The 250,176-nt window shown below is 38.2% G+C and overlaps 3 protein-coding genes across 19 annotated transcripts; 2 read left to right on the top strand and 1 right to left on the bottom strand.

The window, feature by feature from the left end:
- The first annotated feature begins 18,061 nt into the window (after window positions 1-18,061).
- Window positions 18,062-33,130, top strand: RFESD (Rieske Fe-S domain containing). Of its 9 annotated transcripts, none has more exons than XM_072606087.1 (4): window positions 18,062-18,384; window positions 27,099-27,208; window positions 27,297-27,331; window positions 30,358-33,130. In XM_072606087.1, exons 1-4 carry the CDS (start codon window positions 18,365-18,367, stop codon window positions 30,655-30,657), a joined length of 465 nt encoding a protein of 154 aa, XP_072462188.1. In that variant the 5' UTR covers window positions 18,062-18,364; the 3' UTR covers window positions 30,658-33,130. The 9 variants fall into 9 exon arrangements, with proteins under 9 accessions (XP_072462188.1, XP_072462183.1, XP_072462184.1 ...); XM_072606082.1 differs by having other exon boundaries at window positions 27,029-27,208; XM_072606083.1 differs by having other exon boundaries at window positions 27,026-27,208.
- A 555-nt stretch (window positions 33,131-33,685) lies between these two features.
- Window positions 33,686-102,089, bottom strand: SPATA9 (spermatogenesis associated 9). 4 transcript variants are annotated; one of them, XM_072606075.1, is made up of 8 exons: window positions 101,677-101,804; window positions 100,945-101,025; window positions 99,187-99,293; window positions 91,239-92,540; window positions 48,634-48,722; window positions 46,608-46,835; window positions 36,261-36,356; window positions 33,686-33,993 (listed from the first exon to the last, which is right to left on the bottom strand). In XM_072606075.1, the coding sequence occupies exons 2-8, from the start codon at window positions 100,983-100,985 to the stop codon at window positions 33,718-33,720; spliced, it is 2,139 nt and encodes a 712-aa protein (XP_072462176.1). In that variant the 5' UTR covers window positions 100,986-101,025; window positions 101,677-101,804; the 3' UTR covers window positions 33,686-33,717. The 4 variants fall into 4 exon arrangements, with proteins under 4 accessions (XP_072462176.1, XP_072462177.1, XP_072462178.1 ...); XM_072606076.1 differs by lacking the exons at window positions 99,187-99,293; window positions 100,945-101,025; window positions 101,677-101,804 and adding an exon at window positions 102,007-102,089; XM_072606077.1 differs by lacking the exons at window positions 91,239-92,540; window positions 99,187-99,293; window positions 100,945-101,025; window positions 101,677-101,804 and adding an exon at window positions 48,907-49,098.
- Window positions 101,835-245,497, top strand: RHOBTB3 (Rho related BTB domain containing 3). Of its 6 annotated transcripts, none has more exons than XM_072606070.1 (13): window positions 101,835-102,364; window positions 156,828-157,056; window positions 164,254-164,446; window positions 169,374-169,528; window positions 183,003-183,114; window positions 184,084-184,449; window positions 196,492-196,604; window positions 206,217-206,337; window positions 212,639-212,812; window positions 215,054-215,220; window positions 217,585-217,681; window positions 220,432-220,553; window positions 228,970-229,061. In XM_072606070.1, exons 1-12 carry the CDS (start codon window positions 101,835-101,837, stop codon window positions 220,533-220,535), a joined length of 2,361 nt encoding a protein of 786 aa, XP_072462171.1. In that variant the 3' UTR covers window positions 220,536-220,553; window positions 228,970-229,061. The 6 variants fall into 6 exon arrangements, with proteins under 6 accessions (XP_072462171.1, XP_072462172.1, XP_072462170.1 ...); XM_072606072.1 differs by lacking the exon at window positions 220,432-220,553 and adding an exon at window positions 145,097-145,275 and having other exon boundaries at window positions 102,239-102,364; window positions 228,970-231,802; XM_072606071.1 differs by lacking the exons at window positions 220,432-220,553; window positions 228,970-229,061 and adding an exon at window positions 241,988-245,497.
- Window positions 245,498-250,176: the final 4,679 nt, after the last annotated feature.

Raw genomic sequence — 250,176 nt, 5'->3', positions numbered from 1 at the left:
ATCATATTAGAAATTAAAGCTAATAAGTTTTAAAATATGTATTTTTTTCATTTCAAAATGATAAATCCATTACAGGTTAACATAAATAATATTTTTATTAAAAAGAACTATATTTTCAAAAGCAAAAAAAAAATAAGAGTAATATTGCTTCATATGTTTTTGTAAATGATTTTAATGCCTAGCTTTATGGATTATAGCTAGATTCTCATATCTACTTTTGCATTCATTGTATACGAAGAAAATCCAGCCTCACATAGATATGTAGTTGAAAAAGGGAGGAGTATTTTAATAAGCAAATAACATCTTAGTATTATTATAAAGAAGTTTTTTCCAGCCCCCTCCACTCCTTGAAAAAGTCTTAAGGTCTCCCAAGGGTCCTTGGGCCACACTTTGAGAACCACTATTATAGCCAAATAAAGAGGTTATTTATGTTCTAGGGCAGTCTGAAAGGATACTCCTGTCCCATTGTAGAATACAATTTAACTATCAATTGACCTTGAAACTACCTAATCTACAAATAATTAAGGAATGGGTCAAATTTGCATTCCTGCAACTAGTTTGCAACCTAATTGGGTTCCATGGGAAAAGGATGGGAAGGAAATAGCAACCACATCTCAATGCTGATCTAATAAAAATGAATAGAAAATATTGTCTACTTCCAGAAAAGAGGCAAACTCACTTTTGGTTTGGATTATGCTACTGAAACAGATTGTGGCTAAAACAGGCAAACATAAATGAAATTTCATGCCTTGAATAAGGAGTGTATGGAAGATAGTACTACAGCTAAAACATCGGTCAGGGTCATAATAAATTAAGCTACCAAAAATTAATAGAAGAAATGCAGCCTGGTAAATAAGAAGTCAAGAAAAGCAAGAATTCAATCCTTCCCTCTGAACATATTTAATGTAGTATGACTTTATACAGATCATAACCTCCTAGTGCCCCCAGGCAACTTTCTAAAATTGTAAATTACGATAAATATTGGTTAAGTACCTGTCCTGTGCCAGGGACTATGCACTGCGGATACAAAAAGGGCAAAAGACTGTTCTTGCCCTCTAGAAGCTTACGATGTAAGGGGGGAAAACGAGCAAACAAATGTAAACAAAGCAAGCTACATACAGGATAAATAGCAAAAAACAGAAAGAAGCCACTAGAATAAAGAGGAGTTGGGAAAAGCTTCCTACAGAAAATAGGATTCTAGCTGGTACTTAAAGGAAGCCGCTAGGCAGAGATAAAGAAAATGGCTAGAGCTAAGAAAAGGTGTGTCTTATTTCTGGAACAGCAGAGACCAGGGTGACTGAATTGAAGAGTATATGGTGGGGAATAAAGTATAAGAAGATTGGAAAAGTAGGAAGGGGCTGAGCTGTGAAGACTTCCAATGCCAAATGGAGCAGTTTGTAGTTGACCCTTGAGGCAATAGGGAGCCACTGAAATTTATTGGGTAGAGGGATGACATGGGTGAACCTGCGCTTCAGAAAAAGCACTCCAGCAGGTGAATGGAAGGTGGCTTCGAATGGGGAGAGACTTGAGCCAGGCAGACCCACTGATGGGATATAGGCTCTGGGACCCCCCTTGAACTCTCCTTCCCATTTGATCTGATCTGAGGCCATAAGCCTTTCATTATCCTTAACCAAGCCTAGCCCTTCATTCTGTCACCTCCCCACTGCCGCCTGCTACTTCCCACCCTTTATCCCATCAAAATCCCACTCTCTTAGTTCTGACCTCTAGTCACCCCAGTCCCATCAAGATCCTCCTTAGACTCTTCCTCAAGACCCTCCCTAAAGCCTTCCTCCCATCATCCCAGACTACTTGGCCACCTCTAGATCCATCCCACAGTCTTTCTGTATATAAATTCCATCTTGCCTCCATGAAGGTGCTCAGATTCAATCTTGCCCAGATTCAACCTAGTTCAGATTCTGTCTGGCCCATTTGTTAATACAAGCATCACAAATGATGAGTCTTCTTAAGCATCAATCCAATGTGATAAGTCTTAAATAAACTTTGTTTTTCTTTGGCTAAAAGAAGGCTTAAGTCGAATTCATTCCGGCAGGACCCTGGGCATCAATATTTTGGGGTCCCAAGAACCCCAAACCTCAACACCACCACTAGGCTATTGCAATGGTCCTGTGGTGATAGAGGTGGCAGTGTCAGAAGCGAGAAGGGGACATTTACAAGTGATGTTACAAAGGGAAAATCAATAGACCTTGGCATTGGATTGGCTATGAGGGGAGGGGAGATAGTGAAGATTCCAGAGTGATTGTGAACCTGAGGTACTGGGAGGAAAGTATGGTCCTCTACAATAGGGAAAGTGGAGGTAGGGAGAGTGTAGAGGGAAAGATATTAAGTTCAGTTTTTGAATGTTAAGTTTTTGATGTCTACTGGATATCCAGTTGGAGATGTCTGAAAGTTGGAGATGTGAGACTGGAGATCAACAGAGAGTTCAGGGCAAGAGAGGTAGATTTGACAATCATCAGCATGGAGATGGTACAAAGCAGGTGCTGATTATATAAGCAGAATGAGTTGCTCATCAGAAGCTCCCATTATGGCTAAGAACAGAATTCCAGTTTGCTTTTTCAAGTGTGTTCCTCCTTCCTTGCCAAAGAAGATCATGCCATCAGAGAAAAAATGACATGACTTGCACTTGACTTTGTTTTGGGTGAGGGAGGGCTGTGCAGGTCATCAGACTCACTTCTCCAGAGCCATCTGAATCCAGTGACCAGATATTCATCAGGATGACTGGAGATGACCCAGGATGAGGCAATTGGGGTTAAGTGACTTGCCCAAGGTCACACAGCTAGTGAGTGTCCAGTGTCTGAGGTTAGATTTGAACTCGGGTCCTCCTGACTCCTATACTGGTGCTCTATCCACTGCACTACCTAGCTGCCCCTGCTTTTTAAAATAAATATTAACAAACCTTGTATCATTCAAATAACATGATTTTTAGTATACTTAACAAGGGAAGATTTATCAAACTTAAATTCTTGGTTTTTTAGGTGAGTGAAATCAGGTTAAGTGAAGACCCCTCAGGTATGAATTCCCCAAAAAACCCACCCATCGGTCCAAAGATAAAATAACTAAGTATCCCCTTTAGGCAAATAAAGTGCTGCAGGATAGAGGAGAATAACCAAAGTTCCGGTCACCCAACCTGGTGTACCTCCTCTTCACTTCCCCATCACCACCCCCTTATGCCACATCAGCATATTTGGTAACAAAAACCCTCATTGGTGAGCAACGATCCTTTCTGTGTTCTTCGTCTCTGGGATAGATTCCCACACTTAGACTATACGCTTGGATTCCCAGTCAATGGGAAGAGAGGCTAGTGGAGTTCCGCGTTAGGGACTATAGAATGTTGTACGATCTGCTCAGGTGCACTCCCATGCTGATACTGCCCATGATCTGGGAGGAAGTGCCCCTTCTCAAGAGACTGTAATAAATTCCTTTTTGCCTTCTACCTTGAGAAGCCTCTGAGTTTAATTTGAGTAAGGGTTGCTGTATCCTACATAGAAGTATATGGAAAAACAGGATATATAGATAACCTGTGAAATTTGTATTTATAATTTTACGACTGAAATGTAAATGAAACAACTGTTTTATATATCTGGTTCACACTTTCTAAGCATTAACCTTTGATAATTTAATTAATATTCAGGCTAACTTTTAAATGAATTTCAATAAGCATTTGAATCACAGAACTTTAGAACCTAGTCAACTAGCATTCATTAAACACCCACTATATGCAAGACAGTGTGCTAAGCACTAGGGGTACAAAGAAAGACAAAAGATAGTCCCTGTTCTAAAGGAACTAACTCAACATTTCTAAAGAGAGACACATCAAGTCCCACTTTCTCCTTTTGCTACCGTAAGATAAAGTGTATAAATTTTCCCAACCTTAAAGTGCTATATAAAATTTAGTTATTATTATGCAATTGACCTGTTACCTCTTCCATGTGGGTACTCTGCTTCCACAACTGAAATGAAACCCATACATCCTCTTGACTATATCCTCCAGATACCAGTGCTGCAGGCTGTCTGTTATCTTTTTACAGAAAAGGAAAATGAGAAATGTTGGAAGGAATGTAGGCAAATTGGGACATTAATATACTCTTGGGGGAGATGTGAACCCATCCAAACCATTCTGGAAAGCAATTTGGAACTACATCCAAAGGGCAATCACACTGTGTACATACACTTTGACCCAACAGTACCACTACTAGGTGCCCCATCCCCTTTTCTGATCATGCATTTCCTGGATGACAACTTCTGTGGCTGTTTTGTGCAAGGCAGCAATGCTGCAGCTCTTTAGGAAGCTGAACTATACCTATCTTGCATCCCTGTTTCCCTTGGGGAAACCAGTAGTTTTGATACTTAGGAATTTATAATGTTCCCAAATTTGTAGCCATATATACCATTGTGTTGATTTTTAAATGGTAGCTCATGCCCTTTGTTTCCAAGACTTTTCTTTTTTGTAGGCTACATTAAATTAAAAAGTTAGCAATATAATCAGTTTAATTTGTCTGATTAGAGCATAATACCTCAATTAACTCACATTTTTGGTTTTAAACACCATCTATACAGTCTAGTTAATTTTCCTTTTACCTAGCCACAGTGTTTGTAAAAGTGTGTATTGATTTCCTTTTACATGGAGTTTATTTCCAAGTGTATGCTTCCACTTTCTTCTAACCCCAGAGTCTTAACCATTTTTGTGTCATGGACTCCTTTGGCAGTCTGATGAAACCTTTTGACATACCTCAGAAGGTCTTTAAATGTATAAAATATGGTGAGAGGGAAGATCAAGACACAAACTCAGAAGACAATGAAGTCAGAATAGTTATAAGCAAAGCTTCCAGGAAAAAAAATGTGAATTGAATACAAGACCAATAAAAATTCTTAGAAAAGCTAAAAAAAAATTTTCAAAATCAAATAAGAATGGTGGAGGAAAAATATGTAAAGAAATGAAAGCAAAGGAAGAAAATTATGAAAACACAATTAATAGTTTGGTAAAAGAGGTACAAAAAAATACTGAAGAAAATAACCTCAAAAATAGAATTGGCCTAATAGAAAAGAGATACAAAAGCTCATTGAAGAAAATGACTCCTTAAAAGGCAGAATTGGCCAAATGGTAAAAGAGGTACAAAAATTCAAAGATGAAAATAACACCTTAAAAATCAGAATTGGGAAAGTAGAAGCTAATGATTCCAAGAGACTTCAAGAAACAATAAAACAAAGTCAGAAGGATGCAAACAATTAGAAGAAAATATGAAAAACCTCATTAGAAAAACAAGTGACCTGAAAAATAGGTTGAGGAGAGATAATTTAAGAATTATTGGACTACCTTAAAGTCATGATCAAAGAAAGCACCTAGACATCATATTTCAAGAAATTATAAAGGAGAACTGCCTCAATATTCTTGACCCAGAGGGTAAAAAGGAAACTGAAAGAATCCATTGATAGTCACCTGAAAGAGATCTCAAAATGAAAACTCCTGAGAATATTATAGCCACATTCCAGAGTTCCCATATCAAAGAAAAAATACTTCAAATATCCAGAAAGAAACCACTCAAATACCATGGAGCCATAGTCAGGATCACAGAAGATTTGGCAGCTACCATATTAAAGAAGTAGAAGTCTTGGAATATGATGTTCTAAAAGACAAAAGAGTTGGCATTACAACCAAGAATAACCTACCCAGCAAAACAGTAAAAATCATTCAAAGGTAAAAATGGATATTTAATGAAATATAGGACTTTCAAGCATTCCTGATGAAAAGAACAAAGCTGGATAGAAAATTTGACTTTCAAATCTAAGATTCAAGAGAAGGATAAAAAGGTAAATATGAAAGAGACATCATAAGAGATTCAATAAGGTTAAACTGTTTACCTTTCTATATGGGAAAATAATACATACATCTTAAAAACTTTATCATTATTGGGGCAGTTAGAAGGAATCTACATAGGAAGAGGATATGGGAATGAATCAATTATGCTGGAATGATGTAAAAAAATGGTTAGGAGATGAAGAAGGATACCCTGGGAGAAAGAGTAAGAGAGAGAAAGAATGGAGAAAATTGCCTCACATAAAAGAGATATAAAAGGAAGAGCTTCTACAATGGAGGGGGAAATGGTGAAGGAGGGTGAGCAGGCAACGTTTGAACCACCCTCACATCTAAATTAGTCCAAAGAGGGAAATATATATGTATATGTGTATGTGTATGTGTATGTATATGTATATGTATATACATACATACTCACTTAGTAATAGAACACTATCTTTCCCAATGGGAAAGTAGGAGTGAAAAGGGATAAGAAAAGGGGGAGGTGGATAAAAAGAAAGGAAGGCAGATAAAAGAAAGCAGTGGTAAGAAGCAAAATAAGACTTTAGAGGAGGGACAGGATAAAAAGGAGAGAAGCACAAATAGAGGAAAGCAGGTTGGAGGGAAATGCATAGTTACTAATTATAACTATAAATATGAATGGGATAAACTCACCCATAAAACAGAAGTGGATAGCAGAGTAGATTAGAAACTAGAATCCAACAATATGTTGTTTATATGGAAACAGAGAGACACATTCAGAGTTAAAATAAAGTGCTAGAGCAGAATCTGTTATGCATAACTGAAGTAAAAAAAGGGAGGGACAGCAATCACGATCTCAGACAAAGCAAAAGCAAAAATAGACCTAACTAAAGGAGTAAAATAAGCAAGAAAATGACCTCTTGCTAAATGAAACCATAGATAATGAAATAATATCTGTATTAAACATATATGCATTCAATGACATAGCATCCAAATTCTTAAAGGAAAAGTTCAATGAATTACAGGAAGAAATAGTAAAACCATTCTAGTTGGGGGACTCAAATTTCCCTTATCAGAGTTAGATAAATATGATCATGAAAAAATAAGAAAGAAGTCAAGGAGATGATTAGAACCTCTGGAGAAAACTGAATGGGAATAGGAAAGATATCTTTTTCTCAGCTGTACATGGCACCTTCACAAAAATTGAACATGTATTAGGGCATAAAAACCTCACAACCAAATGGGAAAAAGCAGAAATATTAAATGTACCCTTTCCAAACCATAATGCAATAAAAATTACATTTAATAAAGGGCTGTGGAAACATAGATTAAAATTAAGTGGAAACTAAATACTCTAATTCTAAAGAATAAATTGGAGAAAGAATGAGTCATTGAAACAATCAGTTAATTTAATTAATTTTCAATTTTCATTCATTGCTATCATTATAGCAATGAGACAACATTCCAAAACTTTTGGAATGTAGCCAGTGATATTTAGAGGAAAATGTATATCTCTAAACATATATCAATAAGATAAAGAAAGAGCCGATCAATAAACTAGACATGCAACTAAAAAAATAGAACAAATTAAAAACCCCTAATTAAATCTTAAAATGGAAATCTTCAAAATTAAAGGAAAGATTAATAAAACTGAAAGTTTAAAATATTGACCTAATAAATAAAACTAGGAGCTAGTTTATGAAAAGATAAAGTAGATAAACCATTAGTTAATTTGATTTTTTGGAAAAAAAATTGCCAGTACCCAAAATGAAAAAGTTGAATGCAATATCAATGAAGATGAAATTAAAGCAACTATTAGCACTGGCAGTTTAAGTGAAATAGATGAATATTTACAATAATATAAGCTGCCTACATTAACAAAAGAGGAAATAAAATACTTAAATAACCCTATTTCAGAAAAAAAAAATTGAACAAGACATCAACAAGCTGCCTAAAGGAGAAAAAAACAGAGCCAGATGGTTTCACAAGTGAATTCTACCAAACATGTAAGGAACAATTAATCTCAATCCTATACAACTGTCTGAAAAAATAGAGAAAGAAATAGTCCTACCAAATTCCTTTCATAACACAAATATGGGTTTGATTCTTAAACCAGGGAGAGTAAAAACAGAAAGAAAGCTATAGACCAATTTCCTTAATATTGATGCAAAAACTTTAAATAAAATACTAGCAAGGAGATCACAGCAATATATCACAAAGATCCTACGCTATGACTAGGTAGAACTTACACCAGAAATGTAGGGCTAATTCAATAATAGGAAAATTATCAGCATAATGGAGCGTATTAATAACAAAAACAAAAAAAAATCATTTGATTATATCAATAGATGCAGAAAGAGCCTGATACAAAATTCAATATTCATTCCTATTAAAAAACACTAGAAAACATATGAATCAATACAGCTTTTCTTAAAATGATAAGTAGTATCTATCTAAAACTAAGAGTAAACATGATCCATAATGGGGATAAATATGAGACCTTCCTAATAAGCAAGAATGTCCATTATCACCCTTATTACTCAATATTGTAGTAGAAATGCTAGTTATATCAATAAGAAAAAGAAATTGAAGTGATACAAATTGGCAATGAAAAACACAACTATAGCTCTTTGCAAATGATATGATGATGTACTTAAAAAACCCTAGAGAATCAGCTAAAAAACTCGTTGAAACAGCTGTTGAAACCTCAGGGTTATTTTGATTTGTATTTTTATCATTAGTGATGTGGAGCATTCTTTCATATAGTTGTTAATATTCTTTCAATTCTTCTTTTGAGAGCTATTTATTCATTTCTCTTGATTACTTACCCATGGGGAAATGGTTTTTATTTCCATTAGTTGTCTCTATATTTAGATAATAAACTCTTCTCAGAAGTTTTTGAAAGAAGGATTTCTGTATCTTAGATATCAAACTCTAATCATAAGTATTTTTCCCTTTGGACTACTTTCCTTTTTATCCTAGAGACATTCATTTTTTTTGCATGTGTAAAAGCTTTAAATTTCATGTAATCAGAATTATCTATTTCATTTTTATTTAGTCCTTTTTTTGTAAAGGATATATTTCCTTCCCATAGCTATGAAAAATGGCTAGCAATTACATAGCATTTTAAAGTTTGCAAAGCACATTACAAATATGATCTCATTTGAAAAAATCAATGATCTCACTTGATCCTCAAAACAACCCTCAGAGGTACCCCATTTTGCAGATGAGGAAACTAAGGCAGGCAGAGATTAAATGACTGGCTCAGGGATGTACAGCTAGTAAGTATCAGAGTCCAGATTGGAACTCAGGTCTTGCTTGTTCCAGCCCTGGCACTCTATCCATTGCTCTTTCTCTTACATATCTTGTATGTAGCTAATTATTTATATACTCAATCTCCCCATTAGATTGTGAGCCTCTTGAGAGCAGGAACATTTTTATTTTCGTTTTTTGCCTTTCTTTGTATCCCTAGTGCTTAGCAAAGTGACTGGAATATTGTGCTTAATAAATGGTTTTCAAGTGGCTGACTGACAAACAGATTAGTTTCTTTTCCTCTTCCTCCTCATTCTGTTTTTCTCAGTCTCCTCCTCCTCCTCCTAGCTCTACTTTTATGTGAGCCTTCTCTTTAACTATTAACCTATAAGAGAAAGGAGACAGACAATTATATAATAGAAACAAATATACACATGTAATTCAGCTGCCATGTACAGGGGACCCTCTCACTGAAGGGTGCCTTGGTTGAAAAGACAAGCTTGATTGAAATGGGGATGAAAATAATTAGAGCAGAAAAATGAAAACAGAAAGGTAGAGCTATTCAAATGAAATCAGAGACATCAGCAGTAACAAAATTAAAATACAATGACTTCTCAAAATATTCTTTCCTCCTGCGATGGTTTTATTCACTGAACCACTCAAGGATCATAAGTAGTAAGGTAGAGTAATTAACCTAATGTTTATCTATGAACAGGTTGGAAACTAAAATGAAAGGGAAATATAAGCAAAATAAATTTTTAACTTCCAAAGATGGATTGTAAAGAAGGGATTAAAAGGAGAGAAAGAAAATTTAAAAAACAACCAACAAGGCCAGGGCTAGGCAAAGAGAAGCAGTGCAGAAGATTATGGATAAATTTCAATGATACATTATCAGTGTTCCTCTTATTCCTTCTCTTTGTCTTAAGTTCTGTGTTGGAATTCCAAAGTTTCTATTGTAGCCCTAGTCTTTTCAACAGGAATGCTTGGAAATCTTGTTTCACTAAAGGTCCATTTCCCTCACCCGCATTCCTCTATATGATTATATTGCATCTTGCTTGGTAAATGATTCTTGGCTGAAAGCCCATATCCTTTCCCTTTTACAATATCATATTAAATCTCTCTGTTGCTTTACTAGTGGCCGCTAAATTGTGTGTGATCCTGACTAAGGCTCCTGGGTATTTTAATTCTTTCCTTGTAGCTGCTCATTGTAGTTTTTCTTTGACCTCAACTTTCTGGATTTTGGTTACAGTCCTGAAAGGCATTTCTTTCTGGAAATGAGAGGCAGACTATTTCCACTTTGCCCTCTGGTTCTGAGATCTGAGCAGTTTTCTTTTAAAATTTCTTGAAGTATGATGTCTCGATTGATTTTTTTCTTTTGGTCATAGTGTTTAGGTACTCCAAAGATTCTTAACTTTTTCTCTTCTATCCATTTTCTAGGTCAGTTGTATCTGCTATAAGCTATCGTACATTTTATTCTACTTTTTTCAGTCTTTTGACTTTGTTTTTAATATTTCTTGTTGTCTCATGGAATTATTGACATCCATGTAGTCCATTCAAATTTTCATAGCTCTCGTTTCTTATCCAATTTTTTCCTCAAGTACTCTCATTTCATTGATATGACCATTTTTAACCCTTGCTTCATATCTTCCAGGAAGTCCAGCTAAGTTTGTGCCTCAGCTGTGTTTTTCTTTGAGGCTTTGCTTTTGGATGTGTTGGAGTAATTCTCTTCTGGGTTTGTGTCTTGCATTTTTCCTTCGTTTTTGAAGAGGACTGTGACATCAGGAAAATGATGATGACATGACTTGCAGTTGACCTTGATTTAAGTGCGGGAGGGCTGTGCAAGGTTACCAGCCTCATTTTCTCCTCCAGAGCCATCTGGGTCCAGTGACCTGATATTCATCAGGATGACTGGAGATGGCCCAGGATACAATGGGAGACCCTGGCCCTTTTAGGCTAAGCATCTTTTGAGGTTCTGACTTTGAGTGAGGTAACACCCATTCAGTGAATAGGCCTCTTTAAGAAGTCAGTCAAAGATGGTCCCTTTAATTAGAAAAAAGAAGAAAATATCAAAGTGGGAGAGGCAGAAGGACTGCTAGTCAAAAAAGAAACAGTTGCCATTGACATTCAATCTGAGGCAGGAGGGCCTAAAATATAGCATTAAGAGGAGGTTGAGCCTGGACCTATTGTGGTCCAATCTATGAGCTTGACAGTGAAATAGAAAAGGAAGAAAGAAAGGAAAGAAAGAAAGAGAGAGAGAGAGAGAGAGAGAGAGAGAGAGAGAGAAGGAAGGAAGGAAGGAAGGAAGGAAGGAAGGAAGGAAGGAAGGAAGGAAGGAAGAAAGAAAGAAAGAAAGAAAGAGAGAGAGAGAGAGAGAGAAAGAAAGAAAGAAAGAAAGAAAGAAAGAAAGAAAGAAAGAAAGAAAGAAAGAAAGAAAGAAAGAAAGAAAGAAAGAAAGAAAGAAAGGAAGGAAGGAAGGAAGGAAAGAAAGGAAGGGAGGGAGGAAAGAAAGAAAGAAGGGAGGGAGGGAAGGAGGGAGGATCTTGTACCCCTACTTGTCCTGGTGCACAACCTGTCCCTATACTGGAGTGCTTTACTTGGCATGTTCCTGGCCAGATCCCATCCATAATGTCCATAGAACTCTCTGTCTCCATATGTCAACTTGGGCTGCAAAAATAACTCATTGCAATTTTTTCTTGGATTTTCCCATCTGGATTTGATCAATGGAACAGATTATAAACATGAGACCCAGAAGAAACTGAACATAATAGTACGGCATTCAATAAACCCAAGTACTACAGCTACTGGAGGAAAAATTACTAGTTTAGAGACAAGTGTCAGAGGGGCTGTGGAAGGACAAGCACACTAAGTGCATTGTCAGTAAATGCACTGTGGAGTCCTCTAAACATTCTGAAAAGCAATTTGGAACTGTACTCAAAAAGGTACTAAAATGTGCTTATCCTATGATCCGGCAAGTGACATCACTATTTGGAATATATCCCTAGGAGGACAAAGAGAGAAATGATCCATATGTATAAAAAGATTTGCACCATATAAAATAATAAAAGGACAGATCCAGAGAAGACTGGGAAAACTTGTATAAACTGACAAAGCGAGGGGAAGCAAGAGAACAATTTAAATAATGACATGAAAAGAAAACCAACTTTGAAAGACTTAAGAACGCTGATCAATGCAGTGTCCAGTCACGACTGCTGGTTTTGGAGGAGATTTAAAGAGACTATAAAGGAAGGATAGTGACACAAAAAAAGGAAGAAAAGTAAGATAAGAACAGCAATGGATCATTTTTAAAATATGTAAAAGACATTAGAAGAAAGTTCAGAATGGGGTTGAAATGATCACAGTTAATTTGAAATATGAAAACAAAACCACTAAACCTGGTAGATATTCATGGCCTAATATGCAGTCCTCTTTTTCTGCTCTTTTATTGGGGGAAAAAGACTCTCTTTGTTTATATGGTTAAATTTATAATTTAAAAAAGTTTTTCTTTAAATTGGTTTCTTTACTTCCTCTCCTTTCACTCTTTTCCAAATTCTCTGAAACCTGGTTTATGATGTCACCGCTCAACAGACGCTGCTCTCTCCTAAATTTCTTAATCTCCAAGCTATATGGTTTATTCTTAATTCTCATTCTTTTTAACCTTTCTGCTGTATTTGACACTGTTGATCACCTTATCCCAGCTACGTCTCCTCTCTGGATTTTTGTGACATCACTCCCCTGGCCCTCCATTTACCTAACTGATTATTCCTTCTCAGCCTGCTTTGCTGGAGCTTCATTTATGTCATGCCCGCTAATCATGGGCATACCTTAAGATTCTGTCCTTGGCCTTCTTCTCTTTTCCCTCTATATTCTCACTTCATGACTTCACCAAGTCCCATGAGCTCATTTGCCATCTATAGTTGAAGACTCTCAGATCTATATATCTAGCCCCAGTCTCTTTCCTGAACTCCAGTCCTGAATCTCTAATCAACTACTGGACATTTAAAACCGAATGTCTCCTAAGCAGCTCAAACTCAACATATACAAAGCAGACCTCATTATCATTCCTCCCAAATCTACCCCTCTTCCAAACTTTCCTTTTATTGCTAAGGGTACCCGTACCCGTATCTTTCCAGTTGTCCTGGTTCTTAGCCTCTCACTGTCTTCCTCAACTCCTCACTCTCACTAATCCCACATATCCAGACAGTTGCCAATCATGTTGTACCTGTCTTCACAACATTTATCACATGTGTCTCTTTCCACTCACAGAGTTGCCACCCTTGTTCAGGCCCTTATCGTCTCTCATCTTGACAACTGGAATAGGTTCCTATTGGATCCCCTTACCTTTAAGCCTGTCGCCATTCCAAAACAAATACCAAAGTGATTTTCACAAAATGAAGATCTGAATACATCATACTTCTACTTCATAAACTCTAGAGATTCACAATTAACTCTAGGATCAACTATACACTCTTTGTTTGTTAGGAGAGTGTTGATCTTTGACCAATCTCCCAAATCAGAAGGCCCAGAATCTAATCATAATGTATCAATGAAGGGTTTAACTGTAAAAATGTAGGAACATCTTTTTCTTACAGAATTAAAAAGAGCTACTACACTGACTGAGCAAAAATTAGACGTGTTCACAGGACTTTAAACAGCCAAGACCCAGAGATGGCAGTTCAGTTCAAGAGCATAAGAACTTGGAAATACATCATGAAGGAGACCCCTTCAAGGAGGAAAAAGGTGATTTCTTTTTTCACCACCATCCTCATCAGTCATGGTATCTAACAGTGATTTGCCCAGGAAATATTCCATACAGTATTTTGCGAGTCCATTGGTTTGAGAGAGTTTGAAGAATAATTGAGAGAGCAGAGACACACTTTCCAGACAGATATAGATAACCCTGGGCAAGTCACTTTACCTGGATTGCTTCCAAAAAGACAAGCAAAAAACCAGATAAATATGGATATATATATATATATATAAAATCATTCAAGGGAGGAATCAATTTTGAGGGATGGGGCCTCTAACAGTAAAGAGAACTGCCTATGGAGGAGTGACTGGGGCATAATATAAATGATTCAACATGAAGCTGGGTTGGAAAGTGATAATCATTTACAGTCATTTGAACCTTAATAAGGACCAGAGCCTGAATTAATCAACCAAAAGCAGCCCCTAGGCCTCTGAGTAAACTCAGAGAATGCTGCTTCCTGTGTCAACAAGGTCAGAGAGAGCTGACTAAGAGCACTTTCCTCTGTTTATGGCCACTAAGGATGAAGACATTAACCTGAGATCCTCCCTGGAATAATGGGACTTTTCTTATCTTAATATTTTATGGACATATACTATTTTATGTCATGTTAATGGTAAAGAAAACACAGATATCCTGTATCATAATTTCTATTGACACTGTCAACTCTCTTATCTTATTGTATTTACCACCTATTCAGTTGAGAAAATTCCTTTCTCATAATATGGTTAAACATATATGGAGATCATAAATTTTAGTGACATAGACATCCTGAGTTGGGATTGTTCTAGAATGTATTTGTCTTCTCATTCTTTTTATCAGACAGTTAGATTTTATCTGGCTCTGTGCATGCATGTATTCTGCTAGCTTTATGGGAATAAAACAATATGAATTTATATATCACCTAGCCTGTTTTCCTCTTTTAACCAAACTTTCTGGTCAAGAAAAGTCAGGTGGGGTGGTGCCTCAAAGATACCTTCTAGAGAAGGCTTTGGCCCAGTGAGGGGGGAAGAGAACTGGGTTTAGAGTGTAGAAAAGATTTCTCCTCACTGTTTCTCTAATATTAACATCCCTGTGTTCCTAGTCCTCCCCTCCACCACTGGCTATACCTTCTTTACCTCCCAGACACACTGATTCTGATGAAACAGTTGGGACACTCCTCTCTCTGCTCTCCACTGCCATTTCTAGGCTCTTCCTTCTCCATTTATATTTTTTTCTATCTCCTTCTATAATGCCATGAGTTTCTCAAATCCCTTGGCTAGAAATCTCTAAGTCATTTGTCAACCTTCTCTTTTCCTTCCCTGTCCCCACAGTTCTTGCAAAGGAATCCTCCTGTGGTGTACATGGACAAATAAAGTCCAAGCTCTTTATTCTGACTTTCTGTCACCATTCAACAAATATTTAGTTCCTATGATGTGCAGAGCCCTGTGGAGAGGGGATATGTATCCTTAGGCCAAGCTCAGAATGGTCCCCTGAAAACTATATGAAGGCTCAAGCTGCTCTTTGAGAAACAAAGACAATTTCCCAGAAACACATAATAGCACAAAGTCCCAAAGATTCCCATAGTTCATGGATAAGTGGGAAAAGAAATGTGTAGCCAACTCAGTTTCATTTCCCACCTGGACTTCATGATTTCCAGAAACTCATCATCATGAAAGATGAAATCTACTCACACCTCCTCAAATCACTTCCCATTCCAGCTGCAGGACTTTATCTTTCCCCTTCATGGAGTACCCTTCCTCCTACCAGTCAGATTCTTTCTATGTGTCATCTCCATAATAACAATAATAATAATATAAATGTATATAGCACTTATTATTGCCAGGTATTCACAACTATCTCATTTAATCCTCACAACAACCCTGGGAGGCAGATGCTATTATTATCCACATTTTACAGATGAGTAAAGTTCGGCAAATGGAGGGGGTTAGGTGACTTGCCCAGGATCACACAGCTAATAAATATCTGAATGTCTTCCTGACTCCCAGTCTAGCTTTCTGTCTGTGGCACCCATTCAAGAAGCCTGCATCATTGTAAGATCCTTGAAGGCAGAGGCTCTTTCTTTGTATCCCCAGGGCTTAGCACCATGCTTAGTCCATAAGAGGTTCTTAATAAATGCTTATTGACTGAAACTGAATTCATGCTCCCACGGAGATGTTCCAGCTTGCAATGCTGCTGCTCACAGCTTCTCCCCTCCCTCCATCTCCAAGAGATAAGAATTTGTTTATGTGCCTTCGCTGAGCTGCTACCTGTTTCTGCACTGTGACTGCCATCTGCTGTGTACCAGAGAGCTGCCAATAGCCACTGGCTGTTTCTCCACTCTACCATTACTGCAACATACTGTTTCTACCCTGAGTTTCCATTGCCATAAATGCTGCTTCTTCACTGAATTACATCTAGTGGGCATCCTTAATCAATCTATCACCAAGTATTTTGGGTAGTTGTTTATTAGGAAGTCCTCCTTATACTGAACTAAAATCTCGCTCTCTGTAATTTCTACCAGGGAGCTAAGTAGAATAAACCTAATCTTTCTTCCCATATGACTTCACTTCAAATATCTGAAGACAGTGATGTGTATGTAAGGAGGATTTTGTTATCCTTCTTAGAGATAGTTTCTCAGGATCCATGGCCATGGGTATGTCTAGGTTCCAGGTGTTTGATAATAACTCCCAGAATAGTTCCAAGGAATTCTAGATAGTAGTTCTTAGAATCATAGTAACAGACAGCCCTAGTGAGGCTGCGCTGTGAGATATGGGATTGACATAATTGATATTTACTATGCTGGCACAAAATGACAATATTGCCAAAGTTAACCTGTGAGCTTAATGTTGGCCTTCTTTGTCTGATTGCCCTATAAAAGCAGAAGGGCACTGGTCAGTGAGAAAAAGGACCAATGTGTGAAACCATGGGGAACCTATAGGCGAATTTGTGTGTGCCTCAGCTGGCCCCCATTGAGGCTTGAGGACACTTAGTGAAGTGCAGAAATGTGCCCGTCTCGATTGACCCCATTGAGACATAGGGGTAGTTGCCCTTCCTCTTCTTGCTGGCCCCTGTGAGAAGAGTGATTAGGGAATGCTGTAGGAGATGGTTCTCCCAGCAACCATTTGAGAAGACTAGACTAGAATAAAACTGATTGATTATTAAGGTTTCTGAAGCTATCTGCTTGTCTGACCAGATCAAGAGTGAACCTGTTAGGGGCTGGAGTCCAAAACCTCCAGTGCCTCCTGTGTATTATCTATGAAACATGATCTTATGTTCTCCCACCTCTGTCCCCACCCCTGAGTCCTTATCTATTCTTCCTCTGAAGATGCCTTGCCTTATCAATGCCCCTGGCTGGATGTGACACTAGACAAGACCCAGTAAAGCAGGACTATAATCTTCCTATTTTTGGACATTTTATTTAAATTAATGCAACCTAAGATGGCCTGGGGTAGGGGGGGAGGGGCTGCTCCACAACATTGATGACTCATATTATGTTTGCAACAAGACCATCAAGTCCTTTTCACGTGAAAAGCTGCCTAGCCAGGTCTTAATCCTGTCTTGACTTTCTCCATGAAGCCTTCAAAATGGCTAATTTCATTTGTCATGCATTATTTTTATTTATTAAAAATATAATTTTCTTACTAGGATTACAGCAATGTGATAACGATTGAGTATATGCTTTTAAAAATATTAAATGAATTTAAATTATCTTTATAGTTCTGTTCCTTCAACTCGATTATAAACATCCTGAAGACAGGGTGCTATACTTCCTGAATTCCTATACTTCCCTGAATCTCCTGGCACCTGGCTCAACCCTCAGCACAAGGCCCTAGGCATTTTTTGTTTTCATCCAATAACAGCTTGATAATAATGAATAGTCTTGATTTGAAAATCCAATTAACTTTCCACATTAAAACTGTTCCAGTGAAAACGGGTTTCATTGCCAGTCAGGGAAAAACACAGGGAACCCAGGAACAAATTTGGCTTTTCTTGGATTGACATGAAAAGTGAATAAAATGTAATCATACAGTGAATAAAATGTAATAAAATGTAAAGTTTAATCAGTAACTTTTCTTGGATTGATGTGAAAAGTAGGTAGAAGACACCAGTAGTATCTAATCCCCAGGAGGCATTTTAGGAATTGGGCAGAGTCCCGCAGTCAGCCGGGGTCCTACAAGTAATAAACAAAAGGGCTGGACTTTTGAGTCCCAATCTGGTTGGCCTATCAGCCACAAGCATGTATCAAACTCTTTCCTGAGCCACCAATAGGAGGAGACACGCAGGAGCAATATACAAGGGGCGGGGCTGGGCAGTCAGGAAAGGCTTCCTGAAGGAGGCGCTGGAGCTGAGCCGGGCAGGGCTTGGTAGGAGGGGGATGTGAGGACACACCAAGCCGGTTCAGCGCAGGGTCAGTGCTGACCCAGAGCGAGGAGCCGGAATAACAATAACAATAATGATTTAAAAATAATCATAGCACTTGAAAGGCTTTCAGAGCGGTTCAGAAGTGTCATCTCATTTGGTCCTCCCGACACCGGCAGGAAGGCAGGGGCTATTATCGTCTCATTTTACAGATCAGGAAACTGAGGCTGAGCGACATGCAAGTTAAGTGTCTGAGGTAGGATTCGACCTGGTGGCCCCAAACTGGGCACACCACGTGACCTAGAGCAGGGCAAAAGGCAGAGGGAGGGGGCGACGTCGGAAAGAGGGAGGGGGGAAGAAAGAGAAGTTCACAAATTAATAGCCCGCCACCCGGCGGCACTACCCAGCCTCCGGACGCTCCGATTTGAGTCACGTGCATGATGTCGCTCCGCCCCCGCGGAGAAGGGGAAGGCCCCAAGGCCTCATTCTACGTGGATCCCCGGACTTTCGGGCCCGCCGCACCGCGGGGAGCGGCTTTCCTTTCCCGGAGGTTCGGGGGCGGGGAAGGGGGGGAGGAGCTAAGAGTCCCCGCGAGCAGGCGGGCGGGCGTGGGGGTGGGGGGGTGGGGCAGGGCTCCGGGAGGCGGGGCAGGGCTCCGGGAGGCGGGGCAGGGCTCCGGGAGGCGGGGCAGGGCTCCGGGAGGCGGGGCCGCCTCCTGCTTCCGGCGGGCGCGCGGTGTGGCGCGGGGAGGGCCTGCGAGTAGGGCCGCGGCGGCCTTTAGAGGTCGGAGCGAGGCGGAAGCCGCGCCTCCGTGGTGGGGGCGGGGCCCAGGAGGTGCCGCGGGCCCGGGATCCCACATGGGACGCGAGCCCGCGGGCTGGTTCTGACCCTGTTCGAGTCTGGAGTCTAGTTTGGGGGCCGGGAAAGCTCGACTCCTCGTTTTCCCGAGGAGGAAACTCAGGCTTCTTATTGCAGTGAGACCTCGGCAGAGCTGGGCTCTGAGCCCGGGCACCGCCCCGGAGAGCGGCGGGCACCGCCCCGGAGAGCGGCGGGCTCCGCCCCGGAGAGCGGCGGGCACTGCCAGCCCCGGCCCTTGGAGGGCACGGACCGGGCTCCGTGGACGTTCAGTGTGTGTTATGTATGTGGGTGTGAGTGTGCACAGAGCCGGTCCCCTAAAGAAGCGCGCGCGTGCGTGTGTGCATGTGTATGTGTATGGAATATGGAATATGTTATATGACGTAGTACATCTACTATGTATTACGTAATCTCTAGCGTCTATCATATAATACATAGTATCGCATATAGTATATATAGTATAGCATATATTATAGAATATATTGCATAGTATATCATATATATGTATGCAACGTGACCAATAGAAAACAGCGTTTTACGTGACTTCCTTTATATAATCGATATCGTTTGCCCTCTCTACAAGCGGGATAGGGTGGAGCTCAAAAATTTCTTAATGACATAAAAATTTTGCATGTAAATCATTCTATGTATATATACACTGATTTAGGGGATTGGCTATCGCTTATTTACCAAAAAAAGCACAGTTTTAAACAAAAGAAAATCTTGCGCCAATGTCCGTCAGCTAGTGTGCGGTTTCCTACAGCCAGGCCAGGTCCTCAGATTCGCCGGGAAGGATGGCCAACGCATGGATGAGGCGGGATCCTCCAAGATGAAGTTCAGGAGGGGTGAATGTGAAGTCTTTAAATCCACTTCCCAGGTACAGGATGGAGGGAGCGTGGTTAGTTGGACAGCAGTTGTTCTGAAGAAGTTCTAGGGACTGAAAGCTCTACAGGAATCATCCGTGTGATGTGGCCCCCAAGAAAGCTAGTGAGATCTTGGGCATCCCTGGGAGCTTAGATTCCAGAAACAAAGGGAATGAGGGTGATGTTCCGCTTTGTCTTTGTCCAAGGGCCATCTGAAGTAGAGTGTTCATTTGGAGGGAAGAAGGCATAGTTTAGGACTTAGCTGAAGAATGTTCAGAGTAGGGTCACTGTGGTCATGGTTGATGGTCCAAGAGAACCATGACATCAGGGAGGTAATGCCATGACATGCGGGTGAATTGGATTTAAGTGAGGAGGTCTGTGCAAAGTCACCAGCTTCTTCTTTGGAGCCCTCCTCATTTGCATTCAGTGACCACTGGAGATGGCCCAGGTACAGTGCAGGCAACCAGGATGATGAAGGGGCTTTAGGTCTATGTCATGTGGAGATCCAGTGAAGGAATTAGGGATAGAAGAGAGAAGACTCAGGAGACACATGAGAGTGCTTTTCAGGTATTTGAAAGGTTGTAATGTGACTTGGATTTAACCTTGGGAGTCGGAACCAAGAATAATAGATGATGAAAGTGGCAGAGTCAAATTTAGACTGAATGTAAAAAAAAAAGTCATAGCAATTAGGGGAGTCCAAAAAAATGGAATGAACTGCTTGGAGAGGTCAGTTTTCCATCTGTAAGATGTCTTGGAGCAGAAGCTAGATTGCCATGTTCTAGCTCGTTAGAGTATCCCTCTACTTCTGGGTAAAGGTTAGATCTGATGGTCACTGAAGTCCTTTCCAACTCTTAAATTCTGTGTTTCTGTAATTCTTATCATAGATTTAAGGGCCTAAAGAATTCGTTATAGTCCAGCCTCATTGTTTTACAAATGAACTGAACACCAGAGAGGTTAAGTAATTTGAATTAAGGTCCAGACAAGTTGAAGTCAGAAGACAGCTTATTGTTAGCGTTGAATTTTAGACTGAAAGATAACATTTAGTATAGAGATGTAGTGTATGATTCTGTCATGGATGCTGCTAAACCATGTGGCACAAGATTTTCTTTAATCGGCTTATTTTATGCTCAATTTGTTTTTATATAAATATAGCCTAGATATTGATTACATACATAAACTTCAGTGTTTTGTGTATACTGTATCACAGAGTTATTGGGGGATATGACGTTATGGAAGGAACAGTAGGTTGGGAATCAGGAGACCCAAGTTATAGTCCAGGCTCTGTCACTGACTGCCTACGATTCTACCCATTCTGTTTCCCTAAAGCAGAAGGGGGAAACGGAAAGCCCTGACCTACTGACTTCTAAAGAACTTTCCAACTCAAAATCATTTGATTCCATGATCTTTCATGTGCAGAAGAACCACCTTTTCCCTTTTAAATAACTTCCACGCTGCTTGTGTTGGATTAGATGACCTCTCATATTCCTTCCCATTCTTTCAATGTGAATGTGGAGCTTCCTTTTGTCTGAACAATTCCTCTTGTGGACAAGTCAGAACGTGAGTGAGGACCATCTCCCTGTCATATTTGCAGAATTAGCTCTGTAGAATTACACATGGTGCTTATATACACATACCGTGTTTTTTACATGTCTGATGACCATGAATTCATCTTCAGTCAGAGAATCTAGATTGACAGGAAGTGAGATTGTGCTCTGATGAATACATGCTGATTGCTTTAAATAAAAGAATAGTGAGAAGAAAGTCATACTAGGGGCCAAGAGACTTGGATTCTTATTATACCGCTACTACTATCTAGCTGTGTGAGCAGGAGTGGGGAACCTGCAGCCTCAAGGCCACATGTTGACCTCTAGGTCCTCAAGTGCAGTCCTTTGAGCCCAAACTTCACAGAACAAATCCCCTTAATAAAAGGATTTGTTCTATAAATCTTGGACTCAGTCAAAAGGCTGCTCCAAAGGACCTAGAAGACCACATTGTCTCAAGGCTGCAGGTTTCTCACCCCTGCTTTATAACCCCTAAATTCTTTGACCTTCAGATTTTTCATTTGTAAAATGAAAGGTTCACTGGATGTTTGAAGGTATCTTTCAATGTGGCCCTTTTATTATATTTGCTAAGGTAGCCCATGCATATTGGAAATAACTACTATGATGACTCGTGTGTGTGTGTGTGTGTGTGTGTGAACATATATAAATAGAAGATACTAACTATTAAAGGAATTTAGTGTCTAGTTTGGAAAACACAGATTTGAGGAAAATATGCTTACATATCAATATAGATACTACATATACTTATGTGTATATATGTATATATATATACAGGTACTCTATACTCATGTAGCTACTGTATATATACACATGTGTATATATGTATACACATGTGTATATATGTATACACACATATATTAAAAAGTCATATATAAATATATCCACATGCTTAACACTAGTGCCTTCTTTTGGTGATTATGTTCAGTTTATCCTGTGTATAGCTTGTTTGCACATAATTGTTTATATGTTGTCTCCCCCACTAGATTTTGAGCTTTTGGAGGGTATGGATGCTTTTTCCTTTCCTTATACTCACAATGCTTAGCATAGTACCTGGCACACAGTATGCTCTTTGTAGGTGCTTGTTTATTTGTCACACTGTCTTTTTCAAGATGAAGAATAATACAACTTTTTGCCTCCTACCTTTTTGTGTTGTATAAAATTTTTATATTTAGGGTATTTTCAGTAGCACGTTACACATTTTTACAATTTGCAAGCCTTAGCAGATTTTCAGCTATCTTGTTACTTTGCAAGTAAGCAAGCATATCCTTGATGAACTTTAATCTGCAGAAATTTTAAACCTTAACACTCTTCTGTTCACCTTTGAAATTTCAGGAACTATTTTTCCACATTCTGTTGCTTAACGGATTTATAATGTCTTCTTTCACCCTAGTTAATCCAATAATATACTGAACCCTACGCAGCAACTGTCACTGGGGATAGAAAGAAATAGAAGATACTACAGTACCTGCAGCAAAGGAATTTAGAGTGTAGTTTAGACAACAGAACACAGGAAAGAACTGAAGACATTATATATATATCATGATATACATATTATAGAGTAACATGTTAGTAAGTGTAAGTTAAGATAGTATTTACATTGTGTAACTATTGAGTCGTCGTGGGATTTAATCATGGAAGGTTTCTGAGAGGAAATGACTTTTAAGGCAGGTTCCAGAGGTGAAAGACCTGACTTGGTGGGGGAGAGGCAGTGATATGTGCGAAGATACAGAAATGAGAACTAGAAAATTGCTGTGAACTGAACGTGGCTTCAGCTTCTGTTCTCCTGAGCTCTGAGTGATCTTAGTAGTCATGTAATCCAACGTCTTTGCTCTGTAGATGAGATCAAATAGGTAGTAAGCGTATCTGACACCAAAGCACTAGAGAGTGGGGCTTAGTGAGGTACTGGTTGGTCTTGAGTGTGATGGAGTCCACATTTGATCAAATACATCACTGAACGGGCATTGCCTCAGACAAACTGAGATCTGGGAAAGACCTTAGCTTAAAAAGGCCGAGATCTTCCACTACATCCTGGGCCATCTCCAGTCCTCTTCATCTATATCTTGCCTCTGGACCAAGATGGTTCCTGGGCTGGTGACTTTGCATAGCTCTGCCTCACTTAAATCTAATTCACTTACAAGTCATGATGTCTCCTTTTCTAAGTCATGATCCTCTTTGAGAATGAAGGACAGGTAGACAAACAGTAACGGTAGGAGTCTCTGGTAAAGAAGAAGTCAGATAAATAGGATGGCCTTTAAAGTGACATTGAATTTATTATATACTTGAAAAGCTCTACACAATAAAGATTTGCAGCTTTGTATGCAATTCCCTTTTACAGTGTAGACAGAAATGCTCATTTTATTTGGTGTTAAGAATTTGTTTTAAAAGGTGTATGGGAAATGTGTGCACTTTTTTTTTTATCATAAATTGTGAGATATCACTAACAAATAACTGAGCTACCATGGAGAGAAAAAACATTTCTAAAATTTCTTGACTCTGAAGCTGAAGACAAGGGTGTGGTCATCTTAGAAGTTCTGATAACTTTGTGTTGTCAGAGTCCCTACAGTTTGAACCTGTTAGTCCTGTGTACTGTGGAGTCACCGTAAGTAATTTTAGTTTTCTGCTTTCATTGTGTTGTCTCTGTCTCTTCTGTAGGAAATATTCACTTACAGATGCTTAGGAAGTCCAGTAGAGTTTAACAGACTTAATTGAGTTTAATGTGTTGTAATTATATTCATCCTAAGTGTATTCCCTGGAATTATCTAATTTATTGTGCATAGCATTGTCGCTCAAAGTTAAAGAAAGGAGAAAAACATTTTTAAGGAAGCTAATGTCTACTGTTGTGAAGTATTTTCCTTCTCAATACTAGCAATTGGGTGAATTAATTTGTCACTTTTTTCTGTTGATTGTGTTGTTTTAATGTGGGATTAAGATAGATTAAAAATGTGTAGGGAAATATAAATAATACATTTAAAATGACAGTAATTGGGTTGACCTTGTTTACAGCAGTCTGAATGAGCAAGGGTAGTCACAACTTTTAATTAAGAAATGGAGTTAATTATGAAGTCACTAAATATAATAAGTAATGGCATTTATGTTGTACACAAAAAACCCAGTTATAATGAAATGGCAAGATAAGTATTTCATAGTGTGAAAAGAAGTAAATAAAGTTCCTTAAACCTTTATCACTCTACCGACAGCTTTTTTGTTCGGGTCTTATCATCTCTTGCCAAAAAAAGGTCCACGTTAGCCTTTTCTCACAACCTTGAAAGAAGAGGAAACTGTTGTAGATTCCTGTGAATTTGTTATTTCCCATGACTAAGAAAATATTCTGTTTTGTTTTTACTTTCTTTTGGATTTAATTGCTCTAATTTTGATGTTATTACGCATTTTATGCATTTCATTGTTTTTGTGGCACTGGTGGGTTTTCTACTTTTTTAAAATCTGGAAAATGAATTATATGTGAGTTTTAGGTGAACTCTAAAGTTTTCTTTCATATCAGTGCTGTAGACAAAATATTCTTTGAAGATGAAGTATTTTATCACCTTCCCCACTTTTCTCTTGAGACAGGGTCACTGTCTACACATAAATTAATACACAGCCTAAATCTCCAGAAAAGGTATTCCAAATTTAGGAACTAGATTTGACTTCTACCTACCCCTCTTCTCTCCCTCCTCTCCCTGCCAATTCAATTCAAGACAGCATGGTATAGTGGAATGATGAGATCTGAATATGTGGAAAGGAGCTGAGTTCAAATTTTGGCTTTGCTGTTTTCTGCCTGTGTAATCTTAACCTCTTTAAATCTGTAAATTTAAATTTGTAAAATGAGGAGGATTAGACTAAATGCTTTCTAAAGACTTGAGCTGAGGATCAAGATACTGTGAACACTTATTAAGCACCTAGACATTTGCTCATAAAACAATTCTGTACGGCTTTTCACAGTGAAGAAGTGAGACACTCCACTATGTCAACTTTTATTGACTTTTGCCTTAGATTTCCTTGACCCTCTAGAGCAGGAGCCCAGTCTGACAGTGGAAGGTCCTTGATCCTCTAGCATTTCACTGCCGAAGTCCAAAAGAAAGCAGCTGGGACTTTCCCAGCTAATCTAAGAGGCCCTGAGATTAATTTGCCCAAGATCACACAGCTAGTCAGTAAAAGACTTTCTTCTTATAAGTAACTTATTGTTCTAATAAAAATATTGGTTAAAAAAACTACAAATAAATGCAAACTAAGTAATTTTTATAATTACTTTTAAAACTCCACAGTTTACTTTTATATCTTGAATTCAAGGCTTCTGTTTTCTTCCTTTTCCTCCTTCTCTTCTAGCTCATTCTTAATTTAAAGGAAAACATGCTAATTGCTTCTATAACACTTGTGAGCACTAACTGCCCTGAAGTCCTCCCTGCCAAAGACTATGGTCTGGAGTAGTGGTTCTCAAACCTTTTGGTCTGAGCAGCCTTTTCCCCTTAAAAGTTATCAAGAATCCCAGAGAGCTTTTGTTAATATGGTTATAATATTTACTGTATTTAAAATTAAAATTGATAACATTTTTAAATGTTAATTTATTCATCTTAAATAACGATAATAAAGCTATTACATGTTAATGTTAATAACATATTTTCTATGAATAACTATTTTCCAAAACAGAGATAGTGAGGAGAGTAGATTATTTTACATATTTTTACAAATCTCTTTACTGTCTGACTTAATAGAAGATAGATTTTCATATCTGCTTCTGCATTCAATCTGTTGCAATATATTGTTTTGGTTGACGTATATGAAGAAAATCCAGCCTCAGATATGAGGTTGGAAAAGGGAAGAGTATTTTAATAGGCAGGTAACATCTCAATATTATTATAAAATCACACACTTCCTTTAAGGACCTTGAAGACCCTCAAGGGTCATCATATTTTGAGAACCGGTGGTCTAATGTGCTAAAGCTCGGAGTACCTGTATGCTTTCTGCCTTCTATATAATTCTGAACTGCCTTTCATATAATAATGGCATGTAACAGTTGTATATACAATTCAGCCCTAATTCACTCAGAGTCTCTCTATTCTGGAAATTATTTCTCCATTGAAGAACCTTACTTATTCTTTTTAGGTACCCCTCCTTCAAAAACCTTGCTTCTTAGAGGAGTAGACCCTTTTCCCCTAACATTTTAAAGTTACGAAAGAAAACACAACAGGCTTTTAAAAGGTTATGGACATTTCTTTGCACCTTCTGAAAGTTCCATTTGCCACCACCACAGTAGAAAAGAAAACCAGGAATACCTCCAGATGTGGCTCCTGCCACATACTAGTATTCCTCTCTGTGAATAGTGGCTTTGCTAGAGATGTTACACCAATGGAGGAGGAAGAATGTGGAAACTCTTGGTAAGACAGCATACCTAATGTTGTTAGTCATTGATTATCCTAGAAAAAAATATCTACTTTGTAAAAGCCAATGAGGATTCTGTATCTATAAGAATTTTATATTGATCAAGGGAAGCCTCTTATACATCTAGAAGAAATCTTTGTTTTTTATACAGTATAATTAACTCTGTATTGGTTAAGGTCCTGAACTAAGAAAGACTATACTTATTACTTATTTAGTATTATTTTTTCATTATTTTATTTAGCAGACATGGATCCTCAAAGCTCTACACAAGATCCTGAGACAATAAAAGATAATTCTCCTGTCTATGTTGGCAGAGAAGAAGACATTAAGAAAACTCAGAGAATGACAGCTGTGGTCCATGACAGAGAAGTTGTCATTTTCTATCACAAAGGAGAATATCATGCTATGGACATTCGCTGTTACCGTAAGATTTTTACATACATTCTCTTTTTGGTTATATAGTTAACTATGAAACTTTTATGGACCAGATGTTGTATTCACTTATATTTCAGATTCAGGAGGACCTTTACATTTAGGAGAAATAGAGGTATGTACAAACCCATTTTCAACTGATTGCTTTTTTCTGTTTCATTTCTTAATATTTTCATTGTTTAGTATTTTATTAATCTTTTGGCTTTCAAAACTAGTAGGGAACGTAAAAGTTATATTTTACTTTGGAATGTAACATTCCAAACTCATGTTACAAAATAAATAAGCCGTACTATAAATATTCAGCTTCAGAAGAGTTTGAAAACTTCAGCTTTCTTCTTCTGCCCCTCCTGTTCTCAGCTCTTGCTTGTTCCACTCTACTGCATACTAAAAATGGGCATCACTACCTTCCTTCCTCATGCAAGGTTTAAGCCTCAGCTTAGATGTCCTTTATCTCCCTGAACTTTGTACCTATATATGTTTTACACATAACCTAGATGTGAACTTAGTAATTGAGAATTATTAAGAGATTGCTAGATATTAGGGCATTGTGGAGGATGGTAAATTCAAAAGTTTCATTCAGAATTTAATCCATAGCTTATGATGGCTATTAGGCCAGGTGGATAAAATTTGGAAGGCAAACTAATTAATGTTCATGTTAAGAATGTTGTCCATGTTCACATTCAAACATAGAACTGTGCTCAAATTATAGTTTTCTCCCACTCTTCCAGTTGTTAACGTTCCTCCTCTAAGTGTTGCCCTATAGGGGCCCTAAAAGTTACAGGTTCCTTTTATTACTTGGTCCTTCCATTTTCTGTTTCTTACTTCAGCTCACAATGGAACTAGAAAATTGAGTCATAATTCAAGTAGCAAGTGGAGGTTGTTTTCATTCTTGTAACCTCTTAAAGCTGAAAAGGAATGGCGCATTTTATATTATCTGAGGACTTTATTCTTTTGCTTTATAAATACTTAACGCTTTATAATGCTTTACAAGTACATTTAAAGTATCTCGAACAGATAGATTTCAAGCTCCTGGGATAAAAACAGGTTAAATTACTTTCTCAGTATTACACATTGGTTTTGTAATGTAAGTGGGAATAAAAATCTATGAATTTCACTTTGAATTTTGTAGTATCAGGAGGAAAAAGAAAAGGAGTAAGCCTTTAGTAAGCACTTACTCTGTGTAAAGCATTGTGCTAAGAGCTTTTCAAATGTTATCTCATTTGGTCCTCAACAATCCTGTGAGGTATTATTATTCCCATTTTGCTGTTGAGGAAACTGAAGCAGGCAGAGGTTAAATGACTTGTTACCCAGCTTAAGCTATCTGACATCTGAGGCTGGATTTGAACTCAGGTCTTCCTGACTTTAGGACTAACATTCTATCCATTGTACTACCCGGCTGAATCACTTCAGTTCATTCAGTAAATATGTATTGAACACCTGTTAAACACCCTAGATCCCAGGTACTTGGTTAGTACTTATGCCCTAAAATCAAGATTTACTAACTAAATGTAAAAACACTTTGCAAAATCTCTTATTTCAAGGAGAAAATTGATCAGGCACTTCTAGCCCGTATTTGATGGTGGCATGTAATAAGAAAGAAAATCTTTGTTTCATTCATTTTGGCATTCATGTTTTGGATGGGTGATCAACTAGCAAGAGCTTTTTTAAAAATAATTTGAATATAGTAATTCTTTTTTGTGTGGTTTTATTATTAATAATAACCAACTTTTATACAGTAGTTTAAACTTATATACATTCTGTCATTCGGTCCTAGCAAAGATCCGGTGAGGTATGTGGTACTATTATCCTCATTTTACAGATAAGGAAATCAAGATTCAGAGAGGATAAGTGACTTGCCCTTGGAAACAAAGCTAGTAAAGTGTTAGAGGTAGGATTCAAACCTAGATTTCCCATGACTTCAGGACCGACACAGCTACACTAATAAGTTGTCTCTATTAGAATATAAGCTGGTCCCCAACTGATAGTCAGAGGATATGAATAGACTATCAATAGCTATATTAAAAAATGCTCTAAATCACTAATAGAGAATTACAAATTAAAACAACTCTGAGATACCCCCTCATCCCGCCTCCCTCAGATTGGCTAAGATGACAAAAAAGGGAAATAACAAATGTGGGAAAATAGATACACTAATGCTGTGTTGGTAGAGCTGGTCTAACTACTCTGGAAAGCAATTTGAAACTGTGCCCAAAAGGTTATTCAGTTATATGTACCATTTGATGCAGCAGTACTGCTTTTAGGGCTATACCCCAAAGAAATCAAAGAAAGAGGGAAAGGACCCATATTTACAAAAATATTTATAGCTATATATATACACAGCATATATATAACTTTATATATATATACACACACAGCATATATATAACTTTCATGGCCAGGGATCTGAAACTGGGGGTGCTTATTAATTGGAGAATGACTGAACAAATTATGATATTTGAATGTCATAGGATACCATTATAAGAAATGAACTAGATGGTTTCAGAAAACCCTAGGAAGAACTGTAGGAACTGGTGTAAAATGGAGTGAGCAGAACTGGGAGAACAATATTATAAATATAATCACCTTTGAAAGACTTAGTAACTCTAATCAACACGACGATGTACCACAATTCTAACGTACTCATGAGGAAGCGTACTGTCCACCTCCAGATAGAGAACTGATGGACTCAACACAGATTAAAGCAAATAAAGTCTCTCCAAAAAACCCAGACAATTCCAGCTGCTTGGAGGCTTGTGTTGTGGTTGTACCTTCAACATCTACTACAGTGCCTGGCAGGTGGGAGGCATTTAGTAAATCCAAGTTAAAATAGCTTTTATTTTAAAAGTCTTGTTGCCTTGCTCCCCATCTTCTGGCAGAGAGGTGATAAGACTCATGACACAGATTGAAATACACATTTGTGGATATGACTGATGTGAGATTTTGTTTTACTTGCCTATTACAATTTGATGAAAGTTTTGTTTTTCCTTTTTTTTTCAGTTAGGGGTTGAGGGAGAGAAAACAGATGCCTGCTAAATGAAAAAAAGTAAAATAAAATAAAAATTACATTAAAAAATATTTATGTTTAATGTGAGAATTTGAGATTCCAAAATGTTAAATCTGTTTAATCATTTTCTTCCCTAGGATTTTGATGGACGGGCATGCATTGTTTGCCCCTGGCATAAATACAAAATTACTTTATCAACAGGAGAAGGACTGTATCAATCTATAGACCCTAAAGATCCATCAGCTGTTCCCAAATGGTGTTCCAAAGGAGTAAAGCAAAGGATCCATACTGTGACTGTGAAAAATGGGCATATTTACGTGACTCTTTCTCAGGCTTCAGATTTTAAGTGTGATTCTGATTTCTATGCCACTGGACAGTTTAAAGTAATTCAGAGACCTTCTACTCTCAGGAGAGTTCCTGATTTTAAAAATATATGACAATAATGAAAAAATATTTTCATATATGTGGAAAGTATTTTTAGAAAATTCTATATAAAAGGCAATAAATAGAATTAACCTGGTATAAATATATCATTAAAAAACAACAAAATGATAACTCAGAGAAGCATAAACAGGAATGTAATATGAAACCAAATCTATATCCATATCAGATCTATTTCCATATCAGAATACTCATTGACATAATCTTGCCAAAAAACAAAACCAAGACATACCTCAGAAAACTGGAAATAAAGTAGATGCCTTTTAACTAAAACTGATTGAAATGGAAATTAATGTAATGGAATTTTATTGCACTGTAAGAAATTATGAATATTACTATAGAGAAGCTTACAAAGACATTTGAACAGATTTAAGCAGAACCAGGAAAACAATATACACAATTATCACAGCAATGGAAATAGAACTTCAGCCACAGCATCTAAAAATCTGAACCAAATGCTGAGCAATTATAATGATCAAATTTCAACCCAAACGAGAGATATGAGGACGCTCCTTTCTTTCTTTACAGAGGCAGGAGACTGTAGGTGCAAAATCTGAATAATGTCACGTTTGATTCATATGTTGATTGATTTTGCTAAACCTTTTTCTTTTTTTCCCATTTTTTCTTTTTTAATATGATATGATTCTTTGGGTAAAGGAGAGGAAAAGATATATTGAGAAAAAAGGTCTTGTAAGAACAAAATATATCTGTTATTAAAAGTAAAATAAAAGATGTACAGAAAATGGAAGCAAGGGCAGTTATCAGAGCTTCAATACAAAAGTATATCATGGTTCTTTAAATTTGGAAAACTGAAGCTCAGAAAGATCTGAGGCTGAAAAGGAATGCTAGAAATAACAAAAAATGGGGCTAGTATATTTTGTTTAATCTACATTGAGAAGTGGAAGCTCAAAGATAGCAGTGTTCTAGTGAGTTGGGGCCATGATGACAGATGGCAGAAGGAAGACAGAATTGTTCCGTTCTTGTGTCTGTTTTCTCTACCAAGGACAGTGATCTTTGGACTGGAGAAAAGATAGAACAGAAGTATGATAGGGAGTTGAAACCCAAGATAGGTAAGAAGATAATAAGAGAGAACAACTGATGAGTTAAGTCACTTGGCCCAGATACATCTGGGATGTATCCCAGATTCTTGTGATGTTACTGTTGAACCATTGTTAGTGCTCTTTGAAAGAGTACAGGGAATGTGAGACTTGCAGCAGGACAAGGGAAGAACAAATGTCCTGGTTGGTTTTTTGTTTTGTTTTTAAGAAAAAAAAAGGAAGAGATGCTAGCTCTAAACCATAGAGTGATGAACTTGGCTCAAATTCCTGGCAGATTTCCAGAATTTATTACTAAAAGAATGGGTATGGAACTTCAAGAAGGGTAAGGAACTTATAGGCCAGTTAGATGGCACATTGGATATGCCTCCAACCTGGAGTCAGGAAGACCTGAGTTCTAATCTGACCTCAAACACTCACCAGCTGTATTACCCTGGGCAAATCACTTAATTCTGTTTGCCTCAGTTTCTTCATCTGTAAAATGAGATAAAGAAGGAAATGGCAAACTATACTAGGATCTTTGTCAAGAAAACCCCCCATGGAGTCACAAAGAATTGGACACGACTGAAACAACTGAACAACAAGGACCTTCTAGAAAAGGAATTAGTAATCGCACTCATATATTTATGTTGATCCCAAAGTTGAAGATATAACCTAAAAGCAAGAGTAGCTCATTGGCAGGATAGTGACTGTGGAGTCTAGGGACTAGCTGTAAATCAACTCTACTCAATTCAATTCAATAGTATTTATTAAGCACTAACAGTGCCAGGCATCGTGCTAGATGCTGGAGATACAAAAACAAAAAATGAAGCAGTCCCTCTCCCCAAAGAGCTCAAATGTTCCTATCATAAGCAGCATGAGTCTGATTTGTGACCGTAAGTTTGAACTATTTCTCTGTAACCTCTAAATAATACATTTTAAGTCTTGAAAATACACTTTAAGAATATGAGACAGAAGTCACCTTTAAGTGTTAGCATTAATCTATTTCATTTTTTCTTTCAAAGTTGTAAAGTTAATCAGCTTTACATATTTTGTTACATGTAAGATTTGAACTTCATAATTATAATAGCTAACATTTATATAGCACCTACTGCGGGCCAGGTACTATGCTAAGTGCTTCACAAGTATGATATAATTTTTTTGATCTTCACAACAACTCTAGGAGGTAGGTGCCAATATTCCAATTTTACACATGAAGAAACTGAGACAGACTCACAAGTTAAGTGACTCGCCCAAGGTCATATAGGTAGTATGTGTATAAGACTGGATTTAAACTCAGGTTTTCCTGGCTATAGGTCCAGCTCTCTATCCACTATATCATCTAGTTACCATAAAGTGTATAAAATACATTTATCCATACAAATCTGTCTTGAATTGTAAATGTAATGTTTTATAATTAAACAGTATGACCACACAAGAATCTCAAGTGTTTATTTCTACATTTTTCAGATAAAGTGAAGCAGAAAGTAAATTATTCATGGCAAAATAGTCTTGAGCTATGAAGCTGGTGAATACTTACTGTTTTTATAAAAAGGATTGTGGAATATTTTGTTAGTTTTTAAAACATTAAAAATTTTAAATAATTTCAGTTATTAGAAAGATACTCAAAAGAGATTTCAAAAATATAAATTTATTGTAAAAGAACCCACACTCTAGGCTGTGCCAAAACACATGATCTACCAAAGTAATACTGATCTGTTAAAGTGAGGATTTACACTGATTTATATATCTATAGCTGAAAACCACATGTATATATGTGTGTGTACACATATATATGTGTGTGTGTATATATATATACATATGTGTGTGTGTGTGTATATATGTAAAACAGTTGATTTTATTTTTCTTCTAGAGAAGAATGACAGAGAATGACATTTTGTAGCAATTGCTTTGTCTAGAAGTAGGATATTCAATATATCTACATTTTCCCCATTTTCAGATTAAATGTACCTTCAGATAGCATTTAAGCTCCATTTTTAAAAAGTGATTTTTATATTGATATTATTCATTCATTTCAGTTGATTGGTCAAATACAGAATGTAATACTTGAATCTTGTTACTCAACTTAATATCCGGAAGCTTAATATCAGAAAGGAGAACAGCATCTGTGTTCTCTGGCAGAGATCGATAAGGCTTAGCTACGATTTCAAATTCAGAAAACACAGGCTCAGAAAAGGCTTTTCTAACTTCAAAATTATCCTTTTTGTTTCGCCTTATGGACTCTTCTTCTTGAAAAATATTCTTCGCCTTCTCCAGCAATGCATTAATACAGACTGTCTATATAATAAAAAAAAAAAAAATCTATTTTATTTTTAAACAACATTTTCTTTAAAAGTTAAGCAATCTATGTATCCCAATAACAACTTCAGAATTTGTTTTCATGATTCGTTAAAGAAAATATTTTCTAAGTTGATTGAATTAGCTTCTCAGCTAATATTATAAAGTAGAATTCTTTATAACACCTTTTGAATTTTCTCCTCATAGGTAATAACTGTTTAGTTTAAAGTACCATAATTTGAAGAGAATATAGATCATTTGGAGAATTCAATAAGACAACAGACCAGTGATTTCTAGCCCCTACTTTTGTGGTACCCCAGACTCATTATTTCAAAGAATATCACTAAAATTCTTTTAAAATTATTTTAATCTGTTCATCTCCTCCAACCCCAGAAGTCTCACTCACATATACATTTATTCTATGTGGCACTTTTATCAGGAAATATGTATTAGATAAATAAAAAATTTTTAGAGTTTTAACAATTTCAAAAATGTTGCAAAACATAGGTATGTTATACTTATCCTGAAGAGTGCAATGTACAAATGAAATCTAAATACTTGTGGAGGACAGCAAATATTCAAGGAAATAAACAATTCAACAAGTATTTCTTAAGCATCTTAAACTTTGAAGGGACTAATCTATCACATGGGGCTATAAAGGTATAAAGAATGGTCCCTGCCCTCAAGGGGCTTAAATTCTTCCTGGGAAGCAGCATGAAACAGATAAATAAATGGCAAATAGCAAGATCTAATCCATGAGAATCTGGAAGACCCAAACTAATACAAGCAGGAAAATGCTATGAACATATTAAAGTTTTTGTAAGGCAGCTAATGAACAATTAGTCATAGGTCATTAGAAGGAAAATGAGATATAAAGATTTAATTGTTTGTTTTTTAACCTGGGTAATCCTTTGACAACTTGATTAAAAATTGTGGCATTTTACCTCAGAATGTTTATGGGTTAAAGGCAAACATTTTTAAGTAAACCTTAGGTCCATTCAACATATTTACTATGGGTTAGGTGAGAGGCCTACTTGTAGCCATTTGCAGAGGCATATGGTCTCATTCCATTGATTGATAATATTGGGACTTAGATGGAAATGGGGAATTTAGGTAATGCCACAGGTTAAGTAAAGGATGCGTTTATTTTCGTTTGTTCATAGACCATAGAAACCATTGATTTCAAGAGCAAGAAAGGCTTTAGGGATCATTTAGTACATCTCCTCCCAATTTTGTATTTGAAGAAACTGAGGCCTAATGATGTAAAATGGTTTGCCCAAAGTTACACTAATTGATGGCAAAACCAGTATTAGAGCCAAAGTCTCCTGACCTCTAATTCCCATCTGAATGTCATCCTTTGCCACTTGGGGTTGGAACGGATAGCCCAGTATATCTTTTCCAGATTTGTTTTCCACAATTCTTGGATTTTTAGGTTGGATGCAGAGAAGGAACACCATTCCTCAACCTATAAAACAAATGGCATAACGGATAGCCTGGCAGTTGTGCCAATTGATGAATTGTGTGACCTTGGGCAAGTAATTTCATCTCTCTGGGCCTCAGTTCCTAATCTTACACCAGATTATATCTAAAGCCACTTCTAGCTCTGTCATGCAATGTTTCTATTGATTCACAAGTCAAGGTTAATGAGGCTATAAATTAGAGGGGTAGATAGCTTACTCTCCTAAGGGTTGTATCTTACATGCAAAAACTTTTAATAAAATATTGAATTCCACTTTCTATCCCTTAAATAAAAGAACTTTTAGAGTTATCTTCATTATCCAAAGTATTGAAGGAACTCTGACTAATTAAACAGTGACAGCTTCTTTTATGAATTTTTATTGGGGATACTACTATAGTACAATTTCAACATTAGAGGAAACAAATAATATTAGATCTGTCTCTAAAAATAACTTTTGATAAGATTACTTCAACATTCTTATTTTCTTTCAGTATACTTTAGATACTATAGATGTTTGGTTAATTAAATTTGACTAACAGAAGCTCTACTGTATTATAATTAGGTTGGTATGAAAATAGGGCCATTCTTTCTTACAGTGTGACAACTGGATGAATGCCTGGGTATGTAATCCTTATTCTCAAAAAGGCATTTATTAGGCTAATCAAGGTTGAAATTTCACCCAAATGCTATGCATATTCTAATTTACCATAGCATTTGATCCTTATGAAAAAATAAGACGGGTATTCACCTTATCACTTCACCATCACATGAAAGAACTGTTGCACTTAGAAATATTTTATTAGCCTACCAAGTAAATTAGTGCTGCGTAGGATGCATACATCATGCTTGCAAAGGCAGTTTTTGCTGGAAAGGAGATTACATCTAACAAAGAGCCCTTTCTGACCTGCAGGAGAAAGGGGAAAAAATTTAAGTTTTTTTCTTTTAAAAAAGTTAACACTGAAAAAACTTGAGCCTATGTGAAGTGTAAAATGAGGCTTTTATCAAAGAATTCTACCACAAAAGAAGACATTCAGCTGGGAACAAATATGTCTATATATATCTCTGTGTGTGTATGTATATGTATATCTACAGAGAGAGAACTTTACAAGTCTTAAGCACTCTATGTACTTTATGTGTCAATTACTATTATTACTTTAAGTTGATTGTTTGAAACTCAGAAGGCACTTTCCTCTGGAAACATTATAAATAATGGTTAGGTCTTAGGCTAGCCCACAAAAGGTCTTTTAACCTATAATGCAGCTATGTTAATATTACTGGGCTGAGCTCTGGATCCTGGAAGTGTGGGAAGGATAGCATGCAGTATAGGAGATGAAGAGAAAGAATTGTCTTCTTTACTAGGGTCATGTCTAGGCAAAATTTTGAAATAGAAAAAGGTTGCCTTTGGAATCTTCATGCCTTTTTTTTATGACCGTATCTAATGCCCTTCTAGTGTCTTTTCCAGGTCCTTAGATAACTCAGACCTATCATATGCAACAAATAGTAAATTTCTGCCCCTCCCTCAAAACAAAGGGGTTAGGATGCTTCTGTGTTAGTGGTCGCTGGGATTAATCTACATGTCCAGAAAAAGCCATAGATTGAATGAAATTCCACTAATGGGACAATGACAAATCTCCAAAATCTTCCAAAAGATATTTGCATTTTAAAAAGGTTTCTTGTTAATTCAAATGGTTTTTCATTGATGAACTTTCCAGTAGTCCCACAAAATTATGTAGACACAGTATGCCTGATTTTTTAACAAGGTACTTACAAAGTTTTCTATAATATGCTTACAGAAAAGAGAAAAAAGCATGGCCTCAATGTTACATAGGTACAGTGAGAATCCAGAGATGAATGAATGCCTTCAGTCAATAAGTGATGATTAACAGATTGATGTCCACCTGAAGAAAAGTGTCCAAAAGAGTGCTTTCCCTAGTACTGTCCCTGATCTACCTAGTCAGACCAAGTTAACATTTTTGTCAGTCTTAGATGGCAATTACACCCTCCTTGAACTTCTTGAATTCAGTCTCTTCCTTTCCTTTTATTCATCCTCCATAAGATTGCCAAAAATTATATTCCTAAATGCCTAAATTCCTAGATAGGCCATTACTACCTTGCTCAAGATAATTCAATGGTTCCCTTTGTCTCTAAGGTTTAAAATTTCTTCTTCTTGGCATTTCTTCCCTTTCATAATCTAGATCCAGCCTGCTTTGGGGGACTGATTACTCATTACCCTTCCTCAGGCACTTTATACAGCCAGACTGACCTACTTGGTCTCCAAACTCTGTGCCAGGGTCGCAAAGCAATACCCTGATGTCTAGAATGCTCTCCCTCCTCACTTTTCCCCAGATCTTCTTTTAAGACTCCAGTTGAATGACACCTTCTTTGAGGGTTTGATCACATGACCTCTGAAATCCCTTTTAGTCCTAATTATTTAGTCCATGCTTCTATGAACTCACAGATTCTCTAAAACTTGGTGATTTTTCACAACGGGCTGCTGTGGCAACAGCACTGGAGACAGTGGTCATGGATGGAGGACCATGCTCGCTGATATATTGGTTATTTGTAAGCTAAGGAGTTTAAGTGTTCTTTTTCAGGGGAGGGAAGAGGAATGAGTAGGAGAGGAATAGATAAAATATTACGATAGGAGACTATCTATTGATTGATTGGTTTTGATACATTTTTCAAATAGACCTATTATTTGACAAACGGAAGTGAGATAGGATTTCACTGTATTTTAAATTTAATAAATTCTAATTGAGAAATTATTTGCACACTAGGCATTATAGTAACACATTATTCTTTCTTATGGGGAGGTATTCTACACCAGTGAATTTTCTAGAAAAATAAAGCTTACTTCTCTCAATGACAAAACTTTGTATATTCTAACAATTTTTCATGGAAATCTTTTGAAAACAGATTATGTAATCTGGCTTTCTTAAGCATAAGATACTATTACTCTTTTCTTGATGACAGTATCATCTTTATGAATAGTAAGTGTGTAATACCCTCAGGTATTGTTGGGCTGCACAGGACTCTTAGCATGTATACTAAATGGCCCCAGACATCTTAGCTTTTATAATTCTATCTGCTTCCTCCTCTTAACCTTTTGTCTCATTTTGCACACTATTATGTAACTGAAAGCCCTGAAAATAGTTTTGTCCATATTAGGAGCTCCTAAGCTTTGGGACAGCTATATTCTGTGAAAATTCCTTTTTCAATTAAAATATATGATAATTTTTCAGATGAAATGATCTAAGCTATCTATAGTCATATGAAAAAACAACTCACTAATGATTGGAGAAATGCAAATTAAGACAATTCTGAGGTAAGACCTCATACCTATTAGATTGGCTAATGGGACAGAAAAGGAAAATGACAAATGGTGAAGGGGATGTGGGAAAAATGAGACATTAATGCATTATTGGTGGAGTTGTGAACTGATTCAAACATTCTGTAGAGCAATTTGGTACCATGCGCAAAGGGCTATAAAACCATGCATATGATTTAACCTAGCAATACCACTACTAGGTCTGTATCCAAAAGAGATGAAAAACAAAAGGGAAAATTATATATATGTGCAAAAATATTTATAGCAGCTTTTTTTTCTAGGGGCAAAGAACTAGAAATTGAGGGGATGCCCATCAATTGGGAAATGGCTGAAGAAGTTGTAGTATGTGATTATGAAGCAATAGAATTGTACTATAAGAAACAATGAATAGCATGCTCTCAGAAAAACCTGAAAAGACTTCTACGGGCTGATGCAAAATGAAATGTACTGTGTACAAAGTAATAGTATTGTAAGATGATCAACTGTGAATGACTCAGTTACTCTCAGCACTTCAATGATCTAAGACAACTCAGAAGGAACTTATGATGAAAAATACTCTCCATCCCCAGAGAAAAGAAAGAACTGATGGTGTCTGAATACAGATTGAAGCATACTTTTTACTTTATTTTTCTTGAGGGTTTTTTTTGTCTGTTTTCTTTTACAACATGACTCTTATGGATATGTTTTGTATGACTGTACTCTTATAACCTATATCAAATTGTTTACCTTTTCAGTGTGTGTGTGTGTGTGTGTGTGTGTGTGTGTGTGTATGTGTATGTGTGTGTGCAGGTTGGGGAGGAGGGAAGGGAGAGAATTTGGAATTCAAACTTTAAAAATGAACCTGAAAATTGTTTTTAAATGTAACTAAGGGAAAAGAAAATACTAAATTAAAAATATTATGCTAAAAAAAGAAAATATCTTCAGATATTTCTAGGTGATGACTTTTTCTAGACTGCCGAGGTGGACAAAAGTCTGACTTTTAGAAAAGTAAGGTCATTTAAGTTGTCTAGAAACTCCAAGTATTGTTTTCCATTAAAAATTTTTTTTAATCAAGCCCTGTTGGTGGTACTACTCTGCATCTTGGAAAAAACTTTTCGTTCTTCAAATTAATATTATCATCCTTACCTGAATTATGTACATTTCAATTGAACAACTAATAATCATAGCATTTCTAGTATATTAGGGATTTGAGAATGACAAGAGCATTAAGTGTAGATGGCATCAAGTTATGTGGAACCTACAAAAGGTGCAAAGAGCAACAGTGAGAAGGCCACCAGAATAAAGGCCTACAAGTTGTCTCTAGTTTCCAGGAACAGTCTCTATTTTGACATCATATTTCTGGTTCAGACTAACTATTGGAATGTCTTCTGTTTTGTTGGCTACTATTATAGCTATGAGATTAAACACTGACATCTTGGAGGTCAATGAACTTAAATGGAAAGGAATGCTTGAATTTAATTCAGGTGACCACTACATATACTACTGTGGGTAAGGATCCTGTAGAAGAAATGGAGTAGCTCTCATAATTAATGACAGGGTGAAAAAACAGGACTGGGGTAGAATCTCAAAAATGACAAAATGTTATCTGCTGAAATCCAAGACAAATGATTCCACTGATGTTGAAGAGGCCAAAGCTGATCAGTTCTATGAAGACTTACAACATCTAGAAACAAAGATGTCACATTTATTACAGGGGACTGGAATGGTAAAGTAGGAAATCAAAAGATAATTGGAATAATAGGCAAAGTTTTCCTTGGAGTACAATATGAAGCGTAGCAGAGAATAATAGAGTTTTGTAAAGATAACTCTCTGGTCATGCAAACACTCTTTTTTGACAGCCCAAAAAGCAACTTTATACATGGACACCACTAGATGATCAATATTGAAATCTGATTGATTATATACTTTGCAGCAAAGGTGAAGGAGCTCTATATAGTCAGTTAAAACATGACCTGGAGCTGACTATGGCCCAGATCATTAGCTTCTTATTGCAAAGGTCAGACTCAAATTGAATAAAATAGGAAAACCATCAGTAAGTATAGGTATGACCCAATTAAATCCCTTATAAATATGAAGTGAGAGTGATGAAAATAAATTTAAGGGATTAGATCTGGTAGATAGAATGCCTGAAGAACTGAACAGAGGTTCACAGGAGGCAGCAACAAAAAACATCCCAAAGAGAAAGAAGAACAAGAAAGCAAAATGACTATTTGATGAGGGTTTACAAATAGCTGGGAAAGGAGAGTGAAAGGTAAAGGAGAAAGAGAAAGATATACTTATCTGCATGCAGAATTCCAGAGAATAGCAAGGAGAAATAAGGTTTTCTGGAATGAACAGTGCAAAGAAATAGAAGAAAACAATAGGATGGGAAAGGCAAGAGATCTTTTCAAGAAACTTAGAGATGCATCTTCTACACAAATGGGCATGATAAAGACAAAAATGATAGGGACTTAGCAAAAGTAGAAGAGATTAAGAAGACGTAGCAAGAATACACAGAACCACAGAAGAAAGATTTGAACATCACTTGTAACAGTGATGGTGTGGTTACTGATCTAGAGCCAGACCTCCTGGAGAATGAAGTGAAGTGAGCCTTAGGAAGAGCCATTGCTAACTATAAGGCTAGTGGAGGTGAGGGAATTCCAGCTGAGCTGTTTAAAATCCTAAAAGATGATGCTGTTAAAGTGCTGCAGTCAATACATTAGCAAATTTGGAAAATTCAACAGCGGTCACTGGATTGGAAAAGATCAGCTTAAGTCCTCATCCTAATGAAGGACAATGCTTCATGAACAATTGTGTTCATTTCATATGCCAGCAAAGTTTTGTTTAAGATTCTGCAACCTAGGCTTCAGCAATTTGTGAACCAAGAATTAGCAGAAGAGAGACTGTTTTTTGAAGAAGCAGAGGAACAAGAAACTCAGTTGCCAACATTTGCTGGATTATAGGGAAAGCAAGGGAGTTCCAGCAAAACATTTACTTCTGCATTGACTACAGTAAAACCTTTGACTGTATGGATCATTACAAAATGTAGCAAGTCCTCAAAGAGATGAGAGTGCCAGATCAACTTACTTGTCTCTTGAGGAACCTGTATGGGGGTCAAGAAGTAACAGTTAGAACCAAATAGGGAACAACTGATTGGTTGAAGACTGGAAAAGGAGTATGACAAGATTTTATATTGTTACCTTATTTAACTTATATGCAGAGTACATCATGCAAAATGCCAGGCTGGATGAATCAAAACCCAGAAGTCAGGTCTCCAGGAGAAAAAACAATCTCAGCTAGGCAGATGATACCACTCAGATGGCAGAAAATGAAAAAGAAATAAGAATCCTCTTGATGATGGTGAAAGAGGAGAGAATAAAAGGTGGCTTGAAGTTTTAACATAAAAAAACTAAGATCTTGGTAACTGTTCCCATCACTTCCTGGCAAGCAGAGGGAGAAAAAACGGAAGCAGTGTAAGATTTTATATTCTTGAGTTCAAAGATCACTGCACATGGTGACTGCAGCCATGGCATTAAAAGACACCTGCTCCCTGGAAGGAAAGCTATAGCAAATCTGAACAGCATACTAAAAACCAGACATATCACCTTGTCAACAAAGGTGTATATATAGTCAAAACTATGTTTTTTCCAGTAGCAATGTGTGAGAGTTGGACTATTAGGAAAGCTGAGCACCACAGAATCAATGCTTTTGATTTGTGGTGCTGGAAATGACTTTTGAGAGTCCCTTTGTCAGCAAAGAGATCAAATCAGTCAGCACGTTGAAGAAATAAATTCAGACTCTTCACTGGAAGGTCGAATACTGAAACTGAAGCTTAAATACTTTGCCCAAATAATGAGAAGACAGGGCTCATTGAAAAAGACTCTGATGTTGGGAAGGATTGAAGGCAGATGGCAAAGGATGAGATGGATAAATAGTCTTATGGAAACAGTGAACATGAGTGTGGACAAACTTCAGGAGACCATTGAGGATGGAAGGCCTGGTGTTCATGGAGTCATGAAGAGTCAGACACAACTGAATGACTTAACAACAACTACCTATGAGCAGGACAGGGAAGAAGAAAACTAGACAAAACTTTTTTTTCTTTTTCTTTCTTTTGTACTAAGCAAATCACAGTCTAAGGGGGAAAAATTATTTGAGAGATGGAAAAGAATGAGATTCTGAGAAGGTGCCTATCCTTTGGGGAATGGCTGAGCAAGCTATGGTATATGAATGTGATAGAATACTATGGTGTGGTAAGAAATGATGGAAAGGATGGTTTCAGAGAGTTATGAAATCTGGTATAAACTGAGTCAAAGCGAAACAAACCAGGAGAACAATATGAAAAAGAAATACAACTTTGAAAGTACTGGGAATCTGATTATTGTGTCATCACTCACCATTCTACAAGAAAAATGATGAAACATGCTACCCCCTTCCTCCTAGAGAGGCGAAGGACTCCAAGTGCATAATAGACATCTTTTATTTTTGACATGGCCAAAGGGAAATTTGGTTTGCCTGACTGTACACATTTGCAACAAAGGTTTTCTTTTTCTTTCCTTCTTGCTGGAGGGAAGGTGGAAGGAAGAGAAGGTGGATTTTCATTGTTCAAAAAAAAATACAATTTTTAAAAATACCAAAAAAAGTTTCTCTCCCAGAACATGCTACGCCAAAGAATGAAGTAAATAAAAACTAGAAGTACTCCTTTGAAGTTCCCTTGAATACTCCAGCCTACCAGTTGTTGTGAGTTCAATAGCTCAAGCACTGTGTCTTACATAAGCTACATAAAAGCATGTAAAACTCAAATAAGAGTGCGTTTTATGTTCAGAGTTTCTTCTGCTTTCACTGAATAAAGCATGGAACCATCTTTACTGCTTCAACTTAATATGCAATAAATACAAAAAGCCAGAGATATTTAAAATAAATTACTTATGCAAATGTTTTTGTTTAATCTCATTGAAACAGTTTGGCATCAGTTTTTTAAGAAATGCCAAAGGTCATTCAGTGGGACAGACTTGAGCAAAATAAATATTATAGCATAGTGTCTGATTAACCCAAAGACTCCATCTACTGAGGGATGAACAATTTGACAAAAACAATTAGGAACACTGAACAGAGTTTGGCAGAAATGAGATTTAGATCAACACCTCACACAATTTATCAACATACTCTCCAAATGGATCTATGATTTAGATATGAGTTACATTTATAAGTGAATCAGAGGAGCAAGGAAGAAATTATCTTTTGGATCTAAAGATTGAAGAGGAGTTCATTGCTAAAAATAATAGTGATACAGAGTATAAGACAAGATAAACCAGGAAATTTTGATTATATAAAGTTTAAAAGATTTTGCACGAAGAAAGCTAATATTGTGAAAATTAGAAGATAATTGGGGGAAAAAAATCTTTGCAACAAGGGCTCTGATAAAGGTCTCATTTCCAAGATAGATGAGGAAGTGATTCAAATTTATAAGACTAACATCCTTTCCCTAATTGATAAATGATAAAAAGATATGAACAGCAGTTTTCAAAAGACAAAAACACCCAAGTTATCAACAATCATGTGGTCTAATAGTGGTCTAAATCACTAATAACTAGAGAAATGAACATTAAAACAACTCTGAGGTTCCACTTCTTAGCTATCAAGGTGGCAAGGATACCAAAAGAGAAAAATGACAACTGTTGGAGGGGCTTTGGGAAAACAGGTATATGTATGCATTGTTAGTGGAGCTGTATTGATCCAGCCATGTTAGAAAACAATTCGGAACTATGCTCAGAAAGTGATCAAACTATACAAACACTTTGAACCTACTACTAAACCCATAAGCATAAAGAAATAAAAGAGAAAAAGGATATATATGTACAAAACTATTCATACTAGCTCTTTTCTTGGTAGTACAAAATTGGAAACCACGCTATCCTATTAGGGGACAGCTAAACAAGTTGTGAAATATGAATGTAATGAAATATTAGTGTGTCATAAGAAATAACAAAATTAATAATTTCCCACGAAACTGGGAAGAGCTTTTGAAGTGATGCAGAGTGAAGTAAGCTGAACTAGGAAAACAACTGATACAGTAATAGCAGCATTACTGAGAAAGCAACTTTGAAAGCTGTGTTTAGAACTTCAGAATATTATAAATCATTAGTTCAAAAGAATAAAAATGAAACATGTCACTTACCTCCTGACAGAGAAGTGGTAACCTTAAGTTGCAGAAAATGATACATGTTTTGACATAACTAACATGGAAATTTATTTTACTGCTCTATGTAAAAATACATTGAGAGATTTAGTTTTTTTTTTAACTTTTGTGGTTTTTTGTTGGTGTTCGATGGGTGGTGGGAGGATCTTTTAGTAAAAATGTTTAAAATTTAAAAAAATTTTAAAGGGGAAACATATGACTTATTATCAAAGCTAGACTTAGAAAAAAGTACCATTCATCAAAGATATACTTAATGTCCAATGTGATAAAATTGTGATTTCATGATGCAGAATAAAGAACATATGTCCAAAAGAAGGAAGTGTTAAAGGGAAATTAAGTAAGATTTGAAAGAAACCAGAAAGACAAAGAAGAGATACTGTATATTACTTGATTTTCAATAAATCTACATGGCTATAGTCTAGAAAAAATGTACTGGACTTTTTAAAAAGATCTATCTCTCCAAATATCATTATCTAGTCGTATTCACCAGTGTTCATGCCTGAATCATACAGCTAAGGAATAGATGTACTTGTGTTCCCAAGAGCTCTGTTGACCCTAAAATTGGTCAGTATAGGAGACATATTACAAAGCAGCCACTTTTAAGCTGTGGATACACTATGGCTTACCATATAACTCTTACGTAGTTTGAAGGTTTACTAGATATTCTTTAGTTTTCCCTTGGAGCTAAGGCAGATTTTTTAAATCCTTAGGGAGGAATGAGTTGGTTGTGGTACTCTGATCAACATTTGAAATCCTGGGATTCACATGGTAAGAAGGGGTCTTGGGTTGTCTAAATTAAATTGAACCTTTTAGAAGTCAATATATACTGGGTCCCAGCAAACCAGCACTTCTAGGTGTCTTATGACATACCATGTATTCCCAAAACAAAAAAATGAATGAGATGGGGGGAAAACCTTACCTTGCATATTGACATGACCTCTTTTGTAAGTTCTTTGGTACTTTCAAAAAAAAAAAAGAGTATGATAACAGTGTCCCCAGTTCACAGCTTACAGTTTACAGACACCTCATCATCTACATTCCTAGGACACTAAAGCCAATTGCAGAAGGGATTTTTGGCTAGACTAATTTCGGAGGCATGAGAAATTAAATTTAACTCCACAGAGGGCTAGTTTAATACTGAGCCATTTGGCACATCTTACTGATGTATGCTAGCTTTGGACAGTGTCTAGCTGACAGCCTTTTTTACATTTCCCCAAATGTGACACTCCACTCTCTTTAAACAGCTAGGATGAAAGACCCTAAGCATATCCTCACAGCAAAATATGGTCAGCATTTTCTTACATTCTTCCCTTACTCCCTCCACAGATACTGTGTATAATTTAAAAACAAATAAGAGAAAAGAGAGAAAAACTTTTTTTTGAAAGCCTTCCTGCTTACTGGTTTTAGGTTTTAGGTTTGTGCTTCTCTATATGATTGTTTCAAGGAGGCATCCAAGATCTGTTTCTCTTATATTCATTACTCTCCCTTCACAATACTTGAGAACAAATTGCATGGGATGAAAGGTCCTTACCAAAGAATATCAGTTTTGTACCTAAGAATGTAAATGAAATGCATACTCATTTTTTCAAATATTTTAGAGAATCAATTAAAAAAAAGGTTGTTGCTATTTAAATGTTCATTTCTCTTACCTTAACTTTATACAGAGGTTGCTTTGGGGTGTTAACATCCCTCAGCAGACGATGTGATATGTTCTTTAGTTCTAAAAGCCTATGGGCAAGTTGAGGCTGCAAAAGTTTGGCAACTGATTTTGATGATCTGGATATCTTATGTAACCCTTGGAGGACTGATCCTGCATGTATCTTAGCTAGATTGATAGCCATTCTTGTTTTGGATGCTTTCGGGACCACATCTGTTTTCTGAAAAACAAACCTTTGAAAAGTAACTGGTACATGATCAGAAAGCTCCTTGAGGGCCGACACAAAATCTCATACAACTTTGTATCCCCATTATTTCCTGTATATGATAACATCTGTGGGATAAATGACAAATCCCACAAGATTCAAGGATTTGCAATGGAATTTCATGGAATCTTCCAGTGTAGATTGGGAACATCCTCTACCAACAAGAAACCCTTTATGACTTAGCAAATGAGTCTTAATCTGGGACATGAAGAGGTTAAGTGGTTTGCCCAGTGTCATGGGGTTGGTGGGGTTGGAATTTAAACCCAGGTCTTTGTAACTTCAAACCCAGACTCTATCTACTACTCCAAACTAAATTATAAAACAAGAATATCCTGAATCAGAAACATTTTGGCAACACCAGAACATGTTATATCATGATATAAGTTATAATGGTACCTCATCAGCCCTAGTGAATAATAGTTCACTGGATTTGGAGTGAGGATGACTTGACTTCAAATCCTGCCTCCTACAATTATTGACTGTATGACCCTGAACAGGTCATGATTACTTTTCCTCATCTGTAAAATGAGGGGCTCAGGCTCCATAGCTTCTAAATGCTTCACCAACTCTAAAGATATGATTCTTTAATTTCTAATAGAAAATTAAACCTGAGAAATCACTTAGTATTGCTATACTTTATTCTAACCAGTGAAACAAAATGAGCCATTCCTCAATTAATTTTTGCTGTTATCCCTACACTTTAAGTATTTGAGTTTTTAAAAATTCAGTGCAAATAAACACCTCTGCATCACATAGATATTTTTATGTAAGTTTATTTAGTAGCCTAATATGCTGAAATGTTTATTTTAAATGTCTCAACATGAATTTTGGCATTATTTCAGCTAGTTAAGGTTGCTAATGGGATATTATCAAGTAAATGGATACTTTTTGAAGAATATTTTCTCCCAAACTATGGTAAAGCCTTCTCCACTCTAAAGTATGAACATTTCTGGCAAACCAGATTATTCACCTTTCATAAATAAGCTATCTTTCTTCCTGGCCAGTGTAAAACAATCATTGGCCCACATTTCTCTTCCAAATCCCTTCATTTACTCAGAGGGTTCCATACTAATGTCTCTTGAGCATAAGTCTTTTAACACCTTTTATCCACATTTTTTTGCCTTTTTTCTTTTCTTTTCTTTTCCTTTTTGGTATTCCCAGTGCTTAGCACATAGTGGTACCTAATAAACATTTATTGACTGAAGGGGTAATGTATGCCCACCACATTTTATCTTTTCCCATTATTATTTTTCCTATCACATTTACTTTAATTCAATTAAGCTTTACTTGGAGTATGTATAGATGCATTTTTATTTTACATTAATTAAATCTTAAGTGAACTGTATCTTGTTTGTCTTGAGGATAGTGAAATTTCCTATCTTGTTTTACATTGTCACCTATATCATGTTGATTTCTGTTAACCATAATAAACAGAATCATAGGAGTCGTTTTTTTCTTGACCTTTGGTTGATTTTTCTTGGATCAAATTCCTAACATTTGTAAGTTATTTTTTCTGGGTCCATGACCTTCTCTTCTTTCCTTAGGTTGGAACCCTTATAGTGGTTTAAAATTTAGGGAGTCTTTATGAGCTGAAATTTGCAACATTTTTGCCTTATATTTGAGCTATCAATCTTTCTTGTGTCTTTCTGCATTTAGCCTCACAATCAAGTATCCAACAAGTGGTAAGAAAAATACAATATTCATTTGTCTTTTGAAAAGAAGATCCCCTTTCAAAGTTAGAAAGTCACCTTACCTGGTTTGATTGTGATAATCTTAACACGGTGGGAAATTCATCCTTATACTCGTCTAGAAGGTCCATGACTGCTTTCTGTAATCCCTCAACTGAGAGATGAAAAGAAGCCAGAGAAATATCTTAACTAAAAATATACTCCCCAACACATTCCCAAAGAATGCAGCATATGTAGGTGGCCATTCCTTGGAGACTGAGAAAATAAGAAAGTCTTGAGGAATTTCTATCCATTTCCCACATCCCCACTCCCTCCCATCTGAACAAGATTGTGTATACTTCTTCCAGAAAAGTTCTTCACTACTTGGCCACATATCCAGCCAACGGGTTTGATTGGCATGATGAATCAATCCCTGCTTGCACTACTAATTCTCAGTTCTCTTACAGCCCTAGGTGATGCTTGTCCAACTCGGCCTATAGGCAGAGATGAAGGTAGCCTTCCTATTTAAGAAAGCAGGGAAGGCCTAGAACCTGCGGGTGACCACCAGAACCATTTTTTATGGAACAATGGGCCTCTTGTGAACTTGTTACAGAATCTTCTGAAATCACAATAGTAAGGATAGGGATTGTAGAGGTGCTGGTAAAGAGAGCACAAAGCATCAAGCACTGATGAGCCCTATAGACAACTGTCCTGTGCTCTATAGGGGTGCCTGAATTAGTGAAGCCTTGGGTAACAAAGTTTCTTTATAAGGAAATTTGCCAGTACTCTTTTAAAAAAATACCTTTCTTTATAAACCAAGGGAAATAGAAGTATCTATTGATCTTAGTGGTGTGTGTTGGTGTTCTTTCTGTCATTATCAATTGGATTCTTTCCACACCTTATCAATCATGTCCCATGTTTATCCGTATCTTTCTGTGTAGCCTCCATAAAGTAACCACCCAACTCAATGGAGGTCTTGTTCTGATTCTTTTCATATATAAGAATACAAGCACAGGTTGTCTAACTTGTTATTTGCTACATAACTGGCTTACCTCCATTTTTAGTGTGTCGTTGACTGCAGTCTAATTAAAGTCGTAATTCATTTTTCCATTTCCTAGATGAGATAGCATGACCAAAAAAGATATCTCTAAACATGATTCCTGTTTGTTTATACCCAGATCAAGGTAAAGATGGCTTTTCTTGGGCAAGATTGTGAAGCCTGAAGTTTATTTTCTTTGCTTTGAGAGTTCCCACTTCAGAATTAGAAGAGGCAAAGAAGAAACTGGGCTATCACTCTTTGCAGATGATATAATGGTATACTTAGAGAATCCTAGAATATCAAGTAAAAAACTACTTGAAATACTAAACAACTTTATCAAATAATAATTATTCTTTTTGATAGGCCTTTGTAACTAAATGTAGGAATTCACACAAAGTCCTCAGCTGCAGTAAGTGGCTTTAACATAAAATATCTCAGCAGTTCTTATGAAAAAGGGAGCCCTTAATGGGTAACTATTAACTTTCCATTACATTATTTTTATTCCTTTAAGTAAGGTGAGTATGATCCAATGTTAAAAAATCTTTTTGAGTCTTACTTAAGATGCATTAATAGTTACATCAGTCCACTGATAGCTTCAGAAGCAAAACATATCCAAAACATAACTGAAGATAGTTATGGTACTCTATGAAGGATCATCATCTTTTTATCTCTTCCTGAATTTCCCCAATGAGTCTGTCAAACCCTGATTTTCTTTTATGGTATAATTCAAGGCAGTTGTGGTTTTTTCCCTCAATATAGGGATTTTTGACTGATTTTTGTTAACGTTCAGTTAGAAATTAGAATGTATTTAATATCTCATTGTGTTAAAATATGACGATGAAGTTAAGGGTAAAAGGAAATAAGCCCTGCCCCCACCTGAGCAGCTGAACTTAATCTCACACTTAATAGCAGCCCCACCCCCAATGAAAGCCCCTGAGGCTTGGGAGCAACTCATTTGAATCTCAGCCCCCAAGCACTGTCTGGGCAGAACTGGAGGCAGGTGGTTGTGGAGAGGAAACTCAGAAGTCAGGTAAATGGTTGGGAAAATGCCCCAAAAAGGGAAAAAAATAAGACCATAGAAGGTTACTTTCTTGGGGAACAGGTGTCTCCCCCAATCCTTTCGGGTGAGGAAGAACAAGGTATACTGTCAGAGGAAGTCAAGGCCTCTGCCCAGAGGGAACTTAAACTGGGCTCAGGCAATAGAAGACCTTAAAAAAACAAGTTAGCAGCTAACTAAAGGAGAACCAAAAAAATGCTGAGGAAAATAACAGCTTTTAAAAGAGGCTAACTCAATTGGAAAAAGAGGTCCAAAAAGCCAACGAGGAGAAGGAGGTTTTAAAAAGCAGAATTACCCAAATGGAGGAGAAGGTTCAAAATCTCACTGAACAAAATAATTCATTGAAAGAGAGAATTGAGTTCAGGGAAATGAATGACTATGAGTTAAACCAAGAAGTTAGTAAACAAAACCAAAAATTTAAAAAAATAGAAGATAATGTGAAACAACTCATTGGAAAAACAACTGACCTGGAAAATAGATCCAGGAGAAATAATTTAAAAATTATTGGACTACCTGAAAGCCATGATCAAAAAAAGAGCCTAGACATTATCTTCCATGAAATTATCAAGGAAAACTGCCCTGATGTTATAGAATCAGAGGGCAAAATGGATATTGAAAGAATTCACTGATCACCTCCTGAAAGAAACCCCAAACAGAGAAACTCCTAGGAATATTGTGGCCAAAATTTCAGAGTTCCCAGATCAAGGAGAAAATACTGCAAGCAGCTAGAAAGAAACAATTTGAGTACTGCGGAAATACAATCAGGGTAACACAGGATCCGGCAGCTTTAACATTAAGGGATTGAAGGGCTTGGAATGGGATATTTCAGAAGTCAAAGGAACTAGGATTGAAACCAAGAATCACCTACCCAGCAAATCTGAATATAATACTTCAAGGGAAAAATTGGTCATTCAGTGATATAGATGACTTTCATGAATTCATGTTGAGGAAAAGACCAGATCTGTATTTAAAAATCTGACATCCCAAGGCAAAAATCAAGAGAAGCATGAAAAGGTAAAAAGAAAAGAAAAATCATAAAAGACTCTCTAAAGCTGAACTGTTTACATTACTACATGGAAAGAAAATATTTTTAACTCTTGAATCTTTTCTCAGTATTTGGTTAATTGGAGAGATTGTACATACACACACACACACACACACATACACATAGATAGATAGAGAGTACAGGGTGTGTTATAACAGAAGAGATGATATCCACACACACACAAAAATAAAATAAAATAAAATAAAAATTAAGGGGTGAAGAAGGAAAATTCCGGGAAGAGAAAGGGAGTAATGGAATGGGGCAGGCTGTAACTCATAAAAGAGATAAGAAAAATCTTATTCCATGGAGGAGATAAGGGAGAAGGGAAGAGGGGGGAAAAATAAAGCTACTCCCCCCATATGTGGCTGAAAGAGGGAATAACATGCTCACTAAATTTGATATGAAAATTTATATCATACCACAGGAAAGTAGGAGAGGAGGTGACAAGTGGAGTGAGGGGAATGTTAGAAGGGAGAGCAAATGGGAGAAGGGAGTCACTAGAAATAAACACTTTCAAGAAGGGACAAGGTCAATTGTAGGGGGGAAAAACAAGGGGGGATAGGGTAGGACAGAGGGCAATATAATTAGTATTACACAACATAATTATTATGGAAGTCTTTTGCAAAAGAACACATATTTAATCTGTATTGAGTTGCTTCCTTTCTCAGTGGGGCTGGAGAGGAAAGGGGGGAGGGAGAGAAGTTGGAATTCAAAGTATTAGAAACGAACGTTGAGAATTTTTATTGCATATAATCGGGAAATAAGAACTACAGGGATAGGGGTATGGAAATTTATTTTGCCCTGCAAGAAAAGAGAGAAGATGGGGATAGGAGAGGGGTGGGGTGTGATGGAGGGGAGGGTACATTGATGGAAGGAGTAATCAGAATGCAAGGTATTAGGAAGCAGGGGGAGGGGAGTGATGGGGAGAAAAATTGGACATGTTACAAAGTGAGGTAAAAGCAATTAGTATCAAAACAATAGACTGAATTAATTACTGAGAATAAATCAATGACATCTTTAGTTTGGAGAAAAGAATTTCAGTCTAAATTTCCTAGAGGAAGGTAACCTCAGGTAAAATTTGGCATTGATGGAAAAGTCAAGGTTTTAATGGTAAATTTGATTTTATGATTGCCATTTAATCAGAAACTAGAACAGGTATAGAAAGGCATGTAAGCCAATTAAGACTTGCCTCAAAAGATATTCCTTAGCCAAAGTGAAACTATAATCATATTTGAAACCTGGTTATTGGAACTTGCCATTTTTAGATGCTATGGAACTATTAAGTGAACGTTCTTCTGAGTCTAAGTCCAGGTATGGGTAGCAAGAAAGGCGATCTGAGCCTCCAATCCATGATGCCAGTAAGCTGATGAGATGCTGGTATGAACTGCTTAAGGTGATCTCAAAGGAAGGGTGGGAAAGTGGCTGTTCAGCATGGGCTGAGGTGGGATTCTCCTGACTCAATTTCCCCACTGACACCTGGCAGACTTTAAGCTTGACTGAAGGCAAGTGGATAATCTAATCCTGCCTGGAATTGACATGAAATTGGGGAGATATTGTATCTCTGCAGTGTCCCTACTCTTGGTGGCAATTTCCTATAGTCAAAAGGTTTGTAAGCTTAATACCAGATCTATTCAATTATAGATTATGGGTAGGGGAACATCCAAGGTTGTCTAAAATTAAGCTATTAGGCATAGGACTTTAGACCAACAACAATAAATTAGGGTCCTTTAATTTTTAGTAATACTGTGGAGACAATTAGGTCAAGAGCTTGTGAAGTTAGCAACATAAATATTCTTTGTGTCTCAGTTGGTTAATGTTTAAAAAAAAAAATTCTTTTGTGGTCCATATTGTAAATGCTTTAAAAAGAAGTATCACCTGACCAAAAGTTGGAATTGCTTTTTCTGTTATAAACTGTGTTAAAAATAAATAATTAAAAAAAAAAAAAAGAAAATTTGCTTAGCTATAGCAGGAGAAAGATATTAGCACTGACTCAGCTGGGCCTCAGAAGCATGAGGGAATACTGCTGGCCTTTTTGTGTTTAGGCCACCAGGAGGCTATAACTATGGATAAGTCTTAGTCCCCTGAGCCAGTTAAGTCTAAAGAATAGTTTCAATTTATTTTAAGAAATTATTCAAATTATTTTAAGAAAAAAACCCAGCAGTTTGTGTGGGGTAGGACTAAACTTTCCAGCAGACTTGGTTTGAATCCAATTTGGTCATAGTGAATAATTTTCCGAATATTTATTAATATATTTCTTTAGATTACTTGCAAAGGTTTTATTAAAAGACTTTTGCCCTGAGAGGAAGAATCATATTGAGAGAGTAAGAAGCATTTTTGCCAACCTCACCTAGCACATTATCTCTCCTTAATCTGTTTTCCAGGCTATTCATTTTTCCTATAAGATATTTCACATCTTCTTCTATATTTTCAGTCTTTTGAATTTGTTTCTTGATGTTTTGTGGACTTATTAGCTTCCATTTGGCCATTTTTAACTTTCAAGGAGTTACTTTCTTCAGGAAGGTTTTGGCAAAAATGCTTTTTACTCCATCAATTTGATTCTATCTCTCAGGGGAAAAGTATTTAATAAAACCTTTGCAAGTGGTCTAAAGAAATATGTTAATAAATATTCAGAAAATTATTCACTGTGACCAATTTGTATTCAAATCAAATTTACTAGAAAGGTCAGTCATATCCCACACAAACTGCTGGTTTAGTTGGTTTAGCACATTTCAATCTAGAAAAGTCTCCAGTCCAAAGTCAGAATGAGTCATTTCTCCAGGCCAGGGAACTAGGGAGACAGACAGAGAGGTCTGTAGATGCTGAAGAATGGAGGATTGGCTAGGAGCATGTCAGTGATGGAGAGCATTCCAGCTCCAAAGGAAAGAAAGAGGATCAAGATACAACACTAAGGTAAGAATCACTGATGGAAGAGGAGATCCCAGGAAATCCTTGAATGCTGGGTATAGAAATCCATGCCATCTGGGCACCCACTACCCAGCTCTAGGTCATGGGTCCAAGAGTTAGAGGAACAGGGCCACTGTGTACTAAGCAAGAAACAAGTTCTAGAAATATAGCTGTGTGACTGAGCCCAGGAGAAGACCAGAAGGGACTCAGTTTTAGTATTTAGTCCAGCTTTTAAGGCTTCAGTGGAATAACCAGGAAAAGAGTCCTAGATCAAAGATGGGCCAGTAGTTTAGCTGCTACAAATCTGCAGTCTCCTGTGCCTTAGGCCCACCATCAGTCTACTGACTACACACAAGCCAAAAGACCCAAACCTCAGTCAGGAACTTGCAAAGGTCGGACCAGGAGGGCAATGAACAGACCTTTCTCTTCAGATCATACTCATTTTGGAGCACTAAAAACTTGAAGCCTCCAGAATGAGTTATGAAAGCAGAAGAAGAACATGAAAGGACAGACATTTAAATGAGGCATCCCTCTCAGAAGCATGCAGAACCTAGAAACTACATGAAGTCCAAAGTTAAGAAGTAGTCTGGAAGAATGAGCAAACAAAAAAATAAGCTGACCATAAAGAACTACTACAGCGACAGGGAAGCTCAAGATACAAACACAGAAGAAGACAATGACTTAAAAATTTCTATAAGCAAACCCTCAAAGAAAAATTGAAGAATGGGCACAAGCCCAACAAGAATGGGAGAGTTAAACAACAAAAGGTGCTAGAAATGATGTTTAAAAACCAAATGAGAGTTATAGAAGAAAGACATGAAAAAGGAATTTGCAGCTTGATAAAGCTGTCAAAACCTTCCTGAAGAAAGTAACTTCTTGAAAATTAGAAGTGGCCAAATGGAAGCTACTAAGTCCATAAGACATCAAGAAACAAAGTCAAAAGACTGAAAAGATAGAAGAAGATGTGAAATATCTTATAGGAAAAATGAATAGCCTGGAAAACAGATCAAGGAGAGATAATATAAGATAAAGTGGACTACCTGAGAATGTGAATGATGTCTCAGCTCTCCCATTACCCTGCCCAAGCTCTTGAACTACTTATTTTACTTTTATTATTTTCTCTTCTGCTTAACTCTTCCATTTCCCAGCTTAGATAAATGTGCTACCTAACTAATTTCCCCACACCTTGTCTATTCTCTCTTGATTCTAATTTGCAGTGTCCATTCTTTCCAGAAAGTGTTATTTTCTTTCTAACTCTTTTTCCCTTCTAAGATTTTCAAGAATATATTTTCATTTTTGATGAAGCAGCAGGGCAAATTAATGTTTCTTAATCCCAATTTAGGGGATGAACTGTTAACTCCTGTTGTCTTTACCCTCATTGCTTAGTCCTTATGATATCATGCTGTCCTTCTTGTGAATCTGTGAATTCCTGTTCTGTTCACTGAATCATTACTTCCCACATACTTGACCACTTTCTCCTTCCTAATGGGAGTTAGTATCAAGACACATGACCCACTCTTGTAGAATGTGATCCCCTGAAGTATGCAAACCTCCCCCACACAGCATTACTGTTTTTGTGGAGTCACGTTATGCTGTTTTCAAATCTTTCCCTTTCTTTTGGCTATAAACAGTCACTCTGTTCTTTTATGTGCCCCACAATGTGCTTACTTTCTCATCACTCTGAAGGCAGAAGAAAAAACTGAAAGCTTTTCATCTACCTTAATTCCTGATCAGTCATTATCTGAGCTCCTGTCTCATTCTTTGTTTCTTTCTAACTGAGCTGCATTCTTCTATGTAATCCTACCGTATATATATTTTAAAATTAATTTTTATTGACAGACTTTGATTTTCATTTACACTTCCCAATGTAAATTTCTCCCCACTTTGTTTTCTTATAATATTAGGAACTATTCTTTATAATGAGAAACAATAAAGGAAGGGTGGAGAATTAAGCAAAACTGACCAAAATATCAAAAAATTCTGATGTTATGTGCATGCAGTATTCCACACTCAAAGTTCCCCACCTATGCAAAGAATCAGGGGGAGATGCCACCTAAAATATTGATAAGAAATTAGTGGTAAATTAGGAGACCAGTAGAATTGGAAGACAGATTGCAAAAGGATAAGAAGTGAATTGAAGGTGAAGGTATGGAAGAAGAAAATGTTTGTGACCCCAGGAATTTATCGAGAAAAGAAAAAAATTTAGTAAGGAAAAATTTCTTCAATAGAGATAGAACTTAACCTCACAAATAAAAGATAGAGGAGGCATAACTACACAACAGTTCATCTGATAAGATCTGAGAGGATTTAGTGAGTTTCAAGGTCAATGAGAATCAACATTGTGTAATTATGAACTAAACTGAGAGGTATAATGTTTGGGACTAGAGAGATAGTTCATATATGGAATATTGTGTTCCTTTCTGGGTAGCACAATTCAGGAAGCTAGAAAACAGTGAGAAGGAGTCAAAGATTTTGATACAATACAAAGATTAGTTGAAATATCTTGGGATGTATACCCTTGAGAGGAACTGGAGGGGACTATAATAGCTATCTTAAAATATTTGAAATGTTTTAGTAGAATTAAAAATTAGATTTGTTATGCTTGGCTCTAGAGGACAGAATTGACAACCAAGGGAAGTAGTTGCAGGAGGCAAATATTAGACATAAGGAAAAATTTCTGAGTGCCCCTGCCCCACCCCACCGTGCCTACCTTCACCATCTTCCCAGGCAAAGGAACAGACTCAGCCCTGGCACAACCACGTGCAGTATTCCTTGGAAACTGTTTCCTTTCCCATCTGCCACCTACTATTACCCCTTCCTATTGCTTCTTGTATTTCTTTCCCTATCCTTGTAATAATTCATCAATGTCTGTTTAATCCTTGTAATAATTCATCAATGTCTACTTAGAATAGAACTGTCCTCTGTTTCCTTCTATTATTTTCTCATCACCATCATCCCCAACCCAATCTTATCCATATTCTAATCCCAGTCTGTCCATCCCTTCCATTGTGCCCTGTGGAATTCATGCTCCATGGCTAATAACCTCCTCTTCATGCTTGACTTCTCTCACAATCTTTCCATCTATTAGCCGTCACCCAGTTTTCGTTTCCCATTGACAACACTGCATCCCCAGCTGCTCTTTCCAGCACTGGCTGTACCTTCTCTCATTTCCCCTCCTCCCTCACATTGGTCCTTTATGGTGACTTGGAATACTCCTTGACTCCTGTTAACACTTCTAGATTCTTTCTTTGTTTCCTTCACTCAGTAACCTTTTTCCTTTTGAAGTCCACCTAATAACAATGATGGTATCTGTATTACATTAACTCCAAGGTCATTCTCCTTCCTTTCTCAGGGAGTCAAGTATCTGACTCACCATCTTACTCTCCTTATCAACTTCTGCCCTCACAGTAGGATACTTTAATACCTACATATATATTCCCTCAGACTCTCTAACCTCCCATTTCCTTAACCCCTTCCTATGACCTACTTCTCCACTCCATCTCAACCACAATTAGGGATGGTTGCAGACTAGATTTTGCCATTACTTGTGTTCCACATCCCTAATTAGAAATTCTGACATTCTCCTATCCAACCATAACCTCCTCTCATTCTACCTCTCCTTCTATACCTATTCTTCCTCCTCAATGGGACCACCATTTCCTCTATCCCTCAGTATTGTTTCAGGTGCTTAATAAATAAATAATTGTTGACCAACAATGGAAGTTTTTTTTTTTTTTTATTAAATTTATTTATTTAACTTTTAACATTCATTTTCACAAAATTTTGGGTTACAAATTTTCTCCCCTTTTATCCCCTCCCCCCCCCAAACACCAAGCATTCTAATTGCCCCTATGACCAATCTGCTCTCTCTTCTATCATCCCTCTCTGCCCTTGTCTCCATCTTCTCCCCTGTCCTGTAGGGGCAGATAGCCTTCTATACCCCTTTACCTGTCTTTCCCATTTCCTAGTGGCAAGAACATTACTCGACAGTTGATCCTAACACTTTGAGTTCCAACTTCTCTTCCTCCCTCCCTCCCCACCCCCTCCCCTTGGAAGGCAAGCAATTCAATATAGGCCATATCCGTGTAGTTTTGCAAATGACCTCCATAATAGTTGTGTTGTATAGGACTAACTATATTTCCCTCCATCCTATCCTGTCCCCCATTACTTCTATTCTCCTTTGATCCTATCCCTCCCCATGAGTGTCGACCTCGAATTGCACTCTCCTCCTCATGCCCTCCCTTCTATCATCCCCCCCACCCTGCTTGTCCCCTTATCCCCCACTTTCCTGTATTGTGAGATAGGTTTTCCTACCAAAATGAGTGTGCACTTTATTCTTTTCTTTAGTGGAATGTGATGAGAGTAGACTTCATGTTTTTCTCTCACCTCCCCTCTTTATCCCTCCACCAATGAGTCTTTTGATTGCCTCTTTTATGAGAGATAATTTGCCCCATTCAATTTCTCCCTTTCTCTTCCCAATATATTTCTCTCTCACTGCTTGATTTCATTTTGTTTTAAAGATATGATCCCATCCTATTCAATTCACTCTGTGCACTCTGTCTCTATGTATGTGAGCGTGTGTGCATGTGTAATCCCACCCAGTACCCAGATACTGAAATGTTTCAAGAGTTACAAATATTGTCTTTCCATGTAGGAATGTAAATAGTTCAGCTTTAGTAAGTCCCTTATGACTTCACTTTACTGTTCACCTTTTCATGGTTCTCTTCATTCTTGTGTTTGAAAGTCAAATTTTCTTTTCAGCTCTGGTCTTTTCATCAAGAATACTTGAAAATCTTCTATTTCATTGAAAGACCATTTTTTCCCCTGAAGTATTATTGTCAGTTTTGCTGGGTAGGTGATTCTTGGTCTTAGTCCTAGTTCCTTTGACTTCTGGAATATACTGTTCCATGCCCTTCGATCCCTTAAAGTAGAGGCTGCTAGATCTTGTGTTATCCTGATTGTATTTCCACAATACTTGAATTGTTTCTTTCTAGCTGCCTGCAGTATTTTCTCCTTGACCTGGGAACTCTGGAATTTGGCCACAATGTTCCTAGGAGTTTCTCTTTTTGGATCTCTTTCAGGCGGTGTTCTGCGGATTCCTTGAATATTTATTTTGCCCTCTGGTTCTAGAATCTCAGGGCAGTTTTCCTTGATAATTTCATGAAAGATGATGTCTAGGCTCTTCTTTTGATCATGGCTTTCAGGTAGTCCCATAATTTTTAAATTGTCTCTCCTGGATCTATTTTCCAGGTCTGTTGTTTTTCCAATGAGATATTTCACATTATCTTCCATTTTTCCATTCTTCTCTCTTTGTTCTGTGATTTCTTGGTTTTGCATAAAGTCATTAGCCTCCATCTGTGCCATTCTAATTTTGAAAGAACTATTTTCTTCAGTGAGCTTTTGAATCTCCTTTTCCATTTGGCTAATTCTGCTTTTGAAAGCATTCTTCTCCTCATTGGCTTTTTGAACCTCTTTTGCCAATTGAGTTAGGCTAGTTTTCAAGGTGTTAATTTCTTCAACATTTTTTTGGGTCTCCCTTAGCAGGGAGCTGATCTGCTGTTCATGCTTTGACTTCATGTCTCTCATTTCTCTTCCCAGCTTTTCCTCCACCTCTCTAACTTGATTTTCAAAATTCTTTTTGAGCTCTTCCATGGCCTGAGCCCATTGGGTGGGCTGGGACACAGAAGCCTTGATTTCTGTGTCTTTGCCTGATGGTAAGCATTGTTCTTCCTCATCAGAAAGGAAGGGAGGAAATGCCTGTTCGCCAAGAAAGTAACCTTCTATAGTCTTATTTCTTTTCCCTTTTCTGGGCATTTTCCCAGCCAGTGACTTGACCTCTGAATATTTTCCTCACACCCACCTCACCTCCTGATCCTCCCAGCCCGTGTTTGTGGTCTGAGATTCAAATGCTGCTTCCAGCCTCAGGGCTTTTGGCGGGGGCAGGGCTGCTATTCAGTATGAGATTATGTTCTGGTGCTGAGGTTGGGGCAGGGCCACCTCTCAGGCTCAGTTCCCTCAGGGGGTTTATGCACAGACCTTCCGCAATGGATTCAGGCTCCCGCCCGCTTGGGGAGCCCCTGTCTGCAGCCACCTCTCAGCTTCTACCTCCCGGGGGGGGGCCTGAATTATGGGGGCACCCCACTCCCCTCTCGACCCGCCAAAGAGACTCTCTCACCCACCCCTGTCACCTGTGGGTGGAGGGACTTGTGCGGCCGCTGGAGATCCCGTCCCTGAAGCCTGCTCGGATCTGTTTCTCTCGGTGCCGCAGCAGTGGCCGCAGCAGTGGCCGCAGCAGGTCTGGGCTGGGCTTTGTGTCTGCAGCGCGATGGACCTTTTGCGAGAGGTTTGCAGATCCCTCTGTGGGTGGAGGGACCCGCGTGGCCGCTGGAGATCCCGTCCGTGAAGCCCGCTCGGATCCTTTCCTCTCGGTGCCGCGGCCGCGGCAGGGCTGCACTCAGCTCCCAGTCCCGGCGCCCAGTCCGCAGCGCGAAGGAACCCCCCGCGAGAGGTTTGCAGGTCTCTCTGGAACAGAAATCTCCCTCGCTCCAATGTTCCGTGGCCTCTGGGTGTGGAATTCGCCGTGAGTTACTTCCCTGTAGCCATTCTATGGGTTGTGGGTTCAGAGCTATGTGTATGTGCGTCTTTCTACTCCGCCATCTTGGCTCCGCCCCCCAACAATGGAAGTTTTTTGGAAGAGAAATGCACTCTCTCAGGAGATATGTGTTTTCTCTCTTGGAGATCTTTAAGCAAAGGTTGGATGACACTTTGAGTATGAGGAAGAGGGGATTCTTATTCAGGGAAAGGTTGGATTACATGGCCTCCACAGGTACTGCCAATTCTGAAATTCTGTGAATTCTATAATTGATTAAGGTGACAGGAAGGTGACAGTTTTTCCTCCACAAAGTCTCCTCTAAGTTTTTTAGTTGTTATTATTGTTTTGTACCCATTTTTCTCTTGGGTTCTTTAATCAACTGTAACTGTTTTCTCATTGTCACTCAATATTGGAGTTTTTTTAAAAAGAAAAAAGAAACGACAAGCAGAAATATTTTCTTACTCCACATTCATGTCCATGTCTAGCTCTGGACACATGAAAAGAAAAGTTTCATCTTTTTAGCCTTTCATTATTAAAGTATTTAGCTTTCTACTATTTGGTTAGTTTACATGTGCTTCATAAAGAAATAACTTAAGCCCTTCCCTTTTACTGAAATCCAGTTGTTTCATTTTCTGTTTACATTCAGTTTTGGAGGATATATTAGTTTTGGGTGTGAACCAATCTCATTTGCTCTTTCTAATATCATATTACAATTTTTCCTAATTTTTTTGTAACTATGGACTAATCTTATACTGTTCTGAATATTCCCTCTTTGGGCTCTGAAGAGGCTTTTCCCTTTGCTGCTGCAAATATGTTCTTTGATGTAAGGATGGCATCTGGCTATAATACAACAATTCCCCAATTTTCTAATGGTAAACTCTGACATCTTCCTGTCTGACCACCTCTCTCTGTGCCTCTTCTCTCCTAAACATATTCTTCCATCCCTCTCCTCCTTGGTACTTTCTTGGGCCATTTACCCCTGCTCTGACAGTACTTGCCTCTCTCTTACTCTCAACCCTTTAGTTAGACACTTCAGCTCTACATTGTTCTTTGCCACTCTTCTCTTGGCATAAACTTCAGCTCTGGATTACTCCCACTATCTAGCTTCTCTGCTCCTACTCACCAGCTGCTTAATGTAGCTGGAAAAACTCTGACTGAGCACATTACAAATTCATGTTATCCAACCTCAAGTGGGCCCTCTGTGTAACTAGACAGCCCTTTTATTCTAATTGATTCCCTATCTCACTCTCCACTGAAATTATTCCAAATCTCCTCACTCCTCAAGCCTCACTCTCTCCTTTCCTTTCCCCCTTCCCCCGCCTCACTTCAGCTGAAGATCCTGTCTCTTATTTTACTGAGAAAACTGAGGCCATCTGATGTGTTTCCTCTTCTTCCATTCTCATCATCTCAAAACCTTTTGATATCATCTCTCACTCTCTTCTTTTTTCCTTCAAGTCTCTGAAGAGTCTGAAGCCTCTGAATGGACCCTCCTCCTTGCCAAGGCCAATTCCTGTTGTGCATGTATACAACATGTGCACTTATCCCTTCTCTCATTTCTCCAGTAGATTTCATCTTCAATCATGTCCCCTTTCTCTTGAATCCTTGACGTTTCCATATTAGTTTATTTCTTTTCTATAGCCTTCAAACATCCTTGTCTTCCCATTCTTAAAAAAACAAACTTCCCTAAACTCTATCATCCTTTCAAGCTATTGTTCCATATCTCTCCTCCCTTCTCATCCAAACACCTTGTAAAAGCTGTCTATTATAACTGCCCCCAGTTCCTTTCACTCACCAATCCTTTGAAATTGGGACTCTGACCTCTGATGTCTGAAACTGTTCTCACCATAGTTAGCAATGATCTCTTAATTTTTAAATCTGATGATCTTTTCTTAGTTCTCATCCTTTTCAACCTATTTGAAGAATTTAATATTGTTGACCATCCTAATCTCCTGGATACTTTCTCTTCTCTGGGTTTTGGTGACAGTCTTCTTTCTCTTGATTCTCCTCCTACTTGTGTCACTTCTCAGTTTCCATTTCACAGACTTTAACTGTAAGTGTTCCTCAAGGTTCTGTCCCATGTCCTCTTCTCTCTCCACACTATTTTGCTTTAGCAACTTATCAGCTCTCATGGATTTAAATATCATCTTTATGAAGATGGTTGACAGATATGTTTAGTTACATCTATCAGTGTACCTAATCTCACAACTTAAAGTCAACATGTCCAAAACTTAATTTATTATCTTTCTCTCCAAACGTTCCCCTCTTTCAAACTTTCCCATTTTTGTAGAAGGCACTATTGTCCTTCTAGTCCCCAAGGTTTCAAACCTGGGGTCCTCATTTTCCCTCCTCCCATGTCTAGTCAGTTGCTAATTCTTGCTTTTCTTACCTCCATAGCAAATATCATTTCTGACTCCTGTCTATTCACACAGTTATCATCTTACTTCAGGACCTCACCATCTTTTGTCTAGATTATCCCAACAGTCTCCTAATTCACGTCTCTGCCTCAAGTCTTTCCCTACTTCAGTCAATTCCATTCATGACTGCCAAAGAAATTTTTCTTAAGTATATATCTGATCATATAACTCCTCTATTCAGTCAGCCCCGGTGGTTTCTCATTTTCTCTCAGAGAAAATATAAACTCCTCTTGTTGGTTTTCAAAGCCCTTCACAACCTGGCCCCAAACTATCTTTTCAGCCTCATTGGGCATTTCTACCCATCCCATCCTCTGTGATCTAGCCAGATTGGCCTTCCCACATGCCTGGAATGTACTCTCTCCTCACCTCTGTCCTCATGTCTTTTTTTAGGGCTCAGCTGAGGCACGATCTGTATGAGGTCTTCCCTGATTCCTTCTACTTGCTAGTGTCCTCGTTCCCAAGCTACCTTGTAACTTCTTGGTATATATTTGTATTTATTACACTTATGTTTTCACATGTACTTTTCTTTACTATTGAAATACAAGCTCCTTGTCAGTAGGGATTGTTTCATTCTCTGTGCTTCTGTTCCCAGAACCCAGCAACTTCTGTCGGAGTAGACACTTAATAGATACAAGTTGATCATTTTGCTTCTTCCCCGAGGGCTATATCTAATTAATGTTTTTGTTCCCTTTATGTTTTCAATTAATTTTTTGATGGGTCTTCTGAATTATTATGGTGATTATTGGAATCGCTCCATTGTCTTTTCAGGAAACCCTGAATAGTATATTGTCCTATCTTTCCCCTCCTCAGGAGATTTTAGATTCAAGTTCCTTCATCAGGCAGGAATTGTGCTATGACAGAGTTTGCTTAGAATGTTTTTCTCAAGTTAGTTTTTGTCTATTTTCATCACTCTGCTAATTTATCTATCATGCCACTGACGCAAGTTTAATTATTGGAAATCCTTTCCTGTCAGAAGGTCCAGTGGTCCTGATGGGGTTCAGAATCTGGGAGCCCCTTTTGAGCTCCCCTTGAATCTCCCCACATAACCTGGCTTTTCATACTCAAATCTGTGGCCATTGTCTGTTACCTCTTTTTTACCCCACCTGCTTCCCATCAAGGTGCTCCATTGTCTCATGTCTCCTGATAGTCTCTAGCTGTTTCCAGCCTTTGACCCTCTTTGGATTCCCTCCTTGGACTTCTCCTCTGCACCCTTCCTAGACCCCTCCTCCTGACACCCTGGACTACCAGAACCCTGCCAGAACCCTGCCACGCCCCCGCCCTCCCTTCCCCACCTTCTATAGTCTTTACTGTATTTAGTTCCATAGTTCCATCTCGCCTCCATGAAGGTGCTCAGATGCAATCCAGCTCAGACTCTGTCTAGCTGAGATTCTACCTGGCCCGCTTGTGAATACAAGTGTTACAAATACTTAGGTTCCTTAAAAGGCATCCCAATTAGGCGAATCTTTAATAAACTTTGTTTTCTTTGGCTTTAAGAAGGCTTGAGTCGAATTCATTCCAGCATGACCCGGACTGTTGGTATTTTGGGGTCCCCAGCACCCCTAAAGCTCATCAGTCCTAACCCAGCCCCTGGGCTTCTGGTCTCTGTTCTATTAGACATCAAGACTTAGATAAATAAAGGGGTGTTTGGTAAGTAGAGATACTGTAGCAGTCTGTGCTCACTGTAGTACAATTTGTTTTCTTTTACCAGTTCTACTCTTCTCGCCACTACTGTTTCCAAAATGATTTTCATCAGTCACTAGACTTGCGGGGGTGGGGGGATGGGGGAGAGACAGGGGTGGGACAAAAGAGGTGGAGGTGGAGGGAAGTCCCAAAGGAGTCAGGAGAGGGGCCATCTTGGACCCTGCTGACAATGCTCTAAGAAATCTTGGCAGCTGAGTTTCCTATATACCATAACTCATTCCCACTACTTGGTTATTTCCTCTGAGGTTGCATTAATTTTTGTCAGCAACATATTTTTGTTTGTTTCCTAGGCTCCAAACTCCTCCATAGCTACCCACTTTCCTTTTTTAAGATTGAGGGATAATCTGATTCACAGGTTTCAACTCCCCCCCATGATGGGATTGTGTCCCTCATCCTAACCCTGCACTCCCCACACCACCCCCATTCCCAGAACATTGCAATAGGCTTAGATGCCAAAACTTAAAATCCTAAAATTGTAGCATACACACTTGATCTGGAGGCCATCTAGTGCTGAATCACATATAGTGAGAGCAGGAACGGCCCTGAAGGGCAGATTTCTACCTGCCCTGAGAGTGTGGAATGAATGCCCCTATGAAATTGTCAACAAGTTAACTCCAAAATCCAGATCCTAAAAGTACAGCAACCAAAAGGGATGCACAATTCCCTTGGTCCCATTAAAGGACTGTGGAATCAGGAAGAGGCAGAATCAATGGAGAAAGCATCCAAAACTAGTCCGATCAGCCCTCTGGCATTTTTGCTTGTTTGTAAGAAATACCTTAGGCAAAGTTCTTTCATTTCTTGTCACTGATTTTTCTGAATTTTGTAGTTTTTACTTGTATTATTTACTTATAATATTTGGTATCATCAGGGAGAACTAATCCAGAAAAGCTGTCTGACATCTTCTGATGGTTTCCAACAGACCAGTGTTTTGAGGTGCTTGGGTTAAGCAAAAATAAGAAAATGTCTGAATCTCTGTTCTTCAGCATATATATTTTTTTCACAGTGCAGAATGCATACATAGTCAGGCTTTGTGTATGCTCATATCACCTAGTTTGAAGGCACCTACATGGGAGATACCAGAAACCAGCTTCTAGGAGAAGATATTCTGTGTAGCTTATACATGACTAGACCTGGGATATTTTCTTTCCTTTTCTGGCAGTTCCAGAGAAGTAAAGGTTCAAGGTCATCCAGAGCAAGGGCACCAGAAACTGAACTGGTGGTGGTAGGAAGGGGGCAGAAGAAATACCTTTTCCTCCTCCCCTGCTTTTAGGCCCTGTGGCCTAGAGAATAAAGCTTAGGGGTTTTTTTGTTCATTCTTTTACCTTTCTTTTCGGTCTGCCTTGCTTATCATTTTCAGGTCTAGATATAGATAGTGGAATCCCTGGACTAGACCATGGTCACCTCAAAGACAGGATTGTAAGCCAGATGTTGCTAATGGTCTAGTGAAAGAACCCTGAGAAGTCAGCACAATGGGGGCTTTGGACTTGGAGCATACCAGGACTGTGCTATATAAGAACTGAGCTAAACTATGAACCTAATCCCATACCACTCCCCAGAAACTGAGTGATATAGTGGTGGGATTATGCCTCCAGGTATTAGAGGGATGTTTCTGTGTTTATTCTTGCTGTGTATTTGAAGTAAATCTATTCCCTAGTAAAAGCTAATCTGTTAATTTGTTAAACAGATTTAGGGTTGGGGACCTCTAAAACTGGGAGAACTCTATTGGTAAGGAGCACAAAGGCAGAGAATAGACACCCCAAACCTCCTTAGCAGCAGCCTCAGAGGAGAGGCTGTGGGAAGTATTGGAGGGCTGTGTTGTCCCCAGTCCCAATTCCTTCCTCCCAGGGCAGAAGGAGGGTCTCTGCCCCACAGTGTATATGAAAACAATGATAACTTCTATTTCCTTGATGCTTTAATGTTGATAAGGCTCCTTCTAGCCCCCAGTGTGCCATGAGGCAGGTGGCATCATCACTATTCTTTTCTCACCCTATCTATTCCAACCATTCCAACCTATCTTTTTGCTCAACTGCCAAAGTGGTTTTCCTAGTGTAAGTCTGACCATGGCACCTTCCTACTCAATAAACATCAGTGATTCCCTATTACCTGCAGGACTAAATATACAATACTTTATTTGGCATTTAAAGTCTTCTCTGGTTCCTGTTTTCCCTGGCTTCCTTCAAGTCTCAACCAAAACTTCACCTCGTGCAAGAAGTTTTTCCTCACCTCTCTTAATTTTAGTGCCTTTCCTCTATTATTAAGTCCAATTTATCTTTTCTCTAGCTCATTTGTCCATAGTGGTTTTTGTGTTGTCTTTCCTATTGCATCGTGGGATCCCAGAAGGCAAAGGCAAGTGTTTTTCTTTGTTTTGTTTGAGACCTTTCTTTACATACTTTCTGCTTGGCACCATGCCTGACATGCAACTGGCACTTAATAATAAATGCTGGTTATGGAATAAAAAAGTGTTTCTCCTAGAGAACCTCAAGGGAAGGATGAAAGGTAGCCCACAGCCTCCAGGCAGTGCAGCCCAGGGGTCATCACCGTTACACAGACAGAAGAACTCTCCACTTCCATTGAGTAATGGTACATAGAAGTGTTCTTTGTTCTATCATTTAAATGTGCCTTTTATTCGTATACAATCTGGGGAGGTGCACAAAAGATTTCAATTAGATATCTTAAAGGATCATCTGTGGAAGCAAGGGAGAGGAAAATCTTCTGAGTAATTATTATAGATTTTGTCCTGCCAAGTTTTGGTCTGGAAGTTTAAAATTGACCTTGCAGGCTCTGGGGGGTGGAACCAAGATGGTGGAGTACAAAGATGTATATACTCTAGCGCTTCCCCCACAGCCCACAAAATACCTATGAAAAGGACTCTCAAAGTCTAGAGCAGCAGAAGCCACAGAACAACAGAGCGAGAGAGGTTTCCAGCCAAAGATAACCCAGAAGGCCAACAGGAAAGGTCTATCTCACAGGATGCTGAGGGGAGTGGAGCACAGCCCTGGCCATGTGGCACTAGGAGGAACAGGACCTGAATAGACCTCCAGGCAGAGTTCCTAGCAGGGAAGGTCCCAGATACCTCAACCCACAAGTGACAAATAAACCTCCAAAGGTCAGTGGGGGAAGGCTTTCCCAGCTGGGCAAGAGAGAATGGGATTTCTCCAGCAATAGCCCCAGAAGACAGTAGAGGCCATGCCAGTAGACTGTAGGCAGCTACAGAGGGCAGGAAACAACCTGGATCCATTGTTCAGGCAGCTCAGCTTAAAGCCTCTTGCAGCAGGGAGGAGCTGATCTAAATCCCAGCCCTGAGTGACAGCCCTGCCCCCACCCAAAGCCCAGGGGAACCAAGCAGCTGAGTCTAATCTCTTGACAAAGGATTCAGAAGTCAAGGAACTGGCTGGTAAAATGCCCAAAAAAGGGAAAAAAAATAAGACCATAGAAGGTTACTTTCTTGGTGAACAGGTATCTCTTCCCATCCTTTCAGAACAAGGCTTACTGTCATAGGAAGTTAAGACCCCTGCCTCCTAGGCCTCCAAAGTGAACTTAAACTAGGCCCAGGCAATAGAAGAGCTTGAAAAGTGAATTAGCAGCTTGCTAAAGGAGAACCAAAAAGATGCTTAGGAAAATAACACCTTTAAAAAGAGGCTAACTCAATTGGAAAGAGAGGTCCAAAAAGCCAATGAGGAGAAGGAGGCATTAAAAAGCAGAATTAGCCAAATGGAGGAGAAGGTTCAAAAGTTCACTGAACAAAACAGTTCTCTGAAAGAGAGAATTGAGTTCAGGGAAATGAATGACTATGAGATAAACCAAGCAGTTAGAAAACAAAACCAAAAGTTTGAAAAAATAGAAGATAATGTGAAACATCACGTTGGAAAAACAACTGACCTGGAAAATAGATCCAGAAGACACAATTTAAAAATTCTGGGACTACCTGAAAGCCATGATCAAAAAAGAGCCTAGACATTATCTTCCATGAAATTATCAAGGAAAACTGTCCTGATATTTTAGAACCAGAGGGCAAAATAAATATTGAAAGAATCCATTGATCACCTCCTGAAAGAGATCTGAAAAGAGAAACACCTAGGAATATTGTGGTCAAATTTCAGAGTTCCCAGGTCAAGGAGAAAATACTACAAGCAGCTAGAAAGAAACAATTCTAGTATTGTGGAAATACAATCAGGATAACACAGAATCTAGCAGCTGCAACATGAAGGGATCAAAGGAAGTCAAAGGAACTGGGATTAAGACCAAGAATCACCTACCCAGCAAAACTGAGTATAATACTTCAGGGGAATAAATGGTCATTCAATGATACAAAGGACTTTCAAGCATTCATGTTGAAAAGACCAGAACTGTATAGAAAATTTGACTTTCAAACACAAGAATCAAGAGAAGCTTGAAAAGGTAAACAGGAAAGTGAAATCATAAAAGACTTTCTAAAGCTGAACTGTTTACATTCCTACATGGAAGGAAAATATTTATAATTCTTGAGAATTTTCTCAGTATTTGAGTAGGTGGAGGGATTGTACATATACACACACACACACACACACACACAGACAGAGAGTACAGGCTGTGTTGAATCAGAAGAGATGATATCCACAAAAAAAAGATATAAAATAAAAATTAAGGGGTGAGGGAGGAAACTACTGGGAGGAAAAAGAGAGAAATGGAATGGGGCAGGTTATAACTCATAAAAGAGATAAAGAAAAATCTTGTTCAATGAAGGAGAAAAGGGAGAAAGGGAGAGGGGGAAAGTGAAGCTACTCTCTCCTCATATGGCTTAAGGAGGGAATAACATGCTCACAAAATTTGGTATGAAAATCTATCTTATACTACAGGAAAGTAGAGGAGGAGGTGACAAGTGGGGTGAGGGGAATGATAAAAGGGAGGGCAAATGGGAGAAGGGAGTAACTAAAAATAAACACTTTTGGGAAGGGACAAGGTCAAATGAGGGAATAAAAAAATAAGGGGGGATAGAGTAGGATAGAGGGCCATATAGTTAGTATTACACAACATGATTATTATGGAAGTCTTTTGCAAAATGACACATATATAGCCTGTATTGAACTGCTTGCCTTCTCAGTGTGGATGGGTAAAGGAGGGAGGGAAAGAAGGTGGAATTCAAAGTATTAGAAACGAATGCTGAGAATTATTACTGCACATAACTGGGAAATAAGAAACACAGGTAATGGGGTATAGAATTTTATCTTACCCTACAAGAAAAGAGAGAAGATGGGGATAAGGGAAGGTTGGGGTGTGATAGAAGGGAGGGCTCATTGAGGGAAGGGTTAATTAGAATGCAAGGTATTAGGGGGTGAGGGGAGGGGAGAGATGGGAAGAAAAATTGGACATGTTACAAAGTGATGTAAAAGCATTTAGTATTAAAACAACTGACTGAATTAATTACTGAGACTAAATCAGAGACATCTTTAGTTTGGGGAAATGAATTTTAGTCTAAATCTCCTAGAGGCAGGTAACTTTGGGTAAAATTTGGCATTGATGGAAAAGTTAAGGTTTTAATGGTAAATTTGATTTTATGGTTGTTATTTAAGCAGGAACTAGAACAGGTATGAAAAGGCATGTAAGTCACTTAACACTTGCCCCAAAAGATGTTCCTTAGCCAATGTGAAATTATAGTCATATCTGAAACCTGGTTATTGGAACTTGCTATTTTAAGATGCTATGGGACTATTAACTGACTGTTCTTCTGAGTCTAGCTCCAGGTATGGATAGCAAGAAATTGGTCTGAGCCTCCAATTCATGATGCCAGTAAGCCTGTGAGAGCTGCTATTCAGCCTGGGCTGAGGTAGGATTCTCCTGACTCATTTCTCCACTGACACCTGGAAGACTCTAAGCCTCACTGAATGCAAGTTAATAATCTACTCCTGCCTGGAACTGATATGAATTTGGGGAGATATTGTTTCCCTGCAATGTCCCTACTCTTAGTGGCAATTTCCTATAGTCAAAAGATTTGTGAGCTTAATACCAGATCTATTAAATTATAGATTGCTGGTAGGGGAATATCTGAGGTCGTCTGAAATTAAGCTATTAGGCTTAGGACTTTAAACCAACAACAATAACTTAGGGTCCTTTAATTCTTAGTAATGGTGTGGAAACAATTTGGACAAGGGCTTATGAAGTTAGCATACGTAGTTATCATTTGTGTCTCAGTTGGTTAATGTTAAAAAAAAAAATCTGTTTTGTGGTCTATATTGTAAATGATTTAAAAGGAATATCACCTAATCAAAAGTTGGAATTGTGTTATGTGATATGAACTGTGTTAAAAATGAAAAATTAAAAAAAAATAAATAAAAGAAAATTGACCTTGCAGTGTTTTTCTGGACCTAGTTTTTCATTCTAGAAGAAAAGATTTGCCATTTCATTCAATGTTTTCATTCTATCTGAGCTGCATGATGAGCCTGATTAACCTGGTGGGTGGCTATCCTTTTTAAAGGAGGAAAACAGTCTTCACTTTTGTAAAGCTGCCTTTCCAATCATCATCAATGATCATACATACAACTGGGACAGACTCGGGGATTTTACCTTTCCAGGAACCAGGATTGTTTGCCTTTGTCTGGCATTTAAACTTCTCTGACATATGGCCCTCTCTCTAGTTGAGAGGTCAAGTCTAGCTACAATATCTCCAGTCTCACAATGTAAATTACATTGAAAACATGTAAACAGCAGAAGGAGCTGCAAGTATCCAATAGGAGAACTTGCCCAGGACCCTTGGGCCATCCTCGGCATTGTGCCGTCTTTGTTCTATAATACCTGGCCTGACCTGGTGCAGGTAACCATTGTACTTTGTCCTATTGCCTCTCAGGACTGGCCTCTTTTGTTACTAAGTCATTGTTCAGTCACGTCCAACTCTCTGTGACCCTATTTGGGATTTTCTTGGCAAAGATACTGGAGAGGCTTGCCAATTCCCTCTCTAGCTCATTTGATAGATGAGGAACTAAAGCAAACAGGATTAAGTGACTTAGGGTCATATAGCTAGTAACTGTCTGAGACTGAATTTGAACTCAGGTCCTCCTGATTCCAGGCCCAGCAGCTCTATCCACTGTGCCACCTAGGTGCCTTGTAAGCTCCACCAATTAACCCTAATAAAACCTATTAATAATCAAGTTGGCATGGGCCTCTCTTTCTTCCCTATCTCATTCTTTCAGAGGGTCTGCCACCCTATAATTGGCATAATCAGGTGTGAGAAATGAATATTTTTCTCTTATATTTAATAATTAATTTTGTATCAGGACTAGGTTTTCCCCCTTTTTCTACCTCCTCATCCAGAAACCAACCAGTGTGGGAAACCTCTCTGGATAAATCTCAGAGATTTAACCAGGCCTAGATCTAATCAGACCGTAAAAGAAATTCTAAATTTATGCTAATGGGTATATTCCTGCTCATTGTGTTTATTCAGCCGGGGGAGTGGGTGGGGAGAGTGGAGGTGGGGGGTGGTGAGGAGAAATGTTGATTCTCCTTATTATCAAGACAGATGATAGAGAAACTGATGTCTCTTTGACCAATATTTGAGTGACCTAAGCACTATACCCCAAAATAGCCCACTTCTCATTAAATTAACCAATCAGAGCTGATTAGACATCTCTCAAGAACACTTCTCTTCAAAGGGTATATAAACTATGACTCCACCACCATTAGGGGTCTTTGATATAAGAGAGATGACCAATGACCATCTGTTTATTAATAACCTGCTAGCCTAATTGATCATCCTGGGCTTTTGAAGGTTTATGATGAGTACAAACTGGAAACACTTAGAGTGCAGCGACAGACAGTCCACTTGTTGAGACATATGTAATTAACTTTAAGAGGTCCAACACCAGATTGACCAAAGGGAAATTAATTTTTCAGGCACAGTAACTTTTGAAGTCTGTCTACTAAGATATTAGAAATGTTGAAATCTGTAACAATGGAAGAAATACTTACACTGATGAAATAACACCCTTGATTCATCAGAATATAGTTATATAGACAGAGCTAGACAGATAGTAAATACAATCTTGCTCATTAATGATACACACAAACTGTGGAGAGTTATTTTGCTCCTTCCCAACCTTGCTGTAATTTTTGATCTTGCTACTGATTAGCAAGAACAATTAGGAGGTGAGAAACAGAGCTGGGCATGTTTAAGAGGTAAGGAATTAGAGTAAGAATTGCAGAACAAGAAGCAGAGAGAAGTACAGTATTGGTGAAAAGAGGGAAGAGAAGGCAAGGCATGGGAGAAGGGAAGGGGGGTGGAAATTGGAGGCAGAGGGGAATGAATCAAAGGGCTAAAGCAGAGAGAGGAGAGAAAGGGAGTGGAGAAGTGATGGAAGGATGGGGAAGAAAAGAAGAGGGAAGGGTTTGAAGACAGTAATGTAACTGGTGAAGTAGAAAAAGCTGGAAAAGCAAATTAATAATTGAGGCAAAAACACACACACACACACATACACATAAACAAACAACTTAAACCCAGACGTACTAACATGCCATGGTTACTGTGCAGAAACAAGTCTGTGGTGGATATTTCATTTCAATGTGGGTGAAATATAATTCTGTCATGTAGCAACAAGCTAGTTCTCACTTGTAATGCACTAAATGTGACTATTCGAGAACAAACATTGACGTGTATGACTTGAATTTTGAAAAACTTATGAGATTGATGAGAATCAAGTAGGCAGCTAAATAAAATTATATTCTGTCTTTCCTTCTTCATTTCTTTCAATTGTTATACTCCTAATGATACAGGAAATAATAGATGAAGGTATAGATAATTGAGAGGTGATAAAAGTAAATGTGGATACCATCAAATCCATACTGAGCATGCTAAACCAAACTGAGAAGTGAGATCATTTTAAAAAATATTTCTTAGGCATTTATTTTTACCCATGATGGTGTACTAATTTTAGAGAGAGCAATTAGCACTTTTCTAATCTAATTTTTAAAAACTGTCCTATGTTCAAAGAATATATCTTAGAGAAAAAGTAATGTGAAGGTAAAATAGAGCATTTAAAAATAAAACCACAACTACACTAAAAATAGATTTCAGCAAGGGAATGTTTGTTTAGAAGAACTATAGATGTCTATGAAATTATGACAAAATTAATAGAACGAGGACAATCTAGGACAAGATGTTATTGACATTTTATTTCACTGATTAAAAGTCTCCAAGCCTTTTCTTATACATAGGATTATTAATTCTTGGTTCCAAGAATTTTATTTTACTTGTGGCTTTCTAGACAGTGAATGTTTTCAGGAATCAGCATTGGAGGAAGGCCATATTCTCACACTAGATAATGCTATATAAACTGAAGGGGAGAATATACTATGTAAAATATCTCTAGGGTAAAAATACCATATTGGCTACTTTTATATCTCTATGGACCAGGAAAATACTTTAAAAGTGTACTCTAACTGTTCCTTTAAATAGTCATTGTTATTTAAGTGACCTCCCTTCAAAAACTTCAAAAAAATCATTTAAACTATTTTCAAGATCTAATAGAAACTCATCCAAATCTCTTTCTGTATATGAAGTAATGTTACACCCTACCCAGTGGTCATAGATATTATATCCAATTCCAAAGCCATCTGGTACAACTGGTCCAAACCCACCAAGGAAAGCTGAAGGACTATTTAATGTACTGGTTGAAAGGATGTTATAATTAATGTACTGGTAGGCTGGGTCCTGGTAAAACTCAGGCACAGGGTCACCTCTGGATTTTGCAAGATACCTCAATGCAAATAAATGTCGATCAAATCCTTGTCCTAAATCAAAAAACAAAACACATTCAAATAAGCAATGTCACAATTAAGATAAATCATTCTTTAAAAAAATGAGTAATTATTTAGTCAACTTAAACAAGGATATAAACAAAAGGTAGCTACAGATAGTCCTTGACTTAGTAATAATTATCAGCTTGGAAGTGGAATAGAGAACTCATCTTGCCTTTCAAGCCAACCTGTATTCTAAACCCCCTGTCTGCTGCGGAATCTACCATCTTCTCAGGCATCCAGGTTTACAACCTCAACTCTTCACTCTCTCCACATACCCATTAAGTTGGCGAATCTTGCTATTTCTGCCTCCATAACACTTATCCCATCTAAGGCCCTTTCTTCACTCCCATAGTCACCATCCCCTTTCACCTGGATTACTGTCTCCTAAGCCCACCTGCCTGAAATCTTTCCCCTCTCCAAACTATCCTCCATAATTGCCAAAGTGATTATCCTAAAACACAGGTCACTTCCCTATTCAATAAACCCCAGTGGCTCCTTATTGACCTGGAACTCAAATGCTATTTTATCCTTATCTCAACCTGTTTTAGCTTCTGCTTTATAATATGCATTACGGAATAGCAAATGCATATCATTTTTAAATGATGTACACCTGGAGATAGAGTCAAGATGGCAGAGTAGCAGGGAGAAGTGCAGTAGGTTCTGCACTAGCTAGAATCCTGATGGGGAAATCCAAGAGAAAGTCACAGTGAGCCATTTTCTGAGCCTGGTTTTAAGAGACTGACAGAGAAGTCTGTGTAAAATGGAGATGGAGTTAATAGAGGCTCTCCAGCTGGGCAAGAAGAGGTCCGGCCCCATGCCAGGGCATTGCAACAAGAAGAGGTGACAACTTGTGGCTTTGTTGCCTACTACCCATTTCTAGATCTCAGATTTGGAGTGGACTCAGGAGAGGCAAGGAGCTGTTGCAGGTCCTAGGCAGTGTACAGAGAAAGGAGGAAATTCAGTAGCAAGTAGCAGTGACTCAGATCCCAGAAACAGAGTGGGATCTCAGTTCCAATTATTATGGTGACAAGTATGCTCAAGACAAACTCTAGGATGACTCTAAAATATTTACTAGTAAAGTCTCAAAGAAAAACATAACTCAGACACAAACTCCAATACAATTCCTGAAAGAGACAAGAGGTTTTTTTAAAAATTATTTTTAACCAATGAGATGAAAGTTCTTGAGGGAAAGGAATGGGAAAAGAAATGAGAGCTATGGAAGAAAGAAATGGAAAGGGAATTAACAGCTTGGCAAAAGAAGGACAACATCTAGTCTAAGCAATAAACTCTGAAAATTGTAATGGCCCAAGTAGAAGCCAATATTCCATGAGACAACAAGAAAAATTAAAATCAAAAGACTTAAAATATGTAAGAAAAATGTATGGTATGTCATCATAGCAAAAACAACTGACCTGGAAAACAGATTAAGGAGAAAAAGATTAATAATCATTGGATTATCTAAATGCTGTGACCAAAAAAAAGCACCTAGACGTTGTATTTAAAGAACTTTTAAAAGAAAACTGGTTCTACTTAGAACCAGTGGAGAAAGTGAATAAAGGAAGAATCCACTAGTCATCTCCTAAAAGAAACTCTAAAATAAAAACTCATAGTCAAAATCATCATAGTCACAATCTAGAGCTTACAGGTCAAAGTAAAAAAGCTGCTTCTAGCCAAGCAGCTAGAAAGAAAGAATTCAAGTTCCAAGGAGCCACAATAAGAATCACATTGATTGAGCAGCCACCACCATAAAGAAGTGAAGAGCACAGAATTCTGTATTCTAAAAGGCAAAGCCTTCCAAACAAGAATAACTGATCCAGCCAAATTGAATGTGTCTGTCTGTGTTTGCCCTTCGTTTTCAATGAAGATCCTGTCATCAGAGGAATGATGACATGACTTGCACTTGACTTTGTTTTGAGTGAGGGAGGGCTGTGCAGGTCACCAGCCTCACTTCTCCTCCAGAGCCATCTGAATTCAGTGACCAGATATTCATCAGGATGACTGGAGATGACCCAGGATGCACTGGGAGACCTTGGCCTACTCTATAGGGGAGACATGGACCTTTAATGAAATAGAGGCCTTCCAAGCATTCTGGAGGGAAAACCCGACCTGAATAGAAACTTTGAAGTTCAAACACAAAAGAGAAACATAAAAAGGTAAACATGAAGGAATAACCATAATGGAATAAACAAGGATTAACTGCTTACATTAAAAAATGGAGAGATGATACAGATGTCTCCTCTTAACTTTTATCATCATTAGGGGTCAAAAAGGGAATCTCATTAAACAAAGCCTGGAAGTATCTTGAAGTCCTTAACACTGGAAAGAGAGGGAAATGGGGATGGGTGAGGAGGGGAAGCAGGAAGAGAAAGAAAGGTTAGGGAAAATTATTTCAGATAATCAGCACGCACAAGTAGATAGCTACATAAACAAAAAGGAGGATGGCAAGGGGCAGGGCAACAACTGATGCTTGAACCTTTCACCGAATCAAAATGGAAAAAGGAGGGAAGAATACACACACATTGGATGCAGAAATATATTTTACTCAATAGGGTAATAGGAGTGAAAGAAGAGAAAAGAGAATTGGAGAATAAATTAAGTCTTAAGCAAAATGGACTAAGGGTGTACAAAACTATTTGTAGCTCTTTTTTGAGGTGGCAAAGAATGAGAATCTGAGGGGGCAGCCATAAACTGGGAAGTAGCTGAACAAGTATGTAAATGGGATGGAATAGTACTGTGCTATAAGAAATGATGAAGAAAATACTTTCAGAGAAACCTGAGAAGACATATATGGATTGATGCACAGTGAACAAACAGAACAATTTTTATGACTATACTGTAAAAACAAACAACTTTTTAAGAAATAAGAACTCTGATCAGTGTAATCACTAACCACAATTCTAAAGGACTGATAATAAGACATGCTCCACACCTTCTAAAAGAGGTAAAGGGCTCAGAGTACAGAGTCACGCACACACACACACACACACACAATACACACACAACATACATGCACACATGCACACACAATATACACACATGCACATACAATACACACACAATACATACACACAACACACATATCTGACATATCCATTACAGAAATTAGTTTTGCTTAACTGTACATGTCTGAAACAGGGATTTCTTTTTTTCATTTTGAGTTGGGGGTAAGAGTTGGGGTGAAGTGAGAGGGAGAAGGTGGATCTTTGTTATTAAAAAATCATATACATATATATTTATGTACATTCATACATATATAAATGATATATACATATTGAGGGTATGTGCTCAAAATTTCAAAAATTTTATAGGGTTCATGATCAAGTAAGTTTTGATACTATTGCTCTTGTTGAACTGTCTTACTTGCTTCTCCTTTGTCACATTCAAATTTTTCTCATTTTTGTGCCTTTGGTCTCATGCCAATCATTATGCCTATAATGCTCTTCCCTTCCCCCAGCTCTGACTTCTGAAATCCTGCCCATTCAAGAACTAGTTCAAATGCTATTCCCTCAAGAAAGTCTTCCTTGATCCACCCTTGGACATATTTCTTCCTGTGACCTTAAATAATGCAACACCTATCCTACATTGTTTTCTCTGCACTATTAACTATATACTTATATATTACATATTTGTATCATTATCCACTCTCCTAAATTGTAAATTCCATGATGGCAAGGAATGTAGAATCTTATCTTATAAGATTCTTACACTTATCTAATCTTATCTTATACTTAGAATCATATCTTTAAAGTTAAAATTAATCTCAGGAGTCATCTAGTCCAATCCTACCTGAAATGTGTTGGGTGTAGGGTGTAGGGAAGACTAGTACCTCTGGTGTAAGGACTGCTTTTCACCTTTGGGATCCACCTAATTCACTCACCTGTCTGTGGCTCCAAGAAGATGTAGCATGCACAGTGACCACACCCTGGTAAACCATTTTGGCAGATGGGTTAAACCAGGTTGAGGGTAACTAAGGAATCTCAAACCCTTTGGTGAGATAGGGGGGTGTCTATGCCAAACATATGAAGACTTCTCCTGTTAGATGAGAATAATCTATTCCAATGGTCATGAAGGCAGCTGAAGAATGACCCATGGAGCACTTAGAGCTTGGTTAGGCATCTAAGACACTGAGGTCATCAACTGCATCATGAGCTATTGCCAGTTATTTTGACTTTGACTTGCTACTGGACTTGGATGACTCTGGAAGAGAGAGTGAAGCCAACAACTTTACACAGCTCTACCTCACTTAAATCCAATTTATGTTTGAATCAGAAAACATCATCCATACCATTTTACCATTTTTACCTATCTAAAAGTTTTGTGGCAACAGGCAAGGGATGAAGCAGCAGATGTCCAGCAGGATACCCTGGAAACTGTAGCAGCCAACCTTGTACACAGGCAGCCCAGGCACTAGACTGAAGCAATAGTGGAATTTGACAGCCCCCTGGATGTTTGAGCATACTTTTTAAAGAACCACACTGCTCCTCTCCTGGTGTGAAAAGGGGGTAGAAAAGGTGTCCTAAAACTGTCTGCCTCACCCAACTCTGACTTACTGCAGCTGGCAAGCATCCCACCCTAGGTCAAAATGCAAAAAAAAAAAAAATGTACAAAAACTTTTGCAAAGATTATCTCACTCACCATCAGTACCTGAAATGTATGTATGCTTATGAATGACATGAAATTCAGTATACCTGAAAGATGAACAGCTCTTGTTGCAAGAGAACTTAGCAGGTATCACATTTAAATAGCAGCCCTAAGTGGAACAAGGCTAGCAAACGAGGGCCAGTTTACCATTGTCAGAGCTCGATACATGTTTGTTTTTTTCTGGAGTAGCCTCCATGAAGGGGAAGCGCTGTGAAGCTGACATAGGTCTTGCAATCAAAACTAATCTAGCTGATAAGCTTGTTTGCCTACCAAAAAGACAGGCTCATGACAATGTGATTGCCACATTCAAGAAAGCACCAAGCCATGAGTGCACATGCTCCCACCATGATGAAACTTGATGAAGTCAAAGAAAAATTTTATGAAGACCGGAAAGCCCTCATCAGCAATGTGCTGAAAGAGAACAAGCTTATAATTCTACGTAACTTCAGTGCTAGAGTAGGCACCAGATATGGCAGGAAGTCCTTGAGAGGAATGGAGTTAGAAACAAAAACAGCAGCAGTCACTTACTACTGAAGACTTATGTATCTCATAATCTTTTCATCACCAATATTGTCTTCCATTTACCTAAATGCAATAAAACTTCATGGATGCATCCTTGCAGCAAACATTGGCATTTAATAGACTATCTCATTATAAGGAGAAGAGACAAGACTAGATGCGAGAATGACAAAGGTGATGTGTGACTCAGAGTGCTGGACTGATCATAGACATCCTTTCCAAGCTAAATATTCACATTCAACAAAAGTGGTGGCCCCAAGGGAAAATGACTACCAGAAGACTCAATGTCTACAGACTAAATGAAGTACTTCTCTGAGAGGGAATAATTTGTTGCTAACTTGGATGGAAAGTTGAGCCAACACACAATTAATAACAGTGGAGCAGAAAAGGAGTGGGCAGCTTTCAGCCATTTGGTATGCAGCATCATATCTACTAATCTGTACCAGAACACCGACAAACATCAAGACTGGTCTGATAAAAATGATGGGGAAATTCAGAAACCTGAAAAACTCTACAGGGTTTACCATCAGGATATTTCATCCATCTCTAAGAAAGCAATGTTTAACTCCATCAAAGGTAAAGTGCAAGTGAAGCTCAGAGAGATGTAGAATTCTTAGCTCAGTAAGAAGGTAGATGAAGTTTGACTTTATGCTGATAGTAATAACCCAAACTGCTTTTTGTGACACCCTGAAGGATATTTATGAGTGAAAGACCTATGATACATCACAACTGCTCAGTGCTGATGGAGCCACATTGATTAATGATAGGGATGTGATCCTAGACAGATAGTCTGAACATTTCCATAGTATTCTCAATAGACCATCATCAATCAATGCTGAAGTCAATGACTGCTTACATCAGGTTGAAGTCAATCCCTCTCTAAAATAATTTCCAAATGAAAAAGGTTTTGAATGCCAGTAGACTGCTCTTATGTGGCAGATCACCTGGCAATGAATCTATTCCAGTTGAGATTTACAAGGCAGGGAGTCCACTGTTCATATAAAAGCTGACCGAAATTTTTAGAGGAGAATATCTCCCAGGAGTACAAGGATGCCTCCACTGTCCATTTCTATAAAGGTAAAGGAAATAGATTGTCTTGTGACAGTCATGGGGGTGGGAAGAGGAGGCCTTTCTCCTAGTCTTTACTGGCAAGATTCATGCCAGTGGGGCTTCAGAAAGGACCAAGGATGGTTGATATGGTGCTTGTTGCCCAACACTTCTAGGAGACATGCCAGGAATATACAGAGTTGTGTACACAGCATTCACTGATCTGACCAAGACCTTTGATACTGTCAGTCGTGAAGGCTTGTGGAAAATTATGTCAAAATCTTATTGCCTGGAAAAGTTAATCAGTATTGTATGTCATTTTCATGATGGCATGCTTGCCCAGGTTCTGGATAATACACCATGCTCTCACACTTTCCCAGTCACCAATGGAGAGCAGGCTGTGTATTTGCTCCTATGGTAATTTTTAGCATGTTTTCAGCAGTGTTACTAGACTCCTTTGACAAGGACAAAAATAGCATCAAGGCCGGCTACTGTACTGATGGTAAATTATTTAATTTGAAAAAGCTACAAACTAAGACTAAAGCAGAGGGAGAATTGGTGCATGACATTTTTGTTCAGAGATGATTTTATACTCAATGCAGCCTCTGAAGCTGAGATGCAACAAAATATGGATTGTCTGCTACTTGTGTAAATTTTGGCCTAAGAATTAACACCAAGAAAACACAGGTTCTCCACCAGCCAACACTACACCATCCATACATAGAAATTTTGGTTACAGCCAATTCTGAGTACTGTGGATAAGTTTGCTAACCTTGGCAGTACACTTTCTAGGGACTTACATACAGATGATAAAGTTGATGCATCCATTGCCAGAGGTAGGTCAGTGTTTGAGAGGTTCCAAAAAAAAGTGCGGGAGAGAAAAGGCATTAGACTGCCTACCATACTGAAGATCTATAGAGCCACTGTACTGACTTCATTGTTGTATGCCTGTGTAACTTTGGACAGTATACCAGTGCCATGCCAGGAAACTGAATCACTTCCATCTGAATTGTCTTAGGAAGGTTCTGAAGATCACCTGGCAGGATAAGGTAACTGGACCCTGAAGTCTTTTCTCGGGTTAAACTGCCAAGTATTCAAACTCTACCGCAGGGAATGCAACTTCAATGGGCTGACCATGTTGCTCAAATGCCAAATGTATATTTGCCTAAAAGACTATTTTGTAGACAACCCACACAAGATTAATGCTCACATGGAGATCAGAAGTGATATAAGGACACTGTCAAGATTTTTCTGAAGAACTCTGGAAATGATTGTGTGACATGGGAGATACTGACAAAGGAATCCCCAGCATGGTTTGCTCACATCAAAGAAGATCCTATGCTCTATAAGCAAAGGAGTAGCTTTGAGCAGTAACTCAAAAGAAACATGAGATGTGCAAATTTCCAAATGTTCATGTGTACTGTTTGTGTCTGACCTGTAGTAGAGCCTTCCAAGCTCATACTGGTCTGATCAGTCACAGTCAGACACACTGTACCTTGACCCCAACATAGTGATGTCATTGGGGTCTTTGAGATTTAAGGACAACAGCCCACCAACCACCTGAAATGTGACTTTTCTCTCCAACATTTATTTCTAACAGGAAATGACATCACTTAAAAGTAATCTTCTAATTAATTTTCTTCTGTAAATCTTAATATTTATATATCAAATTAGCCTGAACTGAAGTAAAACTGTAACTGAATCATGTTTCTCCAATCAGCAAACATTTATTTGCAAGACAGCTTATTAGGTACTGAACATCCACAAGTGAAATAATAAATAACAACATTCATTCAACATTTAAGCACTTACTATGTTCAAGGCACACTGCTAGAAGAAATATTAAATTTATGAAAGACATGGCACCTGTTCTGACAGAGATTATAATCTAATGGAAAGGGGGAGGTATAAAATACAAACAAATAACTATAATGCACAGCATCACATGAAGAGTGCTTCAGTGTTGAAAAATTAAGAACTATCTGAGGTCAAAAAGAAAAGGCTGTTAGAACTAGGAGATCAAGAAAGGCTTCATGGAGATTGTACTTGAGTGTCTGAACTGAAGGATGGGTAGGAATTCAGTAGGTAAAGAGAAATAAAAGAGGGTACTCCAGGCAGAAGAAACAACATGACAAAAAACATTGAGGCAAAGAATATTTGGGAAACAAACAGGAGTCCAGTTAAACTGAAGAGTAAGGCTAGAAAAGTATGGTACCAGACTGTAGATGACCCTGAATGCCAAAGAGTTTGAACTTCATTTAGTCAGCAACTGGGAGCCACTAAGCATTATTGAAGAACAGAGCGATGCGACCAGTGAGTAAAAGACTCAGTTTGGATTAGGGGATATCTAAATTCTTCCAGCTCTAAATACCATATCTTGTAAAAGATTACTATTGCAAAAGTCTGAAGGGTAGAAAATCATTCTCAGTAAGACATTTTAGAAACGTAGGAAGTAGTACAGTAGACAAAGGTAGTGGTGGTAACAAGGGCCGACATTAAGATGGCGATAGATATGACAAATGCTGCAGTTGTGGAACTGACAGGGCTTTGAAGCTGATTAGATATGAGAGATGAAAGAAGAAAGACACGATAAATGACAGCAGGACAGGTAGAAATAGTTTATTCACAAACATAAATAAGTTTTTGGGGAAAGATACCATCCTTGATTTTGGATATGAATTTGAGATGTCAGTGGGATCCAGGTAGAGATATCCCATGACAAATATAAAAAGCTCTGGAGCTGAGAAGAGATGTCAGTGCTTGATATAGATTCGAGAGATATTTGGATAGAGATGGTAGCTGAAGTTAGTGGAGTAAATGAGACGCTAAGGAAAAGGATGTAGAGACAGAAAAGAGTCAAACGTGGGTTATTAAGGAAGAATCAGATTCGAGGGTCAAGAAGAAGATAAATATCTAGCAAATGAGACCAATGGATGAGTCATTCAAAAAAAGGAAGAAACAACGCAGTCCCTCTGAGGCTGTAGGAACAAAGAGAATCAAGTGGAAGGAGCAATCAAGCATCAAAAACTGGAGAGAACTCAAGGAAGATGGGGATTAAGAAAAAACTAATCTATCTGGCCAAATATGACAGTCACTGATCTCAGGATCTCATTCCAATAGGAGACACATAACAATTATACAAGTGATTACAAACCAAGAAGAGAATGCAATTAGTGCAAAGGCAGAGGCAAAGGACTGTAACAAGTGTGAGGAGGCAGAGCTCCTCTACAGCTTGAGGGGTTTGGAAATGTTTAACTGAGAAGGTGGAACCTAAAAACCAAAATCAATTTTGTTCAGTAAGCAAAAGCAGAATTATTGAAAGGGCCTTCGCTTTGCAACATGATTCATTGAAATTTTCACTAAATTGGCCTCTTAGTAGCCTTCTTCAGTTTATATTTCCTCTGTGTTTTACTGTTCTTTAAAGACTGTCTTATCCTTGCCAATATCTTATTAGTGCTTCACTGTGTAGACGGTTTTCTATACTGTTTTCATTCTTTGTGGCTTAATCTGGCAGGTTTTTTTGGTTTCTCTGCAGCACCATTCACTCAAAATGAACTCTCTATGGAGCTTAAAAATGTTCTGATGGAGGAAAAAAAGATAAATATAGTGACCTAAACTCTGAACTATCATATTGACAATTAATTCTTCCACTGCATTTTTCCAGATCTATTTTCTGCAAAAGTTTGTGTTTTCTCCCTCTCTAAGGTTGATGTTTATATGCACCTCCAAAATTCTGTTTTTATCAGCCTTTATTCTCATCTCTTGATACACATTATTCATTAAGTTTTGATTTTTCTTTACAATGAAATAATAATAGGTTATTTTCTTCATCATTCCTTACAATACCAGTTGATCATTTTATCAATTTTGTATACTTCATAAAAGGCAAACATTAAAGAAAGTCTTCTCCTCTTGCATGTATTTTAACATTAGCCAAAAGAATGAGGCCTTTTGAGATGAAATCTCTGATTACTCAGAAGAGTGACCTAAAAATACAGATGAGAAAAGACAACTGGATGAAAATGTCTACTGTCCAGACTGTAACATGCAGGTGAATGGCTAATTCACTGAATCAGTATCTATCTATGATAGACACTGCAGACAGAAAAGGAGATAAATCCAGAATTCAATAGGGAAAAGGGATGGTGCTAGAGTGTTATTTTGAACTGTGCAGTCCTCTTAATGATAAGTTACTGAACCACATTTTTTCAATACCATTGTTCTCCCAGTGAACTAGTGATATTGTATACTTGTGAATCTTAGAATGCCACAATCTCCAAATAAGTTGAAGGTGGCCCAAAGGGTAATTGAAAGTTGGTGGATGAAGTAGGTTATAGTATATTTGTACACAATGAAGTGTACAACAAGAATGAAAGATGAATACATTATCCAATAAATATAGAAGGTACCTTGGTCACATATGCATAGCCTACACTGGTTCCCATGGAAAATTAAAAGACCGGGAGAAAGGCCTCTAGAATCCTCACTAGAGAATCTATGGGAGAACATAGATAAGAATAACCTTGTAAAACTGTATCAATCAATAAACATGAATTAAACATCCACTGCGTACCAGATACTATACTAAGCAGTAAGGATATAAATACAAAAGTGAAAGTCTTTGCTCTTTAGGAACTTACATCCTCTCATAGAAAACAGACTATTTTATATATTTGTACACACATGAAATAAATACAAAGCAATGAAGAAAATGAAGGATTCTAAATGGCAGGGTACAAATAGAAAAGTGAAAATTCTTGCTTATGAGGAGCTTACATTCTATCAGGAGAGATAGCATGTACATATAGGAATGGTCAGAAAGCCATTTTGGCTGTTCATAATGTATAACATTATATCTATATGAATGGAAAGACAAGATAAGGACAGATTGTGATGAAGAGCTTTAAAGAAGAGAAGAAGTAGTAGAGAGCCACTGGAGTTGAAGTAAAGGAAAGAAATGGACAGATTTGAGTTTAGGAAAATCACTTCAGCAACTTTTTGGAGGATGGATTCAGGTATGGGAGAGACTAGAAGAAAATCTAATAGTCCAGGAAAGAGGTAAGGAGGGTCTGAATAAAAATGGTGACCATGTGGGTAGAGAGAAGAGGCTATATCCAAGAGATATTATAAAGGCACAAATGAGTGTGAGGAGTTGAGGATGATACTGAGCTTGTATAATTTTGTTCATGATGAGTTTGCAATGCTTCCCTTTTTCATATGAAGTATTCAATAATATGGTAATATGGGAGTACAGCTGAACAGACTACAACTGAATGTCCACATGTTGGATTCATCCTTAGAGGCATAATTAAACACATGTGAGTTGATGAGATTATCAAGAAAATGGAAGGAAGAAGGCCCAGAATAGGGCTCCAGGGAACATATATCATTAGGGGCTGTGATATAGATGATGACTCAGTAAATAAGGAGTGGCCAGACACATAGGAGGGAAACCAAGAGAGAAGAACAAGGTCAACAACGTCAAATGCTGCAGAGGACAAAAAGGATAAGGACTGAGAAAAGTCCATTGGTTATGGCAATTAAGAAATCCTTGGTGACTTTGGAAACCTGCTTTTATTGAATGATGAAAGGGACTGAAATAAGCATTTACTGAGCATTTACTATGAGGCAGGTACTGTACTAAGTGCTTTACAAATATCTCATTTGAAGAAGTTAGAAAGCAGATTGCCAAGGGTGGAGAAGTGAGAAAGTACAATGGAACTGGAAAGCTTTTACAAGGAATTTGGATGAGAATGGGAGGAAAGAACAATAGTTTTTAAAAGATGAGAGGGGACTGAGCCAAGATGGTGGATTGGGGCAGCCATTCAGCTGAACTCTCAGCATTCTCCTCCAAATAAGTTTAAAATATTGCTTCAAATCCAATTTTGGAAGGGCAGAGTCAACGAACGATCAGGGTGACACATTTTTCTGGCCTAAGCAAACTTAAGAAGTTGGCACAAGTCTGTGACACTAGGGTGGAGACCTGTCTGGAACACACCCAACCACACACCCACACCCACACCAATGGCAACAGCTACTGCAACAACTCTGGGAGTTCTCAGGCCAGAGATGGTAAGGTAGTCAGACTAGTCAGAAAGAGATGATAGAAAAGGACCCTTTTCTGGCATTGGATACAGCTGGCACTGACTGACAACTCTATTGTCCATACACAGTTCTGGGTCACAGTTCCAGGGCAGAGAGGGGCACTGGTAGTCAATCACAAGGAAGCAGGGGCCCTGGTAATAATTACAAAGCAAAGAGGAATGCTAGCACTTGTAGGCGCACAGCACGAGGGGCCCTTCCTGGATAAAGATCAAAGAACAGATCAGGATAGCAGTAACCATACCTCTTCCAGGATCCTGCCACCCTGGAAGCATCAACAACTTGCAAACTCCCAAAATTAGCTCTGAAAACAGTAGCAGGAAAAACCCTAAAGACTGGGACAGGGCCTACTTACCCCAAGGTGAGCAGACCTCAACTTTAGCATAAAGTTCAAAATCAAGAAATAAGCTGGAAAAAATGAATAGCAAAAACAGAAATTGACCATAGAGAGCTACTACAATGACAGAGAAGAGACAAGACATAATCTCAGAAGACAACAACAATGTGAAAACAGGTAGCCCAAAAAGCCTCAAAGAAAAATGCTAACTAGACACAAACTCAACAAGAATTTCTAGAAGACTTAAAGAAAGAGAAGAGTAGCAAAAGAAACAATTGGGAAAAGAAATGAGACTGATGTAAAATATACAGGAAAAGAGAATTAACAGGTTGGTAAAAGAGACACAAAAAATACTGAAGAAATAACACCTTAAATAACAGAATTGACCAAAAGGTAAAAAGAGGCACAAAAATTCACCTAAGAGAAGAACTTCTTAAAAAGCAGAATTGGTAAAATAGAAAAGAAAGTACAAAATCTCACTGAAGAAAATAATTCCTTGAGCAATTTGGAACTATGCCCAAAGGGCTATGAAACTGTGCATACCGTTTGATCCAGCAATAACACTTCTAGGTCTATATCCCAAAAAGATCATAAATATGGGAAAAGGACCCACATGTACAAAAACATTTATAGTAGCTCTTTTTGTGGTAACCAAGAATTGGAAACTGAGAGGATGCTCATCAATTGGGGGATGGCTGAAAAAGTTGTGGTATATGAATGTAAAGGAATACTATTATTCCATAAGAAAGGATGAGCAGGTGGACTTAGAAAAACCTGGAAAGATTTTCTGAGTGAAATGAGCAGAACCAAGAAAACATTGTACATAGTAACAACATCATTGTTCAATGACCAACTTTGAGAGACTTAGCTCTTCTTAGCAATGCAATGACCTAGGACAATTCCAAAAGACTCATGATGGAAAATACTATTTACATCCAGAGAAAGAACTATGGAGTCTGAATGCAAATTGAAGCATACTATTTTTCCTTTGTTTTTCTTTCTTGTGAGTTTTTCCTTTGTTTCCAATTTTTCTTTACAACATGACTAATGTGAAAATGTGTTTAGCATGATTGTACATGTATAGTCTGTATCAGACTGCATGCCATCCTGGGGAGGGTGAAAAGGAAGGAGAAAATTTAAAACTCAAAATCTTATAAAAGTGAAATTTGGAAACTGAAACTAAAATAAATATTTTTTTAAAAAAATAATTCCTTAAAAATTAGAATTGGGCAACTGGAAGCTAAGGACTCCATGAGACATCAAGAAACAATAAAACAAATTTAAAAGAACAAAAAAAGAAAATGTAAAACATCTCACAAGAAAAACCAAATAACCTGGAAAAGAGATCCAAGAGAAATAATTTGGGCTATTGAAAAGCCATGATAACAAAAAGAGCCTGGATACCATATTTCAAGAAATTATCAAAGGAAACTGGTCCAATATCTTGGATCTAGAGGATAAAATAGATATTGAAAGAATCTACCTATCACCTTCTAAAAAAGAAGTAGAGAAGATGAGTAGTGGGAGTAATCCAGAGTTGGTGATAGGAAAGGCATGAAGGATAATATGGAAAAGGGAACAAGTGACTCAGGAGGAAAGGATCATGTTGAGTCTAATTACTTAATTAGAATTAAGTCTGGGAATTGAAGTGAGAGGCAGGATCAATGCCAGGTTAAAGACTGAGGAATATATGAACTGAAGGTCACAGTGAGGATGTAGAATAGGATTAGGAAGAGAGGGACACAGGAAGATAGGAGTGATTGGATGCCATAACTGGATGATGGAATTTCAGAGATTTTGATCATGGAAGTAGGACAATGACAAGACTTTCTGTATTATTAGCAAATACTTTAAATTTGAAGTTATAGTACACCCTCAAACTAAACAAGACGGAGGCCATATATCTATCCTAGTCTTCTCAAATCCATTTCTTTCTAAATATTTAAATGCTAATATAAAAATAACTATTTCACCACTACTTCTTTACTCCTATCCCACTCATAACACGCCCTGCAGCGAAAATCGACATGTAGTTCAGAGGTACATATAATTTTTACTTAAAACTGGTGACTGAGACTTCTGAAATGGGTCAAATTGCTATCATGCTCAAGAGTCTCAACTGATCATACAGGAAGCAAAACATGTAGCATTGACTTAGTATCCACGTAGAGCTTAAACATGTACCCCAAATCAACAGGAACTTTCTCACTCTGTTCATATCACCCCATGGATCTAACTAGAATCCTGCAACTTGTCTGCTTTTTGTGTCTTGGGAAGCCTCCATTTATGATATATTACCATTTTAGGGACTAGCAAGGATAAAGATTTTCTGCACTGTGAAAAATCTGTTAATTTTCAAAATAGCTACTACAAAAAAGCAACCAAACCCCTCAAAACAAATGAACAAAATCCCCCACCTACTTCCTTTCCCAAAACAATCTGATTCTCAAACCTACCTTTATGTCCTTCCTCCGTATTGTACTCCTGAAATAAATTTTTTTTTAACTTTCTCCAAATCCTTCATTGCATTCAGTCTTAAAAGTCTGAACTCCAGAAATAAATAGGATTGTAAACTTTTAGAGATTTGTATAGTGCTTTGTTTCATAATGTATTTCCTTCACATCAACCTTGTAAAGGAAGTAGTTTACATTTTTTCAATGACTTTTTTGGGTAAAATTAAGTATCTTATTGTTACTGACTTTTAAAACTATGCTTAAAACGATGGTTAAATAAGCATACTTACATATTCTTTAATTTCCTGAGTTCTCAGATGCTCAAGGTATAAAGTTTAAATATTATTTCCCTTGTTTTACAGATAAGGAAACATCACATGGAAGTTAAATAACTTGGTGATAGTCACAGAGCTATTGTGAAATGGACCAAGAGTTTCAGCTGGTCATTCAGAAAGTAAAACATGTAGCATGGACTTACCACTTCTACAGAGTTTGAAGATGCACCTAAAAATACCAGGAAAATCCTCCTATATTACCCCATGGATCTGGCTAGAATCCTGTATCTTCTCTATTTGTTTTGTATCAGGAATCCCTCATTTCTGGCATATTATCACTTTGGGAATAAATACCCCAAACTCTTTTGGGCATCTAGATTTTCCAAATTTGGTGCTCTGAACTTCAAAGAGAAAGACCTGGCACCTTTTTCTTATTGAGCTAGAGTCAAATAGGCTTCATATTAGGAAAGCTACTATCTATAAGGCATGAAATCATGAGCAAGTGCCCATGATTTCTAACTTTGGTTTCTTCATCTGTAAAATGGAGATAATAATACTTACACCATCTACATAATGGACTGCCACAAATGAAGTGCTGTGCAAATACTAAGTCCTATATAAATTTTAGGAGGTTTCTTTTTGTTAGAACAACAATATATTAAAATTTCATCCTGAACCAATAACATAAAAAAAATTCTAATGAACATAGTACACAATTAATAAATGATAATTTTGGGCTACTGAAAATATTAACAAGATCTGTTCTAATTTTGAACATTACAAAGTGGCATAAAACTAACCTAGTGCAGCTTCCATCTGTAAAAACTTGTGGTATTTTGAACTGCTATCGATGAGCTTTCTCAGGTCTTGCGCACTGTATTTTCTCCGGTTTCTGATAAATGCCTGAGCACATTGTTTTGTGTAAACTGTTGCAGATCGAATAGTTTCTGTGCGACCATGTTTAAAGCCAGCAGTACTACATGCTTCATAAGTAGGAACTACTTTCCCAAAGTGACGATAAGCAGCCACCTGACATGCAAGTTGAAATATAGCATCTGGACTCATTCTTTCTTGAATTACATATTGTTTTCCAAACTTTCTAAATTCAAATGGTTTCACTGTCATTTTATGTCTTAGATTCTCAAATTTTTGATGTGCAACAGTCACAGCTGACTGAATTGATTCATTCAAATGAAACTGCAGCTTTTCTACATGTGTAGGACATACTACAGCAGCAGTACTTCTTGGCACAACTGCAGGATGCTTTGTGCTGTCTGCATATACTTCATTAAGAAAACGGAGAACTGAAACTCCATCTCCCCAAGAATGTTCAAAATTTATCCCTGCACTCCCATCAACAGTGACAATTAAACTGAAAGATTTGTCAAACCAGCGGTTATAACCATATCCATGAAGCATACAGTGAGATAGGTGGGAACTGTTTTGTATTTTAAAACTATCTAAACACAAGCAGAATATTGCGCTATCAATTTTGTATATGCTTTCTTCGTTCCCAGCTTGCAGAAGTTGTTCTCTTACTGCTGCCCAGGTATTTCTGTTCTCAGTGGTTAGGTAGCCCAGAGGATACTCAGCTACTGTTTCCCCATCCTGTAAAATATTAATTAAATGTGCTTGTATTTCATATGGATGCAGAATATTTCCAATAGGATCCAATATGTCAAATACATAAAAATGTCCATTTCTCATCACCAGCAAATGGCGTGCACTGTGATCTGAAAACAGTTCGTCTTTACCTTCTTTAGGAACTCTGGAACTGTTAAAGAGATGAACATACTGTGACATATCTAAAGGATAAGCTTCTGCAAAATAAGCTCCATACCAAGACACTGAAGTTGGGAGAAGGCTGAGAAACCTTTTAAAGATTTTACTCTTGCTCCATTCAGGGTTGACATAGTAGATGTCTGGCTCTAAGATACGACTCCTCAGAGAGTTAAGAAATTTTATTGCTGATACAGTCAGATTTGTTGCTCTCACAAGTTGATTATTATACGATTCTTGTGGATCTCGTTTAAATGTGATGAAAGGATTAAAGTTTAAAACAATAGGAACTCTTGAAGAAAGATACATATCAAGCCATGGACCTGTAAAAACCAAGAACAGAATCAGACAAATAAAAGTCAGTGAAATAGTTTTTTTTTTAATAAGAAGGCATAATTATTATAGATATGGTATATTTGCACAAAGCAACTATTACATCAAGGAGAAATTCAGTTCCAGTAAGCTCATATTTGTATGCATTAATATGGAAGCAGGAATTCTCCAATAATAATAAAAAGAATGTGTTTAATGTTTTAAAGTTTGCAAATACTTTGTATATGTTACTTCACTTGAGCTTTCCAAAAGATTTCTGAGGAAGGTAGTATAAATATTGCCATTTTACAAATAAAGAAAATGAGACCTCAAAAGGGAAAGTGGGACAAAAGGTCATAGAACTAATAATGGCAGGGGACTTAAAGCCAGGTCTTCCTGGTTTTGAGGCCAACTCTCTATATCACAATGTCTATCATACTCCCTCTAATGTGCTTCTAATTTTGTCAGCTGGGAATTCACATTACCAACTTTATTAAAATTATGTTTGGATAAAATAAATAGGCCTTTCCTATGAAATAAATTGAATTTCCACCCACTCACTGGAAGCAAGAAGGATAGTAAGTAGTCAAAGCAAGCAATCAATATTAATATTTTGAAAACAACCTATTAATTTACCAGCCACTCTGATAAAATCCTTGGTAGCAGTTAAATAATGAATTAGGAAATTTCTGTAAAAGTTTTTGGCTTCTGGGGGCAGAGTCATGATGGCAGAGTAAAAGCAAGGACTTGCCTGAGCTCTCCCCCAAACTCCTCCATAAAAATGACTCTAAACAAATCCTAGAGCAGCAGAACTCACAAAATGAAACAAATTTCTAGCCCAAGACAACTTGGAAGGTCAACAGAAAAGGTCTGTTGTACCTGCTGGAAGAGGAGTGCAGTCCAGCGTGGGCTGTACCAGCACACACCAGGCCCTAGAAAACTTGGAGCAGGTCTCAGGGGACTGAATCACTGGTAGTTGTGTTAGTTTCCATACTTCTCAACCCACAAACGCCAAAGACAACTAAGAAGGTCAGTAGGAAAGGTCTGTAGGACTTGGGTGAGAGAGAAGTGTGGTCAGACCCCATCCCCAAAGTGGTGGTGGCAGTAGTAGCAGCAGCTTCTTCCAGAGGTGGTCAGACCCCATCCCCAAAGTGATGGTGGCAGTAGTAGCAGCAGCTTCTTCCAGAGACAGTGGCAGGATCAAGCGGCTGATTAGAGGTGGATTACAAGATCTTTCTGCTGGTGTGGAGCAGGATTTTCTTGCTTTGCCCATGCTAGAATCTAGGTCACAGTCCCAGGTGGTGGTCCCAGGGCAAGGAGGAGCACTAGTGTAGCAGAACTTGTAGTGGCAGTGCAGAGGGAATCTTCCTCACAGTTCCAAGGAAAAAGAAAAGCGCTCGCAGACCATAGTACACACAGTAAGGACAGGCCAGGAGAGGAGTAAACAACTCTCCTTTGATCATACCACCTTGGAAGAACTAAAACATTACAAGCCCCTAGAATTAACTCTGAAAACAGCTGCACAAAACCCCAGAAACTTGGGATAGTACACCCTCCACAGTGACAAAAAGTTAAATAGTCAAGTAATTGACTGGAAAAATGACCAAAAAGTGGAAAAAACTAAGACTATAGAATCTTACTTTGGTGACAAAGAAGATTAAAACGTATAACCAGAAGAAGACAACAAAGTCAAAGCTCCTACATCCAAAGCCTCCAAGAAAAATGTGAACTGGTATCAGGCCATGAAAGAGCTCAAAAAGGATTTTGAAAATCAAATAAGAGAAGTAGGGGGAAAAATGAAAAGAAATGAGATTGAGGAAAGAAAATCCTGAAAATTGAGCCAACAGCTTGCTAAAGGCGACCCCCCCCCCAAATGTTGAAGAAAATAACACCTTAAAAATAGACTAATCCAATTGGCAAAAGACATCCAAAAAGCCAAAGAGGAGAAGAATACCTTAAAAAGCAGATTTGACTAAATGGAAAAGGAGGTCCAAAAGCTCACTGAAGAAAAGAATTCCTTAAAAATCAGAATGGAGCAAATGAAAGCTATTGACTCTATGAGAAATGAAGAAATTATAAAACAAAATCAAAAGAATGAAAAAATAGAAGACTGTGAAATATCTCACTGGAAAAACAACTGAACTGGAAAATAGATCTAGGAGAGATAATTTAAAAATTATTGGACTACCTGAAAGCCATGATTAAAAAAGATCCTAGATATCATCTTTCAAGAAATTATCAGGGAAAACTGCCTTGATATTTTAGAACCAGAGGTTAAAATAGAAATTGAGGAAGTCCACTGTTCACTTCCTAAAAGAGATCCCAAAAGGAAAACTCCTAGGAATATTGTAGCCAAATTTCAGAGTTCCCAGGTCAAGGAGAAAATATTTCAAGTAGCCAGAAAGAAACAATTAAAGTATTGTGGAAACACAGTCAGGCTAACACATCTAGCAGCTTCTACATTAAGGGATCAGAGGGCTTGGAATATGATATTCCAGAGGTCAAAGGAGCTAGGATTAAAACCAAAAATCACCTACCCAGCAAAACAGAGTATTCTTCAGGGGAGAAAATGGACATTCAATGAAATAGAGGACTTTCAAGCATTCTGGTTGAAAAGACCAGAGCTAAATAAAAAATCTGACTTTCAAATATGAGACTCAAGAGAAACATGAAAAGGTAAATAGGAAAGAGAAATCATAAGAGACTTATTTAAGTTGAACTGTTTACATTCTTACATGGAAAGATGATATTTGTAACTCATGAGACCTTCCTCAGTATTAGCATAGTTGGAGGGAATAGATAGACAGACAGAAAGATATAGATATAGAGATATAGACTAGAAAGAGGGCAAAGGGTAACTTGAATATGAAGGGATGATATCCAAAAAATAAAATTAAGGGATGAGAGAGGAATATACTGGGAGAAGAAGAAAGGGAAAGGTAGAAAGAAAAGCTTTTACAGTAGAGGTAAAGAGAGGGAAGGTGAGAGGGAATGAGTGAATATTACTCTCATTGGATTTGGCTTAAGGTGGGAATAACATATACATTCAATTGGGTATGGAAATCTTTCTTACCCTACATAAAAGCAAGGGGGAAGGGGAAAAGAGAGGGGAGAGTAACAGAAGAAAGGGCAGATTGTGGGAGGGGGTAATCAGAAGCAAACACCTTTGAGGAGGGACAGAGTCAAAAGAACAGAATAAATGGGGGGGGGCAGGATAGGATGGAGGGAAATATAGTCTTTCACAACATGACTATTATGGAAGTGTTTTGTATCACTACACATGTATAACCTATATTGAATTGCTTGCCTTCTCGAGGATGGGTGGGGAAGGAGGAAGGGAGTGAATTGGAACTCAAAGTTTTAAAAATGAATATTAAAAATTGTTTTTACATGCAGCTGGGAAATAAGATGTACAGGCAATGTGGTAAGGAAATCTAACTTGCTCTACAGGAAAACAGAAGGGAAAGAGCATGATAGAAGTGACAGAAGGGAGGACAGACTGGGAGAAGGGCTAATCAGAATGCACACTGTCTTGGGATGGGGGGAAGGGGAGAAATGGGGAGAAAATTTGGAACTCAAAATTTTGTGGAAGTGAATGTTGAAAACTAAAAAAATAAATAAAAACGTTTTTGGCTTCTGTTAAGCTAGAATTTGTGGGATGTGAAAAACACTTACTTGTACCATTTAGATATGTAAATCTAGAGACCTTTATAATTAATTATCTACATGAATTTGAAATTGCCTTAAATACATACAAAGTGAAACTAATCTATGTAATTTCTAAACTAAACATGTAATTTCACTGGTATGAGTACTCCCCTCCATCGACACTCTTTGAGAATGAACATTGTTTTCATTTTCTTGAGGCCTGCCTGCCAATAAGCTTCTCTGGACTAATCAAGGCTGTACCTCAGACAACAGACAGGTCTCATTCTACAATCTCTAAATGAAGTCTTTCTAGCGTGATATGCCCTTTGAGAACTTATCCTCTACATACACAATCAGCCTTTGAAAATCCAAGATCACTTCCACATCTAGATGAAGGATTGGAGCTCTTTTAATAAAGAGCTCATAGGTAAAGATCAAACTCATTTATACTTACAGAAAACAGTATTAACATAAAATATCACCCTTTACCAAAGTCCTATTCTGAGCCCTCATCATGGCACAGAGGTGACTCTGAGATCTCAAAGCAATATTAACAGAGAATATGTTCTGGTTAATACCAAACTGTTTTTATCTAGGAACTTGGGGCTGTTTGCCATGCAAACAAAAATCCTGGCTATGAAATTCAGAGGGAAGGATCATCTCTAGAAAAGTTGGCCACCAGGATATTAATTTTTTAAGTCACAGTGGTTCATCAAGACTGTCTCCTAAGGCACAATAAGGTTACAATCTGCGTCAGTGGAGGGACGACCTTTCACTGATGAAATTATAACTCTTTTGAAGTATGAAATGTCACTATTAAACATTTATTGTGCATCCACTAAGTGAGCAGAATATTAGGTAGAAAATCTAAGTAGAAACTCATTTCATAAATATGTGACATTTATGCTAATTTATAACAATTTTTTAAAAAACCAGTATTATTTGATATAATAAAAAGGACATTGAATTTGGCATTATGGGATCATAGATATCAAGTTGGGAAGGACCTTAGATCTTGACAGACCACGGAACCTGGAGTCAGTAAGACCCAAGTTCAAACCCTTCTCTAGACACTTGCCTATATGACCCTAAGCAAGATGCTTAGTCTTTCTGTGCCTTAGTTTCCTCTTCTGTAAAATGTTAGAAGCAATGGCCTCCAGCTCCAAGAGACCTATGTTGGTATGATACTGCTAACCCCTTCGTTGTGAGAAACTTAGGTCCAGACTGGTGAAGTGACTTGCTCAGGTCATACAAGCTGTAAATAGAGGAGCTGAGATTCTGACTAAAATTGATAGCTCCAAATCTATCACTTTTTTCCCTATGCCACCAAGCCTCATGTTCACAGGATCTGAGTTTGAATCTTGTCTCTTCCATGCACTTTCTCTGCGAATGTGGGTAAACCATTTTTGTCTTTGTTGGGCTCAACTTCCTCATTTGTAAACTGAGGTTTAATTCAACAAACATTTATTGGACTAGATGACTTCTAAGGTCAAACAAATAAACATTTATTAAGTGCCTATTATGTGCCAGGCACATGCTAGGCATAGACAATTGGGGGAGACAGCATGTACATATTTAAGTATTTACAAAAATATACACAAAAATAAATATAAAATAATTTTAGCTAAGAAGGTTCTAGCAGCTGGGGAGATTAGGAAGGGCCTCATCAGGAATTAGTATATAAACTCAGCTTTGAAGGAAACTAGGGACTCTTGGGCAGAAGTGAGGAGGAAAGGCATTTTAAGTTTAGAGTACAGTATGTGCTTTATGATGAGGAGACTAAAGTTCATGTGCAAGGAAGAAGGCCAGGTAGGCCAGACCCCAGAGGGCATGAATGGGAGTTACATATAAATTTGAAAAGAATGGCTGGAAACAGGTTGTGAATGGCTTTCTTTAAATGTCAAAGGAGTATATATTGAAACGAAGAGGCAATAGCAAGCCACCGGAGTTTTTCTGAATCAGATTTGTACTTTAGGAATGTCACACTAGCAGCTGTGGAAAGGACAGATTGGAGAGAGGGGAGGAAGAGAGCCTTGAGGCAGGGACACCAATTAGGAGTCTTCTGTACTGGTCCAGGGGGAGATAAGGGCTTGAACTAGAAAATGTGAATGCAGGGAGGGGGAAGAATGGGTAAGATGTTGTAGAGGCAGAATCAAGAAGACTTGGTAACAGATTCAATATAAAAGTAGAGGAAGAGGGAGGAGCTGAGAGTGATTTGGAGGTTGCAAACCAAAATGGTTGAAAAGATGGGAGAACTCTTCCAATTCTAAGTTCTATGAAACTTTTAAATGACTGTATTATTGAATAATGAATTGCATAATCTATAACAAAATCCTAATTTCAACCAATGTGAGTTTCAAGAATCAGCACCTAAAAATAATCACACTGATTTTTTTCTCCCTCAGTAATGAATTAGCTTATATCAATAGTTCAACTGTGCTTCCAAAAGTTTACTTTTATTTATTTAAGACTGGTTAAAAATAAGTTTCCACTTCAGCTTACATTTAATAACTTTCTGTTATTACTTATCTATTTCCAAATCAACTGTATTACAAATATTCGTCTAGTAGTAGATAAATTCCTCAAGTAGAGATGTATATAACTTAAGGGAGTGTAAAGAAAAAAAGAGCACCTAGGACAGAACTTGGGGAATGTCTACATTTTAGGATAGATAAAAGGAGGTAGATATAGAAAGAAGAAAACCAAAAAAACCACAATGTATCTTATTTAAAAAATGTATCTTCCAGATAAACAATTACAAAGAATATGATGCATAATTGTAACAGAAACAAATTAAGGAAGCAAAAAAATAAATCACCTAAGTGGGGGGAGGGGAAGGAAACTCCATTCCATTTTTTGAGTTCTCCTTCCCAGCAATAAACTAGTTAACATACAGTTTTCCAGAAGTATCTGGAAGTGAAATGGCTACTACAGATAACAGTTTAAAAATTAAAGTATGTTAAAAGTAAAATGTCTAATATTTTTTTAAAAAAGGATAAGCAAGCAAACCTGTTATGTAGCTTGTATGATAGTTCTTTTTATCAAGCTCAATGAGATTTCTGTGTAACTCTTTTCCAATTCCATTTTTAAAAGCCAATGCAAGTTTTTCAGTATTTCTAGTTTGTAAAAGAAAAAAATTTTAGTACCACATAATATAATTTAACCTTTCATGGAAAAACTTCAACAAAAATTATCTCCATCTACTCAGTATGTATTAATCTCAACATCTACATTTGCACTTTTAGAATTTCCATTTTTTTAAACTCTCCTTTGATTGAAAATCTAAAAAAAATTCTCACAAGGATTTACATATATATACATATATTTTATTAATCTCAGACTTAAAGACTCAGATGAAAGGTAAGGAAATAAAAATATCATAACTTTAAGAGCTTACTAGAAGTCATATGAAAGGATAGTTAAAACAATTGCCTTAAAATATCTCCAACTGCTAAAACTAAATTCTAGCATAACACCCTCTTTGTCACTACCACATATAATTTTATCTAGTTCCTACAGCTGTCCCTGAGTTAGGTTTTATTTAATTTTTGAACAATTTTGTTCCCCTAAATTGTTATATTCTGTGCAGGAATAGCTCACCTCACAAATTAATTTAAAAAAAAATTCACTATATTAGTAGCCAAGAAACCTAGGTTCTAAATACTACTTCTGCCATTAATCAACTATGTAATGTTTGGCAATAACTCTTCGTCATCCATAAAATAAGACAGCTTCATTTGACAGTCTCTTCCACCTCTAAGTTGTGATTCCGCGCCAGTGGCTTGAGGAAGATACCTTGAAATTATGTGAGCATTTCTACTGATAAGTTAAAGGGCACAAGGGCACAAATATATTCAGCTCCTATTTTGTCTTAACTATTTTTGAATAAGTAAACTTGCTAGGGTTAATTTTCTTTTGAAGCAAGTGTCCATAATGCAAATTTCTTTTTCTATGCAGCCTAAGTAGATATTCAGGTCTAGCAGGGCTAAATTTCAAGGTCACCAAAACACCACTGGAGACCTGTTTCTTTTTATTGTTAATGCTGCTTTCTCCATTCAGGTTTCTCAAGGTTAGAACTTCCTATCGTGTGAATCTGCTTACTGTCTAGAATGGCACGTTAAAGCCAGAGGACATACAACCACGAATTGAGGATTATAATTACTTCAGTTCTATAACATCCCACCTTCCATTGAAAGAGAAGGGATGTGGAAGATGATGTTTCATTTACAGCCATGAAAGGGGTGGGAAAAGATGGAGAAAACCGGCATGCAGGGTATCTTGGAATTACTGACTGAAATGAGAAGAAGGAAGGGATGGGGGCAAAGGATGGCCAACTCCTGCCTTGAGAGTCAATTCTAGCATCTTGCCACACAATTCTAATTTTTCAAGCCCTACGTGTCTGACATTAGAAAGAAAATTCTTTAGACTCGAAAGAAGAAAAATTGGCGGGGTAGACAGAAATAAAATTAGATTACTCTTGGAAAATTGTCAACAAAGGTTATCATAATGAACATGGGAAAGGAATTTAAATAAAACTAGATATGAAGCTGAGTCAGGCTTTGTTACTGAACAATAGTTTCTTTGATGAATGCTTTAACTCAGATTTGGGGGTAAAGGTTCCATTACACCACACCAAGAAAATTATCCATATAAAAGACTTAGGTTTATTTGCTTTAAGCTTGATTTTAGACTTTGAAGAACTTATGACTAATTTGTAAATTTGTCATTAAAGTGGAAAATTTTTCCATCACATTTCAGTGGTCCAACCTGTATTCACTATCTCCCAGCAGAGGTTTCTGAGCAGCCATGTATCGCTTGATGGAATCCTCCAACTCTGGAATTGGTAATCTGGAATTGCGTGATTTTTAAGAAAAGTAAATTAAGTATGTTTAGGTATTTATACAGAAATTTATGTCTATAAGTTCATAATTGGGGAAAAACCCCTTAGAATTCACATGTTTCATTCCATGTTCAGCTATGTATTGCTACAGTATTAAGTCAAATATAACTGTTCAGTAAGGAAACTAATTCTTACATAGTGACAGGGAAACATTTTCATTACTTGAAATCAGACTATTACCTATCAATGTATATAACACTGAGGTTAGGGAAAGTGTTTGAATCCAACCAGTCAGCAAGAATTTATCTACAAATATTGCCACAGGGGGAGATAAAGCACAGGAGTAACAAACAATTAGAAACTACAGTTTGTACTGAGATGGAACAATGAAATGGGAAGTGTTTCATTAAAAAGGATAGGAATAATGTTGGTAAGAAATGATGTGATAAAGTTCAAAAGATTTTTGCAGTCATTTTTCGGGAGGAGAAATACGAGAATGACGATCCCTAGCATCTGAGATGCTGAAAAAATTCAGTTAAGACCTGCCAAAGGTTCCATTTGACACACTAGAGTGTCTGCAGTGTTTTGTGGGCGTGCTTTCCCATTAGTGTCTTCCCCGGATTGTGAAAACGAGTATGAATAAATATATATTTATTTACATAATGTATACGATCGCTCTGTCAGGACAGGCACATAAACGTGTGCCTAGGGCTACTTTCGAGTCTTCCCGAAGTGCTGATTTTTAAGTCATCAGCGCCACTTTGGGGGCAAACCTTGTCCCACGGACCCCGCACTCGAGGCCTTTACGCTTAACTCCATGTGTTCCACTTGCGCTTATCTCGCCTCGGTCCGGCCCGATTCTTTTCTGTGGGCGGTGGCCCGTCCCTCACATAATACCCTAGCACGCTCCTCCGCCCCCCCGCCGGGCCGGGCGTCTCTCGGGTCCGCCACCTCGTCGTCCAGTCGCTCGTGGCGGGCGGGGGCCTCACCTGGGCAGGCTCCGCTGGAAGTGCAGGGTGGGGATGACGCTGCGGTGCACGAAGTGATGGTCCAGGTCCCAGGTGGACGCCACGAGCCCGTGATCCGTGGACCGCCAGTAGTCACGCGCCGCGCCCGCCCCGGCCCCCGCCCGGGCCAGCGACCGCACCCTCCACCAGCCCCTCGGGGGCCGCCGGGGCTGCCAGCAGCGCGCCCCCAGGCCTTTCACACGCAGCATCCCGCGGCGGCGGCGGCGGCGGCGGCCCGGGGCTCCCCCCGCGGAAGGGCCGGGCCGCGGGCCCGGAGATGGACGCAGGCCCCCGGCAGGCGGCCCGAACGGTTGGACGACTCGAGTCCCTCCTCTCCTCGGTAGGGGGGCCGCGAGGGCTCCGCGGAGCTAGCTTGGGACGCGCAGGCGCGCCGGGGACGGGCGGGGGCAGGGAGAGGGGTTGGGGAGGGGAGGGGGGAGAGGGAGCGCGGGGTGAAGGGGGGGCCTGGGGGCGTCTGCCTCTGTGCGTGCGGTGCGAATATGTGCCCGCTCATAGCGCGTGTGCGGGTGTGCGGGGCAGTGTACCCTAGGGATGCTCCGGGCTATGGGGGGAGGGGGGCAGAATACACAGCGGGGTACTTACCTTTGTGGGGTCCAGGTGACCTTTCAAAAACTCCGACAACTGACGTGCACTTACCATGAAAAAATACCATGAATTTAGTCAAATTAGAACCTGAAACCGGTGAGAGTTGTGTGTGTGTGTGTGTGTGTAGCCCACCTTCTTCTAGCCCACAGTCCTAGAATTTTAGCTTACCTGTAAATATTATTTCAAACTAAACATTGTTGCAACTGTATTAAAAAATATTTTCCTTTTACAATATGTCCGTAGCTTACTATTATTTCCAAGACCGGATGCTGCCACCTGCATCTTGAAGGACTTTTCTCCTTCCCCCCACCCCCTTTGGTTCAAACACTTGCGTCCTGATGCAGCTCCACGTGTGAACACTTGGATTCTATTTAAAGTGTGACCTGCTCCGTGCTGACATCGCTGTAACAGACCAGCTAGCTTTCTGCTTCTTGCCCTCAGATCCTGGCCAAGTGGGATGTGCCAGTCCTAGGGAACAAAGGATGTAGCATGTGCCCCGCTTTATGGATAGTGAAATCTGTTAAGGGGACAGACAGGATGCTGACCAATCAGCCTTGTACAGAAAAAATAAAGATTAGGAATAAGTTCCCGGGATCTGCCTATAGGATATTAGGACTTTAATTAGAAATGGAAAGTATACTTTTCTTAGCCCAGAATCTCAAATTTATCAATTTCAGTTCAATTTCTCTCTGCCCCTCCCTCCCCCCAAATATCAGATCTGGAATTCTGTCATGTTTTTACCAGCATTGTTTTTGGAAAATTACAGAGAAAGGGTAGTGAGGCAGTTTGGAAAAAAAAAAGGCACTGAATTGGATGTGGAGACCTGTCATGCTACTAATCATTTGTCTTACCTTACCTTATTACTAATAGTAAGCATGATAGAAAGTGCTAGAATTGGAGCTCAGGACCCAGGTTCAGATCTCAGCCCACATAGCACTTGTGTGACTTTAGTTAAGCCCCTTCCTCTCTTTGGATTTCTGTTTCCTCAGCTGTAAAATTAGGGTATTGGAATACTAAGACCCTTAGTTTGCATTCTACTGGGAGAGAAAACATTTATATATATGAGTATATGCAAAATCAGTATAAGGTAATTATGGTTCAAGGGGAAGGAACTAGTAGCTAGGATTCCAGGATCCATAACAAATTAGAAATCCTTTAAATACTGAGGACATAGAATTTTTTAGGATTAAAAAAATTTTAACTGGAAGGGACTTTAAGAGATTATCTAATATAATTATAAGTAGGTATGTAAATTCTTTGTTCATCCACATTGATCTCTTTTAGATAACTTTCCTGTTTCTTTTCGCCTTCACATTTTCATCCTGAATTGCCTCTCAAATCTCTTGAATTCCCTTGGAATATCTTAGTCCTACCCATTCTCGGTACATGTCATACAATTAAGGTCTTTCTTTTCCTTCCCTATAACAAATTCTAGGAGAGAGTGATTACTTCCTTCCATCATTTCTGTTTCGGTTTAGGCTCACCCAGGGACCCCAAAAACTGTTGCAGTTTTATGATGTGTTATGGTGGAACTGTCTCAAAGAATTCAGTCAGATCACCTCTAATCCAAATATAGGCATTTATTGAGATTAACACCTCTCATGAATTGGGCTGAGTTCCAGGAGGAACCAGCAACTTCAGAAAAAGCAAGATGGATTTTTATAGGATAAAGATGCAAATACATATCAGAAATTATGAGTTTTAAAAAGACAGTAGGGGTTTGTTAATTAGGTAATAGGGGTGGGGTGCCAGCCACAGTGGAATTGTGCGTGCTATGCACAGTGCATACAGAAAAACTCATTTGAAGGGGTATGTATGTATGATAATGATATTTAATAAGCTTCTCTACATCATAAGTTTACTCTTGGTCAGTTCTTTACTATTACATCACAGGTGCCTACTTAGGGAAAGTCCCTTCTATTGTTTTGGGGGTCACATCCTGCTTGGGTATCCTGCTGGTGCTGCTTTCTGATTAGTTGAGTATTGTGGTCCTGTCTGAGAATAGATGGATGTGGTTGTGGTTGAGTGCAGGGACACACCTGCTTTTTCTGTTGGTAATATGAGGAATGGTTCTGGGAGCAATGGCTGGGATTCTAGAGGCAGCGGCTGGGATCCCATCACATGGACTCACCTGCTGTTCTGTGAGAAATATGAGTTCATGGACACACCTGTTATTCTAGTGAGCAGTGAGGAATATATGAAGTAGTTAGAATATTGGGAGAGATAAGTGACTAGATAGTGGCAGTGGGCTCTCTGTTCAGTGGGGCCTATGAGGAAATTAGAATATTGGGACTGGGGGCAGCTTTATTAAGATTCCATCAATTTCCACCCAAGCAACTATTGATGAGAATCAAAATTTTTGCCAGTAATCAAAATCAAACTCATTAGTATATATTGAAAAATTCTCCATTCTTCCCTTGTTTTGAAAATCAAGAAAACATTTACCCTTCTCCAGACTTATCCTATAGTACTTCTTCCATTTGCCCAGGAAATTTTTTAAATGTCACCAACTCATTGTGCTCAGCAGTCTCATCTGACAGCAATTTCAGCACCCTAGGATGTGTTTGTCCAGGACTGGTGACTGATTCATTGAAGGAGGTTAGGTGTTCTCTTACTACCTCCTTACTCATCTTGGGTTTCAGTTGTTTATTAATTGATTTTATTTTGTCTTTTTCATTTCAAAGATTAATTTCCTTGGTAGAAAAAAAACAGAAGTAATGTAAGAGTTGAGTAATTCTTTATTTTTATGATCTGTGATCATGTCCCATTGATCCAGAGCAGGTAAGTAGCTAGGCATAATGGACAGAATCAGGAATACCTGAGTCTAGATACCACCCCAAACTTGCTAGTTTTGTGACCCAACCTAGTCACTTAACCTCGTTCAGCCTCAGTTTTATCATCTGTAAAATGGGGATAATAATAATTGCTACCTCCTAGGGTTGGTTGTAGCTACTCCATAACCCCCAATTGTCCTGTCATTTCTACTTTACTAATCAGTTTCTCCTTGTTAATCAGAACCAGATCTAGTACAACAGTTCCTCTTGGGACTTCCTCTACATTTTGGAGAATGAAATTGTTATAGCAGGTCAAATATCTATTATTTGCCCTGCTTTAGACAGTGAGAATTCCAACAGATATTTGGATATTTGAATTCCCATGGGATGCTAGTGGGTGTGTGTACACATGTAATACTTTCAACTGTGTGTGGATTCTGGAGCATGCACACCATGAGACACTTGGAACACTGCAATGGCGTAAGCAGCCCTAATTGGCTCATATGCTGGCTTCTTTAAATTTATAGAACTTTAGTATATTAATAATAGATTCAGTGGTCATGGTAAGGAGTTGCTTCCTATTGCCACTTTCAGATTCTTCCTCTGTCACCACTGCTCATCAATCTCTCCTCCTTTGAGACTCACTCCATCCAAATTTATTGCCAAGTCTAGGTCCCACTATCCCTTCTTGATGTTGTTCATTTGTTTCAGTTGTGTCCAACTCTTTGTGACCCCTTTTGGGGTTTTTGTGGCAATGACATTTCCTTCTCCAGCTCACTTTGCAGATAAGGAAACTGAGGCAAACAGGGTTAAGTGACTTGGCCGGATCCCACAGCTGGTCACTTTCATCGGGAAGATGAATCTTTCTCACTTTAGGCCCACCACTCTATCCACTGCACCACTTAGCTGCCTCCGCTGATATCATCTTATATCTCTCCTCTATTTCTAATCCAAACTCCTTGCCAAAGCCATGTACACTGGATTGGCTCCTCTCACTCTCTCCCGTATTCTCTGCGTTTGGCTTCTGACTTTACTATCCAACTAGCATTTCTCTCTCCAAAGTTATTGAGAATCTTCTAATTGCCAGATTTAATGGTCTTTCCTCAGTCCTCAGCCTCTTTGACCTCTTTGTTGCATTTGACCAGAGTGGGGAACTGGCGGCCTTGAGGCCGCATGTGGCCTTCTAGATCTGTAAGTGCAGCCTTTTGACTGAATCCAAATTTTACAGAATAAGTCCTCAAGGCTGAAGTTTCCTCAGCCCTTCATTTGACACTATTGACTACTCCTTCCTGGCTACTCTGCTCTCTGTGCTTTTAGGGCACCTTTTTCTCTTGGTTCTCCTCTTATCTGTACAACTGTTCCTTCTTCCTCTCCTTTGCAGCTTCATCATCCATGTCACACCTGCTAGAGGTGTATCTCAAGGTTCTTGGATCCTCTTCTCTTTTTTCTCTACACACCCCCTGTCTTAGTGACCTCATCAACTCTCACAAGTTCAATTATCATCTCTTTGCAGATGTCTCTTAACTATACATCAGACATATTAGATCCAGTCCTAGACTCTTTCCTAAAACTCCAGTGTTTAGGAGTGGCACTTTGACCTTTTATACTGGATATCTCAGAGGCATCTCTAGCTGAACATTTCTAAAGCTGAACTCATTATGTTACCCCCCAAACCTTCCCCTGTCAAAAACATCGCCATTTTTCTAGACACACAGTTTCACAACCTTAATGTCATCTTCAATTTCTCACTCCCCTCCCTCTTCCCCCACATGTATCTAAGCAGATGCCAAATCTTGTTATTTTTCTCTACATAATACCTCTTTTGTACCTCCTCTTCCCTCTACCCAAACAGTCACTACTCCACATCAAGCCTTTATCACCTCTCCCTGGGAGTACTGCCTTAGCCTCCTCTATTGTCTTCTTGCCTCAAGACTTTCCTCTCTTTCATCCATCATCTCCAGCTGCCAAACTGATTTCCTAAAAGCCTAGGTTTGATTGTTCCACTGCTCCTACTCAACATACTCAGTGGCTCTCTATGAAGGAATGATTTTAAAAAGTATTTGTTAAATGTCAGGCCAAGAGGTGGGCATACAGATACTAGAAGCCAAGACAGTCCCTGCTCAAGGACCTTATATTCTAATGGGAGAGACTACACACCAAAGGGACTGGTGACCAAGGAAAGCTTTCTGGTTTAGAAAGTCATTGGGATGGTGAGTGTAGGAACAATGGTAGAGTTGATTTATTCTTGGTTCCAGAACTTCTAAGGTGGGGGAGAGGGGAGAAAAGAATGAGGAGAGGAAAAAAGGATGAAAGGATGAGGATGGAGAAAGGGAAGAAAGTAAGAGAAGGTAGAGGAGAAGAAATGAATTGAGAGAATGCGTAGGAAGATAAGTGAGTCAGATCTTGAGTTTTTCTGAAATAGTGTTCAAGGAGAGGTAGTTGGAAGAAGCAGAGCAAGGAAAGATAGTTGGATGGAGAGGAGAAGGGAGGGGAAGAGTGGAAATGTCTCTAGGCTCTGGTATACTGGACCAAATATAAACTCTTTTGTTTGACAGTGTATAAAGGTATAATGGGAATAATTTCACCTCATTCTCCCATAAGCTCTGGCTAGAACAAACTTTGGACAATTTGGTGGCACCGTGAATAGAGTATGGGGCCGAAGTCAGGAAGACTCCTCTTCGTGAATTCAAAACTGACATCAGACGCTGATTAGCTGTGTGACCCTGGACAAGGCATTTAACCCTGTTTGCCTCAGTTTCTTATCTGTAAGATGAGTTGAAGAAGAAAATGGCAAACTACTCCAGTATCCTTGCCAAGGATACCCCAACAGGAGTCCTGAAAAGTTGGACAAAACTAAAAAATGACTAAACTGCAGCAATAACAACACAGCACATTTCATTGTATGTATTCATTGAGCCAGACAATGGAAACAGAGAATACTGGAGACCTGTATGCTGGAACATAGATGTTGTCACTACTGGGAATTTTTTCGGACAAATTGTTTTTCGTTAGGAACTTCTAGACTCCTTGGCATGCCATAGAAGTAATACATTAGTTTATCTGACTTCATTACTACTATTTTATATCATCATGGCAGGTTTCTGACCTGTTTCCCAAATTCTTTGTTTCCTCCTATTCAAATCATCTGCAGCACACTCCCGCAGCACGATTAGTTTAGTTCTTTCTCACTTGAGCTCTAGTTCCAAAAATTCTTCTTATAAGTAGATTGTCTTAGTAGTTAATGTTGTTCCCCTTATTTTTTCCTTTCTAACAAGGAATCTACATATTTAGTTCTTTCCTACCAAATATCAGTAATATCTATGTAGTCAAATTTGCCCCCTTGTCTTAGGATCTTAAGTTCATCTTAACTTTTAACCCACCTTTTGTTTAGTGGATTGAAAACATAGGTTTTATTGTTTTCTATGTTATCTATCTTGGAATATACATACATACATACATATATATATGTATATATATATATATGGATATAGTGAGGGGGAGGAGGGGAGGGAGATAATTGGGAAAGAAAAGGAGAGGAAGGAAGTTTTTTTCTTTTTTTCCCATTTTCTTCCTCTTGTAGTTGGGGAGATTCTTGATTAGATTTACATGACTCCAGGAAAATATATCTAAATTTCATATTTCTTTTTTATCACCCCTTGTTAAGTTCAGTATATTCCTGCCCATGAGCCTGTCATTCCTATATTTTTTAACAGTAAGTTTAGAAATGAAAAGCTTATTCTCAGCCATTATCTTTTTTAAAAAATTGTTTTTTAAAATGTCACTGTCACTTCTGAGTACCTTCCCTCCCAACTCAACCCTTCCTTGTAGCAAAGAAGTTTAGTTAAGCTAAACTACCATTTTGACCATGTCTAATAACATAGAACTCATTCTATGACAGTAGGCTGTGACCTCTCTGCTAAGAGAAGTATATTTTCATCATCGGATACAATCTTCTTAACCAATTACTCATTTCCACATCTCTTTTTCTCTTCCAAAGCATCTGCCTTCCACTGTAGCAGTAATGGAAACATCATCCGTGCCCCCTGAGTTTTAATTTCTTACCTAAGATATCATAATTCCTAGTAATGCCTTCCTAGTTTCTTCAGCAGTACCATTTGTTCTAAAATCAATCATCAGAAATGAGGGGTAGTTATCAGCTTTGACAAATCTTGGGAGGTTATTCATCATGACCTCTGTGTGTGCCCCAGGAGGATAGTAGACCTCTTTGTAGTCAACAAATAGCTGCCTTGGGACTTCTCAACAAGAAAGCATCAACCACCATTCCTTTTCTCTTCTTCCTTTGACCCAACTGAATGATTTATTTTTCCAGGGCTCCTTGTGTATCCACATGATCCTTCAAAGCATAAGCAGCTTCTTCCTCCATACAGGATCCTGCTACCAAAAGAACCTCATTGTTACTGTTATTTCACTCAGAATGTGCAGAGATCTCTGCCTTGGTCCAGCCACTTCTAGAGAACTGTGCTGTTCTGAGTTCCTCATTTTATGAAAGACACTGAAAAGTTGAAGTAAGTTCAGATGAGGGCAGCCCTGGTAATGAGAAGCCAAATCTTGTGAAAACTGGTAAGAAGAAGGAGGAGAAGAAGGAAGAAAAGGAGGAGGAGGAGAAGGAGGAGGAGAAGGAGGAGGAGGAGGAGGAGGAGGAGGAGGAGGAGGAGGAGGAGGAGGAGGAGGAGGAGGAGGAGGAGGAGGAGGAGGACAGAAACAGCAATTAAGGATGTCTTAGTCTGGAGCAAGAAAGGCTGAGGGAGTGACAAGCTGGTCTGTTTGCATGTCTGAGAGTGGTCGTGTTAAAGAGAGATTCAGTTTATTCTCCTTGTGCCCATAGGGCACAAAGGAAGCAACAATTTGAAGGAAATGCCTTGTGATTTCCCTGTCACTGTCATTCTTCAAGTGAAAATTGGATGATCACTTTTTGAAGTTGTTGTAAAAGGGTTTCACTCTTTAGGTGGGATTTGAACGCGAATAATGTTTTAAGATCTCTTTCAGTCTTAAGGTTTTATGATTTTAAAAAGAGGAAGGAAGGAAGGAAATAGGGGAAGTAGGAGACCTGGATTTTTGCATTTTTATCTTGCTTCAGCTTAACTGCATGACAGTAAAATATTAATCAAAAAACTTTTAACTTTTCCCCATATAAAGTAAAATGAAAAGCAAACTTATTTGTGGTACTGGACTTTGACTATCTTTGCCAAGAAAATTCCAAATAGGGTCAAGAAGAGTGGAACACAACTGAAAAATGACTGAAAAGACCAGTTGTCTTGGTGTCAGAACTGGGTTTAAGTCCTGACTCTAACACTTACTACATATTTTACCCTAAGAAAGTAACCTGCTGTTGCTGAGTCTCAATTTCCTCATCTGAAAACTGGGAGTAATACTACTTAAGTTACCTCTCCCACAAGGTACTTAAATTACCTTCCCCAGAGGGTTCACAATTTGTTGTAAGGAATGTACATGCTTTAAGATTTTAAAAATATGAGCTATTTTACTTAAGTAAGTTCACATACAACTGTATCCTCACATGTGCATATAAAGTATGTACCATACACATACTGTTTATATAGTTTGAATTTTTTGTATTTCACTCAATATTATAATAAAGTTATTGGAAAAGAAACAAAATCATAGATATTATAATGTTTTTACTATGCACAGTCACTACTCCTCCTAATCTTCAGCTCACCTATTCATCTCTTGACTAAATACAAAGTTAACTCTAAAGAGGAATTTCTCCCCGTCTTCTAATGAAACTATTGTTGCTGTGATCTCTTCATCTATAAAAATTGTATTTACCATAATTTGCCAGCATCTTACCTATTGATTCTCTCCAACTGTAAAGCTTTAGCTGCTTTCTGAAGTGAATTTCAGTTCCAAATATGCAAGCCAGAACAGATACATGGAATCTGGTTGATCCCTCAGTATGTATTAAGCCAAAAAGGGATAGGAATAAAGCTAATCCCTGGATTTGAGAAACTTCTGTGTTAATCAGACATGTCTATGCATAGAATGAAATTTATACTTTGAAAGACAAGAAAAACATATAGGCCAAGAAGGAAAAAAAAATCTGCACTGCTCAGGGCTGTTTGTTCAGTCACATTTGCTCTTTGTAATGTGAAAATCATTTTCGTAAGTTCATTGAAGACCCTGAGTAAGGCTTAGTTTTTACAGTTTTGGCGCAGGAGTTCTTTGCTTCCTAGATCTTCTTTACAGAATAACTGGCTTACCCTTGTTCCTTTATGAATCTTAAATTTTACTCAAACATAAGTTGTTATTGTCATTACCTTTGTATTTATATTATCTGTTTTTCATAGGAAAAATTTTTAAGAAGTTGAATTCCTTTGACCTCTACTAAAATCTTCTTAAATATCTAAGGAAGGAAACATACCTCAGCTCCTCCTTTACCAAAGTGAGAGGTTCATGAGCGTCCCTAACAACTAGCCACATTTTGTGCTCACTACCTTATATCCCCCAATTTTTAATATAGATTTGTAAACATAAAATCATACTAAGAAGTCAAAGACAGCCTTGGAGAGGAAAGGCACAAAAAAGGAAACTAGAGGGGTGTATGGGGGGGAGGAGGTGAAGAAGGGCAATTCAAACCCTTTGCCTTGATGAGAGAGAGAATGGTTTCTAAAAAGAACAAGAATAAACCACTGCATCTAGGGTCAGTGATTTGGGCACCAGTCTTGGCTCTATTTCTATCTGCTTCTATGACAGTGGGAAAATCATTTAACTTCTCTGGGGCCCACTTTTCTCATTTGCAGAATTATAAAGTTTAATTAGATCAGGTGTTCAGAACTTAGGATCCAAACATAGATTTCTAGAGGTTATTAAACTTGAGTGGGAAAAGTATATCTTTATTTTTACTTTAAAATTTAGGATTTTCTTCAGTTATGAAGAAAATCATTATTCTAAGAAAGAGCTCCACAGGCCTCACCAGACTAATAAAGGGGTCCATGACAGACATAAAATGTTTAAGAACCTCTGAACTAGATTATGCCCAAGAGTCTTTTAAATACTAAATCTTAGGTTGAGAAGAGGGGTGGCAATTATGGGTAGACTGTCTAAGGTATTTTTAACATCAGCTAGACATACCTCCTTGGCTATGTGGCCTCCAATTTAGAGCAACCTCTAAACTCTAAAGCACAGGACCTAGGGAAACTATAACCTTAGGAATAGCTCAAGATGACTTTTATTTTGTTTCATTTATTTTTAAACACATTTATTATTTATTTTAACATTCTTTTCTTTTTAAAGTTTGTGTACCAAATTCTCTCCCTCCCTTTGCTCCTTTCCCACCCCCTGAGAAGGCAAGCAGAGTGATATCAATTATACATATTAAATCATGCAAAACATTTCCATATTAATCATTGCCCCTCCCCCCAAGAAAGCAAGAACAACAATTACAACAAAAAAGAAAGCTAGAAAGTTATTCTTCAATTTTCGTTCACAGTTCTTTAGTTCTCTCCCTGCTGATGGATAGCATTTATTCATCATAAGTCCTTTGAAATTGTCTTGGATCATTGGGTTGATCAGAGTAGCCAAATCTTTCACCGTTGATCATCATTACAATATTGATGTTACTGTGCACAATGACCTCCCTGTTCTTCTCATTTCACTTTGCATCATTTCATATAGGTCTTCCCACATTTTTATGAAACCATTCCCCTTATCATTTCATATAGCATAGTAATATTCCATCACAATCACATGCCATGGCTTGTTCAGCCATTACGCAATTGATGAGTATCCCCTCACTTTCCAATTCTTTATCACAACAAAAAGAGGTCCTATAAATACTTTTGTGCATATAGATAACTTTCCATTGATCTCTGGGATACAGACTTAGTAGTGGTATTGTTGGGTCAAAAGGTATGCATAATTTTATAGCCCTTTGGGCATAGTTCCAGATTATTCTTCAGAATGTTCACTACTCCACCCGCAGTTAATTAGTGTACCTGTTTTTCCCTCATCCCCTCCAGCATTTGTCGTTTCTGTAAAGTGGTACCTCAGAGTTGTTTTAATTTACATTCTTCTGATCAACAGTGATTTAGAATATTTTTTCACATGACTGGCTTTGATTTCTTCTTCTGAAAACTGCCTGTTTATATCCTTTGACCATTTATCAATTGGGGAGTAACTCTTAGTTTTATAAATTTGACCCAGGTCCCTATATCTAAAAAATGAGGTCTTTATCAGAGAAACATTCTGTTAAAAAAAATACTTTGTTATTACATCATTGTCTATGGGACCTTTTAGCAAAATGTAATTTCCCTGATTATCTCCTTTAATTAAGTCTATTCTTGGTTTTGCTTTGTCTGAGATCATGATTATTACCTCTGCCTGTTTTGCTTCAGCTAAAGCCTAATAGATTCTGCTCCAGCCCTTTATTTTAGCTGTGTATGTCTTTCCATTTTTGTATAAGAAGACTTGAAAAAAAAATGAAAGAAAGAAAATGAAATTCAGTCTTTATTCAGGCAATATCAGTTCTTTCTCAGGAAGGGGATAGTGTGCTTCATCATTAGTACTTTGGGATTGTCTTGGATCATTGTTTTGCTAAGAATAGCTAAGTCATTCACAGTTCTTCATTGTACAATATTGCTGTTACTGTGTACAATGTTCTCCTGGTTCTGTTTACTTCACTTTGCATCAGTTCATGTAAGTCTTTCCAGACTTTTGTAGTTAGTCTTCTTAAGTGGCTTAGTCACTAAAGGAAGGAGAGATATGAGAAAGATAGCTAGAGGGGATGGTTGGATCAAGTTAGGATTTTTAAAGGATAGGAAAGACATGGGTATATTTGTAGGCAGCAGGGAAGCAGCCAGTAGACAAGGAGAGATTGCAGATTAGTGCGAGAGTGGGTATAAGAGAGAAAGCAATCTGTTGGAGAAGATGGAATGGGATTGGATGGAGGGAGGGGGAGGATGGAAAGTAGTTCTTGGGGGGGGGAGTTGGTTTTTAGTCTCACTAAAAATAAAGACTTGATAGCTTTCTTCAAGTACTTGAAGAACTGTTGCATAAAGACTTATTTAGCTTGGCCCCAGATAGGATGCAATGGAGCACTTGTGAATGTAGAAGGGTTTTCCTTGGTACAAAGAAGAGCCACTTCTTTTGAGTGAAACAGGCATGGGTGAAAGAAGAGAAGACAATGGAGTGATGTGAGATGAGGAGGGAAAAATAGAGAACTCTGGGTTCTCTTCAGTGAAGTATGAAACAAGGTTCTCAGTTGAGCAAAGTCAAAGGGAGGTAGCACTAAAAAATACAGTTTTGTTTATCATAGACAAATCCACTGTAAAAGATGTTGATTATAGTCAGGATTTTCAAATAATTGCTATAACAAGATGAAAATTTTAGATAAGTGGGCCTTTCCATTAGAAATATTTTTAAAATGAGTAGATTCCCTCAATTTTTAAAAAGCAAGTTGTGAAGTGTTATTCTAACAACAGAAGTGAAAAAAATGAAAATGTTTTCGGAGTTAATTTGGGTGCTTATTGCAATATTATAGATAAAATTCCACTGCAGTCCAAATAAATGAATGACAAAATAATTTTTAAGCCTTATTTGTAATCAGATTTAGAGAGGCAAAGACAAGCTATGATATAACTTATGAATTGTTTTAAGTCTTAAGTTTTTAAAAAGTAATATCTGATGCAGATATATTAATATGATTCATGCAAAATAAACTTTCTCTTTACATGGGTGCATTTGTTCTATCAAATTTGTAATTCCTGTGAACTAATTGGTACCGTTGCTGTAGTTAATGTTTTACACCTACAGAATTAAAATTCACAAATATAGTCTTACTAATGACTCAAGCATTTTCATTGTTTTTCTAAGATGAAAGATGATATCATGTGAAGTCCTGGTGTGACTATAAATGGCATTAGTAGTCAGCAGAAGAAAGCTTCCTCCCCAGTCAAAAGAGTCAGTAAATATTTATTGAACACCCACTTCTTATGTGCCCATCACTGTGAACAAAAAGAAATAGGAAATATTAGTCCTGCCCACAAATTTACAATCCCATTGGGGAAACAAGACTTAAATATGTGAAATAACTGGAAAGCAATAGACAGCAATCTATAATTAAAGGTTATGTTAGTACAGAATGTACTGTCATAGGCACTCAAACAACTCAAATTGTGGTCTGGGATTATTCAAATAAAATTTCATTAAAAAGTAGGACTTAAGCTCATTAATAATAAAGGGAAAAAAGAAATGATTCTTGTGGGGGAAAGTTGTTTTTCAGTTTCACTGGAAATAAAGATTTGATAGCCTTCTTCAAGTAACTGAAGGGCTGTTATATGGAAGTGCTATATGGTTTATTTTATGCATACGTATATATACATATATATGTATATATAAGTTTTATTTGGAAGAACAACGTGCTGTTGTTCTGTATGGCCCCAGAGGAAGCCAACGAAACTATAATTGACGGGTGGAAGGTGCAGTGGTGAATGAAGGCCTGATGACAGGAAAATTTTCTTACAACTAAAATCATCCTCAAGTAGCATGGATTACCTCATGAATTAGTGGTTTCCCTCTTACTCGAAAGTCTTCTCATCACTTCTTGGCTGAGTTACAGTTCTTTTAGGGAAGTATTGACTGAATCGTATGCCTCTGAGATCTCTTCCATCTCTTGAGATTCTACAGTTTCATGCAAGTATAGGATGTGTATTGGCAGGACAAGAGGAAGACAGCATGAACCAGGGCTGCACAACCTGCGGCCAGCTTATGAGCATGCCTAAGGATTTCAGGCAGCCCTCAAAAATCATAGAGGAGAACATCCTTTGTATGTAGAAGAAATCCTTTGGCGGGTTGTGCAGGCCTGGCATGAACAGATTCAGGAAGGCTAGAATGAACATGTAGTGATGTCAGAGGCCATGTGGACACCAGATTTATTGGCAGGATGATTTATGCCAGAGAATAGTGAGAAATAATGATGCAAAGTAAGACTTTGACAGGCTGAGGAGTTTTCATTTGAATCAATTACAGTGGGCAGCCATTATAGTTCCTTAAAGTTGATTCATAACAAGATGAAAGTGGTTATGAATGTGGTATTTTAGAAATATTAATCTTGAATCAGTGTACAGGATGAACTGATGTTAAAGAAAGACCAGAGGCAAGGAACAGTTCCTCTTGAATTCTTTTGAGAAAAGAAAAAACAAAACCAGAGAATTTTGTGTGCACACAATAATAATAATACGTACTTAATTACACATGCTTGTTGAACGAATAACTATGTAGTCAAGATGTGACCAGAAGATCAGGAATGGGGTAGAGATGGAAAGATATAGATAAGAAAGTTACTTTGAATTTTTAAAAATACATAAGAACTTGATGTATACTTTTTAAATGCACAAAAAAATTTATATAGAGGATGAAGGAGAGGAAAGAGCCAAAGATGATCCAGGAATTTCTCACCTCAACAACTGGGAGAATGTGCTATTGATAGAAGTAAGGAAATTGGCTAGAGGGGCTGGATGGTTAAACGATTCTGGTTGTGGTGGGACAGGAGATATATTTTCAAACCATCAGCGTAGATGTAAATATATGGGAGAGTGTGTATCTAAAGAAAAGAACCCCAAACAGGACTGCGTCTGGGAGAATGCCTACAGTTTAGAGATAAGAAAAGGAAGATAAATCATTGAAGTCAGAGACGTGGGAAGAGAATCAGCACAATACAGTGTAATAATGTTAAATACTAACTACAAATACATACTTCAGAACATTACAATAAAATAAAAATGATGGAACAAAGTTTTGTAATCGTTGTTATTGTTTGTCCTTCACTCTCAAAAAGGACCATGATATCAGGGAGGTGATGCCATGACTTGCAAGGAATTGGATTTAAGTGAGACAGGGCTCTGCAAAGTCACCAGCCTCAATTTCTCCCCCAGAGTCATCTAGGTCCAGTGGCATGATATAGATCAGGACTGGAGATGGCCCCAGACGCAGTGGGAGACCTTGACCTTTTTAAGCTAAGGTCTTTACCAGGTAAAAAATGAGACAAAGAATGGCCTCTTTTACCTTGTCAAAAAAAAAATCAAGCTGGGTAGGGAAGACCCTCAGAGTTTCTGGCCAGTACCACCAAGTGGGGCTTGGTCTGGGACCTATTGTTGGCCAATCTATGAGAGTCAAAGTGAATGGGTTTAAGAAAGAAATCTAGCCCTTAAACAAGGTTTCATCGATCAGATTACATTCCTTTGAGCAGAGCACCCATGAAGAGGAGGAAGAGAAGAAAGAGGAGGAGGAGGAGGAGGAAGAAGAGGGGAAGAATAAAAAAAAGAAGAAGAAGAAGAAGATTATGATAACGATGGTCCTACTGATCACAGGTTGTTCGTCCTTTGTTCTTGAAGACGATGATGACATCAGGAAGGTGATGTCATGACTTACAGTTGAATTGAATTGAAGTGAGGGAGGGCTGTACAAAGTCTCCAGCCTCATATTTTCCTTGAGCCATCTGTGTCCAGTGGCAAAATAGAGATCAGGACAATTGGGGATGCCCCCAGAGGCAGTGGCTTTTTAAGCTGAAGTCTTTCCCAGGTCTCAGTTGGACTAAGGCAATGCCCATTCAGTGATTAAAGCTAATTAGTTGTTAAATATTATTCAAGTATACTTCTTCAATTTTTGTTTTTCAAAATTTTGTTTGTCCTCACTCCATTTACTTACGTGAAGTGAGCCATCCTCCTTATAACTTACTAATTCTCCTTAGGGATGAAGAAACTCAATAAAACAAAGATTATTCAAGTTTTAGTATGGTTTTAATAAACAAGAATTTTGTATCTTTCTATTGTATAGAATACTTTCAGTCACTGCTCATGTGATTGGGGGCAAATCATTCAACTCCTTTGACCCCAGGTTCTTCATTTGCAAAAAGGAGGGGATTGTGCTAGATGATCGCTGAGGTCTGCTCCAGCCCTAGACTTCTGTGATTTTATGATGACTAGTCATGCCCTTGTAAAGCAAGTGCCTATGGGAAATGCATTAATTTCTGGGGTCAGTTTTCAGCATCTTGTTATGGAACCTATTGTTTAAACATGCTTTATTATATAGTACTGCAGACTTGAAATAATTCAGCTTGTAAAACACCTACTTTAAAATCAAGGTTTTAAACCTGAGGAGTAGAAAATAATAATAACCACAGCAATGATAATATTTAATATTTATATAATGCTATAAAGTTTACAAAATACATGTATGTGGATGTATTATTTCATTTGATCATTGAATAGAAAAAGTCAGCTAACTGCCCTAAAGAAAACATAATTTTTAGGTAAAAACATTTACATTGTAAAATTGTTTTTCTTAAATGCTAAAATAATGTGCATGGACCACTCCTAAAGTTGCAATATTGAGCATATTATGGAATGTTGGAGGAAAAAAATCTGAGGTTGTTAAGGGGAGTTTGTTGAATAGAGAGTTGTATTCAAAATGGTACGGGGGAATGGGCAATGGGCTAGAAGAAGAATGAACCAGGTTGGAGTGGGTCTGAGGAGGAGGAGGAAGGCTGTAGAAACCAATTGTAGTTGAGTCATTTCAGTCATGTCCAACTCTTTGTGAACATATTTTGGAGTTTTCTTGCCAAAGATACTGGAGTGGTTTTCCATTTCCTTCTCCAGCTCATTTTGCATATGGGGAAGTGAGGCAACAGGGTTAAGTGACTTGCCCAGGATCACACAGCTAGTAAGTGTTTGAGGCCAGATTTGAACCCATAAAGATGAATCCTCCTGATTCCAAGCCCAGTGCTGTACCCAGTGCACTACGGAATTGCCCAGTATAAGCAAATAGGTTGCAGCTAAGTTAGTGATACTGGATGACTAGGATTGGAGAAACAAAATGATGAGGCATAGACTGGTATAGCATGTTGACAGTGCTAATTTGTATAATTAGCCACTCCAGAGTTCTAAGTAGATTATTTGATGAACAGCATCTGGTGAAACAGTGACCCAAAGACAATGACAAGAAAGCAAGTGTTATCTCAATGATAAAGCAACACATCTGTGGGTAATTCTGCTGTTCTAAAGTGAGAATATTTGCTTACAGAAAGAACTGTCCTTGGTTTCTCCCATTGGTTCTAATTCTTCTTTACAACATGACTAATGTGAAAATTAATATGAATGTATATGTATAGCCTGTATCAGGTTGCATGTTATCTTGGGGAAGAGGTGGAAGGGGAAAGAGAGAAAATTTAGAACTCAAAATCTTATGGAAGGGAATGTTTAAAACTAAAAATTAATTTTTTAAAAAAAGAACTATCCATGAAATCCACTGATTTGGGGTTAGGGAGTGGTCTATTCATTAATTTGTTCCTCCTTAAATCTTGTTTCTTACAGATGAATTTTATGTGTCTATTGAAGCAGACATAGAAACTTTACTTAAGAACCATTTGTCAGTACTGTATTCCATTTATTTAATTCATAATTTATCCTACAATTTGGACTTTTAATTAATTCAGATGAGTTTGTCATTTGATTAGTTTCAACTTTCCTGTACTTTCAAGAATTCCATGTAGTCTCTTGCTCCCATCTTTGTAGTAAAGGAAAATTAAAATGAGGTTTTAAAATTGTAGTCACTTAACTTGACCTGATGCTTTCTTCATTTTTTCAGTTTCTACCTTTCCATAATAAATCATTTTTAATAAATCATTTTTCTTTTATTATTCTATGATAGATGTCTCCTTGATTTCTCCACCTCCCCTTAAGGCTGTTAACAAATACTTTATTAGAAATCACTTGGGACATTTGATACTGTTTGGCGAAATCTGCTGGTTTTTAACTGTGAAGAATTTCATTATTCTCTGATTTCCATCGAAGACAGGCCAGGTGTTTAAAAATGTTGTTATATTTTAAATCTTTAAAGCAGCATCCATAATGAATCTGATGGTTTATTGTTATATGGACTGGTTTCATATGCAATTCCTATTGATGCAAGATAGCCAATACTCTGAGTGACCCCTTTTTTAGTTTTTGTTTTACTAGCTAAACCATCCACTGTGTTGTTTTGTTTCTATTTTTAGGCTGAATAGAGACATGTGACAGACAGATGGTTACATCAGATGCTAATCTAAAGAGAAGTTAAATAGTGTCCTGGGATCAAAATACTAACTAATAAAAAATAATTCACAAATGATATATTTTGATTTAGGGAGAGAGATTACAGTTTTTCATCCAAGTGACTGCAATATAGGACTTTTATGATTAGTCCAGAGTACTGCTTTCTTAAATAAGTTATTGAATAGATGAAGCCAGCTTGTACTATCAATTTCTTATAAATTTGGATTTGGTACTAACCTTCTTTCATATCATTATTCATGTTTATACTAAAATAAAAAGTTACTCTTAAAATGGTTAAAATAATTTATACATACTACTACTCCAATTATATATAGAAATCATTTATTCTTTCATTAATCATTAAGTTTAGGAACACTATAATTATAATCATTTTAAAATAAATTTTACATCAATAAATAATTTTACATCACTGTTTACTGTTTAGTTTTACAACTGTGTATCTGGAATTTATTCTGACAGACTAGTGTGCTATAATAGAAGAAATTTGCCATTTATTTTACAAAGTGGCATGGTACCTTGAATTTACACTAAGACATAATGTTCTTATTTTATTATATAGCTATATAACTCTGTTATTGTTTACTTAAATATTGTTATTTGTTGATTTGCAATTTAAGCTACAGAAATGGTGGAACTTGACCACATTGGTATGAGGCCATTGAAGTAAGGGCTCACCAAAGCTTTTTCACACTAGTGATGAGGGTTGGAAGGGAGGGTGAGACCCCCTCTCCCCAGAGACCTGAGTACCAGGAGCAGGTTGCCTGGAATGAATTCAAGGACTCAAGCATAGTTGAAGTTAAGATGGTAAAGATTTATCATGCTTTTCAGTGGACAAGAGTTCTTAGGGAACCTGCAACCTTAGAGGGGTACAGTTAAAGTTTATATAGGATATTGTATAGTAAAACATGTGCCAAATATGCTAATTAGGTGATTCAGGGCAAGATTACAGAGTGGTTAAGGAGTGGTTAGTTCTTAAAGGAACATGTACTTTTAGTAGCTACTGTACGGATATTTTACCCAGAGTTCATCAGGAAATAGCCCAAGGTGGGGCTCCATGGAGGTATGGTTTTTTTAGGTAAAACCTCAGTAAGTCAACTAAGGCTTAGGACTGACTAGGGAATACCACGTTGCTCTCATCAATGTTTTGTTAGATGATAAATGATTGGTCATAAGTAGTAAATGTCGTTATGACCCAGTGCACAGCCAACTCAGCCAGTACACAGCTGGTTCAGACTAATAAATTCTATAGGTGCAGCTGACTACTGTATCAGAAAAAAGAGATAATGGTTGTTGCTAAAGCAGACTGTGTCCTTAGGCTGGGGAGAAAACTGCCTGGGATAGTGTTTTGAGGCTAGGGAGAAATGTGATTTTTTTTAGAGAGAAATGTGGTTTTAGAATTGGGGTCCAAGCACATGCCCCCAAGCACCCCATCACTAGGAATACCTAACAGGCCTGAAGACAAAGCTACATCCTTTTATGGGCTGATGAATGATTGGGGGAAGATGTGAAGCACTTAGTAAACATGGGAGCCCTCTTTGTCATCTGTAAGCTACTTGAGTAAGGGGTACCTTGCGGTAACCCTTGAGAGTTAAGAATCAGAGAGAATACCTGATAACTAATGACTAAACCATCACTGAAGAAGAGGGAGATAAAATTCTAGACCATCTTACGAAGGAAAGCACTGTTTCAAGTTAGTATCTAATGTGTATATGAGAAAAAGTTGACATGTGTAGGTACAGAGCAAGGCTTTCAATATGAAAAATTGCAATCATTTCAGTTAAAGTTGCTATTTTTACCTGGTGAAAAACCATTTGATTCCTAAGTAGGACATACTGTACAGAAACACTGCATCTGTGCCAGGTGACTGAAGTAGAGATACAGATGAGATTATTGAACGTGGTCTCAAGGGACCAGCTTTGGATCTAGCATGTGATCAGAAATAGGAAGAACCTGGTGTAACAGTATGAGAACACGTGCAGACTAGAGAAGTGATTTGATGTAGTAGAGACTCCATAGCAAGCTCAAAAAAATTATCTTATTATTATTGATGTCTTTCGTTTTACAAAAGATAAACAAATCACGTTTCCAAATATACCTCTCCTCCCCCACTCTACAGCTATCCTTTGTAAAAAAGAGTGAAAAAGAAAGCGAAAGAGCAGTTCAGCAAAATGAATACATTGACTGTGTCTGACAGTATACACAACGTTCCACACCTATAGCCTCACTCTAGAAAGGAGAGAAGTACATTTTCTCAACTCTTCTCTGGGACTTGGTCTTTATAATTACACAGTATCTAGGTTATTGACTTTTTCTTGACATCCTTTTCATTTGTGTTTTCCGGTTCTGCTTGCATTTCTCTGCATCAGTTCATATAGGTTTTCTTTTGATTCCTTGAGTTCTTCATATCTGTTGTTGTAGCAAAGTACCACTTCATTACATTAATATACCACAATTTATTAACCATTCCCCAATCCATGGGCATCTATTTTGTTCCCAGATTTATTGTTACTATAAAAGAAACTAATATTTTCACCGCACTAAGCTTTTACTAAGTTCTTCAGCATATATATTAGTATGACAAGGAAGATCCGCTCCAAGTTCTTGGAGACATTGCTTCAAAGGTTAGTGATTAAGGGGGAAGGGAAACCAAAAAACACAGACAGTATAGGTTGTTGTAATAGCAAGCACCCTGACACATGTAGGACGGCCTGTTAACACAAGTTCTTAGATCTGCTTTTCTAAAAGGAAAGCAACTTTTAAGGGATCCACAATCTTCTTTAATCACATATACCAGCAGAGAAAATACAAGCAGAGAAATAAAGACTGACAGGGCTTCTAACTGTCTGATCATAAGCAATACGTACATTACAGATCAACAGACAGATCCAGTGTCTGACCATTACATACATACATGGTTACCAGAGAGAGAAGTACCAACATCTGGGTTTTCAAAGCCAGGGGTCTCCTTAATGGCACCCAGAGTCTTGCCTGGGACATGAACCTTTTTCCAAAGAGTAAACTCCCAAAGTAAAACCTCATCTCAGAGTATATATACACTTTTCAGAGCTGGAGGGCACAACACTTATGACCCAGTGCCTCATTAACAGTTAACAAAAGGTGTGGGCCTTCCTACAAAATAAGTCTCCCCTAATCAAGCTTCACTTAATGGGTTCCACCTGAGGCCTGTTAATGGGTGGGGAAGATCTTTACATTACATTTGTCCAAGTAAGGAATGGACTGGCAGGTAATAGGCACATGGTGCTATGAGAACACTTGTTTGAACCTGAAAGGGCAAAACATTTTATGGGATACTGTACACAATATGATTATTTGAGACAAAAGATGACTTCTCAGTGGAAGATCTTCACAGAATGCTATCCTAAATACCTTTATACATATGGGATACAAAAGCAAGGTGAAAGACCACCTCTGGATGCCTACACCTGCAGTTAGCAATTCAGGCAAAGTTTACTGAGAAATTGCGCAATGAACAGGACTGCTTTTACATTCAGGACAGTCAACTGGTGAACTAGAGGTGGAAGCATCTTGATGCAGAAACACTGACATCAAACGCAGCTAAAGAAATGGAACTATCTTCTGATACAGGTGTGGTGTAAATGTCATAGTGGATGTACTTTATGGGTGAATACAGACTGGGTTCAATAGAAATTTCTGACTACCAGATCACATGTCCGGAAGTAATGGAAAAGTCAGGAACAGAGGTCACTGCAGACTGAAGACCCTAAACTTGGCTCCATCAATAACTATTCATAAGATCTCTTCACTTGGACTCATACTGCTTCACCTAGAATTGATTATGAGGACTGAAAGTCTAGAATGCCCTGCTGTACCATAAGAGGATCTCATGTGATTATTGTATTCCAGACTTTTTACCCCCCAGTAAATGTAGACAGAACAAGAGCAGAACCATTGATCCAAAGAGAACAGACATATGTCTCACCATATGTCTACATCCAAGTAATCTACATGAATAAACACTTTTCTAGGATTTGTCTATCACTGCTAAACTTCACAAAGATCTCACTTGTGAATTTGGGATTAGGGAAAAAACAAAGGAAAAAGAGCAAGAAAGAGAAACCCTAAACCCCTTGAACACCAGAAATTGTTGGGATGAGAAGTGTGAACATGCTTCTAAGGATGTGTACAGCTGCCTCTTCCATGCACAGGTGCAACAAAGCAGATCATTAGTGCTGCACCCTGATTCAAACCTATAAGACTTGGAAGACTTTCCAGGAAAGGACTTGACAGTGAGATTCATTATCTATATATATGGTTTTGAAGCAAGCTAGCACTCACAAAGAATCAGTTCTGAGACTATATGTACGGAACATAATTTCAGTAATTTGCTATATTACATTTTGTTCAGTGCTAATTTGGACACTTTCTGACAGGTGTGGGGCAAGGCTCGAGCCACCTCCAAGGACAGCTTTTCACTGTGGGTCAGGGAATATAATGTGGATGCAGTTGCCCTATCTCATGGACCATATGAATTTGAATCTATGGAGATGTCCATAGAAAGGGTGATGCGTGATATACAAGAGGATGGACCTTTGTCATAGAAAGGTGCATCTGAGAGTCAGGAACTTCCGAATTCAAATATGTGTCACTTCTATGATATGTTTATGACATTCTTTCTTCTCAAGAGCTGGATTCTTCTCCATCGCTGACTCATCTCTAATTTCCAGAGGTGACTGAACTGGCTCACTTGTAATTTAAAGGGCTCCAGGGGATGTGACTGATAATTCAGTCAGCCAATGACAGTTGTCCCTATAATTCCCTAAAGTTTGATTGAGGAACTTCAGATCTCCTAAAGGAGAAAAATTATATATATATATATATATATATATATATATACTTCTCAATAAGTGCTTTATAAGCAGGAAATGGGCCACTCCCAGTTTTGTAGTTATACCTTGTGAGATCACTCAAAGGGTGAGCCCCTCAAAAGTTTCATTCACTTTACAATCTGCTCATGCAAACACTCAAACTCTGAAAGCAGTGAAACCTTAACATATTCTTATTTCTGTTACTTAGGGAACCAAATCAATCAGGACTTGATTGTCTGATCCATGTCCTTGCTAAACCTTCACTTCCATCTCCAGGCTCTCTGTAGATTTCTTCTAGTCCTCAAGTGTCTCCACAGATGGAATATTAGTCTGGAACAATGGCTGTTTTGGGGTCTCATCTTCCCCAGATGTATGAATAGAGGTTACCTTAGGGTCAGGATAGACTTATTTGAATTCTCTAAACCTCTGGAAGGATCAGTGCTTACATTCCTCTTCAGTGGAGTCAGAAACACTCTCTGGTAAAACTGATATCTGGTCTCCTCTTTCTCCTCTTTGTTGCTGATCTAGAGACTTTTAGCTCCCTTCTCAGGGGGTTGAGAGGTAAGTTACATTTGTTATTTCAGCTTTTTGGTTTTGTAGTCAAGGTCAATTTGCAGCACAGAGCTTTTTGTCATAAGATAGGTATAGACTTTTTAAAAATCTTATTACATTCATCTCTCTCTGCTTTCTAGCATGTTGCCTTGCATATATGAGGTGTTTAATAAACTCTTGTTGAATACACTGTTAATCTGTACAGTTTTTCCAGGTCTTGGTCATTCAACTGGACTGTTCCCTCTGCTTCTCTGGGTGTTAACTTTAGGAAGTCCTTACTCTCTTTACCAGAGTGCTCTTCCATCCTACTAGAGCCACCTTACTTCTTAGCAATTTCCTTTTCCTTACAGATGCAAAGATAAAAATTAGTCTTCATACCCTACTGCAAAATCCTTCTCCAGAGACCCAAGACCATCTTACTCATCCTTTCTTCAGACCATTTGACTGTGTCCCTTTCGCTCCAAAATCTGACTTATCTTCCAGATCACCTTCTAAAATGATCCCCAGATTCCGACAGATCACTGAGTTAATCTCTCTTCCATTATTGAAATAGATCTTGGAGTCCTAAACATTCTTGGAATGTCTCCTTGACCATGGAAGAAAGAATCACAATTTCTTTCAGAACCAATCTTGTCTAAACAAAAAAAAAAATCTCATAAATATTCCCATTTACACATATTGTGAATACTTTCAGGTATTTCTGTGATACTTATTCACTTGTTCACTAAGTTGAGTTTGTGTTGTCTTATGTATGTATGCTCCTTGAAAGCAGAAATAAACTCCCTTGTAGGATTTTTCATTATAGCATTCTCTGACAATTGCTTAATAAATACCTTGGATTATGATGATTTTTGTATGTGATGCATCATCAAGGCTAAATCAGAATAGCTTGAAGAGACTTTTGTAGGTTATCAGACCACTTTAATATTCATCTTACTCTGACTATATGTAACAATTTTGAAAATATTCTAGAACTTCCTCCTCCAAAAATTATTGAAGTATTATCTTAAGAAAATTGTTTGCTTTATTAGAAATCATACCAAGGTAATAATATGGACAGACTAAAAATTCTTCTAAAGTTTAAAGGAATTTTGCTTAGAAAGGCACTCACTGGATGGCTGTTGTTTTTGGACTGCTCTCTAGAAACAAACTGTTCCATTTCAAAGTTACATGCAGTGAGTAAAACATACTTGTAAAAACACAACACAAAATAAACTTTGCTTTGTTCTTTCTTTGAGTTATGTTAATTTACACGTCAGTGCTTTTTATATGTTACCCTCCGGGTACTTTTATTTGCTTTCCTGGGCATCTCATTAATTTTGTCTGTTGGTAGAATTGTTGATTTTCACCTATAACCTTGAAGCTAATGAGGTGTAGTAATAAGTTAGAAACGTGATTTTCCTCAACGTGTCAAACATACTCGTAACAATCATTGCATATCCATTCATATGTCTATCATTCCTATTAACTTATCAAAAGTTAGTTGGGAGTTAAATTTTTCCCCAGCCAGTTATGTGAAGTGTAACTCTTTTTCAGGTACCACAGAAGACTAGGTAAAGAGGCCATTTGCAACCTCAATCAAACTGAGACCTACTAAAGACCTTAGCTTGTAAAGGCCAACGTTCCCCACTGCATCCTGGGCCATCTCCAGTTTTCCTGATCTATATCTGGCCACTGGACTCAGTGGGCTACAGAGGAGAAAGTGAGGCTGGTGACTTTGCATAGCCCTCCCTCACTTAAATCTAATTCACTCACACCCATATCATGACATTGCCACTTTGTCCTCTTTAAGAACAAAGGAAAAGCAGCAAACAAAAGAAAAGACCTTTCTTCCTCATGATGGTTGGATCACCTCTGTCCCCGTTGGATGTATTTTCATGAGTTCAGATATAGAACTTCCAGAAACTAGTGATGTCCCATAAGACGTTCCCAGGGCAGTAGAGTTGAGGTCAGCCAAAAGAACCACTGCTTGGCTATCCATCCTTATTCCTTTGAAACAGTCTGTGCTGTCTCACAAGCCACTGAACAGATATCTCAATATCCTCTAAAGTAATTTAACCAACCTCTCAGTACTACTTCCTGAATGGAAAGACTTTAAATGTTGCTAGATCTCATGGGAGGAAGGCAGTTGGAAGAGAAAACACAGTATTAGTTATTTGTGTGTATGTTTATTCTAGATTAGATTGTGAGCTCCATTGAGACAGGGATCCAGTTTTATTCAATCTTTAGATCTGTCCTGGAACTAGAATATAGTTGGTGCTTAAGAGGTATTTGTTGGAGTTGAAGTAATTAGGAGAAATAGTTCTGATCCTGTAGAGGTAGTGACAGTAAACACTTTGGAGTGCGGTAGTCTCACAATGGATATTTATAGATTTAGCAGAAATGGAAATAGCAACTGCAGAGATCCATGCGCAGTTTTTAGGGAAGAAAGAAAAGAAGCACTTCATAGAAGAAGCTGAGCTCCCCATTTAAAAACAATTTTTTTTAATGAATAAGGAACATGAAGATTTGTGCCTCAGTTTCCTCATCTGTATAATGGCAGGACTTGATGATCTCTAAAAGTCCTTCTGACAATAAGTATAAGACTTTATATTCATTGTTGATAAGAATGAAAACAATCTGGACAAATGGAGCAGCATGAACTTTTTTTTCCTGAACCTGTGATTTTATTTATATAGGAAGTTCCTGGTGAAATAACTTTCTTTACCAAGGAAAACTGGCTGTGGTTCTGTAACATTGATTTAGGGAGTTGACAGGTCCCTGAGGGGTTAAGTGAGTTGCCCATGGTCACACAGTCAGAGGCAGAAAATGAACCCTGGTTTTCCTGATTCAAAGGCCAGCATTCTGCCCTCTTTGCCACTGATAGCTCTTAGTGTAAAAAATACATCAGAAAAGTATAGGTGAAAACTTTCAAATGTTTTTAACATGTGAAATCACTGGTATCTCTAAGGACCTCAATATAAACTCAGTTTTTTCCTTATATCTATGACAATGGTACTACAGGTTCACATTGTCTTTTTCTCCTGCTATTTCAGGCAGCCTGCTAGTGCTGATTATTAATGAAAGTCAGTAAAGCTCAGAGCCCCCAGATCAGGGAAAAAATTTATTTTCTTTCCATAAGCATTGGACAAAGATTAACCCCAGGGCCCTATAGTATTCTCTGCAAAATCTCAGTCACTAAATTTTACCACCCCACCCTTATCCATACCCTCTTTAACAGACATGATTCAATTAAAAAAAAAATTAGCTTATTTTTATCTCCAGATAAAACTTATCTTCAGAGTTCAAAGAGCAAGTAAATAGGACTTAAAAGAACAGGAAAAACTCCCTGAAGTTAGTAATGCTATTAGCCAGGCAGTGATAAGGCTGGGGAGTGAGAGCAGAGTAGATAAATCTACCAGGTCCCAGAAGTACCATTTGGTAGACACAGGCAAGTTCTGTATGAGCAGATCGTTCTGCAAAGAGATCACTGACGGAAGAAAGGGTCCAGCTGCAAATACAGTCTGGGGTAGAAAATATCTTCCATTTGAGGTTACTGACCACCACTTGAGTGAACTCCTCTGTACTGCACACTGCCTTCTCAAAACATGCATCAGTGTTGCCTGGCTCTGGCCTATGCTGATCATTCAGCTTTTTTGAGTCTAGGTAAACTATACAGTTGATTTTCAGCATTCGTGATAGTTAAGTTCTGTAAAGTCACTGAAAACACTGAATTGGCAAATCATTCCTCCTAGGGGAAATTCAGGCCTCTCATTACAACATTTACTTCAGCATTTTCTGGAGTGGCCTCATGCAAAGGTCAGAGAATTTCCTCTTCCTTTCTCGGGATGTACCATATTGTTCATTTATTCACACTAAACTCACGGCTAACTGCACTATAACTCATGTCTGAACAAAGTTTATTTAATACCACATATTTTCTCTATAAGGCACATCACAGCTGTCTGGTGCTTAGAGACGTTAGACAACATTTGAGCAACTGTTTGTGGGGGCCATTTTAAATAGTGAAATCACCAAGAAAACACAAAAATGCAAAAAATGTGGCACTAAGCAGACTGCCAAAAGGATACTTTTTGGTAAGATGACAGCTGCACAAGAAGGCAGGGTCCCTTTGTTCAGCTTCAGCTGGAAACACACACAGCTCAAATGTTCACTGCTCTGCGTATGTCCACAAGTGAGTGCAAAAGCACCGTGAGTATTGATTTGGAGGTTACAAATAAACTTCAGAGACTAGGGGAATTTGAAAATATGGAATCTGCCAATAATGAAGATAAAGTATACTTCCCAGCAGCACATCCCGCTAATGCAGGGCTACATCTGGATATCTTTAAGTATCCTAAAGTTTCTGGATACTATTCCATATATTTTGTTATAATGCTATTATATTACTATAAAATTCTACCTATATTCTAATTGACAGCTTGGTGATATAGTGGATAGGGCACTGAGAAGACCCAAGTACCAAGCTGACCTCAGACATTTATTAGCTCTGTAACACTGGGCAAATGACTTAACTTTGTTTGCCTCAGTTTCCTCAATTGTAAAATGGAAATAATAATAGCACTTACCTCACAGAGATGTTTTGAGTATCAAATAGATGATATTTGTAAAGTGCTTAATACATGTCTCACTCAAATAGATGTTATATTTGTAAAGCGCTTAATGCCTGTCTCACACAAAGGATGCACTTTATAAATGTTAACTATTATTATTATAATGTAAAATATTTAATTGCGAAATATGAGTTCTAAACAATGAGCAACTTTTCAGACTCAAACTAATGTAGCTCATATTCTGAGGCTTGTATCTCAAATCTCACTCCCACTGATCAGTTAGGATAACCCCCAGAGTATTTGTGACCACTATATCCCTTCAGGGATCTAGGGACTCTGAGGAATGTGAGGGGTGTGTTTTCTAGTTCTACACCTCATGGGCCCCTGGTGATATGTTTCCCACCATGATTATGAATGAATGTCATTCAGCCATCCAGCTTCAGTGAGTTTTTAGAAAGTAATATTTAGCTAGGTGATGGGGATAGAGCTCTAGGCCTGGAGTCAGAAAGATTCATCTTTGTGAGTTCAAATCTGGCATCAAACACTTACTAGCTGTGTGATCCTAGGCAAATCACTCAACTCTGCCTCAGTTTCCTCATCTGTAAAATGAGCTGGAGAAGGAAATAGCAAGCTGCTTCAGCCTCTCCACCAAGAAAAACCCAAGTGGAGTCATGAAGAGTCAGACACTATGAAAAATGACTGAGCAGCAGAAATCATAGGAACAGCTGGTCTAAAGCATTTTCCCTCATCTGTGACACTTTCTCACAAACACATACAGGGTCCCGGGGAAAATAATCTGAAGTTTGGAAGATATGAAGAGAGTGAGTGACCAACAGGTCACAAACCTCCCGGCTGCTCAAAGACCTTTTCTCTCCTTTGTGGGGTGCTCCAGAAGTTCCCTGTAGACATGGCTCAAGTTCTCTGAGTGTCTCTTGTAGAGCTGTGCATCTCTCCAGTCTTTCCTTGGCTCCTGTTGCCATCTGTTTCTCTTCTGGGTGGGGGAGGGATACTCTGTCAAGATGCCATTAGGAAGATAGGAAATCCAAAATCCTTTGAACCCTTTATGGTTCTCCTCCAACCAATGGATGAGGGGGGAATACCAGGTCAAAGTTGAAGTGTTTCCTCTTGTCAAAGCCTGAAAATAAATGATCAAACAGTCATAGAGGTTACACAACTGCTGTTAACTCTGAAAAATACCAAAGAGTTCACAGAGGTAATATCCCAACTGTTAACTCTGGAAAATAAAATTAAAATAAAACCAAAGAGATAACAATGGTTATAAGCAAAAAGGATTTTTTTATTCGGTTCAAAGAGGGAAACTAGACACGTATGCCAGGGTCTTTTCTGATACTGAGGGGACCCACTGTAGTGAGGCTGAGCCTTGATCCACATCCTAGCGACTACGTATTGAGCTGTGTCAGTGACAATGAGGGGAAACAGCAACAATGAGGCAAGTTTGATTCATGGCAGGGCTTCATGAATGGAAAGTGGTCTGGACAATCCAGTGCTTGTCCAAGCTCAGAGACCACCTGGGGCTGGTGTGAAACAATTCTGGGATTTTGATGCAGCAGAGTTCATCCAGAGGGTGAACAAAAAGGATTGTTCTTATGCCAAGTTCAAGGCACAGCTTGTTAGCTGTGCCTTAGCTCTGAAAAACAGGGTGTCTCCTAAAAGCAAGAAGAGAGGAGTAAAAAGAGAAAGGTGGTCTTGGCTTGGGAATCCTGACATCCTGTACCACCCAAGTGATTCCTTCTCAGGTGGCTTAGCTAGAAAACTCTCCTGATTTGCATTTTTCTGGAATCCCAATCTCTTATTTTTGCACTAGTTTTCTATTGTATAGAAGATTCAATCCAGATGCTCTGCCTGTGCAAGTCACTGCAGTTGGGTCTCAGAGACATCTGAATATACCAAGACCTCTTCACGCCTACTTAGGATGCTTTTGATTGACCTGGTTAACTACCTGGACTGCAGCATAATATTACTTACTTTAGGTAGGGTGGAGTAATTTGATTAATTGATCAATGGAACCCATCCTTATATGAATAAAAAGCAGAGGAAAAGGCCTGGAGACACCGGGTCAAAAACATTATTTGAAGGGCGGGAGAAGAGACTTGATTAAAAGGTCTTTGAATAGATGAAGAGAATATATGAAGACCTGCTGAATAAAGTGCCAGGTGCTGGAACAAGATATATTGCATGTCAACAGTACAAGTGGCATAGAAAAAAATGCCAAAAATGTTTCTATCTCCACTGAAAATGACATGAAGTCAATGTGACAGGCCACCAATAACCATCTTACTGTCAAAACTGGGAACATTATGCCATCATGATCTCTAGTTCTCATTTATTCTTTTTCATTTTTAAATTTTATTTTTATATTCAGTTCCAAATTTTATTCCTCTCTCTAAACTACTTCCCCACCTATTGAGAAGACAAAAAATGCTATACCAATTATGAAGTCACGCAGAACACGTTTCTGTATTAACCATGTTATGGGGGGGAGGGAGAAAGCAAGAAATATAAAGAAAGGGAAAAAATATGATTCATTTTGTACTCTGAGTCTATCAATTCTTAATGTGGAGGTGGCTAACATTTTATATCATGAGTCCTTTGAAATTGTCACAGATCATTGTTTTGATCAGAGTTATTAAGATTTTCGGGGGAAGCAGGGCTAAAATGGTAGAGTAGAAGGACAGACCTGTAGAAGCTCTCCCCACACAGCCCAAAAAATACCTGTAAACAATGACTCTAAACAAATTGTAGAGCAGCAGAAGCCACAAAACGACAGAGTGAAAGAGATTTCCAGCCCAAGACAGCCTAGAAGGCCTACAGGAAAGGTCTGTCACATGCACAGCCCATGGAGTACAGCCCAGCCTTGGCTATGCTGCACGATTCAGATAGGACTGAAGCAGACTTCAGGGTGCAAAGTCACAGATAGCAGCTGCAGTTCCCAGATCCCCAAAAACAGCTTCAAAGGTCAGTGAGAAAGCTCTTTCACCTAGGTGAGAAGGGAGCGGTCTAGCCACAGCTGCAGGCTGCTGCAGCATCCATTGTTGGAGCCCTTGGTCTAAAGACCCTTGGGGAATTGAGGGGCTGATCTGGATCTCTGCCCTGAGTGGCGGTCCTGGGGTGAGGAAGAGCACTGGCTGGTGGAGCTGGTGAAGGCTCTGGAGAGGGAATCCTACTCACAGATCCTGATCAGAAAAGCCTGTGGTTGCTCCCAGATCAGAGTGCAGGCCAGAAGAGGAGTAAACTGCTATCCCTTGATTATGCCACCTTGGAGGAACTGAGAACTTACAGGTCCTCAGAGTATACCCTTCTCTTGACAAAGGACTCAAAAGTCAAGTAACTGGCTGGGAAAATGTCCAAAAGAGGGAAAAAATAAAACTATAGGAGTTTACTTTCTTGGTCAAAAGGTATTTTCTTCCATCCTTTGGGATGAGGAAGAACAAAGGATACCATCAGAGGAAGACACCAAAGTCTTCCTGCATCCAAAACCTCCCAAATAAATATATAATGGTCTCAGGCCATGGAAGAGCTCAAAAAGGATTTTGAAAATCAAGTAAGAGAGGTAGAGAAAAATTGAGAAGAGAAATGAGAGCAATGCAAGAAAATCACGAAAAGTGAGTCAACAGCTTGCTAAAGGAGCCCCCAAAAATGCTGAAGAAAATAACACCTTTAAAAATAAACTAAGTCAAATTGCAAAAGAGGCCCAAAAAGCCAGTGAGGAGAAGAATGCTTTAAAAAGCAGAATTAGCCAAATGGAAAAGGAGGTTCAAAAACTCACTGAAGAAAATAGTTCTTTAAAAACTGGAATGGAGCAGATGGAAGCTAATGGCTTTATGAGAAACCAAGAAATTACAAAACAAAACCAAAAGATTTAAGAAATGGAGGATAATGTGAAATATCTCATTAGAAAAACAACTGACCTGGAAAACAGATCCAGGAGAGACAGTTTAAAAATTGTGGGACTACCTGAAAGCCATGATCAAAAAAGAGCTTAGACATCATCTTTCATAAAATTATCAAGGAAAATTGCCCTGATATTCTAGAATCAGAGGGTAAAATAAATATTCAAAGAATCCACTGATCACCTCCTGAAAGTGATCCCAAAAGAAAAACTCCTAGGAACATTGTAGCCAAATTTCAGAGTTCCCAGGTCAAGGAGAAAATATTGCAAGCAGCCAGAAAGAAACAATTCAAATATTGTGGAAATACAATCAGAATAACACAAGATCTAACAGCTTCTACATTAAGGGATTGAAGGGCTTGGAATATGATATTCCAGAAGTCAAAGGAACTGGGATTAAAACCAAGAATCACCTAACCAGCAAAACTGAGTATAATACTTCAGGAGGAAAAAATGGTCATTCAGTGAAATAGAGGACTTTCAAGCATTCTTGATGAAAAAACCAGAGCTGAATAGAAAATTTGAATTTCAAACATAAGAATCAAGAGAAGCATGAAAAGGTAAACAGGAAAGAGAAATCATAAGGGACTTACTAAAGTTGAACTGTTTACATTCCTACATGGAAAGATGATATTTGTAACTCTTGAAACTTTTCTCAGTATTTGGGGAGTTGGAGGGATTTTATATACACACACACACACATATAGACAGAGAGCACAGGGTGAGTTGAATGGGAAGGGATGATATCTAAAAAAATAAAATTAAGGGGTGAGAAAGGAATATATTGGGAGGAGAAAGGGAGAAATGGAATGAGGCAAATTATCTCTCATAAAAGAGGCAAGGAAGAGCTTTTTCAATGAAGGGGAAAAAGGAGGAGGTGAAAGGGAAAAAATGAAGCTTACTCTCATCACATGTGGCTTAAGGAGGGAATAACATGCACACTCAATTTGGTATGAAAATCTATCTCACACTATGGGAAAGTAGGGAAGAAGGGGATAAGTGAGGTGGGGGGTGATAGAAGACAGGGCAAAGGGGAGGAGGGAGTAATTGGAACTAAACACTTTAGGGGAGGGAAAAGGTCTAAAGAGAGAATAGAATAAATGGAGGGCAGGATAGGATGGAGGGAAATATAGTTAGTCTTTCGCAACATGACTGTTATGGAAGTCTTTAGCAAAATTGAATTGCTTGCCTTATCAGTGGGGATGGGTGGGGAGGGAGGAAGGGAGAGAAGTTGGAACTCAAAGTTTAGTAATGAATATTGAGAATTGATTTTGCATGCAACTGGGAAATAAAAAATACAAGTAATGGGGTATAGAAATCTATCTTGCCCTACAAGAAAAGAGAGAAGATGGGGATAAGGGAAGGGAAGGGTGTGATAGAAAGGAGGGTAGATTGGGGGAAGGAGTAATCAGAATGCACAGTGTTTTGGGGTGGGAGGAGGGGTCAGATGGGGAAAAATTTAGAACTCAAAATCTTGTGGAAATGAATGTTGAAAACTAAAGATAAACTTAAAAAAAAAAGACTTTCACAGTTTATAATACAATCTGTACGATATTGTTCCTACTATGTGCATTGTTCTTCTGTTTCTGTTCACTTCACTTTGCATCAGTTTACACAATTCTTCCTGGGCTTTTCTGAAACCTTTTCACCATTTCTTCTAGTAGATAGTATTATTCCATCACAATCATATGACATAATTTATTCAACCATTCTCCAATTGATGGGCATCCCCTGTTTTTGATTCTTAGCTTCCATGAAGAGAGCTACTATGAATATTTTTGTACATATGGATCCTTTTCCTTTTTCTTGGATCTCCTTGGGGTCCTTTGACCCAATATATTGTTGGGTCAAAGAGAATGTTTCATAGCCCTGTGGTTCCTACTTATTTTCCATTTCCAAATATTCCTACTTATTTTCCATTCTAACAGTGGCGGTATGTATGAAGTTGTCTGACTGAAGAGCCTCCTGTGGTCATGACCACTCTTTCCTACCTGCAACTTTTCCTTTTCTTTCTCATTGCTTTCCAGTCCATCACTTGAAGGCAAAGCGGAAGGATGAAACTCTTTAACCTTCTAAATATATCAACTTGTAGGACACTGAAGGCCACTACCTCTAAAGGAAACTCCCTCCCTATTTCTGCTTACCAGACCTTTTCCTCCCAGTATACTATGGGCTCAGTTGTACCCAGAGGAATGCAGGGAAGTGTGGATTTATTGTGATCCTTGCTTTTGTAGAGTTTAATAGCATGCCATCAGGAATGCATGTGCATGCGCACACACATACACACACACACACCAACTTTGATTTGTCTTGAGCCTCTAGCTGTTAGGAACCCCTAGGGTTTGGCAAGAGGATCTCCTGCCTATAGCATCCCTTTCAACTGCCTTTTGAATAAATTAAATAAACATTAGTGATGCATTAGGCTTACCACAGTTTTATCTTAATCAGGCTTTTAGAGAGTAAGTAGAAGAGCAAAATAGACTATAAAAAACAGAGAAAAATCTTGAAATGGGTGCATGCCCTCATGGGAAGGAGAGGAGAGAGGGAAGATAAGGACTGTCACCATCCTTGTTCTCAGAAAACAGGGACAGCTACCCAACCATTGTGCATCAGCTCCTGGTTACAGTGTTTTCATCTCATCCCTCATTGGTGCAGTAGCATCAGCAGCTGGGGGCTCCCATCTTCTCTTCTCTCTCAAGTGGCCCCCAGAGGGGAAGTTGCTGGGTGTGGAAGCTGTGACATCATGTGGCATCATGGTTGAAGTTGCTTAGGTGGTGAAGTTTCGGCTTTTCCGTTTCCTCCTTAAATCTCTTTCTGATGCTAAAGTTGTATACTCCCAGAGTTCCTCATGACCACCCCTTAGTGTGCACATGCTTTTTTCTGAAACATTGTCTTTCATGAGCCATCTCCTCTCCCTTGGGAAGAATAGGAGTTAAGCTTTCTTTTCTTTTAAGGTTTAATTTTGTTTGAAATTCAATTTAATTTTGAGTTCTGAATTTTCTCTGTCTCCCTTCCTTACCCACTGAAAAGGCAAGAACAACAAGACTCTTTCTTGCATGCCCCTTTATGTTTTGCTTGACCATATGTATTTGTAATTGGAGTTTTGTTTTTCTTGTTTTCCCAATAGGGAGGAATGGGGAGGTGGGAAAGAAAGAAGGTAGATCTTTATTTGGTAACAAAATAAAAAATAACCAACCATGTAATAGTGTTGCAAAAGAAATTCCTGCATTTTTAGTCTTGTCCAAAAAAGCAAGAAAGAAAGAAAAAAAAAGAAAATATGCTTCAATTTGTTCTCTGAGTCTATCTGCTCTCCACCTGAAGGTGGACCATAGTATTGATCAGCTTCTGAATATTTCAAAACTGATTGTCTTTACGGGATAGCTGTTATCCTATAAATTGTTCTCATGGTTCTATTCACTTAACTTTACACTAGTCTTCTGAAGTTTTTTCTGAAACCCTCTCCTTAATCGTTTCTCACAGCATACTAATATTCCATAGTATGCATATTCTGTAACTTATTTAGCCATTCCCCAATTTCTGGCCATCCCCTCAATTTCTAATTCTTTGCTACCACAAAAAATACTACTGTAAAAAATTGTTTTTATACATATAGATCCTTTTTCTCTTTCTTTGATCTTCTTGGGATATAGACCTAGTGGTAATATTGTTGGGACAAGGGCATGTACAATTTGATAGCTTTTTTAGACATAGGTCCAAATTGCATTCCAGAATGGTTGAACTTGTTTACAACTCCACCAAGAATATGTTAGTGTACCTGTTTTTGTATAGCCCATCTAGCTTTGTAGTTTTTCTTTTGTCATTTTGTCATTTTAGCTAGTCTGATAGGTATGAGGTAGTACCTCAGAATTGTTTAAATTTGCATTTCTTTTTTATTGATTTAGAGCATTTTTTTCATAGGAATACTGATAGCAAGGTACTATACTTTCAAGATTACAAGTTTACAGTATCTGAGTACATAAACATTGTTAAATCCTTGGTTATACCAATGTTAGACTAGTTATATAAATACAAAAAAAGGTGAACTTAGATTATATAAAGATTAGGAAAACAGGATGATAAAGTGGAAACACAATTGTCTGGAAGTCAAAAGACTCATGTTTAATCCCAGTTCTTCCACTAAATAGCTGCTGTGAACTATGCAAAGTAATTTAACCTTTCTGCATCTTGATTTCCTGTGCTGTAAGATGCAGGGGGATGGATTAGTCAGCAATGTGCTGGTAAATGTATTCAGGACACACTTTTTAAAATTTAATCTTTGTTATAAATTTTTCTCCATCTCTTTCTTAAGACAATAAAATAATAAATCAAGCTCTGATTTGTAGATTTTGCTGATTTCTGAGGTGTAAATGCTTACACTGAAAATTTAACAATGAACTAGGTTGGAGCTGGTTCCAGGACACCCCAGGCTCTAAATCTCATGCTTCTATAAACACCAGAATAGACTATAAATGCCAACAACAGAAACCCAGCAGAGAAAAAAGTGACTATAGGATTTTTTTTTTTTTACATAGGAATACCCCAGGAATAGTTAGTGTATAATTAGTAGAAGAATATCTAAAGTATAATAATATTTGTTTCACTGACTCTTCCTGCCAGTGGAGAGGAGTCAGCCTACTGCTTTGAAGTGGAGGTAATTGGAGAAGGTGGTGCTACTGCCTCCTCTATCTGGAGCAGAACAAAAACCACGGTAGGCTGGAGTAGGGTTCTTGGGGCAAGATTTTTTTCATCAGCTGTTGTGTTTCCTTGGACTTTAAGTGACAAAGCTATTCCAGCTTCCAGAAAATGTTCTGAGTGTGAAGAAAGAAAGAAAATCTTACCAGAAAGAGAGCTCAGCATTCCAAGTTACTACCTAAAGATGTTGGTGGTAAAGTTCTTTTTTGAAGAGATATAGTGTGGTGAAGAATAACTAGTTCAAGGTGAATACAAAAAAGGTTTTGACCACTTGGCAAGCACTCTTTGCTGCTTGCAGGCAGCTACAGCATTTGCTTAAAATTTTATAACAAACTCTTGTCACCACTGTGCCAGATGCTTCTTCCTGAACTACCAATAACTATCTAGGGAATTGTAAATGTACAGAACTTGGCTGAAGATGATGTGCAATGAGAAAGATGTCAAAATAATAACATCTTAAAAAAAAAATTTTTAAAATCTTAGCCTGGCAGTGGAGGGGAGAGGCAAGGTTGGGAAGGGGAAGGGAAAGGCAGATGTCCTAGATATAGACTATGCACTTTACTGAAATCTATCAAAGATTTTAATTTTGAGTTGGTAGAATTGCCCGGGTATTTTAAAAATGTATTTATTCTGATGAGAAGTGTATTTTGGTTAAAAATTCATTTTATAAATATGCACATTGTGACATTTCAAAAGGTTTGAGAGACATAGTTTCTGGGTAATTTAATCATTTTATTAACAAGGCCAGCAGATTATTAATAAAAGGGTGGTCATTTGGCTAGCCCTCTTAGACCAAAGACAATCATGGGGGGTGGACTCACAGTTTTTTATACCCTCCAACACAGTAAGTGGTCCATCAAACTAAACTAGAACTTGAACTAAACTGCCAAGCATTCAAACTCCACTGCAGAGAGCACAGCTCTGATGGGCTGGCCACATGGTTCAAATGCCAAACATATGTTTGCCCAAAAGACTATTTTATGGAGAAGTCACATAGCACAAATGTTCACATGATGGTCAGAAGAAGTGATACAAGGACAATCTTAAGGTCTCTCTTAAGAACTTTGGAATTGATTGTGTGACAGGGGAGACACTGACACAAGGCCATCCAGCATGGTATGCCCTTATCAGTGAAGATGCTGTGCTCTATAAGCAAAGAAGAATTGAAGTAGCTCAAAAGAAAGGCAAGATGTACAAATTTAGAGAATCCACCCCAAATGTTCCCATGAACTATTTGTGCTCAACCCGTGGTAGAGCATTCTGAGCTCTTATTGGTCTGATCAGCCACAGTTGGGCACATTGAAACTCGACTCTAGTTTACTGAGATTATTTTGGGCCCCTTCAAGGAGGAAGATCAACCAACCTACCATCAAACAGCAATCAAATCTAATTGGTTATTGTTATTGGAGGTAGTCTATATTAAAATGAGAGGCTCAGTATTTCTTGGATTGGGAAATTATCTTTGTACCAGACCACCCATAGCATTTGGTTATCACTTCAAAGAATACATACCTCACCCGAGTCTGAGCAAAACACATGGGGCTTCTCCACTGTAGATTAAATTCCTTGTAAGGTTGAGTGGGGTCTGACCAAGACTAAGGAAAGTCTATGCAATTTCATTATCAGTGATATCCTTCAAGAAAAACTGGACTTTGGAAGAAGGTGGGGAATCCTGAATCTCCCCAAGATACTGGTTGTTAATATTGATTTCTCACAGACTTACCTAAATATCCCTAATTTCATGTATTACTAAAATATTCATTTGTAATGTACATATAACATGATACTGGCATGTGTTAAAATACCTACTGGTTATTTTTTAAAAAACAAGTTAAGAGAATAAAAGACCCATTCTGACCTTTGTGTAAAAAGAAATAATATTTTTAAGACTCCACAAAATGATTTCCTTTATTGAACTCAAGAAAGAATTTTTATCTGCAGGTAATCTGTTTAAATCTTATTTTCCATATTTCCAAATGTATATTGAAATTGAATACTTCATAAAATTATGTCATTATGCATAATAAATGCCATAGCCAATGGTGCTTGATAACGATCACTTAAATTTATTTTTGTATGTTCCCTGAGGTGCTTTGTAAATTTAAACCATTCTTCTTGCAACTCAGGAGCTAATGTACCCAGACGTCATGCCAAAGCCTTGCAAGCCATGTTTATTTCAAGTTTAACTCCTTGAAAAATTCTGCTAATGATAGACAGGCATAATTCAAAGGGAAATATCTATCTGCTCCTCTAACTTCTCAAGTAACAGCTGAACGGGAAAGCTATGAAGCTGCTTGAAAGGCACTATTACATATAATAAAGAAAACAGTAAAGATGCATCAAGAAAGGATAATTTGTTGAAAATGAAATTTTAGGGGTAGCCTATGTCCAGACTTACACAAATCAGGTTCAGTCTTGGGGGCTGTCCCCCAGATCAATAACTTTTATGCTCATAAAGTCCCCATACAGAGTTCCCATTGGGGGAATAGTTTGAATATAGCTTGTGGCTAGATATCCATAGATGAGGATGTTAAAGGGTCTCTGGATCTTATACAAGCACTGAAGCTAATTTCAGGTACAGGACAGCCTTTATTCTACCCCAAAGAAAATTATAAAAACATATAAAGGACACACAGTGGCCCATAAACAGTCAAAACAATTTTCTTTTCTTTTCAGTGATTCCCACTTTCCTCAGATTATTAAAATCCTTCACATTCATAGTGCCACTGTATAATGGAAACACATTTGGGGTTAGCAGCTAACCTCCCAGTATCCGAGTAAGTCTCATTTTCTAACGGCCCTATATAATCTTCTGGCTCATAACACTGCCTTGTTTATAGTCCCCCCCCCCCCCCCCCCTTGAATGGGAAATCCAGTTGGGATTACTAAAGAGACAATTTCCTTGTCTTCAGACCCATGCTGTCCAAATAACTTTAGGTAACTCATTTTCTATATTGTGGCTGTAGTCCCTTGCCACACCTTTGCTTTGGGGATTATGTACATGAGCCTCTTCTTCTCAAAAAGCTATTGATTGTTCAGGAATTCTCAGGAACTCCCAGTCCTCTGATAGAATCTGAATTTTAGAACTCTTACACTTAAGGTCACTGTGGTTTTGTCCTTCATTCTTGAAGAGGACCATGACATCTGGAAGATGATGCCATGACTTGCAAGTGATTTGGATTTAAGTGAGGGAGGGCTATGCAAAGGTATGAGACTCACTTTCTCCTCCAGAGCCATCTGGATCTAGTGGCAAGATATAGATCAGAACAACTGGAGATGGCTCAGCTAAGGTTGTTAGAAAGGCAATTGAACAGGTTGGCACTGCCCAGAAAATCTCTTCTTTTCCACTTGTACAGTGGATTCAGGAGGCCAGAGTTCAGGTACTTGACATTGTCTCGAAACTCCTTTCTCTATCCTGAGGTTCAGGAACTCTTAAGGCTCTTCAAGAAAGCTGGAGACCAGGCATTTCCACCACTTAGATGAGGTGGTTTCCCTATACATGGTAATTTTTTAATAGATTATGCAACTATGACTCCAGAGCTGCAGCCAGGAATTCTCCAGTCACATGGAAAAGTGCTCATAGCCCTCATGTGCCTTGCTCCAAGGGAGTTCTTAATGGCTCACTAACCCCCTATCCCGGGTGACTCAGGTCAGCTTTTCACTTTGCTTATCTCCTAATCTCAAAGGCAAGGTGAAATGGACAAAGGGAGGCCAAGGTCGTGAAGCAGACTCGTAGTGGTGGAGGCCAAATGGTTCATCTTGGAGGAATTTTCTCAACAGGGTTGCACTGGGCATGTTCATACCCTTCACTGGGAGATGCTTTCAAAAGTCCTAAGTAAAGGCTCATTGCCCGGTAAACTATCAGTTCAAGCAAGGAAGCTTCTACATGGACCTTTGCTGAAAAGTTTGTGAAACTTATGAATTACATGTAAATTGGTATTCAGGATTTTTAATTTGGCTCCTCTAAACACCTTGCAAATAGCATAACACAAATCCATTAGCCCCCCCCCCCCATTTTAAAAAACATTTCATTTTTTCTCTGGGTTAACAGTATAGATAATAAGAGAAGTAAAATAATAATTATGTATTATTCATTATTATTTATAATTTAATAATGTATTATAATCATTAATAAAGAATTGTTTTCACTTATTATTTAATAATTAATTATTAAGAATAAATAATTATTATTTATTGATTATTATAATAATACCAATGTAGCTCAGTGTGCCAGGCACTGTGTTAAGCGTTTTACAATTATTATCTCATCTGATCCTCATAACAATCCTGGGAGGCAGGTGCTGTTATTATTTCTGTGTTACAGATGAGGAAACTGAAGCAAACAGAGATTAAGTGACTTGCCCAGGGTCACACAGCTAGTAAGTGTCTGATGCCAGATTTGAACTCAGGTCTTCCTGACTCCAGGCCTGGCATTCTGTCCACTGCACCATGTAGCTGCCTCTGTCTGTCATGAATGGTCGTTGATTCTTGTAGGATCACATGACTTTCTTTAGCCTACTTTCTATGAAATGTGTATGGGTTCATCATGCAATCAAATGCATTTTATGATTTTTGAGTACATTTACAGTATTACGTTTTATCACTTTGTTTGAAGTTGTATTCTAATACTTCATGGGGGTGACCCTGAGTGCAAAAAGTGCAAACTGTCATGGGCTCTATTGAGTTGTACAGAATTCAAAGATGGTCCTGTTAATAGACTCTGTGTTTGTTGCCTGAGAATAAATTCATCTAGCTGAGTATGAAGGGTTTGCTGCCCAATAACAGAATTTTAGAGGGTCATGGAAATTCATGGAATGGGCAAAAAAATACAAAATGACCCTTTGTCTTGTGGTGACCTTCCACTTTAGCAGTTACAGAAAAGTGACCATAGGTGCTAAAAATGACATAATTCTGAATTCACACATTTTATAGTACTGCCAAACTGAGGACCTGGCTGTTTCTCACACTATCCCCCATACTTGGAATGTACTCTCTTTTCACTTTTGCCTCTTAAAACTCCTACTTTCTTTCAAAGCTCAGCACAAACGTTATTGCTGCATGGCCTTTCCTGATTCCTACCACCTTGCCTCCCCCACCCAACCCAGTAGTGCCTCCCCATGAATATTATATACCTTGTATATGTTTTTATATATTAGGGGCAGCTAGGTGACACAGTGGATAGAGTGCCAGGACTGGTGCCAGGAAGACTCATTTTCATGAGTTCAAATCTGGCCTCAGACATTCACTAGTTGTTTGACCCTGGGCAAGTCATTTTACCTCATTTGCCATAATTTCTTCATCTGTAAAATGAGCTGGAAAAGGAAATGGCAAACCACTTCAGTATTTTTGCCAAGAAAACCCTGAATGAGGTCACAAAGAGTCAGATACAACTGAAAATATCTGAACAACAACATATATTTTGTATATGCCTACAGATGTATATATTATTTCCCCCAATAATATGTAACCTCCATGAAGCAGGGACGATTTCATTTTTGTCTTTATTTCCCCACTACTTAGCACAGTGTCTGGCACATAATATTTAATAAATGTTTGTTCCTTTTTTACTTAGTATGCAATCTTTAAAAAAAAAACAACCAAACAAAAACCAGTTGATACAAATGACATTTATAGTGATATTCTTTGGTAACCAGAAGATATAAAGGAGTTGCAGCTAAATGGACAGGTGCTTTGCATGTTCTCCTTGGAGAGGTAAATCAAGTAACTGGCAGATTTTGGTTTCATTGTGGTCTAAAGGCAACGAAAAACATCCTTTTAAGCAGGTACTGGGTCATCTTACTTTGCATAATGGGGTGTGGTAGTAATGAGAGTTTAAATTTTTATAACATTTTCCATTACTTACATAGTACTTTCCTCACAATTGCTATGCTGTGAGGAGGGTAAATATTGTTCCCATTTTCTAGGTGAGGCTCAGAGAAATCTAGCGATTTGCTTGTAGTCATATGACTGGGAAGCTGCAGAGCCAGTCCTCAGTTGTTTTGTTTTGTTTTAAAACAAATCCAGTGTTGTTTCCTCTACACCACATAAACAGGTAAACATCATGAAGATAACTGCAGTTTAGGCACTGCCATCCATTTACAGAGGCTCTGCTAAGAAAAATCAGATGAGATCCTCCAAACTTCCCAGCGACTTCCATGTGGTGCCATTATCCTCATCCCTTTCCCACCGGAACCTTGGACTCCACTCCTGGAACCACCCAGATGTGGATAGGTGAGCTTTTGACTTAACTGTGCCTGGAATCAGTTCTCTATGACATTTTATAGCCACTGTTTCCAAATCATACTGCCAAGCGTATCCCAGTCTTTACCCTCCACCCCCACCCCTTCCAGCTCCTCCTAAGTGTCATCTTTCACCATTACAATGTATGTTCCTTGAGAACAAGAACTATTTTCCTTTCTTATATTTGTATCTTAGAGGCTCAGCCCATGGTAAATGCTTAATACAGGCTTTGTCATTTATTCACTCCAAAGTACATTCAACCCACACTTTGTTATTTAGTGACATCAGTGTGAAAGTGAGATTACTCAGAATCCTCATGCCTATACATTACGAATCCTTTCTTCAAGAGAGAATTGGAAAGTGCTGAAATAGGCAAACATTGAACAGCATAATAGTAGAACCAAATTTGCTGCATTCTAAAAGACAGGAAAGGGCTGGTTGTAGATATAGCAGCTGTTTCAGGATCAGCCATCTGTGTACAGTCAGCTAAGTGAAGGTTGAAGTCATTGTTAAATTAGAAGGATAAAGATGAGAAAAGGACCCTGTATAGAATTGGAACTGATCCATACTATCCTGTTTGAGTCAAATGGGAAATGACAAAAGTAGAAAGATTAATTTGACTGCCATCATGTCCTATGGAAGTTTTTAATTGGTCATCACAATGAAGAAGTTAAAAAAAAGAGGGAAACATCTTAGCCATCAAACATTAAATCTCTTAGCCAAGTTGAAAGACATGGCAAACAAAAGAAACAGTAGCAGAGTATAAGCTCATTTGGAAAAAAATATTACTAAGTAGTATAACTGAACACTCTCAACAGTATTGCCTCAAAATAGAAAAAGGCAATTGAAAAGAAAAAGATACTGTGGAGGGTTTGGCTTGAGACTCAGCTAAACCAGATTAATTTGATGAAAGTAGAAGGAGAGAAACATACAAAATGGAGCAGTTCTGCTACCATTTTTATTTAATCTATTTTCAGTGATGACAATAGTAGAACTGTAGCATTTGGATTGTATCTCACCACACAATAAGTGATCATATAAATGAAGAAGAGGAAGTCAGGGCAGATGACTGTACGTGATCGAGGATATACAGAAGGGTCTATCTTGCAATCAACATAGTTTTAGAGACACTAGTGAATTAATCCTTTGATATATTTCAAAGAGAGCAATATTCCAAAAGAATGGTAAAGATTACAGATAGTACCTTAACTTCAAAAAAGTTGACTGAGAAATCACAAGCAACTACCAAACCATATTCTTACATTTTCAGCTCCATAAATAAAGTCTTTGGGAAAATAGTGTATGTATGTTAGATCACTTCACCCTCTCCCTCCGTTCTAAGGGCCCCATTTGCGCTATACCCATACAGGCAGTAATTGGACAAGGTTCAGACCTGGGGGAGACTGACTGACTATCTAGAAGAAAGGTCAGATTCCTTTTCTCAGATTTCTTTTCTCCTGCTCTTTGGTTCGTTATACCTCAACACTGGCACTCCAGGGAAATAATGCTTAAAGCTTAGATCATGATTAAGGGTCTCCCCAAAGGTATGTAGTACAGTCTAAATCAATTATTAGATACGCATTTATTTCCAATACACAAAAGACTCTACTGCTGTACTATGTTGGAATGTTAAAACCATGGAAACATAAAGCATTTGCTGGGACTGTTGAATAGGCATTTTACATTTTACCTTGGCTCTGCACTATCACAGTCTACCCTACTCTTCCATCTCTCAAGTAGATGTTTTCTGACAAGCCAGGTCATATTGGAATCATCCTCTGGTCAGGAGTTATCTTCTCTAGGAATGTTAGATTGGTTGCTGAGGACTTCTTCCAAAATACAGGATGATCCACTTGACCCAGCCCAGAAGCAGCAGGGTTCATGGACTCATTCATTGATTATGCCCCATATTGTAGTGCACTCAGTGGGGCAGATGCTTTTTAGTATGTAATTGCTTTCACACTGTCTCCATCTGTCACTTCAGTCCTTAGAGAAGTAGCCCTTCCTTTGATTTCAACTGCATTTTGGTCAGTCTCCCTACTTCAAGTTTCTCTCTCTCTCTCTCTCTCTCTCTCTCTCTCTCTCTCTCTCTCTCTCTCTCTCTCTCTGTTGGCAAAGTGACTTTCCTCAAATACAGGTCTAACTCTGTCACCTCCTACTCAATACACTTCATTGGCTCCAGGATCAAATTAAATGCTCTGTTTAGTATGTAAAGCCCTTCATTACCTGGGTCCTTCCTACCTTTCCAGACTTATTACATTTTACTCCCTTCCACCTAGTCTACAATCAAGCTCCACTGACCCTCTTGCAATCCTTGCACACATGACCCACTCTGTGCCTTTTCACCGACTCTCCCTCATGCCTGGAATACTATGTCTCTTTACCTCTGTCTCCTTGCCTTCCCTGGTGTCTTTCAGGATTCAAATCAGATCCCACCTTCTTGTGGCTGGCCCCCCTTGCTAGGTTCTCTTCTCTGAGATGACTTTCTGTCTATTCTTCCTGCACGTTGTCTGATCCATTTGAATGTGAATGTATTGAGAGAAGTGACTACATTTTTCCTTTATTTGCATCTCCAGTGCTTAACACATTTAGTAAGTACTTAATAAATTCTTGTTGACTGACGGACTCACTGATTCTAGGACTATAAATTGCAGAGCATTTGCTGTTCTGCAGAGAAGTTTTCTCACCATTATCTTCTTATACCAAAGAGATCATAGGTTTGGTCCCAGAAATAACAAACAAAAACCAACCCAAACAAAAAGCCCATATGAAGTGTTGTTGTTCAGTCATGTCTGACTCTTCATGACCCCATTTGGGGTTTTCTAAGCAAAATTACTGAAGTGGTTTTCTATTTTCTTCTCCAATTCGTTTTACAGATGAGGAACTGAGGCATTAAGAGACATGCCCAGGGTCACATAGGTAGCAAGTGTATGAGACTGAATTTGAACTCAGCCCTTCTTGATTCCAGGCCTGACACTATCCACTGTGCCACCTAGCTTTAAAAAAAATAATCAGCTGCACAAATAGGCTGTGAGTGACATGGTTTAAAAGAATTTTGTAGGGAAAAGACTGATAAGTTTTAAGTGATTTTAAGTTCCGTATGGGTCAGTAGTGGGATAAGGTTACTGTGTTGTTGTGCTGCATTAATAGCAGGACAGCCTGGACCAGGGAGGTGATTAACCCCACTGTGTTCTGCTTCCCTCCTTAGACTGCACCAGGAGCATGATGCTCACTTGTGAGTACCACATTTTAAGAGGTAAACAGGATGAATTGAAGTAACCAGAATGAATGATGATAATAATAGACAGCATCTGTATAGCACTTAACATGTGTCAGGCACTGTGGTAATCACTTTACAATTGTCTGATTTGGTCCTTTCAACAACCTTGTGAGACAGGTGCTATAATAATCCTTGTTTTACACATGAGGAAATTGAGACAAACTGCCTAAGTGACTTCCCCAAGGTCTCACAGCTAACACGTGTTTGAGGTCACATTTGAACTCAGGTCTTCCTGATTCCAGACCCAGGTGCTCCATCCCATCTAGCTGCCTAGATGAGGAATTTCAGAATCATATTCAATTTAGTAAATTCCATTAGTTATTTCCTTCTGTGTGTCAGGACTTATGCTGAGGGTACAAAGACCAAAATGAAAGACCCAAATGTGCACAGTCATTTCTGAGGGAAGCCCAAAGGTCTCCAGGAGGTACTGTCAAAGGGTAGGACTGGAGGGATGGGAAGGATGACTCTAAGATGCACTTAAAGAGAGGAGAGAGGTGTCTATAGAAGGAAGCCTACTCAGTCTCCAATTCCGAATCACAGGGATTCTGAAAGGAGCCATAGGATTGTCACCCCTTTCCATTAGCAGTGGCACATAACATCAGTTAATCAATCTCTGAAAAAGAGATAGAAAAAGAGGAGGGGAGAGAGGAGGGAAAAGAAGGAGGAGTATTTATATGGGTCATAGTTGAGAGTCCCTGGGCCTGCCTGATGATCAGTGGCACCCTGGGGCTTGGCCTGTTATAGAAGGGTGAGGTTTGTTGGAGGTATTCACTTTCTATGTGGCCACGTCCCCAGGCCTACTCCAGTGTTGTGTGGGTTATGTCTCTCAGGGTGAGGGAAGCTTTGGGGGGTCTTTGGTCCTGGATGTGAAGAATAAATGAAAAAATGGGGGGGGAGGATTTAGCTTGGATATGGCACATAGAGGAACCTTATAACTACATTTGCAAACTTGAAGAAGGTGACAGAATTAAGAGGAATGGTTACAAAGGTTCAGGGAAACAGCTTTTTAGCTGGACATAAGGTAGAACTTTATAACAATTAAAGCTATCCAAAAAATGGGACTCAGCTGCCTTGTAAAGTAATGAGTTCCTTGTTCAAGCAGAGACTTGTTTAGAGAGAGGAGCTGGGATCATAAAGTACCTGACAACTCTAGAATTTTATGAAAATGTTAAATTGGCTTGAAACATTTGTATTTCTAAATGCTTCTCTTTTGAAAAAAATAGTTCATATGGCAAGAACAAAAAATGAAATTTCCGATATTACCAGGAGCAACCATTATAGAATCAGATTTTGTGCTTCAGGTTTTTCCCCCCCTTTTTAAATTGTGGGATGTATGAAAGCAAAGAAGAGACTAAGTAAGAAATATGTTTTTTTTTTAATTGAAGAGGAGGCGTTAGCACCTCTTAAAATAAAGTTTAAGTGGTTAGACTGAAAAGCTCAAAGAAAGATATTTCCGTTGATCTGTGATCTCACTGTGGTGGATCCTCCCTGTAGTGATCCAGAAGACAATCCAGCCACACATAACTCTTGTTCAGGGGTTCCAGGAAGCTGTCCATGTGGTGTTACGGCCAGCCTTGAGATGTTTTAGCACTATGGTTTTTTGTTGTTGAGCCATTTCAGTTATGTCTAACTTTGTGATCCCATTTGAGGTTTTCTTGACCGAGATACTGGAATGGTTTGCCATTTCCTTCTCCAGTTCAATTTACAGATGAGGAAACTGAGGCAAACAGGGTTAAGTTACTTGGCCAGGTTACACAGCTAGTAATTATATGGTTACCAATAGAGTATTCAGGCAATCCATTGGTTGTCCCTTGCTCTAACCACATAAGAAGCAATCTTCTCTTGGGGTCAAGTATCTCTTTCCCTCATTATATCCTTTATAGGCTTTCTGTTGTTCTGTCTTACTTATCTTGCTGAATTCTACATGGGTAAATGAGTTGTGGGCAGCTAGGTGGTGCAGTGTATAGGGAAAGTGGACCAGGAAGACTCATCTTCAAATCTGGCTTCAAACTTACTAGCTGTGTGAACCTGGGCAAGTCATTTAACCCTGCTTGCCTCAATTTCCTCATCTGTAAAATGAGCCAGAGTAGGAAATGGCAAACTGCTCCAGTGTCTCTGCCAAGAAAACCCCAAATGGGGTCACCAAGAGTTGGCCATGACTAAAAACAACTGAAACAAAAACAACATATTGTAACCTATTCACAGTCACTGTGAACCTTCCCATTGTCCTTTGGGTGACACTAAATTTTAATTCTTTGAAGACTAGAGTATTATAGAATTCATAGTAACAATCAGAAGAATATTATTTTTAAAGAGGTGGGCTTTTGTTTGTAGGATAAACTTCACATTTTTAAAAGCGCTGTTTAATTTTCCAAAGCCTGCTGTCCTCTTCCTGTTTAATTCTGTATATAGTTCATCTGAAATGTCTTTCAATGATATATATTTTATATTCTGGTGGTCCAGTTTTTAAGATAGTCTATCCAACTGCATATAATAATCTGGACAGCAGGTATTCTTCATTTAATTGAGTTTTCTTGAGCAACCTGAACTCTTTGATGTGATTATGTATCTCATTTAGGAGGTTCTACACTGTTCAGGGGACTGGTACAATCATATCTATAAAGAGGAGCATCTGAAAGAGCTCTCAAGGTATAGTGAATTCTTCTTCCAATTGGACCCTGAGATGAGCATAGTTCATTAAGGTTACAAAAATGTGTCTCCTTGTTTCAAATTTTGCTTGATGATAATAATTAGGAGCCTTTGAACAGTTAGCCTTTGTTTTTATATCTTTAAAAGAATCTTGTATGATTTTAAAATGAGCATAGAAGACACTTTATTGGAGGAGAACCTTTAAGGCAGCATTTCGCTCTATTGAATCAAAGTCAGCAAAAAAATAAGGACAGTAAAATCTTGCATTTTCTATTTATTTAAGTCAGTTGTGTGGTTATCAAGATGTGGTCAATTTATTAATACCCCCAAAATTGTGTTGTCTCCAGCACAGGACTCCTCTTTGTGTAGTTTTTCTAGTCTAGTTGTTCTTCCCAACTGTTTTCTTCAATTCCATTTATATTTGCTTACACCAAGGACTATAAGGTTAGAGTGTATATATATATATATATATACACACATATATATATATGTATATGTATATGGTAATCATATGACATTGATGGAGAAGTTTAAGAAAAAATAAAATCCTTTGTATTTTCTATTTTTTCATCATTTTGTTGTCCTCCTTTGAATTTCATTCTTAAATATTCTCAGACAATTCTGATCAATTGGGTTTCTGACTAAGCTTTCCTTAAATTTGTTTTTTCCTCCATTGTTTCTTAATGTTTTGTGACACACAAGTAATTTTCATAATCTTCCACCACCTGTTCCATAAGATTACGCTAGTCAACCTTGGTCTCAATAGCAATCTGCCTTGAAAAGATCACTTTTGTTCTGGCTCCTTTGTCTCTTTATTGCTCCATTTTGGCAATTGATTCACTTTGGCTAAAATAATTATTAGTAATAGTGTCTCTTCTTTTTCCTATTTTTTTTTGCATTGGTAGAGAAAAATGTCAGGTTGGAATCTTCTAATTTGGTGTTGATTTTACCCTTTTCTTTGATGTTTTGACTTGTTGAGAAATGATCTGACATCATTAACCAGTCATTTCCTGTCTGTTAAAATATAATCAGTTTTACCTTTCTGTGTTGTGATTTGCTGCTTATTTAGTATTTTATCTTCTGAATCTCTTCTTGAAGGAATTATTCGTGATAGAGAGGAATGATTCTTCTGTGTACTTTACAGACCTTTGAATAATCTTGTTTCTTCCTCTTTTACCATGTTTTCTTACATTTTTTTTGTCATCTTCTCCTGTGCCCATGTATACATTGAAAACACTGAGAAGTAAAGTATATTTTTGTTTTATTTGGAGTGTCTTATCAAATACCTCTTCATCTTCCAGAATAGATGCGACCATATGTGCTATGATCATTTTCATAGTCACAATTTTGCAAATGCTTCTTGTGATCACTGCAATATATGATGACTAAATGTGCTGTGAAATATTGTTTCATGTTGCTTATGAACACACAATGAAAACAACTCCATCTACTTTTATTTTTATCTCCAACCTGTGAACCATCCTTTCATTTTAGCTACACATTCCATTTATCTTCCGGCTTCTTCTATAATGAGGACAAGACAGATACTCTGTAGTTCCTGGAATCATATATCCACTTGTTGGCCACTGTATGAAGATCTCACATTTGGAATACCAGCCACAAAGCTAAAGTTTATATGTATTGTTTAAAAGCCATGTTATTCTTAGCATCTTCTTCCCTCCTTTCTGGTACTATACTAGCAAGCATTGGGTCTGAAGTCCTTCACAAGACTGAGGGCCAATTTGTATTATTATTTTTTTTTAATTTCATTGGTTACCATAGCCAAAGAATTCATTGCTAAGTAGCTAGCCAGGTTGGTCCTTTGATAGCAGATATAGTCTCTTGCTTGAACCAGACTTCCAGCATGGTAGAACTTGCCGTGTTGTTCAGTCATGTCTGACCCTTTGCAACACCATTTGGGGTTTTCTTGGCAAAGATAATGGAGTGGTTTCCTGCCTCCTTCTCCAGTGGGTCCATTTTTTCAGGTAGTCAAAGGTTAAGTGACTTGCCCAGGGTCACAAAGCTAGGAAATGTCTGAAGCTGGATTTGAATTTAGGTTTTCCTGACTCCAGATTCAGTGCTCTATCTACTGAGCCACCAGCTGCCTCTGAGAAGACACATTTTTTTGACATAGCCTTTAAGAACGCAAGTTCAACTCCACATCATAATGAGGTATCTGAACATCACTTTGTGGAGAAGTATGCTGGGTTAACTTAATATTAAAATAATATAAAAAACAAATAATAAAAAATAGCACCATCCCTACCTGAATCTCATTCTTTATCCTTGTACCTGGAAAATATTAAAATGCTTTCAGATAAGCAATAAAGACTTGCAGCAAATCTTTGGACAGATCTTTAATATCCTTGACACTAGCCACATCTACAATACGTCTATGTCCAAAAAAGAAACAGAGTTATTAGAATGAGCTTCTATTAGAGCATAAACTCCTTCGGGGCTGGGACTATTTTTTGTTTTTTATTTTGTTTTATCTTCAGCACTCAGCATAGTGCTTGAAACAAAGCTGACTAAAAAGTCTTATTAAAAATCAGATGACGTCATGATTTGCTTTATTGATTTTTACTTAGACAGCATTGCAAGCGCATGAATAACTGTGTAAAATTAAAAACCAAAGTAAACTGTTACTTCTTTCAAACTTAGGGAAAGTCATTTCCCCTCTTTTGAGTTTCAGTTTCCTCACCAGTAAAATGAGGAGGTTTGACAAGATAATAGACACTTATGATGGTGATAATCTATGTCACTCAGTTCTTGATATCAATAGAGTTACAAAGGGACTTACTTGTACAAAGACTTAAGTAGGTCTTTTGGTTACCTCAACCATTGTCTCCATGTGGTATCCTAGAAAAACCATAAAAACCTATGGAGCATTATGGTATTATTCTGATCATTTGGTACTTAGCACTTTTACAGTATGTGGTGGCATGGCTACTTTCTGGGTTGCTGTATTTGGAGACAGGCTCACTTCAGACATTTATTATATGTAACCATGAGCACGTTGGGGCAGTGAGCTGGCACTATCGATAGACTAAGGGCCTAGAGTCAGGAAGACCTGAGTTCAAATCTGGCTTCAGAGACTATGTGACCCTGGGCAAGTCACTTAACCCTACTTGCCTCAGTTTCTTCATCTGAAAAATGAACGGGAAAAGGAAATGGCAAACTACTCCAATATCTTTGCTAAGAAAACCCCAGAAAGGGTCAAAGGACAAAATGGCTGAACAACAACAACAAAATGGGCAAGCCATTTAATCTTTCTAAACTTAGTTTTCTCCTTTGTGTACAGTTCAAATAATAGCAGCACTTCATGGGAGTTGTGAGGGTCAAATGAGATAATACGTACAAAGGGCTATATCAGTTATTATTTTAGTCTTTACAAATATATAATTAGATTACCCAGTGAAAATCCTTAAAAATTAAAGGTTCATTATAATCATTTGTCATGTGTAAAATATGGGCCTTTTTTCAAAGTAATTCCATTTACAGTCTATTGCTTTAGAGTCCTTCTTGTATTTACTAGTTTGTCTGTTATTAAAAGATGTCAATTATAATGAAGCACAATCGCCTCCAAAGATACATTAGACAGTTATTTCTTTATTGGACAAACTGTATCATCATGAATGCTGCTTCTAGTTTCTTCTAAGCATGATTTTTATTTTATTTTTTATTAAATTAATTTACTTTTAGTTTTCAACATTTACTTCCATAAGTTTTAAATTTTCCCCCCTCCCTCCCCAAGATGGCCTGTAATCTGATATAGGCTTTACATATGCATTCCTATTAAACATTTTCACATTAGTCATCTTATATAGAAGAATTATAACAAATGGGAGAAACTGTGAGAAAGAAAAAACAAAACAAAACAAAAAAAGAAAGTATTCTGCTTCACTCTGTATTCAGACTCCATAGTTCTTTCTCAGGTTCTCTGGATGTGGATGGCATTTTTCATCATGAGTCCTTTGGAATTTTTTTTAGGTCCTTGCATTGCTGAGAAGCGCTAAGGCTATCAAAATCAGTCATGGCAGACTGTAGCTGTTACTTTGTACAATGTTCTTTCTCCTGGTTCTGCTGACATCACTCAGCATCAGTTCATATAAATCCAAGTTTTTCTGAAGTCCGCTTGTTCATCATTTCTTATAGCACAACAGTATTGCATTACATTCATATACCACAACTTGTTCAGCTATTTCCCAGTTGATGGGCATCACCTCAATTTCCAGTTCTTGGCCACCACAAAGAGAGCTGCTATAAATATTTTTGTACATGTGGGTCTTTTCCCCATTTTTATGATCTCTTCAGGATCCATCTCTAGAAGCAGTATTGCTGGATCAAAGGGTATGCACATTTTTATAGCCCTTCGGGCATAGTTCCAAATAAGCATAATTTTAAAGAAAGCTCCAATACATGTATTTATTAAACATGTTCACAGTAACACAGCTACAAAGATGATTTTTAAAAACCCCACATTTTCTCCAACCACCCCCAAAAAGGGAAAAGGGGTGGGAGAGAAAATGAAAGGGGCAAAACCGTTGGAATCCCAAGATCTAGGTCTCTGGCTTCCCCTCTTTCCAACAACAATCTATACCCAGAGGGAGCTGCTACCTCTCCCCCTTTCTTCCAGCTGGTTTGGATCCGACCTTTACAATTCACCAAACTTGCTGCAGGGTAGGGAGGCGGACAGCTCTCCCCACGAGTACGTATTCTTTCTTAATTGATTTCCCTGAGCTTCCAAGACCGCCCCAGCCCCCTCCTCTAGCCTCCGGCGTGGCTTAGGCCTTGGAAAGGGGGAGGGGGTCCTGTCTAGTGAAGGGGGTGGGAGCCTGCCGTGCCCCGCATTACGTGGGTTCTGCAGAATCGCCCCTCCGCGGCTGCACGTGTGCTGCGCTAGGGTAGGCGAGGGTTGTTCCTTCCCTCCTTCCCAGGGCCGGGGGCGGAGGCGACTGCCTCTGGGCTAACTGGCCGCAGCCAGGGAGGAGGAGGTGATTTAATAGGCTGACATTCACCTAGCTGAAGATTAACTCTGTACGCGAGTGCCTGGGCTGTCACATGCGGCCGCCCATTTACATTCAGGGACCAGGCGCCGCGGCCGCCGCAGCCGCCGGGGTAGCACAGCCGGGGTAGCAGCAGCAGCAGCAGCAGGGGCAGCAGCACCTCTCCATAGGATGGTACAGAGCTTCTCCTGATTGGTCTGGAAGCCCACGGGAAAGCCCTGCGTTTGCCGCAACGATAGTAGAGGAAGGAGCGTTTGGGTGGAAACAGATGGAAATGAGAAGATCCACGGGGTAAACAAGCCGGATATTTATCATGAGAGTGCTGGCGGAGCTGCTCTTTTCTCATTCGCTGCCCTGCCTTTGGATTTAAGATCATGTATGTAATCCAGTTTTTGCCTCCTTTTTTTTTTTTTTTGGTTGAGTAATTTCAAATAGCAGAATTCAATAGATTTTTTTTCTTTCTTAGTTGAAAGCAGCTTATTTTCGACCTTGCCTCCTTCCTTGCTTTCCTTCACTTCCTGTTCTGATAAAAGTGGAAAAATCGGTCTCAAAATTGTTTCTTCTCCCCCCGCCCCCTCTTTCTTTCTTTCTTTCTCTCTCTTTCATAGGTCCATTCACATTGTTGCATTAGGAAATGAAGGAGATGGACTTCCCGAGGACAATCGTCAGTCGGGTCTGATCTGGACTTATCTAGGGAGAAGTGCTCTCGTTTCAGACACAGAAAGCAGCTTGTTGCTGAACTCTGATGCCAGCTCGATTGCATATCCTGTATTTACTGAATATCAAGCCTGTGTGTTTGGAAATGTCAGACTGGTGGTACATGATTGTCCCGTCTGGGTAAGAGAAAGCAGCAGCTCTATCCACTTCTAAAGAGTCTGGAAGCAGTTTTTCCCCTCTTTTAACTCGTTACCCCAGGAATTTTAGGCATCATTAATTTTGATCTCCCTTTGGTCATTTGCTTCCTTGGAGGAAAAAAAAATTAGCTAAAACTCTTGCGTGTTGGGCACCTACTGCTACAAACGCTTCACAGATACTATTAATTAAATCCTTTGCTACAAAGACAGCTGAATAAAATGACAGGGTCACATTGTTGCACCCAGAGAGAGCTATGTGTTTTTCCCAGTTACCTAACGTGTTGATAATGTAGTAATGCCATTCTAAAAATAAAACTCTCTGAAAGCTGATAGTCAAAACTCTTTTTTGAATAAACCAGTTTAGAAAGAAGACTAGGTTAAATTCTTTTAAACTTGTGGCTGAAAAATTATTTTAAATTGTCTGTTTCTACCATAAGATTAAGCGTCGAAAACCAGGTTTACGTGATGTGTTCTCTTTTTTTTTAAGGAAGGTAATTCCTGTTGGTTGCCTTCCATGATTTTATAGAACTTTAAGGCAGAGTAATGAGTGCATAGGATGATGATTTTTAAAAATGAATACAACACGTTTTTCTGTAATAGAAATAATGAAATTGCAATAACATTAATCAGTTTCCAACGTTGCTCCTATGAGGTTACTGAAAATGTATCAGTGAATTTCACCAGCACACCTGCATTTTTTTCTGAGTATCCTAGAACTCTAACTTTTGAAATTGTTAATTTGTCTTTATTTGGCAGACCATTTAATCTGATCCTTTAATAACATAGACATTAATACTGGATTTAGGTTCTTAAAAGTTAAGTGTCAGGATTGTAAAAGTATAGATCATACTTTGAAATTTTATCAGACACTTGGAATTTTTAAAAAACTTAATCAGCATAAAAAGAAATTAGTAGTCCTTTAAAGAAATGTTTTAATTTAATTTTAGTTATTACAGATGTTAATTTCAAATTAAAGGAAAGTTATTAGGTGTCTAAAATCTAAACCATGTCAATTCAAGAGTGATAATTCATCCTTGATGATGATATTTGTGAAGTGCTTATCTGTTTTCTAGGAAGGAGGGATGATTATGCCAATTAATTAAATAAACTATTTCTTTCCTTTTAGCAGATTTGTTTAATTGCACTGCTCAAAGCAATGAGGGTTAAGAGACTTGCCCAGGGTCACACAGCTAGCAAGTGTCAAATATCTGAGGCTAGATTTGAACTCAGGTCCTCCTGACTCAGGAGTCAGTGCTTTATCCACTGAGCCACCTATGTGCCCTTTGGCTTATTGAATCTTTTTTTTTTTTTTTTTATTAATTTTTTTATTTTTTTAATGTTTAACAATCACTGCCATACAATTGCGATTTTATCCCTCCCCACCCACCCCCCACTACCTCCCTCCCTCCCCACGACTGCATACAATTCTGTATAGATTCTACATATACTTTCCTATTGAGTATATTTTCACTATAGTCATGCTATGTAGTCAGACTAAGATAAATGAAAGAATCCGTATAACAAATCAGAACATGATACACAAACAGATACACATACACAAACATGATCTGCTACATTATGTGAGTGACTTCCATATTTCTCTCTCTGAGTGTGGAAGGCATTTTGCCTTGAGGTCCACCATTGGGATTTTTTTTTTTTTTTCAGAAGTTCTTGTGTTATTACAAAAATCTAAGTCTACCAGAAAAAACTCTCACACACTGTGGTTGTTGCTGTGCATAAAGTTCTCCTGGTTCTGCTCCTTTCACTCAGCATCAGGTCATATAAGTCCTTCCAGGCCTCTCTGAAGTCTTCTTGTTCATCATTTCTTATGGCACAATAGTACTCCATTACATTCATATACCATAATTTATTCAGCCATTCCCCAATTGATGGACATCCCCTTGACTTCCAGTTTTTGGCAACTACATAGAGTGCTGCTATAAATATTTTTGTACATGTGGGACCCTTTGCCATTTTTATGATCTCTTGGGGATATAGTCCTAGTAGCGATATTGCTGGGTCAAAGGGTATGCACATTTTTGTAGCCCTTTGGGCATAGTTCCAAATTGCTCTCCAGAATGGTTGGATGCGCTCACAGCTCCACCAACAATGAATTAGTGTTCCAACTCTCCCACATCCTCTCCAGCATTTATCATTTTCTTGTTCTGTCATGTTTGCCAATCTTATAGGTGTGATGTGGTACCTCAGAGTTGTTTTGATTTGCATCTCTCTAACCAATAGTGATTTAGAGCATTTTTTCATATGATTATAGATAGCTTTAATTTCTTCCTCTGAAAATTGCCTGTTCATATCCTTTGACCATTTATCAATTGGGGAATGACTTGTATGATTATACATTTGGGTCAGTTCTCTATATATTCTAGAAATGAGGCCTTTATCCCCGAGCTTAGCTGTAAAAATTTTTTCCCAATTTACTACATCCCTCCAGATTTTGGTTGCATTGGGTTTGGTTGTGCAAAAACTTCTCAGTTTAATGTACTCAAAGTTATCCATTTTGCATTTCATAATGCATTCTATCTCTCCTTTAGTAAAGAATTCTTCCCTTCTCCATAGATCTGATAAATACACTATTCCTTGCTTCTCCAGTTTGTTCATGGTATCAATCTTTATACCTAAATCATGTACCCATTTGGACTTTATTCTTGTGTACGGTGTCAGGTATGGGTCTATGCCTAATTTCCGCCACACTGTTATCCAGTTTGGCTTATTGAATCTTAAATTCATGGATAATTGGTTCAACAGTGTTAGTAAAGACATTCAAACAACTCAAGAAACTTTGGGCAAATAAAGTATTTTTGAGGAAAATAAAGCACAGTTTGAACTGTGTCCATGCTTTTTCTTTGACCCTTCAATGTTTTTTACTTTAAAACAATGCTTATTTATTAGCTCTAGCAATTGGAATCTTCCAAATAAGTTAAAAGTTTTCATTTTGTCTATAGGAGGAAAAAAATCCCTTCTTGAAAATTTTGAAAGGAGTTTTGCCATGTGTAAAAAGTATGCCTGGAAATTTTTATGGTTTAATAGTTCATTTTAGTACAGATATTGACTGGTCCTGGATTTGTTACCTTTTATAGTTTTTTAGGTCACCATGACCCGTTCTAGCTGAATAACAAAATTGTTTAGAATGCTTTTCTTCTAAGGACATTATGTTCTAATGCCCTTCGTGGACATTAACATCAATTATGTTCCTTACTTGTTATTTGATTCATACTGAACCCACTTGTAGGTAATACCAAGAAAGTATACTTTCATACTATTCTTTATTGTTATTTTTTATTATTTATGAAAATGACTGGCATTTGGAAAGTACTTGCCAGGCACTTTATATTCATTTTGTTATCTGAACCTATGCTGTGAGGTAGGTATATTTTAAGATCTTGATGATCTAGCAGTTTTCAGTTTATATTTTTAAATAAATATGATATTTCTAAATAAATGTAATGGCATATTAAATGCTAATTATTTTTTAAGTTCCTTTTTTAAAAAGCCAAATTTATATTATGCAGCTTTAAATAGGGCACACCATGTGGAAAATAAACTATTTCTTAAGAAGAAGAATTTTAAATGTCTTAAGATACAAACACATACACACACACACACACACACACACACACCTATCCATACACATCCATAAAAGGATCCTATGAAAAGTATTCCTTCTAGAGTATCTGATTTATAAAGAGAATCAAAATTGTATTAAGGTGTCAGGGTACATTGACCTATTGGGGATTGGGCAGGCCAGGTATAGGGAACCTGAGGCAGATTTCCCACTCCTATAGGCCCTAGCCGGAAGTTAGTTTTGAGATGCCTTGAAAGATACAAGAGAACAGTTTGGTGATTCTGTAGTGTCTACTGCCAATCTAATGGTTCCATGGAAGCAGCAAATACTTTGTAGAGAAGCTGTGTAATATAAAAGAAAGAGTATTATACTAGGAGACTGAAGACCTATTACATGCATGTCCCTCCCTGGGAGAGTCAATTAAACTTTGTAGGTCTCAGTTTCCTCATCTGTGAAATGAGATTATTGTGTTCAATAATCTTTAAGGTCCCTTCTGGCTCTAAGTTCTGTGGTTTTAATTACTGATTATGCCATTTACTGTCCATGTCACCTTGAACAAATCACTTTTAACTTTTCTGGGCCTTGGTTTACCTACCTGTAGATTGAGGGGATTGGATCATGTGATCTCTAAAATCTAGTCCTACTTTATTTGCTGTGCCCCATAATGATTTCTCTGGTTCCAGTTGTACCGTAGTCAATAGTCTGACGTCCCTATTGTGAAGGCAAAGTAATAGCATTTTAAATTTCACATGAAGTAAAATTAGGAGGGATTGCGATAAAATTAATACCCCAGAGGGCACTAGTTTTATGCCTCACATATTAGTAAAGATGTATTGAAATATATTAAGTGGAATATTAATTGGAATAATTTGAGTATTTGTATCTACTCTCATTTTTCAGTCACTGTTTTCAAAAGCATAGTAATTTTTTTTAAAAATTAGCTAAATTATGGCCACTTGAAATGTGTCTTATTCATAATACCATTGGGAAATGGAATAATTATTTCACTTTATAACGTCTGATAAAAAGTAGTAAATCCAGATCTCCAAACCCTGTGTCTGAGGCTGTGGTCATATAATGCTGTAGAGAATTCCTTGGAAGTGTAGTGTACAAAAGAGTAGGAATATTGGATTCTTCCCTTCAAGGAAAGAAACAGATTGTTTTCTCCTTCACCCATTTTTGAGTGGTGTGGTGCCCACAAAACTGGAATGGGCCAACTGGGCTGCTAATTGATACAGTATTACACTGTGATAGAGCACTTCCTGCAGATCACTAGCTTTGCTGAAACCTCATCTTAGGTGTGATTCATTGTTTCATAAATTTATTTATTTATTTTTTCATACAGAATACATTCTTTGCTCCTATTTTCTCAGATTGTGCTTATATTTTAAAATTTGATATCAAGTTCTTTATTAACAAAAGTATAGAAAATGAAAAAGTGATGTACAAATCCTTTCCTATGTGTTGTTAGGTACAGCAGGGTCCCAATTAGTGCAAGTAATGAATTGTGCATTATTCAAATTCCCACTACATATTAACTTTGTACTGGAACCAGGGACTATATTCTATATCATAATTTTGAATAGTGCAGATTTGAAATTGCATAGACCACTTCTTTACTTGCACCTAGATGTACATTTCTTGTACATTTCTTTCCGTTTCATGTATTTATTTAACATTTGCATAACTTTTTCATTCTCTTCCTTTGACTTTGCCTATCTAATACTTTGTTCATATCTCTATATGCACAAAATTAGAACGGAAGCAATTAGAAGGAGTTTTGAGCAGGAATTAGGAAGTATTGGCAGATTGTGCTGGGAAACTTTCCTGGCTCCCTCCTGCCCTTTGCTGCTCTTCCTCCTTTTTTCCTTATCAAACTCCTTGACTTTTCATGTTTTCATTCCATGGTTGTCTTTGGTTCCCTTTAACTTCATCAAATAGCTACATTTCTCTTTGCCAAGTTGTTCTCATTTCTGAAAAGCATTCTGGATTCCTCATACTTCTGAGGGTTTTCTTGGTACTTAAGGGGAGGGAACACTCCATCATATCCTGTACTTTGGCTTTGCGTGAGTTGCAGGAGCATACAGTACCCAAATAGAGCTGGCAGTTTTGAGAGCTTTTCTGTAAACATTGCTAAGTAAGAAACTTCACCAGCTTTCTACCACACAGGAAAAAGGGGCCTGCAGCATTGCCCTGGATTGATGGATGCAAGACACTAATAGCTCTGTTCTCTACTCACATTTCAAAACACAGATTTCCATAACGCAACAGTTTTAAACTGATCTTCTAAATTCATCCCCGTCTTGAGTCACTCTGCCACTCAGAAAAGTATACAAAAGGCCATATAAATGAAAACAAGTAAGCCTTTTATAGCACAGTAAAAAAGAAAGTGAAGTTATTGGAATAAAACTATTGGCATTTGTAGAGTAGACCACAGCACTTTCATGCTTAAGACTGTACTTTCTATGTAATGGTATTTACACATTAAATTTTAAGTATTTGTACATTTTATATTATCTTTGACAAATACCAGAAGGAAAGGAATTTTTAATTAATTGGAATCACAAAGGTGAGAGTGAATTTTTTCAGTTTCCTTAATTTCTGAGTCTCATCCTTAATAAGTACATGTGTACTCACAAATATATATATTCACATGTATGTATATTTTGTGTTTATTTATAGTCACATGCGTATTATATATCAATTTTGCATATTCATGTCTACTATAAATGTGCATATATTACCTATAGTCCCTAAATTAAGATTTGAGAACTAGGGAAGGGGATTATTTGACATTTATCATTTATGTGGTCCATTCATGAATTAAAATAACATGAATTATGAAGAAATCCTTATTGATGATTTTTAAAAATTGTTTTTTTTTTTCCAGACTTGTATTTTCATCTGTACTGGGAGCAGCTGATGAGAAAACTCTCTCTGCTAATGTAGATTTGTGACTGTTGTACAGCAATTGGTTTTAGCAAGTTGCTGGGGGCCCTTAGAAATTAAATGACTTATAAACTACACTGCAGAGCCAGACTTGAATCCAGGTCTTTTGACTCTGCATACAAAATATCGTTTGTGAACATTTTCCTCTGTGTTCTACATGGTTCTGAAAAGTAGGGCAATTCTCCAGTATGGGGATTGGAAATGGAGGTTCCCCAAAATACATAGTAAAATAAAAACAAAAATCCCAAGTAGTTTACTAGAAGAATCACGTAAAAAGCCTTCAGCTCTCCTGTATTTACATTACTATGGCACTGCTGTTGCATCTGCTCCTATAGGTTTTTGCAATCATTCAGTAATTACAAAGAGAAAACATATTTGTATGCTTAATTTAAAATACAAATGTTAAGTATTTAGTTTTCTATCTTCATGCTGTTAGGAACTCTCTGGCTCTACTATTCCTATTAACACACAGTTTTCTAAGCAAGGAAGTAGTTTTTTGTATAGTGATAATGGAATGATTATTTAAAGGATTTTATTATCTTTTTCCATGCACGACAATAAAACAGGAGTTAAAATTAGCCAATCTCATAATTTGTAATCTATTTTATGATTGTTATGAGTAAAAGGATTGTTCTTTGCATTTTGATTTAGGGTATTTTTGACAGTGATTGGTATACCTCTCGAAATCTTATTGTTGGGGCCGACATCATTGTAATCAAATACTCTGTAAATGACAAGTCTTCATTTCAAGAAGTAAAGGACAGTTATATTCCAGTGATAAAAAGAACATTAAATCATTGCTCAGTCCCAGTAATAATTTCTGCTGTTGGTATCAGACAAAATGGTAAGTGTTTTATTTTTTCATTGTAATTGGATGTAAAGTACCATATTACTCTGAAATAGATTCTTATTTTAATATAAAATATGCAGTTTTAAAATATATGAAGTAACTTTAGTTCAAATGTTAGCTATTATGAATTTGTACTATTAAGTGACACTATTGCCATGACATAAAAATAGATTTGGAGTTAAAATGCTTGATTTCATGTCCAACTGCAGACATCTACTAATTATATGATCATTTGCAAGTCGAATGATAACTTGTCTTTATGATGATTATCTTTTTTATAAGCCTTACTTTTTCTTATCTGTAAAATGGGAATAAGAATCCTTATACTACCTACCTCATAGGGTGATGTTAGGATCAAATTAGGAACGTGGAGAATTCAGAATCACCAAGATTAATTATTTAGGAACAAGTACCCATGACGAAAGTTTTTAAGAAGTTGAATTTTTGAATATATAGTTCCATTTGCAAGTCACCCAAAGGGCAATGGAAAAAATAAATGTACAACATATTACCAATGCGTAATTGCACAGGACAAGCAGTATAAAGCCTGGTGGGAAATGACTAACATAGGAGGTGGGCTAGGAATGTATAGGGAGCAAGAAGTAGACAACCTAGGTACTTCATTGGTATCCATGCAATGTCAGGAAATCTAGGACCCCTTAGCATGTTGGCTGTATATGCTGTGGAAGATTTGTGGGAGGACATGAAGAAGAGTGATGTAAAATGAAGAGTGTGGATCACAGATCCACTGACTTACCAGAAAATCTAATGTAAAGATAGTTAAAAGAGCTATTATGAAAGACCTGTTATAGTCAGTCATAAGACAGTAGTTGGTGATCAAATAGCCTTCATCTTTGATCAGGACCTCATCATCTTTTGCCTGGACTTTTGCAATAGACTTCATATGGGTCTCCCTGTCTCAAACCTCTGCTTACTCCAATCATCCTCCACATAGTTGCCAGAGGGATTTTTTCCATAAGTGCAGATCTGACCGTATTATCCTACTCAATAAATTTCACTGGTTTCCTGTTGCCTCTAGTTTAAAATATAAACACTTTGTTTGGCTTTTAAAATCTTTCATAAGCTGGTCCCATTTTACCTTTCCAAACTCACCGTATGTTATTCCCCTCCCCTTAATCTGTAATGTGGGAGTCTAGCCAAACTGGTCATCTTGCTGTTCTTCAAATGTGACAAGTCTAACTCCTGTCTCAAGGTCTTTTCGTTGGCCCATCTTTGTGTCTGGAAGGCAATCCCTCTCGCTCTTAGAATCTCTTAATTTCTTCAGTATTTGACTCAAGCACCACCTTTACATGAAACCTTTCATGATCTTTCTGGATGCTAGTTACCTGTTTCTCAAAACTACCTTAACGTTTATTTCATATTTCTTCTGTATCTGTGTACATATGGTCTCAGCTCCTTGTGGGAAAAGATTTAAATTTTTGACTTTGTATTTCCAGCACAGTATTGGGCATATAGTAGGTGTTTAATAAATGTGTAAGTGATTTGCCCACAGTTATACAACAATTAAATGTAAGAGGCAAGAGTCTAGATTTTAATCTAGGTCTTTTTTCCCCCACTGAACCAGGTTTCCTTTTATACACTGTGTATATTGTCATCAAACTGAAATGAACTAATTTAATTTTTTCAGACGTACTTTTTTTGTCAGAAACACTTAATATTATTTTTCATTCTGTTTATTTACTTTTGCATTGGAAGCATTGCTGACCTTCATTCATTTTGCCTTGAATCAAGGCATATTAAGGCAATCTGCCCACCCCCATTCCATCAACATAAGGAGAGCTTTGTAGACATAAGGGGGCCTCTGTCTTTAGTAAATCAAAGGCCCTGTTTATGGAGGCTTTGTAAAGAATGTAAAATACCAAGAGTGTTTTATCATAATAGGCAAAGTTCTTCATGAAAATTTTTTCCTTTAACGCAAAACCTAATCTGATCATAGAAAAGCAAACTCAGATCAAGCTTTATGTATGATACAACTCAGAGAAATCAAGCATTATTTGCTGTCTTTATCCTGGATATCTTTAAATCTTCCTTGAATGCCAAATGTTTTTCTTTCTTATTGAAGGAATATTTGATTACTGGGCAGCTCAAACCACTTTTTTTCGTGTTCATTATTGTATCTCCACTTTTAACTGGATGACCTTGGACAAGTTATTTAATCCCTCTAGCCTCAATTTTCCTAATTGTAAAAGGATTTATATCTAAAATGATAAGATTTTATGTTTTGATGATGCCTTTGGACTGGTAACCTCTTCAGTTCTGATGGGTTTAGCTGTCTTTGAGGCAGCTGGGAGACACAGTGGATAGAATGCTGGGCCTGGAGTCAGCAAGATTTGCACTCATATGTGGCCTCAGTGGCTAGTTGTGTGACACTGGGCAAGTTGCTTAGCTTTTGTTCACCTCAGTTGCCTTAACTGTAAAATGGGGATAACAACAGAATCTACCTTGCAGGTTGTTTTTATTGTTAGGATCAAATGAGGTAACATATGCAAAGCATTTAGTGCAGTGGCTGGCATGTACATGGTAGGTGTTATATAAATTCTTATTTTCCCCTTTCTATCTCTATTGCCCCATCTCTCCCTTTCTCATCTCTGTTCCCCCACCCTATCCCACCTCTAAGAAAATGACTCACAGATCCAGTTCAGGTATCTCCAGAGCTCACTTCTTTATCACCAACTAGTTGCCTATTGAACATTTTAGACTGAATGTCTAAGAGATATCTCAAACTCAGCATTGAAAATTGAATTCATCTTTCCTCTCAAACTCTCCCTTCTTCAAAACTTTCCTATTTTTCCTAAAAAGGCAAAAGTCTCCCAAGTTCACAGCCTCAGAATTATTCCGGGTTTCTCACACTACCTGGAATTTTTATTGTTACTGCCTTTCTCACATCTCTGACAATCAACCCCTTTCCCAGACTCACAATAAACTTTCATTCGGACCCTCATCATCTCTTGCCTAGATGGTTGCAATAGTCTCCTAAATTGGTTTCATGCCTCAGATGCTGCTTCACATAGCTGCTGCCAAAGTAATTTTCCTTAATTCCTTAACCATATGATTCCCATACTCAGTTATCTTCAGTGATGAACTAAAGTCAAAAGTGTCATCAAGGACATAGATGATTGATTAAAGGAGAGGATATGCTAGTCACATAGCAATTGAGGGCAATGGATAGATTCACTCTTCAGGTGCTGCTTTTGCTATGTCAGGAAAAAACAAAGACGGTCCCCAACACATTGAGTGGACCTCACTGTCGCAAGTTAATGGGAGGGAGGACATGCACAAGATTCTTACAGGATGAGTGACCATGGATGGGTTGCTATCTACATGGATGGAGTAAGAATCCAGATCAATCAGATCACAGATCTAATGGAGTGTTTTTTTTTTTTTTGAGGGGGGGAAGTGGGGGAATGGTGGTTTGGAAAAGGGAAAGACTGCAAGTAGAGAGATTAGTCATGATACTATTGCCAGGAGAGAGATGAAGATCTGAGCTAAGGTGATGGATGAATGAATGGAGAGAAGCTTATGGATGTGAGGGATATTACCAACTGAGAAGCCTTGGCAGCTGTTAGTGGTGGTGTTAATGTGTGTGTTTGTGTGTTGGGGCAGAGTGAAGAGCTGAGGATGATCATTAGGACAATTTTTGACTTTTTTCCAGTAATAAGAATTGTTCTGGCTTTTTATTGCCTGTCTTCCTCGTTCTCCCTGAGACAGTTTGGTCAGTTTAGGGAGACAGTTTGTATCTGTGAAACAGAATAAAGTTAACTTTCTGAAATGGCATCAGATCCATTGTGCTTATCTCAGTAGCAAATGTGCTCTAATAAAAATAGAAGTAAAGAAATTTTGAGGAATGATTACCATTTCTTTATGCTTTTGAATCTGGACAGAGCATAATGAATAAAAAAATTAGATTAATGGGTACATAGGTTGTGTAAAATTTATAAGGAGAATGAAATTTTTGAGGATTAGTGAATTTAGTCTTTTCAGTTAATTTTGAACATTAAGAATTCTGTTAATACAAGGGTACAAAACCCAATGAAAGCTTTGTGAAGCAGTTTAAATAATGTATTGAAGCTAAAACTTTTTTTCACTTAAGTGACTCTGCTCTCTCCCACAGACTATGAGCTCCTTGAAAACAGGGACTTTTGCCTTTTCTTGTATCCTCAGCACTTAGCACACAATGCCTCATACGTATCTTGCCCTTGTTGAGTTGTTTCAGTCATGTCAGACACTCTGTGACCCAACTTGGGGTGTTCTTGGCAAAGGTACTGGAGTGGTTTGGCATTTCCATCCCCAGCTCATTTTACAGTTGAGGAACTGAAGCAAATAGGGTGAGATTACTTGGCCAGGGTCATCCAGCTAGTAAGCCTGTGACTGGACTTGAACTCAGGTCTTGCTGTCACTTTACCCACTACGCCCCACCTGACAGTCAGTAGCTGATTAGTTGATTAATAAATGCTTGTTGATCTGACTAGTCAGAATGCTGATAATGAAATAAATGAAACTAAATTTCATTACTAATTACCCAGCCTAAACTGTTATTCCCTTGCTCAAGATTATATCAGGGACTATCATATCTAAAAGTAGAGTTCCACAATTCATAACTCGGGGGCTGCTGGCCCAGTTATTAGTGGAAATAAGTATTCACCTAATAAAAAAATTCTTTAGTGTTCTTAACTTCAGATCGTTTTTCTTTATATTGATTTGTTCTGGGGTCTCTTCTGTTCTTTACCTTTTTAAAAATGTCACATTGCAGATCTAGTGTCTTTCTCTGCACATCCTAGGGTGCAGGTATAAGTCATAATAAGTTAATTGCTAATGCTGAAGTCCACTCATTCGTTTTAGACATTTAGACTAATGCTTCTGCTTCATTCCAATGTCCTCTGATTCAAATTTATTCCCTCAGAAGAATTACCCTGTACTTGCCCACTGTGTACCTCAGACAGAGGGAACTGCGTTACTTCTTCTGAAGGGATTCAACTTGCTAAAGAACTAGGAGCCACTTACCTTGAACTACACAGCCTCAATGACTTCTATGTTGGGAAATATTTTGGAGGCGTGGTAAGTAGAAGTTCCTCTGATATGATAGTTTTTTTAAAGTTGTCAGACAGTTCTGGGAGATGAGCTATTTTCTTAAATGTCAACGACTGTCTTAATATTTATGTTGAGATGAACATATGTTTAATAAAAACTTTGACTAATGAGATCTGAGTAGACATATATTAGTAGCGATTATGTAAAAAAAATTTTTTTATACAAATTGAGTTATTATCAATCTGATATTTGACAGTTGATGGGCCCAGAGCTAAGTTTTATTGTTATCTGACTTTCAAAGAGCAGTTTTCCCTAATGAGATGTACTTTCATAATACCCACCCCACTCTCCTGGTGGCCCCGTCACTATTCAGACCAACAGTTTGGATTACTTTTATCAGATGATTAGGGAGTTAGGATTCTAGACTCCTAATCCAATTAGCAATTATTCTGACTGCCTCAATTTTTCACAACAGTGGGAAACTAAAAAGAGCCTGCTAAACTGATGGAACACGGAAAGTTATAGTCAGATGTATCAAATCCTTTGCGTTATTTAGACATAATAAATATTTTATTGATTTTTGGCTATAGTTAGATAAGGAAGTTTCCACAATTTAAAAAATTTAATATGTAACATTAAACAGTACCACCACTAAATAAATATACGTGATAATTTACCCTGTAAATGAATTTCAAACTGTAATGCATCCATGAGAGTTGATTACTTAAATAAACTGTAAATGAGGCACCTGGTTACTTGAATTCTTTGAGGGATCTTTTCGGGATCCCCTTTCTATTCTCTGCTTGCTTTTCCATTTCTAAATTTGTGAATATATTTTCCTCCTTTCTTATAGTCATTGACATTGTGTATGCTGTTCTCCTGGTTCTTACGTGCTTACTTTATGTATAAATCTTTCCAATTTTTTCTAAAAATGTTTATAGCTGCCTTATTTACTTCAGAGCAGAAGTATCAAATACTCTTAACTTACTGCCCAAACCAGATGAAAATGTGATGGAGTTACAAAATAAATGAAAATACATAAAAACATAGATAATGTTGATCAATGTTTATATGTGGTTTGCTAAGTCAATTTGCAGCCCTCAGGGTTCTTTATATATGTTTAATGGCCGCATTTCTGTTCCAGTTTGACACCATTGTACATCAGGAGTGGTGAACCTGCGGCCTCAAGGCCACATGTAGCCTTCTAGGCCTTTGGGTGTGGCCTTTTGAGTGAGTCCAAGTTTTCTAGAACAAATCCTTTTATTAAGGGTATTTGTTCTGTGAAGTTTAGATTCAGTCAAAGGGCCACACTTGAGGCCCTAGAGCGCCACATGCAGGGCTGAGAGGACCTCAAGGCTGCAGGTTCCCCACCCCTACAAAAGCAACTAACCTACTTAGCATCCCAGCTAGGCACCTGTGTATTGCCAAATAAAAATCTGTTGAAAATGGATACTAATCTAACTCAGTAATGAAAAAGTATCGTCAACATTTAACAAGGAAAGTAGTATGCTATGTGGACAAAGGTTTGTTGAATGGATGATACTTATTGAAAATACTCAAATACTTTCATGATGAAATGCTTAATGAAAACCTTGTACTGGAGTCTGATGTGCTGTTGGTGAACTGTAATTTGAGGGGAAATGCTTTCTTACTTGAAATAAAATTCTATTTGTTTTCTGCTAAAAGATGATATATAGAATGCCCATCTATCCTGTGGACTAGTCACATCTTCTGTATTTGTCTTGATGCTCGGTTGTGTCTGACTCTTCGTGACCCCATTTGGGGTTTTCATAGCAGAGATAACAGGAACAGTTTGCCATTTCCTTCTCGAGCTCATTTTTAGAGATGAAGCACTGAGGTAGATAGGGTTAAGTGACATGCCCAGGGTCACACAGTTAGTGAGTATTGGAGGAGGATTTGAACTCAGGAAGATGAATCTTTATGACTGCAGGCCCAGCCCTCTGTACACTATGGTGCCACCTCGCTACTCTATCTGCATTTTATCAAGTTTCAATCTACCTCACTACAGGTTCCATTCATTGTTCCTATTCCTTCTCCTGGGACCAGGCAGAATTAATTTAATCCCTTTTCCACTTATCAGCCTTTCAATTACTATATATTCTTTCCAAGTCTTCTCTTCTACAAGTTAAACAGCTTCATTTTCTTCTATGGATCCTCTTAGGGCATGATCTCCAGTCTCCTTACCATCCCGATGAGTCTCCTTGGGATGTACGTCAGCTTGTCAGTGTGATTCCCAGAACTGAATATGATATTTTAGACATGGTCTAGTCAGGGCAGAGTACAGTGGGACTGCCACCTCCCTTGTTCTGAACACTATGCTCTCTTAATGCAACCTAATATTATATTAGCTTTTTTGACCACTGTGTCATATTATTGACCCTTATTGTGCTTGTAGTCCACTATGAGTCTTTCTCACATGAACTGTTGTCAAATCATGTTTCCTCCATTTTGTCTTCTGAGCTTGATTTTTTTTAAAATAAGATTTCTCATTTATTCTTATTACATTTCATCTTCTTTGATTTGGCCTATCATTCTTTTCTATCAAGATCTTTTTAAAACCTTGCTCTAAACCCTCCCAGCTTTGTGGCATCTATACATTCGATAAGGAGGCCATTTCTGCTTCATCTAGTCATAAAGTGTGGACAGACGAAAAACCAATAGATTTCTGCACCACGCCATAAGAGATCACCCTCCATTCAAGCCAATGATGTCCAAAACAGAACTCCTCTTTCCCTAAAACCAACCTCCCTCAATTCAATTACATTCAGTATGAAACTCATTTTTAAATCATGTGCTGGGCAGTGAGGCTACAAAGACAAATTTGAAATAGTCCCTGCCCTTAAGGAAATTACATTCTCATTGTTCAGTTATGTCTGACTCTGTGACCCCATTCAGGGTTTTCTTGACAAAGATACTAGAGTGTTTTGCCATTTCCTTCTCCAGCTCATTTTGTAGGTGAGGAACTGAGACAAATAAGGGTTGAATGCCTTGCCCAGGATCACACATTAAGTGTCTCAGGCTGGATTTGAACTCGAGTCCTCCTGATTCCAAGCCCAATGTTCTATACACTGCACCACCTAGCTCCCCCAGTCTACTTATATTCTTCCTAACTCCCCTCTTTCTATTGAGGCTACCACTAACCTTCCAGTCACTCAAGTTCACAACCTGAGAACCATACTAGATTCTTTACTCTACCTCATCCCCCATTTCCAATCAATTGCAAAATCTTACTGATTTTACCTTCAAAATATTCTTGCATTCATCTCTGTCATTCCACTTACGTGGCCACCTCGCTAGTCCATATCCTCATCCCCTTTCTCCTTGAACAATGTGACATACAAATGTGGGGATTTTTACCCTTTTCTCTATTTTGAAAATCAGTACAACATTTGCCCTTTTCCAGCAACAGCTATCCTAACTCTCCATTATCTTTAATGAGTTAGACAGAGCTAATACGGGTATAGATAAGTATCTGTGGAATGGTAGTATCTTGCATGTGTGGTCACATAGATGAAAATCTAGCTAAAGATTTAAATTATCTCAGAGTGCAATCACTAAGCTGCCAGATGATGGTCTACTTGAACTGTTATAACTATGTCATGCAGGTATTTTTGGTCATATCTTAGCAGTAATGACATCTTGAATAAGCTTGGGCAGTTTTCTAATTCTCCATCTTACTACACATGGCATTTTCCTCTTGGCTTTCATGTTCTTATCTAGCCTAGAAGATGACATATTTATCAAATAGTATATTCAGAATCTGCTATTTTTTTTTTTCTGTCCCCATATTTTAGAGATATTTCATTGTCTCAAGTCTCTTCCCTTGGTGTATCCATCAGTTCAGACACTTAGCCTGTTGTTATCACAAACCATAGTCAGAAATAAGATGCAGAGAGATAATAGCAATTCTCCCTGTTGTACCCATTTCTTCCCAAGTCTTTGGAACAGATGAGACACCTGCAGACACGCTGTGTGTGCATTCCCAGCTTGTAGTGCTTAAAAGAATGGGGGCAGAATTAGGCTCATTGATTAAAGGAAAGGAGGGCTAAATCCAACCATCCTAAGTTATCTCCCTGCTTCTCATCTCTCACATCTATCCCCTGCAGACCTGCCAAATCATTATTTCTAAAAACAAGTCCAAGCATGTCAGTTCCATGTTTTAGCAGCTTCAGTGACTCTTTGTTGCCTCTAGGATAAAATACAAATTCTTCTTTGGTAGTTAAAACTTCACCATTGGACTTCAGCCTATGTTTTTGGACTTACTTCATTTTATTCCCAAATTCACTCTACGTTCTTGCCAAACTGGTCCATTTGCTCTTTTCCATAAAACCATTCACCTTTGGCTCCTGTACCTTGGCACAAGCTGTCTCCCATACCTGTCTCACCCTCTTTCAGAAATTAGCATTCTTCAAAGTTTAACTCAGGTACCTCCTATACTTGTCCTTTCCTGATGCTCCAAATTGTTAGTGTTTTTTCTCTTCCCCCAAAGATTTTTATATTTCTTTTGCATACATTTTTTGTTTTCTTATTTGCTTATATGTTGTATCCCACATGTCCCCCCATCCTTAGCTTCTTGGAGTGATTAATTTTTGTCTTTGAATATACAGTACTTAACTCAATGCTTTACACATAGTAGGTACTTTTGAATTGAATGGCTAATTTCTTTTCTGATAAGCTGGTTTTTTTAAATAATATTTTATTTCCCACCTCCATTATACGTTAAAAACAATTTTTAGCATGATTTAAAGTTTTGAGTTTCAAATTCTCTCTTTCCCTCCATTCTTCCCCTCCCCCCTCCTTGAGATGGCAAGCAATCTGATCTAGATTATAAATGTGCAGTTATGTAAAACATTTCCATATTAGTCATTTTGTACAAAAAGACTGGAATAAAAAAATGAAAGAAAGAAAGTGAAAATAGCATACTTCAATCTGTATTCGGGCAATATCAGTTCTTTCTCTGGAGGTAGATAGCACATGCTTCATAATGAATCCTTTGGGATTGTCTTGGATCAGTGTTTTGCTGAGAATAGGTAAGTCATTTACAATTCTTCATTGAACCGTGTTGCTGTTACTATGTACAATGTCCTGGTTCTGCTCACTTCACTTTGTATCAGTTCATGTAAGTCCAGATTTTTCTAAAATCATCCTGCTTGTCATTTCTTATAGCACAGTAATATTTCATCATAATTATGTACTACAACTAGTTCAGCCATTCCCCAATTTGATGGGCATCCTCTCAATTTCCAGTTCTTAGCCACCACAAAAAGAGCTACTATAAATATAGTGAGCTATTTTTGAATCTGCCTACTGGATTGTCATCCACATCTATCCATCTCATTGACATGAGAGACTTTGCCAAAGGCTTTGCTAAAATGCAGATATTCTATATATCTACCACATTCCCTTTACCTACTGTCTAATAAACTTGTTATAGTATTTTAGAATTACAGAATTAGAGGAAATAAAAGAAAGTACTCTTAGTCTGGAATGACCTATTTCAGATGAAGCCATAACTCTTAGTAACCATCACTCCTCTATATAAATGCCTACAAACCATCTCTTTAATAATATGTTTCAGACTTTTGTCACAAGTCAAAGTCAGACTTACAGATTTGTAATTTGTAACCTCTACTGTTTTCCCGGTTTTGAAAATCGGTACAGTGTTTACTCTGCTTCATGCTGGCAGCAACTGTCCAACTTTCCAAAATCCTTCAGAGGTCTGTGAATCTGACGGTGGATCAGTAATCATGTTCATTTCATTACAGAAAGATCTTCTGAAATTCCTATTATGTGCAAGCCCTTCATACGTGTAAAGCAGCTAGGTGGTACAGGGGGTAAGAGCAGTGGACTTGGAGTCAGAAAGACTTGAGTTTAAATCCTTTCTTGGACTTTAGCTTTGTGACCTTGGGCAGGTCATAAAACCTCCCACAGGACTCAGTTTTCATTTTAAAGATCAAATGAGGTTTATGAGGCACTGCTCTAGGTGCTGGGTATATGGAGACAAAAACAAACAACCCAGCCCTAATACTCTTACCTTCAAGGAACTTACATTCTATTGTTAACTAAATATATTATAAGAGTTCTTTGAGTATTGTGGGATGTAGTCATTCTGACCTTAGTGACCTGAATTCAGTGTTAACAATTCAGACTGCTTCTCTCCTACCATCTCTTCATTGATCTTACATTTCAACTCCTTGTTAACCAATTTTGTTCTTTCCTTTTCAATATAAATACTATATTTTTCCTTAGCAAATAAGGCAGTAGCAGTTGTATAGTTTTTCCTTTTGTCTGTCATGCATTATCATTTTGCCATCCACTTCAAGTGTAAGGGGTTGAGGGATGGAGGTCGGAGATTTGGTTCCCCTCCCAGCTCAGTCATAGAATCACAGGATCAAATCCCAGATGATGAGATATTAATGTGTTAACAGGGTGTCAACATCTTGCTATTCCTTGACAAAGTGTGAATATCTTTATTCCAATTGAAAGGTCAAAGCCATTGTCTGGAATGAAAACTGGCCATACCTCTAGAGGCTTTAAATAGATAAGCTTTGGAGACATATGGAAGTCAGAGAATTCCAGAGAGTTCAGGTAGGATCTGGTAGTTGAGAGGGAACCCAGCCCTTGAGAAGAAATAGTCCTGGATGGGCAATAAAGAGGGGATTTCTCTGTACTGTCTCCTCACATCAGCCATGGCATCTAGCAGTAAAACTACTCACCTAGAAGGAAGAGCCCTATTTATCTAACTGTAGAGTTGGTTTGAGACACAGATGAGGAAATACACCACAAAACAACCCGGATACAGGGCCAGTCCCTTGGGGCCAGAAATGGCTTTAAAGTGATACAGCTTCTGTTAGTAACAAAGAGGGAGGGCTGTGTATTTAAGAGAATGCTAACCTTGCCAGTAGAGAGAGGAGTTGTAGAGGGCAGCAGACCCTGGAGCCCAGTTGAGCAACCTGCCCAGCAGAGAAACTACATTTTTGTATAGATACCATTTGTACAGACATCCAAAGCCATGAGCTTTATCTGTGGTTCCTTCTTAGATGTCGCATCCTGTAAATTCCTGGTCCTCTCCACTGCCCTTCTGGTTGTTGTTCTTTCAGGGATACCTTGGTACATATGGTCAGTTTTCTCCTCCTTTCTTCCTTTTTAGAAAAGAAAAGCCTCCCTGATTACAATCATGACTCAAGGCAAATATATTTTTACTGGCCCTAAAAAAAAATCTTGGTTACTTATAATTCATTCCTGGCCAAGAGTTCATCATTTTTTTTTTTGTTTGTTTTAAATTGTGACCCAGAAATCCAAATCTCCTTCTCAGATTCCTTCTTAACTTGATGTTGACTTCCCATTTGTGCCCTACCCTGTGGAAACCCCTGCCTTCAGAAGGCTGCAGGGATAAAAAACATCTATGCCCCAAGGATCTTCAGTTTCTTGTCCAGAGTTTCATCATCCCTAACAAAGTGTTTTAGCTTCCTTTTGCCAGTAACCTTTACACCCACATGAATCATCCAGAGTGCCTCGTGGTAGTCAGGTTTGACAGGTCTTGGGAAGAAACTGCGTCTCTTTTGTATACATCAGGTGATTCCTTTTCTGCTACTGCATAATCTCTTTCCTGCCCCCTTTGGAACACTCTTTGAAACACAGGAAGCTATATCTTCCTGAGATAATCTAGCTTCTCCTTCAAGGGGAAGAGTTTCATATCTATTAACTTAGTTCCAGATATTTGGTTGTCCTTCTTCCCTTCCTCATCTGTGTCATACTGTTCTGCCCTCCAGCCTCTTGCCACAAATTATTATCCTTTTCTATCTCTTCAGATCCTTTTTCATCTTTGTTTTCTTCTCCAAGTTCTGCTTTTGGGTTTTCAGTGAAACACTTCTTTCATTCTCCCTGATAAGCTTCAGAGTAAAAGATTCTCCTTGCTCTTTTACAGTCTTCCCTGGGAGGAAGAAGAACCTGCACTTTGTGCGTAGACAGCTGTTATCTGGCATTAACAGGAACACAAACATCGTGTACTTGATACAAGTCATTGTAAAATTCTGTTTGTCTTCTTTTATTTGGAGGATTCTTTGAGTTCTTTATTTGGAAGAGACTGATTTCATCAGTGTGACAAACTCTGAGCATCTCTTCTGTAACTTATAGTCTTAGAAAGTTGCTTGGGGTACTGGGAGGTGAAAGGAATTGCAGAGTCCACCAGCAACTGTGTATCAGAGGCCGGATTTGAATCCAGGCCTTCTTGTCCACTATGCCCCTTTGCCTTTGATCCTCTTGACTTTCTAGAAAGAAAGTGCTTATTCTTCTGCTTTTCTTATTTGATAGTCTTGTGGTTCACTTCTGTGTTTGCCACACCTCTTCATTTTCATGTCCCAGGTGATCTTCCTGCCTTGTCTTTGTTAAAGTGCCTTTGATTGATAATTAGCAGCTTCTGTCAAAGCTCCAGTGAAGGCTGAAGCTGGCACCAGTTTCCACTGTTCCTCGACCCCCTTTATCTTCTCGCACTAATCAGATTTAGAAACTTCTCATCATGTCACCTCTTTGCTTTATCTCTTTTGAGGAGGTTGGAAATGTCAAAGAAAAAGATAATACTAATACTATACTTTATGATTTAGGCTCAAATTTGCCAGAAACAGTTGCATTTAACTTGACATTAATCTATATCCCTGACATTTCTAATTGGGAAGAGAAATGTCCAAATTGGCATAACCCCCATGCTTTCCAACATGACTCTCTATCCCAAGGTAATTGGAACAAGGAAAAGATTATAATATGTTAAAATATGGTAAAATTCTAGAATAGCTGCCATTCAGTTCCTCCCTAGACCTCTCCCCAGAAGGATTGAAAAGAGTTTGCTTCTGTGATCAATATCTTAACTTTGAATGCCAAAGAGTACACTCTCCTTAGGTGAGTCATGGCACCAATCACTCAGGTTGGTGAGGATGCAGTGATTTTATGTAGGTAAGAGTTAAGTTCCCTTTCCTACAGGAAAAATCTGGGAAGGGTTTTAAGCTGGAAAATATTGTTTCTCTATATTTTTAGAGAGACTAGAAAGATGTTCTTAATATGCTTCCATATGGGTTAATGAGTTGGGGAGAGCATGGTCATGTTTGATGAAAACCTTAGAAACTGAGTTTCTTTCTCAGTTCACTTCCAAGGTAGGAAGGTATGTAAGTAGGAACAGAATTAGCTCATGATAGAACCAGGGTAGAACCATGCAAAGCAACCTATGACCAAGGGTCTCCTCAAGTGTCAGGACAAGAGTATTCTTAAAAATAAAAGTGAACATATGTGATTATTCAGGCTCCTCCCATTTCCAAGGATAGAGTCCTCTGTCCTGTGAATTCTTGTGGACCTTTGGACCACTTATGGTTTTCATACTCCAATATATTTATTTCTGTATGCATCTTATCTGCCTACTAAAGTATAAACTTCTTGAAGTTTGGAACTGCATCTCATTTGTTACATTCACTGATTTGCATATAGTATATGGCACTTAATAAATATATGTTGAATGTTGTTAAAGCAACAGAACATCATTTAGAATAAACTTGATTTTTTAAACGGGTCAAAAAGATGGTAGAGGGATAGGAAGGAATACTCTGAGTTCTCCAAAAATTCTTAACAGATTTATGAAATGGCATCATACTTATAGATCCTGTTGGGCAAATCCAGAAAGAGTCAGAATGAGTCCTTTGCCCAGTCCAGCTTGGCACAGGAAGACAGAAAGGGATGTCTGTGGACACTGGAGATGGGGTCAGTCTAGGAGCTCCACTGTGTGGAGCGCTTCAGTGCCCTGTGCACCAGGACAAGAGGAGGTCTGAGACCCACACCAGGGCATTGTGATGGGGACGGGTGCCAACTGGCAAATTTATCACCCACTACTCCATTCTGGGCAGAATGAGAAAGAAACCCACTCTCAAGTTAAGGAGGCCCTTGGCCATGTATGGAGAAAGGAGGAAGTTCAGAAGCAAATAGCAGTGTAGCTTAGACCTCAGGCATAAAAGCATGGTCTCACTTCCTGCATCTAGCCCAGAGTACAGAGGAATAACCAGGGCAGGGATCCCAGACCAATAAAGAATCTACAGTTCTGCCGTTCTGTGCTCACAGAACTTTTTCCGCTTGTTTATAGTGGCAGGGTCCAGCAGCAATCTACTCTTGTTCAGACCTAAACTCAGGTGAAAAAGTTACGGAACTCATGGGGGAGAGGGAGGTAGGAGGAAGAGAAGGCTAATCTTTTTTTTTTTTTTTTAAATAAAGCAAAATTTAATTAAAAAGAGGGACGCAGGAGATAGAACACTGGCCCTGAAGTCAGGAAGACTCAAGTTCAAATCCAGCCTCAGACACTAGCTGTGTGACTCTGTGTAAGTCACTTAACCCCCATTGCCTCCAAAAATAAAAAAAAATAAAAAAGAACAAGAGGCAGCATGGTATAGTGAATAAAGTGCCAGCCTTGAAACAACAAAGACCAAAGTTCAAGTTCTGCCTTCAACACATACTGGTTGTTTGACTCTGCACAAGTTTCTTAATCTCCATGAGTTCTAGACAGTTGTTTAAGAATACAAATGGCAGGAAAGTTGCTGGCCTGCATTGATAGATTGATCATCCAGCCATTCCTTATACCAGTGAAATTAGAGGTGCAGTTCTTAGCTTTCTCTCTAAAAAAGAGTTAGAAATCATGAGATCTCTGATAGTGGGTTAATAGGAAAAAAATAGAAGCATGAACTGAAATTTTAATGATTGGAAAGGGATAGAATTTAGAGCTATTGATAAATTTAAAAAAATGTTTTAGCACTAATCCAGAATTCAGAAGTTGAAACACATATATGCACACAATTTGGCAGCATGATCAACTCTTGAAGGTATTTGAGAACCTGAAAGGTATATGCCAAGGGGAGGAATGAGGAAGAGGCCGTATGACTGGCTTTGGAAATTTCTTCCAGAATTGTGACAAGCCATATTCTTAGCAAATGGTTAGTTATTATGGAATAGATCATTGTCTTGACCATCTGCAGACATCTGGTAATTATATCAGTTTCTGACTTACCACAGTACTTCCTCCTGTGACTAGAATACTGAGAAAATTATTACTAGTCACACAATTATAGGTTTTAGCTTTATAGGCTGTTCAAGAGAATAAACAATTCTTTCTTGTATGAGTAATTTGTTTAATTATGTTTTGACAAACCATAGTCTATTTTGTGTGATTTACACTTGAAATGCATTTTAGAGAAAAGTACTTGCTACTCTTAATTCTTATATCCATATTCTGTTACCATCTTATATTTTTTTCCTTTTATAAAGATATTTGAGTATCCCTCCCAAGTTTGTACTCACACAAGTTGCAGTTTGGGTCTCTGTGGAGTAACTATCTTGGGTTCAAGGTATTCTGTAGATCTGTACTGTTAAAATGATGAACCATGAGCTTCCACCAGTGCACTACCCTTTAATAGTCAGCCTATTGGGATAATTAGTCCAAAACAAAGGCATTTTACTGAGATGGTAAAGAAGGTTCAGTAGCTATAAAACATTACCACCTTAAACATGGAGGGTACTCTCCAATATATATGTATACACATAGAGGGAATACATGTAGCCAAGACAGCTCACTCCTCTGGCATTGAAAGGTCCCCATGTCTTTTCCCTTCTCGTGGTTTTCTCATGCTGCTCCACTGTGGATACATCTCTTTTTGATGGGGTGCTCATCTAGGCCTTCTGGACCTGCCCCTCTCTTGATTTGACTCCTGGCTGCTAGAACTAACTCTTCTTTACTTGCAGGAGTTACACTATGCAGAGCTCCTTTTTAACTACTCCAGAACTAGGAAGCTTGTTCTTTAAAGACCATTAAGAGTATGATGACTCTTCATCTAGCCAATGGCAAGCTGCTTTTTAATTCCATAAATGAGTATTTCTTTACACATTGTAAAGGGGAAGCAAAGTTTCCAAAAAAACCTTAATTTGTACTTTAAATTGTTAACACCTTCTAGTCTCTCTTACCTATTCCTCCCCTTATTTTCTATGATTGTATCACCTGAGCTGTGCAAAAATCAGTCTATCAGCATTATGTTGATCAGTTTCCCTCTACTATATCTTCAAGTATTGTTTCTTTATTCTCATAAAATAAATAGAAAGAAAGTTTATATATAATGAAATTTAATAATACTTGAAGACCAGAGATAATTGCTATTGTTATAAAGGTCATTGATCAGGGGATTGACAGGCATATATGCCTTTGTTACATATAGCCATCAGCCTCCACTATCTCCCCTTTGCCCTGACCCTACTGAAGAAAGGCTTGCCCAAAAATGATGTCACTATGCCAATAAATGTCCCTGTATACATTTAGTTATGGTTTGTGTTTATTTTTCAAATTGTTAGGAACAGGGTCCTCATTGCTCAATCACTCAAGGTAATAAATGGATACTGGGTAGGACAACCTGTTTTTCAACCCACAGAAAATTCACATGTTGTAAAGGATTCACAGATACATAAAACACATAAGGCACTCAAAAGATTATAAGGAGTAGGTGCTGAAAAAACATGCAGTACTCAAAAGTAGCTCTAACATTCCAGTTAGTCTCTCTTTAATCCCACTGTTAACCCACTGACGGCTTGGACACCTCCAGAAAGGGAACATACATTGAGCTTGCTAGGTACATAATCTTCATACCATCAGGATGGCATTGTCTGAATAACTTGCTTATAATATCAAGGAAGAATTAAGGTTTCTTCCCCAAGTGACAGGTCTCCTTCACTTCCCAGCCCTGAAGATTATATGATCTATTCTCTTTTCTCTTAAGAAAGATACTACTCAGGAATGCTTTGAGGGTCAAATGGGTAAGCACATACCTACTTCTGTCAGGCACCATCTCTTGGACTGGGTAGGTCCATTCTCAGGTCTCAGGTGTCTAATCTGTGCTTAGAAAACCACATATAACTTCTTTCCCAAAGCAGCATCTACTGTTATTTGTAAGGAGACTGCGAATGTACACAAACTGTCCTTTCCCTAGTATCCCAATCTTTTCTGCTGTGGGCTGGTCTGTCTTCTAAACAGGGACAGATGAAAGGGAAATCATGAAAAGTTTGAACTGGTCATGCAACTTCATTTTTATAGACTACAGAGAGTAGTGATTCTTCCAAATAGAATCCATACTCTTGAGTCTCTGCCAGTCAGTCATCTTGTAGACAGCCTTAGTTACTGAAAATCAATTAGGAGCTGTCTTCTCACTAAACAGAGTGACACTGTGCTTCTCTAGGGAGGTGTTTTCCTGACCCCAGACAAAGACTCACAATCTGTAACCTTATCAAGTTGATCCAAGACTCCATTAAATTGCCCTCTATATTACATTTCACCAGCTCTTTTAAACTATTAAAATTGTTATGACTATAGACCTAGGCCTGTAGAATTACAGGCCACTCTGTCCATGCTAATGCCAAATATGTAATTTTAGTGACTTTTGTCTTTTACTTATTGTTTTCATGTTATATATAGTTGGAGTATTTTATGATTCAAACTTTGAATCAAAAGTCATCTGAAAAAATGAAGAAAAGAAGAAAAAACAGCAAGTGTCGTGGTGTTCGGCCACCTCGGCTAGAACAACCAGGTGATGTTTATAGCTCGTCAAGGCTAGAAGAGTGGTTGTCACTGATTGGATTGGGCGGGGTAGCATTGAAACTCGCTAATAAATAGGTACATTAAAAATTTGGTTCTAAAGCTACTCTATCAACTATCATAAGCATTTGCTCAGAATTGTTTTCATGTTTACGATAGGTGGGAGTTCCCTAAATTACAGTTCTTTAACTTCAGATACATTTACTTTGATTTAAAATTCAGGTATAAATGTTTCTATAATGCTGAGAGTTCCTAGATTAACTATTTACAAATTATACAGTTTTGTTAGGAACCTTTCAGAAATAAAGCAAAATCTTATTTTTCTTTTCAAAAGATTGAGCCTAATGAATTCTCTAGCTGAAGGTTTGAAGGCTATCAGAAGACTATTGCAAGTTTATATAGACATGCACAACTTTATTCTTCCCAAAAGAACTACTTCAGAGAGGACCGGGAGAAGTGCTGACCATATGCCCCAAAGCAGAGAATAGTAACCTCTGAAATAAAGAGCTTAAGAAATTAGGTTTTGTAAAACCATAATACGGGTTTTATTCTACATATATGCATTTTCCTTTCTGTAAAGTAAAAATAAAACTTTAAAATATATAAAAAGAAAAATCATTCATGTATGTGTTATAAGATTCTGTAGTTCTTTACAATGTAATGAAATGGTTGAACATCTCTAAAGGAAGGAGCACTAGATTTGGAAACAGAGGTCTTTGGTCAGGAACTCAGCTCTAGTTCTTATTTTCCTGTGTGATCTTGAGCAACTCAGAGGACTTATCTGAGCCTTAGTTTTCCCTATTATAAAGAAAGGTAGTTAAATGAGATTATTTCTAAGGTCCCTTATTACTCTAAATCTTATCCCCAAAACAAAACCAACGAAAAAACCATTAAAAGAACCTGAAGTTTTGATAGAGCTATACAAGGATTGTTATTCTTTATTCTCTTTTTTTTTAAATAGAAAAAATGCCTGTTTTAAAGGGTGAAGCATCACACTATAACTCTGACCTCCATAACCTGTTGTTCTGCTGCCAGTGTGTGGATGTGGTATTTTATACTGAAGATCTAAAAGAAGTTGTAGAGGCCCATAAGATCGTCCTTTGTTCCGTAAGCAATGTCTTCATGCTGCTGTTTAATGTGAAGAGTCCTGCAGATGTTCAGGACTCCACTGTGATACGTACTGCCCAAGATCTCTTTGCTGTGAACAGTGAAACGACATTTCCAGTTACTACCCAAGGCCCACCATGCAACCCACCAGTAAGAGTCATTGTTAAAGACTCTCTCTTCTGTTCTTGCTTATCAGACATTCTGCACTTCATTTATTCAGGTATCTTCTCAGAACGGCTCCAGCTACTCAGTGTTTTTAAAACTTTTGAATGTGAAACCTGCATGTTGCCCTTCCCAGTAGTCTTGTTCACTTTGACAGTTCACATGCTTCCCTTTCTTCCACTTCTGGTTTATTATTTGAAGTGGATTCTATAAAAAGAAAGCAGGTCATTGTGCCACAAAGGAAAAAGAAATCCATTCAATCCAAGCCAGCTTCTTGATTCCAAACAGACTTATTTGCCTGGGTTTTTACTGTAAAGTCACACTGGTGGTGAAACAACAGCAGTGAATAAAATATTCTGTTTTCTTCTGAACAGGCAGAACTTATTATATGATCAGCAGTATTTAACAAAGATTAGGGGAGCTCACTGCCCCTTTTATTTCAATGTGAATGCCAAGCATGAAAGCAGGGCCTCAGAACTCTGACCTATAAGGTTTTAAGTAGGAGATGTAAAGGGGAAGAAAAATAGAAGGGTGCCTGGGTAGATGGAACACTCTGCTAGGAGTTAGAAGTGTCTGGGCTCTAGTTCCACCTCTGACACAAGTTTTGCCAATTAATTTCTCTGAGCTTAATGCAGTTGCCTAAGCCTTATTTACTAAATTATGAAATCTGATCTCTTTTGGAGGGAGTTCCTGTACCAATAAAATCAAAGATCCTTGATGTGTTGGGATCTTTACAAAATATAAGAGAATACAAAAAACTCTTCTCCATTTTTCACTTTAGAAATATAAATTTGCCAAGTATATGCAAAGTATCTTGCTAGTTTGCCATCTCATCACTTAGCTAGTCACTCTACTAAGTAACTGAGGAATTTTCAAGCATACTTTGAAAATTAGCCCAGGGCCAGCTAGGAGGCACTGAACCTGAGTTCAAATCCAGCCTCACACACTTACTAACTGTGTGACCTTGTGCAAGTCACTTAACCCAAATTGCTTCCCTCAAAAAATTATCCTATATTTGGGCAAGAATACAACTTAGATTAATTCTGGTACTAATTTTCTTAATTTTTGATACTCTTTCCTCCATACTGCCTTATTCAAGTTCAATTCATATACTAAAACTAGCACTCCATCACCTTTTCCTTGGCTCCCTTTCTTTTCAGCTCTTAGATGCTCCTAAAATCCAAAGAAGTAGAAATTTTCCCTAATTTGTTTTACCAACAAGGGTATAGCATGGTAAGATCACACATCTAAATTAGTATAAATGAAAAGTTTAAGATTTGAAATGATAGTAAAACTAGCTTTCTAATTCAAGGGAAACTATTTATACCTTTAACTTTCTACTCATTCATGTAGCTAGAATATGCTTTTCTTTCTCCTTTCAGACTGAAGCTAATCATGTTCCTAAGAGTAATCAGTGGGAAGCTTTTTTGATCTGGTTCTGTACTTCAGAATTTTTAACTGGGAACATATGGTGAATTTATTTTGGATACATTAGGGGAAAGAGTATCATTGTTTGTGTGTAGGCAACAGTTCCAGAACTGTTGATGCTAGAAATTAGGTCACCTTTTCTTCCTTCTGTTGTTTGTGTATAACCTACATATATGCATGCATATTCACAAAATCTAACATTGAAATTGGTTCTTTAAAAAAGGAATAATAACAGCATGTATGTGTGTTCGTCCTTTGTTGCCAAAGAAGACCATGCCATCAGAGAAATGATGACATGACTTGCACTTGACTTTGCTCTGAGTGAGGGAGGGCTGTGCAGGTCACCAGCCTCACTTCTCCTCCAGAGCCATCTGAATCCAGAGACCTGATATTCATCAGGATGACTGGAGATGGCCCAGGATGAGGCAATGTTAAGTGACTTGCCCAAGGTCACACAGCTGGTGAGAGTCAAGTGTCTGAGGTGAGATTTGAACTTAGGTCCTCCTGACTCCTGCACTGGTGCTCTATCCGTTGCACCACCTAGCTGCCCAGCAGTACATATATCTATAAGGAACAAGGAAGTTATAGAATTATTGGGATGGAAATGAGTGAAGTCAAGTCAACTAACATTTATTAAGCATCTACTTTGTGCCCTGACATTGTGCTAAGAATATACAAAGAAAGGCAAAAGCAGGTTCTGCCCTCAAAGAGCTCACAATTTAATGGAGGGAGACAGCATGCAAACTATGTACAAATAGGATACATACAGGATAAATTGGAGATTATCTCTGGAAGAAAGCACTAGCATTAAGAAGGCAAACCAGGGGAAGATTTTAGGTAAGACTTGAAAGAAGTCAGGAGGGAGAGAATTCCAGGTATGGGAAGTAGTCGGTGAAAATACACATAGAGGAGAGATGGAGTGTGTTGTACAAGGCACAACAGGGAAACCCGAGTCACTGAATTATTGAGTAAATGGAAGGGAGTAAGGTGTAAGAAGACTTAAAGGGAAGGAAGGGGCCAGGTAACAATGGGTTATGGAGAGTGATTAACTAAGTGCTCTCAATCAATTCTAGTTAGACAAAAGCAAAAATGCTTTTATTAGAGTGAAGAAGCAACTTCCATGTAGTAGCTGCTTAATACAGATTTGTTAAATGAATAGCTCTAGAAGATATGATATATGATGTGAATTAATGCATCTTGCTTAAGGACTTTGCTTAGTATTCTGGATTATTATATTTCAGATTTTGAATGCTTGGGTTCAAGATTTCTTTTAGGAAAAATTTAATTGGGAAGAAAAGAACCTTAAATTGTGAATAGAAATCAAAAACAGTATATAATACTTTATTTCTTCATTATTTCAGTGATTTGTGGGGATTTCATTTACTGATGCAAATCAGCACCCTTCTATAAATTAGGAGATGATCTTTGAGAGTTTCTGTGGCCAAAAAATTCATCATTTTGCTGTCAATCTGATGTTGAACTTCTCCAAACTTAGCTAATCTGACCCTCATACAACAGACAATACATTATTGGGCCCATGCTCCAAACTTTCCTAGTACAGTGGGATTTGTCAGACTCTCTGGAATCGCCTTTATGAACCCAAGGTCATCTCTCTCACTACAATGAGATATGGAGTAGGAATTTAGTTAGTGTAACTATTTTTTACAGAAAATTTTGAGGAAGAACTTAGCTTTTCTCCTTTACAGTAGCATTATAGAACTAGATTTTATTTACTAATTGAAACAGTATGAATTATTCATGCATCACGAAGGTCTTACCTCTGTGCCTCATTATGGCATGTAGGTCATCCTGGTTTTTTGAAGACTTGCTAACACAGCACAAGCTCTGGCAGGTTCTGCCATGCAGGAAGGACACGTTCCAGTGACTGACTGTGCCGGCTGGCTGACAGTCATTCCAAATGAGTGCAGAGAGGCTCATTGCCAGGAGCTGATTGCCTGCTAGGCATTGAATTCGTTGGTCACAGTATAATGCATGAAATGAGGAATAGTATGAAATAGCCCCTAGTCTTGTGCAGCCCACTTCCCCTTTACCAAATACAGTATCAGAGTGGCAGAAAAAGAATCAGTTCTCCAATGAGTTCTCCAATTATACTCCTTTGATTTCCCACAACAACCCTGGGCGGTAGGTGCTATTATTATCCCCATTTTACAGTAGAGGAAAGTGAGGCAAACTGAGATCAAGTGACTTGCCCAGGGTCACATAACTAGTACGTGTCTGAGGCTGGATTTGAACTTGTCTTCCCCAGTCCAATACTAGCTCTCTACTCAGCTGCCTTTATAAAAGGGCAACAGAAATCCACATAAAATTGAATTCTTCTGGTGATGCCATGTGACTGAAAATCATGGAATACGTTGACCTCCAAAGAAACAAAATTGCTTGTGACCTAAAGGTCAAAGGTATGTGTTAGGCATAAATAGACTGAAACTTACTACCAATGATGAATTGTAAGGAATAAGTTGTGAAAAAGATAGTTTAGCAAGGGTGGGGAACCTGTGGCTCTTTGGGTTTTCAAGTGTGGCCCTTTGACTGAATCCAAACTTCACAGAACAAATGGCTAACGAGTTATACAACGAGAAAAGGAGATGGGCTGGTCATGTATTAGGAGCACAGGATAGCAGGTGGATTAGGGTTAGCTCACATGCTTCTTTGGTACTCCCATAAAATATCTAAAATAACCCCCCCAGCACACTGGTAGCAGTTATGGGCAAAGGGTGTTACTTAGGATGAGGAGGCACGGATGGGCTGTGGCTCCATTGGAAAGTACCCACAATGATGAAATCACAGGTTCATTGGAGTATATGAATTATTCAACCATGTGCTGTCGTTTTATAAGAGGTTCGATACATACTTCTCAAAATGGCTTCATGCTTTGAAGTCACTGCTGTGACCTAGTGCATGAAAACAGCGCCTTGTAAAGTAGAACCTTCGTTAGTCCCAGAGGGGACTCACTTTATGTATTGGAGAAACTGGATATAATTAGTTATATAAATGTAAATAGATAAATCATCTATATGTATTATTTATATATAGATAGATATAGATTTATAGATAAATATATAATAGATGCAGAACAGATAATAATGAAATAATTTAATACATTAGACACAGTTCTCCCCTTGAGACCAAAAGAGTCATGTCCTTAGCTTTCTTCTGGATCTTAATACATATAATATAGAGGAAATGCATTGTTTCCTGATAAAGAACCAATTGTGGAGATTTTTTTCTGTTAATTGTACTGGACCTGTGAAGTTGGCTTAGAGAATGCTAGGTCAGGAAACCTCCTTGTATCAATGCAGATCAACAGCTGTATTAGAATTTAATATCTTAGGGGTTACCTGGGACCCTGAGAGGTTAAGTGTCTTGCCTTGGGTCACATAGCCACTGTGGGCCTTGACCACATATCCTTGATTTTGAGGCCTACTTTCTACTGCGCCACGCTGCCTTTTATCATTCCCCAACACAGCCAGATATGTTCAAATACTGGGCTATTCCCACAGTGCATCGGTATCGCACCAGTTCAGTTCTCTGGGCTGTGCTATCTGGGAAATGGGTACAACCTCTGAAGGGAGCCCTGCCAGCAGCTTACCTCAAGCATCAGGTAGCAAAGTTAATTGTAGCACTAGCAATCAGAACACAGGGATGTGAACCTCATGCTGAGATAAAGGGTGTTTGAATTGAGGTGCTATATAAAGGGAGGAACTAGACTGGATCTTATTGCATTGATAAGAAGTATAAGCAGTGTAGTGTCTGCAGCTATTTGAGAGGTAAATAGAATTATCATTGCAGCTGACAAAAGGGTTCACATGTGTTCTGACATATCGTCTTATTCAAAGCTGTTAGTTACTCATCAACTATTCTCTAATCTATCAACATGGACTTCTTAAGTTCCAACTATGTGACAGGCAATGGGTTAATTCCCAGCAAAACAACTACACAAATGAGACAGCCCCTCCCCTGAAGGCATTTTTATTCCTTGGCGGAGGGATGGGTGGGGTGGGGTGGTGGTAGTGCTGGGGACATATAGCATGCTCATAGATGAATAAATTGAAGTTTTACACAACATAAATTGGAGTGATGGGTAGGTATTAATAACTGGGAGAATCAGGATACAGCTTTTCTAGGAGGTGGCATTTGAACTTAGCCTTGGAGGGAGTTAGGGCTTCCAAAAAGTGAAGGTGAGAAGTAATAGCATTCCAGAGATACAGTACAGCCTATATCAAGGTATGGAGGTGCAAGATGGAATGCCCTGTATATAGAGAATGGCCAAGTCTGCCAGTATGGATGAAGTAAAGCTTATTTGACGGGAGGCTATTGTCTGGAAATATTCAAGAACGAAGGACAAACACACATAAATACAGTTTGGAAAGATAGGCTACAGCTAGATTCTGAAGGACTTTGGGCACCAAATAAAGTGGTTTGCATTTTATTCTAAATCCATTTTATCCTCTGAAACCTCTTGAGCAGGAGAGGGACAGAATTAGACCCATGCTTTATGAATATCAATTGTACTATTGTGTGGAGAATGCCTTGGATGAGAGAGACTGGATATATAGAGAGTACTGAAGAGGCTAATGCAGTAGTCCAGGGGAGAGTTGTAAAGGACTTGAATTAGAATGGTTTGAGTAGAGAAAAGGGGATAGATGTCAGGGACCTTGAGGAATTGGAGTTGACAATACTTGGCAAAGTCTTAGAAATGGGAGATAATTGAGGGTGAAGAGTTGAATGTAACTCCTAGGTTGTGAACTTGAATGACTGGAAGAATTGTGGTTCCCTTTACAAAATAAGAAGTTAAGAGGAGAAGTGGTTTTAGAGGTCCCTCTGAGATATCCAGGGTGAGGAGCACAGAAGGAAGGGACTGGAGTTCAGGAGAGAGATGTGGAACAGATGTGTGTAAAGCATAGTCAGATCTATGGGAACTGATGAGATCACTAACATAAAGAGTATCCAGAGGTTCTTAACTCAGAGTATATGGACTTTTTTTATATATTGATAATTATTTCAACATAATTGGTTTCTTGTATGACTTTATGTATTTTATTTTATGCCTTTAAAATATTATTCTGAGAAAGGGTCTATAGGCTTCTCCGGATTGTTAAGAGTCCATGACACATCCACACAAAAAGATGAAGACCTCTCAACCCCAGTGCAGAAAGAAAAGAGAAGAGGGCCTATGACCAAGTTCTTCTGCACATCTAAGCATAGGGGGTTGGACATGGATGATCATCCTGCAACAGGCAGTGAGAAAAATGGGTCAGTCATGTAGGAAGTGGGTCAGGAGAGGAGTGTTGTAAAAATCCAAAGGGATGATAATATTCAGGAGGGGAGGGCTCAACAGTGTCACATACTACACGAATGAGAAACAGCCATTGGGTTAGCCATGTTGCTCATTTAGTGACCTTGGAAAGAATTGTTTCAATTTAGTATTGAGGGCAGAAGCCAGATTGCAACAGGTCGAGAAGTGAATGGGAAATGAAGAAGTAGAAGCAACAAATGTAGACAACTTTGAGTTTGTCTGAAAGGAAGGACATGTATATAAAGGAGTTAACCTGAGGGCATGGTAGAGTCAAATGAAGAGTTTTATTTTATTTTATTTTTTAAGAATGAGAAAGATCAGGGCATGTTTGAAAGCAAAAAAGGAGGAACTAGTGTATAGAGGTTGAAAATTAGGGAGAAATTAGGCATGAGCTCCTGGAGCACATGGGAGGGGAGGGAATTCAGACCCCAAATAGAGGGACTGGTTTTAGCCAAAAGGGCCAGTGGGGGGAAGAGAGAAAGAGAGAGAATGAGAATGAGCTGTGATGTTGAGACAAAATGTGAAACAGAGAGGAAGGTTACAAAAGTGGCCTCTACTTTTTCAGTGACTGTGGAATGAGGTTCCCTGCAGAAAGAGAAGGGAAAGGATGATAGAGGATTGAGTAAGTAGCCTACTTTCAGAAGATTTTTTTTCCTTAACAAATCTGGATTCTTGCCATAGTCTTAGGATCTTTAGACCATTGTACCTCGATCTAGAACAGGAAGCCAAGGGATTATAAGTTCTTAAGTCTAGAGTGGAAAAGGACTCCAGAGAACATAGAGCCTTACCTTGCCCCCTCCTCCATTTTACAGATGAGGAAATAAGACCTACTTGAGAAGTGACTTGCCTAAAGGCACATAAGTAGCAGAGCTAGGATTCACACTCGGGTCTTTTGACTTCAAAATCAATACACTTTTCACTATACTTATATTAAACCATTAAATACATTGTATTAAGCATGTGTAACAGCAAAACAAGTCCTACTAATAATCCTAATCAGGTGTGTTTGATTTAATCAATCAAGAGTCTTTGATTGGCTAAAACTCAATCCAGAACATCCTACTTTACGGCTATTACAGCATGTTTTAAAAAAACCATTTTTTGTGTTGCAAAGTGATTTCCTCACAATAGGACTAAAGACTAGAAGTCAGCAGCATATCATAGTATTAAGAACATTGGATCTGGAATCAGAAGACTTGAGGTCAAAAGCTGGCCCTCCTTCCTATCTGAATGACCTTGAGAAGTTTCTGGGCCTCAGTTTCTTCATTTGTAAAAAAAAAAAAAAAAAGAGAGAAAGGTGTTAGATAAGACTACTTTGAAGTTTTTTCTAACTCTAAGTCCTGTGATCAACAGTGGAAAGAGCATAGGGTTTAGAGTCAGACGTCTTGGGTTTTGATCTGGCTCAGTTTATCCTAGACACTTAATTCATTTGAGTTTTAATTTCCTTATCTGTAAAGAGGGTATTGGACTAATCTCTGGAATCCCTTCAAGCATTAAATCTGTGGTTTTGAGGAGTAAGTTTGTGCCAAGGAACTGGGTAGAGAAGATAAATGTATCCCTGTTAATAACCGCCCACACCGATATAGCATTTGGAGGCTCATACAGAAAGTTCTTCACTACTTATGGATAGGCAGTGCTAGTAATATTATCTGCATTTTACATATGAGAAAAAGAAATGCTAGAGGGAACAAGTGACTTTCTAGCAGGGCCACTGACTCAGGGTCATTATGCTTTCATTCTGTTGTGTTTTGTGACAGACTGGTATGGTAACATGGTATGGGTCCTATACAGCTTTGGCACTCCTGGCCATTCCAGGATCAGTGCAGGACCTTGTCGGTTACTATAGTTATAGAAACAGCGCTTCAGTCATCAGTCAGACCAGGCAGGAACCGTAAATCAAATAGCAAAGCATTGAATTGGAAATAACAAAAGTTCCGTTACCAGAAACTCAAACAATAGAATTATTTTTAATGGTGTGGTGATGAAAACAGGCAACCTCCCACAGACCCCCATGCTGTTGGGAAAGTGGACATTTCCTAGAGGCCCCCCCGCTTCCAGGTGCTGCTGCTCCACTCCACCTCGGAAGCCTCCATTTGTCGCTTGGTGGCTGAGCTGCTGCCGCCATCTGCTGGAACTCTACGTTGCTGTGGCTTCTTTCTCCTTGGGGCTAAGGAAACAGAAGAGGTAGAGTTATCCCTTGGAGACGGCCAGTAGTTCTCAGGGGGTAATCAGCACACTTTCAGTTTTCATTTAAAACTTTTCTTCTCCCTTCCCAATGACCTATCCTCCCCTAACCCTGTGCACCCCAGCCCTCCCTTCTAGCTGGGTTAGGGTAAGTGAAGTCCTTTCAGTTCTCGTACCCTTGGCAGTCAGTAGCCAGGTCATGGTAGTTACTTATTTCTGCTTTTACTTTCTTGCTGCTACAACCCATCCTTCATATTACTATTGTCATGATATTCTGTGGTCCTGACAAGAATAATCTTCAGATGAGAAGAAAAGGGAAAAAATAACTAATAGAAAATTGAAAGACAGGAGAATTAAGTAGATAATAAAAGAACGGTTAGCTGTATTCGATGAGTTCAAATCACCAGACCCAGATAAACTACATCTTGGGTAATCAAAAGAACCATGAGATGTGATTAATAAGCCACTCTTGGTGATCTTGATAGACTATGGATAGCCAAAGAGACAGCACTGTGCTAAAGTAGGGCAAATGCCATGATTTTCAAAAAGTACAATGGAGGGTATTCCACAACTACAGGCTAATGATTGGACAAACAGCTAGAATTCCTGGCAAAATCTTAAAATTTTACTTCTTAAAGAGAGAATGATACAGCATGGCTCTATCAAGAATAGGTTTTGCCAGAATTGAGAACCAGACTATGCTGCATTTATGGTTTATTTAGATTTTAGCATAGCATTTGGCAAAGTATCTCATGATATTTTGATGGCACAAGATGGAGAGATATGTATGGACTGTAGAAAGGTCAAGTCAATTCTGAATTAGTTGAATGACTGGACATTAAAGAGTAGTCATTATTAATTTGGAGGTTGATCTCAAATGGAGGGCCCCAGGGTTTGATTCTTGGCCATCTGTTGTTTAATATTTTTATATTAGTGCTGTGAATGAAAACAGAGATGACATACGTATCAAACTGACAGATAACACAAAGCCAGCAGGGATAGCTAACAAGTGGAATGACAATCAGTATCCAAAAATATCTTAACAGACTAGAACTTTGAGCCAAATAAAATGTGATGAAATTTAATGGGGATAAATAGAAAGGAAAGAAGCATGGTGTAAGAGAATGCTGACCTTGGAATCAGAAAAACCTGGGTTTGAGTTGTACCTCTATTATTTACCAAGTTTGTAACCCTTGGTAAGTCATTTAACCTTTCGATGTCTTAGGTAATTCCCTAAGGAATTACTTTCAAAATTATAGACCAGTTGATATTGGAATTGATGGAGGAAGGGCCCATACTGGGAATCACAGATCCTTTTCATAACTCTGAAAGTGTAGAGTCCTGAACTTGGATTCAAATAATAAATTGGACAAGTACAAGATGGTAGTAGTGTGGTCAAACAACCACTCATCTAAAAAAGGTTTATAGTTTTACTGAACTACAAATTTAATATGAGTCAAAATTTATGGCAGGTAATTTAGTCTAAGGTAGCATTAAAAAAAGAATCACAGTGTCTGAAATGGGTGAGGTGATAGCTTTGGTAAGACCACACCCGGAATATCGTGTTCAGTTCTAGGGACCACATTTTAGGAAGAACATTGACAAGTTAGGAAGTGTCTAGGTAAAGCTAGTGCTTTATGAATTACTTGAAGGAATTGGGGAAGAAAAGACTTAGAGGAATGGTAGCTATCTTTAATTACTTGATGGAAGAGGGTTTAGGCTTACTCTTCTTGGCTGCAGAAGACAGAATGGGGTGCAGTTGGGCAGGAGCTGCCACAAAGCAGATTTTGGCTCCATGAAAGGGAAGGAGGCTTCCTGACAAAAGTAAGAGACGTTGGCTTCTCTTCATCTTAGCTGGCCAAGCACATCCTGGATTATCAGTTGTTGGGGATGTCTCAGAAGGGATTTTTATTCAAATGTAGCTTGGATTAGATGGTTTTGAGGTCCCTCATAATTTAGAGTCTTTAATTTTATCACCTGCATAGTAAAATTCCAAATCTTCTATCTGGAAGAGAGTGCCCTCAGGAGTCTAGTACTATCCTAATTCATGTTATCTACTTTCTGGGTACTTTTACTCTCCGACCGTATATCAAACCTTCATACATTATAAATTCTGCTCCAGTCTTTAATTTTAACTCTAGGTAAACCATATTTCAAGAGTTATTTCTTGTAACCTATTATTCTTGATCTATGCCTTTTGCCTAGGCCTAAAATACCTTCCCTCTGGTCTTTTAGTCTTACCTCAGATGCTACTTTCTCAGGAAGCCTTCCTCGATCCCCTAATTGGTAAAAGACCCTTTCCCCTCTGGCCTTATATTTTACACGCATGTGTGTAGAGACAGTGAGAGAGGGAGAGAGAGAGAGAGAGAGAGCATTATCTTTACTGGTATCTGATATATCTCCCTACTAAATTGTAAGCTCTTTAAGGGGAGAAATTTTATTTTATTTTAATTCGGTACCTCTTTCAGTGCCTATAATGATGCTCTACACACAGTAGATGTTTTATGAATGTTTCTTGCATTATATTTGTTGCAGTATATGAAAAATCCTTATCTTACAGTCAACAGTGTGTTTTGAACTTGTATATTTGGTGAATGACATAAAATGTAAACTATCATCATGAATCTAAGTAATGTAAACCTAATATCCATGTTTCACAGTGAAAGAATTTAGACACTACTCATCACCAGTTTGACCCTCAGACTTCACTTGGGGTCTTCGTCTGAACTGAGTGCATAATACATTCTGAACTCACTCTACGATAGCCCAGGTGTTGACACATTTTGTCTTTGTAGACTTGGCCATTGGATTTTTGGTTCTCCCCTAGATGATCACATGATAATGCTCTAACTTACTACATTTTCTGTGACCAACAGTAAAAGTCAGCTAGTAAGATCTAACTGGACCTTAAACAGGGTCATTTTCCTATGCCTTCAGGCCAAGTCCAAGAGCATGTTTACTTGAATTTGTTTTCATATCATTGTTCCCTCACTAGGGGAGTGAAGCAATAAGTGTGAGCTACTAACTTTTTTACTTTGCAAGAAGGATGTAATTGAGCAAAGTGTGACAGTTTTATATTTTGACAGCAAGGTTCTTTCAGTCTCCTCTTTCTGGGTGACCAATTTCTAAATATGAATGAACTCATTTTTTGCTTATTTTCTTATTCATTCACAGGTGCTTTTCAATGGGAAGAGTTGGAAGAAGATGTAAAGAAGAAGCTGAAAGACCCTAGTGATGTTTTAGGTGTAATTGAGAAGGTTAAATGTATATTGAAAACACCAGGGAAGGTAAATTAGTTAACTATAGTTTTTTTCTGATCTCTCCTTCATGAATAGTAGGAAGTCTTCAGAAAGGGGTATATAATACTAAGTCAAGGATACAGTCTAATGATATGTGAGTCTTTTTCTTAAATCATGTTTTTATCTTTTCAGTATTTTATTAAAAATAAGTTAAAATCATCACTCTTTATTTTTTTACTTTATTTGTGTATGAAGATCTAAATGACTTTTTCCTTTTAAAATGGTTACTTATGTATTCTATCCTTCTGAACATTTCCATAGGCTCACAGAACAGGTTTTTTCAGTCTAATCTTTTAGTAAGAGGTTGCTTCTGTTGTTGGTTAAGCTTTATTTTGAGAGATGATTTCTCACTAGAGTACCAGGTCAACAATACTTTATTGGCTCAGAGTGTGTGCATGTGTGTGTGTCTGTGTGTGCGTGTGTGCATGTATGCCTATGGATGCACAAGAGCACTATTTTAAAAAATAATTGTAAAAATTGCTTTGTTATTATGAACTTGACAAAAATTAACAAATGTAAGCATTTCACATACAGAGAACATAAAATAGAATTGTTTTGAAAATTTGATTTCTATTATGTATAGTACTTTTTGTATACATAATAAATTTAGTATGTTAATTCCATCTTTTTCTGTTTCCCTCTGAACCTTCTTCTCTTTTCTCCGATACATTTAAAGAACTGCTTTATTGATACTCTTATTCTTTTCTTTTGTTCTGAATTACAATTACTAGTTCTTTACTCTTCCCCCAACACTCCCTTACTCAAAAGGAAAAGAAAATCCTCCCTGTAATAAATAAGCCGTATCAAGCAAAACAGTAACAACAACATGAAACCTACACATTAGCCATGTCATTCATTCTGCACCTCTGTTCCATCACCTCTGTGTCAAGAAGTGGGATGCATGCTTCATCATCAGTCCTTTTGTACTGGTCAGCTGTCTTCTTCATTCTTAACTGGTCATTGTACTGATTGGCATTTTTAAGGCTTTCAGAATTTTCTTGAAAATATTCTTGTCTATTGATAACTTGTCCTCATTCTACTCACTTAAATCTGAATTAGTTCATATCAGCCCTCCTCAGATTCTCTTATCTCTCTTCATTTCTTTTGGCACAGTAATATTCCAATACATTAATGTATCATCATTTGTTCAGCCATTCCTCAGTTGATGGGTACACCCTTCACCTCTACTTCTTGGCTACCACAAAAAGTTCTGATATGAATGTTTTTGTACATATGGGTCCCAGTTGTAGTATTGCACAAGGTGTGCAGAGATTAGTGACTTTTGTGGTATTGTGCATTGGAGTGGCTGTACAAATGCTCAATTCTGCCAATGGTGCATTAGTATACTTGTTCTCCCACAGTCCCTCCAACAATTGACGTTACCATTTTTATTTTTTGTCATCAGATCAAATCTTACGTGTGAGTAGAACCTCAGAATTGTTTTAATTTGTATTTCTTTGATTAGTGACTTGAAACATTTGTGCTTATGATTATTCATATCTTGACTTTCTTCTTTTGAAAATTGTGTTTTTCCATCTGTTAGCCACTTTTTTATTGGGGAATGACTCTCATTTTTATTATTTGAATCAGTTCACTGTATCTTGAATATAATGTTAATCAAAAATTTGCTGCAAAATTTTTTCAACTGTTTCCCTTTAATTTTAACTTCATTGATTTTGTTTGTGAAAATCTTTTGAATTTTAAATAATCGAAACTATTTTATCTTCTGTCATCTCTGTCCTTTGTTTGGTCAAGAATTCTTCTCTTATCCATAGCTGCAAAAGGTATCTATCTCCTTCCCATCCCCTCTAATTTGTTTGTGTGACTTTTAAAAACAATAAAGTTCATGTATCTATTTGGAGCTTATTATAGCATATATAGTATGAGATGTTGGTTTTAAATCTAATTTCTGTTGAACTGTTTTCCAGTTTCCCTAACAGATTTTGTCAAATAGTGAGTCATTATTCTAGTATATGGAGTTCTAGGGTCTATCAAACACTGTGCTACTGTTTTGAATTATTTCTGAATCTCTTTGAACTGGTATCTTCCACTGATCAACTTTTCTATTTTTTAACCAAGACCAAATAGTTTTGATGATTGCTGCTTTGTAATATAGTTTGAGATCTGGTCTGAGATGCTAGGCCCCCCTTCCTTTCCATTTCTTCTCATCATTTCCCTTAAGATTCTTGATCATTTATTCTTTCACATAAATTTTGTTATTTTTTTTGCTAACTCTGTAAAGTAACCCTTTTGTGGTGTGGTATGGCACTGAAGAAGTAAACTAAATTAGATAGCATTATCATTTTTATTATGTTAGCACAGCACAGACATGTACAATTAATATTTCTTTGGTTATTTAAGCTTGTATTTACTTCTATAAAAATATTTTGTAGTCATAATCAAACAGTTTTTGAATATGTATTGATAGGAAGACTGCCAAATATACATTCTGTAGTTACTTTGAATTGAATTTCTCTTTCTGTCTCTTGCTGCTAGGCTTGTTGGTGATATACAGGAAAGCTATTTGTTTCTGTGGATTTATTTTATACCCCACTACTGAAGTTATTTTTTAAAAATTTATTTTCATTTTTATTTAGAGTTCCCTAAGGTGATGATCATTATCTGTAAAAAAAAAAAAAAAGTGGATATTGTTGTTTTTTACCTGTGCTCATTCTGTCAACTTATTTTTCTTATTGCTGTAGCAAGCATTTTTCAGCTTTCTTCTTCCTTTCTAATGTTAGTTGCATTGACTTTATTTGTGCAAAAACTTTTCAATTTAATGTAATATAAATCATCCATTTTGCATTTTGTACTGTTCTCTATCTCTTATCTGGTCATAAATTCTTCCTTTCTCCATAGATCTGACAGGTAAACTATTCCTTGCTCTCCTGATTTGCTTATAGTATCAGCCTTTATATCTAAATGATGTACCCATTTTGACTTCATGCTGGTATATGGTGTAAGATGTTGGTCTGTGCCTAGTTTCTGCCATACTGTTTTCCAGTTTTCCCAGCAGTTTTTGTTAAATAGTGCAGAAGCTGGTGTCTTTGGATTTATCAAACAATAGATTATTATAGTTATTGACTATTGTGTCTTATATACCTGACCTATTCCACTGATCCACCACTTTATTCCTTACCCAGTACCAAGTAGTTTTGATGATTGCTGCTTTATAATATAATTTAAGATCTGGCTTGGCTAGACCACCTTCCCTTGAATTTCTTTTCATTAATTCCCATTATATTCTGGACTTTTTGTTCTTCCGGATGAATTTTGTTACTATTTTTTCTAGCTCCATAAAATAATTTTTGGTAGTTTGATTGGTATGGCACTGAATAAGTAAATTAATTTAGGTAAAATTGTTATTTTTGTTATATTAGCTCAGCCTACCCATGAGGCAAGCATTTCTTAAACTGTATCAAATACTAATAGCGATAACTGATAACCTGGCTTTACCCCTGATTTTATAGCAAGGACATTTTTGTGTTTCTCCATTACATATAATGTGACCTGATGATTTTACATATATACTGTTTCTCATATTAAGTAGAAGCCAGTTTATTCCTATGTTTTTAAAAGTTTTTAAAAACCAAATATATGTTGTATTTTATAAAATGTTTTTTTCTATATCTATTGATAGCATGTTTTTATTATTTTTATTTTTAATATAGTCTATTATGTTTATTGTTTTTAAATTTCAAACCAGGTCTGCTCTCCTGGTATAAATCCAGTCTGATTATAGTGTAAAATCTTTTAAATATGTTGTTGTAATCTCTTTTCTAATATTTTATTCAATTTTTCATCATTAATTCATTTGGGATATTGGTCTATAGCTTTTCCTCTCTAATTTGTCTCTCCCTGATTTATCTATGATGATCATATTTGCATCATAAAAAGAGTTTAATAGGATCTCTTCTTCTATTTTATCATATAGTTTTGCATAATATTGGAAGTATTATTCTTTGAATGTTTGATAGGATTCACTGATATATCCGTTTGGTTGTGGGGTTTCCCCTCAATTTATTTATGGCTTATTCAATTTCTTTTTCTTAGATTATATTTTTTAAAGTCCTCTTTCTTTTACTTTCAATCTGGGTCTTTTGTATTTTTGTAAATATTTAATCATTTCCTTTAAGTTAGCAATTTTGTTGTTATGTAGTTAGCAAAATAGTTGCCATTGACTTCCCTGTTGCTTCTTCACTTGTTGAGAATTCTCTTTTTTGATTTTTTATGTGGTTAATTTTGTTTTCATCTCTTTTAGTCAAATTAATAATTTATGTGTTTATTATTTTCAGAAATATTTTCAGTATTATAGTTTTATCAATTCATCTTTCATTTGGGTTTCAATTTTATTTTGTTTAATCTTTGATTTTCAGAATTCCTATCTTTGTGCTTAGAGTTTTATGATTTATTGCTTTTCTGATTCTTCCATTGTATGTCAAGTAATTCGTCTGCTTTTTCTCTCTTTTGTTGATGAAAATATTTAGATATATACATTTTCCCTTCAGAATAGCTTTGGAGGCATTCCAAAAATTTTACTTTTTTTTTGTGGTCATTTTCATTGATGAAATTATCTAATGTTCCTATGGCTTCTAATTTGACCTACCTGTTTTATAGAATTAAATTATTTAGTCTTCATTTAAATTTGAATCTTTTCTTCAGAGGCATTTAGATTGTAATTTTTGTTGCATTGTGGTCAGTAAAGCATATGTGTAATATTTCTGCTTTTTTGAAGTTGTTTAAGAAGTTTTTATGCCCTACTATAAGGTCAGTTTTTATAGAAATGATAAGCACAACTGAAAAATAGTATTTTCCTTTCTTTTCCCACTCAGGAATCACCAGAGTGCTACCATATCTATTTTTTCTGAAGAGCTTATCATGTCCTGCTTTTTTGAGTTCACCAGAAGTATATAATAAATTCTATTCCAGCCCCTTGCATGAGGAGACTACTGTACTGCTTGCTTTACATTCTTGCAAATAAAACCAATTAAGACTACTTTGGAGAGTTATCACCTCATTTCCAGTTTCTAGCGTTCAAGAATAATTTGAACTTTTTTGGCATCTAAAGTCTTATAAGTCAGACTTCAGTTAGATCCTTAAGTTATTTTGCATGTGTCTTCAAGATGTTTTTTGCTCATTCATGAGTCCCTTAGAAATATTCTTATTTCTCATTCAATAGGAGTTTGAGTTTCTGGACTCAGTTTCCCTGTATGAGTATATGACATAAGTCCAAGCTTTCTACTTCTTTCTAATTAATTAAATTTATTTATTAAAATTATTAAATTTATTTCTTTTCAGTTTTCAGCATTCACTTGCACAAAGTTTTGAATTTCAAATTTTTTCCCCATTTCTCCCCTTCTCCCAGCCAAGGACTCTTCTCCTTTCCAAATCAAATATCTACTCACTTTGCTATTTAAGAGGTCACTAGAAATACCTATTGTAATATGGTCCAAACGTAAGCTCTTCTGCAGTTCTTCCTCCCATACCAGCATCCATTTGTGCTAGCAGCCTGAAAAATTTATAGCTTAAATCTGCATTAAGACTTTGGGACACCATATGTAAATGCTAGCTTTCTTCTCTACACAGTGACTGATACGTAGGGAGTCCTTGCTTAATAAATGTTTGTTGACTCTTGACTATTGTATATTTCCTTCTGTCATATGCTTTTAGAGTTTTTTTCCTCTCTTTGCCTAACTCTTTTTCCAGAGAAGAAGGTGGTGAAAAAGGAGTATGTTCAACATTAGTGATCTTTAATTGAATAGATTTGTGATCTTTAATTGAATAGATTTGTGATCTTTAATTGAATAGATTTGTGATCTTTAATTGAATAGATTTGTGATCTTTAATTGGATAGATTTGTGATCTTTAATTGGATAGATTTGTGATCTTTAATTGGATAGATTTGTGATCTTTAATTGAATAGATTTGCTTCCACTTTATTTTTTATATACTTTGTATACCCCAATAATGAGAAATAAGTTCCACACCCTTGCCCTCATTTCTTCCCTAGTGTATTACTTTTCCCTTCTTTTTTATTTCCTCTCTTAAGATCATCAGTATGGAAGAAAACCACCCCCAATCCCAGGTTATTCTTATTCAGTTCCCTCTGTGATGCTTGAATTTTTTAGGATTCTAAAGGAATCCTTAACTCTCCTCTTATTAGAATGTAAAACTTCATCATTATTTAGCCCCGTCTATTTGCTCAAGTGTATTTATTTTTCTGGGTTTCTACATAGTGTGGGCTTTCCAATCTAGAGTGTTTAAATTAGAAATCTTTCTTTCTATTAAAGATTCATTTTTTTCTGCTGTAGAATTACACTAATTCTCACAGAGTAAGTTATTTTTTCTTGTTGTTGTAAGCCTCATTGTTTACCTTTTGAAATGTCATATCCCAGGATTATCTTTCCTTTAACTTCAGCATCTTATGTGATTCAGATTTCGTCTAATTAGAACTTGAAATCTTTCTTTCATTATCCTTTGGAGTTTTTTTTTTTTAATTGTAGGGTCTGGATTTTGACATTAATGCTTCTGAAGTTTTAATTTTAAGGTTTCTTTTAGGAGGTGAATTCCTTCAGTTTTTACTTTATCCTCTAGTTGATGACTTCATGAAATAAGGCATCAAGGGATTAGTTATGGTTTTCAAAGAATCTAATTATTCTTAAATTATTTCCCTTTGATCTTTTTCCTAGTTCCTTTGTTTTTGATATACAAGAAATGATTATTTCTCTTTTATATTAATAACTAATTACTGAATCAGAACCAGTTTTTTCCCCCTTTTTCAACTTCCTCATCCAGAAATCAACCAGTATGGGAAATCTTTCTAAAATACTTACCCAGGCAGGATGGCTGAGATCTAGTCGAAGATAGTAAAAAGAAGTTCTAGGTTTGGGCTAATGGGTGCATTCCTGTTCTTTGTGCTTAGGCAGAAAGATCTGGGGAAATGTTGATTCTCCCTTTTGTCAGACAGGTGATATGGGAATTGATGAGTCTCTTTGACCAAGTTTGGGTGATCTAAGTCCTGTACCCCAAGACCCTTATTGTATAATAGTATTATTAGTAATAATAATAATTTAATAATAGTTTTCTCACTAATTGTTAACCAGTCAGAGTTAATTGCCACCTCCTCTTCCAAGGGCACATAAATTGTGAGCCCAACAACATTAGGGTCTTTGGTCTAAGAGAGAGATGGCCAAATGACCATCCTTTTATTAAAATGCAGGCATTATTAATAAAATTATTAAGTTACCCAGAAACAATATCTCTTCAACTTAAATGCCACAAATGGTAGGTAATTTACATTGTCTTTCATTTTTTTTCAGTTTTTTGCATTTGTTCCAAGTTTTAAGAAGTTAATATAGTTATAAATGTGGTTTCAGAGGTTAAAGATAATTCATTTTTGTACAGATCATCATAAAATTCTTGTGTATTTTAAATTTTAATAACTTTGGTCCCACTTAGAGAAGCATTCTATGAACAACGTTGAAGGGCAAATTTATTAAATTTTTTGATGTGTATGCTGCATTATGTACTTAGTGTAGCCTTTAATTTCTGCAACAAACAAAAATAGGTAGACTAGGCAAGAAGATAGATCGTCTCTATGACATGCAAAGGTCATAAATTCACAAATCCATAACTGGAAAGGACCCCAGAGGTCATGGTCCAGCACCCCCACATTTTTATAGAAGAGGAAACTGCTCAGGGTCATACATGTACTTAGCACCTAAGTAAGGCAGGATTCTGTCCCAGATTCTCAGGCTCTTAAACTATAGTTTTTTCCATTGTCCCATAGTTGCACGAGATGAAATATATATGCTTTTTGCCTTTAATTACATTTTGTATAATGTTTCTGTTATGGTTGTAGCCTATTATTTAGCCTTCAAAGTTGTTAGTTTACAGATTTAGAAACAGCAGGAGGACTCAATTAAGATTTTATGTATCTGTTTCCCAAGTGAAGCAAAGGGCATTTGTCTCTTTCTCCAACAAAGAAGTGTAGGATAGAAGAAAAGCCCTTTTCCCTCCTGTTTTGTTGGCTACAGATAATGGCTAAGTCCAGGGCATACGTCTATGGTATAGCTGCAACTTTTAGCCAAAATCCAATTTAGATAAGCAGTTTGTAGCAAGGTTCGAACAGATCATCTTCTATTTCTCAGGATCCTCTACCTCTTTAGAGTCAAGGTTCATACTTTTTTTGTATGTCATGGACCCCTGCAGCAGGCTGGTGAAGACTTAGGACTCCTTCTCTGAATGTTTTTCCATGCATCAACTAAAGTACTTTGGATTGCAAAGGAAACCAGTCATATTGAAATAGTTATTAAAACTGTTTTTTAAATGAATAGATCCCAGCTTAAGAGTCCCTCCTTGAGAACAAGTTGCTTTTATGGATATCTACAGAGATATTTATCTGTGTTCTCTTCCCCAACCCAGTCGTTTGACTTGAAGTATATGTGTCAGGAGGCCAACTGGTTACATTGAAACATAATCCCTGTATGTGTGATGAAGAAGGAAGGTAGTGTTTTTTATTTTGAGCACTCAACGGATCTACTGAATAAATACTGTTACTGAAGTGACTGTTTAGGGAGGCTAATGATTTGTTAGCTTCACAGCAGTAAAGCTCCTTAGAGTCCTTTGAGGCCTCTTGATGGAAAATACTTATATATTACTTAAATTATCTTTTCTTCCCTCTGCAGCAGGCAACTTACTTTCTTCCCATGTGGAAGGAAGAAAAACACTTTCCATCCCTCTTTCTGAATTGCCCTGAGTTAAAGGGCAAATTAGCAAGCTGTCACCAGGAGCCAGACTCTCTGTCTTCTGTGAGACAAGCAGCTGAAGTCCTCTTTCCACCCTCTACCTCTGTCTCCCTCATCCCCCTAATCCCAGCTGCACTTGCATTAGAATGTATGATGATCCTGGATGCAGGAAGCTGGGGGGTGTGCCTTAGAGAATCCAGCACTTGCCTGTTGGCCAGTCTTAACTCTGGCTCCCTTTCTGGGACACTTCTACCAGTTCTGCACATGGCAGGGTAGGGCCCGATCAGCACCACTCCACTCTCAAAAGCAATTATTCTTTTTACCCTGTCTTGTAATTCACATTGGGTCATCCAGTTTGATTTTATTCATATTACTTCACCCTTTATGGTCCCTGCTTCACCCTTCACTTTGGTGGACGGTGGATTTCATTCGGAATCCTTTCTTTTTTCCCTTTTTTTGTTTAGTCAACCTTACTATATAAACATGAATGCAAATGTGAACATTAGCAGCAACTTACAAATAGATAAGAATATGGGTTCTTAGATGAGGAAGATGAATTAGATTAGTGACTCAAACTTTTCAGCATGGTAGAACCAATCCCTTGTAACATCCTTGAAAATGACAGTATTTTATGTCTTTTAACAAATATATGGCTTATTTTTTTTTAAATAGACTTGGTTTGTTTCAGGATTCCTTGCAGCTCAGTTTATAAAACACTGGGTTAGATAATTCTAATTTTTGTCCAATTCTAAAAGACTCTGCTCTTAAGAGAAATGGACAATTTATAGTGATTATGCATGTGGTTCAAAATAATCAAGCTATTGTTCAACATTATTTTTCTTGTGCCTTGTAGATGAATTGCCTGAAGAACTGCAGATCCTATCAGGCCAGAAAACCCCTCTGGCTCTATAATACTTCTCTCAGGTTTTTCTTTAATACACCCATGCTTGCTGATGTTATCTTCAAAATCCAAGGTACAGTATGTTTTCTGACTCCAAATGAGTTTATTTCTTGCTCCTCGTGCCTCTGTATCCTCATTTAGATATTTTTAGGGATATATATGATCAAAGGTGACAAAGACTTGCAGGGAAAAATGTATTTTACTAAAATAATAAAAGCAAGTGATACCTTCCTTACTACCACTTTTCTTAAAACTTAGGAATCAAGTAGGATTTGTTTGCTGTGTTTCACCAGTTAATCAAAATTTATTGACTCAAGGAAGTTTACCATCTCTTGATGGAAGCAACATTTATACATGTATATGAAGTAAATAAAAGTTATTTCAGAGCAGTGGGAGAGGTATTAGCAGCTGGAGGGACTGGGGATCAGAAAAGGCCTCATGTAGAAAATGGCTTTGGATCTGAGCTTTGAAGGAAACGAAGGATTCTTAGGGCAGCTAGGGAGCACAGCAGATAGAGTGCCAGATCTTGAATTAGGAAGACCTGAGTTCAAAACTGGCCCCATACACCTACTAGCTATATGACCCTGGGTAAGTCACTTAGTTCCATTTGCCTCAGTTTCTTCATCTGTAAAATGAGCTGGAGAAGGAAATGGTGAGCCTCTCTAGTATCTTTGCCAAGAAGACCCGAAATGGGGTCATGAAGAGTTGGACACCAGTGAAACAACTGGACAACAGTTAACTAAAGATTCTTAGAGACAAGGGTGAGAAGAGTGCGAAGCAGAGTAATGTATAATACGGTTAGAGCCAGATTGTGAAGGACTTTAAATGCTAGACAAAAGAGTTTGCATTTGATTCTGTAGGAAATGTTGAGTCATTCGAGTTGATGAGCAGAAAATGCACTCCATTGAGTATGTGTATATGCATTTTGTGCACTTCTGTGTGCCCATATTTTCTCCCCTCATAGAATTCAAGCTCCTTGAGGTAGGATCACTTTCATTTTATCTTTATATTCCTAAATGCTTAACATATATCAGGTTCTTAAGTATTCATTAATTAGTCAGCTGAGTGAGTAATCTGGTCAGGTCTGTGCTTCCAGAATATTAGTTTGGCAGCTACGTAGAGGATGAATTGGGGAGGGGAGAGACGATAGAGAGACCAGTTGAAAAGCTATTTGCAGTAGTCTGAGAGAGATGATGAGAACTAGATGGCCACCACATGAGTGGTGAGAAGGGGACAGATGTGGGAGGTATAGAGGTGATACTGACGCTTAGCAACTGATTTATGGGGTGAGGGAGATGGAGTAGTAGAACACTACAAGTTGTGAACTGGGATGAGTAGGAGGAGGTGTACCCTCAGCTTCAGTAGAGAGCTTTGAAAGAGGAGCAAGCTTGAGGGAAAATGTCTCTTGTTCAATGTTCATTAATTTTTTTTTCCATTTGAAATTTCACTTATTTCACTTGATGCTTATTTTAATCCACTCTCTTCCTTTTCATTGAAATAAATATCCATGACTAGGTTATTTGTGTACTAATAAACATCACACAATAAATTGTTTTTTCTTATTCCTTGGGTGAGTTAACATTTCCTTTATCTGATTAATTTTTATAACTGTAACTCTTTAGTCTAATACATCTATACATACATAGAGAAGAACTTTGAAATTTTCCATAAATTGGAATATAATCATTAAAATTATATTGAACGATTGAGAAAACAGATAAATTCAGTAAACAAGATTAAAAGTATTCATTACTATGTGCCTAAGTTCAATTTTGAAATTCTGGTCAAATCAAATGTATTTTTATGAAGATAGACCACAATGTAAATTTTATGTAAAAGTATATATATTGTAATTAATATAAGCCTTTAATTTTGGGAGCCACTCTCTAGAGACTTTAATTTTACCTTTAAGCTTTGTTATTTGCCAAGATAAAGAAAGATTTGGTAACTTCCCAGAATGCAGCTTGCCAAGCTGTGGGCACTACTCCATATAATGTGGGCCAAATGATACCAAAAATAATTCAGTAAAACCATCGTTGAAGTAATAAGTCCTACAGAAAAGCAGGAAATGGAACACTGACCTCTAGCAGCCCTTCCTCACTCACGGAAGCTTTTAATTGGCTCTCCCCAAATGTGGTGCTTTATGGGAACTACTCTGATTATTAGGGACTAAATAATCTGCACGAAGACCTCTCCTGTACAATGAAGGTTGAATCTCTTGCTTGTCTCATCCTAATAACCCAGGGACTTGATATTTAAGCAATCAGAGCTTTGAGTGAGAGAGAGAATGAGAGAGAGAAAGAGAGGGGCAGGGGGGCGGGTTTGTGTGTGTGTGGTGGGGGAGGGGAATAGTCTTATTCATAGCTACAAGTAATCAATGCACATGCTGTTCTGGGGATTAAGTCAGTATCTTGTGCTTATTTAAGGTTTTTCATTAAATTATCAGTTATATTCCATATATATCCATGTTATGATTACATGTCATTTTCAGAAAATTTATATTCCAGTAGAAGATGATGTAATAATCCAGCTTGTGCTATGAATAGAGAGACTTCTCTCTGGTAGTGATCTGTTTACTTTGCAGTTAGAGAAGAAGGGTCATTTTTTTCTAAAAGCTTTTTTTTTTATTGTCCTGATCCTTACATTTATGCTATTTCCTGAAATTAATTAATTTGAATATAATCTCCTCTTTTCTCCTCTCCACAAATTATGTAAGTTATTATTGTGAGATTAAAACATTTTGAAGAGGGAAGGGATTAAGTTAGGAAAAGTCCTGACAGGCAAATATCTTATGTATCTTTATTTATAAGTCTTGCTTGAGAAAGCCTTAAAGTGAAACACTACACATGAAGCTAAAATATAATATTCAGGTCACAAAATTCAATTCAGTTTAATTCCATAAATTAGTAAGCTCCATACAGTCAGGTGGTGCAGTGGATAGAGGGCCTGGCCTGGAGTCAAGAAGACTCCTCCTGCTTAGTTCAAATATGACCTGTGAAGCGCCAGTAGCTCCCTATTGCCAAACTCTTCTCTTAGTCATTTAAAGCCTTTCACAATCTGGGTCTAATCTACCTTTCCAAGGTAATTATATGTTACTTATTATGCTATGGGACACTTACTAGCTGTGTCACCCCTGGAAAGTTACTTAACCCTGTTTACCTCAGTTTCCTCATCTTTAAAATGAGCTGGAAAAGGAAATGGCAAAGCACTCCAGCGTCTTTGCCAAGAAAACCTCAAATGGAGTCTCAAAGAATCAGAAATGATTCTCATTTTATTAATGAAGACGCTGAGGCCGCAGGAGGTTAGACAGCTAATTAATGGCACACCCTCCCCAAGACCAGAACCCAAATCTCCTCATATTCAGTTCAGTCCTCTTTCCATTGTAATATCTTGAAGCTAATAAAGGAAGTGAGAGCAGGAACCAGCAGCTTGATTTCTCTTTCCCTTATAGAAACTGGCCACCTCTGCCACTCACAGTGTCAGGGGAGACCTGGTAAAAGGGACCATGTGGTGTAGTGGGAAAATCATTCATTTCACCAGAAGTTGAGGCTTGGTGTCTAATCTTGACTGAGAAAGAATTGCTTTTATAGACATGAAAAAACCTCCAAATTTTTGATTCCATTGTATTTCCAAACAATATTACCACCTTCCTTCACCCAGGGTTTCACTTTTCAAATGTAGAAGAATAATTGTTTCAAAACTCATTTCTCAATAAAATTAATGGTTTGGCTTATTGAAGTGTTGTTAGTACTTTTCAAAAGCCTTATAAAAACAGTTAATCTTGAAAGCTCTGTTTAAACCTGCTCTGGCGGCTTAGTGAATTCCTGCTCTCCCACATCCCACTCCATATCTTTGTGCAATAGGACTCTTACTATTTATACCACAACAGTAGGTCTTTGGACTTTTTTAAAAGGATATATTTAATTTTTTTGGTTGTATTCCAGCTAAATCCTTAAGTCCTAAGGTTGTATGTCTAATGCCATTGTGTGTTTGACAACACTTGACAACTCTGTGTACAAATAATACCAGACATACAAGCTGAGACAACTAGAATGCTTTTCTAGAAAATACTTATTTGAACTTGGCTGCACAATCCTAAAGAGAGTAAGGAAAAGAAAGGGGAGATGATGCTATTTGGGTACAGGCATGATGATTAAATCACAACAGGGATTAAACTTACCCTGAAAAAAGAGTTCATATTTACAGTTTTGTGAGCTGGTATAGAAATTGCATATTCAGCCAGTGGGTGGTGCTTTCTGGACAGTTATACTTGATAAAAAGACAGTCATGAACGCTGAGCTGGGACTCCCTTTTTGGCCTAAGAGTGTAGAACCATAATGGGGCTGGGTGAGCAGAGATTTGTCCCAGGATACCAAAATTTAGACTTGTAGCTCTGTAGCACTAAAATAATTTATTAAAATGGGGATCTACCAGCTGTCTCCACTCATGAAATACCCCAGGTGTTCTGTGCTCCAGCCTAACCTATCCATGGTGTGGTAGCCTCCCCAATAGTGTCTGAAGCTGTGTTTTCCTGGGTATTTCCCCTGGCCTATTTGTACTGCTTGACTGGGTACAAAATTTAATATTTAAAGCTCTGTAGGAGAATGTGGTGATGATGATGAGTCATATGTAGAAAGTGCTTGAGGTTTGCAGAGTGGTATAATGTTTCATTTGATCCTTGCTATTATTAACCCCATTTTACAAATAAGCAATCTAGGGTATAGAGAGGTGTAGTGACTTGCCCAGAGTCAAACAAGTAGTAAGTGTCCGAGGCAGGATTTGAACTCAGTCTTCTTAACTTAAGTATAGTGCTCTATCCATTACGTCATGCTGCCTCAGAAATTTGCACAGAAAAGAGTCCAATGTATGTAAATATTCTACACTCCTGGATATGGAGTAGTTGTAGGGAGCAGCTAATGGAGTTCTTTCATGTCTTTGATGCTGGGAACTCATTTCCCCACACCAGCCCTAATCCTCAAGGTTGATAGCTTGGTTCTTCACTTCCTCTAGTGGAAGGTGCAGTGGACATTTCCCATCATCCATCCATTGAGATCTCTCCTCTTGTGGTGGTGTAACCTGGAGGCCAGTGTCCTTTGCTCTCTTTCCATAGTAGCTTGCAGGTGGCTCCTACAGAAAGATGACAAGACTTGATTAGTTTCTCAGATCCTTTTATACAGGATATTCCAAAAGTCTTAGTGCAGTTTTAAGTTGCTAAAGTTTGTTTTATTTTACTTTATTTAAAAATTGTTTATTTTTTTTTAACATTAATTTTTTTTGAGTTCCAAGTTTTCTCCCTCGCATGAGCCATTCCCTCATCTATTGGGAAGGCTGGCAGTGTGATACCCACTGGAATACCCTGTATTTTAAATGGGCTCAGGGTGGAACGTAGGCTGTGATCTTTCAAAGTGTAAAGGAGCTGAGTTTTTAAAGCAATCATTTCTCCCCAGGAGTAGCTGTAGTACATCAGAGAAGAAACAAATTGAGGAAATGGTAGCCCTTCTGGAGTGCTGACCCCCAAAAGGGGATGAGAAGAGGGAGAAAGCATTTACAAAGCAATTTACTATTTCCTGGACTCTAAGAGATATGTCCTTTGATCCTTCCAACATCCATGGCAGTGGGCTACTTTTACTATTCTCATTTTGCATTTGAGGAAACTAAGGCAGACTGACATTAAGTGACAGGCCAAATAGCCAGTCAGCATTTGAGGTTGAATTTGAACTCAGGTCATCCTGACTCCAGGCCCAGAACTATCCACTGTGCCACCAACTGCTGTTGGCGACAACCCTGAACTTTATCAGTGGGGTCAGGACTATTAACCAGGACTCCCACAGCAAAAGCTGCTGGCCCATGGCGGACCTGTCTCAGAGACTAGACATCTTTCACCCTTTTTTCATAGTCACTCAACAGTACTTCTTCAGATTAGCCAAATTTAGCCAAGAATATGTAGGGGGAGTAACCAGGAAGGAGTGGTATCGTTTCCTGTGGAAATACATGGTGTTGGTAGTTGGTTGGTTATCATCAGGTTAATTAGGAAGAACCATTTTCTAAATGTCAAAATAAAGTCAAGTTTCATACGTAAATTTGGTGTTTCTATTTATAAATTATTATCTAGTTGCTGACTTACAAATTGTATTCAAAGTGAAGTCTGAAGTTTTATTTTCCAACTGAAGGAAATATGAGGAAATCCTTATTTATGAGGAAATATGAGGAAGTATACTGGACATGACCCATAAAATCGTCTTCTAAGATTAAGCCCAAACTGCTGAATGAATGACCTAGAGTACATATTGGTTTAATAAAAGGCCATCTTAAGGTTTTAATTTATATTTTACTTTGCTTGTCTGACTGCAAATCCTGTTCTCTGAATTTCCTAGGCTCTACTGTGCCAGCCCACAGAGCTGTCCTGGTTGCTCGTTGTAAGGTTATGGCTGCTATGTTTAATGGCAATTATCTTGAAGCCAATAGTGTGCTGGTTCCAGTTTATGGTGTTTCCAAAGAGACTTTTCTTTCCTTTCTAGAGTACCTGTATACAGACTCCTGCTGCCCAGGTAAGCAATGCGACTCAACTCAGTCTGGCAAGTTTTACTAAGTATCTTCTACGTACCCCAGGTAGTGTTAAGCACTTATGATCTCAAGATAAAAGATGAACAATCCCTGCTGTCATGGAGTCTGCAGTCTGTGGGATGCTGGATCGTGGTTTTACTTATTTTCCTTCTTTTCATCTATTTTGATCAAAAATTCACTTTCAATAAAATCTGTTTTCTTTTAAGATGTGTCAGAAGTTGAATTTACAGAAATTTCTATACAACTGTGAGAAGTTTTAGACTATATTGAATTTGTGTAATCACTTTGCATGGTCTGAGTTGAAGACTAATGAGTGGGCATCCCCTATGGGGAGTATTTAAAACCCTATGAAGCTTTAAAATCACTGTGGAGATGGAGTGGCCCAGGCCCCGGGATCAGGAGCTGCCTAATGGGAGTTTAGGACTCCTCCAGATTTGTAGGTATTGATCATGGGGAAGCTTCAGCTAGCCAGAGTGGGAAGTGGAGGAGTGAGTGGACAGAGAACCTCTGATTTAGGGCTGACTTTTGATTGGAAGATCCCTAAAGGATCAGAAATTATTCTGTCCTATCCAACACCTTCCGTTCCCTCGGGTTTTGGTATTATTCTAAAGAAAAATTGGTCCTGAAAGGCCAAGTTTAAACTAAATTTTCATAAGACACTTCCAGAGTCGTTCAGGATGCCCAGGGGAGTGCTAGAATTTCTTTGTCCTGATCTCTTTAGGACATTCCTGGGCTAGGAGCCAAAACCACAAGTCAGTAACAGATTGAAGGCCTCTCTAGTTCTGGTCCCTCTGGCCCAAACTTGTGCCCTAGGGATGTTGTTTTCTCATCTGAAAAATGAAGGGTTGAACTAGGGGGCCCCATGACCCCTCTCACTCTAGATCTTTGATCATATGAGCTATAATTCTTGAAAAGCAAAAGTTTTATTAACACTGGATGATCTATGGCACACCTACATTCACCGTCCTACATGTTACAGTTATCTTGTTATTTTAGGCAGAGCCATTCAAATTTTTAGATGAGACTTGTTCAGATATTTGAAGTGATAGAGAAGTTTGATTTCTTAGTAACTAAGCTGCAGCTTGTAAGTAACAAAAATTGTCAGAAAAACAAAACAAAACAGAATGAAGCTCATTAAAGATTGGTACAAGTCCATGGAGCATGGGTGTAATGGGTGGAATACTGGACCTGGATTCAGGAAAATCTGGATTCAGATCCCACCTATGACTCTTGCTAATTATGTGACCTCATAGAATAATGCCTGTTTTGAGTGCTCTGAGACTCAAATGAGGTAATGTTTGCAAAATGCTTTACAAATTTTAAAGCTCTATACAAATACCAGCAATTACTACTAGCAGGGCAAGGAAAAGCTCTGAGTCAGAGAAAATAACCCAGTCATGCTTCATGCTGGGATGCAGACATGACAGACATTGCGTGCAGTACCTGTAATGATTTTCCCATTATGCTCAACATTAGTCAGATGCCTTTCAGAGTACTCTGGCTATTTATATCATAGCCCACATGGCTAGAGGAATGTGAAGAACTTAAAAGAGGATTCCGAGGAGAACCATAAAGATGACTAAAAGACTTTAAGATCCTATGAGGATTTTTAAAGTTTAAACCAAACAAGCAATAATTTATTTAAAAAAAAAAAAACTGGAGAGAAAATTCAGGTAAAGAAAATACTAACGTATGAATTGTTGACAATTTTCGGCATAAGAAGACCTCGCACCCATAGAATGGTGACCATATCTTTTCCATTTCAGCTGAGGATGAAATAGGTTTCCACATGGTGAAGGGCTGAGGTCAGTTAGCAGAGGAATAAGTTGACAGGAAGGTGTATTAAAATGATGTTGGAGTAGGTTAGGATGATCAAGGAAGGAATCTTCTCAGAATATCTCCTTTATTTTAAGCTTGTTCTTGCCTAATGGTAGGGAAATGTGTATGAGAAGGTTCTTCACAGTTTCTGACTTTATGATTTGCTCAACATGATTTTGAAAAGCACACATAAGTGATTTAACACGTGTAGCCAATATCAGATCGCTTACCGTCTTGGGGAGGGAGGGAGAAAAATTGGGAACTCAAAATCTTTCAGAAAATGAATGTTGAAAATTGTCTCTACATATAATTGGAAAAAATAAAATACTTTAAAGTTTTTTAAAAAGCGTATGTAAGATAATATTATTGGCTTCTTTTTTATTTTTCCCTTTCTTTTTTTTTTTCAGCCAGCATTCTGCAAGCTATGTCTCTATTGATTTGTGCTGAGATGTACCAAGTATCTCGACTTCAGCACATCTGTGAGCTTTACATCATTACGCAACTGCAGAGTATGCCCAGTAGGGAATTGGCAACAACCAGCCTCAGTGTTGTGGGCCTTCTGAAAAAAGCGAAGGTAATTTAATGGTCACCTGTGTTTTCCTAACTTGTCAGTTGGGTGTACAGATAACCACACTGCTTTTATTCTGTTGACACTTCTTTTCTCTAGGAAAGAAATTAGAATCAGCCTCAGTAAGGGTGAGATTAATATCTGGTGTTGTGGAAGTAACTTTTATTGCAACATTCTTTTGTGATCCTTGTAGTTTTGCTTTATTATATCTAGCATATACACTTATACATTAAAAGGCTCCATTTACATAGCCACTTTTTAGAGGTGAAGTATTCCTTAGAGTAGGCTCTTTTCTGGTAGACTGCAATGCTGATCTTTCTTTGGCACCTAGGTCTCAATAATATTTATACAGAATAGAAAGTCTGGAGCTGTTTGATTCTGGATATATGACCACTCAACACCGTACATCATTTTGCATACTTACTAGGCTAGGTGTCTGGTCCTTCACGTAAGGAGTTAATAGTGTTCTTGACTGGCTATGTTCCCTGGGCTCATTAGATAGGAGTCATGAGTAGAGCTGATTCTTTCTGTTTTGCCAGGCTCTACTTTCATAAATTGTCACATTTGAGTAAGTGACTTGGGAGAAAATGCAGAATGAAGTTAGACTAAATAATCTCTGAAATTGCTTCCAACTCTAACATTTTATAATTCTACATAAGACCAAAAAAAAGAAGGAAGTATGACTTATTTGATAATAAGGTACTTACTTCCAAATTATACCTTTTTTTTCAAAAGCTCTTTTGAGTTTTTTTTCTTCAAGATTTGAGCTCCTCAGACCTAATTTTGTCTCATGCTTTGGCACTGATGATTTATTATTCATTGAGTGATATGAGCCTGGAAGATGTACAGAATAATTCCTGTCCTCCAATGGACTGTTATGCTCTGAATTGGTTGATTAGGATGAACTGGGAAAGAAAAGACTGTTGAAGTCACTGTTGGCAGCACCATGATGATTTCTGTCATGTTATCCCAAGTGCTGTCTCCTTCCCTCCAGTCAGAACCCATATGAATTGTTCCTAAAATAATGAGAGTTTGTTCTGGAAGTCTACTTTCAAATCACAGAACACACTTCTAACTTAGAAGCAGGTGTGTTGGTGGGATATTTCTCAAAATCAAAGTCTGTACTCTATGTAGTAGCTAATTCCTCCCTATGATATTTTGTGGCTGTTCCAGAGACACGACCACATTGCTTCTTCCCTCCCCAGTTCTCTATTTTCATATTCTTTAATTTTTCATAGGAATCCTCTACTTGTCTCCAGGTTCCACCAGGGTTGTTTTCTTCCCCCACTTTCCTCCTCCACTTTTGCCTCTGCTGGACAGGTGTTGGAATGCCTGATGATTTCCCTGGACTTTGGTGCAAAGCTTTAAATGAGAAGGCTAAGCTAGGTCCCCCAGCCCCTGGCTGCTGCTCCAACACCCTGCTGTCACAGGGCATGTTTGCGAGCCTCATCGCAGAGCTCTGCCTGCACTCACCTTTGTATACTCTTGTCACAGCTGTTGTATTCAAGTGTGCATTTCTCCCTTGCTTTTGTTTGCTTGCCATGGAAAAGATGGTATTTTGTTATGATCCTGTCTTGGCTCCCTGCTTCTGCCTTCATTGTGCTGATACCATACTTGTTTAAAGCATCTGTCGTTGTCAATTTTAAAAGAAAGTCCTGGAGCAGGAAATGAGGCAGAATATTTGTTTTTTATTTGTTTGTTTCATATGGCATTGGATTTTATAAATGTAGGCTGCAGAATAGGTAAGTTGTAAGCTGAGTATTTTTTGAATTCAAAGAACCTTTTTTTTTTTTTTTTACATTTCTTAGTTTTTCCATTTTTTCCCTTTTGGTTTTGACGTTTACAACTTTTAGTTTTAAGTCTGACTGAAGTCCTTGAATCCAACATTCAGATTCTCATATTGGAATGCACACTGGTGGTGCATATATTTCAATTTGTAAAGAATTGTTTTGCCTATTTTGTGGTATGTGGGACCCCCCAGAGTCTTTAGAAATAGTTTTTTTGACTTCAGGATCTGTTGAATCCTGCTAACGGTGCTAAAGACTGTGTGTCCGTGAGATGTTATTGTTTTGTTATCAACGCAGGGAGTGCTTCTACCTCCAGGAAAAAAACAACAACGCTTGCTGTTATGGCAGGTCTGTTTTCTGTTGTTTGACACATGGACTCATTAAGGCTTCATCTATATCAAGACTGAGTTGAATCTGATCCCTGACACACACACCTTGGCTATGCATCCAGAACACCATATCCTGAGTCATGTTAAATTTGTTCATAGGACACTGCATTATTTTCTCCTGTATCTTTCCCTCATCCTAATAACATTGATGATCATCACTTACAGTGTTGTTCTAATTCCCTTTTTTCTTGCAGTTTCACAACTCTGATTGCCTTTCAACCTGGCTCCTTCATTTTATTGCCACTAACTACCTCATCTTCAGCCAAAAGCCAGATTTTCAAGATCTTTCAGGTAGTTTCCCAATTCCTGTTTTAAGAAAGAAAACTTTGTAATGGGATCATAGTACTTAGATTTGAGGTATAATTAACAGAAATGTACAATTGTTCTTGTGAAAATAACAGTGAAAATTCCTTTTAAACATGTTGCATTAAGGTAAATGGTTCAGCCTGTGCTAGGTAAGCCGGTTTCCAACCTGCCCAAAGCATTTGAGACAAACAGCAATTTCCATGGTGATTTCACTGAAATAGCTTACTTTGGTGTGTGTGAAAAGGAAGGAGAAATGTTCCCCCTTAGGACAGGGAGACCTTGTTTGTGTGCGTCTGTTTTTATCACCTCACTGCTTTTCACATATTCTCAATAGAGAGAGACAAGTGATTATGTAGAAAACAAGTAGTTTAGGGAAAAAAAAACTAGACTTTTACTGCTTTGAGCCAAAAGATGTATGGAGCAAAAATTATGTACATGAGATCTGTCAAAGCAAAACAAAGAGTTTAAATATAAAAAAATAAAAATGGGAAACTACGTAGGAGCTAGGTGGCTCAGTTGATAGAGTGCCTAAAGGGCTTGGAGTCAGAACACCTGAGTCCAAATCTGCCCTCAGACACTTCCTAGCTGTATGACCCTGGCCAAGTCACTTCACCCCGTTTGCCTCAGTGTCTTCATCTGTAAAATGAGCTGCAGAAGGAATGGCAAACCACTCTAGTATTTTTGCCAAGAAAACCCCAAATGGGCTCACAAAGAGTTGGATACAACGGAAACAGAAAGCACATATGATAACTATTAGAGCGGACTATTTATTGACGTTTAATAGTTCTTATTCTTACATATATGGGTCATATGACTCAACATGTCTGAAACAGAACTCACTGTCTTTCTGGCCACAGCCAGACCTCTGCCAGAATTCTCTGTTGGATGTCTATTCTGCTAGTCTTTCAGATTGTAACTTTGACTGCTTACTCTCCATCACCCCACATACCTAATCATCTGCAAAATCTTGCCCTTCCTATCCCCATAACATCTCTGGAAACCAGCTCCTAATGTCCACTCACACCTTAGTGGGGGCCCTCATCGCTCTGACTGTAAGACAGTTGCAGCGGTCTGCCTGCCTCAATTCTTGCCCCCTCCCAATCCTTTCCCACACAGCTGCCAAATCTCAAATCTGACCAGGTCACTACCTATTCAATAAACTCCAATATCTCCCTAGGATAAAATATAGCCTCTGTTTGACTTTTAAAAGTCTTCACAACCTAGCCTCAACCTACCTTTACAACCTCATTATATATATATTACTCTCCTTGCTGAACTCTAGAGTCTAGCCAAACTGGCCTTTTTGTTCCTCACCAACTGGTCCTCCATTTCCGGTGTCTGTGCCTTTGCCCTGATCATCCTCCATGCTTGCAATGTGCCCCCTTCTCCACGAAGCCCCACATACTCTGCCTTCTGTCAAGGCACAATTCAAGCACCACCTTCTGCATGAAGCCTTCTAGCACCTTCCTTCCTTGTCTTTAACTACCTTGTATGTATTTTGTCATTTTTTTTGTTTGTACTCATATAAATACATGTTGTCTCTGCCAATGGAATGTATGTTTCTGGAGAGTAGTGCTTACTTATTTCATTTTGGAGGAGGGCGGGTTTGCATGCCTGGCACCTAGTATAGCACCTGCAGCACGGTGGGTGTTTGATGTGTGTTGGTTAAGTGATTATTAATTCTCAACACAATGTAGATTTTTTTTCTTGAGAAAAGAAAATTTTTTTTTTAAATCAACAAATATCTATTGAAAACCTTTTCTGGGCAGAAAAAAAAGGCTACTTAAATATAGTTCACACCTGTCCCTCCCAAAGGTAAGGAATGCTTCCATTAGCTGTCTGAGTGAAAAGGAAGTGGCCTGTCTTCCCGAGGCAAACAGGAAGCACTTAATTAGCATAGAGAACACCCTTACTTTAGCTTGTGCCCCTGACTGGGCCACCCTTGATCCCTCAGTGTCTTTGATTCTTCATTTGTAAAATAGAAATAAAAACCTTACACAGATGATTTACGTAGGGTTTTGCAATTCTTGGAAGGTGTAATAATAACAATAGCTAACATGTATATGGTGTTATTATGCCCCTTGAGGAAACTGAGGCAAGCTGAGGTTAAGTGACTCACCCTAGGACAAACTGCTAAGTGTCAAGAGGCTGGATTTGAACTCATGTTTTCCAAGCGCTGGACTCTATCCAGTGTGTCACCTAGCTGCCTCTACATTTGAGGAATTCTTCCTTTTTATAATTTTATTCCTATGCTGTATTATAATTTGGCCAAATACAAACACAGAATATTTGCATTTTCCCTAACTCAGTAAGAAGGTTTGCACCCTGATCGCAGGATGTTAGGAACAATTTTGTCTTATCTCAGAAGAAGGGAGAAAACTCAAATTCCATTTCCCCTGAGGAGGTTTAGCTAGTTGAGATTTTAATGTCTCTTTAAAGATCTGAAAAGATTATTGCACTTATGCTATCATGAACCCCTTCAGCTTAACTTTTGCTTTTCATTTTCCATAATCCTATGTTTCCTTTTTTGCAAAACATTTATTTAAAAAAAAAAAAACATTGATCACTGAAAACATTGAATATTTATTGTAAATGCTGTATTTTTAGAACTTACCCTAGGAAAATTACGTGTGTGTGTGTGTGTGTGTGTGTGTGTGTGTGTGTGTGTGTGTGTGTATTTGTGTTTCCTTACTCCAGTTTTTCACACACTGATTCGTTGACTCCCTACTCTCTAGCTATCTCTTCCTTGCCAGTCTCCCTGCTGCCTCAGAGAAACTTCCGCCCTGGCTCCTCTCCCCCTCCGGCTCTGAGGCTGCCAGTTTATACCCTCAGTGATTAGTGTGATGCTTGGCACGAAGTAAGTGTGCAGTAAATGCTTTTTCGTCCATTCAGTTCACTAATTTATAATAACATGTTTTGTTTCTCTGAGATATGTGGTTTAAGTGCAGAATACATGCATTTCTACACCATTCATGAGAAAGTGGGACACGGCACAAAGAGTTCTCTTTTGTGTCCCCTCCAAGATGACTGGCCCTAAGGTGATCTCATTTGTAAGACAGGTGGAGCCCAGTGGAAAGAGCATGTGATGTGGAATCAAAAGAATCAGCTGAAAAATATAGTCAAACAGTAACATATCAGGGAGTGGCACTGCTAATTCTGTAAAGAGAACAGTGATGGAAGGGTACCTGTGTGGGGCACGGGCCATCCGACCCTGTACTGCTCAGGCCTTCCTCTTCTGCTGTATTTGGCCACGTTTCTTATTTGGGGATATTGTCTTCATATATTTAATCAGCTTTACTATTGTATTAGATCTTTTATTGAGTTGGGAAAAAACACTGCTAAGGAACAATTTTAAGTCCTATAAGAAGATATCTTCATTTTTCTTTCAAACATTTTAAACCATTGAAAAGATAATTAAAGTGGAATTTGCATTTGACAAATGCTCCCCTGCCTCACTTTTTGTCAATATTGTGTTTTTCCTTCTTTTCACAGGGCTATCAGTACCTGCATGCCAAACTTTCTGTATTTGAATCATTTCAGTCATGTCCAACTCTTCAGGACCACATTTGGGGTTTTTCTTTGGGGGTTTTCCAGAGACACTGGAGTGGTTTACCATTTCCTTCTTTAGCTCATTTTATAGATAAGGAAACTGAGGCAGACAGGGTTAAGTGATTTGCCCAGGGTCATACAGCTGAAGCTAAATTTGAACTCACAGAGGGAAGTCTTCCTGACTCCAGGCCCAATCCTTTATCCTCTGAGCTACCTAGGTGCAAAATGCCAGAATAGAGTTCACATGTAAGAAAACAACCTGAAAGTCCTTCATGTTCAGTGAGTGACCCTGATTTCAAGACTATGAAACTGTTCATGTAGTGGTGGCTCCAACCTACCTCTCCCAGAATGAAACTGGCTATGCCATCCCTCCTTAAGAGCTCTAGGAGAAACTGGGAAAATAGGGGTGGCAAATGTTATCAGTTCAAACCCTCATTTCAGTGTGTTCCCTCTACTGTTACTAGACACTGATTAGCACACCAGTTTCATTTAACTAATTAACATCAATTAGCTTTAACAAAGAGATATTTATTTTGAAGATAAAGCAAGAACAGAAGTACAGATATTTTCTCCTCCCCCACAAAAAACCCTCTCTCTTATACCAGCTCTATTCTGGGGAGAGGAGAGTGAGGTCAGCCTTAACACCATTTCTATATATAGCATTCTCTACCCCTTCAGTCCTCCACCCCTACCCCTCATATACACACACATATGAGCTGTCTCTCTCTCTCTCTCTCTCTCTCTCTCTCTCTCTCTCTCTCTTTCTTTCTCTCTCTCTCTCCCTCTCCCTCTCCCTCTCTCTCTCTCTCTCCCTCTCCCTCTCCCTCTCTCTCTCCCTCTCCCTCTCCCTCTCCCTCTCCCTCTCCCTCTCCCTCTCCCTCTCCCTCTCCCTCTCCCTCTCCCTCTCCCTCTCCCTCTCCCTCTTCCTCTCCCTCTTCCTCTCTCTCCCTCTCTCTTCCTCTCTCTCTCTCTCTTCCTCTCTCTCTCTCTCTTCCTCTCCCTCCTTCTCTGTCCCTCCCTCCTTCTCCACAAGTTTACTTACAAATGTGGCATGGCCAGTGGGTAGAGGATCCTTTATCTCTATTTCTGTTGGCTCTGCCTCTCACACCTCACCACCAAGCTCCAAACAAATTGCAGCAGAGACTACAGCTCTACACTCTGGTGGCCACTCTTCCTGAGCTTGGAAAGCATACAAGGTCATCACCAATCTTTTTCACCCCAAACAAGAAAGAATAAATACAAAGAAGCAAAGATAGGGGCCCCTCATCATGGGCTACATGTTGCCTTTGGATTAGAAGGGCCTTTGCCCTTACAATCTCCCTGGAGACAGGCAAGAAAAAGGCCAACCAGGCTTTGGATAAGTAGGGCACCCCATTTCTAGCTACATAATCACCAGACTTTCTCATGTACTTCTTGTTTTTTTCCTTCTCTATGATCCTCATTATCCAATCTATTTGCTATGCTCATACACTGGGTGTCTTCTGTTTTTATTTGTTCCACATGTTGCCAAGTCACAGAATATTTGCTCTGGAGGCTGTGGAATATTCTTCTTGCCAACACACATGGTCAGTGCTTGTGATGAGAACAATAAAGCTTGACATGTAGATAATATTCAGTACTGATAACTCTGCCACAGAAAGAAAAGCCACTTCCACTTCATTCCTCCATTTATTATTGTTTAATCAGTTAGTCATGTATGACCCTTCATGACCCATTTGGAGTTTTCTTGGCGAAGATACCGGAGTGGTTTGCCATTTCCTTCTCCAGCTCATTTTACAGATGAGGAAACTGAGTCGAACAGGGTTAAATAACTTGCCCAGGGTCACACAGCTGTAAATGTCTGAGGCTGGATTTGAACTTAGGTCTTCCTGACTCAAGGCTTGGGGCTCTACCCACTGCGTCACATAGTTGCCCTAAAATCTTCCATTTACAGTGGTTCAAAATGTTCAGAAGAAAAAATAGATCCTTTTATATAGTACTTAAATTATTTATTAAAGGACTTAAGCTTAGTTTCTTCCTAGTGCTAGGCTAATGACGGTCATGGCGGTGGGCTGATCATCTCTCTATTTAGCCTTGTATATAATGAATTTCTCCTTCCTCCCTCAGCTTCTCTACTCTGAAAAACTATTTTCTTTTTTCCTTTCAAAGCAGCCTGGCAAAAAAAAAAAAACAACAAAAACCCAAAAACAAGAGGAAGGGGAAATGGCCACGGTCCAAACTCCCATGCCAACCTCAGCTTGTCTCAGCCTCCCCAATCAAAGATGCTAACTCATTTGCCAAGAAAGATCCAGGATAGAGTCTCTCTCTTTGCTCTATGAATTTTTATGTCGAATAAGTCATTGTCTTTTGTTCACCCTGAGCCCCAGCCAAGAATTGCCTTGGTGATTGTAAAACTGCTCACTAAGCAACGCTCTGAAACAATAGTGGCTGATTAGATAGATTAATATATTTGAATATATGTAATTGTATGAGTATGAATATGTTCCTAGTAAGAAGCATGACCCAATATGGTGAAAGAGGAGGTGCTGATGACCTGTATGCCTGCAGAGGACCCCCATCACTGTCCTTCCTGATAATACCGCTGTTTAGTGGTATTTGAACTCTCCCTGGAGTTCTCCACCAGGATCTGATTTAATGGTGGCCTTAGGATCCATGCACATACATATTAATATTCATGCCAATGACCCTGTCCTTTTAGGAAACTCAGTTGTCACAGCAAGGGAGGTGGCCTGCCCGTTTTCCAGTAACTACGTAAGCTATGGTTTGAACCCAGGTTTCCTGTTTTCCCTGTCACATGCTCTTTCCTTGTACTCCACATGCCTTACAAATGAGATCACCTTGGGGCCAGCCCAAGATACTTTTATGATTTCAGTCATCTTGGAGGGGACACAAAACTGATCTCCTTCTGGCTTAATTAAAGACATAGTTCTCGTAGATTTGTTATTTACTTAGACCAGTGGTGTCAAACTCAAATAGAAACATCCTTGTGGGCAGCATATTAGAAAACCACAAATTAACATTATCTGCGTTGTGTTGTATTTTTATTTATTTTGTTAATCATTTCTCAGTTTTAATCTGGTTTGGGCCAACAGGCTAGGAATTTGATACCATTGACTTAGACCATGTTTCTCACAGAAATAAGACATGTTATTGTGAATTAGTGAATTGAATAAATGAAAAAAAAACATTTATTGTATACTTACTGTGTGTCAAGCACTGCTCTAATTGCAAAGGATACAAATTGGAGGTGCAGGGGGTAAATTTTTCTAAGGGCAGAAGTTTCTCTAAGATGGCAGGGAGGTTGGCAAGAAAGAGATAGCCGGAGAGTAGGGAATCACTGAATCAGTGTGAAAAATAGGAGTAAGGAAAAATAAACAGATATATAATAGTGTCAGTTTCTTGGAGCATGTTAAAAAGATAGCTTTTAAAATTTTTTTTTGACATTTTCAGTAATCTCCAAAACAAATAAAAATAAAGTACATATCAATAAAATCCAGACCACCCAGATTCAAATTTGACCCTGGCACTTACTAGTTCTGTGATCAAGTGAATGTTGTATAACCTTTCAGATAAAGGTCATGGTACACAGCCTTGGCTTTGGAGCAAGGATCCAGGTTGAGATCCTAACTTGGTCATCTCTGTTAACTTAACCTTAGACAGATCTCTGATCCTCTGTTTTCCTATCTGTAAAATGAAGGGATTTGGTCTAGATGGCCTTTAGAATCTCTTTTACCTCTAAATTTGTGGCCTTCTGTTCTAAGACTGTGGATTATTGATGAACATTCTTGCCCTAGTGAAATCTGTGAGGTCCAAAATTGTCCAATCTGCAAGAAAAATCACTGAGGCAGAGATCCCAGCCAGTAACACTCTATTAAAGGGTCCCTGACCCCCTTTAATGAAGTAGATCTCAGATCTGCCTTATGATCAGAGATAACCTCCTTTCCCCAAGGCCTTACTTTTATGGGGTTTAATATCCAAAATATGCAAAAGAGGCATGGTAAAATACAGAATCTCATTGGTTGATAGACCATCATCATGCATCAATATGAATGGTCACAGGATGGGCAAGGCAGTGATCATCTCCTATTACTGAGTGGTCATGAGATGCTCCCCTGTTCATATTGGACAAAAAAGGATGATCCAGAGGTACAAAAATAAGTTGGAGGACTTTCCATATCACATTAGGGCATCCCACCCACACTGAGTTTGGTCATCAGCATTCCTGTAGTTAGGCAAATGAACTTTATAATTACTAGTTCACAGCTCTGGGGCCTAATATACAGAACTTACAATCACTATCCCTGTGAAATCATATCAGACTGATTAATACTGATTGGAATAAAATAGAAGTCTAATTAATCATCTGTCATACATCAAAGTCCTTAATATTGTCATCACTGTATTGCTATTGGTGCCCAAGCAGAAGAAAATTGTGGATTTGCCTTCTAGGCAAATAGCATGGTTTTTTAGCTTACATAGCTCTCTGATTTCTGTTGTAATCTAGATAAGGAAAAGGGGGCAAGTAGTATGTATCTAAAACTTGTAAGTATCTGCAGATTACCAAGTTATCTATTGAAAGTACAAGTAGGGGATAGATCTCAGGACTTGAAGTCAGGAAGTCCTAAGTTTGAGGGAACACTGCCTTGGAAACTTGATAGTTGTGTGACCTGAGAAAGTCACTTACACTCTCTCAGCCTCAGTTTCCCTATCTGTAAAATGGGGATTATAATAGCACTTCACAGAGTTGGGGGGCTAAAATGAGAAAACATGTGACGCTCCTTCCAAACCATAAAACAATTTATATATGATCATCGTAAATTTGGATGACATGTTGGTATAAAAATTAGCCCATTTTAGAAATTAGCAGTATATACTTCAATATTTGTTATGAATGAAACTTTAAGCCCCTAAATTATGCATACTTAATTCATAAATTGGAAATTCAACTTTGACCTTTCTAAAAGGAACCTTCTCGAGCTGAAGGAAGTACTCATTGCTGTAACAAAGAAGTGTGGACATAGAATTGCTTCATGTAATAGTGGTATAAAGAATGATTTCCAGCATAAATTTCTGAGTTTTGTATCTTAAAGCAGCAGTTGAATGACTGCTGAAGGACTACTGTCTATGGGAGGTTGACCTAAGGTGATGGCTAAGATCTCCTAACTCTGGAGAGGCTTTGTTTCATTCCTGTTGCTTCAGCATTTGTAATACAAAGTTGAGCTCCAGCCTTGGTGCACATGCCAATGACCTTGAGTTTGGTTCTGTTTTTTAATGTTAGTTTGTACCTCTTAGCCAGGTATGTACCTAGGGATTGAATAGACCCCCCCATTAAACTTAAGTCAGTATTAATTCTTACCTACTAGTCTTATGGAACTTGGACCTGGAACCTGAAGTCCTTTATCTTAGGTCCTTGTGATTGATAGACATCTCTGCATAGCTTTGCTTTTAGAAATGTCAGGCTTCGTGTTTTGTTGTGTTTTGCTTTTAATTCTCTAGGGCAAATTGAAAGCAGAAAAGGTTTGTCTTAGGTACCTTTCCACCTCCTCTCTCCAGGGGCCCTTGAGTCTACCTGAATTGCCCCTTCTTCTATCATCCACCTGCCCCCATTTTCATTTAATGTAGTCCCCTCGTCTTTGCCCTTGCAGAAAGAGCACAGGTTCTGGAGCCAGAGTTCACATTTTTTCTGCCTTGGGTGCTTTCTATCTGTGTGACCTTGGGCATATTACCAAATTTTCCTAGGCTTCCCTTTGATCAAGTCAAATAATAGTTAGAATTGGAATGGTGCTTTATGGTTTGCGAAGTGCTTTACAAATAATTCATTTGATTCAGAGAAACAGCCCAAGAGATAGGTGCTGTTGTTATTATACCCATTATTTACAGATGAGGAAACTTGGGCAAACAGAGGTTAAGTAGCTTACCCAAAATCCTCCAAGAAGTAACTGCCTGAGGTGGTGTGAACTCTGGTCTTCCTGTCTCCAGCTCTCTAGCCACTGGGCAGAGCCACCTAACTGCCTATAAATGGATCCAAGAAGGGCTTGGATTGGATGACCTCTGGATCCCAAAGGCTCTACAGCTTTGAGCCTGTGAAATTCATCTTTTAAAATTCTGATTAAGTAGAATTCTCAAATCCAGATAAAAGTTACCCACAGCTGAAGTGCAGTCCATTTACCCCCTCCCCTGCCTTTTGTTACTTCTCTATTCCTTTCTCAGATGTTTTTCGTACCTTTGTTCTACTAGTTCCTTTACTTCTTCCTTAGCACAGTGCTCAGCACATAGAAGGCACTTAATAAAGACTTGTTGACTTCCTTGTCCCCTACCATTTTATTTGCCTTTAGAATAAAGAGCTCTAGGCTAGAAATCGGGAGACCTAAATTCTAAATCCTAGCTCTGCCAAGTCCTATACAGGAAGTGGGTGTGGAGGGTGAGGGAATATCCCAGAAAGTTCCCTGTGAACTAACTCTGTAAGTGCAGCCTAGCCACTTGGGTCCCTTTTGGTCTATTTCCTGGGGCTTTGCAGAGGTGGTCCACATGGAGGGTGTCACTGCTGTTGGGTCTTGCTCAGATTGTGTTTGTGTACTCTCCCCTTCCTTCAGCTTACGTGCTGCTACTAAATAGGTTTCAACACATGAAAAATTTGGCAAACTTAAGTGGGGCCAAATGAAGACAGCCTTCTCTTACCTAGGTTTCCAGTTTTAGTAGGTTAGATAAGAGAAGGTAAAATCTTTTAACAACTCGCCCTGGATCTACATTTCCAATAGAAACCTGTTATTATTACACAGATTCAATTCTTGAGGGTAAAGCACTGTTCTTTGAAATACAGGAACCCCTCAGCAGTCCTTGGTGATTCCCTTGGACTCTATATGACCTTATTACACTGTCTTTATGCTGTGCATAAATGGCTTTTGTACTTTACCATTTGCCCTTTCGTGGCTTCCTTCCTCTTGCTTCTCTAGTCCCAGATGCTTTTGAGTGTCAAAAAGCCTTCACAGGTCGCTTTTCTGTAGTGAGAGGCTCATCAGCCATTTTCTCCCCCTTTTTTTTTTCCTAAGGGCTGGCTAGCAACATTAAATGTCACCAAAAGCCCACAAAAGAGCACAAAGAACCAAAGGCAAGATTAAGCTCCCCTACCAAGCACTGTTGTATTTCTTTCTTTTGAAATTTCTTGTTAGTGGTGCAGAGTTAGCCAGGAAACAATTTTCACTTGCCCAGTTTTTATTATCTCCAGGGTATTCTAGAATTTCTCCATTCCTCCTTCTTTATATCTGGAAAGTGTTTTCCAAGAAGGGCATTCTTTATGACTGGGGTATTTGTTACATAATATGTGTGTGTGTGTTAGAAGGCTTGACTTGCAATCAAAAGCTCTGGGTTTGAATCTTACCTGTACCACTTGCTGGCCAATCCATTTAATGTCTTAGAGCCTCATGATTGCCCCCGTTGTAAAATGGTGCAGTAATATTGACATGGCATAACTCATAGATTTGCTGTGTAGAAAAAAGCTTTATAAACTGAAAAATATTGCATGGCAGAGTTGCTCTTTATTGTAGCCTGTTAGCAGCATTAAATAAAAATTTCAATAGACTTAGAACTTGTACAAACTAAGGCAGACTTGAAGGAATAATATTTAAAACATGTTTGAAAGGAATTTTTGGAATCTTTGGTTGCATGTAGGTTTTTTTGTTAAAATATTTTATATCTAATACTGTTTCCTCCCCAAAAAATTTTAGCGGAAGAACGCAGTTTTGTTGAGATGCACAGATGGCCATCCAACTTATATTTGAAACAACTTGCAGAATACAGGAAGTATGTTCACTCCCGGAAATGTCGTTGCATAGTAATGTAACTCGAAGATTGTATTTCTGTTTGACTGTGAAGACTAGAAGATCTGTGGGTAGAAATTAATACCCATATGTTCAGCAGACAACCATATGGTACAGTGTGAGCTTGCTAGTTCTCTTGAGATAACTACTCCTGTAATCTTAAAAGGGATCCAAATACACTGTAGGCTAGAATAAGGTTTTATCTCAGCCTAGAAAGCTGCTGTGCAGCTACTTCTTTTAAAACGCTCTGTTGCTTCCATAATATTGTGAACTGGGTAAGAAATGTTTAATTTAGTTTTTGTAAAACCAATGGCCTAGTATTAGTAAACATGAATTCCATTATATCTAATGGTCATATTAAAGTAGGGGACGTTGAGAAAATCTTTGTGGCTCTCTCCATAGTGGTGAATTTCATGAACCTCTGCCACCTTCCAGATTTGGGGCTGCCCTAAGAGCTGCCCCAGGAGGGTACACGTATACTGAGATTTTGGAAGTAAAATGCCACTTATATTTACGTTTGTGTCAAGTGATCTCCTTGAAGTGATCTTCTGGGATTTTCTTCTCAGCTACCCAACTTTTCTCCAACCCCTTCACCATCTCTTTGGGCCTCTGGTGCTTCCAACTAGATTCCTGATGGAGCAGGGAATGTAGCACTGTCTTTTGCTCAAATATTCCCTTTGTCTGAAGAATCACTGCAGTGATACTAAAGGAAAGGAAGGGGGCATGCTGGAGGGAAGTTTGCATGATAGGAGAATTACTTGACTTTTGGTAAGGTGCCACCTTCCAGGGTCCTGCTCTGCCAGAGCAGTCCAGGCCTACCTTTGACAGGTAAGTATGAGAGTACAATGACCTGTCAAAGTTTTACTTCAAATTTTTTGTGTGTGCAAATGACAATATGTTATATGGCCACATGTGTGATATTGATCAGAACGATACTAGGAAGGTAAAGGGGTTAAAGACATTTACAGGCAAAGGTACTTCCTAATGTTTTCACTATAAACACTCAAGGGATTTTTAAAGATTGTAAATAATTTTCTAAGCTTGAGATATGACAGGGCCCTTATCTATGTGTAGATCAGCACTAGGGCTCTGGTGATTAGAATCCTTGTTTAAAAAAAACCTAGACAAGATTGTGGGGCTGACTTGAAATGACTCTGGAGAGTACTAGTAAGACTCTTTCACAAGACTATTCAGAAAAAAACAAATAGTTCCAAGAAAGGAATGCAAGTCACAGGAAAGTCTTAGGACCCACATCCACTGAAACTAGCAGTAGGAGGGAGGGAGGGAGAAGGGAGGAAGGGCTGTTTCACTTCTACATTAAATGTATCAATAGATGTGTTGGTAAAACTCACAAGTTTGAAAAGATCCCGATTGCTTTATATGGGTGGGCACATTTCTTTTCTATCTCCTACAATCTTTCTTTTAACTTTCTCCTCTATAAATCAAGAAGAGACCTTTGAACACTTGTCAAGGAAAATTTGAGTATAACATTTAGCAAAATGGCAAAAATCTATCCTTTGGATGCCTAGGATGTACAATTTCCCAGCAGATAGTTAGATAACCCAGTTAGATAACCAGCAAACTGGATCTCAGTTGGGTGGCTTGGGGAAATGATGGGGACTCCTTTTGGGGTCATTTTTTCATTGAAATTCCATGAGTTAATCCACCAATGATAAATTCTGTTTGGCAAGGATTAATTTAGAAATGTAGATTATAGATGTTTTTAGGCAAAAGCAACATTTCATTCTTCGTAAGCATTTCCTTCTCCCTCATAGAAATGTCTTCATTTTAAATTCTAAGTCAATGGCTTTAAACTGAAGACAATAAAAATTGTGTATGTTAGTTAATAGACAAAATAAAATTGTTCCTGGAAAATCTTATTATTTAAATTGAACAGAAATATCTATTTAATTTGTGTTTGGTCTTGAGCAGAAAGTTGGACTTGGAAGTGAATTATTGGTGTTGAGCATGGGTTTTATTATGAAAATGCTGTACCACTCCCTTGTTTGGCTATGATTCACAAATCTAACTGTGATATGCTCTGGAGCCCATCATATCAGTAACCAGTTCAGTTTTTAATTAGTTATAAGCTTCAAATCCCTTTGGACTGTTTCAGATGAAAATTTTGGAAGTTCTTAAAAAGTTGGGAATAAAGCACAAGAAAATGTATTTGAAAATGCCTGTAAAATATCTTGAAGGAAATGAGTGTTATTCAAAGTAAGTTCTAGCTTGTGTGTTTGTGTACATGTATGCATGTGTTTGTGTGTATGACAGAGTTATCTAGTTAAATAGGTGCTTTGAGCTAATCTCTGCTTCTTTTAGGATATATTTAACAACCATTTTAATTAGAGAATACTGTATACAGTAAGACCGAGGTCTTTTCTTTCTGGTCCAGGCCCATTCTGTTTAACTCTTTGTGCACTCCTAACTACATTGTGTTCATACAGTAAAGAGATTAAACTTGAAATACAGAATTTTTAGTGATAGCATCTGAATACATCAGCATAAGATACTTGATCCTAACCAGCAGGGTGATTTTGTATTCATATTGGAAGATGTTCAAAGAATGCAGTAACTTTACCTTCCAGGTCAGATTTAATATTTCAGTTGTAGCTGAATACATACACACTGAACTCATAGTATATTAGCTTAAAATGTTTTTTAAAAGAGTTATTTTTATTTCATTAAGGCATGCATTGAATTTCAACTTTTAACAATTTCACAAACAGGAGGGTATGTTTGTCTTTTAATATAGCCTGGATTGAATTTATATGTTTTTAGCTTCAGTATTTAACATTTTGTAACAAATAAACTTTTTTTAAAAAAAAATTAATTGGCTATACATACTCTGTTATTTTACCTTGGTGGTTTGGAAGCCGAGATGAACAGTGTGTTCATGCTTACTGACCTTTATGTTATTTTTAAATTTTTCAGTCAATGACAATGTGCTTTCTCTCCATCCCATCCTTCTTTTCCCAAGTTAGAAAAGAGAGGGAAAAAAAAACTTGTTATAAACATGTATATCAAGAAAAACAAATTCCCCCATTGATCATGTTAAAAAAAATGTCTTCGTCTGTATTTGGAGTCTTTCATCTCTCTGACAGGAGGTGGACAGCCCATTTTCTCATGAGACCACTGTTCATTTCATTGATCAGAGGTCTAAGTCTTTCAGAGTTGTTCTGACGTTTATTTTAGATACAAGTGGTAAACATGGGAACGCCTCTCATTGCTGCTTGTTTGCATCCTAGTTTAGCATTTTATTTAGTATTTTTGAGCAACTACTTAAAGAAGCCTATTCATTGAATGGGTGTATCCCACTCAAAGTGAGAATGCTGTAAGACCTTAGCCTGAAAGGACCAGGGTCTCCCAGTACATCCTGGGTCATCTCCAGTCATCCTGATGAATATCAGGCCACTGGATCCAGATGGCTCTGGAGGAGAAGGTCAGGTTGGTGACCTTGCACGGCCCTCCCTCACTCAAATCAAAGTCAACGGCAAGTCATGTCATCATCTTGATGCCATGGTCCTCTTCAAAAATGAAGGACAAACGCAACAACAATCGTAGTTTAGACCATCTCATCCTCTGTATAGCTCATATGATAGTCATTTATGCCAATGTCTCCTCACCTATTTGCATATATATTGGACCCATTTGACTTTCTGGTGATGACTTTCAGGCAACAGGTCTGAAGATTATTTAACTCCGTGTTAAACATTCTATTTCATCTTTAAAGTTCCTACTCTGTGCCTTGTTTGGTGAGGTGTTTAGTTGTGTGGAATTGAATTGAATTGGTCCAAAAAAGAGGGCTGGTTGGAAATACCTGGAAGTAATTCTTTAGTGTTTAAGTCAGTGCAAAACTAAATAAGTAGCATGAAGTGTACTTTTATATGTCAAATATGATAGTTCTTATAACTCAAAAACCCCTCATAGTAAAGTTTAGTTGTGTTGCCTGAACCATCTGTGTATGCTGAACAGCAGCAGACAAGGTGAATGATGGTGGTGGTATTAGCAATGTGGCTGTGAAGTTGTGATATTCCCTGTGAGTATCACAATAACTTTATCAAAGGTGGAGCTACACAGTTGTTGGGTTTTTTGTTTTTCTGTTTTTATTTTTGTTGTTTTAAAACCAGACACAAATACGAACTTCTTTCCAGAGTCAGGACTGAGGTAGGTTTGTTTTTGTTTTTTTTTTTAAAGAAAAGCACAGGATTTAGGGCTATAGAAGCATGGTCTTTATAGCTAGAAGAGTTAGAATGGAAGAAGTATAATACCAATTGGATAATGAAAGTTGTAAAGGAAAGCTCAGACTAAGTGCCCTTGGGAAAATTCCAAGAAGGAGAGAGGACTAACAGCTGAGTTAGGGGTGAGGGACTAGGACAGGCTTTGGAGGAGATTATGTTGTGCTTTGAAAAAAATGTATAAGGAAATGGAAATGAGCAAAGAGTGTTTTCTAGCCATGAGGAACAGTTTGCATTAAAGCACAGAAATGGGAGATGAGACATCAAGTTGGGAGACTAGCTAGCTGGTGGTACAATTTGGCCGGTACTTGGGATGTCTGGGAAAGCAGGTTCAAGTAACATTGTGGTGTGTATTCAGTGTCAAGTTAGAGAAGTCTGTATTTTAACCTAGAGGCAATAGAGAACCACCAAATATTTTGGAGTAGAAAAATGACATGGTTAGAGAAGCTACGTGGTGTAGTGGAGAGAGAGTGGACCTTGAAGTCAAGTAGATCTAAATTTGGACCCATTTCTGACACATACGGGCCACATGAATGGTAATCCACATAATAGCCCCATGCCCCAAGCTACTCTCAAAGATGCTAAGTTGCAGAACAGTTGCTGATCTACACTGGTAGAGAGAGGCTTTCTTACAGGGAATTCCCTATATCTACAAGATCATATTTCCAGGAACACCCTCCCCCCCCCCCCAAAAACCCACCCTGGCTATCATGACTGTACTTAGTTGTGGTGAGTTATTGGCTGTTGTGTGAGGGGGCAGGCAGGATATTGCAGTAGAAGCATGAGGAAAGTAAGGTTTAAGCTAAGACAGCAACCATCAGTAGAGGAGAAAGGTGAGGATGGAATTGATAGCATTTGGCAATCGATTGGACATAGAGAGACAAGGAAGAAGAGGAAGGGAAGATTCAAAGGTGACTTGAGAACCACTAATCAGGGAAACTGGAGTGACAATGGTGATCTCAACAGAAAGAGAGAAGTTTGGATGGAAGGGTGAGTCCACCTGGGAAGATGGTGAGCTGGGGTTTGGACATAATGAGTTAGAAGCATCAGTAGGGTCATGGATTTGTAGCTGGAAGGCACCTTAAAGAGCTTCCAAGTTATCTCCCTCATTTTACAGATGAGGATGTTGAGACCAGAAAACTTAAGGGACTTGTCTAAGATCACACTGGTCCCAAGTATTGTAGAAAGAATCAGAACCCAGATCATCTGACTCCAAATCCAGTTCTTTCCATTGTCCATCAGGTAATAGAAGGTACAGGAGTGTTATTCAGAAGAAAGAACAGGGGAGTGTATGTGTGGGTATGGGTTTGTGTATGTGTATATATATATGTGTGTGTGTGTACATATGTATATATGTGTGTATACCATGGATGGGGAACAAATCCTCAAGGTTACATGTGACCCTCTAGGTCTTCAAGTGTGGGTCTTTGAATATTGTGAAATTTTGATTCAGTCATGTGTCCTCAGGCTGCAGGTTCCCCATCCCTGGTGTATACCTTTGGGATTCATCTGCATTGAGGTGATCATTTAAACCATAAAGATTATAAGATCATGAAGAGAGAGAGGGTAATGAGAAAGGAAGAACCTAGAGAGGAAAGGGAGAATATAGCCTTGGGGAGAAAGGAGACTGAGAATTTGTGGTCAGAGAAATAGAAAGAAAACCAGTGTTGTCATGGAAACCACCAAAGGAGAGAATATACAGAAGGGACCTACTAGTCCAAAGTTGAACTGTTAAGATTGTTGAGAAATCTTGAGAAAGCAGAAATGTTGAGGATAAAGTCCTCAGACTTTGCAGTTGAGACAATCAGTACATTTTGAGAGAAGAGAGGTCAGAAGAGCAGATTAGAAGGGTTAAGGAGTGAAAAAGTGGTAAGGCAGTGGAGGAAACTAGAGTTTGTGGAAGGGAAGAGAAATATTGGATGGGGATGGCAGGGTCAAGTTCAGGATTTTTAAGGATGGGAGAAGCATGAACCTGTTTGTGGGAAGGGGATAACAGATATAAAGAGATATTTAAGTAGAAGGGAACTAGTATATAGGGAGATATTCAACATAAGAGAAAGAGTAATTGATAGGTCAAGTTCTTAGAGGAGATGGGAATTGATGGGCTTAAGGGTACAAGTAGCCTGGACAAAGAGAATCAGTGAATCAAACATTAAATACCTACCGTGTTCTAGGCACTCTGCAAAGTGCTAAGATAAAAAAAAAGAGGCAAAAAACAGGCTCTGCCCTCAAGGAGCTCACAATCTAATGGGGGAGACAATGAGCAAATATATACAAATAAGCCACATAAAAGATAAATAGGAAATAATAGAGGGAAGTTACTAGAATTAAGAAGGGTTGAGACAGGCTTCTCTGTAGAAGATGAGATTTTAGTTGGGACTTAAAGGAAGCCAGGGAAGTCAGCAGAGTTGAAGAACATTCCAGGCATTAGAGACAACTGGAGAAAATACTGAGAAACAAGGGATGAAGTAGCAAGGACGCTGGTGTCACCGGGTCATAAAGCACAAGGTAGAGAGTAAGGTGTAAGAACGCTAGAAAAGTAGGAAGGGACTAGGTTATGAAGGGCTTTGAATACCAAGCAGGGTTGTTTTTTTTTCTCATTTTTTCACTTTATCCTTAAGATGACAAGGGGCCACTGAGATTTATTGAGCAGGGAGGAGTCATGGTTGGAGCAGAGCTTTAGGAAAACCACTTTGGTGATTGACTGAAGGCTGAATTGGATTGGGCAGAGACATGAGGAGGGAAGGACCACTTTCAGGCTATAGCAATACTCCAGGCATGAGGTAGAAAGAGCCTATTATATTAGAGAACTTTCAGTGTCACAGGTGAGAATGGGGTATATCTGAGAGACGTTACAAAGGTGAAATTGTTAAGCCTTGGCAATGTGGTGTGTGAGATAGTGAATAGAGGGTGACTCCCTGCTAATGTGTCTGGAAGGTTGGGAAGGATTTCATTGCCTTCTACAGTAATAGTAAAGTGGGGGGAATGCTAAGGGAGCAAGATAATGAGTTCCTTTTTGGACATGTTTAAAGCTATCTATTGGACATCCAGTTTGAGATATCTGAAAGGCAGCTGGAGATGCAAGCTTGGAGGTTATCAGAGTGGCAGCTAGGTGGCTTAGTGGATAGTGTTGTACCTGGAGTCAGGAAGACCTGACTTCGAATCAGGCCTTAGACACTTACTAGCTGTGTGACCCTGGTCAAGTCACTTAACCTCCATTTACCTTAATCCACTGAAGAAGGAAGTGACAAACCAGTCCAGTATCTTTGCCAAGAAAATCTCACAAAGAGTATGATCCACAGGGTCATGAAGAATCAGACACAACTGAACAACTGAATGACTGAACAAGAGAGGTTGGGATGGGATAGGTAGATTTGAGAATTAGCATAGAGATAGTTATTAAATTTGTGGGAGCTAATGAGATCACCAATTGTAGTAGTATGTACAGAGAAGAGGTCCCAGGAGAAAACCCTGTGGGACCCCTACAAGTTGGCATGATCTGGAAGAAGATCCAGCAAAGGAGGCAGGGAAAGCATCGTCAGATAGGCAGAGGGAGAACCAGTTGAGAGTGGTGTCCCAAACAAGAGAGAGTGGACCACATACCTCATCCTCTGAGATGGGGGCAAAGGAAGAAAGTTGAGGAGTAAAGACGTTTTGAGATACAGAAAAGGAAAGAGGAGAAAACTCATAATACATGGGTTAACAAGAGAGGAGAAAATTCATAGTACATGGGAATTTTTTTTTTAATGTTCTACAATCACTACCATAAAATTAAGATTTTAACCCCCCCACAACTACCCCCCATTACCTCCCTCCCTCCCCAAGACGGCATACAGTTCTGTATAGGTTCTACATATACTTTCCTATTGAATACATTTTCACTATAGTCATGCTATGTAGACGAACTAAAATAAATGGAGGAAATCATATACCAAATCAAAACATAATACACAAACATCCCCACACACAAACATGATCTGCTACATTCTGCGAATAAATGGAATTTTTTTTTTAGTGTAAGAAAGGAGACAAGATCTGCTAAGAGAGGTGGTTTGGGGTTCTTAAAGATCTAGGAGAAGGTTTAGGAATTTAGTTTACTGTTTTGTATTTGCTGGAAGAAGCATGTTTTTTTGTTTAGTGTTCTTGTTTTTAACATTATAAGCCTATGTTTGTGACCAGTAGCCTCAAATGAACTTGGCAGCTTCTTCTTTGTTCCAGGATCTAATGAAAAGTGGCCCTTCTGAGTAAAACCAGCACCTCTTCTGGTTTTTTTGATTCCACACCTTTCTTCTTCCTTTCTTTGATGGCTCTACCATCATCCCATATCTGCTAGACCGTTCTGTTGTGCCTTCTGTAATGCTTGGTGCATAGTTAACCAACTTCCTTTCATCTTAAACCTTATCTTTTCTCACTCCTACATCTGACACTCACTGAGACCTGGTCCCCTCCTGACACTGTTTCCTGTCAATCCTTCCTGTCTATACTTTCTTTCTCATCCTCTTACTCACTACTCTTTGCTCCCTACTTCTTCCAGAATCTCCCTGTATCACCATCACTCAGTAACCTCTCCCAAGCCACACTGAGGGCTCAGAGTAACACAGCTTTAGGATCCAGGAATTCCTGACCAGATTCTTCTGCCCCAGGTACACACACACCTTCAGGCTCTAGGCTTCTTTGAATTGCCCCCTTTGTTGGAACTGTGAGGCTACTGTATCCACTGCACTTTTCTGGCTGGATCCCTTTCCTAGTGCTTGCAGGCTTCTGCCTCTTCCCCCTAACCCATTCCCCTCACTTGGGCTGGCTAAATACTTCCTGTATTTTCTCCTTAACTTTCTTAATCATTTTTTAATGTAGTGCCCTTTTTAACCTTTGCTGGAATAGCTGCAAGAGAACTGGACACTTCTGCTCCCTCTGCCATCTTGAGGAACTTTCTCTCCTTCTGTTGTCAGTGAATTCACCCCAACCCCTGCTCTCATCCTAGGGAACCTCAACTTACATGTTGATGTTCCTTCAAGTATTCTAACTTCCCAGTTCTTCAGTCCACTCAGTTCCCTTGATCTACTCCTCCACTTTAGCTCAACCATACACAGAGATGCCCATGCCCTTTACCTTGCTACCACCCACAAGTATTTCTTGTTTATGAATGTCAGAATTCCATTATCTGATTGTAATTTCGTATTATTTCATCTTTCCTTATGCTTTTTGACCCATCATCCTTTTCTTTGTTCTCCCCAGATACCAGTTTCTTTAACCTTCAGTCCTTTACCAGGTCATTACTGCTATCTGGCTATATTCCCCTCCTTTCCCAAGCTCAATTCCTTGGCAAACCTGTCCCGAAACCATGCTGATTGTATCCACGATGAGTTTATGTTATCTGATCTCAATTGGAACCTCATAACTGCAGGGTAATCCTTCTTCTCTCTCATTGATTCTCTATTCCATTCGCCCCACTGACTGTTCAAAACCTTTTCTCTCTCCTCAGGCCTCCCACAGCACCCCCTAAAATCCATGCCCTCAGTGAAGAGCTCCCTCTTCTCTCCATGTTTATTTCATATCCGTTTGACATCATCCTGGAATGTCCACTTAGCACATACTTGTTGAATTTCCTTGGATTGTTGACTTGAAATACAGGTCAAGTACCCTAAATTGAACATTAAGTTTTAGGAAGTGTGCCAGATGTTTGTCTACTAGGAGTCTCTTCATCTCTAGGACAAAATATTCTAAGCATGAAATAAATAATTGATGACCTCTGAGGATAGTATATACTAGCCTGTTTCCCATGTTCATATCTAAGAAAAACAGCAGGCTGTCAACACACCGTTAAGGTAAATGAACAAGGAGTTCACAATTCAGAGCTTGGTCAAGGTTGGCCAATCACACTCTGGTGGCCTGATTGATTTCTTTGTTTATACTTTCAAAACTGCTACTGACCCCTGTCACAGCAGAAAACAGGTAAGAAGCTGTGTGTCCGGACTATCTTCTGATGGCACAATTACGGCAACTTGTAAATGAACTGTAAGTTAAGGCCATCACCGAAAACTCACCAGGCCCAGACTTTCATCTGCTGTGCTTTACCCTGTGGTAAGAACAGAAAAAGGTACCATGCTGTTGGGATGAATGGGGTACTTAGGAAAGCCTAGCACCTCTGGCGGGAGGACCTGCTGATCCCATTTCAGGACTGCTCATCCACCTTTGGTGTCCATCTGTCATCCAGCTCTCCCTGTGGCTCTGAGAAACTGTAGTATGCCCAGTGGCCATATCCCAGTAAACCATCAGATGACTAAACTAGGTCGAGGGTAACTGATGGGCTTCAAACCCTTTATGAGTTAGGGGAGTGTCTACCCCAAGCATGTGAAGACTTCCCCCAATGGAATGAGTAGATGAAGTAGGTGTTGTGGAGTACTTGTGGTTTGTCCTTTGTTTCTTGAAGAGGACCATGACATCAGGAAGATGATGCCATGACTTACAAGTGATTTAAGGAAGGGAGAGCTGTGTAAAGTCACCAGCTTCATATTCTCCCCTGGAGCCATCTGGGTCCAGTGGTCAGATATAGATCAGGACAACTAGAGATGGTCCAGAATGCCATGGGGGACCTTGGTCTTTTCAAGCTAAGATTTCTAACAAGTCTCAGTTTGAGTGCTTAGAGCTTGGTGGGACATAGAAGACACCAAAGTCTTCCACTGCAACCCAGACCATCACCAGTCATCTTGACTTTTGTCTTGTCACTGGACTTTGATGACTGGAAGAGAGAGAGTGAGGCTGATGACTTTGTGCAGCTCTGCCTCACTTAAATCCGGTCACCCACAAGTCAAGACATTACCCCATGATGTCATTGGTCCCCTTTGAAAGCAAAGGACAAACAACACCACCGCCATGCTGCTGAGATGCATGGAAGGGTCAGACTGGTTAGAAGAAAGGGAAGTTCTATGCAAAATGTGGAAATTAAGGATAGTTTAAACAGATGACTGCAGGCTACAAAAGACCTCACCACTGGTGGCCAAAATGGAGAAAGAAGAGTGGGAGACTAGGGGAAATAAAGAGACTGGTCTGAAGATGGGAAGCAATAAGTCTTGAGACAAAATGATAGGGGTGAAGAATAAATATTAAATGCCTGCTATGTACCAGCACCTGTGCTTAAATGCTTTTTGCAAATATTATCTCACTTGATCCTCACAACATCCTTGGGAGGGAGGTGCTCTTATTATCCTCATTTTACACTTGAGGAAATGGAGGCTAATAAAGGTTAAGCGATTTGCCCAGGATCACACAGCTAGCCTATTTCAGAAGTTGTTGGCCCCAAGGCTACTATGGCTTCCAGTATAGCATTATGTCTCTCAAGAGAAAAGTGATGATAAGATCAAATACAGCTGCTCTTTGGAGAGAAAAAGAAATTGAGAGGTAGAATAAGCTACTGAGTATACTATGGGCTCATTAAGGCTCAAAGTACAGGAGTGAGCCAGGGAGTCACCCCACATGTTAGCAAGAGTGATTAGATTTGGGGCATGGAATGCAACAATGTGAAGGCAAGGAAGGCGATATTCTGAGTCAAGAAATTGCCATCCAGAACAGCGCAATGTCTTACTCAGACAGGAAGTTTGGTGAGGTGAGTTACAAACACGGGTTATATACATGCAGAAGTGGGGGAGGGAAGGTGGCTAGGACGTTAGATGGAACAGCTGTTCACAAGTGATTTATTGCAGGGTGTTAGTACTTTCTTAGAAAACCACAGGATTGGCGTAAGCCACTTCTAGCCAACAGAGGCAGGTCGCTGACCATACCACAAACTGGGGTCACTTGTAGGGCCATCTGAATAGCCAAACTGTAGGAAGGAAGGGGTTTCAGAAGTGTCCTTGGAGCTATCTCTGTCCAGGAACAGGGGTGGTGAAAAATGGCTATCCATAGCAGAGATTCCCAGTTTACCTTGGGAGTAAAGGATGATTAGAAATTGGTGGTCAGAACAGGGTAGGGGTCCCAGAGTTTCCCAGGGAGTGACGCTATGGACAGTTTAGCATTGGCCAATGTAGTGATACTCTGATTTATTCTAAGGGTAACCTTGAGGGAATGTATATATGGGGGGAAGGGGAAGAGGTCATTCTCTGATGCTATTGGCTTGAACCCCCATTCTGGTATGTTCCTCCTAATGTTAGTCCATAAGTGATTAGTGTCCCACTTCCATTTAGCCAATTACCATCAATTAGCTTTTACTGAGAAGATATAGCAGGAAGTATAAATATTTCCCCCACCTCCCAATACTTGGAAGCATACTCTCTACTATACCACCTCAGTCCCAGAGGAGAGTAGACTAAGATTTAATGTGGTTTCTAAATAGTACTGACCTCACCAGCTTCACTTCCAAAAACAGCATGGCCAATGGATGGCTGAGTTTGAATCTCTTCTATTGCTGGGCTGGATGCTCAGGACATCATCACCTTCTGGCTTCTAACGAGTCCTAGCTGGAGCTCCAGATTCTAGAATTTTGATGGCTCCATCTCTCTTGACCATTTGACATTACAAGGTCATAGTCACCTCCAATCTCCTTCACCTAAAAGCAGGAAAGAATAGATATGACAGAGCAGTGACTGCACCATGCACTCAACCGACCACATTGCAGTGGTCCTGTTGGGAAGCTAACGGACTGAGACTTCTCTCCCCACTGAGGTCTTTCAGACTTTTTTGCCTTTTCACAGGAACACATACAGAAGACCATCCTCACTTTGACTGGTAAGTGTCATCTGAGTAAACCCAGTTCTGGTTACACAGCCCATCTGTCTCTTCATCACCTCATGGCCAGAAGGGAATCAGAATATGTGCGCTGTAAATTGAGTTATGGAGCACATCAACTCCGTGTCATCACACCTTTCTAGAAGTAAGCATCCTCATCTCCTCCATATGAGCTTGCCTAACGTGCTTATAAGGACTGGGCTCATTGACCAGTCCCTTATCTGCCTGAATCAAGTCTGTCATGTTTCTGCTTTGGCAGCAGCAGGCTCACCTTCATTGCTGGTCAGTTGCAGTTCACTTGGAAATTAAAGAGATTTCATTGCTTCTCCTAACAAGGAAAATACTTTGAGTAACACGGTCACTATTGGTTTTCACCGTAAGATTTCTTGGTTTGGCTATTTCTTCATGCAGTTCAATGCTGTGCAATCTAATAAGCACTTCTTAAATGCTTGTGATATTCAAGGAACTGTCCTAGATGCCGAGGTACAAAGGCAAAACTGAGAGAGGAAGGAAGAGAGAAAGATTGATCTGAGGAGGAGAAAACAAATACAAAGGAGATACTGATGGGGGTGAGATCTGAACCCCTAAAAGAAAATACCATTTCTTTGAAAGCAACCCAGTGCCTGAAATTTCCTATACATTTCAGTAGCCCAGATCACTAGTCTTCTGCCCAAGGCATCTGGCCCACGCCAGCCCACCTTGATTACTTAATTAGCTTACTTGACACTCCTTAATCTCATCTAGACCCCTTTCCCTATTACCTCTTGCCCACCCCAGGCTACTTGCCACTCGTAGATCCCATCCAGATTTTCCCACAGTCTTCTGTATAAAAGTATCCATTTTATCCTCATCAAATGTGCAGATTTCTTAAGAATCTGGTCCCCTAGTATTGGCATCACAACTAGTACAGACCCACGAGGAGTCTGGCCTGCTTCTATTGGTGTTACAATAGACTCACTGACGAGGTTGAGGGGTGCTCGTGGACCCCAAAATACCGACAGTCTGGATTGTGCTCGAATGAATTCGACTCAAGCCTTCTTAAAGTCAAAGAAAACAAAATTTATTAAAGATTCGCCAAATTGGGTTGCCTCTTAAGGAACCTAAGCATTTGTAACACTCGTATTCACAAGCGGGCCAGATAGAATCCCAGCTAGACAGAGTCTGAGCTGGATTGAATCTGAGTGCCTTCATGGAGACAAGATGGAACTTAAATACAGGAAAGAGTATAGGAGGGATCTGGGGGTGGTGGTCTGGTAGTCCAGGGTGATGGGAGGAGGGATTTAGGAAGGGTCTTGAGGAGAAGTCCAAGGAGGGAATCCAAGGAGGGTCAAAGGCTGGAAACAGCTGGAGGCTATCAGGAGATATCAAACTATGGAGGGTTCGGGTGGGAAGCAGGTGGGGCAATCCAGAGATCTTGATAGGGGCTGTATGAGAATGGATACAGATCTTGATGGGAGTGGTCGGCAGCCTGGGGAATAGGGTTTTGATGGGATCAAAGGTGGGGGGGTGCAACAGACACCTGAGTAGAATGATAATGAAAAGCCCTTAGGCTTCCTGAGACTGCCAGAACAAAAGGGAAAATTAGATTTGAGTAAGAAAGACCAGATTAAGTGGGAAGATTCAAGGGGAGCTCAAGGAGGCTCCCAGAGTCTGAACCTCATCATCACTACTTGGACTGAAAGAAGGCTTGAGTGGTCAAATTCTTTTGAGACAGACCTCAGCCCTGTACAGTTGCATTTCAGGATTCCTAGCACTCACAGACCACAACAATACCGCAGGAGATGGTATGGGAGATGTCTTGGAGAAAGCTGAGGCAGAGGTAAGGTCCATTCCAGGCAAAGGGGGAAACCTGTGCAAAGGTATATGGCAAGAGATGGAGCTGAAGTTTCAAGTCAGGGGGAGCAGCAAGTATTTTCTTAACTGGAATATGATTGACTCTCTGTCTCCTGTGAATATTTCTTTGCCTTCAAATTTGATTGATTTATTATTCATCCCCAACCCAGCAACTTATTAAACACATATTCAATGCCAGGTTCCTTTCTAAGTGCTAGAGAAAAAAACCAGATGAATGCACTGGTTCCTGCCTTCAGGGAGCTCACAGACTAGTACAAGGAATCAACATGTAAACGCACAAGTATTTGACATTTATCTTCTGCCTAGACCAGAAGTTCTCAAAGTTTTCACTTTGAAAATGTTACACTATTGCAAGGAAAATAATTCATTTGGGCTTTCATCCTGATTAAAGAGGCAAAACTCAGGACAAAGATAATGAAAAGGAGTTTATTTTAAACACATCAAGGTAGCATCTAGTTAGTGAGCTGACCACTGAATGTCAGCAATGGCTTCAAAGTAGGACTAGTTTTTAAAGGTGACTAAGACAATTCGGATAGGTCAAAGTCAGCCCTAGCACCCCGGTGCCTTCCCAAGGTTAGCAAGAATGTGACCATTTGAAGATAGGGGTACAAGAAGGGGGGGAAAAGTGACTTGGCTACTTGATAAGTATCAGGATGATGCCTCCCCCAGTACCAACTGAAAAGTAGGACTTGGTATAATGAGTCACTGAATCAACAATTATTACTCTTAAAAATGATTAAGAACTTTTGTTTATATATCAATAAATATTTACCTACGTGAGAAATTATAATGGATAAAAATCTCAAAATGTTTATTAATCCATTTAAGATAAAAAATGTATTGCATGTTAATACAAATAACATTTTTGTAAAAAGTAACCATTTTCTAAAATAAGTGAGAAGTATGGAATTATTTTACATATTTTGCAAATCTCTTTAATTTCTGGCTTAATAGAAAATAACTGGAGTCTCATTACCTGTTTTTTTTTCAGTCTGTTCCAATATATTGTTTCATTAAAGTAAATGTAGAAAATCTGTCAGCACACAGATGCAGTTGGGAAAGGGAAGACTTTTTAAAAATTTAACTAATTTATTTGTTTTCAGTTTTCAGCAATCACTTAATTTAAAATTTTCTCTCTTCCCTCTCCCTCCCCTCTCCCTCCCCAAGATGGCATGCAATCTTATACGATTTCTACATTTACATTCTTATTAAACACATTTTCACGTTAGTCATGTTGCATAGAAGAATTAAAAAGAATGAGAGAAACCATGAGAAAACTCAAACCAAACCAAAACATAACACAAGAAAAAATAGTCTGCTTCGTTCTGCATTCCAATTCCATGGTTCTTTCTCTGGATGTGGATGGCATTTTGCCTCAAGTCCTTTGGGAATGTTTTAGTTCGTTGAATTGCTGTGAAAGGCTAAGTCTATCAGAAACAGTCCTCGCACACTGTGGCTGTTATTGTGTATGTTCTCCTGGTTCTGCTCATTTCACTCAGCATTCAAGGAAGAGTATTTTAATAAGTGTTGACCTGAAAACTTGGTTAGAGAAAAGGCAACATGGCTAAATGCATACATTTTATGATTTAATTAATTAATTGATCAATTCCCTATAAAGAAAACAGTTACATAGCGCTATGGAGTCAGAGGTGACTCTGACTATCTAGTACAGAAATCATCTGTCTTAAGTACATTTTGCCATGAGAAAGAAACTCTCCTAATTAAGCAAATCATAAATTCAGTAAGACAGGACAATTAACAAAGCAATGTTAGTCAGGCCTTGAGATTCCAAGCTGGGTAAGCATATGTCTCGGTGATAAGGAAAGAAACCCCACCACTAGTAAGTGGCAGGCTTTCTCCCTTAAACAGATAATTGACATAGGAAAGGGTAAACAATGTTCAATAGAAATTATGATCTAAGATGTCTATATTTTCTTTATCATTAATACGCCATAACATAGTATATGTCTATAGATCAAAGGAAAGTCCCATTAGTCATAACATAGTATGTGTCTATAGATAATAAGATTCATCAAAGGAAAGTCTTATTATTCAAGATATAGTGTCTTAGGTTAAAGGTCTCCTTAAGGAGTGTAGAGTCGGCCTTGGCTGGCTTTTGCTGACATAGGAAGAGGCACTCTCTGAGTTTACTTCAGAGAGAACAAAGAGATTATTCCAAAATTTTATATTAAACATTATCATAAGCAAATAATGTTGTTAGTCATGTGTCACTCTTTGTGACCCCAGTTGAGGTTCTCTTGGCAAAGATACTGAAGTCATTTGCCATTTCCTTCTCCAGCTCGTTCTATAGATGAGAAAACAAAGTCACTTGCCTATGATCAGCTTGCGGTCTGACCATGCTTACTCTGAGGCCACATTAGAACTCAGGAAGCTGAGTCTATCCATTCTATCCACTACACCATCTAGCAGCCCAAATAATGACTTAGTATTGTTGAGAGTAAATTTATGGGAGAAATAACTGACTCTATTTTTTTGTCCTATTTTTGTTATTATATTTCTTGCCTTTTCTCTGTGAAGCCTCTTTGACAGCTACTAAATGTCTCCCTCAGCATTTCCCTTTCTTCAACCACTTTACATTATAAAGGAAAGCTCTTAGGACTTTGAATAGTCCCAGAATAGTGGGTGAGAAGTCGCACCCACTTCTCATTATCCTCACTGGTAAGGCTTGCTGTAGAAGCTAGAGAAATGCTAATTAACTCATTGAAAAAGAAGATACTGGTCCTGTTTTTGGATTGGTGTGTAAATAGCTATGCTAAAAGCAATTAGAATAATTTAAGCATTCTTTGAATTCTCTTTTCTTGCCCTACCTTATCTTACAGAAAAATGTTTTGTAAGCCACTGTTACTCTCTTGGGGTCCCAGAGCTCTGGAGGAGAGACTATGTATATGTGTGTATGCATATGTATGCATATGTACATGTGAGATGTATATGCCCACTATTTACTGATGGGCTATGTCACACTCCTGACTGGATAAATAAATCGCTGTGTACCTGTCTGTGTTCTGTCCTGGCTTAGTCATGCTAGAAATGACCAAGAATTTGGGAACCATAATTCTAAAGGAGCACCTTATACCATGTGCCACAGTAAACTAAAAATTGACCCTTGAACTGGATGTTAAAGATCATACTATAAAACAATTAGAAGAGAACTATATACTACCTTTTACACCTATGAATTGGGCTAAATTCTCACCTATACAAGAGATCTAGTGCCATTTATATGTTAAAATAGACCATTTTAATTGTTTGCTAGGTTTTGAAAGAAATTTCCAAAAAGTGGAGTCTTCCTTCTGATGTTGATTCTTTTTTTCACTTTATTAAGGCCCAACTTTGTAAGAAACAGGAAGGGCATTGGATTTAATCCAGTGCTTTGGTTCCACAAACACTTTTACATAGATGACTATGTCCTGTCTTCATGTTCTTTTAAGGTTAAAGGGTCTATTGAATGAAGCTAGGTTAAACCAGTTTTGTAAGTCTTTAGAATTTTTTTCAAATGTATTGAAGAGTTACTTAGTAAATACTTTCTCATTTGCCTGGCTGCTCCAGGCTCAGAAATTTTCTTGGACTTCCTGTTCCCTACTCCTACCAGTACCTTTTTTAACTTTTGCCTTTCTGGTCATTAGCAAAATTACTTCAAAACTCATAGAAAAATGACTTCCCACTCCCCCTTTGAGTTGGGCTTGATGTTTATTTTTGATAAAAGTACAAATTTGAATAGAACCAGATCTTTTCCCTATAACGTGAACTCTACTTTCTTTGGTATGAATTGGGCAGATTCATGTGCACACACAAATGTACATGACCTTGATGCCACAAGGGATGAAAATGCTGGACTTGGAGTCAGGATGACCAGAGTTCATGAAAGGCAACCAACTTCAAGGGTGGTTGTGAGAAACAAATGAGATAATACACTCAAAAGGGGCTTTGCAAATCTCAAGGCCCTATATAAATGTTGAAGTTTAGGGGTGCTTAGGATTCCAAAATACCAACACACTGAGTCCTCCCCAAATGAATTCAAGCCTTCTTTCAGCCAAAAAAAACCAAAGCTTATTAAAAATCCACAGTATTGGCCAGACTCTTAAGGAATATGAGCATTTGTATGTCTAAAGCCTGGGGACAGACTGAATCTGAGCACCTTCATGGAGGCAAGATGGATCTTATATAGAGAAAGACTGTGGGAGGGATCTAGGAATGGCCAAGTAGTCTGGGGTGACTAGACCAGGAGTTTAGGGAGAGTCCAGATGGGAGTGTCAAGGAACCAAGAGAATGGGATTAAGGGTGGAAAGCAGTTGAAAGCTACCAGGAAATAACAGACAATGGAGGGCTAGGCTAGGTTAAGGGTAACCGATTTGGGTATGAAAAGCCAGATCAAGTGGGAAGATTCCAGGAAAATTTAGGGGACTCCCAGAGCCTGCATCCCATAATTAATACTATCTATTATCATTTTTGGCAGCTAGGTGGAGCACTGAACAGAGCACCAGTCCTGGAATCAGGAAGTTCAAATCCAGCCTCAAACATTTCCTAGCTATGTGATCCTGGGCAAGTCACTTAACCTTGTTTGTCTCGGTTTCTTCACCTATAAAATGAAACCGGAGAAGGAAATGGCAATCTTTGCCAAAGAAAACCCCAGAGGGGGTAGTGAAGAGTCTGACACAACTGAATAACAAATCATTACTACAAAAACTCAGAATGCTTTCCTCTTGGAACTAAAATGGAATTACAAAAAAGCCTCCAAGTAAACCAATCAACCAGCTTTATAGTAGGGCGCTTAAAAGACTGCACCTTGAAATGCAGGTGAAGGACTACTGAAATATTGCATTGTTCTGAAGGAAAGGATTAAGTACAATGCTCCCCTAGCAGAGAGGAGCTTTCTTGGCAGGATTGCAAATGATATAATTGATTTCCTATGGATAAATATAGACTTTCAATTAGTTTTGTGCAAATACCAGAGTAGTATTATGCCAACTTAAGCCTATGTAGTATAAAACTCTATAATAATAATGAGACTTGCAAATAATTGAGAAAAAGAAATCAGAAAAAACTGCTCCACAACTTTATCTGGTTAATGAAAAAAGAGAAGGATGAACTTTGTTTTCCTTTCACATTAAAAGCTATAACATAAACAGTTTTTAAACTCCATAATAACTTCACTCCTAGATCGCCCAATTATGCTAAAAAAAAAAAAAGTATAGGGGATAGAATCTTGGCTCAAAAAAAAGAAATCCAAGGAAAGTCCTTGCCCTCTTGGTGGTAATCTAAGACAGTGATGAGATACATACACAGGGAACTATAATACATGGTATTATGTGATGAGAGGCAGAGTGGTAGGGATAGCAAACTGACCTTAAAACCAGGAAGATCTGGGTTTAAGTCTTGCTTCTGATCGGGCTCGTTCTTGGCACTGGGAGTTAGTCCTCGGAAAGTGTTACATTAAGATTATTATTAAATAAAGATGGAAATAGTTGTTGGTTGGAGTCTTCCTTTGCACGTTCAGATTTCACTGGAATAATCTGATGCAGAAGTGACATTCTCCATTTTCTCCTTTTGTTGTTGTTTTGGACTGAACCTGTGATTTTATTGGAGTCTGTAGGGCCAAGAAAAGTAGAATCTTGTGCTGCTTTTGTTTTACTAAAAGTGCCTCTGATTGAATGATGTAATTAAAGATTTTCCCCACACATTGATGGGAAGCTTGATTAGTGAGCTGTTTTGTAGGAGGGTCCCAAGTACCTTTTGCTTTTTCTATTGAGGCACTGGGTCGGGGTGGGGGGGGGGGGGGGTCATGCTCTCTGTCTCTGAAAAAGTGTATAAATACTCTGAGGGTCAGGTTTTACTTTGGAGCTTAGTGGCCAGAAGTGTTTGTTTGGCCAGAGGAGGACTCTAGGAAGCCGCTTGGGAGCCTCCCAGCTTGGAAAACCCAGATGTTGGTGCTTCCCTCTCTGATACCTATGGTCAGACGGTTGAACCTGTCTGTTGAATTGTGGTGTATGTATTGATTATGGTAAGATAGAAAAAGCCATGTCTGTTGATCTTTGATTTCTCTGTAGTTCATTCAGGTTGTTGACTTTTTCCCCTGAACTAACTGAGTGATACATGTGCTTGATTAAAGTAATTGTTGACCTCTCAAAAGTTGCCCCTGTATGTCAGGGTGCTTACTGTTACAAGTAGTCAAGTTCTAGTGCAGAATTTCCCCTCCCAGATCAACACCTTCTTTGGAATTTGTATTCTGAGAGTGACTTGCCCAGGAGTCACACACCCAGTGTGTGACAGAGGTAGGATTTGA

This window comes from Notamacropus eugenii, chromosome 4, assembly GCF_028372415.1.
Source record: "Notamacropus eugenii isolate mMacEug1 chromosome 4, mMacEug1.pri_v2, whole genome shotgun sequence".
Lineage (NCBI taxonomy): Eukaryota > Metazoa > Chordata > Mammalia > Diprotodontia > Macropodidae > Notamacropus > Notamacropus eugenii.
This window is presented reverse-complemented; position numbering and strand designations above follow the sequence as displayed.

Excerpts from the sequence above, each read along its gene's own strand:
- RFESD (XM_072606082.1), top strand. The coding sequence starts at position 27,031 with ATGGATCCTCAAAGCTCTACACAAGATCCTGAGACAATAAAAGATAAT. Across the intron at positions 27,209-27,296 it reads TATGGACATTCGCTGTTACC|ATTCAGGAGGACCTTTACAT; the intron begins GTAAGATTTTTA and ends CTTATATTTCAG. Across the intron at positions 27,332-30,357 it reads TACATTTAGGAGAAATAGAG|GATTTTGATGGACGGGCATG; the intron begins GTATGTACAAAC and ends TTTCTTCCCTAG.
- SPATA9 (XM_072606075.1), bottom strand. The coding sequence starts at position 100,985 with ATGGCTGCTCAGAAACCTCTGCTGGGAGATAGTGAATACAG. Across the intron at positions 92,541-99,186 it reads TCATACAAGCTACATAACAG|GTCCATGGCTTGATATGTAT; the intron begins GTTTGCTTGCTT and ends TGGTTTTTACAG. Across the intron at positions 48,723-91,238 it reads ACAGATGGAAGCTGCACTAG|TTGAGGGATTACAGAAAGCA; the intron begins GTTAGTTTTATG and ends TTCATCTCTCAG.
- RHOBTB3 (XM_072606068.1), top strand. The coding sequence starts at position 101,835 with ATGTGTTCCACTTGCGCTTATCTCGCCTCGGTCCGGCCCGATTCTTTT. Across the intron at positions 212,813-215,053 it reads TACAGACTCCTGCTGCCCAG|CCAGCATTCTGCAAGCTATG; the intron begins GTAAGCAATGCG and ends TTTTTTTTTCAG. Across the intron at positions 217,682-228,969 it reads AGATTTTCAAGATCTTTCAG|CGGAAGAACGCAGTTTTGTT; the intron begins GTAGTTTCCCAA and ends AAAAAATTTTAG.